This window comes from Salmo salar, chromosome ssa07 (assembly GCF_905237065.1).
Source record: "Salmo salar chromosome ssa07, Ssal_v3.1, whole genome shotgun sequence".
Taxonomy (NCBI): Eukaryota; Metazoa; Chordata; class Actinopteri; order Salmoniformes; family Salmonidae; genus Salmo; species Salmo salar.
This window is the reverse complement of record NC_059448.1, coordinates 52,792,284-53,056,388: the sequence shown is the minus strand read 5'-3', so window position 1 is coordinate 53,056,388 and position 264,105 is coordinate 52,792,284. Positions and strand designations below refer to the sequence as shown.

Sequence of the window (264,105 nt, the reverse complement as noted above, 5' to 3'; positions counted from 1 at the left end):
AAACAGGGTTACATATTTCAAATACTTCACTGTGTCAGCGTCCCAAATAGCGCACTGTTCCCTACATAGTCCCCTACTTTTGACCTATAGGCCCTGGTCAAAATTAGAGCACTAGAAAGGGAATAGGGTGCCATTTGGGACGCTCAATGTCTCTTTAGGGTTTAACAGCCTATGGCAAACCAGAGAGCTGTGTCTGTATCCATTTCACACTCTAAGAACAAGGTAATCTGTTTCCTGTTCCTTTCGTCGTTGTCAGTTCAACATGTGGAGTGAATGTGATTCTTCAACCAGGCATGACATTGGTTTTGTATGTATAGGAGGCCTATTGATACTGTGATACATGCTTTCCCTTCAAAGTCAAGTTTGTTGTGCATGACTGAAGTTGACAGAGTGCAGCACAGGGGATAAATATGTCATTCTGTCTGTTCACCCACAATGCATCAGAATGTGAGAAGCCTATCATTGTCTTTGTGGGCAAAAATGTGACTGTCTCCCAAATGAGGTTTAGTGGAATTGATTGAATGCTACTGTAAGTTAGTTCAAATGAGTAACCTTTTTCTTTGGATATAGACGAAAGGGCTCTGTGATGCTAAAAATGCACTGCTGTCGTTTCGGGTGACGTGTGGAACTCTTCCCTTCTGGGGGTTTTCTGTCACCTATGTTGTTCTATTGTCACACAATGAGGAAGGGGATGTTTTAGGAGGACGGACTTGTTGAATTTGGGCATAGGTTTTAACCATCACCTCCCTCGGTTGGCTTTGAATCCCTCTTTACCTGTCTTCTGTTCTGCAGTATATCAACATGCTATTAAAGATGGTTTCAGTCTATTCACCATACTGGATGTCTCCTGTTCTTTCCCTCTGTTGTGCTGTATGACTGGGTGTAGTACACACAACGTCATATTACACTGTATCAGAGTCACCTTTATTCTCCCAAGTACATTTACACATACCCACAATGCAATGTGCCTCGGTGAGAAGGTGAAGCCAGCAATAGACAATATCCAAGCGGAATACAGACACAAGTCAACATAGACATCATACAGAATGTACAATATCAGAACAGTAAACCTAAAACTCTGGAGTATAGGCTGATTACAGTGAGAATATACCATTTACAGAGGGGCTATATCTATATAAGCATAGGGAGGGATGCTGCCGTGGTGAATATATTCAGTGCATTGACAGTGAAAGATGGGGTGTCCGGGGTGGGCAGGGTGGGCAGGGTAGGCGATGATCTTACCTGCACTCTTCCTTGTCCTGAAGGCGTGCAGGTCCTTGATGGATAGCAGGTGACGCAGTTTGCGTGTGCAGCAGGCAGACAGACCCAAACCAGACAGTGATAGTACAAGTGAGGATGATGGATGTGCAGAACCAAACCAGTTTCCTCAGCTGGCGCAGTATGTGAGTAAGTAGAGTACACACAACGTTCTATGAAACTGTATGTGAGTGACTATAGTACATAACATGTTCTAGTACTGTAAAATATACCTCCAGTTCACTAGTTGAGGCTGAGAGGTTTTCCTGACCAAGTGACCTGATCAGGAAAACCTTTGGACCCAAGTTCTAGCCGATAACTAGAGCCCATACCCACTAGGCACACACTAGTTGAATCAATGTTGTTTCCACGTTATTTTAATGAAATTACATGGAACCAATGTGGAATAAATGTTGGACTGACGTCTGTGCCCAGTGGGTAGTTTATGGTCAGGTTAGGTTAGGCGAGGAATTACTCCTGGCTAGTGAGTGGCTTCTCCCACTGTGTCTGTTGTTTTTTTGTGTCCCAAACTGTGTCCCATGTTTTAGCAGTACTGGGAAGGAGATATCAGAGCTCTCTGCATTATTTCAGCTGTTGTGGCTGCCTGACTAATGTGCTAGTTAAGTAGAAACACTAAATGGCTCGCACAGTGCAACAGATAAACAGAGGAGAGATAAAAAACTCTCTCCTCTGAGTGCATGTCCGTTCCATTTGTAGAGATGATTCAAATTCAAGTGTATTGACCTTTTTGTATTGTGAGAGATGGTATACAGCAGGCCTATCTGTGAAAAGGGATGCTAGCATAAAAGAGTTGACACTCGATTAAATGTATTTTGGTGGTTATGTTTGCTTTTATTGAACTGAAAGAATACCCAACCAAATCCCTTCTCATAGTACACATTTAGCCATGAGACATTTTAATTTGTTTTACTCCTGGCTTGTACAGTACCTTTATAGAGGGCTACTTTATACAGTACATTATTGACCACATTTTGTTTCATTTCATACACTATTACAGCATTTGGACTCGCAGAATAATATTTACAGGTCAACACTATTGAAAACAAACACAGTATCTTCACGTAAGAGCCGGTTATAAACATTTAAGAAATGTTAATATATTGTACAAGCCGTTATTTATAGTACAAACTGTTATTAAAACTGTTACATCAAACGCTAAACTGGTGAACGCTACCTCTAATGTACATGTACTGTATACAGCATCATAGAAGAAACAGCCATAACACATTCAAATAAAAAAAATGTTTTCAATTTATTCAGATACGAACAAATACAAAGCATTTTGTAAAGTAAGCCAAAGTGGGCTACAATGACTTTGTATAGATCTGAAAAAGTTGGTGTCACCTTATGAATTGTATACAGCGATGTACCATAGAAGAAAAAACATTGTATTGTTCAATAATACAGTCCATTATATTATGTGACCATTCAGTTCCAGAGGATACATATGGAATGGAAGCATTTTGGCCAGGGCATCTCCCATGATGCCTCTCTCTGTCTGAATACTGGGGTGTATTCATTAGAGCAAGACCGTAGCAAATAGTTTCAAAACGTTTCGCAACGGAAATCGTTCACTCCTAAAGGAAACAAGAGTTTCTATTGAACAAATTCAGGTAGGTCACTCCCCGTTTCATTCTATTTGCTTCTGTTGGGTTTCATTTGGTTCGTTTGGTTCCTAGTGAATACACTCCTGTGTTGACTAGGTGTTCGGCATAGTCAGGAATTCTGGGTGGAAATTGCCTGTAGGAACAGATCTAGGATCGGTTTACCCACCCAAAAATCCTAATCTTAACCATTAGGAGGAAAACGCTAAACTGACCTTAGATCAGTGCCCAGGAGTCAACTGTATCCTATTCCCAGTTAGACGGCGGCTTCGCCCACACTTCCTGTGTGTGAATTCTTGTGTGTGACGGCAGCATGTTCACAAGGTGCGCTGGTGGTCATCTTGTGCCAACGCTGTTCAGGACAGACAGGGAACCAGCAATGAGGGATACTTTCAACTACAGTTTAAAGGTGATTTCTCATAATACTTTCAACCAGACCTAGGTTCAAATAGCCTTTGAAATACTTTGTTTGAGCCCACCTGGAATTCCATTTGGGTAGTGTTTGCCCATCTTTTGGGACTATTCTATTGGTTCATGGTGCCAGGCAAGCTCAGTCATGCACAAATGCCATTTGAACCCAGGTCTGCTTTTGACTACATTATAAAGGTAATCTTTTCTATTATAATGGGGCTGTTTGATAAATTACGTTTTATAGCTAGAGCAATTTATTCATTCTTCTCATATGTGAAAGAGGTGGAGTGAGGGGAAAACCGGAGAGAAAGGAAAAGGTGTATAAAGAGATGAAGGCCGTGTTTGAAAGCATCAATTCTACTCAGTAGCTGATAACCGACTAAGCAGACTGACTGGTCTACAATCATATTAAAACATTATTAAGGGTGCAAGGTGATTTGTAGATCAGTCAGTCTACTCAGTTGGTGATCAGAGACTGAGCAGAATTGATGCTCTCAAACATGACCAGAGACTGACGAGAGAGAGAGAACAGAGAGAGGGGGGGCAGAGAGAGAGAGATATATAGAGGGGACAGAGAGAAACAGAGGGGACAGAGAGAGAGTGACGGGGACAGAGAGAGAGGGGGGGGGGGGGGCAGAGAAAGAGAGAGAGTGGGGGGCAGAGAGAGAGTCATAGAGGGAGATATAAAAGATAAATAAAAAATAAAATGGAACAGAGTGAGAAAGAACCAGAAAGAAAGAGCAACAGAGAGGTAGAGATGTCTAGCTGGTCCCCAATCTGTCTCTACCCCTTCCCCTTAGCATGAGAGAGGTAGAGATGTCTAGCCGGTCCCCAATCTGTCTCTACCCCTTCCCCTTAGCATGAGAGAGGTAGAGATGTCTAGCTGGTCCCCAATCTGTCTCTACCCCTTCCCCTTAGCATGAGAGAGGTAGAGATGTCTAGCTGGTCCCCAATCTGTCTCTACCCCTTCCCCTTAGCATGAGAGAGGTAGAGATGTCTAGCCGGTCCCCAATCTGTCTCTACCCCTTCCCCTTAGCATGAGAGAGGTAGAGATGTCTAGCCGGTCCCCAATCTGTCTCTACCCCTTCCCCTTAGCATGAGAGAGGTAGAGATGTCTAGCCGGTCCCCAATCTGTCTCTACCCCTTCCCCTTAGCATGAGAGAGGTAGAGATGTCTAGCCGGTCCCCAATCTGTCTCTACCCCTTCCCCTTAGCATGAGAGAGGTAGAGATGTCTAGCCGGTCCCCAATCTGTCTCTACCCCTTCCTCTTAGCCTGAGAGAGGTAGAGATGTCTAGCCGGTCCCCAATCTGTCTCTACCCCTTCCCCTTAGCATGAGAGAGGTAGAGATGTCTAGCCGGTCCCCAATCTGTCTCTACCCCTTCCTCTTAGCCTGAGAGAGGTAGAGATGTCTAGCCGGTCCCCAATCTGTCTCTACCCCTTCCCCTTAGCATGAGAGAGGTAGAGATGTCTAGCCGGTCCCCAATCTGTCTCTACCCCTTCCCCTTAGCATGAGAGAGGTAGAGATGTCTAGCCGGTCCCCAATCTGTCTCTACCCCTTCCTCTTAGCCTGAGAGAGGTAGAGATTTTCTAGCCAGGCCCCAATCTCTCTCTATCCTTTCCCCTTAGCCTGAGAGAGGTAGAGATGTCAAGCCGATCCCGAATCTCTCTCTACCCCTTTCCCTTAGCCCCAACCCTCGATATTTGCAGATCTGTATAGTGGAAGCAATATGGTGCAAGCATCTATCTATCCAGACCCTACAGAAATGCTATTATCGAGGGGTTAGGGCCAAAGGGGAAGGATATGGACCATAGTGGGATCTGCTGGTTGACTGTGTACCTGTTTGATGCCACCCTTGGTGGTGCAGAACATGTAGATGACATAGCCTGGCACAAGAACCATGGATGACAGAGACATGACCCAGCCAATCCCCTGTCCCCACGCCGGGTACACGTACTTCCCCAAGGTCAGGGGGGTCATCTCAATGGCACTGAAGGTAAACACTCCCTGCACACACAGAAACATTTACATTAGGTGAGGTAATAGGTGATGCTCCAGGCCGACTACATCGCATATCTCCCAATAATAACCTGCCCAGGGACTGCGGTTGAAAATTAGCCAGCTGGCTAAAACCGGCACTTCTACTGAAACGTTGATTAATGTGCACTGTCCCTGTAAAAATGTTTTTTTAAATAAAAAAAACAAGCAATGGCCGGCGAGATAGGACAAGCTGACAAAATGGGACAAGTTGGCATGCCGGCCAGATAGGACAAGTTTGACGGCTGGCCAGATAAAACAAGCCGGCCAGATAGGACCATCTCTTGTCCTATCTGGCCAGTCAGGTAAGACAAATCAGCCTGGACAAGTTTGGTCAGCCAGTCAGATAGGATAAGTTGGCCAGACAGCACAAGTCAGTCCGGACAGGTAGGACATGGTTGGCCAGCCGGCCAGATAGCATAAGTTCAGCCAAATAGGTTAAGTTGGGCCAGTTAGTAAGTGATTAACTGAGTGGGGGAGAGAGATACTCCATCACACAGTCAGAATAACGATAGCAGCCCATAGATATGTCTAGAACATTGATCTTCCCATATTGATACAGCCCTATGGGCCACTGAAAACATACTGCACTACATGCCTTTTCTCAGATTTATTCTGGACAGAGACTGATTGTGAACACTGAGTAGTGTTGTTCTATTCTTGTCCCATTTGTTACTTAAGCAATACTTCACTTCATGTGTCTGGCAGCTGTGTTTTTTATATTGTTTTGTGTGTGTTTTTGTTTTATACTAAATGGTAAAAGAAAATCCATTAAAATAAAATACACGTATACTGAACAAAAATATAAATGCAACATGTAAAGTGTTGCTCCCATGTTTCATGAGCTGAACGCAGGAACTTTCCATACATACAAAAAGCATATTTCTCTCAAATTTTGTACACAAATTTGTTTACATGCCTGTTAGTGAGCATTTCTCCTTTGCCAAGATAATCCATCCACCTGAAAGGTGTGGCATATCAAGAAGCTGATTAAACAGCATGATCATCACACAGGAGCACCTTGTGCTGGGGACAATAAAAGGCCACTCTAAAATGTGCAGTTTTGTCACACAACGACACAGATGTCGCAAGTTTTATGGGAGCGTACAATTGGCATGCTGACTGCAGGAATGTCCATCAGAGCTGTTGCTAGAAGAGAATTTGGCAGTATGTCCAACCGGCCTCACAACCGCAGACCATGTATATGGCGTCTAGTGGGTGAGCGGTTTGCTGATGTCAACGTTGTGAACAGATTGCTCCATGGTGGAGGTGGGGTTATGGTACGGGCAGGCATAAGCTACGGACAATGAACACAATTGCATTTTGTCTATGGCAATTTGAATGCACAGAGATACCGTGACGATATCCTGAGGCCCATTGTCTTGCCATTCATCACCCGCCATCACCTCATCTTTCAGCATGATAATGCACGGCCCCATGTTGCAAGGATCTGTACAAAATTCCTGGATTCTGAAAAAAAATTATAAATTATGCACTATATAGGAAATAGGATGCCATTTGGGACGTAACCAGTGTTTCTGAGATATAGGGTTAAGTATGATTTCCCTGAGGATTTAAACACATTGAAAACCAATGAGAAGAAGCCTGAATGGAAATGGCAGTTACCAGGCAGATTGCTGGAGTGAAGAACTTCCAGCAGAGCTTCCACCAGCCGCAGGGCCGATAGCCGATCATCTCTTCAATGTCCCCATAGAACTTATCAGCTCCTAAGACAGAGCGAGAGAGGAGAGAGAGCATTGAACAAACTACACAAGGTGACGATTTATAGGTTATATGTCAAGACAGCCCAAATGTTATCTGTAGGCTATATCCCAAGTGGGACTGTTGATGTGCTTTTGAGTTAGCTAGGCAGACAGCTGTTGTTGACTTACTCAGTGAAGTGAAAACTTGGATAAGCAATAACTTTTTAAAGTAAATTACAACAATACTGAGATCATGGGCCCCAACTCCCTCATCAAGAAACTTGGTCAACTTAGCATGACAGAGTTAGTGGAAAATAATAAAGGAAAATATATTTTGAAAAGGTATGTACTGTGTATATATACTGCTCCAAAAAATAAAGGGAAGACTTAAACAACACATCCTAGATCTGAATGAAAGAAATAATCTTATTAAATACTTTTTTCTTTACATAGTTGAATGTGCTGACAACAAAATCACACAAAAATAATCAATGGAAATCCAATTTATCAACCCATGGATGTCTGGATTTGGAGTCACACTCAAAATTAAAGTGGAAAACCACACTACAGGCTGATCCAACTTTGATGTAATGTCCTTAAAACAAGTCAAAATGAGGCTCAGTAGTGTGTGTGGCCTCCACGTGCCTGTATGACCTCCCTACAATGCCTGGGCATGCTCCTGATGAGGTGGCGGATGGTCTCCTGAGGGATCTCCTCCCAGACCTGGACTAAAGCATCCGCCAACTCCTGGACAGTCTGTGGTGCAACGTGACGTTGGTGGATGGAGCGAGACATGATGTCCCAGATGTGCTCAATTGGATTCAGGTCTGGGGAACGGGCGGGCCAGTCCATAGCATCAATGCCTTCCTCTTGCAGGAACTGCTGACACACTCCAGCCACATGAGGTCTAGCATTGTCTTGCATTAGGAGGAACCCAGTGCCAACCGCACCAGCATATGGTCTCACAAGGGGTCTGAGGATCTCATCTCGGTACCTAATGGCAGTCAGGCTACCTCTGGCGAGCACATGGAGGGCTGTGCGGCCCCCCAAAGAAATGCCACCCCACACCATGACTGACCCACCGCCAAACCGGTCATGCTGGAGGATGAACGTTCTCCACGGCGTCTCCAGACTCTGTCACGTCTGTCATGTGCTCAGTGTGAACCTGCTTTCATCTGTGAAGAGCACAGGGTGCCAGTGGCAAATTTGCCAATCTTGGTGTTCTCTGGCAAATGCCAAACGTCCTGCATGGTGTTGGGCTGTAAGCACAACCCCCACCTGTGGACGTTGGGCCCTCATACCACCCTCATGGAGTCTGTTTCTGACCGTTTGAGCAGACACATGCACATGCACATTTGTGGCCTGCTGGAGGTCATTTTGCAGGGCTCTGGCAGTGCTTCTCCTGCTCCTCCTTGCACAAAGGCGGAGGTAGCGGTCCTGCTGCTGGGTTGTTGCCCTCCTACGGCCTCCTCCACGTCTCCTGATGTACTGGCCTGTCTCCTGGTAGCGCCTCCATGCTCTGGACACTACGCTGACAGACACAGCAAACCTTCTTGCCACAGCTCGCATTGATGTGCCATCCTGGATGAGCTGCACTACCTGAGCCACTTGTGTGGGTTGTAGACTCCGTCTCATGCTACCACTAGAGTGAAAGCACCGCCAGCATTCAAAAGTGACCAAAACATCAGCCAGGAAGCATAGGAACTGAGAAGTGGTCTGTGGTCCCCACCTGCAGAACCACTCCTTTATTGGGGGTGTCTTGCTAATTGCGTATAATTTCCACCTGTTGTCTATTCCATTTGCACAACAGCATGTGAAATTTATTGTCAATCAGTGTTGCTTCCTAAGTGGACAGTTTGATTTCACAGAAGTGTGATTGACTTGGAGTTACATTGTGTTGTTTAAGTGTTCCCTTTATTTTTTTGAGCAGTGTAGATACAGTACCAGTCAAAAGTTTGGACACAAGAAGTCATTGCCTTTATTTTTTACAATTTTCTACATTGTAGAATAATGGTGAAGACATCAAAGCTATGAAATAACACATGTAGTAATCAAAAAAGTGTTAAATCAAAATCTAATTTTATATTTGAGATTCTTCAAAGTAGATTCTCAAATATAAAGTAGTGTGCAAAGCTGCCTTGACGACAGCTTTGCACACTCCTGGAATGAATTTCAATTACAGGTATGCCTTGTTACAAGTACATTTGTGGAATTTCTTTCCTTCTTAATAAGTTTGAGCCAATCAGTTGTGTTGTGACAAGGTAGGGGTGGTATACAGAAGATAGCCCTATTTGGTAAAAGACCAAGTCCATATTATGGCAAGAGCAGCTCAAATAAGCAAAGACAAACGACAGCCCATCATTACTTTAAGACATGGAGGTCAGTCAATCCGGAAAATATCTAGAACATTGAAAGTTTCTTCAAGTGCAGTCACAAAAACCATCAAGCGCTATAATGAAACTGGCTCTCATGAGGACCGCCACAGGAAAGGAAGACTCAGCGTTACCTCTGCTTCAGAGGAAAACTTCGTTAGAGTTAACTGCACCTCAGATTGCAGTCCAAATAAATGCTTCAGAGTTCAAGTAACAGACCCATCTCAACATCAACTGTTCAGAAGAGACTGCGTGAATCAGGCCTTCATGGTTGAATTGCTGCAAAGAAACCACTACTAAAGGACAACAATAATAAGAAGAGACTTGCTTGGGCCAAGAAACACGAGCAATGGGCATTAGACCGGTGAAAATCTGTCCTTTGGTCTGATGAGTCCATATTTTTGATTTTTTGTTCCAACCACCGTGTCTTTGTGAGACGCAGAGTAGGTGAACGGATGATATCCGCATGTGTGGTTCCCACTGTGAAGCATGTATCAGGAGGTGCGATGGTGTGGGGGCGCTTTGCTGGTGACACTGTCAGTGATTTATTTAGAATTCAAGGCACACTTATAAAATATATTTTGATTTGTTTAACACTTTTTTGGTTACTACATGATTTCATATGTGTTATTTCACATAAATGTACAGTTGAAGTCGGAGGTTTACATACACTTAGGTTGGAGTCATTAAAACTCGTTTTTCAACCACTCCAGAAATTTCTTGTTAACAAACTATGGGTTTGGCAAGTCGGTTAGGACAATTTTTCCAACAATTGTTTACAGACAGATTATTTCACTTATAATTCACTGTATCACAATTCCAGTGGGTCAGAAGTTTACATACACTAAGATGACTGTGTCTTTAAACAGCTTGGAAAATTCAAGAAAATTATGTTATGGCTTTAGAAGCTTCTGATAGGCTAATTGACATCATTTGAGTCAATTGGAGGTGTACCTGTGGATGTATTTCAAAGCCTACCTTCAAACTCAGTGCCTCTTTGCTTGACATCATGGGAAAATCAAAATAAATCAGCCAAGACCTCAGAAAAAAATTGTAGACCTACACAAGTCTGGTTCATCCTTGGGAGCAATTTTCAAACGCCTGAAGGTACCACGTTCATCTGTGCAAGCAATAGTATGCTAGTATAAACACCATGGGACCGTGCACCTGTCATAACACTCAGGAAGGAGACGTGTTCTGTCTCCTAGAGATGAACGTACTTAGGTGCGAAAAGTGCAAATCAATCCCAGAACAACAGCAAAGGGCCTTGTGAAGATGCTGGAGGAAACAGGTACAAAAGTATCTATATCCACAGTAAAACGAGTCCTATATCGACATAACCTGAAAGGCTGCTCAGCAAGGAAGAATCCACTGTTTCAAAACCACAATAAAAAAGCCAGACTACGGTTTCCAACTGCACATGGGGACAAAGATTGTACTTTTTGGAGAAATGTCCTCTGGTCTGATGAAACAAAAATAGAACTATTTGGCCATAATGACCATCATTATGTTTGGAGGAAAAAGGGGGACACTTGCAAGTCGAAGAACACCATCCCAACCGTGAAGCACGGGCTGGCAGCATCACGTTTGTTGTGGGGGTGCTTTGCTGCAGGAGGGACTGGTGCACTTCACAAAATAGATGGCATCATGAGGCAGGAAAAGTATGTGGATATATTGAAGCAACATCAGTCAGGAAGTTAAAGCTTGGTCACAAATGGTTCTTCCAAATGGACAATGACCCCAAGCATACTTCCAAAGTTGTGGCAAAATGGCTTAAGGACAACAAAGTCAAGGAATTGGACTGGCCATCACAAAGCCCTGACCTCAATCCTATAGAAAATTTGTGGGCAGAACTGAAAAGCGTGTGCGAGCAAGGAGGCCTACAAACCTGACTCAGTTACACCAGCTCTGTCAGGAGGAATGGGCCAAAATTCACCCAACTTATTGTAGGAAGCTTGTTGAAGGCTTTCTGGAACGTTTGACCCAAGTTAAACAATTTAAAGGCAATGCTACCAAATACTAATTGAGTGTATGTAAACTTCTGACCCTCTGGGAATGTGATGAAAGAAATAAAAGCTGACATAAATAATTCTCTCTACCATTATTCTGACATTTCACATTCTTAAAATAAAGTGTTGATCCTAACTGACCTAAAACAGGGAATTTTTACTCTGATTAAATGTCAGGAATTGTGAAAAACTGAGTTTAAATGTATTTGGCTAAGGTGTATGTAAACTTCCGACTTCAACTGTATATGTCATCATGTTTAGTGTTCTCCATGGTCAGTCTGTCATCATGTTTAGTGTTCTCCATGGTCAGTCTGTCATCATGTTTAGTGTTCTCCATGGTCAGTCTGTCATCATGTTTAGTGTTCTCCATGGTCAGTCTGTCATCATGTTTAGTGTTCTCCATGGTCAGTCTGTCATCATGTTTAGTGTTCTCCATGGTCAGTCTGTCATCATGTTTAGTGTTCTCCATGGTCAGTCTGTCATCATGTTTAGTGTTCTCCATGGTCAGTCTGTCATCATGTTTAGTGTTCTCCATGATCAGTCTGTCATCATGTTTAGTGTTCTCCATGATCAGTCTGTCATCATGTTTAGTGTTCTCCATGGTCAGTCTGTCATCATGTTTAGTGTTCTCCATGGTCAGTCTGTCATCATGTTTAGTGTTCTCCATGGTCAGTCTGTCATCATGTTTAGTGTTCTCCATGGTCAGTCTGTCATCATGTTTAGTGTTTATGGTAGTTGTATATTTTAGTTCCATGGTCAGTCTGTCATCATGTTTAGTGTTCTCCATGGTCAGTCTGTCATCATGTTTAGTGTTCTCCATGATCAGTCTGTCATCATGTTTAGTGTTCTCCATGGTCAGTCTGTCATCATGTTTAGTGTTCTCCATGGTCAGTCTGTCATCATGTTTAGTGTTCTCCATGGTCAGTCTGTCATCATGTTTAGTGTTCTCCATGGTCAGTCTGTCATCATGTTTAGGGTACTTATACTTATTTTATTATGTGATTTTATAACTGTTGATCCTGCTGGTTTTCTTGTGTATGTAAAGAGACTGTATTATTAGTATTAATTGTAGCTGTACACATGGATCATGTTTAAACAGGATGTATGCTTGTAGAAAACAACAATGATAGATCCTATATTTTTCTAATGGTATAGAAGCTGACAGTGTCCTACCATATAACCAGGAAATCGAGATGGTTTCGAAGAAGACGAGGAAGAGGAGGCACATCCCGCTGGCAGAGTAGTAATCAAACAGCTTGAAGACGTACAGACCACCCTGGGGAAGCATCGCAGCCATAGAGGATTGTTAAAAGGCTAAACACACACACACACACACACACACACACACACACATTCACACACTGTGTTACCTGTGTAATGTTGGAGAAGCCGATGAGGAAGGAGATTAGACAGATGCAGAGGATAAAGACCTTCTTCCTCTTCCTCAGCACCATGGGGAACTCATCCATCAGAGCTGTGACGAAGCCCTCCACGGTACAGAACTACAGGCAGAGCACACAGGTTAACACACACACACACACACGCACACACACACACACACACACACACACACACACACACACACACACACACACACACACACACACACACACACACACACACACACACACACATGTTGGTTCACTCAGGTCTTGCACCAGAGAACTCTAACAGGCTACCAAGTTCTGCAGGGTCACCTGGACGCTTCTGTTGAAAATGAAAATAACAGTGGTAATTCTATATAACGTCTACTCAGTAGCAACAAGCCCCTTGTAACATATCTACCTGCCGTTCTGTTATTGTATTTGTTCTGCTGTAATGAATTGTAATGTTGGCTTGTCTGTTGTCTGTCTGGTTCTCACCACTAACACCTCTCTTCCCTTGCTAGTTATCTGGGTGTCAGGTGACTCGAGGTGGGATCCTCACCTGGCTGTCTAGCCCCAGCATCATCAGCATGGAGAAGAACAGGATGGCCCACAGGGAGGACATGGGCAGCTGAGTCACGGCCTGGGGGTAGGCCAAGAACGCCAAGCCTGGGCCTTGAGTTAGACACCACACCAATCACAGAGAGCTAAGTCTAGGCCTTGAGTTAGACACCACACCAATCACAGTGAGCTAAGTCTAGGCCTTGAGTTAGACACCACACCAATCACAGTGAGCTAAGTCTAGGCCTTGAGTTAGACACCACACCAATCACAGAGAGCTAAGTCTAGGCCTTGAGTTAGACACCACACCAATCACAGAGAGCTAAGTCTAGGCCTTGAGTTAGACACCAAACCACATCATTGAGCCTCAGACCACATTGCATAATCACACTTCTCTGCACACCTCAAATGGACACAGTAATGCACACCATGATAATTATTGTACCATATGAAATCTCTTCTGTTGAATAAAAAGCGTATGTTTTACTTCCGTCCTGTATTGTGTCTTACATGTATCTAAGAAACCAATAATTTACTGATTAGGATCACTATTACCCCTTTTATCTTGTGTCAGAAGAAGTTCTGCTGATTTAAATTCTTCCCCTCTAATCAGGGACTAATTCAGGCCCTCGGGCACAAGTTGAGTGGAGTCTATGGCCAATCAGTGGCATTAATCAATTCATTACTTTTACTGTATCAAGAAGAAGATAACCAGTGACGCAATGACACTATAGCACAGGTGTCAAACTCATTCCATGGAGGGCTGAGTGTCTGCAGGTTTCCACTCCTCCCTTGTACTTGACTGATGAATTAAGGTCACTAATTAGTAATGATCTCGCCTCACTTGGTTGTCTAGGTCTTCATTGAAAGGAAAAACCAAAAACCCTCAGACACTAGGTCCTCCATGGAATGAGTTTGACTCCCCTGCTAAAGAGTCTGAACATACTCTATATTTTATTTAGACATTGTCCTTTCCAGCACTGTTTCAGAAACTATACTGGATGTGTAATTAGACCAGGTCAGTACAGCTCGGTTTGACTCTGTAGTGTTAATCAGGAACAGCTGACTCCAACGTCAATAACAGTGAATGCTGCAGTAGGGTGAGCTAACTGCACTGTACCGGAGGCAGCTAGTTCCTGGACAGGCTTCTTGGTGATGTACGACATGAAGCCCACAATAGAGAAGATGACGAAGCCCGCAAACATGCTGGTGAAGGAGTTTATACAGCACACGATGAGGGAGTCCCTGACAGGAGAGAAAAACACAACCCATGTTTGGTGTTGGTAAGTAGACAGAACACCATAGTAGAACACCACAGAAGAAAGAAACAAGAAAAGGACAGAACAAATTAAAGCAAATAAAGGAAAGATGGAGTGGAACCCAGAAGTGTAGAATCAAAGCAAATAGAATGGTTCCATCACCTAGGTTTTTAACATGTAACAGAGGTGGTTTGATGAGCCTTACCTGAAGATGTGTGTTAGCTCCCTGAGAAAATGCACAGGCTTTAGCTCATTCTTGATGCACACATGAGACCCAGGTTTGAAACCAGTGGGTCACTAACAGGGACATAAGGCATACAGGAGAGGCTGTGGGGGTTGCCTACCTGTACACATCGTTGTTGAAGGAGTTGTAGCTTCCCAAGGCGATGAGCGAACCCAGACCCAGTCCATAGGAGAAGAAGATCTGAGTGGCAGCATCCAGCCACACCTGGGAGAGTAGTCAGACAAAAACACACATACACACACATTTTTTAAGGACAGTTTTCACATTTCAAGACATTAAACATATCTTATTTTTCCTGTTGACATTTCAGTGTGTGCATAGACATATGGTTTGTGAGTGTGTGACTCTTAGGGGCCACCGTACCTCAGACTTGAGGAGTTTGTTGAAGTCGGGGGTGATGTAGAAAAGGATGCCCTCCTTGGCCCCGGGGAGAGTGACCCCACGAAAAAACAGGATGAACAGCATGAGGTAGGGGTACGTGGCGGAGAAATAGACCACCTGAATAACAGATAGGGGACAGAGAAATAGACCACCTGAATAACAGATAGGGGACAGAGAAATAGACCACCTGAATAACAGATAGGGGACAGAGAAATAGACCACCTGAATAACAGATAGGGGACAGAGAAATAGACCACCTGAATAACAGATAGGGGACAGAGAAATAGACCACCTGAATAACAGATAGGGGACAGAGACATAGACCACCTGAATAACAGACATGGTGTATTGGTGAGGAGTGAAATGGTGGGTAGTTGACTAACTAAAAACCCCAAATGAGGGTGAACTTCCAGCCTCAATGGTACATGAGCAGACTGAAACATTTTACTTCCTGCTCGCCTGCCTCGCCTTCCTCTCCTGACAGAGATCTGTGAACGTGCTTTGCACTTTGTCAAATAATGATTGTGTTTAATTGGTAAATTCCATCAAGGCCAGGGCCTTGGGGGAGTTAATTTTCTGCTTTGTGCCATTCACATTAAATTCCAATTACCCTCGGAGCAGAATGCGAAGATGTGTTCCTTGCTCATACATTTATTTTCTAAAAAGTGAGCGTTAATTTAACACCCCCTAACTCGAGTAAGTTGTTAATGCATTTTTTTTGCCAGGTTACCGTCATGGGAGGCTGTGGCCTGCTGCATATATCAGGGTTGAAGTTTAGTATATGATGTTGCTGAAATGGATTTACCATTCTATCAATTGTATTGTGGTTGATGTGTCTTACAGGTGACGAGAGGTTTCATTAGAGAGAGAGAGAAAGGTGCTAGAGGGAGAGAGAGAGAGAGAGAGAGAGAGAGAGATGGAGATGTGCCAGATGGAGTGCCAGAGAGAGAGAGAGAGGAGACACCCAGACATAAGGAGACCGAGACGAAAGCACCAAGACAGAAAAAGAGAGATGGAAAAAGAGAGAGAGAAAGAGACATGAAAGAAAAGAGAAGGCAAAAAGAGAGTAATAATAAGAGCAGGGCTGACCTTCCCTGTCCACTCCACTCCTTTCCAGATAGAGAAGTAGACCAGGATCCAGGACAGAGCCAGAGTTCCAGCCAGGGGCCAGCGCACCTCACCAGGCTCCTCCAGACCACTGGACAGCTGGTGCATGTTCCGCCTGGCGGACACACACACACCGGTCAGTGCAGTCACACACACACACCGGTCAGTGCAGTCACACACACCTGGATCACACAGACACATGCATACATACTTTCGGACAGGTTATACACACACATGATTACACGCACACATACAGACAGACAGGCCACACTCACAAACAAACAGTTATGCACACTCTCAGGTAACCCACACACACGTTTAATATGCACACACACAAATTTTCCACCTTTTACACCATGCTTTTCACGACTCAGTGAAAAATTATAGAAGTTTAACACTAGAAATGCCTGGCCTCGAGGGACCCCACTTCCAGCCAATGACGTGTCTTTTGGACGTCAACAACATAACAGTCTAATAAATACTTTCCATGTATGCTATGAGAAAAACAATCCTTTGGTTATATTTATGAAGGTCATTAGTATATGATTCTTTTTTTTTCAAAGAACATAATAGCGTTTTCATTGATTTATGTTAATGTAGGCTAGATGTAAAAATGAAAAACCATTAGAAACCCCACAATTGAAGTGTTCAAATAAATGATTTGATGTACTCCCAGAACTCAGTGACGGCACTGGTGAGGTTGGTGGTGTCTGTCAAACTGTAGTTGGAGAAACATTTCTCTGTGTTCCACGGGTTATCACAACCCTCCCATGGCAAATCCTAGAGAGAGATAGAGACAGAGATGGATGGAGAGAGATGGAGAGACAGAGGGGGAGAAAGAAAGGGGAGAGGAGGTGTCATTGTGTCATCCAAAGAGACAAAGAGGAGGACAGAAAGAGACGAGAACAAAGAGTTGAGGGGGGGGAGACAGACAGACAGACAGACAGACAGACAGACAGACAGACAGACAGACAGACAGACAGACAGACAGACATAAGATTAGCACCAACATGCATTAGCATTGGCCATTGCATAAAGGAGAACATTGGAGAGCAGAGAGCTATTTAACTCATACAGTAGGGTAGTAATCAATAATGTATGGTAGGAGCCTCCTCCCCAGGCTCAGAGCTGGCTGGTACAGGAGACTATTATGGTAGGAATCTATGATGTTTTATGATGGAATGAGTAACTTGTGTCACCTTTGTCCTGTCCTCTACTGCCTGCTTGTATTTATTTGTATGTGCTGTTAGTTTGTCATAGGAACCATTCCACACAAGAAGCTCCCTCACAAGAAAATAGAGTCATTTGAATTGAAGTCAATGGGTGCAGGGTTTTCATTGTCATGTAGAAACTAAAGGTCTTTCCACTAGAGGTCGACCGATTAATCGGAATGGCCGATTAATTAGGGCCGATTTCAAGTTTTCATAACAAATCGGTAATCGGTATTTTTGGCCACCGATTTGCCTATTTATTTATTTTTTACACCTTTATTTAACTAGGCAAGTCAGATTAAGAACACATTCTTATTTTCAATGACGGCCTAGGAACGGGGGTTAACTGCCTTGTTCAGGGGGCATTCGGGGATTCGTTTTTGCAACCTTCGGTTACTAGTCCAACGCTCTAACCACCTGCCTTACATTGCACTCCACGAGGAGCCTGCATGGCAGGCTGACTACCTGTTATGCGAGGGCAGCAAGAAGCCAAGGTAAGTTGCTAGCTAGCATTAAACTTATCTTATAAAAAACTATCAATCTTAACATAATCACTAGTTAACTACACATGGTTGATGATATTACTAGTTTATCTAACGTGTCCTGCGTTGCATATAATCGATGTGGTGCCTGTTAATTTCTCATTGAATCACAGCCTACTTTGACAAACGAGTGTTGATTTAACAAGCGCATTTGCGAAAAAAGCACTGTCGTTGCACCAATGTACCTAACCATAAACATCAATGCCTTTCTTTAAAATCAATACACAAGTATATATTTTTAAACCTGCATATTTAGTTAATATTGCCTGCTAACATGAAATTGTGTCACATCTCTAGCGTTCATTGCACGCAGAATCAGGGTATATGCAACAGTTTGGGCCGCCTGGCTCGTTGCGAACTAATTTGCCAGAATTTTACGTAATTATGACATAACATTGAAGGTTGTGCAATGTAACAGGAATATTTAGACTTAGGGATGCCACCCGTTAGATAAAATACGGAACGGTTCCGTATTTCACTGAAAGAAAAAACGTTTGTTTTCGAGTTGATAGTTTCCGGATTCGACCATATTAATGACCTAAGGCTCGTATTTCTGTGTGTTTATTATATTATAATTAAGTCTATAATTTGATATTTGATAGAGCAGTCTGACTGAGCGGTGGTAGGCACCAGCAGGCTCGTAAGCATTCATTCAAACAGCACTTCCGTGCGTTTTGCCAGCAGCTCTTCGCTGTGCTTCAAACTGTTTATGACTTCAAGCCGGGTGGGTATAATTTGTGGAACATTCCAACAGGAATCTATTCCAAAAACTTCGTAAATAACAAGGTTGCCAAAAAACAACGAATACAAAGTTGTATAGCGGCAGAATATTCCGAAAAATGTCTGTCCTCACTCTAGTTGCCTATGGACAAACATTAAGAATAAGCTACGTGGTGAGTTGATGCCTATTCGGCAGCTAGTTAGCTAGGTTTGTATGCGTTGCTACTTTGTATGCGTTGTTGGTTGGCAACCTTTTACTTTACGCTTTTTGGAACAGATTCTTGTTGGAACGTTCCACAAATTATACCCACCCCTTCAAGCCTATCAACCCCCGAGATTAGGCTGGTGTAACCGATGTGAAATGGCTAGTTAGTTAGCCGGGTGTGCGCTAATAGCGTTTCAAACGTCACTCGCTCTGAGACTTGGAGTAGTTGTTCTCCTTGCTCTGCACGGGTAACGTTGCTTCGAGGGTGGCTGTTGTCGATGTGTTCCTGGTTCGAGCCCAGGTAGGAGCGAGGAGAGGGACGGAAGCTATACTGTTACACTGGCAATATTAAAGTGCCTATAAGAACATCCAATAGTCAAAGGTATATGAAATACAAATCGTATAGAGAGAAATAGTTCTATAATTCCTATAACAACTACAACCTAAAACTTCTTACCTGGGAATATTGAAGACTCATGTTAAAAGGAACCACCAGCTTTCATATGTTCCCATGTTCTGAGCAAGGCACTTAAACGTTAGCTTTCTTACATGGCACATATTGCACTTTTACTTTCTTCTCCAACACTTTGTTTTGCATTATTTAAACCAAATTGAACGTTTCATTATTTATTTGAGTCTAAATTGTTTTTATTGATGTATTATATTAAGTCAAAATAAGTGTTCATTCAGTATTGTTGTAATTGTCGTTATTACATATAAATTAACACAAAAATAAATAAAAAACAATCGGCCGATTAATCGGCAGCGGCTTTTTTGGTCCTCAAATAATCAGTATCGGTGTTGAAAAATCATAATCGGTCGACCTCTACTTTCCACCTTGTATCTAATTGCTGCAAACAATCCTTTGGTTATATTTATGAAGGTCATAGGTAAGGTCAAAGAACATAATAGCGTTTTCATTCATTTATGTTACTGTAAGCTATATGTAAAAATTACAAACCACTAAAAACACCAATCTCCCGTGGACGGACTACGTATCTGACCAAATGACATCTCAGTTAACCGAGATGAAAGAACCCGTAATGGAGTCTCAGGTACACTCTGTGCTTAGAACCATTTTATTTTATTTCCTGTTCTCAGGTCATCATCATATATGTATTTTTTCACCACTTCTGAGTGGAAAGCTCTTAGTGTCTCAGATTGTCTGCTTCATTTCAGTGATGTCTTCTCTCTCCCTCCTGTCTCCCTCCCCCCTCCCTCTCTCTTTTTACCTCCAGCTCTCTTTCTCTCTCTACCTCCAACTGCCTCTCTCTCTCCCCGCACTCTCCTGACCCATCTCTTTGTGCTCCTGTCTGGTGTGAGAAGAGTGGTGATGGAGACTGTCTGTAAAGAGATAATAACTCTGTCTCAGGTCTTTGTGTGGAACAAAATGAACAGCCACAGTGAACAACAGGAGTGAGAACACTATTAAGTGAACTACTCAGTAACTCTATTGACTAAGTCTGACTAAGGCCTGCATATTTCTTAGAGCATTTGTTAGTTATAGTCTATAACGTATTCAACCCACACTGATTTTTTATTCGATAGCCTGGTTCCAGATTTGTTTGTGCTTTCTGCTGAGTCGGCAACAGAGCACAAACAGATCTGGAACCAGACTATGACCATAGGAGTCAATGACCGTTGAAGTTAGAATATGTGGGCAACCATAAATACCTAGGTGTCTGGTTAGACTGGAAACTCTCCTTCCAGACTCACATTAAGCATCTCCAATCCAAAATTAAATCTAGAATCGGCTTCCTATTTCGCAACAAAGCCTCCTTCACTCATGCTGCCAAACATACTGTCACGTCCTGGCCAGTATAAGGTTAATTGTTTTGTAGTTTGGTCAGGACGTGGCAGAGGGTATTTGTTTTATGTGGTTCGGGGTGGTGTGTTTGTGTAAAGGGTGTTTGATTTAGTATTTCCGGGTTTTTGGTGGATGGTCTATGTGTTTGTATTCTATGGTTAGTCTGGTGTGTGTGTTTCTATGTTTGGTTAATTGGGGTTGGGACTCTCAGTTGAAGGCAGGTGTTGTCTATCTGCCTTTGATTGAGAGTCCCATATATTAGGGTGTGTTTGTGTGTGTGATTTGTGGGTGATTATTCTGTGTATAGCCTTGTGCCTTGCCAGACTGTTTTTTGTCGATTGTTCGTTCTTTGTTATTTTGGTGTTCATTTTGTATTTATTAAAAGAGCAAGATGAGCATACACATACCTGCTGCGTTTTGGTCCTCCATTACCGACGACAAGCGTGACACATACCCTCGTAAAACTGACTATCCTACCAATCCTTGTCTTCGGCAATGTCATTTACAAAATAGCCTCAAACACTCTACTCAGCAAATTGGATGTAGTCAATCACAGTGCCATCCGTTTTGTCACTGAAGCCCCATATACTACCCACCACTGTGACCTGTACGCTCTCGTTGGCTGGCCCTCAATACATATTCGTCGCCAAACCCAATGGCTCCAGGTCATTTATAAGTCTATGCTAGGTAAAGCCCAGCCTTATCTCAGCTCACTGGTCACCATAGCAACACCCACCCGTAGCACGCGCTCCAGCACGTATATTTCGCTGGTCATCCTCAAAGCCAACACCCCCTTTGGCCGCCTTTCCTTCCAGTTCTCTGCTGCAAATGACTGGAACGAATTGCAAAAATCACTGAAGCTGGAGTCTTATATCTCCCTCTCTAACTTTAAGCATCAGCTGTCAGAGCAGCTTAGCGATCACTGTACCTGTTCACAGCCAATCTGTAAATAGCACACCCAACTACGTCATCCCCATATTATTACTTACCCTCTTGCTCTTTTGCCTCTATGGCCTATTTATTGCCTACCTCCCTACTCTTATATTTTCACACCCTGTACATAGATTTTTCTATTTTTCTTTTGTGTTATTGACTGTACATTTGTTTATGTGCAACTCTGTGTTGTTTATTTTTGTCGCACTGCTTTGCTTTATCTTGGCCAGGTCGCAGTTGTAAATCAGAATTTGTTATCTACTGGCCTACCAGGTTAAATAAAAGGTGAAATAAATAATGTAAAATTTGGCAAGACAGCAGGAACAGAACTGGGACAGATATTTTACTGCATTGTTGAGGAGAGTTAGCAAGCAAGCATTTCACTGTACCGTGTGCATGTGACCAATAAACGTTGATTTGATTTGACTGGGCTACTGCTTTCTAGTGTAGTGATGTCACCTACCGCTCTGAAGGAGTTGAAGAGGTAGTAGAGGGCCCAGGCGATGATGATAATGTAGTGTGGTGATGTCACCTACCTCTCTGAAGGAGTTGAAGAGGTAGTAGAGGGCCCAGGCGATGATGATAATGTAGTGTGGTGATGTCACCTACCTCTCTGAAGGAGTTGAAGAGGTAGTAGAGGGCCCAGGCGATGATGATAATGTAGTGTGGTGATGTCACCTACCTCTCTGAAGGAGTTGAAGAGGTAGTAGAGGGCCCAGGCGATGATGATAATGTAGTGTGGTGATGTCACCTACCGCTCTGAAGGAGTTGAAGAGGTAGTAGAGGGCCCAGGCGATGATGATAATGTAGTGTGGTGATGTCACCTACCGCTCTGAAGGAGTTGAAGAGGTAGTAGAGGGCCCAGGCGATGATGATAATGTAGTGTGGTGATGTCACCTACCTCTCTGAAGGAGTTGAAGAGGTAGTAGAGGGCCCAGGCGATGATGATAATGTAGTGTGGTGATGTCACCTACCGCTCTGAAGGAGTTGAAGAGGTAGTAGAGGGCCCAGGCGATGATGATAATGTAGTGTGGTGATGTCACCTACACCTCTGAAGGAGTTGAAGAGGTAGTAGAGGGCCCAGGCGATGATGATAATGTAGTGTGGTGATGTCACCTACCGCTCTGAAGGAGTTGAAGAGGTAGTAGAGGGCCCAGGCGATGATGATAATGTAGTGTAGTGATGTCACCTACACCTCTGAAGGAGTTGAAGAGGTAGTAGAGGGCCCAGGCGATGATGATAATGTAGTGTGGTGATGTCACCTACCTCTCTGAAGGAGTTGAAGAGGTAGTAGAGGGCCCAGGCGATGATGATAATGTAGTGTGGTGATGTCACCTACCGCTCTGAAGGAGTTGAAGAGATAGTAAAGGGCCCAGGCGATGATGATAATGTAGTAGATGTTGAGCCAGAAGGAGAGCACCACTGAGGCCAGACCAACCCCTGTAGGGGAGGGAGAGGTACAGGTCAGTATTAACAAACAAATAGTTAACTAACTAGGAACTGCTGTAGCTAACTATTATTTGTCTTTGGGATATGTGTATATCTATTCTGTTGGATTTTTATATGAACTACAATGAGCTTGACTCCTCAATGATTTTGCATGTGTTGCATTTGTATGTATATTAATTCTTTAATTGTCTAATTAATGTAATCAAACAATCAATCACCTACCTAGACTATCTGTCAATATGTGGGGGGATTTTCAACATATCTCACCTTTCATCATAGGCATTAGTTTGGTCCACACCCCCAGTCCCCCCACCGAGGTGAACTGGCCCAGTGACGTCTCCAACAGGAACAGAGGTATGCCAGCAAACACCAGGGTGAGAAAGTACGGGATCAGGAAAGCCCCTGTCACCGGACCAGGGCACAGTGTGATAGAACAGGAAGTGTGTTTCACATGTACACCAAAGATATCCTCTTTCATCTGTGTTTACACTTTCACTTACGGTCTGCATCCCCATTCTCAATTCTTCTCTAACTTGTGCACTTGCACACTTACTATCATGGATTTTAAAAGCATGGGATTGGTGTAAGCATTGTCTGGAGCCACAGGAGGCTGCTGAGGGGAGGACGGCTCATAATAATGGCAAGGAAGGTGCGAAAGGACACAATTTCTTTGATGCATTTGATTCCATTCCACCTATTGCACTCCAACTATTTCCACAAGCCCGTCCTCCCCAATTAAGGTGCCACCAACCTCCTGTGCTGGAGACAGCTTTTACCACAGGAGGTTGGTGGCACCTTAATTGGGGAGGACGGGCTTGTGGTAATGGCTGGAGCAGAATAAGTGAAATGGTATCAAATACATCAAACACATGGTTTCCATGGTTTCCAGGTGTTTGATGCCATTCCATTAGCTCTGTTCCGGCCATTATTATGAGACGTTCTCCCCTCGGCAGGCTTCTGTAGTTTTTACCATGAGGGTTGTGCAAGTGCACATTTCGAGAGAAGGTTGAAGGATTGAGACTCGGATGTGGTTAAGACACTCATTGGCCAGTTTTCAATCAGTTTTAGATAGTGGATTTATGGATAGTGTCATGTGTGCTCCTTCTCCGGCCTCTAGGTCACAAGGCTGCTCGTTATGGCGCACACATGTCACCATCGTTACGCGCACCTGCGCATCGTCAGACTCACCAGGACTCCATCACTTCCCTGATTACCTTCCCTATATCTGCCACTCCCTTTGGTTCCTTCCCCAGGCGTCATTGTTTCTGTTTTATGTCTGTGTTTCTTGTTTTGTATTATGTTGTGTTTATTTATTAAAACACACACTTGCTTCCTGACTCAGTGCACATCGTTACAGATAGGGGATTTCAGAAGTGTGATTTGGACATTAGCTTCATCACATGTGATTAACAAACTAGCAGTCTATCCTATCTATTCAGCATCTATTCCACGTTGGTTCAATGTTATTTCATTGAAATTATGTGGAAACAATGCTGAGTCAACCACTGTGTGCCCAGTGGGATGACATGACCCATTCAGGTTTGACGGTAAACTTGGCTGACAAATCATCCAGAGCACACAACCAAACTCACAATTTCTATATCAAGTGTCAACTCCCTACACACGGACACGCTGCTGAGCCAAACAAGCACACTCCTGCAAGGGTTATATGGATATCCATATTCAATTCAATTCAAAACACTTGATTGATCTCCAAAGGAGAAGTTGGATGTAGAACACAGACAGTAACATACACAGATGCTTACATATAGACCTGAGCCCTGATGTATGGTGGAACGAGTGAAATATATGACATCTACAGAAATCAATAGAATGAACTATGCATGAAAACAAGGGGACTGTGGTATTCTGTATCAATAGGTTACTTCAGTGTTTCCCAAACTCGGTCCTCGGGACCCCAAGCGTGCACGTTTAGTTTTTTGCCCCACCACTACACAGCTGATTCAAATAATTAAAGCTTGATGATTAGTTGGTTATTTGAATCAGCTGTGTAGTGCTACGGCAAAAACCAAAATGTGCACCCAGGGGGTCCTGAGGACTGAGTTTGGGAAACACTGCATTACATCAGTCCCTCTCAAGTGTAAAATGCAAAAAAGAATACATGACATCAGTAAAATCAATCTGTAAATGATTAAATACCAGTCAGAAGTATAGTATCTAAAGTGTTTGCTTCTAATCTTTGCTCACTTCTCAAAGTTATTGATGTTCAAAATAGAAAATATCCACTCTGTGATTTATTTGATTTTACAATACTGGAAAGGTGCTCATTTCAAAAACCAATTTAACTTAATAGAAAGGTGGTATTCGTTACACTTTAAGGATGTTTTACCTCGAAAAACTCTCACTTTTACAAAAAACGTTTCCGTGAACACTAACACTGTTGATGTTATGTATCTATGTTATGTATCTAGTCCTCATGAAAAATGTATTTGTAATTATTCGCTCACACAGAAAGTGACCTCAATAGTCCATTAAGACGATGCTGCATACTAGCACAGTGTACAGTACATTGTGATGAAATATAGATGTTTCCTAATGACAATTTCATTATTAACAATAGCCTCATCAATTAAAATCCAGGTCGGTCATTAAATAATCATCATGGTAAATTCCATGCAGTGGTTTTAATGACATGTTTAGATTTTCTCTCACTCAGGTTGCATTAAAGAAAATAAGATGGATAGCCAAATGTATTCATTGAAAGCTCCCTATTTTTACAATGCCTGTTCATTTTCCATGTCATGTTACACATCCTGCAGTTCCCATAGTTCACATTATAGCAAATGTGGACATTGGACACCCACAATATTAAAGCATGTTTCTTCAAATACTTTTTTTAGTACAATGTGTTAGTTTATCAAACAGTGCACTCCCATGAACTGTAATAGGTTGTGCTTTATACTGATGATATTTTGAAATGTGTAGTTTTCCTCCTGCCTCTTCAGGCACCCCTTTGAAATCTCACTATTTCAAAGCCTGTAACAATGATTTCTCCCAGACGCCGTTTTGGCTCTCCAGGCCCAAATGGCCTCCCTCCCCGGACAGTTTATCTTACCTCCTCCATTCTTGCCGCACAGGTAAGGGAACCTCCAGACGTTCCCCAGGCCGATGGCGTAGCCCACGCATGACAACAGGAAGTCAAACTTGCCCTTCCAGGAGCCCCTGTCAGGGAGTACTTCCTCCTTCTCCTCGCCATCTGGGGGCGCCACCGTCTCCATGACCTCGAATGGGACTGCCTGTTTGACCTCTGTCGGGGAGTTGAGGTCCACTGTGCTCTTACCAGTCTTCCCCATAGGGCGGGACCACGGTTCACTGGACCACGGTTCACTCGGGTTGAACCACCAGTCCTCACAATCCTATACGGTCCACTATGTACGGTCCACCATGTGTGATGAAATGATGTACGGTCAAATTGAGCCTCAGTTAGTGTGTTTGGTCCTTTTTGTCCTTAACCAGTGTACTTCACAGGGAGATGGAGACACTGAAGATGAGGTGGAGCTGTGAAGCAACAGAGATTAATCTCATTGACTTGCAAATTTATGGTAGATGTATGACACAGAAACAAAGAAATAGTTATCTAGCAGATAGATAGATAGATAGATAGATAGATAGATAGATAGATAGATAGATAGATAGATAGATAGATAGATAGATAGATAGATAGATAGATAGATAGATAGATAGATAGATAGATAGATAGATAGATAGATAGATAGATAGATAGATAGATAGATAGATAGATAGATAGATAGATAGATAGATAGATAGATAGATAGATAGATAGATATAGAACAGAGGTAACTGTGAGTTGTGGTGCATTCATGCTAACTCTGAACCCTCAATGACGACATACACTAATGTGTTTGAGTATGGGGGCATAATCAATTCAAAGATATTGAGTGTGGCCATTACTGCCCCTCGTATGTGTAATGCACTATGTATGTAATGATTGTGACATGCTGTGTGTCTGTAATGCACTATGTATTTAATGTTTGTGACGTGCTGTGTGTCTGTATGTGTAATGCACTATGTATTTAATGATTGTGAAGTGCTGTGTGTCTGTAATGCACTATGTATGTAATGTTTGTGACGTGCTGTGTGTCTGTATGTGTAATGCACTATGTATTTAATGTTTGTGACGTGCTGTGTGTCTGTAATGCACTATGTATGTAATGTTTGAGACGTGCTGTGTGTCTGTATGTGTAATGCACTATGTATGTAATGTTTGTGACGTGCTGTGTGTCTGTATGTGTAATGCACTATGTATGTAATGTTTGTGACGTGCTGTGTGTCTGTATGTGTAATGCACTATGTATTTAATGTTTGTGACGTGCTGTGTGTCTGTATGTGTAATGCACTATGTATTTAATGTTTGTGACGTGCTGTGTGTCTGTAATGCACTATGTATGTAATGTTTGTGACGTGCTGTGTGTCTGTATGTGTAATGCACTATGTATGTAATGTTTGTGACGTGCTGTGTGTCTGTATGTGTAATGCACCATGTATTTAATGTTTGTGACGTGCTGTGTGTCTGTATGTGTAATGCACTATGTATGTAATGTTTGTGACGTGCTGTGTGTCTGTATGTATAATGCACTATGTATTTAATGTTTGTGACGTGCTGTGTGTCTGTAATGCACTATGTATTTAATGTTTGTGACGTGCTGTGTGTCTGTATGTGTAATGCACTATGTATTTAATGTTTGTGACGTGCTGTGTGTCTGTAATGCACTATGTATTTAATGTTTGTGACGTGCTGTGTGTCTGTATGTGTAATGCACTATGTATTTAATGTTTGTGACGTGCTGTGTGTCTGTATGTGTAATGCACTATGTATGTAATGTTTGTGACGTGCTGTGTGTCTGTATGTGTAATGCACTATGTATTTAATGTTTGTGACGTGCTGTGTGTCTGTAATGCACTATGTATTTAATGTTTGTGACGTGCTGTGTGTTTGTATGTGTAATGCACTATGTATTTAATGTTTGTGACGTGCTGTGTGTCTGTATGTGTAATGCACTATGTATTTAATGTTTGTGACGTGCTGTGTGTCTGTATGTGTAATGCACTATGTATTTAATGTTTGTGACGTGCTGTGTGTCTGTAATGCACTATGTATTTAATGTTTGTGACGTGCTGTGTGTCTGTAATGCACTATGTATTTAATGTTTGTGACGTGCTGTGTGTCTGTAATGCACTATGTATTTAATGTTTGTGACGTGCTGTCTGTCTGTATGTGTAATGCACTATGTATTTAATGTTTGTGACGTGCTGTGTGTCAAAAATGCACTATGTATTTAATGTTTGTGACGTGCTGTGTGTCTGTAATGCACTATGTATTTAATGTTTGGGACGTGCTGTGTGTCTGTATGCGTAATGCACTATGTATGTAATGTTTGTGACGTGCTGTGTGTCTGTATGTGTAATGCACTATGTATGTAATGTTTGTGACGTGCTGTGTGTCTGTATGTGTAATGCACTATGTATTTAATGTTTGTGACGTGCTGTGTGTCTGTAATGCACTATGTATTTAATGTTTGTGACGTGCTGTGTGTCTGTATGTGTAATGCACTATGTATTTAATGTTTGTGACGTGCTGTGTGTCTGTAATGCACTATGTATTTCATGTTTGTGACATACTGTAACTCTGTCTACAAAGATGCTAAAATATTTTCTCAGTGGATTTAATTGCTTACTACATCACATATGTGTAGATATGCACACTATGTGATTGCTGTCTCTCTTGCTCTGCTGTCTTGCTAGCTGTCACTCAAATGGCGATGGGTTAAAGCTCATTGGCTAGAACTCAAATTGCTAGGAGGCTGGCACACGTGGGGGAATATGTAGGGTAAATGCTGCGGAACAACTTCCAGAAAGACAGTCGTTTTCCAACTAGGGATTTTGTAAAACAGTAATTCATAGATTATGTATGTATGAACTTCACGTTGACATATCCAGCCCAAAGCAGGAGGATTAAACAATACTTTAAACAACAAACAAGTCGCCAAAGTCCCGGAGCATGTTAAACTTCAGCAGGCTATAAGTTCTGTTTGTCTGGCTCAAATGTAAATGTATTAAATTGCAAACTTTTGACCTACGGTATTTCTTGGAAATGTGGTTTAGCTTGGTAAATGTGCATATTTATTTTCATGGCAATAACCTTGGAAAATGGCCTAAAGTATTTGTTTGTTTTTCCTTGCTTTATTGTCTTTATTCCCCTTTTCATATTTTACTTTCTATTCCCTATTCAAATGTAAAACTCTTTGCTTTTTAGCTCATGCCCAATTTAGGCATATCTGGGAGTTTTTAGCTCATGGGCAATTTGCCTTGTTAACCAAAAACTTTTTTTTCAAATGACCATTTCAAAGATACTTCTTTTGTGTAACCTTGCTACTAATCATTTAGACAGAAGTACGGCTGCTATTGGCACAATGCTTTGTATTAAAGTATTCACCTGCAATTAAACTAGTGTTTTGGATGAATTGGATACACCAAACAAAATCCCAGAAGAGCTGTGGAAAAGAATGGTTCTCCACATTGTAAAATAAACAGATAAAAGAGAGGAGAAATGATGAAAACACCATTTGTTTGGACCGTATGATCTCATTGGTTTGAAAAGTTAAACAAGATAGTCTCGTCATTTGTCATTTCAGTGTCACATTACCAAAGTGATCTTCGGATACTGTCTGAAAACTCTATATACGCCCATACATTTTATTTTTGTCACAGCCTGAGTGTCACGACTTCCGCCGAAGTCGGTCCCTCTCCTTGTTCGGGCGGTGTTCGGCGGTCGACGTCACCGACCTTCTAGCCATCACTGATCCATTTTTCATTTTCCATTGGTTTTGTCTTGTCTTCCTTCACACCTGGTTCCAATCCCATCAATTGCATGTTGTGTATTTTACCCTCTGTTTCCCCTCATGTCCTTGTCGGAGATTGTTTTATTGTATGTTATGTGCAAGTCATGTGTCGGTGTGCAACGGGTTTTGTACCCACTTATATTATTTTTGGTATATTTTTTGGGTTGTTTTGTTTTATGAGCACTTATTAAACGATTCCGTTTATACCAAGTTCGTTTTCCTGCGCCTGACTTCCCTGCCACCGATACGCACCCATTACATTGAGACAACTTTGGGGTATCATAAGTTAAGTTTTGGTATTATTTTTGTACAGTATCCATTGTTTTATATTATACTACACTGTTACAAAAAAAAGGTTATATCTAGAACCTAAAAGGGTTCTTCGGCTATCGCCATAGGTTAATCATTTGAAGACCCCTTATTGGTAACAGGTAGAACCCTTTTGGTTCCAACTAGAACTGTTGTGGGTTCCATGTAGAACCCTTTTCACAGAGGGTTCTATATGGAACCCAAAATGGTTCTACCTGGAACCAAAAAGGGTTTTACCTGGAACCAAAAAGGGTTATCCTACAGGGAGAGCCAAAGAAAACCCTTTTTTCTAACAGTGTATAGTACTCATCCTGGTATACAGTACATACTTTGCTTTAAATACTTCACTAGGCATCTGTATCTAACAGTATTCAACCATAACTAGTAGTTTTAGTATTTTATTAGCATCCCCATTAGCTGAAGCAGCAGCTACTCTTCCTGGAGTTAACTCAGAGCTCTGTGAGGAGGAGGAGGGTGGAGAAGGATCTGCAGCATACCTGTATCTGAAGTCTTAATGTCCCTTGTCAGGTGATCAGTGTCCCTTCCTTATACCTTTACATCTGTAGCATAAGGCAAAATGAGTAAAACCATCCAAAGGAGAAAGGATCCAGCTATCCCCTCTATGAAAAGCTTTCATCCGCTGCCCCACCCAAGGGAACTGTCATAATGTCAACGCTGCTGGAAAGAAAGTAAAAAAAAATTGCTTCCCCCTCTTTCTTCTTCACCCTCTCTCTTTTTTCTCTCTAGCTGGTGGTGTCTCTTCCTTTGGCTGGTACTGAGTGGCGGATAATAAAGTTCGACCTGTTGTGTGATCGGATTATTATTTTGCCCGGTGAGGCCCCAGGCCATGAGGGAAAGTCAATCTCCTGATTCCGGTAGGGTGTCGTGCATTGTGTGTTGCAGTGTGGGTGGGGGTGGAGAGTGTGTGTGTGTGGGGTGCGCAGTGTTTGTGTGTGTGTGTCACAGTGCTAATGAGTGTGTGGTGGTGTCACAGTGTGTATCGCAGAGTGTGGGTATATGTGTGTTTCCTAGAGTGTGCGAATATGCATCTTTGAATATGTGTGTGTTTGTGTTTGAGGGTCAGTCAGCTTTTGCCAGTGCCGTTACCATGGTATTTCCCAATAGAGTAGGGCCTAATCCGAGCTGTGAAAGACATTTGGAAGTTTGGAAAATGAAACAGCCACTGCTCACTGCTTACTGGCACTAGGCCTGGAATATGAAGAGCACAGAACATAATGTGAAGTCATACGACTCTGAGGGTGATCCCTATAATATCTCCTTTCTCTTGAACTGTGCACTTGTTCACTACTTCCCACATATCTTCCCACAAAGCAGTGGATTGGCGGAGGCATGGGCCCGAGGGCTTTTCCACACAATTTCCATTCAAATCAGTGAAGGGAAGTGAGCAAGTGCACACTTTGGGAGAAAGGAGAGATAATTAGGACTTAACCTGAGTGGCAGAACTGATCTTTTACTGCAACCTTATATAATTCTACGTTGTCAATCATACCGCAGTTATTTCTGCAGATATCACACAATTTAAAACTTTCAGATCTAACACAAACCACAAATATCTTCCAATGATACTGTGTGGCCTCAAGAGAACAAGTCATTCCATTCATACCTTTAGAAAGAGCAGTCATCTAATGCTGTTCCTTTGCAGACTATAGCTGGCTGCAGTATAGTGTGTATGACTAGGTGTGGAGTTGGGTGAAAACAACAGTCCCAGCAGCATGTCTGCCATCTCAATGCTGGATCTGGGCCTGCGTCTCCAGGCAAATCCAGCTTCTGCTGAGACTGCAATGCTGCCAAATGGCACCCTCCCACTGGGCACACATTGGTTGAATCAACGTTGTATCCACGTCATTTCAATGAAATTACACTGAACCGACATGGAATAGACTTTGAATTGACGTCTGTGCCCAGTGGGCTATTTCCTATGTAGTGCACTACTTTTGACTAGGGCTCAAAAGTAGTGCACTATAGATGGAATAGGGTGTCATTTGGGACATACTGTAGACCCACTCTGCTGCCAAATGGGTCATCGTAGCCAGCGCTGGAGGCCCAGACCCAATAATCCAAAGATTTTGATTATTGAGAAAATCAGAGAGGGAAAGTGAGAGAGAGAAGTAGAAGAGATAGGGTAAGACGGACAGACAGACAGATACAAGAGAATAAAGGAATATATATATATATATATATAGAGAGACAGACTGTCCTTCTTTGTCTACTTCACACTCTTCCAGGAGGAAATGGAGAGACAGGGTGGAGGAGAGAGACTCACTAGGCAGCACTCTCTCTGCAGTGTGAGCTGAGTTTGTCTTCCAGATACATAGTGTGTTGTTCAGCAAGGCTTGTCCAGAACTCTCTCCCTCCATCTGAAAGTGACCACATAGACTAGTAGCAGTTCTGAGTTTTTCACAGTTATATGTAGGGCCAGGATTTCTTCCTGACCACGTAACCTGGTGAACCTCAGGCAAAACTCCTGTCCCTGGTTATTATATCAACGGTGATATAGCGGGATATGGTGCAGCTTTGCAAGACAGGTGACGATACTGATGATTTGGTCATTTCTTCAAACAATCATCTTTATTTAATATTGATTAATTACTGCAATAATGATGTTGGTCGACCCCCTCCACCCTTGAGTGTTGGACCGAGTAACCTAACCTTTACGCAAATGCAGAGTACTATATATAGCTGACACTAACAATGCTCAGTCATGGTTGGTTCAACCCCCCTCATCCAGACCAAAGAGCATCATAAGTCACTCTGGGTTCATCCTGTTGTTATCTGCACGTGGGTTGTTGTCTTAACCACACCCTGGCTTAGTTTCCCAGATGAAATGATGATTTAGAGATAACGAGGAATTGTTCTAAACTCCTCCTGGCTATCTCTATCTCGGTTACACCCACCACATCTTGTCTATGTAATGCAGTCTTTAACTCATTTGTCAGCTCAAGCCATCTCTAGTGACCATACACCCAGATTAGCTGCAGGGAACTAGAGTGGAGACCATAAAAACACAGACACTGTCACGTCCTGGCCAGTATAAGGGTTAATTGGTATTGTAGTTTGGTCAGGACGTGGCAGAGGGTATTTGTTTTATGTGGTTAGGGGTGGTGTGTTTGTTGTAGGGCAGTTGATTTAGGTATTCCGGGGTTTTTGGGCACTGTTTGATTTTCATGTATTCTATGTTTAGTCTAGTGTGTCTGTTTCTATGTTTGGGTTCATTGGGGTTGGGACTCTCAATTGAAGGCAGGTGTTGTCTATTTGCCTTTGATTGAGAGTCCCATATATGAGGGTGTGTTTGTCTTTTGTGGGAGATTGATTTTGCACTGCGTTTTTGTATAGCCTGCAAAACTGTTACCGTTGTAAGTACTGTTTATTGTTTTTGTATAGTGTTCAAGTGATCGATTAATTAAACTCAAAGATGAACACGACCTCGGTGTCACGGTTGTTGTCGGTGAATGAGGACCAAAACGCAGCAGGTACGTGAATGCTCATCTTGATTTTTAATTACTCTCAAAAATGAACATACAAAATAACAAAACACGAAAAACGAACACTCGACATATAAACAGTCTGGTAAGGCACAAGGCTATACACAGAATAATCACCCACAAATCACACACACAAACACACCCTAATATATGGGACTCTCAATCAAAGGCAGATAGACAACACCTGCCTTCAACTGAGAGTCCCAACCCCAATTAACCAAACATAGAAACACACACACCAGACTAACCATAGAATACAAACACATAGACCATCAACCAAAAACCCGGAAATACTAAATCAAACACCCTTTACACAAACACACCACCCCGAACCACATAAAACAAATACCCTCTGCCACGTCCTGACCAAACTACAAAAACAATTAACCTTATACTGGCCAGGACGTGACACTCGGCTGCGTATTGGTCTACTTTTTCTGATGAGGACTTTTCTATTTCTTCTGAAGACGAAGACGACTGTGACAGACACTAACAGGACAGAAATATCATCCTATTTGTTAAGTATTAATTGCTAACTATTAATATCAAACAAATCAGGTAAATGTGTAATTTTTCTATCACATTACCAAGTTGCCATTAGATCATAGGAATTAGCAATAGTAAAACCATTTATCCATCTATCATCTATCCATCTAGCCAAGGAATTAAATTACTTTCACACAAGGACCTCAGAGACTCCACTATCTCTCCTGAACCATTTTCACTCCAATATCTTGTCCCTCAAATCCAATTATACAAGCCAATTAGAGCTAATTGAACATTAATACACGCCACAACAAAGCCTTGGCATTGACGACCAGCTCTGCAACCCTTGTTTATCCACAGGCTTTTATTAAAAAAGGAGAGATTAAAATCATAATGGGAGCCTAATAATGCCCACAGTGAGGCTGCATCCCAAATGGCACCCTATGCCCTATATAGACCACCGCTGTTGACCAGGGCACTTCAGAAGTTGTGGACTACAGTATATAGGGAATAGTGTGTCATTTGAGATGCAACTCCTGTCGATAGCAGATCAGGAGATGGGAGTCATCGGTTGGAGGTTTGTGAAAGTTTGTCATCTGTGTGGGAGTTGGGACTCTCTGGCTGATGGCTGGCAGAATTAGTGTTGTCAGAGCTGGTTTTCATCAATCTGCTTGTGGTGGCCCCTGTGATCAATGGAGGCTAATTATCCCGCTACTCTAGCAAGGCTAGAGAGTCACTCTGAGAATAATGAATGAGAGAAAGAGATGGGGACGGGGGTACAGGGGGAGAGGAGGGAGACAGAAAGAGAGAGAGGTTAGTTGAAGAAAAACATAGCACCCTAACATCCAATTTAACAACATGGTGCTCGGTGTTCGGTTGCATGGTACGTGTCTTTGAATGGTTTGTGCTCTCTGGGATCCTTAGGACGTCCCTACCCCATTGAAGTTTACATTTAAAATGGTTAAGGTAAGGGTTAAGGTTAGGGTTAGGTAAGCCTTTTGGTTATGGTTAGGGTAAGGGTAGGGTTTAAGGTTATGTTTAGGGTAGGGACGTCCCAAGGATCCCTATTAGCATTGGCCATCTTGAATGAGCGAGAAAGACAGAAAAAAGAAAGGGAGAGAGTTAAACAAAATCATTACTTCAACGATCAAGTAAACTTTGCCGAACTTCAGACAACCGCGTGACGCTTGGTGTTTGGTTGTACATGTCTTGTTGTTCTCCTGACTGACATCTGTCATCTGAGTACAAAGCAGTGTTTACTGAGAGTGTATCCTGGTGCCATTCTGCTCTGATGTATTTCACAGGTTGTTTTCTCATCAATAAGTGACTGTGAAAGCCTGCATCAGACATACTGTATGGTTGGCTCTTTGATGACAGGACAGTAAACAAATACAAACTGTAAACGATCGTAAGCAAAAAGTAGACCGGGTGTAAGTCAGATGTGAACAATGATGTCTGTGAACGAAAACCCATTTTGGCCCTGAAGTAAAATCCCCAACAAATGACATGTCAACAGACTTTTTGTGAAAAGCAATTGTAAACATTGCACAGTGAAGCTTTTGGGACAGCTTATTTTCCCTTGGTCTCTAACTTCGGCTTCAGAGCAGAAAACATTTAACGGTTAACGATTTGTTTCACAACATTATCTACGTACAAGACACAGGAGATATTGTTTCTCCCAATAGATCTACAGACCTCATATATTGATATCTAGATCTCTCGATTTTGTGTTATAGCTAGATTCTTATTGTATTTCTATTGTTATAGAATATATATGTATTGTTATCATCCGTATTTTACTATCTTCCCGTTAGTGTTCAACTGACTTAGTCAAGGTGCTGTGACCTTGCACTGATCGGGGCCAATCAGAAATAGGCCTGGGTTGGGTTAGGCACCAGAATGAAGAAAACAGACTGAAACAGGAAGGGACTACCTTGACTTATCCAAAGAAATGCTGATTTACAGAGCAATTCAGTGCAATACAGAGCAATACAGTGCAGTACAGTGCAGTACAGAGCGATACAGAGCGATACAGTGAGGCACTACCTTGACTTGTCCAAAGAAATGCTCATTTACAGAGCAATACAGTGCAATACAGAGCAATACAGTGCAATACAGTGAAAAAACTGGGGTCCTTTTTTAATCTTGTAATTTCATCCATAATAGCATTTATATTTTTATATGATGACCTTGCAACTAGGCAATCACTATGGCAACGGGTTACTTCCAAAAATGCATTAGCAAGACAAGTTCCAAAAAATATATATCTGCAAATACTGTTGCAGCAAGGGTGGGGGTATCATTTGAACCATTGACGATTTCTGTGAACTGTATTACAACAAAATAAAACAAATGGATGTACAGCTTTTAGTCACTCGCTCATTTCTCATTTCTCTCTCCACATTAACATTCCAACAATAAAACTAAACTGTTACAAATACAGCTCTCCAGTTCTGTCTGTGACTCTGGAAAACAGAAAGTGTGTGAAAAGCGATGTCTTTGCAGCATCCTTGTGCCTTTGTGTTAATTCAGGTCACGCTCTGACCTGGCCAAGAATCAATGCCGTCCCCCCGCACACACACACACTCACGCACACACACACACACACTGGCATGCATAGATAAAAGGATAAAATATATATATATATAGATATATATATATACTGCTAAAAAAAATAAAGGGAACACTTAAACAACACATCCTAGATCTGAATGAAATAAATAATCTTATTAACTACTTTTTTCTTTACATAGTTGAATGTGCTGACAACAAAATCACACAAAAATAATCAATGGAAATCCAATTTATCAACCCATGGAGGTCTGGATTTGGAGTCACACTCAAAATTAAAGTGGAAAACCACACTACAGGCTGATCCAACTTTGATGTAATGTCATTAAAACAAGTCAAAATGAGGGTCAGTAGTGTGTGTGGCCTCCACGTGCCTGTATGACCTCCCTACAACGCCTGGGCATGCTCCTGATGAGGTGGCGGATAGTCTCCTGAGGGATCTCCTCCCAGACCTGGACTAAAGCATCCGCCAACTCCTGGACAGTCTGTGGTGCAACGTGGCATTGGTGGATGGAGCGAGACATGATGTCCCAGATGTGCTCAATTGGATTCAGGTCTGGGAAACGGGCGGGCCAGTCCATAGCATCAATGCCTTCCTCTTGCAGGAACTGCTGACACACTCCAGCCACATGAGGTCTAGCATTGTCTTGCATTAGGAGGAACCCAGGGCCAACCGCACCAGCATAAGGGGTCTGAGGAGTGTGAGGATCTCATCTCGGTACCTAATGGCAGTCAGGCTACCTCTGGCGAGCACATGGAGGGCTGTGCGGCTCCCCAAAGAAATGCCACCCCACACCATGACTGACCCACCGCCAAACCGGTCATGCTGGAGGATGTTGCAGGCAGCAGAACGTTCTCCACGGCGTCTCCAGACTCTGTCACATCTGTCACGTGCTCAGTGTGAACCTGCTTTCATCTGTGAAGAGCACAGGGCGCCAGTGGCGAATTTGCCAATCTTGGTGTTCTCTGGCAAATGCAAAACGCCCTGCACGGTGTTGGGCTGTAAGCACAACCCCCACCTGTGGACGTCGGGCCCTCATACCACCCTCATGGAGTCTGTTTCAGACCGTTTGAGCAGACACATGCACATTTGTGGCCTGCTGGAGGTCATTTTGCAGGGCTCTGGCAGTGCTCCTCCTGCTCCTCCTTGCACAAAGGCGGAGGTAGCGGTCCTGCTGCTGGGTTGTTGCCCTCCTACGGCCTCCTCCACGTCTCCTGATGTACTGGCCTGTCTCCTGGTAGCACCTCCATGCTCTGGACACTACGCTGACAGACACAGCAAACCTTCTTGCCACAGCTCGCATTGATGTGCCATCCTGGATGAGCTGCACTACCTGAGCCACTTGTGTGGGTTGTAGACTCCGTCTCATGCTACCACTAGAGTGAAAGCACCGCCAGCATTCAAAAGTGACCAAAACATCAGCCAGGAAGCATAGGAACTGAGAAGTGGTCTGTGGTCCCCACCTGCAGAACCACTCCTTTATTGGGGGTGTCTTGCTAATTGCCTATAATTTCCACCTGTTGTCTATTCCATTTGCACAACAGCATGTGAAATTTATTGTCAATCAGTGTTGCTTTCTAAGTGGACAGTTTGATTTCACAGAAGTGTGATTGACTTGGAGTTACATTGTGTTGTTTAAGTGTTCCCTTTATTTTTTTGAGCAGTATATATATAGATAGATAATATTGTGGAGGTCTCATCCGGTAAAGCAGGGGACACCGGGAGTATAAATCTCTCCACTGCTAATGGGCCTAGCAGTAGGGACACTTCAAGTAGAGAGAGGGAGAGGAACGGAGGGAGAGGAAGGGGGAGCGAGGGAGAGGAAAGGGTAGGAAGGAGGAGCGAGGGAGGGAGAGGAAAGGGTAGGAAGGGGAAGAGGAAGGTGATGAGAGGGAGAGGAAAGTGGAGCGAGGAAGAGGGAGCAAGTTAGAGGAAGGGTAGGAAGGGGGAGAGAGGGGAGGAAGGGGGAGAGGAAGGATAGGAAGAGGTAGAGAGGGGAGGAAGTGGGAGAGGAAGGGTAGGAAGGGGGAGAGAGGGGAGGAAGGGGGAGAGGAAGGATAGGAAGAGGTAGAGAGGGAGAGGGAGGTGTAGAGAGGGAGCTGGGAGGAAGAAAGGTTATTTCTCATTTTAAAACAACCTTTATTGGCGCAATTTAGGGAGAAACGAGAACGAAGAGAGTGTGTAGGGGAGTTGGAATGAGAAAGAGAGAAATAGAGAGAGCGAAAGAGAGAGAGTCTGGAGAGGATAAAAGGAGAACAAGTAAGAAGTTATGTTAAGATAGTTTATAAGGTGAGTTAGAGGTTGGAGGGAGAGAGAGTTAAAGAGAGGGGGAGATGAGGACAAATAGAGGTCTCCCTTCACAGTTTGTCTGATCTATGGCTCACGGGGACTTGGAGCAGTGTGACATAATGTATCTCTCCTACAGGACCCATCCACAGACTTCTCACTCACTCTCCACCTCTCAAAACCCTGAGCCATGTTCAATCACTCCAGATAACGTATTTTTATGCCTCGGAATATGCAGCTCACTATAAAAGGTCCCCCAGTTTCACAGCCCCATCATATGGGAAATTGCACTGATTGAACAGAGAATATGGCTGTGAATATGTTGGTTGATGACTCTGGGTCTGTGAGGAAAGGTTGTACTTTACTTTCTCTTCCGCAGTACTTTCATCAAAGCCTTTTCTCACTCACTCTCTTTTGGATCTTTTCTTTGTCTGCTATAAACTGTGGCATTTCTTTTTTCACAGACGCTCTCATTCGAACGACGTCAGGTCACTCAGAAATGTCCGGCAGCATATCCAAGTTTTTATTCCCTCCGCTTTCTGTGATGTGATTTCTTGCTGAGAGCAGCAAACAGTTGCCGGCTCCATTAAGCTTTGATGAAGATGTATAGGCACCAAGCACTATCAGCTAACTGAAGGACCATGGAGTGAAGTGTGTGTGTGTGTGTGTGTGTGTGTGTGTGTGTGTGTGTGTGTGTGTGTGTGTGTGTGTGTGTGTGTGTGTGTGTGTGTGTGTGTGTGTGTGTGTGTGTGTGTGTGTGTGTGTGCGTGTGTGTGTGCGTGCGTGCGTGCGTGCGTACATGGGGTATCGGCTAACTGAAGGACCACGGAGTTAGGTGTGTGTGTACATGGGGTATCGGCTAACTGAAGGACCACGGAGTTAGGTGTGTGTGTACATGGGGTATCGGCTAACTGAAGGACCATGAAGTGTGTGTGTGTGTGTGTGTGTGTGTGTGTGTGTGTACATGGGGTATCGGCTAACTGAAGAACCATGAAGTGTGTGTGTGTACATGGGGTATCGGTTAACTGAAGGACCACGGAGTTAGGTGTGTGTGTACATGGGGTATCGGCTAACTGAAGGACCATGAATTTGTGTGTGTGTGTGTGTGTGTGTGTGTGTGTGTGTGTGTGTGTGTGTGTGTGTGTGTGTGTGTGTACATGGGGTATCGGCCGACTGAAGGACCATGAAGTGTGTGTGTGTGTACATGGGGTATCGGCCGACTGAAGGACCATGGAGTTAGGTGTGTGTGTACATGGGGTATCGGCTAACTGAAGGACCACGGAGTTAGGTGTGTGTGTACATGGGGTATCGGCTAACTGAAGGACCACGGAGTTAGGTGTGTGTGTACATGGGGTATCGGCTAACTGAAGGACCATGAAGTGTGTGTGTGTGTGTGTGTGTGTGTGTGTGTGTACATGGGGTATCGGCCGACTGAAGGATCGCAGAGTGATGTATGTACAAGATGATGGGACACTTTCAGGCGCCACTGAACAGCGAATGAGAGTCTGCACTGTGTGGTGTTGTGAAGAAAAACGCACACCAGCACTAAAGGTGACCCTCACAGAAACCATGTTGTCCCTAGTGTAAAACGATGTGGGGCCTGAAATGTAGACAAGCCTGTTTATTGTTGTGGCCAGCAAGCAAATGGGTTTTCCTATTTTTTTACATTGAGGATGAAGTCTGGCATGTGTGTTACTGAAGTTATGCAGAGGTTATGCAGAGGTTTGGCAGTTGGTTGTCTGCCACAATGATACTGAGCTAGCTAACACCATAACTACTGTGGTCAGTGGCAGACAATTTCTACATTCTTTATCACTAGACCCAATGACCCCAGCTGTAAGAGCATGTCATAGCGGCAATGTGTTGTTCACACTTTATATACAGTATGCAACGATTTATAACGGCTAAACATGCTGAAATTGGGTGATCTGCCCGTATATGTTAAATGTGCCGGACCAGGAAAAAAACATTCCACATTTATCCTATCCGTGCAGGTCACCTCATTATAGTTTGAATGAACCATTATAGATTGTTTCATAGCACGGTATATAAGTTGTGAACAACACATTACCACTATGACATGCTTGACTTTAATCTATTAATTATGGGGGTTTTGACTCAGCACTTTTGCATGGCTGCAGAGCATTTAATAGCCTAGCCTACCGATCTGCTAGGCTGGAAAATGGCCTAGAGAGAGAGAAAGAGTGCGTGTTCGTGTGTGTGTTGTACTGTAGTGACTATAAACAGTGATGCTATTTATTCTCAGCATTGTCCCTTGTGTAGTTTTATTTGAGCAGTGTCAGTCCCAGTAGCCTAGCCAGGATGCTATATTCAAAAATGACCTAACCAGCTCCAAATGATTATCCAGCCCTGTAAATAATGAGGTACAGAGCACGTTATAATATGGCCACATCATGTATCTGTTGAGTATACAATAGCCATTATTGTCACACCCTGATCTGTTTCACCTGTCCTTGTGATTGTCTCCACCCCCCCCCTCCAGGTGTCACCCATCTTCCCTATTACCCTCAGTGTTTTTATACCTGTGTTCTCTGTTTGTCTGTTGCCAGTTTGTCTTGTCAAGTCAACCAGCGTGGTTTTTCTGTGCTCCTGATTTTTCCAAGTTTCTGTTTTTCTAGTCTTCCCGGTTCTGACCTTTGCCTGCACTGACATTTAGCCCGCCTGTCTGATCATTCAGCCTGCCCTGACCTCGAGCCTGCCTGCCACTCTGTACCTCCTGGACTCTGACCTGGTTTATGATCTTTTGCCTGTCCACAACCTGTCTCTTGCTTGCCCCTTGTTTTATAATAAATATCAGAGACTCAAACCATCTGCCTCCCGGGTCTGCATCTGGGTCTCTCCCTGTATCATTATAGTTATATGCTTTGCTGTTGTTTCAATGGATTCAAATATGATTCTGTGATTGTCTGTCATTCGACTTGGGAAATATCCCTTACATAAAACTACAGGATGATGGAGTGTGAGGCTTGAACTGTTGCACAACATAATTGTCAAATCTATTCCTCGTTTACAAATCAAATCCATTTTTATTTGTCACATGCTTCATTTTTTGTAATTTTTTTTATTTCACCTTTATTTAACCAGGTAGGCAAGTTGAGAACAAGTTCTCATTTACAATTGCGACCTGGCCAAGATAAAGCAAAGCAGTTCGACACATACAACAACACAGAGTTACACATGGAGTAAAACAAACATACAGTCAATAATACAGTAGAAAAATAAGTCTATATACAATGTGAGCAAATGAGGTGAGATAAGGGAGGTAAAGGCAAAAAAGGCCATGGTGGCAAAGTAAATACAATATAGCAAGTAAAACAGTGGAAGAAAGTGCAAAGTAGAAATAGAAATAATGGGGTGCAAAGGAGCAAAATAAATAAATAAATACAGTTGGGGAAGCGGTAGTTGTTTGGGCTAAATTATAGATGGGCTATGTACAGGTGCAGTGATCTGTGAGCTGCTCTGACAGCTGGTGCTTAAAGCTAGTGAGGGAGATGTGTTTCCCGTTTCAGAGATTTTTGTAGTTCGTTCCAGTCATTGGCAGCAGAGAACTGGAAGGAGAGACGGCCAAAGGAGGAATTGGCTTTGGGGGTGACCAGAGAGATATACCTGCTGGAGCGCGTGCTACAGGTGGGTGCTGCTATGGTGACCAGTGAGCGGAGATAAGGGGGGGCTTTACCTAGCAGGGTCTTGTAGATGACCTGAAGCCAGTGGGTTTGGCGACGAGTATGAAGCGAGAGCCAGCCAACGAGAGTGTACAGGTCGCAGTGGTGGGTAGTATATGGGGCTTTGGTGACAAAACGGATGGCACTGTGATAGACTGCATCCAGTTTATTGAGTTGGGTATTGGAGGCTATTTTGTAAATGACATCGTCGAAGTCGAGGATCGGCAGGATGGTCAGTTTTACAAGGGTATGTTTGGCAGCATGAGTGAAGGATGCTTTGTTGCGAAATAGGAAGCCAATTCTAGATTTAACTTTGGATTGGAGATGTTTGATGTGTGTCTGGAAGGAGAGCTTACAGTCTAACCAGACACCTAGGTATTTGTAGTTGTCCACATATTCTAAGTCAGAACCGTCCAGAGTAGTGATGCTGGATGGACGGGCAGGTGCAGGCAGCGATCGGTTGAAGAGCATGCATTTAGTTTTACTTGTATTTAAGAGCAGTTGGAGGCCACGGAAGGAGAGTTGTATGGCATTGAAGCTCATCTGTAGGGTTGATAACACAGTGTCCAAAGAAGGTCCAGATGTATACAGAATGGTGTCGTCTGTGTAGAGGTGGATCAGCGACTCACCAGCAGCAAGAGCGACATCATTGATGTATACAGAGAAAAGAGTTGGCCCAAGAATTGAACCCTGTGGCACCCCCATAGAGACTACCAGAGGCCCGGACAACAGGCCATCCGATTTGACACATTGAACTCTATCAGAGAAGTAGTTGGTGAACCAGGCTAGGCAATCATTTGAGAAACCAAGGCTATTGAGTCTGCCAATGAGGATGTGGTGATTGACAGAGTCGAAAGCCTTGGCCAGGTCAATGTTGTTCATAAACAACGGGTGTAGACTAACAGTGAAATGCTTACTCATGGGTCCTTTTCCAGCAATGCAGAGTTAAAGATAAAGTTAGAGATAAAGATACTAAATTAACAAAAAAATAGGAATAGTGACAAGACAAATAAATACACAGTAAATAACAGGAAAAATAACATGGCTATATACAGGCAGCACCAGTACTGAGTTGATGTACAGGGGTACAAGGTAATTGAGGTAGCTATGTACATATAGGTAGGGTTAAAGTGACTAGGCAACAGCATAGATAATAGACAGTTCCAGCAGCTTGTGTGATGACTGTAAAAGTGTGTGTGCCTATGTAGTGCGTGTGTGTGAGTGGTCTGGGAGTCCAGTGTGTGTGCATAAAGGCAATGCAAAAAAGGGTAAATGCAGGTAGCCTGGGTAGCCATTTGATTATCTATTTAGCGGTCTTGGTGCACTGGTACCACTTGCTGTGCGATAACAGAAAGAACAGGATATGGCTTAGGTGGCTGGAGTCTTTGAAAATATGTTGGGCCTTTCTATGACACTGCCTGGTATAGGGGTCCTGGATGGCAGAGAGCTCACCTGGAAGTGTGGACCATGTTAAGTCCTTAGTGATGTGGACACAGAGGAACTTAAAGCTCTCAATCCCGCTCCACTACAACCCCGTCGATATGGATGGGCGCCTGCTCAGCCCTCAATTTCTGGATCAGCTCCTTTATCTTGCTGACGTTGAGGGAGAAGTTATTGTCCTGGCACCACACTTCCAGGTCTCTGACCACCTCCTTATAGGCTGCCTCATCGTTGTCGGTGATCAGTCCTACCACTGTCGTGTCGTCAGAAAACTTGAAGATGGTGTTGGAGTAGTGTGCGGTCACACAGTCGTGGGTAACAGGCAGTACAGGAGGGGACTGACTGAGGAGCCCCCATGTTGATGGTCAGTGTTGCGGATGTGTTGTTGCCTACCCTTACCGCCTGGAGGTGTCCTGTCAGGATGTCCAGGATCCAGTTGCAGAGAGAGCTGTTCAGTCCCAGGGTCCTGGGTTTGGTGATGAACTTGGAGGGGACTATGGTGTTGAATGGTGAGCTCTAGTCAATGAATAGCATTCTTACATATGTATTCCTTTTGTCCAGGTGGTGATGGCAGTGTGCTGTGCAATATAGATGGTGTAATCTGTGCATCTGTTGGAGCGGTATGCGAATTGGAGTGGATCCAGGGTGTTTGGGATGGTGGTGTTGATGTGAACCATGGCCAGCCTTTCAAAGCATTTAATGGCTATAGATGGCAATAGTGCTATGGGATGATCGTAATTTAGACAGGTTCATTGGCGTTCTTGGGGGACTACGGTGGTCTGGTATATGTTGAAAATGTAATTGAAGACACTTGCCAGCTGGTCAGCGCATGCTCTTAGTACGTGTCCTGGTATTCTGTCTGGCCCCGCGGCCTTGTTAATGTTAACCTGTTGAAAGGTCTTACTCACATCGGCTACAGAAAGTGAGATCACACAATCATCCGGAACAGCTGGTGCTCTCATGCATGGTCCAGTGTGGCATGCCGTGAAGCATAGAAGGCTTGTCTAGTAGGCTCACGTCGCTGGGAAGCTCGTGGCAGGGTTTCCCTGTAATCTGTGATAGTTTGCAAGCCCTGCCAAATCCGTTGAGCGCCAGAGCCAGCAAAGTTTAGTGACTTATTGGAGGTTGTAGCAAGACCGGATTAGTGTCCCACTCCTTGAAAGCGGCAGCTCTAGCCTTTAGCTCAGTGCAGATGTTGCCTGTAATCCATGGCTTCTGGTTGGGGTATGTACGGTAACTGTGGGGACGATGTTGTTGTTGCACTTATTAATGATGCCGGTGACTGATGTGGTAAACTCCTCAATGTTATTGGATGAATCCCGGAACATATTCCAGTCTGTAGCTTAGCATTAGCTTCATTGGTCAACTTCTTGTTTGAGTTTTTGCTTGTAAGCAGGAGGATAGAGTTATGGTCTTATTCCCCAAAGTGAAGGTGATGGACGGCCTTCTTTGTGTGGAGTAAAAGTGATTTAGAGTTTTGTCGCCTCTAGTTGCAGAGGTGATAAAAATTAGGTAAAAAAGAATTTCAGTTTACCTGCATTAAAATCACCGGCCTTGAGAAACGTTGCCTCTGAATGAGCATTTTCTTGTTTCTTGTCTATGTCCCTATACAGATTCTTGTATGCGGTCTTAGTGCCACCATTGGTTTGTGGTGGCAAATAGACAGCTATGAAAAATATTGATGAAAACTCTCTCTGTAAATAGAATGGTCTGCAGCTTATAAATGTGGTATTTTAACTCAGGCGAGTAAAAACATTAGAAATTGTGCATCAGCTGTTCTTAACAAAGAGACACACCCCTCCTCCCTTCGTCTTACCCAAGTCTGCCGTCTGGTCTTAACAATGAATAGAAAAACCAGTGAGATGTATATTCATGTCCTTGCTCAGCCATGACTCTGAGAAACATAGGATATTACAGTTTTTCAGGTCCCGTTGATAGGATAGTCTGGAACGGAGATCATCCAGTACTACACTGTATCACACTGTCCAAAACACAATTTACACTCAATATATTTCTCTTTCATTGAAGTCACAGCTATCAGAGAGCAATGTATTTTGGACTGTAGCCTCCTCACTGTTAGCTTGGGTACATGTGGGAACAAGCATCCTCATTGGTGATTTGCAGACAGCAGTATGGCACAATGTTATGGATTCGGAACTGACTTAAAACTTGGATGCTGTTGGTGCAGGTGTAGCGGAGTTGGTTAGCTTCGTGCAGTTTAGTTAGGGTAATGTTCAGAACGCTAGCCTTTGGAGTGCGAATTGTGTTGTTGACACTAGATCAATTCCCAGGTTGGTTGTACCAGAATGGTCTATATTCCACAGGTTCCAAATTAGACACCAAAGTGATGTGATGGCCTAATGAGAAGATACTATACTGCTCAAAAAAATAAAGGGAACACTTAAACAACACAATGTAACTCCAAGTCAATCACACTTCTGTGAAATCAAACTGTCCACTTAGGAAGCAACACTGATTGACAATAAATTTCACATGCGTTGTGCAAATGGAATAGACAACAGGTGGAAATTATAGGCAATTAGCAAGACACCCCCAATAAAGGAGTGGTTCTGAAGGTGGGGACCACAGACCACTTATCAGTTCCTATGCTTCCTGGGTGATGTTTTGGTCACTTTTGAATTCTGGCGGTGCTTTCACTCTAGTGGTAGCATGAGACGGAGTCTACAACCCACACAAGTGGCTCAGGTAGTGCAGCTCATCCAGGATGGCACATCAATGCGAGCTGTGGCAAGAAGGTTTGCTGTGTCTGTCAGCGTAGTGTCCAGAGCATGGAGGCTCTACCAGGAGACAGGCCAGTACATCAGGAGACGTGGAGGAGGCCGTAGGAGGGCAATAACCCAGCAGCAGGACCGCTACCTCCGCCTTTGTGCAACACCAAGATTGGCAAATTCGCCACTGGCGCCCTGTGCTCTTCACAGATGAAAGCAGGTTCACACTGAGCACATGTGACAGACGTGACAGAGTCTGGAGACGCCGTGGAGAACGTTCTGCTGCCTGCAATATCCTCCAGCATGACCGGTTTGGCGGTGGGTCAGTCATGGTGTGGGGTGGCATTTCTTTGGGGGGCCGCACAGCCCTCCATGTGCTCGCCAGAGGTAGCCTGACTGCCATTAGGTACCGAGATGAGATCCTCAGACCCCTTGTGAGACCATATGCTGGTGCGGTTGGCCCTGGGTTCCTCCTAATGCAAGACAATGCTAGACCTCATGTGGCTGGAGTGTGGCAGCAGTTCCTGCAAGAGGAAGGCATTGATGCTATGGACTGGCCCACCCGTTCCCCAGACCTGAATCCAATTGAGAACATCTGGGACATCATGTCTCGCTCCATCCACCAACGCCACGTTGCACCACAGACTGTCCAGGAGTTGGCGGATGCTTTAGTCCAGGTCTGGGAGGAGATCCCCCAGGAGACCATCCGCCACCTCATCAGGAGCATGCCCAGGCATTGTAGGGAGGTCATACAGGCACGTGGAGGCCACACACACTACTGAGCCTCATTTTGACTTGTTTTAAGGACATTACATCAAAGTTGGAACAGCCTGTAGTGTGGTTTTCCACTTTAAATTTGAGTGTGACTCCAAATCCAGACCTCCATGGGTTGATAAATTGGATTTCCATTGATTATTTTTGTGTGATTTTGTTGTCAGCACATTCAACTATGTAAAGAAAAAAGTATTTAATAAGATTATTTCATTCATTCAGATCTAGGATGTGTTATTTTAGTGTTCCCTTTATTTTTGTTGAGCAGTGTATATTTAGTGTATGTTTTACTCCTAGTGTGTATGCATGGAAGGAAGTGGGGATAGAATGACCAGTCATTGTGGATGAGCAGATACTGTAATTAGTTGGATGGACCTCCTGGCCTCTTGTTCTCGGTTTCCCTGAGGCCCCTAGGGGCCCTTAACTGGAGCCAACCCATCCATCCAAAATGGTGGTTTGAATTTTATTAACTCCCCCACCCGTAATCCCCATCCTCTTATTGGCCTGCTGACTGGACCCTTCACACAAGCCTAGCATTCTCATTGGCCCCCAACAACCACTTCCTCATATTTAATTACCTGACGTCAACAACAAAAAAATCTCTCCCAGATTATAATTGGCCGACAGAGAGGCATTGCCCCAAGGTTAGGTACCACAATTCCACAGTGCGGATGGTATTGCGAGGAGCCCAAGGACATATGGATGAATTGCCAGTTAATTGAATGCCGCTTCAGATTACATGGATGGCAGACCCGGATGAGCAGTGGCCTGATGACAGAGACACAGAACCAGGAAAGAGACGATAGGATCCCATTCCGGCATCGCCCCCCATGCCCCCTGTGACATCACATATGTAGACCTACCCACCAACCAATATACTGTAGGTTGTCCAAGTTCATACAGTGTCAGACCTCGGTTCAAATATTATTTATAATCTTTGAGTGTTGGCTCTTGTCTGCCTGGAGTGCCAGGTGGGCGGGGTTTAACATGTTGGGACTATTCTATGGGTCCATTAAGCCAGGCAAACTCAATCAAGCACATATCAGTTATTTGAAATTATTTTGAGTAGTATTTGAACCCAGGTCTGTACATATGGGCGAGAGGGGAGGGCGAGGTATGGTATTGGTGAACAACATGGTGTTCTGTATTGCAGGAGCAAGGGAAAGTCCTGTTTAGAATAGATTGATTTGTAATTGACAGTGGGAACAAGTTGAGGCTGGCCGCTTGTTGTTTCAGACCGAGTGATTGACGGAAAGTAACAACATGGATGCCATGTATAGTGAAAATATGTTGAATAATACAACGGGTATCAGTCATTAGCATCTTTGGGGGCTCCCGAGTGGCGCAGCGGTCTAAGGCACTGCATCTCAGTGCTAGAGGTGTCACTACAGACACCCTGGTTTGAATCCAGGCTGTATCACAACCGGCTGTGATTGGGAGTCCCATAGGGCGGTGCACAATTGGCCAAGCGTCGTCTGGGTTTGGCTGGCGTAGGCCGTCATTGTAAATAGGAATTTTGTTAAATAAAGGTTAAAAGTAAACATACAAAAAAAACTTTTGATTAATTATGAGGAAGTTGTTTATGGGGCAAGTAAAAAAATGTAGCACATTGAAATATACAAGGTTCATTAGTGTAACATATGAGGTATATGAAAGGGTTCTGGACTAGGTTATCAAAATGGTAAAAAAAAATAGCAATCCAGGAGGAAAAGTAAACAATAACAGATACAACAGAGAGAAAACACCTCTGAATATTCAAGAGCAGGTGTAAACATTTGTAGCATGATGCATCTGAAATGTCAACCATTTGTTTTTGTTGGTGTTGACTTTGCCCTAATGTATCAGCCATTCATGTCGGGTCAGTTGAAGTCTGGGAGGTATTCATTAGAGCACAGCGTAGCATTTTTTTTTATTGAACAAGTTCAGGCTGTCCCTCCTTTTTCAGTCCTTTTTCTTCCGCTTGGTGGCAAATTTTTACATTTCAGTTATTTAGCAGTCATTTTTATCCAGAGCAACTTACAGGAACAATTATGGCTAAGTGCCTTGCTCAAGGGCGCATCAGATTTTTTACCTAGTTGGCTAGGGGATACGAACCAGCTGACCTTTCGGTTACTGGCACAACACTCTTAACCGCTAGGCTACCTGACGCCATAATGAATACGACCCAGACTTTCATGGTATCCCTGCATAGACCAACCAGGCAGCCCGGCACCCTGACGGTCGAGGTTCTATGATGTCATCAACACAAGACTCCACTGATCTCCTCCATGGCCAGCTTCTCATCCCGATCCCCTGCAATCCTGGGGGGTTTCTTTTGTCCCTGGATGATGACACGCTCACACACGGTGAGTCTGGGTTCGTGTGGCCGTGCCTGGCGCAGGTCACTGGACGGAGTGGTCATCCCTTTAGGATTCTGGGAGGAAGGACATGGTCAAAACACTGAAGAAAAACCACAATACCCACGTTCATGCACACATCCCCACACGCGCGCGCACACACACAGATATTAAAATGTATACACATATACCTCCACCACCCACCCCTAAACCAACACATCTATGAGTAGACACCCAGTAGGTGCCTGGCGGGTGATGATGGAGTGACGGTAGGTGAGGTATAGACACTCACCCTCCACAGACACAGCAGAATGTAGACAGGGATGCACATCAGCGGGGTGAGGATGAGGAGAGAGGCCACTCGGGAGGCCCAGGGCCCAGGTGCGTACTCTAGATTTAGATTGGTTGATGAACTGGTCAGTGTGTCATACACCAGGGTGATCTGAGGAGAACCAGGAAGAGGTGGAGATGGAAGGTTAGCCTTGGATACTGTCGACTTAAACCTGGTTCCCACTATAGGGCCAGCCTGAACTGTACTGTGCTGGCTGGGATATTTTATTTTCACATTGTGCTTTCCAGCACAGCTCCAGCAACTGGGTGATGCGTACCCAGGCCATTCCAGTACAGCTCAGCATTGTGAAAAGGGTATTAGAAAGATAGTGATCAACAAATGTAATTTGCTAATCATTTGCGGATAGAAGGAATATATACATGTGTTTTAATGCAAATTTAGAAGGAAGAGGGAGGGAGAGAGAGAGACCATGAGGGAGAGAGATACCACGAGGGAGAGACAGACCACGAGGGGGAGAGAGACCACAAGGGAGAGAGAGACCACGAGGGAGAGAGAGACCACCAGGGAGACAGACCATGAGGGAGAGAGAGAACACGAGGGAGAGAGAGACCACGAGGGAGAGACAGGCCACGAGGGAGAGACAGGCCACGAGGGAGAGACAGACCACGAGGGAGAGACAGGAAACATTAAGATAGAGAGAGCAAAAGGTACAGAGAAAGAAATAGAACAAGATGAAAGCAGGAGAGAGATAATGGGAAAAAGAGAACATGAGCATAAAGAAAGACGCAGAGAGAAAGATGAAAAGAGAGAGAGAGAGAGGTGACACAGGTGTCTGTCTTACTCACCCCACAGATGAGAGGTGTCACAAACAGCCAGCAGTACTTCAGCACCGAAGGGAAAGGACGGTAGCCTATCATGTCTTCAATGTTGTCAAGGAAACGGTTCGCACCTGGAAAGCCAATCCATCCACACTTTTTTTTTAGTGGAGATCCATCTCTTCATTTTGATAGAAACACACACACATGATCCCCCCTCGATTGACTGAAAACATGTTGAGACACAGTGGTCTACCATGTGTCCCACTTGTAGACTGGTAATAGAACTTCAATGTAGACGTAATGTTACTGTGAATGTATGGAAACACTTCATGTACAGGTATGAACATGTTGTGACTGGCTGGGACTGTCCTTAGACCCATTGTAGTACTGGACTAAATAGCATGCCCAATGGAGAATATTCCTAGAAATAGCATTTTAGTCCAGAACCAGGCTTCATCTGGGTCCAGGAAACTGGCCCTTAGAGTATAGATTCACTTTAACGATTAGAACAGTTACTACAGTAAACATAGTCGGTACAATCATGTTAATAGTGACGTCACTCACCGTAGACCCAGGCGACGGCGATGCACTCAAAACATGCAATGAACAGCAGACTGGTCCCACTGGCGCCGTACGAGTCAATCAACTGAAAGAGGACTATCCCATTCTGATGGGAAGGACAGAAGGACATGGATGTCAGAGGTGAACTGCTGTTCCTAGTGCTATTGAAGAGTTTACTAGCATCCGTCTCTCTCTCTCTCCCTCCATCTCTCTTTTTCTCTGACTTCCACCCTCTATATATATCTCTCTTCCACCACTCCCTCTCTCCCTCTCTCCTACCTCAGTGATGAGAGGCAGACCCAGTAGGAAGCAGACTACAGCGATGACTAGTACTAAGATCTCTCTCCGGCCAGACCTCCGCAGTACATCAGGGAACATGTCAGTGATGGATGTGGCCAAGCTCTCTACACACACAAACTGGGAGGGAACACACACACACACAACATGTTCACAACACACACACACACACACACACACACACATGCACAAAGATGTATCCTGTCAACTGAAAATTACACATTATCTGATTTAAGCTTAATAAATTAAATACAACTCTATCAAACACACACACACACACACACACACACACACACACACACACACACACACACACACACACACACACACACACACACACACACACACACACACACACACACACACACACACACACACACACACACACACACACCCCAACATGTCCCTGTACAGTACCTGGCTGTCCAGGCCCAGTAAGATAACCATAATAAAGAAGAGGACGGCCCAGAACTGGGCCCCTGGTAGCAGGGACACGGCTTTGGGATAGGCGATGAAAGCCAGACCAGGTCCTGTGGGAAATAGCCCACACACACACATTCGTTTATTAATGTTTGCAGGTAAATATCACCGGACTGAAAAATGCATATGGAATTGTTCAGCTGTTGATGTGTTGGCTTAATGCTGTGTGGAGACCAGTTGAGATAGTTTTATGGTGTGGTACATTGGGCTGAAGGGCCCTCTTGTGGCCATTATTGGTTATGACAGTGAGCAGTATCGTACCTATAGCACAGGCTTCTCCATCTCTACTGGGAGAGATACTGGGACTGCAGGCTCTTGTTCCGCCACAGCACTAACATACCTATTTCACATCAACTAATTATAATCTTCAGTCTGGACCACAATTTGTTTGATCAAATATGTCTGTTCTGGAACAAACACCTATACACCTAGTACATTTTTAGGACCAGAGTTGGAGATCCCAGCTTCACACGATATATAACAGAAATGAAGGAATCTCATTCTATATCAAGGTGTTGACGAACTTCACCTCTGCAGTATGGAGTGTGACTTTGAAAAAGGGATGAAGACGAGGAAAGAGGCCCACCTCCTTTAACGACTTCATTCATGTCCACGTTGAGTGAGTGAGCCATGAATCCCAGTACGGAGAAGACGGCAAATCCAGCAAAGATGCTGGTGGCACTGTTGAGAATGCAGAGTGCCACGCAATCCCTGGAACACAACATGGTACGTAAAACCACTATCACTCCCTGGAACACATCATGGTAGTCAAAATCAATATCACTCCCTGGAACACAACATGGTGTGTAAAATCACCATCACTCCCTGGAACACAACATGGTAGTTAAAATCACTATCCCTCCCTGGAACACAACATGGTGTGTAAAATCACTATCCCTCCCTGGAACACAACATGGTAGTCAAAATCAATATCACTCCCTGGAACACAACATGGTGTGTAAAATCACCATCACTCCCTGGAACACAACATGGTAGTCAAAATCACCATCACTCCCTGGAACACATCATGGTAGTCAAAATCAATATCACTCCCTGGAACACAACATGGTGTGTAAAATCACTATCACTCCCTGGAACACAACATGGTAGTTAAAACCACTATCACTCCCTGGAACACAACATGGTAGTCAAAATCAATATCACTCCCTGGAACACAACATGGTGTGTAAAATCACCATCACTCCCTGGAACACAACATGGTAGTTAAAATCACTATCCCTCCCTGGAACACAACATGGTGTGTAAAATCACTATCCCTCCCTGGAACACAACATGGTGTGTAAAATCACTATCCCTCCCTGGAACACAACATGGTGTGTAAAATCACTATCACTCCGTGGAACACAACATGGTGTGTAAAATCACTATCCCTCCCTGGAACACATCATGGTACGTAAAATCACTATCACTCCCTGGAACACATCATGGTACGTAAAATCACTATCCCTCCCTGGAACACAACATGGTGTGTAAAATCACTATCACTCCCTGGAACACAACATGGTGTGTAAAATCACCATCACTCCCTGGAACACAACATGGTGTGTAAAATCACTATCACTCCCTGGAACACAACATGGTGTGTAAAATCACTATCCCTCCCTGGAACACAACATGGTACGTAAAATCACCATCACTCCCTGGAACACAACATGGTACGTAAAATCACTATCACTCCCTGGAACACAACATGGTGTGTAAAATCACTATCCCTCCCTGGAACACAACATGGTGTGTAAAATCACCATCACTCCCTGGAACACAACATGGTGTGTAAAATCACCATCACTCCCTGGAACACAACATGGTGTGTAAAATCACTATCACTCCCTGGAACACAACATGGTGTGTAAAATCACTATCACTCCCTGGAACACAACATGGTGCGTAAAATCACTATCACTCCCTGGAACACAACATGGTGTGTAAAATCACTATCACTCCCTGGAACACAACATGGTGTGTAAAATCACCATCACTCCCTGGAACACAACATGGTGTGTAAAATCACTATCACTCCCTGGAACACAACATGGTGTGTAAAATCACTATCACTCCCTGGAACACAACATGGTGTGTAAAATCACTATTACCCCCTGGAACACAACATGGTGTGTAAAATCACTATCACCCCCTGGAACACAACATGGTGTGTAAAATCACTATCACTCCCTGGAACACAACATGGTGCGTAAAATCACCATCACTCCCTGGAACACAACATGGTGTGTAAAATCACTATCACTCCCTGGAACACAACATGGTAGTTAAAATCACCATCACTCCCTGGAACACAACAAGGTGTGTAAAATCACCATCACTCCCTGGAACACAACATGGTAGTTAAAATCACTATCCCTCCCTGGACCACAACATGGTAGTTAAAATCAATATCACTCCCTGGAACACAACATGGTGTGTAAAATCACTATCACACCCTGGAACACAACATGGTAGTTAAAATCACTATCCCTCCCTGGACCACAACATGGTAGTTAAAATCAATATCACTCCCTGGAACACAAACATGGTGTGTAAAATCACTATTACCCCCTGGAACACAACATGGTGTGTAAAATCACTATCACTCCCTGGAACACAACATGGTGTGTAAAATCACCATCACTCCCTGGAACACAACAAGGTGTGTAAAATCACTATCACTCCCTGGAACACAACATGGTAGTTAAAATCACTATCACTCCCTGGAACACAACAAGGTGTGTAAAATCACCATCACTCCCTGGAACACAACATGGTAGTTAAAATCACTATCCCTCCCTGGACCACAACATGGTAGTTAAAATCAATATCACTCCCTGGAACACAACATGGTGTGTAAAATCACTATCACACCCTGGAACACAACATGGTAGTTAAAATCACTATCCCTCCCTGGACCACAACATGGTAGTTAAAATCAATATCACTCCCTGGAACACAACATGGTGTGTAAAATCACTATTACCCCCTGGAACACAACATGGTGTGTAAAATCCCTATCACTCCCTGGAACACAACATGGTGTGTAAAATCACCATCACTCCCTGGAACACAACAAGGTGTGTAAAATCCCTATCACTCCCTGGAACACAACAAGGTGTGTAAAATCACAATCATGTAGTGTTTGCTTATGCAACCTCACAGGAAGGTACTGCGATGTGCAGTTTTTCAGTTTTGTGACTATTCCATTGGTTCCTTTCGTAAAGCGCAAACTAAATCAAGCACAGTTGAAGTACTCAAAAATATTTTAGTTTTTATGTGACGATTCAAATATAGTTTTGAAGGGGAAGCTGTGTGCAGTGGTGTGTCACACTGACTTGTAACAGTTGTTGTTGTACTTGTTGTAGCTGCCCAGAGAGGTGAGGACCCCCTGACATACAGCGTAGGAGAAAAACACCTGGGTCCCTGCATCACGCCACACCTAGAGAGAGAGGGGGGGGAGAGAGAGGGATGGAGTTAGAGATAGTGAGAGGGATGGATGGAGGGAGGGGGATGCTGGATGGAGGAAGGGAGGAGTAAGAGAGAGAGAGAGAGGGTAGGAGAGAGAATGGGAGGTATGGAGGAAGGGAGAGGAGAGAGGGAGGCAAGGAGAGAGAGGGAGAGGGAGACAGGGGGAGGCAAGGAGTGAAAGACGAGGGAGGTGGAGGGAGGAGAGAGGAGAGGGAAGGAGAGAGGTAGGAAAGAGAGAGAGGGACGGAGATAGGGAGAAGAGAGAGGGAGGCAAGGAGATAGAGGGAGAGGGAGAAGACAGAGGGAGGCAAGGAGAGAGAGGGAGAGGGAGAGAGAGGGGGGAGGCAAGGAGTGAAAGACGGGGGAGAGAGGGATGGAGAGAGAAGAGGGAAGGAGGGAGGTAGGAAAGAGAGTAAGAGGGATGGAGATATGGAGAAGAGAAAGAGAGAATGGGGGGGGGTAGAGTACAGGAAGAAAGAATATCCAGTTTACTGCCACAGGTTCAGCTACTTTCACTCATTAAAGTAAACAAAACACAGTCAAAACCATGTGGCTTTCATCAAATGCATCTTCTGTAGACCCATAAAATATTGGATAAATTACTCTGTCAAAGCTGACAACAATCAACTACAACTTGTGTAACATCAGGTGTGTCCAGGGCCAATAATCTGGGCTCTCTACTGTCTTTCTCAGGCCAACACCCATCTGTGTGTCTGTTCATGTGCTTGTTTGTGTGTATGAGTGGCTGCCTGTGTCTGCTTGCACTTCCTATGTGTGTGTGTTGACAGCATCAACCCTCTCAGCAGACCCTCAGCAGACGCACTCATAGCAGCATCTGGTTAGCGTTAGCAGGAGGGCGATAGGGCCTGGGAGGCCTGCAGTCTGCCCCAAAACAAAGTCCTTTATCTATCCCAGTATAATCCACATACTACCAGAGCCAGCTGGGATGGGCCCCTTCATTTCTCCTCTCTCTGTCTGTACACAGTCCCCTAAAGCTCTTCTCTCTGTCTGTACACAGACCCCTAAAGCTCTTCTCTCTGTCTGTACACAGACCCCTAAAGCTCTTCTCTCTGTCTGTACACAGACCCCTAAAGCTCTTCTCTCTGTCTGTACACAGACCCCTAAAGCTCTTCTCTCTGTCTGTACACAGACCCCTAAAGCTCTTCTCTCTGTCTGTACACAGACCCCTAAAGCTCTTCTCTCTGTCTGTACACAGACCCCTAAAGCTCTTCTCTCTGTCTGTACACAGACCCCTAAAGCTCTTCTCTCTGTCTGTACACAGACCCCTAAAGCTCTTCTCTCTGTCTGTACACAGACCCCTAAAGCTCTTCTCTCTGTCTGTACACAGACCCCTAAAGCTCTTCTCTCTGTCTGTACACAGACCCCTAAAGCTCTTCTCTCTGTCTGTACACAGACCCCTAAAGCTCTTCTCTCTGTCTGTACACAGACCCCTAAAGCTCTTCTCTCTGTCTGTACACAGACCCCTAAAGCTCTTCTCTCTATCCATAGACAGACCCCTAAAGCTCTCCTCTCTGTTTATACACAGACCCCTAAACCACTCCTCTCTGTTTATACACAGACCCCTAAACTAATACACAACCCTCACTCCAGACTTCTTCGCCAAATCCAAAATAAAACACATGGCATGCAATCGAACACACATTTTTTCCCGGGTCTGTTCTTCAGCTGTTCCGGGACACAGAGTTACATAACCGATCATCACCCGGACCCTGTATTCGTTTGGCCACCGTTCCAGTCGAAGTCACTGGGGATTCCCACGCCAGCGCCCCCGTCCTCCTCTCAATCCTCCCCCAGGTCTCTAATTGCTTTAGCGACTTTTCTCACACCCTACACCTATGAACTTAAAGATGTTAGGTTTGTGACTATCCTTTTGTCTGCACATGATATGACACATCTGTCTTGGCGTATGTTTGTTGGGATAGCTAGAAAGATGATGTTGTACAGTAATTTAGTTGTTTGAGAATCAGTGTTTTAGCCATAAGGTTAATTAACGTTATATTACATTTACATTTAAGTCATTTAGCAGACGCTCTTATCCAGAGCGACTTACAAATTGGTGGATTCACCTTATGATATCCAGTGGAACAACCACTTTACAATAGTGCATCTAAATCTTTTAAGGGGGGGGGTTAGAAGGATTACTTTATCCTATCCTAGGTATTCCTTAAAGAGGTGGGGTTTCAGGTGTCTCCGGAAGATGGTGATTGACTCCGCTGTCCTGGCGTCGTGAGGGAGCTTGTTCCACCATTGGGGTGCCAGAGCAGCGAACAGTTTTGACTGGGCTGAGCGGGAACTGTGCTTCCTCAGAGGTAGGGAGGCGAGCAGGCCAGAGGTGGATGAACGCAGTGCCCTTGTTTGGGTGTAGGGCCTGATCAGAGCCTGAAGGTACGGAGGTGCCGTTCCCCTCACAGCTCCGTAGGCAAGCACCATGGTCTTGTAGCGGATGCGAGCTTCAACAGGAAGCCAGTGGAGATTATTATTCACCCTACCCAATGTTGGCGTCTTGCTCTCGCTACGGAAAAACAGCATGTTTCCTTTTAAAATAGACTGCTTGAAATATGATACAAACAAACAAACTCACAACAGCTCATGACACTGCGCAAATACCCAGCAGGCTTCATTTTCCGTGGTTTACACCCTTTTGAGCCTACTCCTGATCCAACGAGCCCCACACAACAGGAAGCAAAGTTGGAGGATAGTTGACCCCTGAAACTAGGCTTGACCTCTCCAGGGACCGTGACACCGGACCCCAGAAGCCATCAGGTCACATGCCATGTTGTACTAAGGTCAAAGGTAATCCATACCAAAGAATGTCTCTTTTGTGGGACTCTCTGGCACCTGAAGAAATCGTCTGAATGTGTTATACCCTTGCCATTGACGTTCGGTCATTGGACTACGACCAAAGATTATCTTAAATAAATCAGTGGGGAAAATACAAAACTGACTCCGGGAGGATGGTGTTTTTGTTACTGTGTGTTGATGTTATGGTGTGTTGGGGTTACTGCTTAACCCTAAAGGGTCTTGGTTTGCTTTTTTTGCAAAGGCCCCACTTCCGCTTCGGGATTGTGAGCAGAGAAAGAGAGAGAAAAAAAATGTTAGAGAACATAGTAGAGGAAGTAGTGTCTGCCATCTTCACTCCCTACTAACATCTTTATTCCCTACTACCATCTTTCCTCCCTACTACCATCTTTATTCCCTACTACCATCTGTATTCCCTACTACCATCCTTCCTCCCTACTACCATCTGTATTCCCTACTACCATCTGTATTCTCTACTACCATCTGTATTCTCTAGCACCATCTGTATTCCCTACTACCATCTTTATTCCCTACTAACATCTGTATTCCCTACTACCATCTGTATTCCCTACTACCATCTTTATTCCCTACTACCATCTGTATTCCCTACTACCATCCTTCCTCCCTACTACCATCTTTATTCCCTACTACCATCTTTATTCCCTACTATAATCTTTCCTCCCTACTATCATCCTTCCTCCCTACTACCATCTTTATTCCCTACTAACATCTGTATTCCCTACTACCATCTGTATTCCCTACTACCATCTGTATTCCCTACTACCATCCTTCCTCCCTACTACCATCTTTATTCCCTACTACCATCTTTATTCCCTACTATAATCTTTCCTCCCTACTACCATCCTTCCTCCCTACTACCATCTTTATTCCCTACTACCATCTTTACTGTATTCCTGTATTCCTTTCTACCATCTTTCCTCCCTACTACCATCTGTATTCCCTACTACCATCTGTATTCCCTACTACCATCCTTCCTCCCTACTACCATCTGTATTCCCTACTACCATCTGTATTCTCTACTACCATCTGTATTCTCTACCACCATCTGTATTCCCTACTACCATCTTTATTCCCTACTAACATCTGTATTCCCTACTACCATCTGTATTCCCTACTACCATCTTTATTCCCTACTACCATCTGTATTCCCTACTACCATCCTTCCTCCCTACTACCATCTTTATTCCCTACTACCATCTTTATTCCCTACTATAATCTTTCCTCCCTACTATCATCCTTCCTCCCTACTACCATCTTTATTCCCTACTAACATCTGTATTCCCTACTACCATCTGTATTCCCTACTACCATCTGTATTCCCTACTACCATCCTTCCTCCCTACTACCATCTTTATTCCCTACTACCATCTTTATTACCTACTATAATCTTTCCTCCCTACTACCATCCTTCCTCCCTACTACCATCTTTATTCCCTACTACCATCTTTACTGTATTCCTGTATTCCTTTCTACCATCTTTCCTCCCTACTACCATCTGTATTCCCTACTACCATCTGTATTCCCTACTACCATCTGTATTCCCTACTACTATCTGTAATCCCTACTACCATCCTTCGTCCCTACTACCATCTTTATTCCCTACTACCATCCTTCCTCCCTACTACCATCCTTCCTCCCTACTACCATCTTTATTCCCTACTAGAGTCTTTATTCCCTACTACAATCTTTATTCCCTACTACCATCTTTCCTCCCCTACTACCATCCTTCCTCCCTACTATCATCTTTATTCCCTACTACCATCCTTCCTCCCTACTACCATCTTTATTCCCTACTACCATCTTTATTCCCTGCTACCATCTTTCCTCCCTACTACCATCTTTATTCCCTACTACCATCCTTCCTCCCTACTATCATCTTTATTCCCTGCTACCATCCTTCCTCCCTGGTACCATCGTTATTCCCTACTACCATCTTTATTCCCTACTACCATCTTTCCTCCCTGCTACCATCTTTCCTCCATACAACCATCTTTATTCTCTACTACCATCTTCCTCCCTACTCCCATCCTTCCTACATATTACCATCTTTACACCCTATTACCATCTTTCTTCCCTACTACCATCCTTCCTCCCTATTACCATCCTTCGTCCCTACTACCATCTTTCGTCCTTACTACCATCCTTCCTCCCTACTACCATCTTTCCTCCCTACTACCATCTTTCCTATCTACTACCATCTTTCCTCTCTACTACCATCTTTATTCCATACTAACATCTTTCCTCCCTACTACCATCTTTATTCCCTACTACCATCTTTATTCCCTACTATCATCTTTATTCCCTACTACCATCTTTCCTCCCTATTACCATCTTTATTCCCTACTACCATCCTTCCTCCCTACTACCATCTTTCCTCTCTACTACCATTTTTATTCCCCACTACCATCTTTATTCCTTACTATCATCTTTATTCCCTGCTACCATCTTTCCTCCCTACTACCATCTTTATTCCCTACTACCATCTTTCCTCCCTACTACCATCTTTACTCCCTACTACCATCTTTATTCCCTACTACCATCTTTCCTCCCTACTACCATTTTTCCTCCCTACTACTGTAACGGCTTTCTTCGTCGTCAGATGAAACAGAGAAGTCATCGTCGGAAAAGGTGGACCAAAACGCAGCGGAGGATGTGTTCATCATTAGAATTTTGAATGAAAAAGAGAACACTACAAAAATAAACAAAAGACGACAGCAAAACAGTGCTGTCAGGTACAAAACACTAACAGAAACAATTACCCACAAAACCCAAAGGAAAAACATGCTCCTTATGTGTGACTCCCAATCAACAACAACGAACTTCAGCTGTGCCTGATTGGGAGCCACACACGGCCCAAAACAAAGAAATACAAAAGCCTAGAAAAAGAACATAGAACGCCCACCCAATGTAACACCCTGGCCTAACCAAAATAAAGAACAAAAAACCCCTCTCTATGGCCAGGGCGTTACAGTACCCCCCCACAAGGTGCGGACTCCGGCCGCAAAACCTGACACTGAAGGGGAGGGTCCGGGTGGGCCTTCTTACGGCGGCGGCTCAGGTGCGGGACGTGGCCTCTGCTCCACCCTCGGCGTCGCCCTCTTAGGTGGCGCACCTGGCCGCGCCAAAGGTCTGGTGGGCGACGCTGACTGCGCCCGGCTGGCGGGCGGTGATGGTTGCGCCTGGCTGGCGGGCGACCCTGGTTGCGCCCGGCTGGCGGGCGGCGATGGCTGTGCCTGGCTGGCGGGCGGTGATGGCTGCGCCCGGCTGGCGGGCGGCGATGGCTGCGCCCGGCTGGCAGGCGACCCTGGTTGCGCCTGGCTGGCGGGCGGCGATGGCTGCGCCCGGTTGGCGGGCGGCGATGACTGCGCCCGGCTGGCGGGCGTCCCTGGCTGCGCCCGGCTGGCGGGCGTCCCTGGCGGCTCTGGCGCCACTGACCCAGGATTCACCAGGCTGAGGAGACATGTTAGAGGCCTGGCCCTAGGCGTAGGCACAGGACTCACCGGGCTGGCGGGCGGCTCTGACTGCTCTGGACAGGCGGGCGGCTCTGGCGGCTCCGGACAGGCGGGCGGCTCTGGACAGGCGGGCGGCTCTGGCGGCTCCGGACAGGCGGGCGGCTCTGGCGGCTCCGGACAGGCGGGCAGCTCTGGCGGCTCCGGACAGGCGGGCGGTTCTGGCGGCTCCGGACAGGCGGGCGGCTCTGGCGGCTCCGGACAGGCGGGCGGCTCTGGCGGCTCTGGACAGGCGGGCAGCTCTGGCGGCTCTGGACTGGCGGGCAGCTCTGGCGGCTCCGGACTGGCGAGACCTACTGGAGGCCTAGTCCTGGGAGGTGGCACAGGACGGACCAGGATGGGGAGACCCACTGGTGGCCTGGTCCTAGGAGGAGGCACAGGACGGACCAGGATGGGGAGACCCACTGGAGGCCTGGACCTAGGAGGAGGCACAGGATGGACCAGGATGGGGAGACCCACTGGAGGCCTGGACCGAGGAGGAGGCACAGGATAAACCGGGCTGTGGGGGAGCACTGGAGTTCTGGTATGTACGCTCGACATGCTTACTCCAGGCTGAATGCCCACTTTGGCCCGGCACGGGCGGAGAGCAGACATTGGGCGAACTGGACCCTCCCAGCGCTGTGGAGACACAGAATGCAACACCGGCACAGGATAACCTGGACCGAGGAGGCGCACTGGAGACCAGACGCGCTGAGCTGGCACCATCCGCCCTGGCTCGATGCCTGCACTCGCATGGCACTTGCGGGGGGCTGGTATGTAGCGCACCGGGCTATGCACACGCACTGGGGACACCATGCGCTCCACAGCATAACACGGTGTCTTACCAGTACAACCCTGCTTCCGGTAAGCACGGGGAGTTGGCTCAGGTCTACCGCCTGACTCCGCCAATCTCCCCGTGTGCCCCCCACCCCCCCCAAAAAAATTGGGGGCTGCCTCTCGTGTCTGCTGCGCTCCCTTTCCTCATACCAGCGCCTCTCAGCTCTCGCTGCCTCGATCTCCCACTGCGGGCGACGATAATCCCCAGCTTGAGCCCATGGTCCTTTCCCGTCCAGGATTTCCTCCCAAGTCCACGAATCCTGAACGCTCCTCTCCTGGCGCTTCTCCTTCCTCCGCTGCTTGGTCCGTTGTTGGTGGGTAATTCTGTAATGGCTGTCTTCGTCGTCAGATGAAACAGAGAAGTCATCGTCGGAAAAGGTGGACCAATACGCAGCGGAGGATGTGTTCATCATTAGAATTTTTTATGAAAAAGAGAACACTACAAAAATAAACAAAAGACGACAGCAAAACAGTCCTGTCAGGTACAAAACACTAACAGAAACAATTACCCACAAATCCCAAAGGAAAAACATGCTCCTTATGTGTGACTCCCAATCAACAACAATGAACTTCAGCTGTGCCTGATTGGGAGCCACACACGGCCCAAAACAAAGAAATACAAAAGCCTAGAAAAAGAACATAGAACGCCCACCCAATGTAACACCCTGGCCTAACCAAAATAAAGAACAAAAAACCCCTCTCTATGGCCAGGGCGTTACAACTACCATCTTTATTCCCTACAATCATCTTTCCTCTCTACTACCATCTTTATTCCCTACTACCATCTTTATTCTCTACTACCATCTTTATTCCCTACAATCATCTTTCCTCTCTACTACCATCTTTATTCCCTACTACCATCTTTATTCTCTACTACCATCTTTATTCTCTACTACCATCTTTATTCCCTACTACCATCCTTCCTCCCTACTACCATCCTTCCTCCCTACTACCATCTTTCCTCTCTACTACCATCTTTATTCCCTACTACCATCTTTATTCCCTACTACCATCCTTCCTCCCTACTACCATCTTTCCTCTCTACTACCATCTTTATTCCCTACTACCATCTTTATTCCCTACTACCATCTTTATTCCCTACTACCATCCTTCCTCCCTACTACCATCTTTATTCCCTAATACCATCTTTATTCCCTACTACCATCTGTATTCCCTACTACCATCTTTATTCCCTAATACCATCTTTATTCCCTAATACCATCTTTATTCCCTAATACCATCTTTATTCCCTACTACCATCTTTATTCCCTACTACCATCTTTCCTCTCTACTACCATCTTTATTCCCTACTACCATCTTTATTCCCTACTACCATCTTTCCTCCCTACTACCATCTTTCCTCCCTACTACCATCTTTTCTCCCTACTACCATCCATGTCCCATCAGTCTTACCCCAGGTTCCAAGATCTTGTCCATTTGAGGCCAGAGATAGTACTTTAGGCCCTCTCCAGCCCCTGGTAGAGTCACACCTCGGATAAACAGGATGAAGAGCATCAGGTAGGGGAACGTTGCTGTGAAGTACACCACCTGTGGTCATACATGAAGATACACTTGAACACACAGACACACACACACAGACACACAGACACACACACATGAAGAGATTGTACAGACTGAAACAGGGAGGTACTACCTGGACTTGGCCAATAAGAAGCACTCATTTATTTTACCCTTGCAAAACATTTTGCTGCGGTGTGCCCTAATGAATTTGATCCTGTTGTTTTGGTCTGTATGGAAGGCTGCCAGCTCACCTTGCCTGTAGATTTGACTCCCTTCCAGATGCAGAAGTAGCAGATGATCCAGGCCAGCAGCAAACAGAGAGCCAGGTCCCAATGCACAGCACCCAGAGACACATTATCTGACGTCCTCAACACCCGACGACTGGGGAACAACACACACACATATGTAAGCACGCATGCACACACACATATGAATGCACACACACACACACACACACATATGAATGCACATAACACACACACACACACACACACACACACACACACACACACACACACACACACACACACACACACCAGGCTGATCAGTAAGACGTTTAGACCATGGCGCCACAGCAGTTCACAAATGTTTAGCAACAAGGGAGAGTACTTCAAGATGATAAATGGAAAATACGCTTTTTATTTAATTATTATTTAGTTTTATGTTTTCCCCAAACCGTAACCCTAACCTTAACCATTTGGAATTAATACCTAAACTTAACCGTTTTAGTTGTTTCTGTTTTAACCTAGTAATCATGCAGAATTAACCCAGTAACCACAAGGAATTAATGGGTCAAAATCGACGCTCATCAAATTACGTCAAATCCCAATACCATGACCCTCTATGTACTACATACCATCTTAGTCATGGTGGTTTATTTCAGAGATCCTCTCCCCACACAAATCTAACCTATACAAATTCACAGCGACAGCCAACCCGACAGAAAAACATGTGTTCTTTTTCCAACTTTATAGTCTCCATATGGAGCCTCTGCACAAATACAGAGACAAAATAGCATCGGCGTGATAAATACAGATGTTCCGTTTTTCCCAGTTTAGTTTAGAGGGTTTTAGTTTAGGCTTTGAAAGGACATATTGTTCTCATTTAGAAGAAAACGCTTTAGAGTGCTGTTCTCAGCCCATTTCCCAATCCTGCACCACCCGGAAACACCATCAGGAATATATCATGTGGGAGAACCATGGCCTATTACGAAATCACCAGACTAGTCTAACAAAACAACACTGAATTTGAACACAAAATAATCCTTATCGAGCGCTCTAATTGGTTGTTTTATGGTTCCCTCCAGGCAGTAATTGGCTAATTTCCCTTACCCGGTGTTCTATTGGGCTGCTGGGCCATTGGGTGGGCCCTATATTGTCTGTCAGCATGACTCATCATCATCACTATCAGTATGTGTGTGTGCTTGTGTGTGCGTGTGTATTTCAGAAGTTATGATTGGTTTCAAACTTACGCCCAAAACTCCTCCTCGGGAGACGTGATCGTCATGGTTTCATTACTGAAAGAGAAAGAGGGGGGTAAACCAATGAAAAAGCAGTGAGAAATAGCAAAAGGAACCATATGATGTACAATATAGTAATCTCAATGTATGCATGACTGTACCTCATCAACACCCATCTGATATCTTCAAAGTGCAATAAGGAGGCATACCTGAACATATAGTCGTCATTATAGTCAGTCTGGTTGTGAAGGAAGGACCAGTCTGAGTCGAACTGGGAGAGGTGTGGGTTCAACAACATGGAACTCAAATTATGACAGTTCTCTGTGAGAATGTTAGAGAGAGAGAACGAGAGAGACAGAGACAAGAGAGAGACAGAGACAGAGACAAGAGAGAGACAGAGACAGAGACAGAGAGAGAGAGAGAGAGCGAGAGAGAGAGAGAATTAGTGAGTGAGTTTGAGTAAGTAAGTATGTGCACATGCATACGTGCACGTGTGTCTATGTCTGCGTGTGTGTGTGTTTGTGTTGAGTTCTTGTACCAGTATTCCACTCATTGTCACAGGTGGACCAGGGCAGTGGATTCCTGAAGGAGTTGAATAGGTAGAACAGACCCCAGGCTAGCACCACTATGTAATAGATGTTCAAGTACGCCACAATCACTTGGGATGCAATTCCCACTCCTGTAGATGGAAAAGCAAAGCCAGGTTAACATTTGATAAGGTGACCGTTCTTTAAATAACTTAGTAACTTAGCACAGTGGTCAAACCATGGATCTGGAGAACTACAGGGCGTGCAGGCTTTTGGTCCAGCCCAGCATTACAACACCTAAATAAACAAACATCTCATTGAGACTTTGATAAGTTGAACCGCGAGTGTTAGTACCGGGCTGGAACAAAAGCCTGCTTACTACCTAGCAAATTACTGTTACATATAGAAAATGTGAAATGTATTTGTTTTCCATCAATGTCTTTGTATACAGCAGCATCTCATGAGTTTAGCCTGAAACAACACGTTTTAATCCCTGTTTTAACTGGCATAAGGCCCAATTCCCAGACACAAATAATGGATAGTCCTGCACTAAAAAGCCATTTTAATGGTTATGTAATCAAAAATGTAATCTACGTAATCTCCAAAAGTAATTATTTATCATGAGAGGGCCATAAACTATAACTAGTAATGCTGCATACTCCAAGAAAGGTTCAAATCTCACCTTTATGGCAAGAATAGTTATAAATTGCTGAGGTGTAGTCCCTTTTGAAGATACAAGCTCAAGTACACAGTAGAAATGTCATGAAAATATGAAATATTTTATATTATGTATTTCCTATTCAACAGAACTGTATGAATAAGGCTTGAAATGACATGAATAAAGGCTTGAAATGATACACGCTTTCGAAATATAATATAATCAAATTATACAACGACTAAGTATAAGATTTCACCTTCCTTAGAACTGTAAAATACATATGTGTATGTTTAGTGTTAGAGAAAATGTACATATTTTCTAAAGGTCTCTCTTGATCAAAACGTCTACCCCCATCGCTGTGAATGTCTCACTGAGCTCGTTTGGAACTTGCCTTTCATCTCATATTAATCTTTTACATCTGTTACAAGCAGAAAGGCATATGCGTTGTTAGTGGCTGTGATGTAGGGTTCAGCCAGGAGTTGATGGACAGTCGGAAGAGCGAATAAAACGGTACGAGGGACACCCCACATATACTCCTGTGTCCGTGAGAATCAGGGCTACTGCTCAATGCAAGCCATTTCGATCTATGGTGTCCACAGATCAATTTATCAGTGAAAATGTCAGTCGGAAACGATACCAGAACCACGCAGGTCCCCAAAACAAGGGACTTTACATCTATTAATAAAGAAGACTGCTACAAGCTCTCACAGTCTCACGTCAGAACTAGACGTTCATCCATGTTCCTCAAACGTCAAATTTTGAAGTTGTTCCAAACATCACATTTTTAAGTGTTTAAGGTTAAGTTTAGGCATTAACTCTGTATTTTTAAGGTTAGGCATTAACTCCGAATGCTTAAGGTAAGGGTTAAGGTTTGGGTTAGACTTAAAACAAAAATATCAAAAACCATTTTCTTTCTGGATTCGAAAATGCAACTTTTGGAACCAAAGGCAGATGCTTACGCCCATCCACAACACCCTAGCAAAACTAGCAAAACCGAAACCTACTTAAAGGTAACATCGCTCATTGTTGCCCCTAGTGGCTGGTTTCTACATCATCTCCCGACGTCCTCAGACATGGATGGATGTCGATTACTGACTTGTATCATGGGTGACCTGACTGGAAGATTCACCATAGGCTAAATCTGTGTCTGGGGAACTGGCCCATAATGTAATAATGTAAGGACCAGACAGAGTAATCACCTTCGAACATGGGACATATCTTCCTCCAGGCTGTGACCCCGCCCTCGCTGGTGTACTGGCCCAATGCCGTCTCCAGGAAGAACACAGGGATACCACAGAAGAAGAGGAACACAAAGTACGGGATAAAGAAGACACCTGTGGACGGTTAGAAACACCAATGAAGAAGAGTGTTTACTGTATAAAAGGTGTGTTGCTATGGTAAATGGTAAAATAGAACAGCAGGAAGGATACAAAGATAAAGCCATTGAGATGAATGACAAAACATTTTGTGTGAATAGACCAAGGAAATGCTTATTGACATTTCAGTTGTGTGATGATGCGGTATTGCTGTACAGTAGTTAGAACATGTTCTTTAGCTACGAGTCCATGAAAAGAGTTGACAGCTGAATCGATATCCTTCATAAGGAAATTCATTAACTTTCCAGTGAATACAGAGAGCCTTTGAGGCTGCACAAAAGCAGTTGCAGGCCTGGTATCCTTGTTTTTTAGGATGCACACATCTTTTGTTGCTCACAGAATATTAGAGATGAAGCTCCGCCCACAGGGTTAGCGGACACAAGAGCCAACTCCCTCGGGCAACATCTTTCTTATCTCTCTCTCTTTCTTCTCTCTCTCTCTCTCTCTCTCTTTCTCTCAATTCAATAAAAAAAAACGTGAACAGTAAATATTACACTAACACAAGCTCCAAAAGAATAAAGACATTTCAAATTTCCTATTATGTCTATACAGTATCCAGTGTTGCAATGATGTGCAAATAGTTCAAGTAAAAAAGGGAAAATAAATAAACATAAATATGGGTTGTATTTACAATGGTGTTTGTTCTTCACTGGTTGACCTTTTCTTGTGGCAACAGGTCACAAATATTGCTGTTGTGATGGCACACTGTGGTATTTCACCCAATAGATATGGGAGTTTATCAAAATTTGATTTGTTTTTTGAATTCTTTGTGGGTATGTGTGTCTAATATGGTCATATATTTGGCAGGAGGTTAGGAACTGCAGTTCAGTTTACACCTCATTTTGTGGGCAGTGTGCACATAGCCTGTCTTCTCTTGAGAGCCAGGTCTGCCTACGGCGACCTTTCTCAAGGTCAGTCACAGTGGGTCAGTGGGTCAGTCACAGTGGTCAGGTATTCTGCCACTGTGTACTCTCTGTTTAGGGCCAAATTGCATTCTAGTTTGCTCCCTGTCTTCGTTAATTCTTTCCAATGTGTCAGGTAATTATCTTTTTGTTTTCTCATGATTTGTTTGGGTCTAATTGTGTTGCTGTCCTGGGGCTCTGTGGGGTCTGTTTGTGTTTGTGAACAGAGCCCCAGGACCAGCTTGCTTAGGGGACTCTTCTCCAGGTTCATCTACTGTAATCCCTCTCTCTCTCTCACTTTCTTTCTCTCTCTCTGTCTCTCTCTCTCTCTTGCACACTCTCTCTCGTTCTCTGATGTTCAATTACTGTCTCACACCAACACACCAGCTGTCTTTCCTTCTTTCTTTCTTTCTTTCTTTCTTTCTTTCTTTCTTTCTTTCTTTCTTTCTTTCTTTCTTTCTTTCTTTCTTTCTTTCTTTCTTTCTTTCTTTCTTTCTTTCTTTCTTTCTTTCTTTCTTTCTCTCCCTGCTTTGTTCAGGCTATTCCAAAAAGGGCTGCACATGGGCCAACATCCTGTAAATATGGCCAAACTCTTCATTGGTTTCAGTGCATTCAGACCATGATAGTGTAATCCTACTGTTTATTCTGACAGTCAATGGATGGGGAGGAGATGGTTTACTTACCTCCTCCATTCTTGTAGCACAGATAAGGGAAGCGCCATACGTTGCCCAGGCCAATGATCTCACCAGCCATGGAGAGCAGAAATTCAGTCTTGTTGGCCCACTTGCCCCTCTCCTGCTGAACTGCATCCTCGGGGCTCCGTTTCTGGGCCTCTGAGTCCACTGGTCCTCCTGGAGTCGTCCCTCCAACCATCTCCTCTTCCATGTTCACTCACTTTCTCTTAAATTCAAAATGCTTTATTGGCAGGACATTTTGTAAATATTGCCAAAGCTCTCTCTTTCTCATGCTCTTTCTTACTCACTCTCACGCATGAACTAATACATATTTTCTCTTTCTTTCTCACTCACTCACTCACTCACTCACTCACTCACTCACTCACTCACTCACTCACTCACTCACTCACTCACTCACTCACTCACTCACTCACTCACTCACTCACTCACTCACTCACTCTCTCACTCACACACACACACACACACACACACACACACACACTCACACACACACACACACACACACACACACACACACACACACACACACACACACTCCTCCTGTCTCTCTTTGTTCCGCTCTCCCTCTCATTGTTAAATCTGGTGTGGACTCTGTGTTTACATCTTCCATTACTCAGAGGCTCTCTTCAACACAATATGTCCCTATCAAGACAGATTAAGTCTTTGTTCTGTAGAGAGCCTGAGGCTTGATCCTAATGCAGACATTCTACTCCTCCTAGGATACTAACATTTATGACTAGGCTATTTGTTTGCTTAGTTATGCAGTCAGTCACAGTCTATCTACACATATGTATGAAAAATAAGATCATAATTGATTGTTTTAGACATCCACAAGACATTGAAGTTAAGGTGTTATCCCATTAAGCAAATTTCCTCCATGGATTATGTGCAGTAATGTACAATGCTGAAATGCAATGCAATACAATCATGCAGATGCAGACCTATAGGCTGTTTAGCTTGAACTTTTATTTAGGCATATGCTAAAATCCAAAACGTTTGCAATTTATTTGTTTGAGAAAAAGGATTCTTGCATGCAAGAAGAAAAAGTAAGTAAGCACTATCATTTCTGTGAATCCTCCATGTATTAGGCACAATCATTCAATTATGCATGCAAAATATATCTTACAACTCACCCACTATTTTAACGCAATAGATCCTGCTTTTCCACACAGCTGGTAGGAGTCAATGAAGCAGTTCCTTTGGCTGCACAGATAGAAGGTCTTTGGAAAGAATGTTGAAGTGGGAGTAGGGGCGTGTCTACAAACTCCAAAGCCTTCACATGGTATTGAACTGAACCAGGATGATAGCCTATAACAGCTATTTACAATGATACTGTAAAACAGCCTACCATTGTGGAGGACCATTGATATGTGGAAGAGAGTTGACATGTCCACAAGTTTAACAAAAATGTATTCAACTAAATAATTTAAATGAAATTAAAGAAAATAAGAAACTTTTTTATTATTTGTTTTGCATTGGCCTATCCTATCATATTCCATAATGTGTTGAATAACAAAGAATTAGGTAGAGACAATTTATTTAAATCCCTCAGTCAGACTCACTGGAATGTCTGGAATTCATGTTATAATAAGTGCTGATGATTGTTTGTGATAGGCCTAAAGTAAATACAATTGCACCATCACAACGTAATTAATATGTAATTTTAATGTTTATTCCATACATTAATTCACCTGTTGTGCACTTACTTCATAATGTAATTTTTTTTTTTTTTAATTGCCAGGCAGGGAGCAACTGTACATGGTGCTCTCAAAACAAATGGGAACTCAGAAAATAATAGGTCAAATCATAACGTAAGTGATCTTCGGGTCGGAAAGTGGCAGCTCTAGAACGAGGCCAGAGTTGCCGACATGGGGTGAGTTAGTAAATTCACTCTGGAGTGCCAGAGAGCGCACTCTTTTTTTCGCTCAGTCTCACTCGTTTGTAAATTCAGAGCATTGTCAGATTGTTCATTCGTAAATTCAGAGCGCTTCGCTCTCAGAGTATTCCGAGCGCACACTGGACGCTCTGGCGGAGGAGGAGGGTTGATCCGAGCGTTCTGACCTCACAACGGCAGTCAAGCACCCAAGCTAACTGGCTAAAGTTAGCTAGCATGCTAGCTACATCCAGACATAAAGGAGAGAACACCTCACTCTGACCATTTCTCTTGCTCTAGCAGAGCTGGTTAGGCTGTTTTCGTGTTATCCAGACCGTTGGTGACAGTAACTGTGCTGCTGGCAACAATTGAATTACGCTTTTTTTGCCAAGGTTTACTGACACGGCATATTCAACAGGGTGTTGAGCGTTCGTAAATTAATCGGTTATTCTGCGCTCAGGTACACAGGCGAGAGTGCTCTGAAATCGAAGTAGATAGCCAGAGTAAATTTACAAACGCACCCCATGAAATTCCGAGTTGTATGACCTTCAAAACGATTTTTTTCCACCGTTGGAGCTCGTTTTTGTTCGAGTTCCCAGTTGTCTGGAATGCACTGAAGTCGGAACTCGGGGAGATGTCATTAATTGATTCTAGGAAAATGTCATTATTTTTGTTACTAACTAAAAAGCTAAATATGGTTTAATCTTGCTGTAACAAATACATGAGATACATTTTCAATTCAAGGAACCAATTTACTCCTAGACGTAAATTGTTTTGGAACATGTTTGTTCATGACGCTGCATCATACCTCAGTGGGAGCGACTTGGAATTATGACGTGCTCTGTGACGTTTTTTGCTACCAGGAAACGAATGTAAACATAGCAATCGAAAGATTATGCATTCGCATAATTCTACAAAAGATCTCTCGATGCTGGGTGCTAAATACGATTTTGCAGCACGGGGCGAAATGTGGTTAGCTGGAATATATGATTGCCAATTCTAGGAAAGGTTAAACGCAGTAGCTAGGACTGAGGCAGGCTAATCGCTCGATAAACCGGTAAGATAGCCTGCTATATTTCATGCTAGTAGCTAGTTATATTTCCTATAGACTATATACCCGGTGTGATAAACATATTGCTGGTGTTTGATAGCAGCTTAGTGAATTTTGTTCGTCTATTTGACATGTAGACACACATCCACTTCGGGGTGCAGAGAATTTGCAACAAGCTGATGACATGTCGGCAGACAGTTCTTCTGCCAACCAGGAAGAACCTAATGCTGTTGTTGGAAACATATTGGTGCAGTTCACATAGGTATTGTTCATAGATGCAAGTAAATTACCGAGAAATATGAGAACAGATATTTAAAAATAAGATGTCATGCTGAAGATAAACCTAGCCTACTCCTCATCCACTATCCACTATAAGCCAATGCAATGACATTGTATATTGCTCTTCCCAGGTCCAGGCATGTTTGCCATAAGGGCCCCTGAGGAGGAGTCCTCAGAGATGGTGGAGGAGATGGACACGTCAGAGGCTGTCTGGTGCTGGTATTACCTAGCTGAATGTGGAGTGTGGCACATGTTTGAGGTACAGGACATATCACTCCACCTATGCATTCCTCATCCATCCTTTCACTTGATCTATCGATCCATTCCTTCATTATTCCATCCATCCATCCTCCCATTTATTGCATCCATCCATCCACCCATCCCCTCACTCACTCTACCCATCCCAGTCTCATTTGCAATTTGTTCTGGTTGTGGCAGATTGATCCAAGCGCTGCATGCTCTGTGACCAGTGAGCAGATAGAACAGAATTACAGCAGGAATCAACACGGTGTCATGGAGTTTTACACTGCCAAGTACACCTACAGACTGGACTTCTCAGGTACCAAGAACACTACACTACTGGCACACATCTATACAGTATCATTGACAATCATTGGATATGTTGGAGTCCGTCACTAATTGGCTGATCTTTGTCTTTGTTTCACAACCAGTCATGAAGCAGATCAATGTCACGACCGGGAAACAACGGCCAATCAAACGGGCGTTCCACTCTGCCACTGGCTTTAGGTGAGTCTGAGCTGTACCAATGGGGTCACCCACGGGCATGTAGCTGTATAACTCAGACATGCAGGTAGCCCAGAGGCCTGTAACTGAATAACTAAGAAATACAGAGTTCTGAGGGCTCTCTCCATTGGCTCTGTGGTCAGTTTCACTTCCTGGAGCTTACTTCCCGGAGCTTACTTTAGTCTATTGTGGGGTTAGAAGCATCACCTGTTTTATGGTTAAACCTTATGCATGTTGTGCTACATTTTGCGTGAAAATAAAAGGATGTGTAACTAAGGGCATTGACATAATAACCACCAAGAAGTTGGACCCAGGCCTGACCTGTACCGTATGTGTCTGAATTGTGTATATGCATCTGTCACCCTCGCCCAGGTTCATTTGTGATAATCTGGCACTGCCGGTGCCCTGCCACTGGGAGAGAATAAATACAGACGAGCCTTATCAGGTAAGGGAAAAAGGATGTGCGTGGACAATATGCTGTGTATCTACCTCATTCAGACAGAGAGCTTTACCCGTCTTTTGCCGGTTCAGGTTACTATCTGAATGGAGCAGGGGTAGAAATACAGGTAACTCCTGATCAGCATGTTACCTGCTCAAGACCTAGTCATGTTACCTGTAAAAGTAGAGTAATACATGCTTATGACAAGTCTTATAATGCATTATACCTGTCAGTGTTCAACTGATATTTAGAGACATGACGGTGCCACGAGTAGCACCGCAGATGTTGCAGATGAGCGCGGTGCAAGACGATGCACTGACAGAGTGCATCGCGTGCAGGGCGGCACGTGAATCTTCTACAACGTGATAGCTGCGAGACAACAGTGGAGAGGTTTCGCCTTGCACTTCAATGCTCTTAGTTGTTGTGGAAATCGGCCCGATATTGCTATTTACTTTGTGCATTGCTGACTACCTTTAAAGGCCAAGTCCAGTCGAAAACATGTTTTTCTGTATTTTATATATATTGTATATATGAGGTTCCAATAATACTGTAAAATTACGATAATGGCCTTTTAGTGTAAGAGCTGTTTGAAAAGACCGTCTGAAAATTCTGCCTGTTTTGGTGGGATGGAGTTTTGGCCTGCCTGGTGACGTCACCAGGTGAAAAATGTGTTAATAGACCAATAAGAATGAGAGTTCCAAATCTCTCTGCCAATAGCAGCTAGTTTTCAGTTTTTCCCCTATGTACTCAGACCACTTCCAGACATTCCTAGCAAAATTCTTGCTTGAGAAATTGCTCGTTGCTAAGAAGCTATTTTTGTTTATTTTTGACCATTTTAATAGAAAGACAATCCACAGTAAGGTACTTATTTGTTTCCCAGAAAATGTGATTTGATATTGAGATAAAAACAGCTTTATTGGACCTTTAAGTAAAGTGTTATCAATGCATCTACCTACTCCATGACTCTCTTTAGCCAGTAAGTTTCTTTCTAACTAAAACACAGTGTGTCATTGATTTGCAGTATACCCATGTCTGATTGACTATTCTCTTTCAGCTTGTAGAATTAGGAATTAGAATACCGGTAATTTAATAGGATCTCTATTTTTCAGCTCGTCTCATTGGCCAGAGACACTTATGAATTCAAGGAAGTGGTCAGACTCTATGAAAGGACCATGTGTCACCCTATCAAATCTATTCAGAGGATACAGAACCTGGATCTGTGGGAGTTCTTTTGCAGGTAGAGTTGTGTGTGTGGAGGTATTATAAGGTATTATAATGATGTTAGTATAGTTGAGTATCTAAATGATTTTGATGATAGCACCTAGAATGTCAGTTTGGAATGATGGTTTGAATTAGATAGGTAGAACTTTTTCAATAACTTCTTAGAGATCTTTTGGTTGGAAAACATACTAAACCTAAATGCTGAGACTGATCAATGCTTTTGTGTTTTTACTCCAATTTCTAAAGGAAAAAACAACAATTGCGCAAGATAAAGCGAGTTGTGGACATTGAGGAGAAAATGTTATTTCATGGCACAGGCCACAGCAACGTGCAGGCTATATGCACATATAACTTTGACTGGCGGCTAACTGGGAGCCACGGGGACGTCTATGGCAGAGGTAGATTCCACTTGTGTTGTGTCATGAAATTGTAACTTTCTCACAATTTCCCGGTTTTCCAGAAATCCCGGTTAGAGTATTCCTGGATTTCCTGCTTATTCCGAGAATCTTCCAACTTTCTGGAAAACGTGGGAATTTTGGGAAAGTTCCCGTAATTTTGCAACAGTAGTTTTAACTCTTCAAACATAGCATTCTAATACTGTCCTTCCCATCATTTCTCAGGGAGTTATTTCGCCCGAGACGCAAAGTATTCTAGCAAATTCTGCCTTACGACAGGGAAACATAACTTTGCCTTGCAGAAGCACGGACTAGCCCCGCCGATATTTTCAAGCGAGCCTCCATATAAGACCATGTTCCTGGCCAGAGTGCTGGTCGGCGAGGCCACGTTAGGCAATCCGCTGTTCTGCCGACCGCCATCCAAGGACATGAGCTACAGCAACTTCTTCGACAGCTGTGTGGACGACCTCGCCAACCCAAAGATCTACGTCATCTTCGACTGCAACCAGATTTACCCAGAGTATCTCATTGAGTTCTACTGACGCCTATGGGGTGAACAGGGACGTTATCACACAATGTACAGGGGGTGGATTTTTTTTTACCAGGACGGGATTGGGATTCAGAAACATCAGGGGAGAGGTCGAGAGAGGAGGGACTTAATGGACGGCTGTGATGACTTCCCGCTGTTTGATTCAAGGCCTGACTGGGACTTGGATCATAAGAAGTGCCTTAATGGATTACTATGGCAGAACAAGGAAGACCATACAAGAAGACTATGTTTCTATAAAAGCTGTAGAGTTCGTAAAGAGTGGTTTGTCTATTTACTGTGTTTAGAGACTTGTGGGTCGAACAGGGCGAGAGGTGGCGTATTTGAAAAAACAGAAAAGTAACTGCACACTGTTGGAGTGTTCCCGAAATGGATTAGCAATGTTTCAACCTGCCACAGAGGATCTTTGGCAGGATCACCCTGTGTTGTCGAAATGTTGCGAATACGTTTCGGGAGCGTTCTAACAGTGTGCAGGTATTCTTTTTTTCTTTTCCTTTGACTGTTTGGGTCCAACATGACCATAGTCAAGCAAAGCTAAAAAGTGCAACACACTTCTACTGAGGATGTAGACTGAATAACTACTTTGGTGGCCAGGATGCAATAACTCATTATTACAAGTGAAGGCGCCAACATAAAGTAAACAAATGTTTGACTTGCCCTACTCCTGTATACAAGGACCTGATTTCATAGATAGACATTGAATAAGTAGGTGTATCCAAACTTTTGACTGGTACTGTGTATAAGGGATATATTCATTGTAACTGTACAGTAATCTGCTCTTGTAATATGTTCTACATTGTAGAATAATAGTGAAGACATCAAAACTATGAAATAAGACATATGGAATCATGTAGTAACCAAAAAAGTGTTAAACAAATCAAAATATATTTTAGATTCTTCTAAGTAGCCACCCTTTACCTTGATGACAGCTTTGCACACTCTTGGCATTCTCTCAACCAGCTTCATGAGGAATCCTTTTCCAACAGTCTTGAAGGAGTTCCCACATATGCTAAGCACTTGTTGGCTGATTTTCCTTTACTCTGCGGTCCAACTCATCCCAAACCATCTCAATTGGGTTGAGGTCGGGTGATTGTGGAGGCCAGGTCATCTGATGCAGCACTCCATCACTCTCCTTCTTGGTCAAATAGCCCTTATACAGTCATTGTCCTGTTAAAAAACAAATGATCGTCCCACTAAGCGCAAACCAGATGGGATGGCGTATCGCTGCAGAATGCTGTGGTAGCCATGCTGGTTAAGTGTGCCTTTAATTCTAAATAAATCACAGACAGTGTCACCAGCAATGCACCCCCACAACATCACACCACCTCCATTCTTCACGGTGGGATCCACACATGCGGAGATCATCCGTTCATCTACTCTGCGTCTCACAAAGACACAGCGTTGTAACAAAAAATCTCAAATTTGGACTCATCAGACCAAAGGACAGATTTCCACCGGTCTAATGTCCATGGCTCATGTTTCCTGGCCCAAGCAAGTCTCTTCTTATTGGTGTCCTTTAGTAGTGTTTTTTTTTGCAGAAATTCAACCATGAAGGTCTGATTCACGCAGTCTCTGAAAAGTTGATGTTGAGATGTCTGTTACTTGAACTCTGAAGCATTTATTTGGGCTGCAATTTCTGAGGCTGGTAACTCTAATGAACTTATCCTCTGCAGCAGAGGGTCTTCCTTTCCTGTGGCGGTCCTCATGAGAGCCAGTTTCTTCATAGCGCTTGATGGTTTTTGCAACTGCACTTGAAGAAACTTTAAAAGTTCTTCATGTCTTAAAGTGATGATGGACTGTTGTTTCTCTTGCTTATTTGAGCTGTTTATGCCATAATATGGACTTGTCACAACACAACTGATTGTCTCAAATGCGTTAAGAAGGAATGAAATTCCACAAATTTACTTTTACCAAGGTACACCTGTTAATTTAAATGCATTCCAGGTGACAACCTCATGAAACTGGTTGAGATTGCCAAGAGTGTGCAAAGCTGTCATCAAGGCAAAGGGTGGCTACTTTGAAGAATCTCAAATATAAAATATATTTTGATTTGTTTAACACTTTATTGGTTACTAAATGATTCCAAATGTGTTATTTCGTAGTTTTGAGGTCTTCACTATTATTCTACAATGTAGAAAATAGTAAAAATAAAGAAAAATCCTTGAATGAGAGGTGTATCCAAACTTTTGACTGGTACTGTATATAGAACAAATATAGTTACCAAAGAAATTGGAATTCTAGGAAAACTAGATAGATTTCACATAGAGTTGCTCCAATTCTAACTAAACAGACAATGCAAACACTGCAGTTGTACTATCACATCATACCATGCATGAGGCTTATAGTCAGCTCCTCTCTGTGTACTGTACTGTAGCAGATGCATTTTCTAAATGAAAGCTAGGATATAGGCCTAGCTAGTGTTGCTAAGCTAAGAAACTGGATGAATCTCTTTGGGGACCGTTTGTGCAAGTCAAGTGATTGATTGCCTGAGTTAATTGAGGCCAAGACCTTCGGCCGAGATGGCTTTTAAAGGCCAATATGTCTTAAAATCTACTGCTTTCTCCTTCACCGCTATTGGTACCATGATCTGCCAGTGCAGTAGGCTACCTGTATATGTGTACTGTATGTAGTTGATATATGCATGATAAGCACTCTCTTACCCCTTAAACAATCTACCTCCCTCATTCTGCACATTGTACATTGTTCAAGAAGGAAATACCCCCATGAATATTTTCTTGAGCTAAATTAAAATTGTCTTTCCTCTTAATGAGAGGGTGTCAAACTATGTCATAATGACAGTATTTTCGTGTTCATTTAAAGTCATGTAATGTTGGTCAGTACTTCATGTCCTCTGCTTTGATGTATAAACTTGATATGGGCTTGATTTAGGCCTACTGTTGTAATACACTGTAAATAAACTAAAATGTTATATGTGTATGTTTACCGGCGCTAGTCATGTTGAATGCAAGGTGTGCATTATTTTATCTATCTATCTATTTCCTGCAAATACTACCAAGGATCATTGAAGGTTAAGCGATAGGGAAACAATAGAGGGAAATGAAATGCTGAGTGCATCTAATTGGCCACATGGCGGCAGTACAACACAAGATTACGCCATACATTTCTGTTCAATCATATCTGACTTTCAAATGTTAGTACATAACTTAGTACATTTCATATGAAGTCATTGTGAGTTAGTCTTTGTTCTTTTTTTTTCGGGGCGGGGGGTTGAACAATTGTCTTTTCTTAGTGAGGATTATACAGTCGTCAGGAGATTTCAAGAATACAATCCGTTAGGATAAAGAGGAAATACACACATTTATAAAAATCGTAACTAGCAGAATGAGTGAGTTCCTCCAGTCTTGACTGGAACATCATGGACCAGTGACAACAAAAGGAAGAAAGGACCTACGTTGGAGTCATTAAAACTTGTTTTTCAACCACTCCACAAATTTCTTGTTAACAAACTATAGTTTTGGCAAGTCGGTTAGGACATCTACTTTGTGCATGACACAAGTAATTTTTCCAACAATTGTTTACAGACAGATTATTTCACTTATAATTCACTGTATCACAATTCTAGTGGGTCAGAAGTTTACATACACTAAGTTGACTGTGCCTTTAAACAGCTTGGAACGTTGTAGAAAATTATGTCATGGCTTTAGAAGCTTCTGATAGGCTTATTGACATCAATTGGAGGTGTACCTGTGGATGTATTTCAAGGCCTACCTTCAAACTCACTGCCTCTTTGCTTGACATCATGGGAAAATCAAAAGAAATCAACCAAGACCTCCGGAAAAAATTTGTAGACCTCCACAAGTCTGGTTCATCCTTGGGAGTAATTTCCAAATGCCTGAAGGTACCAAGGTCATCTGTACAAACAAAAGTACGCAAGTATAAACACCATGGGACCACGTAGCCGTCATACCGCTCAGGAAGGAGACGCGTTCTTTCTCCTAGAGATGAATGTACTTTGGTGTGAAAAGTGCAAATCAATCCCAGAACAACAGCAAAGGGCCTTGTGAAGATGCTGGAGGAAACTGGTACAAAAGTATCTATATCCACAGTAAAACGAGACCTATATCGACATAGCCTGAAAGGCCGCTCATCAAGGAAGAAGTCACTGCTCCAAAACTAACATAAAAAAGCCAGACTACGGTTTGAAACTGCACATGGGGCCAAAAATTGTACTTTTTGGAGAAATGTCCTCTGGTCTGATGAAACAAAAATAGAACTGTTTGGTCATAATGACCATCGTTATGTTTGGAGGAAAAATGGGGATGCTTGCAAGCCGAAGAACACCATCCCAACCGTGATGCACGGGGGTGGCAGCATCATGTTGTGGGTGTGCTTTGCTGCAGGAGGGACTGGTGCACTTCACAAAATAGATGGCATCATGACGCAGGACCATTATGTGGATATATTGAAGCAACATCTCAAGACATCATTCAGGAAGTTAAAGCTTGGTTGCAAATGGGTCTTCCAAATGGACAATGACCCCAAGCACACTTCCAAAGTTGTGGCAAAATGGCTTAAGGACAACAAAGTCAAGGTATTGGAGTAGCCATCAAAAAGCCCTGACCTCAATCATATAGAAAATTTGTGGGCAGAACTGAAAAAGTGTGTGCGAGCAAGGAGGCCTACAAACCTGACTCCGTTACACCAGCTCTGTCAGGAGGAATGGGCCAAAATTCACCCAGCTTATTGTGGGAAGCTTGTGGAAGGCTACCCAAAACGTTTGACCCAAGTTAAACAATTTAAAGACAATGCTACCAAATACTAATTTAGTGTATGTAAACTTCTGACCCACTGGGAATGTGATGAAATAAATAAAAGCTGAAATAAATCATTCTCTCTACTATTATTCTGACATTTTGCATTCTTAAAATAATGTGTTGATCCTAACTTACCTAAAACAGGGAATTTTTCCTAGGATTAAATGTCAGGAATTGTGAAACTAAGTTTAAATGTATTTGGCTAAGGTGTATGTAAGCCTTCAACTGTATATGCAAAACAAGTCTGACGTCAACTTTATTGGTGACTCAGACGTTCCATCTAAAAAGCTGATTTATTTTAATCCACAGGTGGGCGTCATACACCAGACTTTCAGACAAGGACGTCCTCCTTTAAGAGGGTGTGGTTTGACTGGTGATGTTACTACAGCATTTTCAAGCAGTGCTGAACCAGATCAGGAGTGGCAGGCTAATCTTGGATAGCTACAGTACCATTCACCTTTACTACAAAACAAAACCTCAGGAGAAGGTAAAGTAACATTTTCCCTAGTATTTTATCAAGCCAAATTTCAGTGGTGTTTCTGTAAATATGATATGTGTGTGTGTCCTGATGTAGATGTGGATTCAATCAGAAAGGAGTTCAGAAGTTGAGGACATGGACACCTCAGACATGCCTGTTATGACAGATTACAAAACAAATCCATGGCATTGGTTCTACCTGGACGAAAGGGGAACGTGGCACATGTTTGAGGTAGGTGTCTCTTTTGTCAGTCTAGAGTTAATCTCCCACTACCCCCCCCCCACCCATTCACCCACACCCACTGGGCATACACTGGTTGAGTCAAAATTGTTTCCACATAATTTCAATGAGATGATGTTGAGCCAACTTGGAATAGACGTTGAATTGACGTCTGTGCCCAGTGGTCCAACTCTTACATCTTTCAGACTTTGCTTTGTCTTAGAAATTGTATTTTTCTTTCAGGATGATCAAATGGAAGGAAAATCTCTGACCAGTGAGGACATTGAAAGGTATTACACAAGAAATCCAAAAGGAGTGTTACAGATATCCACATCCAGAGGCATCAACAAGCTGGATTTTGCTGGTATTTACTTGATTCCTAACTATCAACCTGTATCCACAATAATATCATACAGTATTTTTTGGGTAATTTTTTAGATGTTATTTTCACATCAAAGGTTTTATGTTGTGAACTGATAGCACTGACTATTTGATTTGCAGAGATGGTTCTGACTGACATCAAAACAAGGAAGCAGAGGCGAATCAAACGATCCAACAAGACTCACGAAACTGGGAATAATGGAAGGTGAAACTTTAGATTTGTCAATTGTGATCACTGGGGTTCAATAAGTTATGGAATGGATCCAGATCAAACATGTCTCTGAAATGTATTGCTCCACCTTTAGGCAACACATACTCTCACTTACTGAGAAATGAAAGTGAAACCAACTCACTGGTGGCTTGGTTTCTTTTAACATGAAATTGTTTATTATGTTTCTCTTTTAGATGCTCTTGTGTTAGTTCAGTGCCCACACACTGGGAAGCGGTGGACCCCAAATACCCCTATCAGGTGCAGATGAAAATAAAGTTATAAAACGAAAACAAATGTTCTACATATCAGTTTTTGTAATCTCTTTTTTATTGATTTGGGAACACAAAGCAATATATGTCCAGTGGAAAATTAGATTGTTTAAAGGGCAAGTTGTTGCTAACTCAATCACATCAGATGCTAGACGTAGTATCTAGTATATAAACAAACCTTAGAGTCGGTTATTCTTTAATAATATAACATGTTTGTTTACTTATCACTTATCCTGAGTTTGTTTGTAATCTGAGTATGATTTCATTTCCATCATTAACCCATAGGTGTTCGGTCTGAAGAGAGATACAGCTGAATATAATTATGTGGCAGGCTGCTTAAAGGATGGGGAACTAGACAGTCGCATCAAATCCATCTGTAGAATACAGAACCTGGACCTTTGGGAATTTTACTGTAGGTAAGAGGAAATCGAATTTACATCATCATCATATTATTATAATTTCTCCAGAAATAGATGGATGTAGTACAGTATACATTTCCTATCTAATTTGGTGGTATTCTATCACTATTGTATTGACCATTGTAAAAACTATTGGTCGCTAAATCCGGAGAAATGACGGACCATGTAAAAAACTGTTGGTCACTAAATCCGGCTAGAAGGACCACGTGAAAACGGTTGGCTGGTATGCCCTCACCCGTCTGAGTGGTCAGCGGTGAATGCCCTCACCCACTATATACTTAACTGATTGGTTTGGTTCTGTCCTCTATAGTGCTGTCCGGTTAGAACATGATGTTGAAGCCACTATGGAAAACGCTGTGGTAGCGTGTGTATGCAAAAGTCTGTTTACCAATACAACAATTAAACCACTTCTGCAAAAGTACTTGTGCATCCAATGCCATAACACTTATGGCTGTACGGAATAATACTACATATGATAAACAATAGGCAAAGCAGTATTGGCAACTCGAACATTAAAGAATAGTAACAGCCATACAGTAGAACATATGTCTGAAAGCTATCAAAGTAACAGGAAGTAATTAGTGGTAATTAACCATTATTTTTGGGGCTCCCGAGTGGCACAGCGGTCTAAGGCACTGCATCTCAGTGCTAGAGGCGTCACTACAGACCTTGGTTCGATTCCAGGCTGTATCACAATTGGCCGTGATTGGGTGTCCCATAAGGCGGCGCACAATTGGCCCAGCGTCGTCCAGGTTAGTGTTTGGCCGGGGTAGGCCGTCAATGTAAATAAGAATTTGTTCTTAACTGACTTCTCTAGTTAAATAAAGGTTAAATAAAAACGTTTAAATTACACAGCATGTAATACCCATAATAAATGCCCTGCATTTCGATACACGTACAACATTCAGACATTCGTGTTACTGTCGACAACTAAAAGTAGTCAGAAACATGCGTCTACTCCCGTCGGACAACGATAACACTCTGACCTGAGTGGGCGGGTGCAGTGTCCAGATGCGCATTTCCAAGCGCTCATATTGGTTGCGAATGGCAGTTCTATGATGGGTGAGGAATAATTTGGGTAGGCTGAGCAGCCAAACTAACGGGACTGAAGGGACTGTGAGGGGAGTTATGTAGAGAGGAGAGGAGCAGGAAGGCCTTTTTTACATGGTGCTTCTCTTTTTAAAGGAAAAAGATTCAGTTGGGAAGGATTCAAGGTGTTACAGAGGTCAAGGAGGAGAAGCTGTTTCATGGAACAAAATTCAGCAACGTACACTCAATTTGTACATACAATTTTGACAACAGGTTAGCTGGTATCAATGGCCATGTTCTTGGAAAAGGTAAGTGATGATGAAACAGGCTATAAATGAATATAGTATGTATGACAGCAGGTATAATCTCTCTGGTACAGTAACCCCATTATTACCCCTCTTCTTCCTTTTATGTAGGAACCTACTTTGCAAGATTTGCCTCATATGCAGACAAGTACAGTCCAAGGAACACTGACCCAGTACCTCTGTTTGGTGAGGCACCACAAGGCTTCAGTAGCCAAAAGACCAAAACAATGTTTCTGTGCAAGGTGATAGTTGGGAAAACTACACTGGGAAAGACAGATTTCCTCAAGCCTGATGACAAAAGTGCTATCAACTTCCATGACAGTTGTGTGGACAATGTCATGTATCCCAGAATATTTGTCATATTTGATCCCAATCAGATATATCCAGAGTACTTAATTCAGTACTATTGAAATAAAGATGTAGACCGAGTGACCTACAATGAGTTGCCATGTGCAATATGAACTGTAAGCCTGTCATTTGAATAGGTTGAATGGACATTTTGCATTCAAATAAATGCAATTTCTATTCACTGTTGTTTTAAACAGTGGTCCATTCTCAATGGAAATAATTTCTATCACGATGGATTGTGTAATAGGCTATTGTGGTGGTGTCGGAATAGGGCAGCGCTCGGGGGCTGAGTGTGGGTGTTTGAGTGAGAAAGACAAGGAGGACCAACAAGTCAGCACAGCCCCCTTCGTTATCGACGCATTGTGCCGACAACATCGAAGAGCCATTCCAGACGCTGATGCAGGACTTTGAAAGTTAGGTGTTAGCCAGACTAGTTAGCCTACAGTAGGAAAGGTTGTGGCCGAGTAAAAAAAGATTCAGAGCACTGGCAGTAGAGGTCGCTGTTGACCTTTATGCGCACCTGTAGGCCCCTTTCCATGATTGAAGATGAGATGCTAAAGTGCTCGATTTCTGTCAACTCAGGGCAGTCACTCCGCAGTACTGGAATGGAATTAAAACTTTGAATGAATCAAATGAATTGAACATGTCCATTGAATTTTTAGTTTTTTATTTTGCATATTTCGCTCTGAATTGGTCCTTGAAATCACTTCATTGTTTTATAAATTATAATTCAAAGTTTTCACTGTGACTAAACCACAACATTTGAGTTGAAACCATTTCCTTTTCAGGCCAAATGTTCACTTAAACAGTATGCACACAGTTTAAACAAAATCAAGCCTTGCATTTCATCACAACAAGCTACATAGAAACAAATATCACACAAAAATGAATTTAGTGAATTTTAGGATAGCTCTGTTTAAACTGTTTAGGTGAGGTGATAAATTATTTCTGTTCTCATTGGAACAAGCATGGAAGTAGAGAAACATCTGAAATACAACCTCTTCTGAAAGGGTTTGAGTTTGTAGTTCCTAAAACAATCAGGGCAGGTTTCCCAGACCCAGATAAACCTTGTCCTGGACTAAAAATCTATGTAAATAGAGAATTTCCATTGAAGATGCTTTTCAGTCCAGGACTAGGTTTAATCTGTGTCCGGGAAACCGTCCCTCAATCTGTAGAGTCTTATCAGTGTCGATGCAACATGGCATTCAGCATGACATTCACCTTGAACAGGATCCTAGTTTCTACATTACCAGACAGTTTTTGCTGCTGTGTTTGAACTGCTGTTGTTGGACTAGAAATGGCTCCTCCGGTCCTCACATAGTGAGGTCAGCCACACGGACAGGAGGAAGAGAGTGCATCAAAGCACTTCCTCGTTGGCTGCTGAACTCATGTAACCTGGGAAACACAGATTCACATTGAGATGGAGCCACACTGAGAGAACTAGACCACTCTATTTCCTCTCTCTACAGGGGTCAGGAGACACTTTCATGTTACTCTGAATAGTTTATCACTTTGAAGACACTATTTTGTGTGTGTGATATATACTGCTCAAAAAAATAAAGGGAACACTTAAACAACACATCCTAGATCTGAAAGAAAGAAATAATCTTATTAAATACTTTTTTCTTTACATAGTTGAATGTGCTGACAACAAAATCACACAAAAATAATCAATGGAAATCCAATTTATCAACCCATGGAGGTCTGGAATTGGAGTCACACTCAAAATGAAAGTGGAAAACCACACTACAGGCTGATCCAACTTTGATGTAATGTCCTTAAAACAAGTCAAAATGAGGCTCAGTAGTGTGTGTGGCCTCCACGTGCCTGTATGACCTCCCTACAACGCCTGGGCATGCTCCTGATGAGGTGGCGGGTGGTCTCCTGAGGGATCTCCCAGACCTGGACTAAAGCATCCGCCAACTCCTGGACAGTCTGTGGTGCAACGTGACGTTGGTGGATGGAACGAGACATGATGTCCCAGATGTGCTCAATTGGATTCAGGTCTGGGGAACGGGCGGGCCAGTCCATAGCATCAATACCTTCCTCTTGCAGGAACTGCTGACACACTCCAGCCACATGAGGTCTAGCATTGTCTTGCATTAGTAGGAACCCAGGGCCAACCGCACCAGGATATGGTCTCACAAGGGGTCTGAGGATCTCATCTCGGTACCTAATGGCAGTCAGGCTACCTCTGGCGAGCACATGGAGGGCTGTGCGGCCCCCCAAAGAAATGCCACCCCACACCATGACTGACCCACCGCCAAACCGGTCATGCTGGAGGATGTTGCAGGCAGCAGAACGTTCTCCACGGCGTCTCCAGACTCTGTCACGTCTGTCACGTGCTCAGTGTGAACCTGCTTTCATCTGTGAAGAGCACAGGGCGCCAGTGGCGAATTTGCCAATCTTGGTGTTCTCTGGCAAATGCCAAACGTCCTGCACGGTGTTGAGCTGTAAGCACAACCCCCACCTGTGGACGTCGAGCCCTCATACCACCCTCATGGAGTCTGTTTCTGACCATTTGAGCAGACACATACCACATTTGTGGCCTGCTGGAGGTCATTTTGCAGGGCTCTGGCAGTGCTCCTCCTGCTCCTCCTTGCACAAAGGCGGAGGTAGCTGTCCTGCTGCTGGGTTGTTGCCCTCCTACAGCCTCCTCCACGTCTCCTGATGTACTGGCCTGTCTCCTGGTAGCGCCTCCATGCTCTGGACACTACGCTGACAGACACAGCAAACCTTCTTGCCACAGCTCGCATTGATGTGCCATCCTGGATGAGCTGCACTACCTGAGCCACTTGTGTGGGTTGTAGACGCCGTCTCATGCTACCACTAGAGTGAAAGCACTGCCGGCATTCAAAAGTGACCAAAACATCAGCCAGGAAGCATAGGAACTGAGAAGTGGTCTTTGGTCACCACCTGCAGAACCACTCCTTTATTGGGGGTGTCTTGCTAATTGCCTATAATTTCCACCTGTTGTCTATTCCATTTGCACAACAGCATGTGAAATGTATTGTCAATCAGTGTTGCTTCCTAAGTGGACAGTTTGATTTCACAGAAGTGTGATTGACTTGGAGTTACATTGTGTTGTTTAAGTGTTCCCTTTATTTTTTTGAGCAGTGTATATATATATATATATATATATATATATATATTTTTTTTTTTTATTTTTTTTTGGGGCTACTAGCTGTATCTCTGACATTTTGATGACTTTTTTTCAGCTCTTGTTGTTTTTTTCTTGGCCTCCACTTCCAAACCATATTGCCTTTCAGTCTGGAACTTTAGCTAAACTTTTTCCCATGGAAAAGAATGGCTATAGCTCAGTTACCTTATATTTCCCAGTCAATGTTGATGAAAAGTGTTAAAGGTGGACTAAGCCACAACGCTAACCCTCAATGGAGATCATTCACTCCTTCAAAGGTATGATGTTACACAATAGAGAATAAATATGTAATGTTACCCTATTCCTTGTACCTACCCTATCACTCCTAATGGCAGTGTCTCTCAGTCCAACTGTATCACTCCTAATGGCAGTCAGTGTCTCTCAGTCTGACTCTATCACTCCTAATGGCAGTCAGTGTCTCTCAGTCTGACTCTATCACTCCTAATGGCAGTCAGTGTCTCTCAGTCTGACTCTATCACTCCTAATGGCAGTGTCTCCTGACTCAGTCATACCCTGTTAAATATTTACACCCTGGTGTGTTCAGAGTCAGGGGCTTTATCATAATCCTCTTTTGATCTTCATCTGATTCGTCAGTAGCTCAAGTCCTGGCAGAAATTGGGATTGCCCCCAAAAAAGTAGTCCTCATCATTAGTTTGCTTTCACATGGATTTGTCTACTTTCTGTGTCCAGAGTTGCATTTGTGTGTGTGTATGTCAACATATTGTCATATTTTGAAGAGCTGCATGTATACTCTCAAACTAACACACCAGAGGATGTTCTCTAAAATGGATGAGATAGGAATCATCTCTACTCAACCCTAACTCTCGCCTCTCTGTCAAGAGGTCTCCATGGAAACTAAGAGTAGGCAAGTAAAGTGTAGATAGAGAGATGTATTACTAAATTATTCACAAGATTCCCCTCCCTATGAAGTCAGAAGATTTTAACAGTTTTAGACAGAATTCCAGTATCTATTGGGACCAACTCAAATGAAGACTTTGAAATGGATGTCCTTTCTATAAAATCTAGATGTGAAATGTTAAATCTCTAGACAAAATCTGATGACGCCACAATGAATTAACCCACTCAAGGTCTGAAGGTGTCTTTTTATTATGGAATACAGGGAACATAATTAACATGAATTATATAATAATGAACAGGACAAAAAGCTACAAATCCCCCATCATTTAAACACACACAACCATCTTTAAAAAACAACAACTCTTACCATCAATTAGTAAACTCTTTCACTGATAGGAGAGCCTGGCTGACAGTAGCACACCACCTGATATCCCTAAGCGGCGACACATTGCCTTAGAACTCCACTTGTTGTTTCTATAGAATTAGATCAACCTGTGTGTGTGTGTGTGTGTGTGGGCACAGTGTTGGTGTTGACACAGACAGTAAACACAAATCAATAAGTTAATAATCTTCTGATCACATGAAATGAAATAAAACTTCTTAATTATATTACAATAAAATACATAACATGCATCAGGAAGAACTTGTCTGCTGGATATCCTGATACATAAGACAATGTACACCATTAGCACAGTCTAAAAATACCTACTGTTGGGCGTGAATAAATGTTGTGCCTTGGATATGTTGGCATCCTTGATGGAATCATTTGTAGTTTTGTCTTATTTGACTCAAAATATGGGTTTGACTGGAAATAGTTATTGAATTTATCACTGTCATGATAAGCGCAGGGCAACTTTATGTGCAATCAGCATTAAACCCAGACCGTAATATCCTGTATGTAACGCAAATATTCAGACCAACTTGTTTATCGTGCACCAACAGCAAGTACAACGTTTGGCCCCCAAAGACCTCATGACATCATCAAATGGAGTAGAATTATGACTTCTGTTCCGTAGTCACATCCTAACTCAAATTAAGTGATTTGGAATACACACAGGTCTCGGAGGGAGAATTTTCAATTAAAGTAAATAAATTAAAATGGGCCCAGAGATACGAGTCATCACGTAACCCCTCAGCTTTCGTCTTAAGAATGTTTTTTGTTGTCTAATGAGGACTATCCCAGTCCTTGCACTGTGACCTCAGTAAGGCTGCCTCTGAGTAGCCATGGGTTGTCATCCTTGCTGTGTTGACTTGTGTAGCTAACCTCTCCCATCCTGATGTGACTCGACTGTCCTTCGACCCAGCTCAGGTCGTCATATCGACCCTAGAAACCCTCAGGCCTCTGGTCACTAGGTTTATAAGCTTCCCTTACTACCGTTCCAATGAGACTACTGATCTCAAACAGATTGGGTTGGCCTCGGTATTCATCCCTGAGGCACACCAATCCCCTGGCCACTATTTGCTCCATTCCTGGGGTTTCCCGCCTCTTTTTAGGTCCTTCACTCCTATTAAGGGGACCTCACTTGGGGCAATTTCCTGGGTCTTTGAGGGTTCAAGGCCCCTGCGTGGTCCTCAGACCCTGCCTCTCCATGATGTTCCACAGCTTGCGCAGGTTGGACTGGGTGATGACGTCATCAGGCTTGAGCTGCAGCGCCCGCAGGTAGTTGGTCTCCGCCTCAGGCAGCCGCCCATTCAGGTGGAGGATGGCGCCCAGATTCATCAAGGCCGCCGGATACTGGGAGAGAGGGAGACCGAGGGAATGAGGGAGAGAGAAAAGGGAGAGGGGCTTGATTAACATTTGCGTGTTACACTGTGGATTAGGTGACGCTCTGACAAAATTACGTTTTTAGAAAGATATTGCTGTTGCTCAAAAGAATGTGGATAATGGCTGGTGGGGTCACACTCTTGTTGATGTTTGTGGTTTCCGGAGGTTTCTCAAATGCCAAGTGTTTATGTCATGCCGGGTTAACATTTATAATGATGTTAGCAAAGTCCCTAAGGAGTGGGAGGCTCTCTTCTACGATGGATAGGTCTAGATGCAGTATAGACTGTTTGTCTGGATAGTAAGGTTGTCACGGTACCAGTATCACAATATTCAACGGTATCGTGACAAGGAAACAAAACATGAAGCCAGGGGTACAACTTTCACTGGGGACGGGGGACACGTCTCCCCCACATACTGAAATGGCCTTTTTGTCCCCCCCCCCCATTTTATAATTGGAATGTGATACAAAATAAGGCAATGATGTACTTTAGGACCATGCGGATGCCTCCAAGCAGTCGGAGTAGGCTTTTTGGAGTGTTTATCCGAATAAAAAATGTTGATATAATAATTATGTCCCCCCCACTTCTAAAACTAAAGTTGCGCCCCTGCATGAAGCAGACTTAATTTCTACTGGATAGGTCTAGATGCAGTATAGCGATAAGGTAGTCTCAGACAGTACATGCCCTTGAATTCAACTCATGGCAAACTCTTTCAAATTCACCCTCCCATAAGACCTCTATTTAATGCAGATTCCTTTGAAACTGAATTAATAAAAAGTTTGGAGTACAGATTGTTTTGATGTCTGTGTTGGGCTGGACGCCATGTTGTGAAGAGTACAGAGCAGTATATTTCACATAAAGTAGAACTTGTTGAAGATACAGTATGAAGGAAGGGTTATATGACAGAGAGGATGTTACTGGACGCAGAGATGTCTTGCATGGTACAGTATGAAATCTCATAACACAGATAGATTATATGATATTCGGCTCAATTGTACTCAGTTCCAACTTTGGTCTCTCTCCACAGTGTTATAGAGGGTTACGCCAATATGCCTTGAAGCTCATCGTTCCATAAAAGTCTGTCTCTCCAGCCGTCAACTAAGCTCAGCTAATAGGAACATAGCAGGTTACTCATTTTGTCTTGAGCTACAGTTCTCACCAGGAACTTATATGCTAGTCGGCGTGTGTGTGTGTGTGCATGTGTGTGCATGTGTGTGTATGAGTGTGCATGTGTGTATGCGCGCATGTGTGTGTAGGTGTGTGTATGCACACGTACCTGTGTGTGAGTGTTTGTGTATTAGTGAAAGTGAACACATGTACATTGTGTATGTTTTTAAGGGTGCTATTTAATTAAATGGCCCTTTGATGTGGCCAAGTGAAACCACCTAGTCGTAACTGAGTATGGAGGGAAGGGATCTCTAGCCTGGGCTCCGGAGCCCTACAGTATGCCACCGCAAACACACCCAGATCCCAGTCTCACCTCTGGCTCTCCAGCACCCTCCAGACTGGACATTTTCGCACACCTGTGAACCCAACTGTGGGGTCAGGGTTGAAGGAGTTGAGATGCAACTAAAGTTTTTTAGATAGGAGATAGGAGTTTACACACCTCTTTAGGTGGTTACCTTTTACTGTGAGTTTTCTATTTGTACAAAGTTTGACTCTCTCTTGAGCATACTTGAACAACTCCAGAGACCAATAAGGCATCTGTACTGTAGCACTAACTAGTCTTTGCCCTATTCCTTTCCAGACAGGGCTTCATAAAGAACCCAGACACAACATTAAGGTCACTTGGAACCAAAACTGTCCACTGAAACCAAACTCTGCTTTGGCTGTTAACTTCCTACTCCAGGTCAGGAGACACCATGGCTCTCTATAGGCTGAGCAGACAGAGGCTGGTGGAGATAGATTAACGTCCTCTAGCATTGTAAACAGCACCCAGGGTGAAACTCAGGAGACACCCCAGACAGTCTGCATCATTACAGGGTCATCTGTTTACATGTGTACACTCACTGGAGCCAGAAACCCATGCCAGAGATTGCTCTCTCTTAAAGCTGAGACGGTGAATAATGTGGCGGGGCTGGTCAGGTCCAAACACAGCCTTTACCCAAGGATGACAGTAGCTGTTGACCTTGGTTATTTCGGGACAAGTCTGAATGATATCATTTTTTACATTTGCGTAATTTAGCAAACACTCTTATCCAGAGTGACTAACAGTAGTGAGTTCATACATTTTTTGTACTGGTCCCCCATGGGAATCGAACCCGCAACTCTGGCATGCAAACAACATGCTCTACCAACTGAGCCACACGGGACATAGCATTGCCTCAAAATGGATATCCACAGTATAATTTTCAATCTAAATTCCATTAAATTTGGAATTTGATTTGCACTATGGAGAAAGCTAACTGAATTGAAATGAAAGTGGCCTGAACTCAACAGTGTTGCATCGCATAGTAATTCAGTAAACTCAATATCAACTGCCTAACCAGAAATTGTAACCACTCTGTATACGGTTAACAATGATCTTTCATTGTGGCTCCCTCAGAGTCAAACTGACCTCTGTTTAACCCAGCAAAAGCTGCCCACCATTTCCCCAACATACAGTATGGTCTTTCTCAGCAGGTGGTTGAGCTGCCTATTAACACACTGTTATGGACATGAGTCCACGATTCAACTCCGATATGTTTTCCATAGGCCCACTCGCTACTCGCTCTACACAGAGGAAATGTACTGAACTGATGATTGGAACAGAGACATAAATTAACAGATTGAAATCTAAAGCTGATAATATATATGGGCATTGTCACATTAATCACACTCTATTTGAAACTACAATGTATGTACTGCGTTTAGGGATAGTAACTTTGCAGTTGTGAATAGTTTAAGGAACAGAGAAAACGTAACACAAATGCAGTCAAACCTAACGGTCCATTAGGAATTAGGACGTGTGGTAATTCTGTCCGTCATCCTCTGTTGCACTCTGAAGTTTTTCATTTTTTCTGGAAGGCACACTCCTTTGACAAATTGTCTTTCCCAGCACGTCTGGCCACAGATGTTGAATTTTTTATGACCCGAAACCCTTTTGGATTAAGTTAATATTTGAGGACTTGACATTCGCTAAGCAGACACGCACAGCGAAATGTCAAAGACAAGAGGCTCTTTACTTCCGACAAATGACTGAGTGTAAGCCCTTGACTTGTTGGAGAGTGTAGGTTAGACGACCTTGGCCTTTCTGTGAATTACACAGAATAATAAATACAACTGTCTGACTGGGAACTGTTGTGAAGGACACCGAGACACGGACATACCGACTAACTTCTGTTACAGACTAACTGTTGTGAAGGACACACAGACATGGACATACCGACTAACTTCTGTTACAGACTAACTGTTGTGAAGGACACACAGACATGGACATACCGACTAACTTCTGTTACAGACAAACTGATTGTGAAGGACACCGAGACATGGACATACCGACTAACTTCTGTTACAGACAAACTGATTGTGAAGGACACCGAGACATGGACATACCGACTAACTTCTGTTACAGACTAACTGTTGTGAAGGACACACAGACATGGACATACCGACTAACTTCTGTTACAGACTAACTGTTGTGAAGGACACACAGACATGGACATACCGACTAACTTCTGTTACAGACTAACTGTTGTGAAGGACACACAGACATGGACATACCGACTAACTTCTGTTACAGACAAACTGATTGTGAAGGACACCGAGACATGGACATACTGACTAACTTCTGTTACAGACTAACTGATTGTGAAGGACACCGAGACATGGACATACCGACTAACTTCTGTTACAGACAAACTGATTGTGAAGGACACCGAGACATGGATATACCGACTAACTTCTGTTACAGACTAACTGTTGTGAAGGACACTGAGACATGGACATACCGACTAACTTCTGTTACAGACAAACTGATTGTGAAGGACACCGAGACACGGACATACCGACAAGATGATGTTATAGGAAACAATTGAAAGAGTGAGTGCCAAGGACAGCTGTTGCACTTACCATTTCTACAAAGACCCCCCCCGTAACTATTCCCCAGGTCGCTGCTGTAAATGCGAATGTGTTCTCAGTCAACTTAACTGAAAAAAATAAGCGTTAAATATGACAAAGTATGAAAGACTCCAAACAGCCTCCAGCTGACTCTCCAGACTCCAAACAGCCTCCAGCTGACTCTCCAGACTCCAAACAGCCTCCAGCTAACTCTCCAGACTCCAAACAACCTCCAGCTAACTCTCCAGACTCCAAACAACCTCCAGCTAACTCTCCAGACTCCAAACAGCCTCCAGCTGACTCTCGTGACTTAAAATGGCTCATACAGTGGGGGAAAAAAGTATTTGATCCCCTGGTGATTTTGTACGTTTGCCCACTGATAAAGAAAGGATCAGTCTATAATTGTAATGGTAGGTTTATTTGAACAGTGAGAGACAGAATAACAACAAAAATATCCAGAAAAACGCATGTCAAAAATGTTATAAATTGATTTGCATTTTAATGAAGGAAATAAGTATTTGACCCCCTCTCAATCAGAAAGATTTCTGGCTCCCAGGTGTCTTTTATACAGGTAACGAGCTGAGATTAGGAGCACACTCTTAAAGGGAGTGCTCCTAACCGCAGCTTGTTACCTGTAAAAAAGACACATGTCCACAGAAGCAATCAATCAATCAGATTCCAAACTCTCCACCATGGCCAAGACCAAAGAGCTCTCCAAGGATGTCAGGGACAAGATTGTAGACCTACACAAGGCTGGAATGGGCTACAAAACCATCGCCAAGCAGCTTGGTGAGAAGGTGGCAACAGTTGGTGCGATTATTCGCAAATGGAAGAAACACAAAAGAACTGTCAATATCCCTCGGCCTGGGGCTCCATGCAAGATCTCACCTCGTGGGGTTGCAATGATCATGAGAACGGTGAGGAATCAGCCCAGAACTACACAGGAGGATCTTGTCAATGATCTCAAGGCAGCTGGGACCATTGTCACCAAGAAACAATTGGTAACACACTACGCCGTGAAGGACTGAAATCTTGCAGAGCCCGCAAGGTCGCCCTGCTCAAGAATACATATACATGCCCGTCTGAAGTTTGCCAATGAACATCTGAATGATTCAGAGGACAACTGGTGAAAGCGTTGTGGTTAGATGAGACCAAAATGGAGCTCTTTGGCGTCAACTCAACTCGCCGTGTTTGGAGGAGGAGGAATGCTGCCTATGACCCCAAGAACACCATCTCCACCGTCAAACATGGAGGTGGAAACATTATGCTTTGGGGGTGTTTTTCTGCTAAGGGGACAGGACAACTTCACCACATCATTTGACAGGGCCATGTACTGTCAAATCTTGGGTGAGAACCTCCTTCCCTCAGCCAGGGCATTGAAAATGGGTCGTGGATGGGTATTCCAGCATGACAATGACCCAAAACACACGGCCAAGGCAACAAAGGAGTAGCTCAAGAAGAAGCACATTAAGGTCCTGGAGTGGCCTAGCCAGTCTCCAGACCTTAATCCCATAGAAAATCTGTGGAGGGAGCTGAAGGTTCGAGTAGCCAAACGTCAGCCTCGAAACCTTAATGACTTGGAGAAGATCTGCAAAGAGGAGTGGGACAAAATCCCTCCTGAGATGTGTGCAAACCTGGTGGCCAACTACAAGAAACGTCTGACCTCTGTGATTGCCAACAAGGGTTTTGCCACCAAGTACTAAGTCATGTTTTGCAAAGGGGTCAAATACTTATTTCCCTCATTAAAATGGAAATCATTTTATAACATTTTTGACATGCGTGTTTCTGGATATTTTTGTTGTTATTCTGTCTCTCACTGTTCATATAAACCTACCATTAAAATGATAGACTGATCATTTGTCAGTGGGCAAACGTACAAAATCAGCAGGGGATCAAATACTTTTTCCCCCCACTGTAAGTCAGCGAGCGTGGCAAATGACCAGGGGAGACCTCATCTACTCCTGTCTAAAACACACGTCCTATTGACTCTATATTACCCTCTCTCTCATAGCACTCCACCACACGTCCACTCCCTTTGAAGGGACTGATTGATGCGCTGCAGAGAGAGAGAGAGAGAGAGAGAGAGAGAGATCGACCTTCATGTCTAACCATAGAATCACAGAGACCCAGTTCCTGCTCTCCGGTTCTAACAAACAATGGGAGGCATTGATGGAGCAGCCATGGCGGACTAGGGCTGATTGTGTGTAATGGTGGAGTGTGTGTATGTGTGTGCATGTCCATCAGTTTGAGTAAGAAAGGCTCATTGGGCCAAGGTACTCACGTCTGGTCTGAGGTATGCCGCGCGCTCATAATGCCTCTCTGCTGCCTTGTTTAGACTGGCCTGTCTGGAGAGGGAGATAGTGAAATACAGAGATGAGGGAGGGAGAGAGGCAGGGCAAGAGGAGGAAGGGCAATAGAGGTCGTTATTACACATAGCTTACAGAGAGTCTGACAGTATTATCGTGACATGACGGCAGAAGGAGTTACGTATTGGATAGAGAAACATTCTTTCATTATAACTGAATATTGCCCATAAAGTATTGAGATCCTGATGGCACTTTGATGCTGAAAAATACTCCCTCAAATGACTCTGAAACACTATGCTGCATATATTTCTGATACTAACTGCATATGTTAACGCTAATCAGATCAAGGCAGACGTCTTTCCAGACATATTCATAAGGTGGATGACTCAGGGAAATATGTCTCTATTGACTTTGCATAAAGGAAAGTCTGCCTTGGGAATACTAGCTAGTAGTGCTTCATAATTCCATTCATATCAAGTTCATGCCTGACTCTTCAGATCCATTCTCCATCCATTCAACGTCTTTCATTTACTCCTTGCTCTTGTTTTTGTCAACTTTTCGAAGACGCTGGTGTTTCCCACTGCATCTGAGAGAATCTACACAATCTACAATGTTGGGAGAATCTGGAGCTTGGCTTTGAAAAATTCTTCAAAGAGAAGGAAATGCTGACACTGCGCAACAGGAAAGGACTTTGACTTTGATTTTCACAGGTCCAAACCTGGTGCTACCCTATTGGTCTCTGTCAAAAAGAGCCACAGGGTGCACAAGGATATGGCAAACCACTACTACGGTCTGGATGAAGACAAATGGTCACTGAGTTTCAGAACAACAAAGTACATTTTCCCAGTCTAATGCTTGATGTTGACAATTATTTGGTGGCATCCAAAGTGTCAAATAGTTATTTATTTGCCGTACAGAACAGAGAGTAAGAGGTGCATTTTGACCAGCATTAATACACCCAAAGACAGGTCTGCATCAGAATGTCTCAGCACAGCCATAAGAGTGTCGTATTACAGGATTAGTTGAGTGAATATGTCATGGTGTTTTTTCCTCGATGCAGTAGGCTTATATCTAAGAGGACCAGAATATGATGATTTGTCTCTCCGTTTTTACTCTCCGCATCCAAGCAGCGCTACCCTTGCTGAGCAGTCGACTTATAACTCTCAAATCCTCCGCAGCACTACACTTTGGATGAAGGATGCTGTAGCTTCAATTACTTTTCCAGATATGTAGAGCAAAAAGGAATTAAGAGACGTCGTTTCCAATACTTCCTCGAGTTGCAGTGAGTCGAGAGGATTTGCAGTCCCCTATTTCAAACGTATAAAACGTATGTGCTGTCTGTGCTCACACTTGCCAAGCCGAATGGGAAATTCTCCCGAGGTATGCCTGGGTTTCTTTACAAGCCCTGGATTGAAACGTCACTAGCATGAATCAAAACTACAACTGCTGTTTCCATGTGTTGTATATTAACTATAAAACCAGTTGAACCATACACAAACGACTTAAAATGGACCGTTTCCATGCAAACTGCCATTATCTTATTAAACGTCAGATCTGAAGTGTCTGAGTGGGTTAGCGGGCACAATGCAATATTGATTAATCGTGAATGATGAAATGCCTTGGCAACCAACTCTCCATCACCGAGGAAATAACCTTCGGAGGCACCTTCTGCTATTTTCATGAATAAGACATCTGAATACATCCAACAGAAATTCTACATGCGCTGAAGACCTACAGTACTGTAATGAAATGCAGTAGAGTATTTTCTGTTATTTTACTGTAGTGAGGTTGGGCTTCCTCTCAGAGCCTGATACCTCTCTAGGTTTCTTATTTATAGAGAGTTGTTCCTGCCCAATGTGCTTCTAATTCTGCTTGCTCTTTGGAGTCTAGGCCAGTTTACTGCCAAGCACCTTGTGACAACTGCGGATTTAAAAAGGGCTTTATAAACACATTTGATTGATGCTCGTTAAAGTATGATTGGGCAGCATTTGCGAAAATGCCAGGCACTCTTTAAACACTGTAATAACGTTTTGATACACTGTCACACCCACCTGAGCATGTGAGCGGCGCTGAAGACCACGTCAAACTCTGAGCTGTCCAGATCTGCAGCTCTCTCTGCCATCTCTGCTGCCTCCGCCAGACGAGACTGCTCCAACAGAAACTGGCCTGTCCATCAGAGAGAGAGAAACAGAGACAGAGTAAGAAAGAGAAGGAAATACATAAAGGGGGAGGGAGAGGGAGAGGGAGAGCGGGACGGAGACAAAAAAAAGGGGATGGAAAGAATGAAAGAAAAAAGAAAGAAAGAAAGAAAGAAAGAAAGAAAGAAAGAAAGAAAGAAAGAAAGAAAGAAAGAAAGAAAGAAAGAAAGAAAGAAAGAAAGAAAGAAAGAAAGAGAGGAAAAATAGGAAGCAAAAAGATGGGTTCAGGGGACAGGGTAGCAAGAAGGACAGAAAGAAGGTCAGAAAGGAGAAAGTGAGGAAAAGAGGGTTTTTGTCATGCTCAGTGATTTGTGGAAGTCCAGCTAAGTCGAAGGAGTTTCATGTATGTCCCCTGGGAGCAGGACCAACTGGTTCTACCTCCACAGGAGTCTGCTGAGAAGGAATACATTACTACTATGTCTGGGACGCAGATGGTATATTATGCTGGACTGTGTAATGTGCAGAGGTTTCCCTATACAAATCAGTTTGTGTGTGTGCGTGTTCCAACACGTGTGCGTGTGTGTCTGCATACGTGAGGTATCCTCTTTCACGGGTTTTTAGAATTTGTAAAAATGGTCTTCCTATGTTTCGGATGCCATACTTCATTGCGTGTCAGTCGGCAATAACCATCACCTGAATGCAGAGGGTTGCTACGGGTCACATGTAGCGTGACACATGCATGCTCCCTGCATCAGAGCATGTGTTAGTCTGGGACAATAGCAGGAAAGGAGGCTTGACCTCTCATGTCAGCTCTCGCCCTCCCTGTCCCACAGTTCAGAGAGTCTGTAAGCACATTCATACAGTCTCACCAACAACATACTGGAGTCATTCCAGTCACAGTGGAGGAGGAATGGCCGTTGCGGCCCGATTACGATAAGGTGTTGGGGGCCAGTAAAAATAAACCTTTGAAAAGAGGCTAGGAGATCGCAGAGAGAGGGCAAATGACTCTGTCCAAAGAAAGCAACGCGGCCCGCCAGGATCCAAACACAACCCCCGAGACTGAGATACACACAGAGAAAGAGAGAGAGAGACAGGGAGGGAGAGAGAGAGGGAGAGACAATATGAATGGCAGCATTTACAGAAGCGCGGGCTTATAGCGTTTCTCCTCAATCAGTGAAAGGCAAGCATCCTTATCGGTGGTGGTGTAGTCCGATCCGGTTTCCTCGAAGTATGTGGAGATTAGGTCTACTGTATGTATGACCTCATATATCCTGATTCCAAATGCAAACCAAACTTCCGCTAACTAGAGTGGCTTTTAAAGTGGCTACAGGACATGTTTTTTACACTTAACAAGCAGTTTATACGTGCTATGTGGGAGTACTGTAGAGTACTGTGGATAAGGTGTCTTTACCAAACTGCCTGGGGTAAGTTCTTATGGTGAGGTCAAGCTACAATACACTGTTACTGTAGGAAGTCACTACATGGAGCAGTTTAATGGTGTGTATATCATCACATTTGCATAGTGGCATACAGAAGTTGTACAAATGGGGAACATTTCAATAGCCAAGGGTCCGGAAAAAATATGTCCTTTTATAAACGCATTTCATGCCATTCTATGTCATTTTACATGACTGGAGACTTTGGCTGAATATTTTTTAATGCCGCACAAATGATCGAAATGACAGGCTACTTTGACTCTGACAAACTGTGAATCTGAGATAAATAGGTGTGTGTGGAGGCCTAGGTGTGTGGAGACACATATTATAGGCTATAATATGAGGACACTAGTCCTAAAAATGCTTTCCAGTGTCACTGACTGACCCAATGATGTACAGCTCTCTCGCCGGTGATAGCCGATGCGTTCGTACCAAAAGCCTATATATCTCTCTTGCTTTACTTTGTAAAAAATATTTGGAAGTTAATGAAATATTTTGTTAGCCTACAGCAGACAGATTAGAGTCCTCTCTTTTCAGCAGGAGACATTTTCTTTCCAACTTGTGTTTTCCCGCGATTGTATTTGAAATATAGTGAAAGGCCTGTCTTGTCTGCATGCTGTTCACTGACAGGTTTGCAGTGTTCCGGACTGTAGGCTAAGCCTTGTTATTGGGCTACACACAATCCACAGCTAGGCACATTTTTAAAGGCACTATTGATCCTCTGTGACTAAAATATAGTCATTTTCATGGTGTTGTTGGCTATTCTGAATGATTTCAATTATTTCTGAACAGACAGCATTAATTCTATAACTTTGGAAAATGTATTTCAATTTATCAGTGGTGCTGCAGCTCCTCCAGAACCCTTCGCCTGGCTATGATTCTATAAGGAAATAAAATATGAAGTGCAACGCTGGAGAGATGAGAGTTGCAGGCTCATGTCTATCAGAGCAGAGAGTGGGAGAGGGATCATAGAAAGTGAATCTCATTCTAGTTCTGTGAGAGATACAGGCACACATCTCACACAGCCACGAGTTGGTCTCAACCATAGGATACAATGATGCACAATCCATACTGTAAATTCAGGCCGGCGCAACCCGAATCAACTATTAGAATATCAGGCAGTAGAATTAACGAAGAGGCAACTCGAATTAACTCGAATTTGTACATTGCAAAAAGTACATTTTTCATGCCATGAGAGGTACCGGATCCAGCCAAATAGGTTCCAGAACGAATCAGTCCAAAATGGAGAGGTCAAATGAAGCAATGTGCGCGGTACTTCATATGAGTTCTGGTACATACCATAATGCATGTAGCAGTTTCCTTTGGAAGGGTCCAGCTGGATGGCTCTACGATAGTAACCCTCTGCCTCAGTCTTCTGCCCCTAGGAGACAAAACAGGAACGTTTGATTAGCTACTGTAGATCAGTTACAAGTCGTCCTCAGTCATAAATTGCGATTTAGCTGATGTTCGAGCTCTCACAGTCGTTCCTGTTTCTGGCACGGGCGTAATTGTGCGGCTGCAATTAGATTTACTCAAAACTCAAAACAGACGTGAGTTGCCATATGGTAGAAGACTGAACATGCAAGAGAAACCAGAAACCACCCACTCTCCTCGTAAATGAGATTTAGCAAATATTTCACAGTCGAAATGTGGACGGGGAAATCAGCAGTAAACGTGAGCAACCGTTCCATATGCCCCTGATGTGCCAGGTTGTTTCAAACAATCACCATATCCTGTAGGGCAACAACAATCATCTGAGTTTACTCTGCATCTGCTACGGATTATTTTCCTACGCTTTCATGCATGAGTTGACACGTGGTAGCAGGGTCTCAACTGTAAACCAGGAAACTGTACTCCATAGAGAACGCTTCAAACCCCCTTTTCCCCCAGCAGCAGAGTGTGTGTGTGTGTCACACTATCACTTTTTCTCAGTCAGAGAGTGTGTATCGCACTATAGCCTCGCAACAAACTGAAAGCGATACCGCTGCCTCTGTGTGTACGGTGTCCCCCCCCCCATTGTACCCGCTTCAGCACTGATTGCTTCCATATTGGCTATGGATTTGCCATTCTACATAGAATAAGTGGACTATTAACTATTTCTCATGCCCACGTTCGCTCTAAATGAAAGAAGAAGACAACTAATTGTCCAGACGACTTTATGTCATATTTTCCCTGGCTCCTTTCCCAGCCGCAGTGTCAGAAGGTGGACTGTTAAACACAATACTGTGGTCCTTCAGTGGACTGGGCTGTGTTGCATTTGGAGGATTGCGAGAGGTGCGTAACGTTAAATGTATATGAACGCTAGGTTTGTCACACCCTGATCTGTTTCACCTGTCTTTGTGCTTGTCGCCACCCATCTCTTCCCATTATCCCCTGTGTATTTATACCTGTGTTCTCTGTTTGTCTGTTGCCAGTTCATCTTGTCTTGTCAGGTCTCACCAGCATGTTTTCCCATCTCATTGCTCTCTCTAGTTCTGTTTCCTAGTTTCCCCGGTTCTGACCATTCTGCCTGCCCTGACCCCTAGCCTGCCTGACGTTCTGTACCTGCCTGACTGACCCGTTTACAAACCTCTGCCTGTCCTGACCCCGAGCCTGCCTGCTGTTCTGTACCTTATTGACTCTGCCCTGGATTACAGACCTCTGCCTGCCTTTGACCTGTCTTTTGCCTGCCCCCTGTTTGGGTCAATAAACATCTGTGACTCTAGCTGTCTGCATCTGGGTCTTATCCTAAGTTCTTGATAAGGTTGTTTTTTATTCCTCTGACCCTCTTATCTAGCGTATTCAAACCTGTCTTGGGAGGGAGTAGCCAGCCACAGAGGGCTTTAGCGGGTAGCATTAGTGCCAACTCCGAGTGTAGCCAGCCACAGAGGGCTTTAGCGGTTAGCGTTAGCGCCGGCTCCGAGTATAGCCAGCCACAGAGGGCTTTAGCGGTTAGCGTTAGCGCCGGCTCCGAGTGTAGCCAGCCACAGAGGGCTTTAGCGGTTAGCGTTAGCGCCGGCTCCGAGTGTAGCCAGCCACAGAGCTCGTAAATAACATCAGCACCGACAACGGGAGAGAGGCCCTCCAACAGAGAGCGGTGCCTAGCTCTTGGTAGGATACATCAGGACTCTGCACTGCACTGTGTAATCATCCGCGTGACGACAACACTCTCCTGTGATGTATGTCCAAGGGAGATAATCTGAGACAGGAACTGGGGGTTACCGGGCGGAATAGGACTCTTCTGGTCATGTCTGGTTGTGTCCTAAAGAAAGGCCCTGGTCAAAAGTAGTGCACTATATCAGGATTATGGTGGCATTTCCGACGCAGACTCAGTCTAGACTCTAACCTGGTTACTGTCAAGAAAGAGTTCAAAGCCAAACTGAACAAAGAACAAACCACAAATCTATACAACCTCACTAACCCCATTAAAGTACATTACTCTTTAAGAATGAAACAGTGAAGTCATGTACTGTAGTACACGTCAGCGTGAGGCGGGACTTGAGTTTGACACTTTGACCCTTTCCCCGAGTCGGTTGACTCCTTATGAGCCAGCTGCATTATCAATACGTAGGTCTGCCGTGGCAAGAAGGCCCAAAATCTCTCCCTGATTGAGTGATTAAATAAGGAAGCAGGGTAATTGCATTAAGTCCTGTCTGGCAGCCCATTGTCCTGGCTCTGGTCGTGTCCTAATCTCCTGTTGTTGAAGGGCTCTGTTATGAGGGGCCACTCGTGGCTCAGGGCCCCGGATGTAGGGACCCGGGGGACCCAGCAGATATCCAGCTGTGCTGGGGTGACTCGGGTCTGAACCCGGGGAGACTGGGGGTGGGAGTTTGGGGGAATGGAACTCAAAATCAGATTAGGAAAAGGGGAAATTAGTGAGTTTGGGAGCGAGACCCTTCCTCAGCCCAGACCGGACCCCTAGGGGTGCAGCTGTAACTCCTCCGATATCAGTGAGGAGGATAGAAGGAGAGATGGGATGGATGATGTGGTACGCTGAAGAGCAAAACCTCCTGTAGAGTCCTAGTACCTCAGTTACCTCAGGCTGTGGAAGGAGAAGAACAGAAGGTCAAACTCCTCACAAGGGCTCAGCAGGACTGGTTCAGTGGGTTCTAACAGGGTTCCTCTCCATAAAGTCCTCCTAACTAACCCAAGTCAGCTGTGAACACATGTTGTCACGCACGTTTTTTCTCTCCCCAAAACACTGTGGGAGTGAATGAGAGAGGTGGATGGAAGGAGGCTGGGGGTCAGAGTGCACCTCAGAACAAACAGCCAAACCTGTAGGGGAGAAGTCTGGGAAGGAAATACTGGACCCAGCAGGCCTTGCTGGAGCGCTTCATAACACCACACACATTTAATAATGTCACACACACACACACACACACAAGCTTGTACCCTAAGACAATAATTATTCCTCAATCCATTATCTCCTTGGTTGTCATATCAACAAAGTTTATAGTGGCAGAAGTTTGTCTCTCTGCTATTTTATCTCAAATATCAACAAAAAAAAATGCAATTAGTCTAACATAAAAAACCCATCTTGCATTTGCATACCATTATTCTACGTGTCTTTTTCCTTTAGGCCACCAAAGACAAAAGCATGAATTTACCCATCAAGGTTCAATAACAACTCCAACATGCAGCTCAGTCTTGATCTATCAACTCCCAGGCTTTCTACAATGATCACCACTCCTCTGGCCCAGACAGGGAAATCAATGGGATGAACTGGCCGGGCCCAAACTCACTCACTATTCATCAGCCCTCGGGCCTCGGTCTAATTATACCTAACCAGTGTGATTATTACCAAGATGAAAGTTTGCTTTGCTTCATCACGCTTTGTGTGAGCCAAAGCCTATTTCAGAATGTGTGGACAGTCAGGAAGGACACTGGAGGACAAAGAGTTAAATGAATGGATTAGAATAGAGGCAGGTTGTAGTTACATTGATGGTAATGGCAATGATGTTAGAGGTCATTTCCAGTACAGCTGTAGAATGTTTTTCTATCTGTTAACTAACTTCATGAATGGTCTTAAAAAGTATTAAAAGTGTTGTAGTCTAGTTGTTAACAATACCTACATTATGAACACCTGCTCTTTCCATGACATAGACTGACCAGGTGAATCCAGGTGAAAGCTATGATCCCGTATTGATGTCACCTGTTAAATCCACTTCAAATCAGTGTAGATGAAGAGGAGGAGACAAGTTAAAGAAGGATTTTTAAGCCTTCTTTGTGGAATGCATCCCCGTGGAATGCTTTCGACATCTTCTAGAGTCCATGTCCCAATGAATTTAGGCTGTTCTGAGGGCAATAGGGGGTGCAGATAAATATTAGGAAAATGTTCTTAATGTTTGGTATACTCAGTGCATACAGGCCTCCCTGTGGCTCAGTTGGTAGAGCATGGTGTTTGCAATGGTGTTTGCAACGCCAGGGTTGTGGGTTCGATTCCCACGGGGGGCCAGTACGAGAAAAAAAAAATGTATGTTAAATGACTAAAATGTACTTGGAGACAACACTGTAGGCTACTTGGAGAAACACTGTATAACTCAACAAGATCTAAATGCATATCAAAATAAATACGATCACGATCCAATGGTTGGTATGCAGATGCTGCATGTTTCACTGGTAAAACTTGAAGAATGATCCTTCACGATTGAATGTGGTGGTGTTTTTGTCTTACAGTAACGTTATACTATGCTGTTATATCCGGTTCTGTTATGTAGAATACTACATTTTGTGATCTTGCAGACATTGACTCAGCGTTGATCTAACGTTATTAAACAAGCACTATTCACCTGAGTATCCTGTCCTCTACGCATAAAGTAGAAATATACAAATGTGCAGAACATCATCCGCAGAAGCTTTGGGATCCTTAGTTGGCGACTAACATTCCCGAAAAAATCCAATCCGCAGCCACGGCCTGTATACACAGAATCTCACAACGCGGTCACCATGCAAACCATTCTAAGGCGTGGCATCATTCTGAAAACTCACACTGCCTACCTGCTCGACTAGTTTTGGCTTGGTGAGAGCGTGTGTGCCTGTGTGGTTTAAGCGAGCCGCATTTCGTTTAGAACTGAGAGAAGAAGTTAAGGGCTATTCTGAGGTAGTTCACAGGGAACAGGTAAGAGTTGGATAGTCACTTCCATCAAACAGCAGTGGTCTTGTATCCGTTGTGCTGTGGCTACTGTAATTAGCGGTTAACACTGAAGAGGCCTTTCTTAGAGGCAATCTGCGATTACTAAATCTATTTGGGGATTTTAAATTAAAGAATATAACTTCTGTATAAATGCCTCATGAGCTTAGTTCAACTGTCATACCCCATCAGAACCCAAAATATAAGCTTGTTTTACTCCAATGTTTGTAAACAGTGTAATTGTTAACAAACACTGTATAGCCTCAACACATGGTTAAAACTATCCTTTTGATATCATGGATGGCCAGTCCTTGCATCAACAGCTCTGTCTATGAATTTTAAAGTGGTTACAGCCACTCCCTTTACCAAAACAGTGGTGGGTCGACTGATGTGTTATTGTTTGAACCGCAGATTGCCCCTTTAAAGGGATAGCACACTCCCCGTGTAAACTGGACCTACAGGACTTCCCACTCATCTCTGTAGATTGAGACAGACATTCGACAGTCATTCTCCTTCTAACAGGTTCACCATGGAGAGAAAACGCCTAATTGCTCTTTCCACTTGTTGCTTCCCCTGGCTTTGGTCTCTGCAGATCCGCCAACTCTCAACTCTATAAGTAACTTCAGGAACTTTGAATTTGGCCACAGCTTCCCACATCTTGGCCTGATGCTACTGCACCATTTTGCTAACAATGTCCTCGTTGGCAAAAACAACACCAACAGCAACAGCCTAATCACACCAGTCTTTGTGCCATCAAGGGGAGACTGGGGCTTCCCGTGGTACGATAACGCTAAACAGGTGCTTCCATCCCTGGAGGAACGGGCTTAATACACGGTAGGGAATCTCAACACACAGACAGTGTCCACGAGGGCTTGGCACCTACCTCCTTACGTCACTCAAAGCTATTACCTCATGCTCTGATCCGTAGAGAACAATAGGGACAGAATCATCCTCAAAATGCAGGGGAATGTGGTGGAGGCAGTCTTCATAACACAGCACTACCCACAAGACGACCCCCGCAGCAAGCAGTACGACCCTGAGAACACCTTCCTCCTAAGTGTCAACCTCCTGAGAGAAATCCAGAGCCTATCTAACAACTGGGGGGACAGTGTGTCTGTGTTTCTGTATGCTGCTGGCTACAATACACACTCCAGATCCTTCTCAGAGACATACTCCATGAGGGAATTCACTAACCAGATGTGTGGAGGTAAATGTGCAAATACTCAAAATACTCAGGTTGCTAACCACATGGAGTGCCTTGACATCAAGCTGGAGGTGAGATCAACTGAAAACTGGAACAACGGGTACGCCAGAATTAGATGTGCAAACGTCCCAAGGAGTCTGCTGGGTGTGGGGATGATGGTAGCCCTCTACGCGGACAATAAATGACCTCTGTTAGCCCCCTTGGTACATGCAGCTACGGAAGCTTCGACGCCAATGTAAACCTAAACCCCGGCCTGCAGGTCAGGCCCCTGATCAACTTGCACTCTGTCATCATGAGCGGCCCTAAGTATGATGACTCTGACCGGAAGATTCCTGTTAACATACCTCCATTTGACTCTGATGTCAGTCTGCAGCTCTACACTAAAGATGGCCACGCCTGCGCTCGCCTGTTCATCAACAAGACCTTCACTGATTGGAAGAACAAACTATTACACCTGGGTAGGATTCTACTCCTCTAACAAAATTGAACATACATTTTATTATGACACTTGGCAGTGGGCTGTTTTGTTCTCTAAACAGGTGGACAACGACACAGACCCAGATTATGGTATCTACACCTACAGGTCTGACATGTCCATCTCGCCCGGGGTCGAAGTTCGATTCTTCAATAAAATAACCTTTTATGAAAAGTATGTCCTCGAGGTACGCACTGCCCCATGGGAATCTTAAGGCTGTCCAACCATAATTTTCTCTCCGTTATCTCAACATTATATAATACAAGGATCATTCTCATAGAGGCAGAGATAGAAAAGGGTCAAGGTGCTATTAAACCGAACATTTCCAACGCTATGGGGGTCACACAAAGCATCTGGTTCCTCTCATTTGGATTGTAATCATATGGTTTCCATGGCAACATAACATTTCTGAATTCTACTTTGAAAGTATTCTGACGTAAGTAGGAACTAGCGTCAAATGCCTCAGACCCTGTAACCGGTCACATATATTTCAATGCATATCTGAAACGTGTCAAAACTGCACGATTCTGCACAGAATGACTGGCAGAAATTCATTCAAAGGAATGCAAATCTTATTTTCTACACATCAGTTCATACACAATATTACCTGATGCTCTTCCTTGAGTTGTCCTGAACTTTCCACTTTGTTATGAAAATACAAATTATTACTCCTTTCCCATATTTAAGCTATTTTACATATTTTCTTATTAGCCTTATGAACATAGACATTTTGTTTGTATCTGTACTAGAATGGTAAAAAAAGACATCAAATGAAACAGAAATGTCTGTATTGGTTGATATTGCAAAGAAATATCAGATATCCCAGAATATCCACATCAGTGCATCTCTAGTTTCTGTGTTGTCTTTTGTCGTGTTCTGTTGTGAAAAATGTAATAAAAATGCACTTTTACGCAGCTGTAATCAATGAATGTGAGGAATTGTCTGGCCTTAAAGAAGTTGGTAGAGGAGGGACTTACAATGATAGACAGGAGTTTCCCGTAGGTCAGGTGTGCGGGGATGTGGTCTGGCTTGGCCCTGAGCGACTCTCTGTACCAGTGGCCCGCCTCCTCCAGCCTATTCAGCCTCATGTAGGCCTCTCCTGTTAGGGGTCAAAGGTCACAGGTCATGGGCGATACGGCCTCTCCTACTGTATGGGGAGGGGGGGGGGTCAACATTTTGAGGTCAGAGGAAAGGGGTCGTAGAGAGACCCATGACCTCAATGCTTTCTCTGACACTTTATACTAAGAGGAAGACTCGTATCAAAGATGTTGTAGTATGATGGGTTCTGTGACTTTCCTTTCTATCTATCTAGCGCATTGGTCACCAACCGGTCGATCGCGATCCAAGGTATTCCTAGTCGATCACCAAACATTTCTGTACAAAACCCAACGTTAAAGCCTTGTGTTCCTATTTTTTTAATTTGTTTTCACGCTGTTGGTGCACTTGATTCAGCAGTCCTAGCCTCGGGAAGGCAAAGTGTTCCCATTTTGAACCATTTCATGTGTGTGAATGTAGAACTCTGCCTACCCGGCAAGCCTAGAGAGCAAATCAAGTGCACCTATAGGCCTACTGTTGGCCAATCAAATACCTCAGAGGTGATACTGTGAGATTTCAAAACTTTTAAAACCATGACTAGAGAGAGAGCAAAGAGCTGCTGTTTTTATGAGTAAGTTCATGTTTGTTGTTACTCAGCACTGCCAACACTTTGTTCAACACTTTCATAAGCCATAAAATATGTTCTCCCTACTTCCACTCAGGCTAAAACCAGCACTGCAGCTGCAATTAATGAGTATAGCAATGTGTTTCTATGACTTTGCGTTGTTATTAGCTGCTTGTGTCTTTTTTAATATCGAGGTATATTTCACTTTCTCTGGTCATAGGAGTAACAACATGAATTGGTGCACGGGGCAAAAAATTATGCAGTGCGACTTAAGTTTCCCCATCAGCTGGAAGACTGTCCCCTTTTCTCAGAGGGAGGGAGAGCGGAGGGACAGTGAGTCAGGTGAGAGCAGACTCACCACTACCTTCCATGCAACCAAGAGAGTATTTACACAGCACAATGTAAAAACTGCTGGTTGCATGGAAGCTACCTCCCCGCTGCTCTCTCCCTGCCTGTGACTTCTGATATGTATGATGGCATGTTCCAGTGCTTCCCAGTGTCTGATGAATAGAGTTCTATAATAGATCTCCAACAGGTGCTGATACCAAGGCAGATGGAGCCCGACCCACTTCCAGCCCTCCATTCCTAAAAACACTCATCATTCCACCAATAAAAAATAAATACTCCTCCGTTAAATTAAACCCCTGACCCCAATTTCAGTTGGAACGTGACCAGTTTCTCTCGGAGAACGTCTCTGTTCTCAAAGCCGTGAGAATCCCAGATCTGATCCCAGCGCAGCGGCGCCGATCCCCGGGGCCCAGATGACAGCCCCCCTCTCACCTGAACAAACACTCTCCCTCTTCTCAGGCCCCCACCACGCGTCATCCCAAGAATGTTGCCGACACGGCACAGCAATCTCAACCATGCAATCAGGAAGGGCTTCTAATAATGTAATTAGTGATAGAATAACACAACATGGGACATGACTTATTATAGCCAGCTTAGTTTGAATTCCCTTTGAATCCTGATACACATCTACATTAGGATTGCCTGCATATTTTGGAGCTGTGGTGTTGGAATGGAATTAAACCGATGTTATCTGCTTAAAGCACATCAAATAGCTTCATTTCATGGAGATAATACGGGGAAATCTCTTTTTTTGGGGGGGAAACTGAAGACCATAAGCAGGTTGTTCTACTACCACCAGAATGAGTCATTCTAAACACATCTTCCTCAATTACATGAATCAAAGATGAGGAGAATTATCGTATGTGATAGGTGGGAATTAAGAAGGATATTTGGATGATTTAAAGTCGTCTCCCTGTGCCAAGTCTTCCCCGTCACGCGGTGAAGCTGTTGCCACTACCAAGTCAAAAGCCTGACATGGCTCCAGATATAGACAGTCAAACTAAATCTACCTCAGCGCAGAAATTAGTTTGCTTCCCCATGAACAGAATACCAGAGATACCTGTCAACTCCATTTCAATTCCTGACTGTCAGCCCTGCAGAACACTGTGCTAGACAGGGATCTAGGGTAGAGTGATCTAGGGTAGAGTGATGGTAGAGTGGAGAGTTTATCCAGGGTAGAGTGATGGTAGAGTGGAGAGTGATCTAGGGTAGAGTGATGGTAGAGTGGAAAGTGATCTTGGGTAGAGTGATGGTAGAGAGGAGAGTGATCTTGGGTAGAGTGATGGTAGAGTGGAGAGGGATCTAGGGTAGAGTGATGGTAGAGTGGAGAGTGATCTAGAGTAGAGTGATGGTAGAGTGGAGAGTGATCCAGGGTAGAGTGATGGTAGAGTGGAGAGTGATCTAGAGTAGAGTGATGGTAGAGTGGAGAGTGATCTAGGGTAAAGTGATGGTAGAGAGGAGAGTGATCTAGGGTAGAGTGATGGTAGAGAGGAGAGTGATCTAGGGTAGAGTGATAGAGAGGAGAGAGGAGAGCGATCTAGGGTAGAGTGATGGTAGAGTGGAGAGCGATCCAGGGTAGAGTGATGGTAGAGTGGAGAGCGATCCAGGGTAGAGTGATGGTAGAGAGGAGAGCGATCTAAGGTAGAGTGACGGTAGAGTGGAGAGTGATCTAGGGTCGAGTGATGGTAGAGAGGAGAGTGATCCAGGGTAGAGTGATGGTAGAGTGGAGAGCGATCCAGGGTAGAGTGATGGTAGAGTGGAGAGCGATCTAGGGTAGAGTGATGGTAGAGTGGAGAGCGATCTAGGATAGAGTGAAGGTAGAGTGGAGAGCGATCCAGGGTAGAGTGATGGTAGAGAGGAGAGTGATCAGGGTACAGTGAAGGTAGAGTGGAGAGTGATCTAGGGTAGTGTGATGGTAGAGTGGAGAGTGATCCAGGGTAGAGTGAAGGTAGAGTGGAGAGCGATCTAGGATAGAGTGATGGTAGAGTGGAGAGTGATCCAGGGTAGAGTGAAGGTAGAGTGGAGAGCGATCTAGGGTAGAGTGATGGTAGAGTGGAGAGTGATCCAGTGTAGAGTGATGGTAGAGTGGAGAGTGATTTGGGTAGAGTGATATGGTGAGCTGGGGTCGGAAACAGAAACAGTCTCCAGGACATGGGTTGGTCCTGGCCTTGGGCTGGGAAACACTTTCACTGGAAACTTTCATTTTCAGCCCATGGTTGAGCTCGGTCTGTGCTTGAACATGTCAATATTTAGAAAATGCTCACATTTACTCCTTCGTTCCATTTCACCAGATTCTAGGATGTTAACAATACATGATGATATATGACCCTCAAACTAAACCTGGGACCTCAGAGCCAGTTCCACTGCATTTTTTCATTGTTCCCTTCTAATCAGGGACTGATTTAAACATGGGACACCAGATGTGTGCAATTCATTTTCAGGAAAGACAGAAAATCAGCAGGCTCTGGACCTCGTAGGGTAAGAGTCGAGTAACCCTGATGTATGAGAATGTATGAACTGTGTTTGTTTTGTAAAGTGCCGTGTTTATTGACCTTGGTGAGTAGAGATGGGGGAAGAATCCCCCCAAAATATTAGTGAAAAAATAAATCCTGCTATTACTCACCCATCATGTTGTAGAGACTCTGAGGTGCAAACTGCTTCGGCATTTTCTGCACCGCTTCTCTATAGACAGACAGAGCCTCCTGTCATAGAGGGGCAGGGCAGTTAGTCACAGTGTGTTTCATCAGTGTGTCACCATCCACCAAGCCTCTTCCTCACTGTCTAATGGAAAGGGCTTCAGGAAGATGAGTCTTTAGTCGGCTCTGTCATTTTGTCATAGATGAAGAGTTAGTTCATTTGAGCAGTGGCTGAGCTCATATAAAGCCAAGGCCAGAGGCTTAAGAAAGTTTTCAGACAGCTAGTTTTCAGGAAACTCAAGAGCTTAAGTACACTATCACAGTATGCTATCAAACTACATTTGCTGTATACATCTTATCCATTGTATTTATACGTTTCTACCGTGGCTCCACTGTACTGTAGTGTAGTGCACCTCCATACATTATATTTCTATGTTTCTGCCATGGCTCCACTGTACTGTGATGTAGTGCACCTCCATACATTCTATCCATTGGATTTCTATGTTTCTGCCATGGCTCCACTGTACTGTGGTAAGTGCACCGCTGTCCATTGGATTTCTATGTTTTTGCCATGGCTCCACTGTACAGTAGTGTAGTGCACCTCTATACATGCTATTCATTTTATTTCTACATCTCAGCCATTGCTCTGGTTCTAATGTACTGTATTGAAGTGTACTTTTATAGATTCTATCCATTGCATTTCTACGCCGCAGCCGCTGCCCTGTCTCCACTGTAGTGTAGAGTACTGTAGTATCATACCTCCTGCAGGCCCTGCTCGTGGAGCAGCTTGCCCAAGTTGTACAGGCAGCTGGTGACGGAGCTCTTGTGGGCATGGGGGTCCTTCAGGTTCTCGTCTGGGATCTCAGCGCAGGTTACAAAGGTCCTCTTGGCCTCCTCCAGAGCACCCTGGTTCATCAGGATGATGCCCGTGTTCAAGTAGGCCGCTGTGGGGTGACGAGAGGGCGCAGAGGAGGAGGAACAGAGGGAGAAGAAGGGGTGGAGGAGGGGGAACAGAGGGAGAAGAAGGGGTGGAGGAGGGGGAACAGAGGGAGAAGAAGGGGTGGAGGAGGGGGAACAGAGGGAGAGAGAAGGCAGAGGATGAGAAATGGGGAAGAGGGGGCAGAGGTGGAGGATTAGAGCAGGAAGAGAGGGGGGTAGAAATGGAGAAACAGAGGGGATAGATAGAAACAGGGAAAAGGTTTAGGGGCAAGAAAACGAATCACATATTGTCACATGCGTTGAATACAACAGGTGTAGACTTTACAGTGAAATGCTTACTTACTGTCACGTTGGTATAAAGGGTTTGGAGACAGGCGCTGGAATGTGTTAGGGGGTTTTATTTCCCAAATTACAGCGTGCCGTGTAAAGGCACAGGGACGAAGATCAAACAAACACGTATACAAAACACAGGGTAGAAACCCAAACAAAAGAGTGAGGAGTACCTCGAATAAATACACAATCGCACAATGATACCACACGGGACGAGATCCGTAATCATCTGTGCAATACACGCGGCACGAAAGCAAAAACAACACAGCGCAGGTACTCACACGACCAACGGACATTGGAACAATAATCGTCAAGACAATGGTGAACAAAGGGCACACGTATACAATTACTAATCAATGGGAATAAGGACCAGGTGTGAGTAATGACAGTTCCGGAGGGATCCGTGACAGTTTGTGTGTGAATCCAGAGAGGTTGAAAGAGAGGTTGATGAGAAAAACTGAGGAATTAACAAGTAACTCATGCAACCCAAATCCCACTTTTCCCATCCTCTGCTAGAGTCTGATACAGTGAAATATGTCTACACACTACATACGTGAGCAGTCAAGAGTGAGATTGACTTCCATTAGACTGTCGGCTGAAACGGTCCGATAGACCTCTGAAATGGGCCAGACAGACGCATGACAACTAATTCAGCATGAACACTGGGCCGTGATGAAAACCTGAATGTAACATTCAATTCGTCTAATTGAATTAAACAAAGCCAGAGACAACCCATTAGGTAGGGCCCGTATCAGCTCCTTTCATCTCCACCGGCCGGCCCCGATCGCAATCACTTCAGCCAAGCAATACGCCATTTTAGGAAATGGCCTCTTAGCAATACTTACACGCCAGAGTTGGCCTGCTCCCAATGGCCAGCTTATAGTAATGCAGTGCCTCTGAGGACCTGTGGTTCTCTTGAAGCAGCAAACCCCTGGTGGAAAGAAGACAGGTCCAGAATTATGGTAGAATGAAGCAGAGGAAAGAGAGGTCTACAGGGCAATCAGGGAAACCATGTGGCAACTCTGACTGTTTGGGTTTTAAATCTAATTGCAGCATGACATTAGACAGTGTTTAGTGACACTCGGTTTATTCGGTTTATTTGTTAACCATCCGTAATCTCAGAAAGACACCTTCATTAAAGGTGTGTCATGTAAACACAGAAATGTGTTTGTTGACAAAGGTGACTTCCTGTTTCTTGACAGGGGGACAGGGAGTAGAGAGAGGGGAAGAAAAACACTGTCAGGTGAGCGGGAAATGTGGGCCGGTTATGAGGCTTGGCACCTTTGACATTCAGAGGGTTAATGTGGGTATTAGAACTGCCTTCATGTTTTCCCAGAGCCCCGTAAATCATAATTAATGAAATCACTGTCAAGGGGAACAGGATCCCATCTGGGGATAAAACAACCACTTTCCTCTCTCTCTCTAGCGCCCTCCCTCCCTCCCTCCCCCCTCCCTCCCTCCCTCCCTCCCCACCTTTCTCTCTGTTTCGACACTGCCCACTACTTCTCTTCATGACTTTCCTCTCTTTCTCGTTGCCTCTCTCTCACTCTCTCTCTGCCCCTAGCCTCTCCCTCTATCCCCTGTTATTCTCCCTGTCTGTCTAAGCAGTATTGATGGATGGTAGCTTTCATGGCCCTTCATCCTTGTTGAGGTAGTGGAGAGATGCAGAGATGACACGTCTCACACTCACAGATTATACAACATGTCAGCCATGTTTCCCCGGTAATACAGGGCATTCCGGTACGCCCTCTCCGCCTCTGCCATCTTGCCCTGGTTCTTCAGGACATTTCCCAGGTTGCCCCATGCTAACAAAGAGAGACAGGTGTCTGTCACGTAAATACAGGTATTGTGTAATGGAAAGATCTTGAGTTTTGCATTTATGAGGAAATTACGAATAATTTATTACATATACTTTATTCTTTATGGGCCAGTTTCTCAGGCATAGATTAAGCCTAGTCCTGGACATAGAATAATATAGAACTGAAAAATGTTCTAATCTACATGAGAGTGATGTAATTCTCAGGCCTAACTTTATCACAGTGGGGCTAAAGTACCAAACCAAAGGCCCATATTCCAGAATGTGTTGGCTAGTCAACAGTCTCCTCCACACTACCTTTAGCGGGGTTAACACTGATCCCTGACTTGTAGAGCATCTCCTCGTTGCTCCAGTCCCTGTTCCTCAGCACCGTCTTGATGCCGTACAGCAGCACCAGGCCCGCGCACAGACCGAGCAGCACGACCCTGGGGCCCCTGGTTCTCAGCCTGACGTACAGGGCACGGGTCCCCACCGCCACCAGCAAACAGAAGCCCATGCTGGGTATGTACAGCAGCCGCTCGGCCACCACGAAGCCCACATAGAAGAACAGGTTTGTGGCCGGGAGGAAGGGCAGCGAGAGTAGGCCCAGGGAGAAGACCACCACGTTCTCCGTGGAGGGGAGGGTGGCAAGGGAGGTCTGAGGGGAACATTGGTAGGTTTTGGTGAACCCATTCCCATTGAGGGTGGTTTTCCCATTGGTCTTTGGAGAGCCCTGCTCTGAGTTTATGTTGTGGTTGCCGTCTGGAGGATGGTAGCTGTGCCCATTGGTGAGGGCCTTCCTGTTCGCCAAGTGAGCTTTCCCATTGGTCTCCTTGGCCTTGGAGTCGGGGCTGCTACGGAGGCCATACCAGGCCAGGAGAGTAAATCCAGCATAGAAGGCCACGGTGTGAAGGTTCCTCCAATCAGCAAAGGTCTTGATTAGCGGTAGAGCGTCCATGGACCAATCGAAGCTGAGCTGGACAGGGCATAAGAGGAGCCAGGCGTTGGCGGCGGGCAGGTAGAGGAAGGTCAGAGTTCGAGTGAGAAGGTGCGGCGAGTCGGCCGCCGGGTTGTCTGAGTTGGAGAAGTTGGGGGGCTTGTTACCCATCCAGTAGAGACGAGCAGCCAGGAGAAGCACGCCCCAGGAGACCAACACACTCACACTCAGCAGTACAGTGGTGTTCCTCTTCTGTAGGAGAGAGAAAACATTATAGGAATGTTATGGGAACTACCCTGGGACTTCTGTGAAACATTCAGGGAACTTTTAGAAAACTTTAGCATTCTGAAAACGTTCCTGCTCGCATTCTGGGAATGCATTGGTAACTAGAAATAGTTTATTGGGCTGAAACTAAGTCAAATTTATTAGACAAAGTAGTAGATATTTTCTTTAACACAGAAGCATTTAGTTTTGGTTTATTTGGTGTGTATTCATATACATCAGTGCGAAATTTAGAATTTTTATTTAAATCTCGACCATGTGAAAGGTCGATGACCTCTATGATTTCACATCACGAGGAATTTCGAGAATAGAACTGTTTAGAAATGAGGAATGAAATGGAAGGAATGTTTTTGCAAAAGCTGCCCAGGGCACAAGCCGTGTTCATGCGCAATTGACACAGCCAAGCGCTCTGTGTATTATTGGCAAGTCCTCTGTAAAAAGTATCTACAACGGCCAGAAATAATATGGCTCTGTTGCTACACAAACACAGAAAGCATTTTTTGAGAAATTAAGCATTGATAGCACTGAGAGACTAAATGGGGGATAACACTTCACATTCATCAGAAAACATACTTGTGGGAATCTTTGAATCAAATGACCCTCCATGTTGGTGTCACCTCTATTCATATGTTTCAGTTTGATTTAATAGAATAATGCCCTAAAGGAAAAGGATTCTTCTCATTTGACTGTGGGATGAGAAATACTGGTAGGCTAGGCCAATTAGAGGTGAACATATGCTATTACTGCCCAATAAAGTAGCTGTGAAACTCAATGTAAAATGTACGCTAAGCTCATACCTACATCAATTACAGTTACGCCTATGTACATTAAAATATACATTTCAATGAATTCCCTTTCATTTAACCAGGCTTTTCCTGGTTAACTAAAGGTTAAATGAAAATGAACAAGCTAAGAAAACCACTCCCTCATCATTCCCCACACACTCCTTTAGATCAATTGACCTCTAACATTCTGGAGCACTTGGTGCCGGTGGAGTTTAACAGTTTCCTTTGCCCCAATAAAGACATGTCAAATAAACAGAGCATCTACTATACGTGACCAATAGACCACGACACTGGGCCCTACTACCAACTGCATACGATGACATCACGGCGGCACTGTGCTTCTCTCATTCTTATTCCGTTCATCCATCTTCCTGCAAAGCAATGCCTCTAAATTTGATATAGAACAGATCGGTCCATGTATTGTAGCATGGTGTCTTGTATGCCCAAATAGGCTATGTGTTTAGACTAGCTAAGTCCCTTGAGTGCAATTTGACTGCACAACTCAGGCCTAGGGTGAGTTCCGAAATGGCACCCTAATCCATACATTGTGTAGGGAAAAGGGTGCCATGTCAGATGCTGCCCTAGTGTATGCTGGGAGAAGTAGAGTGGGGAGGGCCTGATTCAGATTGTTGGCCCATTTCAGATAGAGTGGAGAGTGACTTTTAATCAGCTCAGAGCTCAATGTGTCGTTATGTAGATTCTGTTTAAAGCTATAAGAGGATTAATGCCATGGCATGATCAGCGTCAGGGTCCTTATTAAACACCTTCCACTGGCCTGTCACCACGTTCAGCTTTCAGCTCCATCAGGGACATTACTGTAGTTAGACCAGGACTAGTAACTTCAAAACTTCATTACAACGCCAAATGTTACTAACCCATCCCCTCATGAACTTCTCAGAGGAAAATGGACTTTAAGAGAGATTGTTTGCTATTTTTAAAGTTCCTAATGGTTTTATGAATACATATCTGGCATAGGAATTAAGACCTTTTTTGGCATGTTAGGCTCATAAAAATCTGGGAATTGTATTTTTTGATGAATAGATTAGAGCACTACTCGAATCAAAAAAGGCTGAAACAGAAAGCAGCCAGGGGACAACTGTACGATAAGTAGAGAACAGCTCAAATATTATTTCACTTTGTTTTACAGGGTCACACTCCTGGGCCCATATTCAGAGTAGGAGTGCTGATCAGTTTAGTCTTTTACATCATAATGAATACGCTTATATGGACACGGAGGAACCTGATCCTAGATCAGCACTCTGACTCATACCTTGTGAATACGGGCCCTGTCTTCTGGACAGGTCAGCAAAACTTTAAAGTCTAGAGTTACCGTTGCTATGGTTACCGAAGGTTGTCCGGTCACGTCCTTGACCCCCCCGATTCTGGCTAATTAAGTCACATCTGTCTAGACTTAGGGGTCACCGCAGTCCGGAAGAGAGAGGCTGCAGCTGTGAAAGGAATGTATTGACACATATACCAGTTGAACAGAACATATTGCTCTCTCTCAGGAGAAAGTTGGGGAAACACTTTACTTCAAGCCTGTAGGTGTAACGCATTATGACGCAGTTTAAATGCATTATAACACTTGTCATAAGCATGTATGGCCCCCTTATGATGTATTGTGATCTCATAATCCAGTTTATCATAATCCGTTGGTCTGATGGTCTAAAGAAGAAATGTAATTCATTTGGATGAATCTGTATGGAGGCTTTTTAAAATATAATATATAAGTTAAAATATAGGCTTCCTACTGTCCAGACAGAGACCAGGGAGTTCTCTCTTCTCCCTACTGTACAGTACAGACAGAGACCAGGGAGTTCTCTCTTCTCCCTGCTGTACAGTACAGACAGAGACCAGGGAGTTCTCTCTTCTCCCTGCTGTACTGTCCAGACAGAGACCAGGGAGTTCTCTCTTCTCCCTACTGTACAGTACAGACAGAGACCAGGGAGTTCTCTCTTCTCCCTGCTGTACAGTACAGACAGAGACCAGGGAGTTCTCTCTTCTCCCTGCTGTACAGTACAGACAGAGACCAGGGAGTTCTCTCTTCTCCCTGCTGTACAGTCCAGACAGAGACCAGGGAGTTCTCTCTTCTCCCTGCTGTACAGTACAGACAGAGACCAGGGAGTTCTCTCTTCTCCCTGCTGTACAGTACAGACAGAGACCAGGGAGTTCTCTCTTCTCCCTGCTGTACAGTACAGACAGAGACCAGGGAGTTCTCTCTTCTCCCTACTGTACAGTACAGACAGAGACCAGGGAGTTCTCTCTTCTCCCTACTGTACAGTACAGACAGAGACCAGGGAGTTCTCTCTTCTCCCTGCTGTACAGTACAGACAGAGACCAGGGAGTTCGCTCTTCTCCCTACTGTACAGTACAGACAGAGACCAGGGAGTTCTCTCTTCTCCCTACTGTACAGTACAGACAGAGACCAGGGAGTTCTCTCTTCTCCCTGCTGTACAGTACAGACAGAGACCAGGGAGTTCTCTCTTCTCCCTGCTGTACAGTACAGACAGAGACCAGGGAGTTCTCTCTTCTCCCTACTGTACAGTACAGACAGAGAGTGTGGCTTCCATCCACACACCAGCCTCCAGTGAACTCTGGCTGAACCTGTGGGGGTGGCATGAGAGCTGTGTGTGTGTGTGTGTGTGTGTGTGTGTGTGTGTGTGTGTGTGTGTGTGTGTGTGTGTGTGTGTGTGTGTGTGTGTGTGTGTGTGTGTGTGTGTGTGTGTGTGTGTGTGTGTGTGTGTGTGTGTGTAAGTGTTTTCATCACAATCTCACCAGGCCTTTGAACATTTCAGGCTGTTTCGCAATTACAGACCTAATTTACTCCCTACTTTAAATGAGGTTACAAAGTCAATATAAAATCATCTCAGAGCACCGCAGAGATCAGTAGACTGAGTAAGTGTTATCCCCAGCATGACACAGGCAGCCAGGCAGCTGCACAGCCGAGGTCTCTAGTTCTCATCCTCTTTTCACACTCCTAAACCGCACCGAGTCATGCCGAGCCGAGCCATGCCAAGCTGAGCTGTACTGCACTGGCCTGGTCACGCATCTACCATAGTTACGGTTGTCACGCTGCAAAGATCAATGTGAACAGAAAGGATCAGAGCCAGCACAGTATGGCTCTGGTTGGCACGGCAGTATGAAAATGGTTAGTCTCATTGCCAAAGAATGATATTGTACAGTTTAAACCTGATGGATTATTCCTCAAACAATGTCATTGTGCTCCTAACTGTAAACAGAGAAAATCCTCTTTAAAAGTGTCAGTAGCCTACAGTTCAGCTGGAAGTAATGTACATTCAGTATATCAAATCAAATATATTCATAAGCACATAAACATAGCCCCAGTTAACTCTCAACAGAGATCTCAGAGAGAAACTATTTTCAAATAGTCCTGCTCAGCGAAGGTTATGACCATACTAGTGCGTACGAGTTTTTGAAACCTGCATCTCCAATTACCCTTAAATTAGGACTAAGGAGTTTATTAGGATTGACTTGTCCTGGACAATAGACATGCTTCATTTGTTGGACCTTCACTTCAGAATTGAGAGTGTGAGACAATTTCATCTCTCTAAGGAGGAGAAGATTTCCTTTGAGATGAGGTACATGTGACTGTGAGATAAACCAATTACAGAAAATCTGTGTTTTCAGTCTTCTCTTTCTGTGGAAAGATATCAAATATGACCAGGGAGATTTGAAGATTTTTGGGCTGAAGGGAGTAAGAAAACCAGAGGGAAGATTTGGATATTGATTTCTTAACCAGAAAGCAGACACACAAAGGAAGAGGCTATGTATTTTTACACAGAGGAGATGAGGTTATTGATGGGATCGTCTTGTTCTTCTTGTCTGGGGAAAATGCGGTATGAAAAAATTCAATCTGGCTCCATTTCGCCTTCCAGTAGGTTTCCTCTCCCAATTCCCAATCTTGCCTTAATTTACTTGAAGATCAATCTCGGACTCAAAAGGCCAAAGCCGCGGTCTGTCGACGTTGATGGCGATTCCTCAATCAGGGTAAATTGAGACAAAATGGTCGCTCAATTTTCCTTAAATTCTGAGTGAGAGTCTGAAACTCACCCGCTTACTTTTCTGCACTTTTTTCTAATACGAACTTCAACCTTTCTCTGTGTATCATTCTATTTCACAACTCATCTGGCTATTCTGTGAAAAATGACTTTGCAAAAATAACTTTACAAATAACATTTGACATAATTTTTTGTGGATTGATTTGATGTGAATGGATTCTAGAGGCACAGTCAAAGTCACCCAGGGCAATGCTAGGATCATTGATGATTTATCTGTTTGAGTTAGTTACTTTATTTCCAGCGTCAGAGCAGCTCTCTCATTGGAGCTCATAAGATCTGTGGCTGGTTAAAAGAGCTGGAATAATCCCCTGCAGCATGTCAAAGCTGCAGTCCCACTCGGGCCAAGGCTTTCATCTAAACCCTGCGCTCTCCACAGATCTCACACACTGTGGATTATTACTGCTCTCTTCACTACATAAGACCTCTCTGATTTCCATCCGCATGGGCACTGTCCCTCCCTCTCCCTCTGTCCCGCTCTCTCTCCCTCCCTCCCCCTCTGTCCCTCTCTCTCTCCGTCTCCCTCTCCCTCTGTCCCTCTCTCTCTCCGTCTCTCTCTCCCTCTCTCTCTTTTAAAACGACATGAAGACCAGCCCATTCTTATCTCTGCATTGTGTTTGTCATTCATCATTAGCCATGTTCAAACATTGTCCTCTGCTGCGTGTGGTCCTCTATTACCCATTGTACTGTTATTAGTGTCTGTTGGCGCTGTTCAAGACGTGTTTGAAGACACAGCGGGATTAGGTTGACATTAGTGGACTCTCTCATAAAGCTGCCTGTGGACTGACAGAAAGCAGCAGGGGGAAAGAGCCTACGGACTTCCTCTATAAAGTTACGTCCCGTTTACACTCCTCATCCTCATAAATCCTCCTGGTATATGGGCCTTGGTTGGGCCGTCTTGGACCATACTCTTTTAGTTAGAATTAAAACAGTAACAATAGCCAGGCCACTGTTGCACTCCTATCCCTAGCCTGATCCTTACAATGCTTGGCATCGCAGCGCTGCCACCATATGTCCCCTCTGGGTGTAGGATGAATGCCCCTAGTTTCCCCACTACTCAGAGGCTGTTAAGATGGCGCCGAAGAGGATGGCTGACGTTTTACATGCCTGCAACCAATTGTGCTATTTAAAAAAAAAAAAATTGCGTTGTTTGTAACTTATTTTTTTAACTTATTTTGTACATAATGTTGCTGTTTCCGTCTCTTATGACCGAAAATAACTTCTGGACACCAGAACTGGGATTACTCACCACGAACTGGAAGAAGCTTTTTCCTTTAACGAGTCCGACGAGAAAGATATATTGCTCTCCCGGGAAAAGGCCCAGATCCCCGTCATTTGCGTGAAGAAAATAGAGGATGCAGATCGGGCTGCATTATGAGAATCCGTTAGCGAGCGAGTAAACTCCCACTGCCATCAATTCTACTTTCTAACTTGCAATCATTGGAAAATTAAATTCGATGACCTATGATTACGATTATCCTACCAACGGGACATTAAGAACTGTAATACCTTATGTTTCACGAGTCGTGGCTGAACGACGACACGGATAAAATAGAGCTGGAGGGATTTTAAATGCACCAGGAGAACAGAGAAGCTAAATCTGGTAAGACGAGTTGTGGGGGTATGTCTTCTTGTCAATAACAGCTAGTGCGCAATGTCTAATATTAAAGAAGTCTCGAGGTATTACTCACCTGAGGTAGAGTACCTTATGATAAGCTGTAGACCACACTATCTACCAAGAGAGTTCTCATCTATATTATTCATAGCCGTCTATTTACCACTACAGACCGATGCTGGCACTAAGACCAAACTCAACCAACTCCATAAGGACATAAGCAAACTAGAAAATGCTCACCCAGAAGCGGCGCTCCTAGTGGCCGGGGACTTTAATGCATGGAAACTTAAATCAGTTTAATCAAATTTTTACCAGCATGTCACATTTGCAACCAGAGGAGGAAAAAAAACTCTAGACCACCTTTACTCCAAGCTTACAAGCAAAAACTAAAGCAGAAAGTACCAGTGACTCGCTCAATACGGAAGTGGTCAGATGACGTGGACGCTATGCTACAGGACTGTTTTGCTAAGCACAGACTGGAATATGTTCACAGACTCATCCAATGGCATTCATCCAATGCATCGACGACTTCGTCTCCACAGTGACCGTACGTACAGTTGATGTCGGAAATGTACATACACCTTAGCCAAATACATTTAAACTCAGGTTTTCACAATTCCTGACATTTGATCCTAGTAAAAAGACCTTGTCTTAGGTCAGTTAGGATCACCACTTTATTTTAATAATGTGAAATGTCAGAATAATTGTAGAGAGAATGATTTATTTCAGTCTTTATTTCTTTCATCACATTCCAAGTGGGTCGGAAGTTACATACACTCAATTAGAATTTGGTAGCATTGCCTTTAAATTGTTTAACTTTGGTCAAACATTTCAGGTAGCCTTCCACAAGCTTCCCACAATAAGTTGGGTGAATGTTGGCCCATTCCTCCTGACAGAGCTGGTGTAACGGAGTCAGTTTTGTAGGCCTCCTTGCTCGCACACGCTTTTTCAGTTTTGCCCACAAATTTTCTATAGGATTGAGGTCAGTGCTTTGTGATGGCCACTCTAATACCTTGACTTTGTTGTCCTTAAGCCATTTTGCCACAACTTTGGAAGTATGCTTGGGGTCATTGTCCATTTGGAAGACCCATTTGCGACCAAGCTTTAACTTCCTGACTGATGTCTTGAGATGTTGCTTCAATATATCCACATAATGGTCCTTCGTCATGATGCCATCTATTTTGTGAAGTGCACCAGTCCCTCCTGCAGCAAAGCACCCCCACAACATGATGCTGCCACCCCCGTGCTTCACGGTTGGGATGGTGTTCTTCGACTTGCAAGCGTCCCCTTTTTCCTCCAAACATAACGATGGTCATTATGGCCAAACAGTTCTATTTTTGTTTCATCAGACCAGAGGACATTTCTCCAAAAAGTGTGATCGTTGTCCCCATGTGCAGTTGCAAACCGTAGTCTGGCTTTTTTTAATGGTGGTTTTGGAGCAGTGGCTTCTTCCTTGCTGAGCGGCCTTTCAGGTTATGTCGATATAGGACTCGTTTTACTGTGGATATAGATACTTTTGGACCGGTTTCCTCCAGCATCTTCACAAGGTCCCTTGCTGTTGTTCTGGGATTGATTTGCACTTTTCGCACCAAAGTAAGTTCATCTCTAGGAGACAGAATGCATCTCCTTCCTGAGCGGTATGACGGCTGCGTGGTCCCATGGTGTTTATACTTGCGTACTCTTGTTTGTACAGATGAATGTGGTACCTTCAGGCATTTGGAAATTGCTCCCAAGGATGAACCAGACTTTTGGAGATCTACATTTTTTTCTGAGGCACTGCCTCTTTGCTTGACATCATGGGAAAATCAAAAGAAAATCAGCCAAGACCTCCACAAGTCTGGACGCAATCTCAATCGCACTCCACACTGCCCTTTCCCACCTGGACAAAAGGAACACCTGTGTGAGAATGCTGTTCATTGACTACAGCTCAGTGTTCAACACCACAGTACCCACGAAGCTCATCACTAAGCTATGGACCCTGGGACTAAACACCTCCCTCTGCAACTGGATCCTGGACTTCCTGACGGGCCGCCCCCAGGTGGTAAGGGTAGGCAACAACACGTCTGCCACCCTGATCCTCAACACTGGGGCCCCTCTTGTACTCCCTGTTCACCCACAACTGCGTGGCCAAACACGACTCCAACACCATCATTAAGTTTGTTACATTGAGACAGCCTACAGCGAGGAGGTCAGAGAATTGGCAGTGTGGTGCCAGGACAGCAACCTCTCCCTCAATGTGAGCAAGACAAAGGAGCTAATTGTGGACTACAGGACAGGCCCCCAATAACATCAACGGGGCTGTAGTGGATGGGGCTGTAGTGGACGGGGCTGTAGTGGACAGGGCTGTAGTGTCCACATCACTAACGATCTATCATGGTCCAAACACACCAAGACAGTGGTGAAGAGGGGACAACAAAACCTTTTCCCCCTCAGGAGCCTGAAAAGATTTGGCATGGGTCATCCGATCCTCAATAAGTTCTACAGCTGCACCATCGAGAGCATCCTGACTGGTTGCATCACCGCCTGGTTGGCAACTGCTCGGCATCTGACCGTAAGGCGCTACAGAGGGTAGTGCGTACTGCCCAGTGCATCACTGGGGCCAAGCTTCCTGCCATCCAGGACCTATATAATAGGTGATGTACAAATGACCTCTAACCTGTACCCCCGCACACTGACTCGGTACCGGTACCCCCTGTATATAGCCTCGTTATTGATATGTTATTGTGTTACTTTTGATTATTTTCTACTTTAGTTTATTTGGTCAATATTTTCTTAACTCTTCTTTAACTGCACTGTTGGTTAAGGGCTTGTAAGTAAGCATTTCACGGTAAGGTCTACACTTGTTATATTCGGCGCATGTGACAAATAAAGTTTGATTTGAACGGGATCTTAAGCACTTAATTCATAACATATTCTACGAATTATAATTCGTAACATATCATATGGAATGGATGACGTTCTACACAATTGTGCACAATTTTTAGGGGACTTACTTTCAAAGCTACTGGCAGAAATGATACAAAACTTTTGTAGCATCACTTTAAGGTAAGGATTGGGGGAGAAAGCTGATCCTAGATCTGTACCGAGGGGAAACTTCACCCCGGAGTATCACCTCTGTGTGGATGCAGTCCATTGGCCAGTGTTTTTGATGGAACTCTGATGTCATCAACCAGGGACATCCAGGCCGTTTACACTTCTCTTAACACTCTTAACACGCATTTTTGTCCTGACTAGGTACATTCCCCCAGTTAATCAGACAGGACTAGGGTCCAGCCTTCAGTGGCTGACTTTGATGAAGGGACCTTATTACTGAATACCACTCGATATAAAGGCTGAAGTGGCGCTAGCACAGGGACCCATAATGGGACAGGTCATAGGTTCACATCCCCCACTGGGATGGATGAACCACTGGACCACCCTGCTTCTCTCTGGGATTGCTGCCTATAGAGCAATAGAGAGAATGAACCAGTGTTGTCAGGCAACTAAAGGGAAGCCAAACATTATCCATCACTTTACTTCAGATATGACATATTGTTAGACCTACTAGCCAACAGATAGATTGTTACATTACATTAACTGATCACACACTGCTCTTTCATGCACATTGTTCTAGTTGTAGAAACAAGTAGCCTTCCCCACTTCCGTAGACATGCCACTAAATACAGAACGTGTGAGACTCCTCAGCTCTGGCACAAACAAACACATACAATCTTACCACAGACAAAAAAAGAGCGAGAAAGAGAGAAAGAGTGAGTGAGAGGGAATTACCACCGCAGGCATCATTTCACAGCTGAACGCCTCTGTGGAGGATAATTGCCACGGCATTCATCAAGCGGTCGTCAACCGCCGACGCACTAATCTGCAGCCCGGGCCTCATTGAGACAAACGAGGGAATCTACTGTTTCTGTCACACTTTAATTACATGCCAAGAATGGGAACATCCAATCATATGCAGCGTCCTTCGCCCCATGCATCCTCTTAAGTAGAGCCCAGAGTTTCTCCTGACCACATGACCTAACGAGGAAATGATAAAAACTCTGGACCCTAATTACAGTATTATAGGGAACCTAGTTACAGTATTATAGAGACCCTAGTTACAGTATTATAGGGACCCTAGTTACAGTATTATAGAGACCCTAGTTACAGTATTATAGGGACCCTAGTTACAGTATTATAGAGACCCTAGTTACAGTATTATAGGGACCCTAGTTACAATATTATAGAGAGCCTAGTTACAGTATTATAGAGACCCTAGTTACAGTATTATAGAGAGCCTAGTTACAGTATTATAGAGACCCTAGTTACAGTATTATAGAGACCCTAGTTACAGTATTATAGAGAGCCTAGTTACAGTATTATAGGGAACCTAGTTACAGTATTATAGAGACCCTAGTTACAGTATTATAGAGACCCTAGTTACAGTCTTATAGGGACGCTAGTTACAGTATTATAGGGACCCTAGTTACAGTATTATAGGGACCCTAGTTACAGTATTATAGAGACCCTAGTTACAGTATTATAGAGACCCTAGTTACAGTATTATAGAGACCCTAGTTACAGTATTATAGGGAACCTAGTTACAGTATTATAGAGACCCTAGTTACAGTATTATAGAGAGCCTAGTTACAGTATTATAGGGACCCTAGTTACAGTATTATAAGGACCCTAGTTACAGTATTATAGAGAGTCTAGTTACAGTATTATAGAGACCCTAGTTACAGTATTATAGAGAGCCTAGTTACAGTATTATAGGGACCCTAGTTACAGTATTATAGGGACCCTAGTTACAGTATTATAGAGACCCTAGTTACAGTATTATAGAGACCCTAGTTACAGTATTATAGGGAACCTAGTTACAGTATTATAGAGACCCTAGTTACAGTATTATAGAGAGCCTAGTTACAGTATTATAGGGACCCTAGTTACAGTATTATAAGGACCCTAGTTACAGTATTATAGAGAGTCTAGTTACAGTATTATAGAGACCCTAGTTACAGTATTATAAGGACCCTAGTTACAGTATTATAAGGACCCTAGTTACAGTATTATAGAGAGTCTAGTTACAGTATTATAGAGACCCTAGTTACAGTATTATAGAGAGCCTAGTTACAGTATTATAGAGACCCTAGTTACAGTATTATAGAGACCCTAGTTACAGTATTATAGAGAGCCTAGTTACAGTATTATAGGGACGCTAGTTACAGTATTATAGAGAGCCTAGTTACAGTATTATAGAGAGCCTAGTTACAGTATTATAGAGACCCTAGTTACAGTATTATAGAGAGCCTAGTTACAGTATTATAGGGACGCTAGTTACAGTATTATAGAGAGCCTAGTTACAGTATTATAGAGAGCCTAGTTACAGTATTATAGAGACCCTAGTTACAGTATTATAGGGACCCTAGTTACAGTATTATAGAGAGCCTAGTTACAGTATTATAGAGACCCTAGTTACAGTATTATAGGGACCCTAGTTACAGTATTATAGAGAGCCTAGTTACAGTATTATAGAGACCCTAGTTACAGTATTATAGGGACCCTAGTTACAGTATTATAGAGAGCCTAGTTACAGTATTATAGAGAGCCTAGTTACAGTATTATAGAGACCCTAGTTACAGTATTATAGAGACCCTAGTTACAGTATTATAGAGACCCTAGTTACAGTATTATAGAGACCCTAGTTACAGTATTATAGGGAACCTAGTTACAGTATTATAGAGACCCTAGTTACAGTATTATAGAGAGCCTAGTTACAGTATTATAGGGACCCTAGTTACAGTATTATAAGGACCCTAGTTACAGTATTATAGAGAGTCTAGTTACAGTATTATAGAGACCCTAGTTACAGTATTATAGAGAGCCTAGTTACAGTATTATAGGGACCCTAGTTACAGTATTATAGGGACCCTAGTTACAGTATTATAGAGACCCTAGTTACAGTATTATAGAGAGCCTAGTTACAGTATTATAGGGACCCTAGTTACAGTATTATAAGGACCCTAGTTACAGTATTATAGAGAGTCTAGTTACAGTATTATAGAGACCCTAGTTACAGTATTATAAGGACCCTAGTTACAGTATTATAAGGACCCTAGTTACAGTATTATAGAGAGTCTAGTTACAGTATTATAGAGACCCTAGTTACAGTATTATAGAGAGCCTAGTTACAGTATTATAGAGACCCTAGTTACAGTATTATAGAGACCCTAGTTACAGTATTATAGAGAGCCTAGTTACAGTATTATAGGGACGCTAGTTACAGTATTATAGAGAGCCTAGTTACAGTATTATAGAGAGCCTAGTTACAGTATTATAGAGACCCTAGTTACAGTATTATAGAGAGCCTAGTTACAGTATTATAGGGACGCTAGTTACAGTATTATAGAGAGCCTAGTTACAGTATTATAGAGAGCCTAGTTACAGTATTATAGAGACCCTAGTTACAGTATTATAGGGACCCTAGTTACAGTATTATAGAGAGCCTAGTTACAGTATTATAGAGACCCTAGTTACAGTATTATAGAGACCCTAGTTACAGTATTATAGAGAGCCTAGTTACAGTATTATAGGGACCCTAGTTACAGTATTATAGGGACCCTAGTTACAGTATTATAGAGAGCCTAGTTACAGTATTATAGAGACCCTAGTTACAGTATTATAGAGAGCCTAGTTACAGTATTATAGAGACCCTAGTTACAGTATTATAGAGAGTCTAGTTACAGTATTATAGGGACCCTAGTTACAGTATTATAGAGAGCCTAGTTACAGTATTATAGAGACCCTAGTTACAGTATTATAGAGAGCCTAGTTACAGTATTATAGAGACCCTAGTTACAGTATTATAGGGACCCTAGTTACAGTATTATAGAGAGCCTAGTTACAGTATTATAGGGACCCTAGTTACAGTATTATAGGGACCCTAGTTACAGTATTATAGAGAGCCTAGTTACAGTATTATAGGGACCCTAGTTACAGTATTATAGAGAGCCTAGTTACAGTATTATAGAGAGCCTAGTTACAGTATTATAGAGAGCCTAGTTACAGTATTATAGAGACCCTAGTTACAGTATTATAGAGAGCCTAGTTACAGTATTATAGAGACCCTAGTTACAGTATTATAAGGACCCTAGTTACAACATTATAGGATATAACTACAGGCTATGACTAGGGACAAGAGTGTTCCTGGTCAGGTGACGTGGTCAGAAAGAACTAAGCCCTAGGCTTAAGCACAACTAAAATATAGCCACTCTGAAGCTTTGATAAAGGGCTCGGAAGCAGTTGACACTGTTATTGATTCTGTGCATGGTGAAGAGCTTATTCCTGAATTACCTATCTACCAGTCATTCTTTCACACCTTCATTTCACACACCTTTATTTTGATTTGCTTCCTGTGCTCATCCATCATTCTCTGCTGATTGTTTGTTTTTGACAGGTGGAACGGAACGGGAAAAAGAAGGAGGTAATACAGAAGCTATATGGCTCTGCCACTTTGACTGAAACACACACTCCAACCTCTGCTCCACAGACTGTTGTTTCCTGGACATGTGTGCCTGCGTGTGTGTGTGTGCGTGGACATGTGTGTGTGTGTGTGTGTGTGTGTGTGTGTGTGTGTGTGTGTGTGTGTGTGTGTGTGTGTGTGTGTGTGTGTGTGTGTGTGTGTGTGTGTGTGTGTGTGTGTGTGTGTGTGTGTGTGTGTGTGTGTGTGTGTGTGTGTGTGTACGGGATGCTAGTGTCAGGGCCACTGATTTGTTAATGTCTCTCTCTCTCTCTCTCTCTCTCTCTCTCTCTCTCTCTCTCTCGTGTCTCTCTCTCTCTCAGTGTGTCTCTCTCTCTCTCTGTGTGTCTCTCGCTATCTCTCTCTCGCTATCTCGCTATCTCTCGCTCTCTCTCTCTCTCTCGCTATCTCTCTCTCTCGCTATATCTCTCTCTCTCTCTCTCTCTCTCTGTCCCCAAGGCCCCTCTACCTCTTTCATTTCAGTCTGATTACAGAACTAATAGGATGAGAAATGGAGCGCCGGTAGAACCGTTCACAAGCCTCACTCCTGAGAGTCACTAATAAGTCAGCTAATAAGAAAGGATGGGTAGAGTAAATAACACAAACAGTTCAAATTGTCAGGAAATATTTAGAATTAGCTAAGCAAATGCTAACATGCGCAAAGATAGAATTGGAATTCAGTGCCAAACTGCCCAATATGATGCAATAACAGAAGTGAATTATTGTTATTCTGCCATCACAGTAAAACCACACTGACTGGGCAGACAAAGAGAGGTGAGGTGCTCTCCTGGCGCAGCGGGTGAGAACGAGTGGAGAGACACAGATAAAAGAGGGGAAGTGAGAGCATAGTTTCCTTCCTCTCCCTCTCCCTCTCTCTCTCTGTGTTCCCACACATTTGTTTTTGAGGTGTCTGGGGTCGTAATCGACGAGCGATAGCCTCGTGGTCGCAGCCCCGGCATCTGAGAGATTAGGAGGTGGGCTGGGGTGCCATGGGAGAGGAGGGCTGGGGTGCCATGGGAGAGGAGGGCTGGGGTGCCATGGGAGAGGAGGACTGGGGTGCCATGGGAGAGGAGGACTGGGGTGCCATGGGAGAGGAGGGCTGGGGTGCCATGGGAGAGGAGGGCTGGGGTGCCATGGGAGAGGAGGGCTGGGGTGCCATGGGAGAGGAGGGCTGGGGTGCCATGGGAGAGGAGGACTGGGGTGCCATGGGAGATGAGGACTGGGGTGCCATGGGAGAGGAGGGATGGGGTGCCATGGGACATGAGGACTGGGGTGCCATGGGAGATGAGGACTGGGGTGCCATGGGAGAGGAGGGATGGGGTGCCATGGGAGATGAGGACTGGGGTGCCATGGGAGATGAGGACTGGGGTGCCATGGGAGAGGAGGGCTGGGGTGCCATGGGAGAGGAGGGCTGGGGTGCCATGGGTTACGAGGACTGGGGTGCCATGGGAGAGGAGGGCTGGGGTGCCATGGGAGACGAGGACTGGGGTGCCATGGGAGATGAGGACTGGGGTGCCATGGGAGAGGAGGACTGGGGTGCCATGGGAGAGGAGGACTGGGGTGCCATGGGAGAGGAGGACTGGGGTATCATGGGAGAGGAGGACTGGGGTGCCATGGGAGAGGAGGACTGGGGTGCCATGGGAGAGGAGGACTGGGGTGCCATGGGAGATGAGGGCTGGGGTGCCATGGGAGACAAGGACTGGGGTGCCATGGGAGACGAGGACTGGGGTGCCATGGGAGAGGAGGGCTACGGTGCCATGGGAGACGAGGACTGGGGTGCCATGGGAGACGAGGACTGGGGTGCCATGGGAGACGAGGACTGGGGTGCCATGGAAGGGGAGGACTGGCATGGGAGAGGAGGGCTGGGGTGCCATGGGAGAGGAGGACTGGGGTGCCATGGGAGACGAGGACTGGGGTGCCATGGGAGAGGAGGACTGGGGTGCCATGGGAGATGAGGGCTGGGGTGCCATGGGAGACAAGGACTGGGGTGCCATGGGAGACGAGGACTGGGGTGCCATGGGAGAGGAGGACTGGGGTGCCATGGGAGAGGAGGACTGGGGTGCCATGGGAGATGAGGGCTGGGGTGCCATGGGAGACAAGGACTGGGGTGCCATGGGAGACGAGGACTGGGGTGCCATGGGAGAGGAGGGCTGGGGTGCCATGGGAGACGAGGACTGGGGTGCCATGGGAGACGAGGACTGGGGTGCCATGGGAGAGGAGGGCTGGGGTGCCATGGGAGAGGAGGACTGGGGTGCCATGGGAGAGGAGGACTGGGGTGCCATGGGAGACGAGGGCTGGGGGCCATGGGAGAGGAGGGCTGGGGTGCCATGGGAGACGAGGACTGGGGTGCCATGGGAGACGAGGACTGGGGTGCCATGGGAGAGGAGGGCTGGGGTGCCATGGGAGACGAGGACTGGGGTGCCATGGAAGGGGAGGACTGGCATGGGAGAGGAGGACTGGGGTGCCATGGGAGAGGAGGGCTGGGGTGCCATGGGAGAGGAGGGCTGGGGTGCCATGGGAGACGAGGACTGGGGTGCCATGGGAGACGAGGACTGGGGTGCCATGGGAGAGGAGGGCTGGGGTGCCATGGGAGACGAGGACTGGGGTGCCATGGGTAGAGGAGGACTGGCATGGGAGAGGAGGGCTGGGGTGCCATGGGAGACGAGGACTGGGGTGCCATGGGAGACGAGGACTGGGGTGCCATGGGAGACGAGGACTGGGGTGCCATGGAAGGGGAGGACTGGCATGGGAGAGGAGGGCTGGGGTGCCATGGGAGAGGAGGACTGGGGTGCCATGGGAGACGAGGGCTGGGGTGCCATGGGAGAGGAGGGCTGGGGTGCCATGGGAGAGGAGGGCTGGGGTGCCATGGGAGACGAGGACTGGGGTGCCATGGGAGAGGAGGGCTGGGGTGCCATGGGAGACGAGGACTGGGGTGCCATGGGTAGGGAGGACTGGCATGGGAGAGGAGGGCTGGGGTGCCATGGGGAACGAGGAAGAGGAGGGCACGGCAAGGAGGCGAGGGTGATAAATGAGCCAGATGTGCTGGCAGGAGGCGAAATAGGAGGTGCAGGGTTGGCACCAGGATCTGTCGGCTGGATCTGGGAGACTGGCCAGGTCCATTGTGTATAAGGGTAAGGGGAGGAGGGTACTGTCTGTTGAAAATACCTGCTGCACTATTGAATAGATTAACAGGGAATGTGGCCAGAGGGGGAGGAGGGTACTGTGTGTGAGTGTATGTGTGTGAGTGTCTGTCTGTCTGTCTGTCTGTCTGTCTGTCTGTCTGTCTGTCTGTCTGTCTGTCTGTCTGTCTGTCTGTCTGTCTGTCTGTCTGTCTGTCTGTCTGTCTGTCTGTGTCTGTGTCTGTGTGGTGTGTGTGTGTGTGTGTGTGTGTGTGTGTGTGTGTCTGTGTGTGTGTCTGTGTCTGTGTGTGTGTGTGTGTGTGTGTGTGTGTGTGTGTGTGTGTGTGTGTGTGTGTGTGTGTGTGTGTGTGTGTGTGTGTGTGTGTGTGTCTCCTCTAAAACCTTAAGGGTTGTAGATAGATGCCATCGTATCAGTCTTAATTGAGGACAGATGCTACAGTACATCTGTTTCTCTGCTAGGGTCCACTGGCTGTGAATACACAACCAGATCCTTCCTGCTGAGCAGATAGACTTCACCCTGCCTCCCTCCCTCACTCTGATCCTCTGGGCCTCTCACTAAAATCCCCTAATAACAGCTTTAGGATAGCAAGCTGCCAAAGAGGACTACAGCAAAGCTGCACCAGAGGACAGGGTGTGTAAGCACACTTACACAGAGTTAAAAGGTAACACTCTCTCTGTCTCACACACACACACACACACACAAACGGACCAGACTGTCCTTGCCCAGTAAAACCTCAAGGAGAATCTTTATTCTTCTATCATGATGGGCTGCTATATAGATCTGAGAGCAGGATTTCTAATCAAACCCTGAGTGTCTGTGTGAGATACAGTATGTCACTGTGTCTTTCATGCACCCTGCCTGTCCTCATCCAGCTCTAGATGGGTGTTTTCGCACAAAGAATAGGCAGTGTGTGTGTATGTGTGTGTGTTTGTGTGTGTCTGTGTATATATGTATGTCTATTTGTGTGTCTCTGTGTGTGTGTGTGTATATGTCTGTGTGTGTGTCTCTGTGTGAGTGTGTGTGTGTGTGTCTGTGTGTGTCTCTGTGTGAGTGTGTGTCTGTGAATCTGTCTGTGTGTGTGTGTGTTCTGTGTGTGTGTGTGTGTGTGTGTGTGTGTGTGTGTGTGTGTGTGTGTGTGTGTGTGTGTGTGTGTGTGTGTGTGTGTGTGTGTGTGTGTGTGTGTGTGTGTGTGTGTGTGTGTGTGTGTGTATCTGTCTGTATATGTGTGTGTGTGTGTGTGTGTGACTATGCGTGCAGTGGAAGATAGCCTATAGGATGGTAACTCCCTCTCTCCCCATATATGACGGCAAACAGCCCGTGTGAACGTCTGAGCATGCGTGTACGAGTGTATGTGTGTGTGTGTGTGTGTTTCTCTGTGCAAGGTAAAGGACTCCACTTGTACTACTAAGAACATATATATTACCTTTATATGCCCTATGTGTCTAATTGGATGGACACTGTACCTGAAACTGACTAGGCAGACTATGTAGCGGAGAAGGAAGTGTGTCATTGTCTCTGCAGTGAGAGAGCATATCTTTCTTTTGTCACCTCAAAATAACCCTACTGCATGCCACAAATACACACACACACACACACACACACACACACAAGCTTACACAGACAGACGTCATCGGGGTAAGATTCTGAACCAGAAGCATGTTTCAGTGTATCTGTGTACCTCAGTGAGGAGGACTCGCTGGAAACTGACCAAACTGTTGGATTCTGTCCCTCATTTCCTCCTCTGTATACATTTTATTTCAGTTTAGAGGAAGAAAAAAACTAACTTATTTTGCATTCCTCAGCTGTGTGCATGGTAGTGCTAGGATAAATGCTTTCAAATTACACTCTTAATGAAAAACACACACACACACACACGACTTCCCCATAAACAATCCGAATTGTAGATACACACAGGAACCATTTGTGGTCGGCTGAGATTTCCCCTCCGCAGGGGGAAGAGGAAATTGGATACACGCAGAGACACAAAGAGGAGCGCCACTTTGTAAACAGAGGGCAATGTTGTTTACCTTCCCCAGGAGCACGACCACCGCCTGGCGGAACCGGAGCCGCTGGAACACAAAGAGGTCGTAAGCCGCTGATACGGCCAGCACCGTGACTCCCTGCTCCTTCCACAGCATGCTGGACGCTGCGCAGACCAGGCTCCCCAGCAGCCACAGCCACGTCCAGGCTCGGAGCCTACCACAGCCCCTGGTCTGACAGTCCCTAGAAGAGGCCGTGTAGGCCGAGCGGAGCCCGCAGTGCCTTGTGTAACAGAGAAGAGACAAGAGGAACAGCAGTGCCGCACCGACGTCGGCCCTCCCCACTACCCCCGCCACGGCTTCCGTATGCACCGGGTGGGAGGCGAAGAGGAGCCCCACCAGAAGACTCCACGGACCTCCCCCCAGGAGGGGGCGACAGAGGGCAGTGAAAAGGCCTGTGACAGCCCCGTGGAGGCCCATGTTGACCAGGTGGTAGCTCCAGGGGCGCAGGCCGCCCAGGGCGTGGTTGAGGCGGAAAGAGAGGGTGCAGAGGGGTCGGAAAGACTTGTGGCTGCCGCTGTGGGTGAGCAGGGTGCCCCAGAAGTCATCATACAGGACGTTGGTCCACGGGGTCTCGGGGAGAAGGTCCTGGTTGGTCTTGATCGCACGGCTGTCGGGAGAGAGAGAGAGAGAGAGAGAGAGAGAGAGAGAGAGAGAGAGAGAGAGAGAGAGAGAGAGAGAGAGAGAGAGAGAGAGAGAGAGAGAGAGAGAGAGAGAGAGAGAGAGAGAGAGAGAGAGAGAGAGAGAGAGAGAGAGAGAGAGAGAGAGAGAGAGAGAGAGAGAGAGAGAGAGAGAGGAGGGTCAGTGTCAGTTTGGATACCATCTAGATGAACAGGGGTTTTCAGTCTGAGAGAGAGAGATAAAGTGGTAGTCATTGATGTAGCGACTGTGAGAGAATGGCACAGATGAACCTTGATGCGATAATAACTGTGATGGATGGAGCATGGTGTGAACACATACACACACTTTGTCAGGTGATTATTGGCCCCTGAGGCCTCTCCACTATCTCACAATTAACACATAATTAAGGGGAACCCGGACGTGCCTCATGTACACTAACAGACTGTGACAAACGAGATGATTCACCCCAGAGATGTCAAACTGCATGATAAATGACCCCTCTAACCACTAACACAACAGCTTACTGTAACCATATACTGTAGCTAGCTCAATCAACACACAGTCTACCTACCACAGACCATACTGTAGCTAGCTCAATCAACACACAGTCTACCTACCACAGACCATACTGTAGCTAGCTCAATCAACACACAGTCTACCTACCACAGACCATACTGTAGCTAGCTCAATCAACACACAGTCTACCTACCACAGACCATACTGTAGCTAGCTCAATCAACACACAGTCTACCTACCACAGACCATACTGTAGCTAGCTCAATCAACACACAGTCTACCTACCACAGACCATACTGTAGCTAGCTCAATCAACACAGTCTACCTACCACAGACCATACTGTAGCTAGCTCAATCAACACACAGTCTACCTACAACAGACCATACTGTAGCTAGCTCAATCAACACACAGTCTACCTACCACAGACCATACTGTAGCTAGCTCAGTCAACACAGTCTACCTACCACAGACCATACTGTAGCTAGCTCAATCAACACACAGTCTACCTACAACAGACCATACTGTAGCTAGCTCAATCAACACAGTCTACCTACAACAGACCATACTGTAGCTAGCTCAATCAACACAGTCTATCTACCACAAAAAACGAAGTTTTTGTATATATTGCTTCATCTAAGCTGAATGCATTAAAAAAGTGTCACAACGTATACTGTCAGTACACACAAACTAACAGTCAGTTTTTGAGGATTAGATAAGACATATGTTAAAAATGGGACACTATAAACCTAAGAAGACACTGATCTTTACTGCAGTAGTCTAATATGTAGAGTCCTGACTAGTGCGAGGGAGGAGAGGGCCGCCACTTGTTCACCATAGTTGTTATGACAGACGTGGCAATTAGTGTTGATGTTCCAGATACTGTTCCCTTATCACAGAACAACAGAGTGATATATCACCAGACGTGTGTGTGTGTGTGTGTGTGTGTGTGTGTGTGTGTGTGTGTGTGTGTGTGTGTGTGTGTGACACCATGTCCTTATATGTGTGTACTTATTATGTTGGGTTAATTTTGATCCAGTGGCGACCTTCTGTCTCACGGTTTGTTTGACTTGGGGGACTACGTTTTTCTCAAGCGCCAGTCAAACATTGTGTTTGAGTAAAAGAGATTGGACCGGGCGCAGCTCAGGACTTCCTTTGTGAGGAGATTAGGACTCAGTGCCAGCACAAGGACTAGATGAATTAGAATGAGAGAGAGAGGGAGAAATAGAGAGAGAGAGGGGTCAGGAGAGACAGCAGGAGAACTAGAAAGAGAGGGATGTAGAAAGAGAGGGATGTAGAAAGCGAGATGAGAATGAGGGAAAGTGACATGATAAGATGTGGAGAGAGGAGAGTGATGGGAGAGAGAGTGAAATGTCTAGAGCGAGAGATCCAGAGAGATGTAACAGTTTAGAGCTCAATCGAGGGAGGGAGGGAGGGAGGGAGGGGAGCGAGAGACAGAGAGATAGAGTGATCTGACGTGTTAGTTCATCCCCATGGCAGTGGGCTAGTCTGTATTTTTCCCCTTTCTCTCCCTCTCTCCTCCAGCTGCATGCACATCATGTTTTAGACGGTTGGAACTCTGTGTACCTTTGTTAATCACACCCAATCACCATCTAGGCTACCCCCTCCTCTCCTCCTCTCCTCTGTCCTTACCCACAACCCATCACTCATGTATCCTCACTCCTCACTTCCATAAAATGAACACAATAAAAAAAGGATAATTTTTTTCAAAAGAACGCCCCTTTTATATTTTGGGATTTTAAATTGAGGGGAGAGAGTGCCCACCAGCCTGAGAGAGTGCCCCCCCCCCCACGTACGACAGTAGAATACAAAAGAGACCTCTCTAAGTCAGTCGCTCCGGGAGACCACTCTATCCCACTTCAGAGACAGGGCCAATGAAGCCATCAGCACAGCCAGCCAGAACTACTGTCACTCTCCCCCTTCAATATCTAGGCAGCATCCCAAATGACCAGGGTCTCTGTTCAATAGTAGTGCACTATGTAGGGAATAGGGTCTCATTTGCGACGGATCCCTATAGCGCCTGTCCAGACCCTTACAGCCAGCAGAAGTGGGGAGAGAAGAGCAGAGGTGGGGGTGGTAGGGGGTCTGATTTAAATATTTTAATGATTTATCTCCGGTGAGGATGGAGACCTAGATGGGCCAAGACTCAGGGGAGGCTAAAGGGCGGCTACACTGGAGCTTGTTAGTGTACTATTAATGCAAGACCCAAACACACACACACACACACACAGTAACGTAGGCATGAAAATATACAGTAGAACAAATACAGTTTTAATATGAGTTAACCTGTGGAAAAACAGGTAGTAAAAAAATACACTAGTATGTTCCGAGATGAATCCTGTTCAAACTGAGTGATGAGATAAGATGATGTGGAACAGGGAATACTTAGGAATAGGCAGTATTCCGTCTTCCTCCCTCCCAGTCCGGTCCGTCTCTCAGCAGTGCAGAGCCTGAGAAACTGATGCTTGTTTTCCCATTGAGAAAACAATCCTGGGAAACTGAGGAATTCTCCCTCTCTGCCTCACGCGACGACAGGCTGCACTGAGCTCTGAGGTCAGCACAGACACAAAGTGGTGAAGGAGAAATGAACCATTTGATATATAGAATACTAATGAACCATTTGATTTATAGTACAGTAATGAACCTTCCACACCAGTTTAGCCAGCCATTCATAACATACTAATGAACATCATCACTCATCAGCAAATCTGCTATTATTTGTCTTATGAATGAATTAGAGGAAGTTTTGATTGCTGAACTGAAGGAGAAAGCTGTGGTGAGATTGAGAGAGGCTCGGACTTAGTGTCAGCGTTGATTGCTGTGATGTGGACTGAGCCAGCAGTGTGTATTAGACAAGGACCCATATTCACAAAGCATCTCAGAGTAGGAGTGCTGATCTAGGATCAGGTCCACACCTGTCAACATTCACCTTTTGCTACTATTTCTGTTAAGTCTACGCATGCAATTTGATAAATCCAAAGTATACACCACACAGAACACAGAATGCACTGCAACTGCCTCTGCAACACAATGCCGCAAGGGAAACGCAGCGTTCCATTGGAAATGAATGTACTTCTGGTGTACAAAAATGTCATGCTGCTATCGGTGTGATCGAGGTGTAAGGCTGCAGTGATTAAGTTAAGACTCCAGCCCTAGGTAAACATGCTGACCCTGCCAGACTGTTGAGAGGGGAGACACTCTGCTGTCTAGTTAGTAAACACACCCACACACGCACACACACACAAATATGGTTACCCCCACACACACACACACACACACACACACACACACACACACACACACACACACACACACACACACACATATATGAAAGTGTGCACACAAACACACAAATCAACTCCAGCGACCCCGACACACCTGCTGTGTTTTGATCTGGGGATGGATTAGCCTTTAGTGAACGTTCCTCTTTATGTCCCCATAAAACAAACAGGGGACATTCATCAATATCTCGTTGCTAAACACTCCACTCCAGCCTTCTGTAAATATTTGGTCCTCCGGCCAGCCTGAATGTCTACAGCGTGTATTATCCTGCACATGGAACACTGATGAATCCCAATGTGTAAAGAGAAGAGTTGTGGTATAGAGTCACATGACTTCAGTCACAAATTTGATGACTTGAGACTCGACTTGATAGAAAATAAAAATAACTTCCGGCTTGACTTAGACTTGGAGCCTCAAGACTCGGGACTCGACTTTGACTTGAGACTGAAGACTTGAAATTATCTGGCCAAGTTTTGTAATGTTTTGTCACTCATTTTGTGTCACAGAGTCTACGTGGATTACTCTCCATGCATCCAGAGACAGTAGCCACAGCATCTCGCTTGCAAAAAAACCTGCAACAGATTAGCTAGTGAAACCCACACGCGGCACTCTGATTGGACCACCAAACTGTAAATCAACACAGGTCGGGTGGTGAACAGATTGCTGATTTGCTGAACAGCTATATGATCCTTCTTATGCTGTCTGTCTGTCTGTCTGTCTGTCTGTCTGTCTGTCTGTCTGTCTGTCTGTCTGTCTGTCTGTCTGTCTGTCTGTCTGTCTGTCTGTCTGTCTGTCTGTCTGTCTGTCTGTCTGTCCTGTCCTGTCCTGTCCTGTCCTGTCCTGTCTATTAATTGCAGCCTGGCCACAAAGTCCCAACATCAAGCTTTATAATACTATCTGGCCAACTCTATTAGATTTCCCTCCCCTTATGGAGAACAAGGCCAGCTAATTAACCACATAGATAGAGCTGAGGTGGACAGACAGCCTATTCACACTATGCTAATCACAGAGCCAAAGGGAAATAACTCCCATCTCTGTGTGTGTGCGTGTGCATGTGTGTGTGTGTGTGTGTGTGTGTGTGTGTGTGTGTGTGTGTGTGTGTGTATTTTAAGGTAATAAAGAGCTTCCCACATTAATGAGTGAAGCTTCCATATGGAACGGCTGATAAACATCTACCTCCACACCATTATCATCCCTATGTGATTTGTTTCCCAAGCTTTGTGCTTGAGTGGGAGAGTACACTGAGTGGACAAAACATTAGGAACACCTTCCTAATATTGAGTTGCACCCCTCCCCCTTCTGCCCTCAGAACATACTCAATTCATGGGGGCATGGACTCTACAAGGTGCCAAAAGCGTTCCAAAGGGATGCTGGCCCATGTTGACTCCAATGCTTCCCACAGTTGTGTCAAGTTGGCTGGATGTCCTTTGGGTGGTGGACCATTCTTGATACACACAGGAAACTGTTGAGCGTGAAAAACCCAGCAGTGTTGCAGTTCTTGACACAAACCGGTGCGCCTGGCACCTACTATCATACCCCGTTCAAAGGCACTTAAATCTTTCACCCTCTGAATGGCACACATTCACAATCCATGTATCAAATGTCTCCAGGCTTAAAAATCATTTTTGAATCTGTCTCCTCCACATCATCTACACTGATTGAAGTGGATTTACACCCCCACAACAACCATATATCTATTCTACAACCCCACAACAACCATCTATTGTCACGCCCTGACCTTAGAGAGACGTTTATTTTCCTCTAGTTTGGTTAGGTCAGGGTGTGATGTGGGGTGGGCAATCTAGTTGGTCTATTCCTTTGTGTTGAGCCGAGTATGGTTCCTAATCAGAGGCAGCTGTCTATCGTTGTCTCTGATTGGGAATCATACTTAGGCAGCCCTTTTTCCCTCCTTCAGTTGTAGGATCTTGTTTTTGTGTTGTGCCTGTGAGCACACCATTACTTCACGTTTCGTTTGCTTCTGTATTTGTTTTGGTGAGTTTCATTTTTTAAAACATGTGGAACTATGCACGCTGCGCCTTGGTCTACTCCTTTTGACGATCGTGACAGAAGATCCCACCACCAAAGGACCAAGCAGCGTGGACCGATTGACTGGACCTGGGAGGAAATCCTGGATGGGGCAGGACCCTGGACAAGGCATGGGGAGTATCGCCGTCCGCAAGAAGAGATAGAGGCAGCGAAAGCAGAACGGCTATACTGGGAGGAACAGGCAAGGAAACAACGGAAGCCCGAGAGGCAGAGGCAAAAAAAGGGGGGGGGCACACGGGGAGATTGGCGAAGTCGGGGTTGAGACCTGAGCCAACTCCTCGTGTTTACCGTGGGGAGCGAGTGACCGAGCAAGAACCGTGTTATGCGATGATGCGCACTGTGTCCCCAGTGCACACTCACAGCCCGGTGCGCTCGGTGAAAGCTCCTCACCGTTGCCGTGCTAGAGTTGGCTGTCAGCCAGGAAGAAGTGAGCCGGCTCAGTGTTCCTGGTCTCCAGTGCGTCTCTTCGGTCCAGATTATCCATTTAACATTTAAGACATTTAGCAGACGCTCTTATCCAGAGCGACTTACAAATTGGTGCATTCACCTTATAATATCCAGTGGAACAACCACTTTACAATAGTGCATCTAAATATTTTAAGGGGGGGTTAGAAGGATTACTTTATCCTATCCCAGGTATTCCTTAAAGAGGTGGGGTTTCAGGTGTCTCCGGAAGGTGGTGATTGACTCCGCTGTCCTGGCGTCATGAGGGAGCTTGTTCCACCATTGGGGTGCCAGAGCAGCGAACAGTTTTGACTGGGCTGAGCAGGAACTGTGCTTCCTCAGAGGTAGGGAGGCGAGCAGGCCAGAGATGGATGAACGCAGTGCCCTTGTTTGGGTGTAGGGCCTGATCAGAGCCTGAAGGTACGGAGGTGCCGTTCCCCTCACAGCTCCGTAGGCAAGCACCATGGTCTTGTAGCGGATGCGAGCTTCAACTGGAAGCCAGTGGAGAGAGCGGAGGAGCGGGGTGACGTGAGAGAACTTGGGAAGGTTGAACACCAGACGGGCTGCGGCGTTCTGGATGAGTTGTAGGGGTTTAGTGGCACAGGCATGGAGCCCAGCCAACAGCGAGTTGCAGTAATCCAGGCGGGAGATGACAAGTGCCTGGATTAGGACCTGCGCCGCTTCCTGTGTGAGGCAGGGTCGTACCTATCCTGCGCCAGCTCTACGCACGGTACCCCCCGTTCACCAGCACAGCCCAGTTCGTCCTGTGCCAGCGCTCCGCCCTTGCTGGGCTAAAATAACCATCCAGCCAGGACGGGGTGTGCCAGCCCTAAGCTCCAGACCTCCAGTGCGCCTCCACGGCCCAGTATACCCAGTCTCCTGTGCGTCTCCCCAGTCCGGTGAGACCGGTTCCAGCTCCACGTAGGAAGCCTCCAGTGATGATCTGTGGTCCGAAGCCTCCAGTGATGATCCATGTCACGAAGCCTCCAGTGATGATCCATGGCCCGGAGCCTGTAGTGATAATCCATGGCCCGGAGCCTGTAGGGATAATCCATGCAAGAAGCCTTTAGGGATGATCCATGGCCCGGAGCCTCCAGAATGATCCATGGCATGAAGCCTGTAGGGATAATCCATGGCCCGGAGCCTCCAGAGATGATCCATGGCATGAAGCCTCCTGTGATGATCCATGGCACGGAGCCTGCAGCGATGGTCCCCAGTCCGGAACCTACAGTGACGCTCCCCAGTCCGGAACCTACGGTGACGCTCCCCAGTCCGGAACCTACAGTGACGCTCCCCAGTCCGGAGCCTCCAGCGACGCTCCCCAGTCCGGAGCCTCCGCAGCGGTCGGCAGTTCAGAGCCTCCGGCGATGATCCACGGTCTGGTTCCAACAACCATCTATCTATTGACACCCCCATAACAACCATCTATCTATTCTACACCCCCACAACAACCATCTATTGTACAACCCCACAACAACCATCTATCTATTCTACACCCCACAACAACCATCTATCTATTGTACACCCCCACAACAACCATCTATTGTACAACCCCAAAACAACCACCGCTCCAGTCTCCAATAAAACACATAGCAGAGATGCACCTTTTCAATCCATTGAATAAAGAGTTCAGTCCATCCACTACAGTTAAAATGTCATTCAGCTCTACACGCATGCTTCGGCCTCAATGGCAAAAGCCCTTTTAATTCAATAGAATTTTGAAGTTACTTGAGTTAATTGATTGATTTCTCCTTTGGTTCTGCCTTGGTGAACTGGCCCAAACTCAAGTCGCAGGGGCCATATCACCTCTCTCTGACTTAAACCAATCCTAACAGGATTAGAGAGTGATTATAGACCCTCAGTGTTTTAGGGACGTTGCCCAGAGGGCAGAGGTCAACCTATAATCTGATTAAAGCTCTCTGGACTCGACTGGGGTAGGGTGGTGATAGTATGCGTGGTGGGGGAAATTGTGTGTGTGTTGGGGGGGGGTAAATCTGTATGTGTGTGTGTGTGTGTGTGTGTGTGTGTGTGACATTCCTTATTCCTAGTTGTGAGTTGTGCATAGGCACACACATAAAACACTGGCACAGTGGCATTTTAAAGCTGAAGCAACAGAATATGTATTCCAAACACGAGCACTAAGTCTTAATGCCATGCTGTGGTGCAGTTGGCAAGTACAGAGGCACAGGCTAAGCCCAGTGAATGACCCAGCTTGCTAAAGAAGAACCCTGTCGTCTCTTCACCCGGGTTGACAGACAGACTGGACTGTGGCTGTTGGGAGGGAGGGAGGCCATTGTTGCCTAGCCTACTGGAAAAGACTTGTCTGGCAAAGCCCTGATCCAGACTGCTTCACTGGCTGTCTGGTCTGCGGTTTGGTGTGTGCACGTGTCTGACACAGTTGTCATATGTGTGGGGGTGAGGGGGGGGTATCAACTCACGCACACACACATGCAAAACATACACACACAAACAAGCACACATACGCACGCAAACACACACCCACACAGCAGAGAGGAGAGAGCAGATGGAGGTCTTTGATTGATGGGGCTGCCACAGAGTCCCACCTACTTCTCAGACATCTATTTTGGCTGGCCACTCAGCAGAATACTGAGAGCCCTTTACACAAAGCCCACATATCTTCAACATTAGCATAGCAACACTAGCATAGTCGCTCACCAGCTAGCATATTAGGTTCCCTGAATGTTCTGGGAATGTATTTTTTAGGTTGCAATCCTCTCTGTCTCTCTCTGTCTCCCTGTGTGTGTCTCTCTCTCTTTATCTCTCTCTCTGTCTCTCTCTCTGTGTCTCTCTTTGTGTCTCTGTCTCCCTGTCTCTCAATTCAATTCAATTTAAGGGCTTTATTGGCATCTCTCTCTCTCCTCCTGCCGCTTCTTCTCCATGTTGTATGTTTCTGTACTCTCTCACACTCTTCCTTTCCTTATCATCATCCCCTTACTGTAACTCTGGTGGTGTTTATATATCTAATAACCCACAAGTCAGGAAGTGGCCAGACGTGGGTGTGTCTAAACATCTCACGTCAACAAGACGTGGGCAGAACAATACCCTCTCCAGTCATGCCATAACACTTTCCCACAGTCTGACCCACACTGGTATAAACACTCAGTAGAGAAATCTATAAAGGCACACTGACACAATTATTAATGCATCACAAATGGCACCCTATTTCACATATAGTGCACTTCTTTTAACCAGAGCCCTATTGACCCTGGTCAAAATATTATATTGGGTTTATCTTTAGATTATTAGATTAGTCCAGCCTCTCTCTCTGGTTTCCTGGTTTGTGTGAAATGTGAAATTAATTTGTGTGTTGTCGGCCAACTCCGACACATGGTTGTTTGTCTTCTCAAAGGATGGAATGTTAAATGATAAACTGCTCTTGGATGCTAATCAAAAGATAGCATAGTGAGGTTGATGTGTGGGGAGAAAGACAGGGGACTGCACATTTGACAGTGTTTTAGGTGTAGGCTGACATTTCAGCTAGTCCTGCAGGAATGAAAATAACAGTCATTCAAATTATATGTACTGTATCATCTATATATTTAAACCATTAGTCTAACCTATATTAGTCAAACCTATATTAGCCTAACCTATATTAGCCTAACCTATATTAGCCTAACCTATATTAGCCTAACCTATATTAGCCTAACCTATATTTTCATCCTTCCTGTCATGTGGTAATGAATGAGTGTGCACTGTGTATATCTTTCCCATGCAGTAGACTAAAAATAGCCATCCAGCTTCTGCATTGTCCCACTAGACCGACTGTATATCCAAGCAGCTTCTTGAATGGGTGGGCTAATTAGCTAACTTTGCTGATTCAATAAGAAGAGCCTAGCTGGGCTAATTAAAATACAGTAAATCAGCTTTGTGGAGGAACAACTACCCGTTTACCTTTCTCAGGCATAAACTTAATTAAGACATTTTTGTTTAGGGGAAAGTGCAAATGATGTCATGTAGTCTGTTTAAGTGCCGTCACTGCTCTGCGAAGCTTTCTCACCATCCAGAATATTTACAGATGCACTTATTGACTGTTTATCAAGGAACTATGTGACTGTTTATCAAGGTAGCTTTCTCACCGTTCTAAAAATATATACTAGGCCATGTAAGCAGAGGAAAGCACTGGACAGACAGACAGACAGACAGACAGACAGACAGACAGACAGACAGACAGACAGACAGACAGACAGACAGACAGACAGACAGACAGACAGACAGACAGACAGACAGACAGACAGACAGACAGACAGACACAGACAGACAGAGGATTTGCAGGCTTCTATGCTATTAGAATGGAAACCACAGGCAGTCTCTCAGCGACCTCAGGTAACCCTGCCTGTCTCCCCTCCCCTCCCATCAACAGCACAGCATCCATCATTCAAACTAGTGGAGAGAGTCTCATACAGAGAGCTGGAGTGGTGGTGGTTAGGGTCCAACAGGCTTTTCATCAGACAGCTGACATTTCTACCGGCCTTTGGATTTTGGAGGACTAACGAGTCAAAAGACTTGACTTGACTCCTTCTGTGTCACAGGACACTGTGTACCACTGTGTGTATCTCACATCCTCCAGATGGTTCACATCTTCGTCATAGCCATGATATCAATAACGTTAATGATGTGTATGATCAAAAGACTCCACAACACATTATTCATCAGCATCACTGCCGCCCAGCTGTTTTCACTAACACCTGCATTAGTGCTGGACGCAGTGGTGATTAACATTCATTATCCCTCTCTGTCCACGTCCCTCCCCACTACTACCACCCATTAATGAGAAGGGAGTTACAAGGGCATTAAAGCTGCCATCTCCTCCAACAACCAATCAGGATGGCTGTTTGCTTCAAAGGGAGCACTGCTGGAGGAAGGAGCCAGGAAGTGGATGTCTCCTCTTTGTCAGAGGAGGCTCCTTTTATGTCCCGTAAAACATGTTTCCTGATTAGCAGCAAGGCCACAGCACAGCCAGGGCCAAGGACTCTGCACAGGGCACCTGCCAGGGCGGCAGGTAGCCTAGCAGTTAGAGCGTTGGGCCCGAGCCGACAAGGTGGAAATCTGTCGATGTGCCCTTGAGAAAGGTACTTAACCCTAATTTGCTCCAGGGGCGCCGTACTACTATCCGGTGTATGTGACCATTAAATAGTACAGTGCATGAAACTATAATACAGTCTTTGAATATTCTTTCACTTTTCAAATGACAATTGGACATGAACAAAATGTTTCTACCTCTCAAGATGCTTGTAGACGTAGAGTGTTGAAGTGGTCCTAAAATAGACTTAGGAAGTTATCATTTGGGAGTGTCATGTTAAAGTAATGAGTAGCTAATTGCCTTGCTACAGGCCTAACAAAAGCAGTGTAGAGTGGCTGTTTTGTGACTTTCCCAATGTTACATTTTAGGTAGGAGGTATGATCTGGTGGAGACAATCAGTGAGAGTGAGGGTCCATCATCTATATTTCAGCAGATCAATCCCGCTGCCATTATCTTCACCACAGAGCCTGATTGATCAGCTATGTTAGCCAGCTGCATCCAACCAAACAGGACCAGATGATAGGCTAATGCCATGTCCTCCGTGCCACCTCAGCTAAAAAGGGGCCGGGACCCTCCCGCTTGTCCGCTCGGTGACTGATGATGTCTATAAACAGTCCTGAGGAGTCCTCAGCCACACAAAGAAGAGGGGACAGGAAATCAATAGCTAATAAAGCAATGCCCCTGGGATGTGTTCTCTAAAGGCAAAACCAGATAGGATAGAATACACAGTGAAATACAGCACTGGGATGAAGGACTCGGGAGCAGAACTTCACACCCTATAAAACCCTGGATTAATTAGATTGTTCGATCTGCAGTTGCTATATTAATTTTTGGTCGTATAAATTAATGGTGTACCCATAGATTTTTTTAAATGCCTCAAGAGCTTAGTTTAACTGTCATAGCCCATCAGAACAGAAAATATAAGCTTGCTTTACGCCAACGTTTGTATTCAAAGTAAACGTAAACAAACACTAAAGCCTCAAAACATGGTTCAAACTATAATGTTGATATCATTCTGTTGAAGTCGTAAGTTTACATACACTTAGGTTGGAGTCATTAAAACTTGTTTTTCAACCACTCTACAAATTTCTTGTTAACAAACTATAGTTTTGGCAAGTCGGTTAGGACATCTACTTTGTGCCTGACACAAATAATTTTCCCAACAATTGTTTACCGACAGATTATTTCACTTATAATTCACTGTATTACAATTCCAGTGGGTCAGAAGTTTACATACACTAATGTAAGGCTCGGGCGTCGTAGGTGGAATCAGACGCAGGAAGCAGCGAGCACAATGTAGTGGTTTTTTAATGAAGTTCTACAGGCGAGAATAAACAAGCCACCCCAAACAGAGAAATAAGCGCACACAATATAAGTGCCCCAAACACACGGGAAAAACAATGTGGCGCAACACTAGCGCAAACGCATCAACACAAACCTCTACAGTAAAGAATAATCCCGCACAAAGAAAAGGCGGACCAGCTAAATTAAATAGCCCCGCTAATCACCCCCACTCAGAACAGGTGCACACAATCACAAACAGGGGAAAACAAAAAGGGAATCAGTGGCAGCTAATAGGCCGGTGACGACGACCGCCGAGCGCCACCCGAGCAGGAGGGGGCGCCACCGTCGGTGGGAATCGTGACAACTAAGTTGACTTTGCCTTTAAACAGGTTGGACAATTCCAGAAAATGATGTCATGCCTTTAGAAGCTTCTGATAGGCTAATTGACATAATTTGAGTCAATTGGAGGTGTACCTGTGGACGTATTTCAAGGCCTACCTTCAAACTCAGTGCCTCTTTGCTTGACATCATGGGAAAATCAAAAGAAATAAGCCAAGACCTCAGAAACAAAATTGTAGACCTCCACAAGTCTGGTTCATCCTTGGGAGCAATTTCCAAACACCTGACGGTACCACGTTCATCTGTACAAACAATAGTACGCAAGTATAAACACCATGGGACCACTCAGCCGTCATACCGCTCAGGAAGGAGATGCATTCTGTCTCCTAGAGATGAACTTACTTTGGTGCGAAAAGTGCAAATCAATCCCAGAACAACAGCAAAGGACCTTGTGAAGATGCTGGAGGAAACAGGTACAAAAGTATCTATATCCACAGTAAAATGAGTCCTATATCGACACTGCTCCAAAACCGCCATAAAAAAAGCCTGACTACGGTTTGCAACTGCACATGGAGAAATGTCCTCTGGTCTGATGAAACAAAAATAGAACTGTTTGGCCATAATGACCATCGTTATGTTTGGAGGAAAAAGGGGGAGGCTTGCAAGCTGAAGAACACCATCCCAACCGTGAAGCACGGGGGTGGCAGCATCATGTTGTGGGGGTGCTTTGCTGCAGGAGGGACTGGTGCACTTCACAAAAAAGATGGCATCATGAGGTGGAAAATTATGTGGATATATTGAAGTAACATCTCAAGACATCAGTCAGGAAGTTAAAGCTTGGTTGCAAATGGGTCTTCCAAATGGACAATGACCCCAAGCATACTTCCAACGTTGTGGAAAAATGGCTTAAGGACAACAAAGTCAAGGTATTGGAGTGGCCATCACAAAGCCCTAACCTCAATCCTATAGAACATCTGTGGGCAGAACTGAAAAAGTGTGTGCAAGCAAGGAGGCCTTCAAACCTGACTCAGTTACACCAGCTCTGTCAGGAGGAATGGGCCAAAATTCACCCAACTTATTGTGGGAAGCTTGTGGAAGGCTACCCGAAACGTTTGACCCAAGTTAAAAAACTTAAAGGCAATCCTACCAAATACCAATTGATTGTATGTAAACTTCTGACCCACTGGGAATGTGATGAAAGAAATATAAGCTGAAATAAATCATTCTCTCTACTATTATTCTGACATTTAACATTCTTAAAATAAACTGGTGATCCTAACTGACCTAAGACAGGGCATTTTTACAAGGATTAAATGTCAGGAATTGTGAAAAACTGAGTTGAAATATATTTGGCTAAAGTGTATGTAAACTTCCGACTTCAACTGTATATGGTCAGTCCTTGCATCCATAGCTCTGTCTCCTTCCATGTGCGCCGTTAGAAATTCAGTGCAGATATCCATTGTTAAGTATTTCCTCAAGTGTAAGGAGTGTTAAAACATAGTGTAACACTCCACGAGGTATATTACACTTTAAAAAGTCATGAGTAAAATATCCTGATGTCTGAATGAGAGCAGATTGAAGTGAGACACTGAAGCCGACAGCCTACTCTCACTCTGCACCCCTCCAACACCCCAAAGACCACCAGTAACTACCCCCATCCCCTCCCCTAGACAGCCTTACAGTAACTGATCATAAAAGCACTAGGGTGCTCATACTCAACATCTGGATCAACGAGTGCTGTAACCCCCCACTTGCCTCTAGAGAAGTGCACTTAATAACATGTGTATGTGGATCTACTTAAGAGGACTCCTCACCCTATAAATATCAGGGCCTCTGTATTAGACCTGTCCTCTTTGTTGAGAGAAACGTCTAAATGGGCAGTTTGCTGTGAGTTTTATGGGGTTTCTGGAATACTTGGTTCCACTCAAATCCAGATCAAATTGAATTTAAGTGGCCACCCATCGGGGCACCGCGGTCTCCTGCCAACTTTAGCACCATAGATCCAACCCAGAATCCACTCATGGAATCCAGCAGCAAACAACTACAACCTCTTGTTCACTATTATGCTCCGGGGGGAAGTTACCCCTACTGTAGGTATAGATCTAGGATGAGCTTCCCCTCCCCCAATCCAACCTTAACCACCAGCAGGAAAAATGCTAAAAAGATCAGCGTCTAGTGGCAACTTCACCCTACTAGGAGTAGTACCCCCACTATTACATGGAGGGAATAATTCACACACAGAACAATGAGGAGGAATCTGAAGTGTTTCGATCCAATTAAGCATCTCAGTGTGGCTCTCATATAGTCTGGACAGTTATTTAAAGTATGTGCTTCTGGCTGGCTAATTAGGATTGTTTCCTATAATAAACGAGAGGCTTGATTAAAAACTGACACTGCCGTTTCCCCATCCACGGGCTCAGCGTATAAATTACTGTCAGGATACCTCGATGCCTCATCCTATAGCTGCTTCTCCTGCTATTGTCACATCTACTGGGAAAGATTCCACCATTTTCATGATGACACGCCCAGCACTATGACTACCAGTACTCTAGCTAGTCACTATTATTATTAACTACCATTTAGCACAACCAGCTACTGCTACTACTACTACTACTGCTACTACCACAACAACAACAACTACTACTACTACTGCTACTACTACCACCACCACTACTACTGCTACTACTACACAACTACTGCAACTATTACCACGACCAAAACTACTACTACTACTACTACCACCACAACTACTACTACTACCACCAGCTACTACTACCACCAGCTACTACTACTACTACTACCAGCTACTGCTACTGCCAGCTACTGCTACTACCAGCTACTGCTACTACCAATACTACTACTAATACTACTACCAATACTACTACTACTACTACCAATATTCTACTACTGCCACCACAACTACTATTACCAGCTACTACAACAACTACAACAACTACTACCACAACTGCTACTACTACCAATACTACTACTACTACCACAACTACTACTACCTGCTACTACTACTACTGCTACCAGCTACTACTACTACTACTACTACTACTACCACCAACACTACTACAACTACCAATACTACTACTATTACTACTATAAATACTATTACTACCACAACTACTACTACTACAACTACCAATACTACTACTACTATCAACAATACTACCACTACTACTACTACTACTACTACTACTACTACTACTACTACTATCACCACTACTATTTCTTCAACCACCATAATACAGTAGTGCTGTAGTAGTTCTTTCTGGCTCCAGGTGCCAGCCCTCCTCCTCCTCCTACTCTCCCTCCTCTTCTCCTTCCTCCTCCTCCTGTCCTTCCTCCTCCTCCTCCTCCTCTCCCTCCTCCTCCTCTCTCCCTCCTCCCCACCATCCATCCCGTTGGCCCACTTATGGAAAGCTGGTGGCACAGTGACCTATAAAACTGGCACCTGCAGTAACAACATTATGGAAAACCCCCTTTGAATCAGTCTGGAGGCTTTGAAGTATTGGGGCCAACTAACTGAAACTAACTGAGACAGTGGCTGAGAGAAATAGCTCAGAGTAACCACCAGACTGTGTGTCTTCATCCCTATATTGTGTCTGTCCAGGGTCCAGCAATGACCAATGGTTACAAACCAGACAATACACAAACACACAAGTGCGTACACACACAAGCAGACTGACACACAGGCAGACACACAGTGAGCCAGCACACCCATACACACACTCACACACAAATGGCACACACACACTCCACACACAAAGCATAAAATAAACCCTGCGAGTCAGGAGCAGGGGAAATGGAGAGAGGGCAGCTTGATTCAATTCATCATTTTCTGAAGTGCTTCCATGACAACAGTGTTCCCCCTCTTTTCTCCTCTCCTGGGCACGAGAGGCCCCTGTACAGAGTGGAATAGAGTGGAATCACCACTTGGCAGTCTCTTCCCTGGACCCAGCTGTGTCCACTGTCCTTTGCCAAGGGATCACATCCCGTTTCCCTCGCTGCACGGACAGCCTACGCTAAAATCATGATCTGAAACGGTTTGAATTAGTCAAACAGTAATGTAACACACCTGACTGCCATTTGTTCCACTATAAAGTAACACATTGTACACATTGTGAGACATGAAGGCATGGTACGGTAACATGCCATTTCCTCACCAAGATGAGGGGATTAATGGAGAGCGGTCCATATTTAATATACAGATTTACGATATCTGGCCAATCTTTTGAGAGAAGTCTTCTAGGTCTAGGTCTGTGTCGGAGGGTTGAGACGGGGAAAACTGTCATTTCTGATGACAAATGGAGCCCTCGATGGAGGATCTGTGTGTTGTGGGCTAAGCCGGGGGAACAGCTAGAGAACAAAGGAGTGTTTTGTCTTAACCTCTCAAAGTGTTGCTTTTTGTTCTACCGCAATTGATGTGTAATCAGAAATCAAATTAAAACACTGCTATTTCAAGAGAGGAGGTAGATGTATTTTTAGATAGAGTGATTCAGATTGGCTCCAAAAATCCCCTGATTCAATCCATGTCAACCAGTCGTTATCAACAACAGTAACGCAACTGTTGAGAGAGTGTACAGCACTCTATGGTCAGACACACTCATACCACGTTTAATTCCCAAGCAGGCTGCGGTAATCGACCATACAACCCTGTATCAAATCCTCTGTGTTTGCTGTGACCACTTCTAACATTCCAACATTAGCGGCATCGCGGCGGCCATGGCAGGGCCTCAGTCGAGCCACGACCCCAAACCAAACTTTCTTGTTCTCATACACAGGCTTGTTTCCTTCATTCCTCTCAAAGCTAACTGGAGGAGAGGATCAAAGGTCCCGCCCTCGAACCTCCACCTCCAATGAGCTTTGAGAGGAATGAGGAAACCAGGATGGAGGAACAAAGGATTTGACGGCTAGTAATGTTTTCAGACACAGTTCTAAACACAGCACGTGGTCGCCCTGACAACATAAATTACGCCACCAAACCACATCCAAGCGCAATTGATTAAAGAGTCTGAGACTAATAAATGATTACGGCGTCAGAACTCAGCGTAATGGGTGTTGAATCTATATCCCCACAGGGGGGATTTAATATTAACCGAGTTTGTCAAACTATCAACGGGTGTTCCAAAAATATAGGCCCGCTTTAAACGCTTTGAGAATATAGCATTATAAAACCATAAAACACATCATATAGAGTTGTAAAACTGTACAATACTCCCTCTGAAACAGGCCAAGGGGGCAACTAGACATTACATAATACAGTAATCAGAGAAGTCATTGTTGTGTATTTATGAAGGACTTTGTTACAAATGACAGTTTGTTTTACAAGTGGGCCTAGGTATTATTTGGTTAAGACATATGATTCACAGTTTTGTCAAGGCACCGTGAAAAAACCACAGCTAGGTCTACTAACAGCACCACTGATAGAGAAGCATCAGAGAAGAATTGGACACTTCACAGAAACAGATGAACCTGTTCTGTGCTCGACTCCCCTGTGAGCGCAGCACGGTATGATCAATGTTATTGACCAGAAACAACATGAAGCCTCCATAAAGCCTTCTGACAAAGGCAGAGAGTGGGAGAGAAAGTGGGAAAGGTAATGTCATTACAGGCAAACCACCAACCCCTTCCTCTCTCTGAATGGAGATGGCAGGGATGTCACGTGGCTGTTTTGTCTTTCCCCGCAGATAACACGGTCAATAAGTGCTGTTGATGCAGAAAAAACAGGAGAGGAGACTGAGTGTAGATTAAATCGTCTGGGGTCAGTCGGCTGCTCCCCCAGGTAACGGATGTACTCTGGGTTTCCACGGTGATGAGTAGTGAGCCAGCCTGGGAGAAAGAATCTTTGCTGATTGGGTTGAAACGCAGCCTCGCCTGCTTGGTGTGTTGAGTTCGTGCCGTCTCGTGCCAAAACCCATCTGCTGAGTGCCATAACTAACTGGGTCTGTTTTTATGAAAAAGGAAGAGACGCATCGTAATCTGGCATCTGCTTTGTATAAAACAGTGTTTCCCCTAATATTGTCTTTATTGGAAGGTTAAAAAAGCCACCAAATCAACATTTACGGCTTCACTGTAACGGCTGTCTGGAAGAGGGGACCAAGGTGCAGCAGAGGATGTGTTCATCATTAGAATGTTAATTCCAAATAAACAAGAGAACACTACAAAATGAACAAAAACGACAGCAAACAGTCCTGTTAGGAAAATACTCAAAACAGAAACAATTACCCACAAAACCCAAAGGAAAAACATGCTCCTTATGTGTGACTCCCAATCAGCAGCAACGAGCTTCAGCTGTGCCTGATTGGGAGCCACACACACGGCCCAAAACAAAGAAATACCAAAACATAGAAAAAGGAACATAGAACGCCCACCCAATGTAACACCCTGGCCTAACCAAAATAAAGAACAAAAAACCCCTCTCTATGGCCAGGGCGTTACATTCACACTCCAACATAACACTAAATTGAAACCAAAAGCGGCCTATTTCTTTTAAAGCAAGGGACAACAGAGCTGGTATTCAAGCTGTACATTTTCTTATCAAAAAGCAGACACACAGAACAACCCTCTGAATACCAACTGCCTGCGTTCTTATCAAACAGTAGAAATGCATAATTCAGGGAGATTCAGTGCAGAAAAACAAAAAACGTCATAGATAAATCTGTTTGTGATGCTGAATCTGCTCATGACATATAAAATATAGAAAAAGCAATGACTACTGTCATCACAGATCACGATAATACCTCGTCCATAGCTGCCCACCATGAATATCAAAAAGAGGTGAAATTAACTACATCCCCAGTAGCCCGGGAGAGATAACAACGTCGCCGCCCGTCTATCTGACTGAGACAATCTGAGGGAAACCACCCCATTATCCAATTCAGAGTCATTCTATTTATCAGAGCAATCAGGTACACCGTGACTGTCACGGCAACCACAGTGTGTATCACGGCAACTACGTGTGTTTATTTCTAAATCAGATGCCCTTATCTTGACCATCCCAAAGTAGCTTAGCGGTTAAAGCATCCCTCCAATCAGGGCTAGTCATCAGTGAATCACTAGGGCTAACACAGGGGAAAGTGGTGGTTGGTGCCACTGATGCCACTTATCCAGAGCGACTTACAGAAGTGAATGCATATAATTTCAATACATTTCATACATTTTTTTTTTCTTTTTCGTACTACAATAATGAAGGGTGCATGCATGGGATCCCTTTTCTATCTGAGCCTATGATATCAATATACTGTACCTGGGCAAGATGGGATCATAAAAACACATCACGCTTCACTGATAGAGGTTACAGCCCTCTCACCATACACTTCACTGATAGAGGTTACAGCCCTCTCTCCTCTCACCATGCACTTCACTGATAGAGGTTACAGCCCTCTCTCCTCTCACTTTGCACATCACTGATAGAGGTTACAGCCCTCTCTCCTCTCACATCACACTTCACTGATAGATGTTACAGCCCTCTCTCCTCTCACCATACACTTCACTGATAGAGGTTACAGCCCTCTCTCCTCTCACCATACACTTCACTGATAGAGGTTACAGCCCTCTCTCCTCTCACCATGCACTTCACTGATAGATGTTACAGCCCTCTCTCCTCTCACCATGCACTTCACTGATAGAGGTTACAGCCCTCTCTCCTCTCACATCACACTTCACTGATAGAGGTTACAGCCCTCTCTCCTCTCACATCACACTTCACTGATAGAGGTTACAGCCCTCTCTCCTCTCACATCACGCTTCACTGATAGAGGTTACAGCCCTCTCTCCTCTCACATCACGCTTCACTGATAGAGGTTACAGCCCTCTCTCCTCTCACCATGCACTTCACTGATAGAGGTTACAGCCCTCTCTCCTCTCACCATGCACTTCACTGATAGAGGTTACAGCCCTCTCTCCTCTCACATCACTTCACTGATAGAGGTTACAGCCCTCTCTCCTCTCACATCACGCTTCACTGATAGAGGTTACAGCCCTCTCTCCTCTCACATCACACTTCACTGATAGAGGTTACAGCCCTCTCTCCTCTCACAGCAGACTTCACTGATAGAGGTTACAGCCCTCTCTCCTCTCACCATACACTTCACTGATAGAGGTTACAGCCCTCTCTCCTCTCACATCACACTTCACTGATAGAGGTTACAGCCCTCTCTCCTCTCACATCACACTTCACTGATAGAGGTTACAGCCCTCTCTCCTCTCACATCACACTTCACTGATAGAGGTTACAGCCCTCTCTCCACTCACCATACACTTCACTGATAGAGGTTACATCCCTCTCTCCTCTCACATCACACTTCACTGATAGAGGTTACAGCCCTATCTCCTCTCACCATGCACTTCACTGATAGAGGTTACAGCCCTCTCTCCTCTCACCATACACTTCACTGATAGAGGTTACAGCCCTCTCTCCTCTCACCATGCACTTCACTGATAGAGGTTACAGCCCTCTCTCCTCTCACCATGCACTTCACTGATAGAGGTTACAGCCCTCTCTCCTCTCACCATGCACTTCACTGATAGAGGTTACAGCCCTCTCTCCTCTCACATCACGCTTCAGTGATAGAGGTTACAGCCCTCTCTCCTCTCACATCACACTTCACTGATAGAGGTTACAGCCCTCTCTCCTCTCACATCACACTTCACTGATAGAGGTTACAGCCCTATCTCCTCTCACCATGCACTTCACTGATAGAGGTTACAGCCCTCTCTCCTCTCACCATGCACTTCACTGATAGAGGTTACAGCCCTCTCTCCTCTCACATCACGCTTCAGTGATAGAGGTTACAGCCCTCTCTCCTCTCACATCACACTTCACTGATAGAGGTTACAGCCCTCTCTCCTCTCACATCACACTTCACTGATAGAGGTTACAGCCCTCTCTCCTCTCACCATGCACTTCACTGATAGAGGTTACAGCCCTCTCTCCTCTCACCATGCACTTCACTGATAGAGGTTACAGCCCTCTCTCCTCTCACATCACGCTTCAGTGATAGAGGTTACAACCCTCTCTCCTCTCACATCACACTTCACTGATAGAGGTTACAGCACTCTCTCCTCTCACATCACACTTCACTGATAGAGGTTACAGCCCTCTCTCCTCTCACCATGCACTTCACTGATAGAGGTTACAGCCCTCTCTCCTCTCACCATGCACTTCACTGATAGAGGTTACAGCCCTCTCTCCTCTCACATCACACTTCACTGATAGAGGTTACAGCCCTCTCTCCTCTCACATCACACTTCACTGATAGAGGTTACAGCCCTCTCTCCTCTCACATCACACTTCACTGATAGAGGTTACAGCCCTCTCTCCACTCACCATACACTTCACTGATAGAGATTACATCCCTCTCTCCTCTCACATCACACTTCACTGATAGAGGTTACAGCCCTATCTCCTCTCACCATGCACTTCACTGATAGAGGTTACAGCCCTCTCTCCTCTCACCATACACTTCACTGATAGAGGTTACAGCCCTCTCTCCTCTCACCATGCACTTCACTGATAGAGGTTACAGCCCTCTCTCCTCTCACCATGCACTTCACTGACAGAGGTTACAGCCCTCTCTCCTCTCACATCACGCTTCAGTGATAGAGGTTACAGCCCTCTCTCCTCTCACATCACACTTCACTGATAGAGGTTACAGCCCTCTCTCCTCTCACCATGCACATCACTGATAGAGGTTACAGCCCTCTCTCCTCTCACCATGCACTTCACTGATAGAGGTTACAGCCCTCTCTCCTCTCACATCACGCTTCAGTGATAGAGGTTACAGCCCTCTCTCCTCTCACCATGCACTTCACTGATAGAGGTTACAGCCCTCTCTCCTCTCACATCACACTTCACTGATAGAGGTTACAGCCCTCTCTCCTCTCACCATGCACTTCACTGATAGAGGTTACAGCCCTCTCTCCTCTCACCATGCACTTCACTGATAGAGGTTACAGCCCTCTCTCCTCTCACATCACACTTCACTGATAGAGGTTACAGCCCTCTCTCCTCTCACCATGCACTTCACTGATAGAGGTTACAGCCCTCTCTCCTCTCACATCACGCTTCAGTGATAGAGGTTACAGCCCTCTCTCCTCTCACATCACACTTCACTGATAGAGGTTACAGCCCTCTCTCCTCTCACATCACACTTCACTGATAGAGGTTACAGCCCTCTCTCCTCTCACCATGCACTTCACTGATAGAGGTTACAGCCCTCTCTCCTCTCACCATGCACTTCACTGATAGAGGTTACAGCCCTCTCTCCTCTCACATCACACTTCACTGATAGAGGTTACAGCCCTCTCTCCTCTCACCATGCACTTCACTGATAGAGGTTACAGCCCTCTCTCCTCTCACCATGCACTTCACTGATAGAGGTTACAGCCCTCTCTCCTCTCACATCACACTTCACTGATAGAGATTACAGCCCTCTCTCCTCTCACATCACACTTCACTGATAGAGGTTACAGCCCTCTCTCCTCTCACATCACACTTCACTGATAGAGGTTACAGCCCTCTCTCCTCTCACATCACACTTCACTGATAGAGGTTACAGCCCTCTCTCCTCTCACCATACACTTCAATGATAGAGGTTACATCCCTCTCTCCTCTCACATCACACTTCACTGATAGAGGTTACAGCCCTCTCTCCTCTCACCATGCACTTCACTGATAGAGGTTACAGCCCTCTCTCCTCTCACCATGCACTTCACTGATAGAGGTTACAGCCCTCTCTCCTCTCACATCAGCACTTCACTGATAGAGGTTACAGCCCTCTCTCCTCTCACCATGCACTTCACTGATAGAGGTTACAGCCCTCTCTCCTCTCACCATGCACTTCACTGATAGAGGTTACAGCCCTCTCTCCTCTCACATCACGCTTCACTGATAGAGGTTACAGCCCTCTCTCCTCTCACATCACGCTTCACTGATAGAGGTTACAGCCCTCTCTCCTCTCACATCACACTTCACTGATAGAGGTTACAGCCCTCTCTCCTCTCACCATGCACTTCACTGATAGAGGTTACAGCCCTCTCTCCTCTCACCATGCACGCTTCACTGATAGAGGTTACAGCCCTCTCTCCTCTCACATCACACTTCACTGATAGAGGTTACAGCCCTCTCTCCTCTCACATCACACTTCACTGATAGAGGTTACAGCCCTCTCTCCTCTCACCATGCACTTCACTGATAGAGGTTACAGCCCTCTCTCCTCTCACCATGCACTTCACTGATAGAGGTTACATCCCTCTCTCCTCTCACATCACACTTCACTGATAGAGGTTACAGCCCTCTCTCCTCTCACCATGCACTTAACTGATAGAGGTTACAGCCCTCTCTCCTCTCACCATACACTTCACTGATAGAGGTTACAGCCCTCTCTCCTCTCACCATGCACTTCACTGATAGAGGTTACAGCCCTCTCTCCTCTCACCATGCACTTCACTGATAGAGGTTACAGCCCTCTCTCCTCTCACCATGCACTTCACTGATAGAGATTACAGCCCTCTCTCCTCTCACATCACGCTTCAGTGATAGAGGTTACAGCCCTCTCTCCTCTCACATCACACTTCACTGATAGAGGTTACAGCCCTCTCTCCTCTCACATCACACGTCACTGATAGAGGTTACAGACCTCTCTCCTCTCACCATGCACTTCACTGATAGAGGTTACAGCCCTCTCTCCTCTCACCATGCACTTCACTGATAGAGGTTACAGCCCTCTCTCCTCTCACATCACGCTTCAGTGATAGAGGTTACAGCCCTCTCTCCTCTCACATCACACTTCACTGATAGAGGTTACAGCCCTCTCTCCTCTCACATCACACTTCACTGATAGAGGTTACAGCCCTCTCTCCTCTCACCATGCACTTCACTGATAGAGGTTACAGCCCTCTCTCCTCTCACCATGCACTTCACTGATAGAGGTTACAGCCCTCTCTCCTCTCACATCACACTTCACTGATAGAGGTTACAGCCCTCTCTCCTCTCACCATGCACTTCACTGATAGAGGTTACAGCCCTCTCTCCTCTCACATCACACTTCAGTGATAGAGGTTACAACCCTCTCTCCTCTCACATCACACTTCACTGATAGAGGTTACAGCCCTCTCTCCTCTCACATCACACTTCACTGATAGAGGTTACAACCCTCTCTCCTCTCACCATGCACTTCACTGATAGAGGTTACAGCCCTCTCTCCACTCACCATACACTTCAATGATAGAGGTTACATCCCTCTCTCCTCTCACATCACACTTCACTGATAGAGGTTACAGCCCTCTCTCCTCTCACCATGCACTTCACTGATAGAGGTTACAGCCCTCTCTCCTCTCACCATACACTTCACTGATAGAGGTTACAGCCCTCTCTCCTCTCACCATGCACTTCACTGATAGAGGTTACAGCCCTCTCTCCTCTCACATCACACTTCACTGATAGAGGTTACAGCCCTCTCTCCTCTCACCATGCACTTCACTGATAGAGGTTACAGCCCTCTCTCCTCTCACCATGCACTTCACTGATAGAGGTTACAGCCCTCTCTCCTCTCACATCACGCTTCAGTGATAGAGGTTACAGCCCTCTCTCCTCTCACATCACACTTCACTGATAGAGGTTACAGCCCTCTCTCCTCTCACATCACACTTCACTGATAGAGGTTACAGACCTATCTCCTCTCACCATGCACTTCACTGATAGAGGTTACAGCCCTCTCTCCTCTCACCATGCACTTCACTGATAGAGGTTACAGCCCTCTCTCCTCTCACATCACACTTCACTGATAGAGGTTACAGCCCTCTCTCCTCTCACCATGCACTTCACTGATAGAGGTTACAGCCCTCTCTCCTCTCACATCACACTTCACTGATAGAGGTTACAGCCCTCTCTCCTCTCACATCACACTTCACTGATAGAGGTTACAGCCCTCTCTCCTCTCACATCACACTTCACTGATAGAGGTTACAGCCCTCTCTCCACTCACCATACACTTCACTGATAGAGGTTACATCCCTCTCTCCTCTCACATCACACTTCACTGATAGAGGTTACAGCCCTATCTCCTCTCACCATGCACTTATTTGATAGAGGTTACAGCCCTCTCTCCTCTCACCATACACTTCACTGATAGAGGTTACAGCCCTCTCTCCTCTCACCATGCACTTCACTGATAGAGGTTACAGCCCTCTCTCCTCTCACCATGCACTTCACTGATAGAGGTTACAGCCCTCTCTCCTCTCACCATGCACTTCACTGATAGAGGTTACAGCCCTCTCTCCTCTCACATCACACTTCACTGATAGAGGTTACAGCCCTCTCTCCTCTCACATCACACTTCACTGATAGAGGTTACAGACCTCTCTCCTCTCACCATGCACTTCACTGATAGAGGTTACAGCCCTCTCTCCTCTCACCATGCACTTCACTGATAGAGGTTACAGCCCTCTCTCCTCTCACATCACGCTTCAGTGATAGAGGTTACAGCCCTCTCTCCTCTCACCATGCACTTCACTGATAGAGGTTACAGCCCTCTCTCCTCTCACATCACACTTCACTGATAGAGGTTACAGCCCTCTCTCCTCTCACATCACACTTCACTGATAGAGGTTACAGCCCTCTCTCCTCTCACATCACACTTCACTGATAGAGGTTACAGCCCTCTCTCCACTCACCATACACTTCACTGATAGAGGTTACATCCCTCTCTCCTCTCACATCACACTTCACTGATAGAGGTTACAGCCCTATTTCCTCTCACCATGCACTTAACTGATAGAGGTTACAGCCCTCTCTCCTCTCACCATACACTTCACTGATAGAGGTTACAGCCCTCTCTCCTCTCACCATGCACTTCACTGATAGAGGTTACAGCCCTCTCTCCTCTCACCATGCACTTCACTGATAGAGGTTACAGCCCTCTCTCCTCTCACATCACGCTTCAGTGATAGAGGTTACAGCCCTCTCTCCTCTCACATCACACTTCACTGATAGAGGTTACAGCCCTCTCTCCTCTCACATCACACTTCACTGATAGAGGTTACAGACCTATCTCCTCTCACCATGCACTTCACTGATAGAGGTTACAGCCCTCTCTCCTCTCACCATGCACTTCACTGATAGAGGTTACAGCCCTCTCTCCTCTCACATCACGCTTCAGTGATAGAGGTTACAGCCCTCTCTCCACTCACATCACACTTCACTGATAGAGGTTACAGCCCTCTCTCCTCTCACATCACACTTCACTGATAGAGGTTACAGCCCTCTCTCCTCTCACCATGCACTTCACTGATAGAGGTTACAGCCCTCTCTCCTCTCACCATGCACTTCACTGATAGAGGTTACAGCCCTCTCTCCTCTCACATCACACTTCACTGATAGAGGTTACAGCCCTCTCTCCTCTCACCATGCACTTCACTGATAGAGGTTACAGCCCTCTCTCCTCTCACATCACGCTTCAGTGATAGAGGTTACAACCCTCTCTCCTCTCACATCACACTTCACTGATAGAGGTTACAGCCCTCTCTCCTCTCACATCACACTTCACTGATAGAGGTTACAGCCCTCTCTCCTCTCACCATGCACTTCACTGATAGAGGTTACAGCCCTCTCTCCACTCACCATACACTTCAATGATAGAGGTTACATCCCTCTCTCCTCTCACATCACACTTCACTGATAGAGGTTACAGCCCTCTCTCCTCTCACCATCACTTCACTGATAGAGGTTACAGCCCTCTCTCCTCTCACCATGCACTTCACTGATAGAGGTTACAGCCCTCTCTCCTCTCACCATGCACTTCACTGATAGAGGTTACAGCCCTCTCTCCTCTCACATCACACTTCACTGATAGAGGTTACAGCCCTCTCTCCTCTCACCATGCACTTCACTGATAGAGGTTACAGCCCTCTCTCCTCTCACCATGCACTTCACTGATAGAGGTTACAGCCCTCTCTCCTCTCACCATGCACTTCACTGATAGAGGTTACAGCCCTCTCTCCTCTCACCATGCACTTCACTGATAGAGGTTACAGCCCTCTCTCCTCTCACATCACGCTTCAGTGATAGAGGTTACAGCCCTCTCTCCTCTCACATCACACTTCACTGATAGAGGTTACAGCCCTCTCTCCTCTCACATCACACTTCACTGATAGAGGTTACAGACCTATCTCCTCTCACCATGCACTTCACTGATAGAGGTTACAGCCCTCTCTCCTCTCACCATGCACTTCACTGATAGAGGTTACAGCCCTCTCTCCTCTCACATCACGCTTCAGTGATAGAGGTTACAGCCCTCTCTCCACTCACATCACACTTCACTGATAGAGGTTACAGCCCTCTCTCCTCTCACATCACACTTCACTGATAGAGGTTACAGCCCTCTCTCCTCTCACCATGCACTTCACTGATAGAGGTTACAGCCCTCTCTCCTCTCACCATGCACTTCACTGATAGAGGTTACAGCCCTCTCTCCTCTCACATCACACTTCACTGATAGAGGTTACAGCCCTCTCTCCTCTCACCATGCACTTCACTGATAGAGGTTACAGCCCTCTCTCCTCTCACATCACGCTTCAGTGATAGAGGTTACAGCCCTCTCTCCTCTCACATCACACTTCACTGATAGAGGTTACAGCCCTCTCTCCTCTCACATCACACTTCACTGATAGAGGTTACAACCCTCTCTCCTCTCACCATGCACTTCACTGATAGAGGTTACAGCCCTCTCTCCACTCACCATACACTTCAATGATAGAGGTTACATCCCTCTCTCCTCTCACATCACACTTCACTGATAGAGGTTACAGCCCTCTCTCCTCTCACCATGCACTTCACTGATAGAGGTTACAGCCCTCTCTCCTCTCACCATACACTTCACTGATAGAGGTTACAGCCCTCTCTCCTCTCACCATGCACTTCACTGATAGAGGTTACAGCCCTCTCTCCTCTCACATCACACTTCACTGATAGAGGTTACAGCCCTCTCTCCTCTCACCATGCACTTCACTGATAGAGGTTACAGCCCTCTCTCCTCTCACCATGCACTTCACTGATAGAGGTTACAGCCCTCTCTCCTCTCACATCACGCTTCAGTGATAGAGGTTACAGCCCTCTCTCCTCTCACATCACACTTCACTGATAGAGGTTACAGCCCTCTCTCCTCTCACATCACACTTCACTGATAGAGGTTACAGACCTATCTCCTCTCACCATGCACTTCACTGATAGAGGTTACAGCCCTCTCTCCTCTCACCATGCACTTCACTGATAGAGGTTACAGCCCTCTCTCCTCTCACATCACACTTCACTGATAGAGGTTACAGCCCTCTCTCCTCTCACCATGCACTTCACTGATAGAGGTTACAGCCCTCTCTCCTCTCACATCACACTTCACTGATAGAGGTTACAGCCCTCTCTCCTCTCACATCACACTTCACTGATAGAGGTTACAGCCCTCTCTCCTCTCACATCACACTTCACTGATAGAGGTTACAGCCCTCTCTCCACTCACCATACACTTCACTGATAGAGGTTACATCCCTCTCTCCTCTCACATCACACTTCACTGATAGAGGTTACAGCCCTATCTCCTCTCACCATGCACTTATTTGATAGAGGTTACAGCCCTCTCTCCTCTCACCATACACTTCACTGATAGAGGTTACAGCCCTCTCTCCTCTCACCATGCACTTCACTGATAGAGGTTACAGCCCTCTCTCCTCTCACCATGCACTTCACTGATAGAGGTTACAGCCCTCTCTCCTCTCACCATGCACTTCACTGATAGAGGTTACAGCCCTCTCTCCTCTCACATCACACTTCACTGATAGAGGTTTCAGCCCTCTCTCCTCTCACATCACACTTCACTGATAGAGGGTACAGACCTATCTCCTCTCACCATGCACTTCACTGATAGAGGTTACAGCCCTCTCTCCTCTCACCATGCACTTCACTGATAGAGGTTACAGCCCTCTCTCCTCTCACATCACGCTTCAGTGATAGAGGTTACAGCCCTCTCTCCTCTCACCATGCACTTCACTGATAGAGGTTACAGCCCTCTCTCCTCTCACATCACACTTCACTGATAGAGGTTACAGCCCTCTCTCCTCTCACATCACACTTCACTGATAGAGGTTACAGCCCTCTCTCCTCTCACATCACACTTCACTGATAGAGGTTACAGCCCTATTTCCTCTCACCATGCACTTAACTGATAGAGGTTACAGCCCTCTCTCCTCTCACCATACACTTCACTGATAGAGGTTACAGCCCTCTCTCCTCTCACCATGCACTTCACTGATAGAGGTTACAGCCCTCTCTCCTCTCACCATGCACTTCACTGATAGAGGTTACAGCCCTCTCTCCTCTCACCATGCACTTCACTGATAGAGATTACAGCCCTCTCTCCTCTCACATCACGCTTCAGTGATAGAGGTTACAGCCCTCTCTCCTCTCACATCACACTTTACTGATAGAGGTTACAGCCCTCTCTCCTCTCACATCACACTTCACTGATAGAGGTTACAGACCTATCTCCTCTCACCATGCACTTCACTGATAGAGGTTACAGCCCTCTCTCCTCTCACCATGCACTTCACTGATAGAGGTTACAGCCCTCTCTCCTCTCACATCACGCTTCAGTGATAGAGGTTACAGCCCTCTCTCCTCTCACATCACACTTCACTGATAGAGGTTACAGCCCTCTCTCCTCTCACATCACACTTCACTGATAGAGGTTACAGCCCTCTCTCCTCTCACCATGCACTTCACTGATAGAGGTTACAGCCCTCTCTCCTCTCACATCACGCTTCAGTGATAGAGGTTACAGCCCTCTCTCCTCTCACATCACACTTCACTGATAGAGGTTACAGCCCTCTCTCCTCTCACATCACACTTCACTGATAGAGGTTACAACCCTCTCTCCTCTCACCATGCACTTCAGTGATAGAGGTTACAGCCCTCTCTCCACTCACCATACACTTCAATGATAGAGGTTACAGCCCTCTCTCCTCTCACATCACACTTCACTGATAGAGGTTACAGCCCTCTCTCCTCTCACCATGCACTTCACTGATAGAGGTTACAGCCCTCTCTCCTCTCACCATACACTTCACTGATAGAGGTTACAGCCCTCTCTCCTCTCACCATGCACTTCACTGATAGAGGTTACAGCCCTCTCTCCTCTCACCATGCACTTCACTGATAGAGGTTACAGCCCTCTCTCCTCTCACCATGCACTTCACTGATAGAGGTTACAGCCCTCTCTCCTCTCACATCACGCTTCAGTGATAGAGGTTACAGCCCTCTCTCCTCTCACATCACACTTCACTGATAGAGGTTACAGCCCTCTCTCCTCTCACATCACACTTCACTGATAGAGGTTACAGCCCTCTCTCCTCTCACATCACGCTTCAGTGATAGAGGTTACAGCCCTCTCTCCTCTCACCATGCACTTCACTGATAGAGGTTACAGCCCTCTCTCCTCTCACATCACACTTCACTGATAGAGGTTACAGCCCTCTCTCCTCTCACCATGCACTTCACTGATAGAGGTTACAGCCCTCTCTCCTCTCACATCACGCTTCAGTGATAGAGGTTACAACCCTCTCTCCTCTCACATCACACTTCACTGATAGAGGTTACAGCCCTCTCTCCTCTCACATCACACTTCACTGATAGAGGTTACAACCCTCTCTCCTCTCACCATGCACTTCACTGATAGAGGTTACAGCCCTCTCTCCACTCACCATACACTTCAATGATAGAGGTTACAGCCCTCTCTCCTCTCACATCACACTTCACTGATAGAGGTTACAGCCCTCTCTCCTCTCACCATGCACTTCACTGATAGAGGTTACAGCCCTCTCTCCTCTCACCATACACTTCACTGATAGAGGTTACAGCCCTCTCTCCTCTCACCATGCACTTCACTGATAGAGGTTACAGCCCTCTCTCCTCTCACATCACACTTCACTGATAGAGGTTACAGCCCTCTCTCCTCTCACCATGCACTTCACTGATAGAGGTTACAGCCCTCTCTCCTCTCACCATGCACTTCACTGATAGAGGTTACAGCCCTCTCTCCTCTCACATCACGCTTCAGTGATAGAGGTTACAGCCCTCTCTCCTCTCACATCACACTTCACTGATAGAGGTTACAGCCCTCTCTCCTCTCACATCACACTTCACTGATAGAGGTTACAGCCCTCTCTCCTCTCACCATGCACTTCACTGATAGAGGTTACAGCCCTCTCTCCTCTCACCATGCACTTCACTGATAGAGGTTACAGCCCTCTCTCCTCTCACATCACGCTTCACTGATAGAGGTTACAGCCCTCTCTCCTCTCACATCACACTTCACTGATAGAGGTTACAGCCCTCTCTCCTCTCACATCACACTTCACTGATAGAGGTTACAGCCCTCTCTCCTCTCACATCACACTTCACTGATAGAGGTTACAGCCCTCTCTCCTCTCACCATGCACTTCACTGATAGAGGTTACAGCCCTCTCTCCTCTCACCATGCACTTCACTGATAGAGGTTACAGCCCTCTCTCCTCTCACATCACACTTCACTGATAGAGGTTACAGCCCTCTCTCCTCTCACATCACACTTCACTGATAGAGGTTACAGCCCTCTCTCCTCTCACATCACACTTCACTGATAGAGGTTACAGCCCTCTCTCCTCTCACCATACACTTCACTGATAGAGGTTACATCCCTCTCTCCTCTCACATCACACTTCACTGATAGAGGTTACAGCCCTATCTCCTCTCACCATGCACTTAACTGATAGAGGTTACAGCCCTCTCTCCTCTCACCATACACTTCACTGATAGAGGTTACAGCCCTCTCTCCTCTCACCATGCACTTCACTGATAGAGGTTACAGCCCTCTCTCCTCTCACCATGCACTTCACTGATAGAGGTTACAGCCCTCTCTCCTCTCACCATGCACTTCACTGATAGAGGTTACAGCCCTCTCTCCTCTCACATCACGCTTCAGTGATAGAGGTTACAGCCCTCTCTCCTCTCACATCACACTTCACTGATAGAGGTTACAGCCCTCTCTCCTCTCACATCACACTTCACTGATAGAGGTTACAGCCCTCTCTCCTCTCACATCACGCTTCAGTGATAGAGGTTACAGCCCTCTCTCCTCTCACATCACACTTCACTGATAGAGGTTACAGCCCTCTCTCCTCTCACATCACACTTCACTGATAGAGGTTACAGACCTATCTCCTCTCACCATGCACTTCACTGATAGAGGTTACAGCCCTCTCTCCTCTCACCATGCACTTCACTGATAGAGGTTACAGCCCTCTCTCCTCTCACATCACGCTTCAGTGATAGAGGTTACAGCCCTCTCTCCTCTCACATCACACTTCACTGATAGAGGTTACAGCCCTCTCTCCTCTCACATCACACTTCACTGATAGAGGTTACAGCCCTCTCTCCTCTCACCATGCACTTCACTGATAGAGGTTACAGCCCTCTCTCCTCTCACCATGCACTTCACTGATAGAGGTTACAGCCCTCTCTCCTCTCACATCACACTTCACTGATAGAGGTTACAGCCCTCTCTCCTCTCACCATGCACTTCACTGATAGAGGTTACAGCCCTCTCTCCTCTCACATCACGCTTCAGTGATAGAGGTTACAACCCTCTCTCCTCTCACATCACACTTCACTGATAGAGGTTACAGCCCTCTCTCCTCTCACATCACACTTCACTGATAGAGGTTACAGCCCTCTCTCCTCTCACCATGCACTTCACTGATAGAGGTTACAGCCCTCTCTCCTCTCACCATACACTTCACTGATAGAGGTTACATCCCTCTCTCCTCTCACATCACACTTCACTGATAGAGGTTACAGCCCTCTCTCCTCTCACCATGCACTTCACTGATAGAGGTTACAGCCCTCTCTCCTCTCACCATACACTTCACTGATAGAGGTTACAGCCCTCTCTCCTCTCACCATGCACTTCACTGATAGAGGTTACAGCCCTCTCTCCTCTCACATCACACTTCACTGATAGAGGTTACAGCCCTCTCTCCTCTCACCATGCACTTCACTGATAGAGGTTACAGCCCTCTCTCCTCTCACATCACGCTTCAGTGATAGAGGTTACAGCCCTCTCTCCTCTCACATCACACTTCACTGATAGAGGTTACAGCCCTCTCTCCTCTCACATCACACTTCACTGATAGAGGTTACAGCCCTCTCTCCTCTCACCATGCACTTCACTGATAGAGGTTACAGCCCTCTCTCCTCTCACCATGCACTTCACTGATAGAGGTTACAGCCCTCTCTCCTCTCACATCACACTTCACTGATAGAGGTTACAGCCCTCTCTCCTCTCACATCACACTTCACTGATAGAGGTTACAGCCCTCTCTCCTCTCACATCACACTTCACTGATAGAGGTTACAGCCCTCTCTCCACTCACCATACACTTCACTGATAGAGGTTACAGCCCTCTCTCCTCTCACATCACACTTCACTGATAGAGGTTACAGCCCTATCTCCTCTCACCATGCACTTCACTGATAGAGGTTACAGCCCTCTCTCCTCTCACCATACACTTCACTGATAGAGGTTACAGCCCTCTCTCCTCTCACCATGCACTTCACTGATAGAGGTTACAGCCCTCTCTCCTCTCACCATGCACTTCACTGATAGAGGTTACAGCCCTCTCTCCTCTCACCATGCACTTCACTGATAGAGGTTACAGCCCTCTCTCCTCTCACATCACGCTTCAGTGATAGAGGTTACAGCCCTCTCTCCTCTCACATCACACTTCACTGATAGAGGTTACAGCCCTCTCTCCTCTCACATCACACTTCACTGATAGAGGTTACAGACCTATCTCCTCTCACCATGCACTTCACTGATAGAGGTTACAGCCCTCTCTCCTCTCACCATGCACTTCACTGATAGAGGTTACAGCCCTCTCTCCTCTCACACACGCTTCAGTGATAGAGGTTACAGCCCTCTCTCCTCTCACCATGCACTTCACTGATAGAGGTTACAGCCCTCTCTCCTCTCACATCACACTTCACTGATAGAGGTTACAGCCCTCTCTCCTCTCACCATGCACTTCACTGATAGAGGTTACAGCCCTCTCTCCTCTCACATCACGCTTCAGTGATAGAGGTTACAACCCTCTCTCCTCTCACATCACACTTCACTGATAGAGGTTACAGCCCTCTCTCCTCTCACATCACACTTCACTGATAGAGGTTACATCCCTCTCTCCTCTCACATCACACTTCACTGATAGAGGTTACAGCCCTATCTCCTCTCACCATGCACTTAACTGATAGAGGTTACAGCCCTCTCTCCTCTCACCATACACTTCACTGATAGAGGTTACAGCCCTCTCTCCTCTCACCATGCACTTCACTGATAGAGGTTACAGCCCTCTCTCCTCTCACCATGCACTTCACTGATAGAGGTTACAGCCCTCTCTCCTCTCACCATGCACTTCACTGATAGAGGTTACAGCCCTCTCTCCTCTCACATCACGCTTCAGTGATAGAGGTTACAGCCCTCTCTCCTCTCACATCACACTTCACTGATAGAGGTTACAGCCCTCTCTCCTCTCACATCACACTTCACTGATAGAGGTTACAGACCTCTCTCCTCTCACCATGCACTTCACTGATAGAGGTTACAGCCCTCTCTCCTCTCACCATGCACTTCACTGATAGAGGTTACAGCCCTCTCTCCTCTCACATCACGCTTCAGTGATAGAGGTTACAGCCCTCTCTCCTCTCACATCACACTTCACTGATAGAGGTTACAGCCCTCTCTCCTCTCACATCACACTTCACTGATAGAGGTTACAGACCTATCTCCTCTCACCATGCACTTCACTGATAGAGGTTACAGCCCTCTCTCCTCTCACCATGCACTTCACTGATAGAGGTTACAGCCCTCTCTCCTCTCACATCACGCTTCAGTGATAGAGGTTACAGCTCTCTCTCCTCTCACATCACACTTCACTGATAGAGGTTAGAGCCCTCTCTCCTCTCACATCACACTTCACTGATAGAGGTTACAGCCCTCTCTCCTCTCACCATGCACTTCACTGATAGAGGTTACAGCCCTCTCTCCTCTCACCATGCACTTCACTGATAGAGGTTACAGCCCTCTCTCCTCTCACATCACACTTCACTGATAGAGGTTACAGCCCTCTCTCCTCTCACCATGCACTTCACTGATAGAGGTTACAGCCCTCTCTCCTCTCACATCACACTTCACTGATAGAGGTTACAGCCCTCTCTCCTCTCACCATGCACTTCACTGATAGAGGTTACAGCCCTCTCTCCACTCACCATACACTTCAATGATAGAGGTTACATCCCTCTCTCCTCTCACATCACACTTCACTGATAGAGGTTACAGCCCTCTCTCCTCTCACCATGCACTTCACTGATAGAGGTTACAGCCCTCTCTCCTCTCACCATGCACTTCACTGATAGAGGTTACAGCCCTCTCTCCTCTCACATCACACTTCACTGATAGAGGTTACAGCCCTCTCTCCTCTCACCATGCACTTCACTGATAGAGGTTACAGCCCTCTCTCCTCTCACCATGCACTTCACTGATAGAGGTTACAGCCCTCTCTCCTCTCACATCACGCTTCAGTGATAGAGGTTACAGCCCTCTCTCCTCTCACATCACACTTCACTGATAGAGGTTACAGCCCTCTCTCCTCTCACATCACACTTCACTGATAGAGGTTACAGCCCTCTCTCCTCTCACCATGCACTTCACTGATAGAGGTTACAGCCCTCTCTCCTCTCACCATGCACTTCACTGATAGAGGTTACAGCCCTCTCTCCTCTCACATCACACTTCACTGATAGAGGTTACAGCCCTCTCTCCTCTCACATCACACTTCACTGATAGAGGTTACAGCCCTCTCTCCTCTCACATCACACTTCACTGATAGAGGTTACAGCCCTCTCTCCTCTCACCATGCACTTCACTGATAGAGGTTACAGCCCTCTCTCCTCTCACATCACGCTTCACTGATAGAGGTTACAGCCCTCTCTCCTCTCACATCACACTTCACTGATAGAGGTTAGAGCCCTCTCTCCTCTCACATCACACTTCACTGATAGAGGTTACAGCCCTCTCTCCTCTCACCATGCACTTCACTGATAGAGGTTACAGCCCTCTCTCCTCTCACCATGCACTTCACTGATAGAGGTTACAGCCCTCTCTCCTCTCACATCACACTTCACTGATAGAGGTTACAGCCCTCTCTCCTCTCACCATGCACTTCACTGATAGAGGTTACAGCCCTCTCTCCTCTCACATCACACTTCACTGATAGAGGTTACAGCCCTCTCTCCTCTCACCATGCACTTCACTGATAGAGGTTACAGCCCTCTCTCCTCTCACCATACACTTCAATGATAGAGGTTACAGCCCTCTCTCCTCTCACATCACACTTCACTGATAGAGGTTACAGCCCTCTCTCCTCTCACCATGCACTTCACTGATAGAGGTTACAGCCCTCTCTCCTCTCACCATGCACTTCACTGATAGAGGTTACAGCCCTCTCTCCTCTCACATCACACTTCACTGATAGAGGTTACAGCCCTCTCTCCTCTCACCATGCACTTCACTGATAGAGGTTACAGCCCTCTCTCCTCTCACCATGCACTTCACTGATAGAGGTTACAGCCCTCTCTCCTCTCACATCACGCTTCAGTGATAGAGGTTACAGCCCTCTCTCCTCTCACATCACACTTCACTGATAGAGGTTACAGCCCTCTCTCCTCTCACATCACACTTCACTGATAGAGGTTACAGACCTATCTCCTCTCACCATGCACTTCACTGATAGAGGTTACAGCCCTCTCTCCTCTCACCATGCACTTCACTGATAGAGGTTACAGCCCTCTCTCCTCTCACATCACACTTCACTGATAGAGGTTACAGCCCTCTCTCCTCTCACATCACACTTCACTGATAGAGGTTACAGCCCTCTCTCCTCTCACATCACACTTCACTGATAGAGGTTACAGCCCTCTCTCCACTCACCATACACTTCACTGATAGAGGTTACAGCCCTCTCTCCTCTCACATCACACTTCACTGATAGAGGTTACAGCCCTATCTCCTCTCACCATGCACTTAACTGATAGAGGTTACAGCCCTCTCTCCTCTCACCATACACTTCACTGATAGAGGTTACAGCCCTCTCTCCTCTCACCATGCACTTCACTGATAGAGGTTACAGCCCTCTCTCCTCTCACCATGCACTTCACTGATAGAGGTTACAGCCCTCTCTCCTCTCACCATGCACTTCACTGATAGAGGTTACAGCCCTCTCTCCTCTCACATCACGCTTCAGTGATAGAGGTTACAGCCCTCTCTCCTCTCACATCACACTTCACTGATAGAGGTTACAGCCCTCTCTCCTCTCACATCACACTTCACTGATAGAGGTTACAGCCCTATCTCCTCTCACCATGCACTTCACTGATAGAGGTTACAGCCCTCTCTCCTCTCACCATGCACTTCACTGATAGAGGTTACAGCCCTCTCTCCTCTCACATCACGCTTCAGTGATAGAGGTTACAGCCCTCTCTCCTCTCACCATGCACTTCACTGATAGAGGTTACAGCCCTCTCTCCTCTCACATCACACTTCACTGATAGAGGTTACAGCCCTCTCTCCTCTCACCATGCACTTCACTGATAGAGGTTACAGCCCTCTCTCCTCTCACATCACGCTTCAGTGATAGAGGTTACAACCCTCTCTCCTCTCACATCACACTTCACTGATAGAGGTTACAGCCCTCTCTCCTCTCACATCACACTTCACTGATAGAGGTTACAACCCTCTCTCCTCTCACCATGCACTTCACTGATAGAGGTTACAGCCCTCTCTCCACTCACCATACACTTCAATGATAGAGGTTACATCCCTCTCTCCTCTCACATCACACTTCACTGATAGAGGTTACAGCCCTCTCTCCTCTCACCATGCACTTCACTGATAGAGGTTACAGCCCTCTCTCCTCTCACCATACACTTCACTGATAGAGGTTACAGCCCTCTCTCCTCTCACCATGCACTTCACTGATAGAGGTTACAGCCCTCTCTCCTCTCACATCACACTTCACTGATAGAGGTTACAGCCCTCTCTCCTCTCACCATGCACTTCACTGATAGAGGTTACAGCCCTCTCTCCTCTCACCATGCACTTCACTGATAGAGGTTACAGCCCTCTCTCCTCTCACATCACGCTTCAGTGATAGAGGTTACAGCCCTCTCTCCTCTCACATCACACTTCACTGATAGAGGTTACAGCCCTCTCTCCTCTCACATCACACTTCACTGATAGAGGTTACAGCCCTCTCTCCTCTCACCATGCACTTCACTGATAGAGGTTACAGCCCTCTCTCCTCTCACCATGCACTTCACTGATAGAGGTTACAGCCCTCTCTCCTCTCACATCACGCTTCAGTGATAGAGGTTACAGCCCTCTCTCCTCTCACATCACACTTCACTGATAGAGGTTACAGCCCTCTCTCCTCTCACATCACACTTCACTGATAGAGGTTACAGCCCTCTCTCCTCTCACCATGCACTTCACTGATAGAGGTTACAGCCCTCTCTCCTCTCACCATGCACTTCACTGATAGAGGTTACAGCCCTCTCTCCTCTCACATCACACTTCACTGATAGAGGTTACAGCCCTCTCTCCTCTCACCATGCACTTCACTGATAGAGGTTACAGCCCTCTCTCCTCTCACCATGCACTTCACTGATAGAGGTTACAGCCCTCTCTCCTCTCACATCACACTTCACTGATAGAGGTTACAGCCCTCTCTCCTCTCACATCACACTTCACTGATAGAGGTTACAGCCCTCTCTCCTCTCACATCACACTTCACTGATAGAGGTTACAGCAATCTCTCCACTCACCATACACTTCACTGATAGAGGTTACATCCCTCTCTCCTCTCACATCACACTTCACTGATAGAGGTTACAGCCCTATCTCCTCTCACCATGCACTTAACTGATAGAGGTTACAGCCCTCTCTCCTCTCACCATACACTTCACTGATAGAGAATACAGCCCTCTCTCCTCTCACCATGCACTTCACTGATAGAGGTTACAGCCCTCTCTCCTCTCACCATGCACTTCACTGATAGAGGTTACAGCCCTCTCTCCTCTCACCATGCACTTCACTGATAGAGGTTACAGCCCTCTCTCCTCTCACATCACGCTTCAGTGATAGAGGTTACAGCCCTCTCTCCTCTCACATCACACTTCACTGATAGAGGTTACAGCCCTCTCTCCTCTCACATCACACTTCACTGATAGAGGTTACAGACCTATCTCCTCTCACCATGCACTTCACTGATAGAGGTTACAGCCCTCTCTCCTCTCACCATGCACTTCACTGATAGAGGTTACAGCCCTCTCTCCTCTCACATCACGCTTCAGTGATAGAGGTTACAGCCCTCTCTCCTCTCACATCACACTTCACTGATAGAGGTTACAGCCCTCTCTCCTCTCACATCACACTTCACTGATAGAGGTTACAGCCCTCTCTCCTCTCACCATGCACTTCACTGATAGAGGTTACAGCCCTCTCTCCTCTCACATCACGCTTCAGTGATAGAGGTTACAGCCCTCTCTCCTCTCACATCACACTTCACTGATAGAGGTTACAGCCCTCTCTCCTCTCACATCACACTTCACTGATAGAGGTTACAGCCCTCTCTCCTCTCACCATGCACTTCACTGATAGAGGTTACAGCCCTCTCTCCTCTCACCATGCACTTCACTGATAGAGGTTACAGCCCTCTCTCCTCTCACATCACACTTCACTGATAGAGGTTACAACCCTCTCTCCTAACACCATGCACTTCACTGATAGAGGTTACAGCCCTCTCTCCTCTCACCATGCACTTCACTGATAGAGGTTACAGCCCTCTCTCCTCTCACATCACGCTTCACTGATAGAGGTTACAGCCCTCTCTCCTCTCACCATGCACTTCACTGATAGAGGTTACAGCCCTCTCTCCTCTCACATCACACTTCACTGATAGAGGTTACAGCCCTCTCTCCTCTCACCATGCACTTCACTGATAGAGGTTACAGCCCTCTCTCCTCTCACCATGCACTTCACTGATAGAGGTTACAGCCCTCTCTCCTCTCACCATGCACTTCACTGATAGAGGTTACAGCCCTCTCTCCTCTCACCATACACTTCACTGATAGAGGTTACAGCCCTCTCTCCTCTCACCAAACACTTCACTGATAGAGGTTACAGCCCTCTCTCCTCTCACCATGCACTTCACTGATAGAGGTTACAGCCCTCTCTCCTCTCACCATGCACTTCACTGATAGAGGTTACAGCCCTCTCTCCTCTCACCATACACTTCACTGATAGAGGTTAGAGCCCTCTCTCCTCTCACATCACACTTCAGTGATAGAGGTTACAGCCCTCTCTCCTCTCACATCACACTTCACTGATAGAGGTTACAGCCCTCTCTCCTCTCACATCACACTTCACTGATAGAGGTTACAGACCTATCTCCTCTCACCATGCACTTCACTGATAGAGGTTACAGCCCTCTCTCCTCTCACCATGCACTTCACTGATAGATGTTACAGCCCTCTCTCCTCTCACCATGCACTTCACTGATAGAGGTTACAGCCCTCTGTCCTCTCACATCACACTTCACTGATAGAGGTTACAGCCCTCTCTCCTCTCACATCACACTTCACTGATAGAGGTTACAGCCCTCTCTCCACTCACCATACACTTCACTGATAGAGGTTACATCCCTCTCTCCTCTCACATCACACTTCACTGATAGAGGTTACAGCCCTATCTCCTCTCACCATGCACTTCACTGATAGAGGTTACAGCCCTCTCTCCTCTCACCATGCACTTCACTGATAGAGGTTACAGCCCTCTCACCTCTCACCATGCACTTCACTGATAGAGGTTACAGCCCTCTCTCCTCTCACATCACACTTCACTGATAGAGGTTACAGCCCTCTCTCCTCTCACCATGCACTTCACTGATAGAGGTTACAGCCCTCTCTCCTCTCACCATGCACTTCACTGATAGAGGTTACAGCCCTCTCTCCTCTCACCATGCACTTCACTGATAGAGGTTACAGCCCTCTCTCCACTCACCATACACTTCACTGATAGACGTTACATCCCTCTCTCCTCTCACATCACACTTCACTGATAGAGGTTACAGCCCTATCTCCTCTCACCATGCACTTCACTGATAGAGGTTACAGCCCTCTCTCCTCTCACCATGCACTTCACTGGTAGAGGTTACAGCCCTCTCTCCTCTCACCATGCACTTCACTGATAGAGGTTACAGCCCTCTCTCCTCTCACATCACACTTCACTGATAGAGGTTACAGCCCTCTCTCCTCTCACCATGCACTTCACTGATAGAGGTTACAGCCCTCTCTCCTCTCACCATGCACTTCACTGATAGAGGTTACAGCCCTCTCTCCTCTCACCATGCACTTCACTGATAGAGGTTACAGCCCTCTCTCCTCTCACATCACACTTCACTGATAGAGGTTACAGCCCTCTCTCCTCTCACCATGCACTTCACTGATAGAGGTTACAGCCCTCTCTCCTCTCACCATGCACTTCACTGATAGAGGTTACAGCCCTATCTCCTCTCACCATGCACTTCACTGATAGAGGTTACAGCCCTCTCTCCTCTCACCATGCACTTCACTGATAGAGGTTACAGCCCTCTCTCCTCTCACCATCACACTTCACTGATAGATGTTACAGCCCTCTCTCCTCTCACCATACACTTCACTGATAGATGTTACAGCCCTCTCTCCTCTCACCATACACTTCACTGATAGAGGTTACAGCCCTCTGTCCTCTCACATCACGCTTCAGTGATAGAGGTTACAGCCCTCTCTCCTCTCACATCACACTTCACTGATAGAGGTTACAGCCCTATCTCCTCTCACCATGCACTTCACTGATAGAGGTTACAGCCCTCTCTCCTCTCACCATACACTTCACTGATAGAGGTTACATCCCTCTCTCCTCTCACCATGCACTTTACTGATAGAGGTTACAGCCCTCTCTCCTCTCACCATGCACTTCACTGATAGATGTTACAGCCCTCTCTCCTCTCACCATACACTTCACTGATAGAGGTTACAGCCCTCTCTCCTCTCACATCACACTTCACTGATAGAGGTTACAGCCCTCTCTCCTCTCACATCACACTTCACTGATAGAGGTTACAGCCCTCTCTCCTCTCACCATGCACTTCACTGATAGAGGTTACAGCCCTCTCTCCTCTCACATCACACTTCACTGATAGAGGTTACAGCCCTCTCTCCTCTCACCATGCACTTCACTGATAGAGGTTACAGCCCTCTCTCCTCTCACCATGCACTTCACTGATAGAGGTTACAGCCCTCTCTCCTCTCACATCACACTTCACTGATAGAGGTTACAGCCCTCTCTCCTCTCACATCACACTTCACTGATAGAGGTTACAGCCCTCTCTCCTCTCACATCACACTTCACTGATAGAGGTTACAGCCCTCTCTCCACTCACCATACACTTCACTGATAGAGGTTACATCCCTCTCTCCTCTCACATCACACTTCACTGATAGAGGTTACAGCCCTATCTCCTCTCACCATGCACTTAACTGATAGAGGTTACAGCCCTCTCTCCTCTCACCATACACTTCACTGATAGAGGTTACAGCCCTCTCTCCTCTCACCATGCACTTCACTGATAGAGGTTACAGCCCTCTCTCCTCTCACCATGCACTTCACTGATAGAGGTTACAGCCCTCTCTCCTCTCACCATGCACTTCACTGATAGAGATTACAGCCCTCTCTCCTCTCACCATGCACTTCACTGATAGAGATTACAGCCCTCTCTCCTCTCACCATGCACTTCAGTGATAGAGGTTACAGCCCTCTCTCCTCTCACATCACACTTCACTGATAGAGGTTACAGCCCTCTCTCCTCTCACATCACACTTCACTGATAGAGGTTACAGACCTATCTCCTCTCACCATGCACTTCACTGATAGAGGTTACAGCCCTCTCTCCTCTCACCATGCACTTCACTGATAGAGGTTACAGCCCTCTCTCCTCTCACATCACGCTTCAGTGATAGAGGTTACAGCCCTCTCTCCTCTCACATCACACTTCACTGATAGAGGTTACAGCCCTCTCTCCTCTCACATCACACTTCACTGATAGAGGTTACAGCCCTCTCTCCTCTCACCATGCACTTCACTGATAGAGGTTACAGCCCTCTCTCCTCTCACCATGCACTTCACTGATAGAGGTTACAGCCCTCTCTCCTCTCACATCACACTTCACTGATAGAGGTTACAGCCCTCTCTCCTCTCACCATGCACTTCACTGATAGAGGTTACAGCCCTCTCTCCTCTCATCATGCACTTCACTGATAGAGGTTACAGCCCTCTCTCCTCTCACCATGCACTTCACTGATAGAGGTTACAGCCCTCTCTCCTCTCACCATGCACTTCACTGATAGAGGTTACAGCCCTCTCTCCTCTCACCATGCACTTCACTGATAGAGGTTACAGCCCTCTCTCCTCTCACCATGCACTTCACTGATAGAGGTTACAGCCCTCTCTCCTCTCACCATGCACTTCACTGATAGAGGTTACAGCCCTCTCTCCTCTCACATCACGCTTCAGTGATAGAGGTTACAACCCTCTCTCCTCTCACATCACACTTCACTGATAGAGGTTACAGCCCTCTCTCCTCTCACATCACACTTCACTGATAGAGGTTACAGCCCTCTCTCCTCTCACCATGCACTTCACTGATAGAGGTTACAGCCCTCTCTCCTCTCACCATGCACTTCACTGATAGAGGTTACAGCCCTCTCTCCTCTCACATCACGCTTCACTGATAGAGGTTACAGCCCTCTCTCCTCTCACCATGCACTTCACTGATAGAGGTTACAGCCCTCTCTCCTCTCACATCACACTTCACTGATAGAGGTTACAGCCCTCTCTCCTCTCACCATGCACTTCACTGATAGAGGTTACAGCCCTCTCTCCTCTCACCATGCACTTCACTGATAGAGGTTACAGCCCTCTCTCCTCTCACCATGCACTTCACTGATAGAGGTTACAGCCCTCTCTCCTCTCACCATACACTTCACTGATAGAGGTTACAGCCCTCTCTCCTCTCACCAAACACTTCACTGATAGAGGTTAGAGCCCTCTCTCCTCTCACCATGCACTTCACTGATAGAGGTTACAGCCCTCTCTCCTCTCACCATGCACTTCACTGATAGATGTTACAGCCCTCTCTCCTCTCACCATACACTTCACTGATAGAGGTTACAGCCCTCTGTCCTCTCACATCACGCTTCAGTGATAGAGGTTACAGCCCTCTCTCCTCTCACATCACACTTCACTGATAGAGGTTACAGCCCTCTCTCCTCTCACATCACACTTCACTGATAGAGGTTACAGACCTATCTCCTCTCACCATGCACTTCACTGATAGAGGTTACAGCCCTCTCTCCTGTCACCATACACTTCACTGATAGAGGTTAGAGCCCTCTCTCCTCTCACCATGCACTTCACTGATAGAGGTTACAGCCCTCTCTCCTCTCACCATGCACTTCACTGATAGATGTTACAGCCCTCTCTCCTCTCACCATACACTTCACTGATAGAGGTTACAGCCCTCTGTCCTCTCACATCACACTTCACTGATAGAGGTTACAGCCCTCTCTCCTCTCACATCACACTTCACTGATAGAGGTTACAGCCCTCTCTCCTCTCACATCACACTTCACTGATAGAGGTTACAGCCCTCTGTCCTCTCACATCACACTTCACTGATAGAGGTTACAGCCCTCTCTCCTCTCACCATGCACTTCACTGATAGAGGTTACAGCCCTCTCTCCACTCACCATACACTTCACTGATAGAGGTTACATCCCTCTCTCCTCTCACATCACACTTCACTGATAGAGGTTACAGCCCTCTCTCCTCTCACCATGCACTTCACTGATAGAGGTTACAGCCCTCTCTCCTCTCACCATGCACTTCACTGATAGAGGTTACAGCCCTCTCTCCTCTCACCATGCACTTCACTGATAGAGGTTACAGCCCTCTCTCCTCTCACATCACGCTTCAGTGATAGAGGTTACAACCCTCTCTCCTCTCACATCACACTTCACTGATAGAGGTTACAGCCCTCTCTCCTCTCACATCACACTTCACTGATAGAGGTTACAACCCCTCTCCTCTCACCATGCACTTCACTGATAGAGGTTACAGCCCTCTCTCCTCTCACCATGCACTTCACTGATAGAGGTTACAGCCCTCTCTCCTCTCACATCACGCTTCACTGATAGAGGTTACAGCCCTCTCTCCTCTCATCATGCACTTCACTGATAGAGGTTACAGCCCTCTCTCCTCTCACATCACACTTCACTGATAGAGGTTACAGCCCTCTCTCCTCTCACCATGCACTTCACTGATAGAGGTTACAGCCCTCTCTCCTCTCACCATGCACTTCACTGATAGAGGTTACAGCCCTATCTCCTCTCACCATGCACTTCACTGATAGAGGTTACAGCCCTCTCTCCTCTCACCATACACTTCACTGATAGAGGTTACAGCCCTCTCTCCTCTCACCAAACACTTCACTGATAGAGGTTACAGCCCTCTCTCCTCTCACCATGCACTTCACTGATAGAGGTTACAGCCCTCTCTCCTCTCACCATGCACTTCACTGATAGAGGTTACAGCCCTATCTCCTCTCACCATGCACTTCACTGATAGAGGTTACAGCCCTCTCTCCTCTCACCATACACTTCACTGATAGAGGTTACAGCCCTCTCTCCTCTCACATCACGCTTCAGTGATAGAGGTTACAGCCCTCTCTCCTCTCACATCACACTTCACTGATAGAGGTTACAGCCCTCTCTCCTCTCACATCACACTTCACTGATAGAGGTTACAGACCTATCTCCTCTCACCATGCACTTCACTGATAGAGGTTACAGCCCTCTCTCCTCTCACCATACACTTCACTGATAGAGGTTAGAGCCCTCTCTCCTCTCACCATGCACTTCACTGATAGAGGTTACAGCCCTCTCTCCTCTCACCATGCACTTCACTGATAGATGTTACAGCCCTCTCTCCTCTCACCATACACTTCACTGATAGAGGTTACAGCCCTCTGTCCTCTCACATCACACTTCACTGATAGAGGTTACAGCCCTCTCTCCTCTCACATCACACTTCACTGATAGAGGTTACAGCCCTCTCTCCACTCACCATACACTTCACTGATAGAGGTTACAGCCCTCTCTCCTCTCACATCACACTTCACTGATAGAGGTTACAGCCCTCTCTCCTCTCACATCACACTTCACTGATAGAGGTTACAGCCCTCTCTCCTCTCACCATGCATTCACTGATAGAGGTTACAGCCCTCTCTCCTCTCACCATGCACTTCACTGATAGAGGTTACAGCCCTCTCTCCTCTCACATCACACTTCACTGATAGAGGTTACAGCCCTCTCTCCTCTCACCATGCACTTCACTGATAGAGGTTACAGCCCTCTCTCCTCTCACCATGCACTTCACTGATAGAGGTTACAGCCCTATCTCCTCTCACCATGCACTTCACTGATAGAGGTTACAGCCCTCTCTCCTCTCACCATGCACTTCACTGATAGAGGTTACAGCCCTCTCTCCTCTCACCATGCACTTCACTGATAGAGGTTACAGCCCTCTCTCCTCTCACATCACGCTTCAGTGATAGAGGTTACAGCCCTCTCTCCTCTCACATCACACTTCACTGATAGAGGTTACAGCCCTCTCTCCTCTCACATCACACTTCACTGATAGAGGTTACAGCCCTCTCTCCTCTCACCATGCACTTCACTGATAGAGGTTACAGCCCTCTCTCCTCTCACCATGCACTTCACTGATAGAGGTTACAGCCCTCTCTCCTCTCACATCACGCTTCACTGATAGAGGTTACAGCCCTCTCTCCTCTCACCATGCACTTCACTGATAGAGGTTACAGCCCTCTCTCCTCTCACATCACACTTCACTGATAGAGGTTACAGCCCTCTCTCCTCTCACCATACACTTCACTGATAGAGGTTACAGCCCTCTCTCCTCTCACCATGCACTTCACTGATAGAGGTTACAGCCCTCTCTCCTCTCACCATGCACTTCACTGATAGATGTTACAGCCCTCTCTCCTCTCACCATACACTTCACTGATAGAGGTTACAGCCCTCTCTCCTCTCACATCACGCTTCAGTGATAGAGGTTACAGCCCTCTCTCCTCTCACATCACACTTCACTGATAGAGGTTACAGCCCTCTCTCCTCTCACATCACACTTCACTGATAGAGGTTACAGCCCTCTCTCCTCTCACCATGCACTTCACTGATAGAGGTTACAGCCCTCTCTCCTCTCACCATACACTTCACTGATAGAGGTTACAGCCCTCTCTCCTCTCACCATGCACTTCACTGATAGAGGTTACAGCCCTCTCTCCTCTCACCATGCACTTCACTGATAGAGGTTACAGCCCTCTCTCCTCTCACCATACACTTCACTGATAGAGGTTACAGCCCTCTGTCCTCTCACATCACACTTCACTGATAGAGGTTACAGCCCTCTCTCCTCTCACATCACACTTCACTGATAGAGGTTACAGCCCTCTCTCCTCTCACATCACACTTCACTGATAGAGGTTACAGCCCTCTCTCCTCTCACTCATGCACTTCACTGATAGAGGTTACAGCCCTCTCTCCTCTCACCATGCACTTCACTGATAGAGGTTACAGCCCTCTCTCCTCTCACATCACACTTCACTGATAGAGGTTACAGCCCTCTCTCCTCTCACACATCACTTCACTGATAGAGGTTACAGCCCTCTCTCCTCTCACCATGCACTTCACTGATAGAGGTTACAGCCCTCTCTCCTCTCACCATGCACTTCACTGATAGAGGTTACAGCCCTCTCTCCTCTCACATCACGCTTCAGTGATAGAGGTTACAGCCCTCTCTCCTCTCACATCACACTTCACTGATAGAGGTTACAGCCCTCTCTCCTCTCACCATGCACTTCACTGATAGAGGTTACAGCCCTCTCTCCTCTCACCATGCACTTCACTGATAGAGGTTACAGCCCTCTCTCCTCTCACATCACACTTCAGTGATAGAGGTTACAGCCCTCTCTCCTCTCACATCACACTTCACTGATAGAGGTTACAGCCCTCTCTCCTCTCACATCACGCTTCACTGATAGAGGTTACAGCCCTCTCTCCTCTCACCATGCACTTCACTGATAGAGGTTACAGCCCTCTCTCCTCTCACATCACACTTCACTGATAGAGGTTACAGCCCTCTCTCCTCTCACCATGCACTTCACTGATAGAGGTTACAGCCCTCTCTCCTCTCACCATGCACTTCACTGATAGAGGTTACAGCCCTATCTCCTCTCACCATGCACTTCACTGATAGAGGTTACAGCCCTCTCTCCTCTCACCATACACTTCACTGATAGAGGTTACAGCCCTCTCTCCTCTCACCAAACACTTCACTGATAGAGGTTAGAGCCCTCTCTCCTCTCACCATGCACTTCACTGATAGAGGTTACAGCCCTCTCTCCTCTCACCATGCACTTCACTGATAGATGTTACAGCCCTCTCTCCTCTCACCATACACTTCACTGATAGAGATTACAGCCCTCTCTCCTCTCACATCACGCTTCAGTGATAGAGGTTACAGCCCTCTCTCCTCTCACATCACACTTCACTGATAGAGGTTACAGCCCTCTCTCCTCTCACATCACACTTCACTGATAGAGGTTACAGACCTATCTCCTCTCACCATGCACTTCACTGATAGAGGTTACAGCCCTCTCTCCTCTCACCATACACTTCACTGATAGAGGTTAGAGCCCTCTCTCCTCTCACCATGCACTTCACTGATAGAGGTTACAGCCCTCTCTCCTCTCACCATGCACTTCACTGATAGATGTTACAGCCCTCTCTCCTCTCACCATACACTTCACTGATAGAGGTTACAGCCCTCTGTCCTCTCACATCACACTTCACTGATAGAGGTTACAGCCCTCTCTCCTCTCACATCACACTTCACTGATAGAGGTTACAGCCCTCTCTCCACTCACCATACACTTCACTGATAGAGGTTACAGCCTCTCTCCTCTCACATCACACTTCACTGATAGAGGTTACAGCCCTATCTCCTCTCACCATGCACTTCACTGATAGAGGTTACAGCCCTCTCTCCTCTCACCATACACTTCACTGATAGAGGTTACAGCCCTCTCTCCTCTCACCATGCACTTCACTGATAGAGGTTACAGCCCTCTCTCCTCTCACCATGCACTTCACTGATAGATGTTACAGCCCTCTCTCCTCTCACCATACACTTCACTGATAGAGGTTACAGCCCTCTGTCCTCTCACATCACACTTCACTGATAGAGGTTACAGCCCTCTCTCCTCTCACATCACACTTCACTGATAGAGGTTACAGCCCTCTCTCCTCTCACATCACACTTCACTGATAGAGGTTACAGCCCTCTGTCCTCTCACATCACACTTCACTGATAGAGGTTACAGCCCTCTCTCCTCTCACCATGCACTTCACTGATAGAGGTTACAGCCCTCTCTCCACTCACCATACACTTCACTGATAGAGGTTACATCCCTCTCTCCTCTCACATCACACTTCACTGATAGAGGTTACAGCCCTCTCTCCTCTCACCATGCACTTCACTGATAGAGGTTACAGCCCTCTCTCCTCTCACCATGCACTTCACTGATAGAGGTTACAGCCCTCTCTCCTCTCACCATGCACTTCACTGATAGAGGTTACAGCCCTCTCTCCTCTCACATCACGCTTCAGTGATAGAGGTTACAGCCCTCTCTCCTCTCACATCACACTTCACTGATAGAGGTTACAGCCCTCTCTCCTCTCACATCACACTTCACTGATAGAGGTTACAGCCCTCTCTCCTCTCACCATGCACTTCACTGATAGAGGTTACAGCCCTCTCTCCTCTCACCATGCACTTCACTGATAGAGGTTACAGCCCTCTCTCCTCTCACATCACGCTTCAGTGATAGAGGTTACAACCCTCTCTCCTCTCACATCACACTTCACTGATAGAGGTTACAGCCCTCTCTCCTCTCACATCACGCTTCACTGATAGAGGTTACAGCCCTCTCTCCTCTCACCATGCACTTCACTGATAGAGGTTACAGCCCTCTCTCCTCTCACATCACACTTCACTGATAGAGGTTACAGCCCTCTCTCCTCTCACCATGCACTTCACTGATAGAGGTTACAGCCCTCTCTCCTCTCACCATGCACTTCACTGATAGAGGTTACAGCCCTATCTCCTCTCACCATGCACTTCACTGATAGAGGTTACAGCCCTCTCTCCTCTCACCATACACTTCACTGATAGAGGTTACATCCCTCTCTCCTCTCACCAAACACTTCACTGATAGAGGTTAGAGCCCTCTCTCCTCTCACCATGCACTTCACTGATAGAGGTTACAGCCCTCTCTCCTCTCACCATGCACTTCACTGATAGATGTTACAGCCCTCTCTCCTCTCACCATACACTTCACTGATAGAGATTACAGCCCTCTCTCCTCTCACATCACGCTTCAGTGATAGAGGTTACAGCCCTCTCTCCTCTCACATCACACTTCACTGATAGAGGTTACAGCCCTCTCTCCTCTCACATCACACTTCACTGATAGAGGTTACAGACCTATCTCCTCTCACCATGCACTTCACTGATAGAGGTTACAGCCCTCTCTCCTCTCACCATACACTTCACTGATAGAGGTTAGAGCCCTCTCTCCTCTCACCATGCACTTCACTGATAGAGGTTACAGCCCTCTCTCCTCTCACCATGCACTTCACTGATAGATGTTACAGCCCTCTCTCCTCTCACCATACACTTCACTGATAGAGGTTACAGCCCTCTGTCCTCTCACATCACACTTCACTGATAGAGGTTACAGCCCTCTCTCCTCTCACATCACACTTCACTGATAGAGGTTACAGCCCTCTCTCCACTCACCATACACTTCACTGATAGAGGTTACATCCCTCTCTCCTCTCACATCACACTTCACTGATAGAGGTTACAGCCCTATCTCCTCTCACCATGCACTTCACTGATAGAGGTTACAGCCCTCTCTCCTCTCACCATGCACTTCACTGATAGAGCTTACAGCCCTCTCTCCTCTCACCATGCACTTCACTGATAGAGGTTACAGCCCTCTCTCCTCTCACATCACACTTCACTGATAGAGGTTACAGCCCTCTCTCCTCTCACCATGCACTTCACTGATAGAGGTTACAGCCCTCTCTCCTCTCACCATGCACTTCACTGATAGAGGTTACAGCCCTCTCTCCTCTCACCATGCACTTCACTGATAGAGGTTACAGCCCTCTCTCCTCTCACATCACACTTCACTGATAGAGGTTACAGCCCTCTCTCCTCTCACCATGCACTTCACTGATAGAGGTTACAGCCCTCTCTCCTCTCACCATGCACTTCACTGATAGAGGTTACAGCCCTATCTCCTCTCACCATGCACTTCACTGATAGAGGTTACAGCCCTCTCTCCTCTCACCATGCACTTCACTGATAGATGTTACAGCCCTCTCTCCTCTCACCATACACTTCACTGATAGATGTTACAGCCCTCTCTCCTCTCACCATACACTTCACTGATAGATGTTACAGCCCTCTCTCCTCTCACCATACACTTCACTGATAGAGGTTACAGCCCTCTGTCCTCTCACATCACGCTTCAGTGATAGAGGTTACAGCCCTCTCTCCTCTCACATCACACTTCACTGATAGAGGTTACAGCCCTATCTCCTCTCACCATGCACTTCACTGATAGAGGTTACAGCCCTCTCTCCTCTCACATCACGCTTCAGTGATAGAGGTTACAGCCCTCTCTCCTCTCACATCACACTTCACTGATAGAGGTTACAGCCCTCTCTCCTCTCACATCACACTTCACTGATAGAGGTTACAGCCCTCTCTCCTCTCACCATGCATTTCACTGATAGAGGTTACAGCCCTCTCTCCTCTCACCATACACTTCACTGATAGAGGTTACAGCCCTCTCTCCTCTCACCATGCACTTCACTGATAGAGGTTACAGCCCTCTCTCCTCTCACCATGCACTTCACTGATAGAGGTTACAGCCCTCTCTCCTCTCACCATGCACTTCACTGATAGAGGTTACAGCCCTCTCTCCTCTCACATCACACTTCACTGATAGAGGTTACAGCACTCTCTCCTCTCACCATGCACTTCACTGATAGAGGTTACAGCCCTCTCTCCTCTCACATCACGCTTCAGTGATAGAGGTTACAACCCTCTCTCCTCTCACATCACACTTCACTGATAGAGGTTACAGCCCTCTCTCCTCTCACATCACACTTCACTGATAGAGGTTACAACCCTCTCTCCTCTCACCATGCACTTCACTGATAGAGGTTACAGCCCTCTCTCCTCTCACCATGCACTTCACTGATAGAGGTTACAGCCCTCTCTCCTCTCACATCACGCTTCACTGATAGAGGTTACAGCCCTCTCTCCTCTCACCATGCACTTCACTGATAGAGGTTACAGCCCTCTCTCCTCTCACATCACACTTCACTGATAGAGGTTACAGCCCTCTCTCCTCTCACCATGCACTTCACTGATAGAGGTTACAGCCCTCTCTCCTCTCACCATGCACTTCACTGATAGAGGTTACAGCCCTATCTCCTCTCACCATGCACTTCACTGATAGAGGTTACAGCCCTCTCTCCTCTCACCATACACTTCTCTGATAGAGGTTACATCCCTCTCTCCTCTCACCAAACACTTCACTGATAGAGGTTAGAGCCCTCTCTCCTCTCACCATGCACTTCACTGATAGAGGTTACAGCCCTCTCTCCTCTCACCATGCACTTCACTGATAGATGTTACAGCCCTCTCTCCTCTCACCATACACTTCACTGATAGAGGTTACAGCCCTCTGTCCTCTCACATCACGCTTCAGTGATAGAGGTTACAGCCCTCTCTCCTCTCACATCACACTTCACTGATAGAGGTTACAGCCCTCTCTCCTCTCACATCACACTTCACTGATAGAGGTTACAGACCTATCTCCTCTCACCATGCACTTCACTGATAGAGGTTACAGCCCTCTCTCCTCTCACCATACACTTCACTGATAGAGGTTACAGCCCTCTCTCCTCTCACCATGCACTTCACTGATAGAGGTTACAGCCCTCTCTCCTCTCACCATGCACTTCACTGATAGATGTTACAGCCCTCTCTCCTCTCACCATGCACTTCACTGATAGAGGTTACAGCCCTCTCTCCTCTCACCATGCACTTCACTGATAGAGGTTACAGCCCTCTCTCCTCTCACATCACACTTCACTGATAGAGGTTACAGCCCTCTCTCCTCTCACCATGCACTTCACTGATAGAGGTTACAGCCCTCTCTCCTCTCACCATGCACTTCACTGATAGAGGTTACAGCCCTCTCTCCTCTCACATCACACTTCACTGATAGAGGTTACAGCCCTCTCTCCTCTCACCATGCACTTCACTGATAGAGGTTACAGCCCTCTCTCCTCTCACCATGCACTTCACTGATAGAGGTTACAGCCCTCTCTCCTCTCACCATGCACTTCACTGATAGAGGTTACAGCCCTCTCTCCTCTCACCATGCACTTCACTGATAGAGTTTACAGCCCTCTCTCCTCTCACCATGCACTTCACTGATAGATGTTACAGCCCTCTCTCCTCTCACCATACACTTCACTGATAGATGTTACAGCCCTCTCTCCTCTCACCATACACTTCACTGATAGATGTTACAGCCCTCTCTCCTCTCACCATACACTTCACTGATAGAGGTTACAGCCCTCTGTCCTCTCACATCACGCTTCAGTGATAGAGGTTACAGCCCTCTCTCCTCTCACATCACACTTCACTGATAGAGGTTACAGCCCTCTCTCCTCTCACCATGCACTTCACTGATAGAGGTTACAGCCCTCTCTCCTCTCACCATGCACTTCACTGATAGAGGTTACAGCCCTATCTCCTCTCACCATGCACTTTACTGATAGAGGTTACAGCCCTCTCTCCTCTCACCATGCACTTCACTGATAGAGGTTACAGCCCTCTCTCCTCTCACCATGCACTTCACTGATAGAGGTTACAGCCCTCTGTCCTCTCACATCACACTTCACTGATAGAGGTTACAGCCCTCTCTCCTCTCACATCACACTTCACTGATAGAGGTTACAGCCCTCTCTCCTCTCACCATACACTTCACTGATAGAGGTTACAGCCCTCTCTCCTCTCACATCACACTTCACTGATAGAGGTTACAGCCCTCTCTCCTCTCACCATGCACTTCACTGATAGAGGTTACAGCCCTCTCTCCTCTCACCATACACTTCACTGATAGAGGTTACAGCCCTCTCTCCTCTCACCATGCACTTCACTGATAGAGGTTACAGCCCTCTGTCCTCTCACATCACGCTTCAGTGATAGAGGTTACAGCCCTCTCTCCTCTCACATCACACTTCACTGATAGAGGTTACAGCCCTATCTCCTCTCACCATGCACTTCACTGATAGAGGTTACAGCCCTCTCTCCTCTCACCATGCACTTCACTGATAGAGGTTACATCCCTCTCTCCTCTCACCATGCACTTTACTGATAGAGGTTACAGCCCTCTCTCCTCTCACCATGCACTTCACTGATAGAGGTTACAGCCCTCTCTCCTCTCACCATACACTTCACTGATAGAGGTTACAGCCCTCTCTCCTCTCACATCACACTTCACTGATAGAGGTTACAGCCCTCTCTCCTCTCACATCACACTTCACTGATAGAGGTTACAGCCCTCTCTCCACTCACCATACACTTCACTGATAGAGGTTACAGCCCTCTCTCCTCTCACATCACACTTCACTGATAGAGGTTACAGCCCTCTCTCCTCTCACCATGCACTTCACTGATAGAGGTTACAGCCCTCTCTCCTCTCACCATACACTTCACTGATAGATGTTACAGCCCTCTCTCCTCTCACCATGCACTTCACTGATAGAGGTTACAGCCCTCTCTCCTCTCACCATGCACTTCACTGATAGAGGTTACAGCCCTCTCTCCTCTCACCATGCACTTCACTGATAGAGGTTACAGCCCTCTCTCCTCTCACATCACGCTTCAGTGATAGAGGTTACAGCCCTCTCTCCTCTCACATCACACTTCACTGATAGAGGTTACAGCCCTCTCTCCTCTCACATCACACTTCACTGATAGAGGTTACAGCCCTATCTCCTCTCACCATGCACTTCACTGATAGAGGTTACAGCCCTCTCTCCTCTCACCATGCACTTCACTGATAGAGGTTACAGCCCTCTCTCCTCTCACATCACGCTTCAGTGATAGAGGTTACAGCCCTTTCTCCTCTCACATCACACTTCACTGATAGAGGTTACAGCCCTCTCTCCTCTCACATCACACTTCACTGATAGAGGTTACAGCCCTCTCTCCTCTCACCATGCACTTCACTGATAGAGGTTACAGCCCTCTCTCCTCTCACCATGCACTTCACTGATAGAGGTTACAGCCCTCTCTCCTCTCACATCACACTTCACTGATAGAGGTTACAGCCCTCTCTCCTCTCACCATGCACTTCACTGATAGAGGTTACAGCCCTCTCTCCTCTCACATCACGCTTCAGTGATAGAGGTTACAGCCCTCTCTCCTCTCACATCACACTTCACTGATAGAGGTTACAGCCCTCTCTCCTCTCACATCACACTTCACTGATAGAGGTTACAGCCCTCTCTCCTCTCACCATGCACTTCACTGATAGAGGTTACAGCCCTCTCTCCTCTCACCATGCACTTCACTGATAGAGGTTACAGCCCTCTCTCCTCTCACATCACACTTCACTGATAGAGGTTACAGCCCTCTCTCCTCTCACCATGCACTTCACTGATAGAGGTTACAGCCCTCTCTCCTCTCACCATGCACTTCACTGATAGAGGTTACAGCCCTCTCTCCTCTCACATCACACTTCACTGATAGAGGTTACAGCCCTCTGTCCTCTCACATCACACTTCACTGATAGAGGTTACAGCCCTCTCTCCTCTCACATCACACTTCACTGATAGAGGTTACAGCCCTCTCTCCACTCACCATACACTTCACTGATAGAGGTTACATCCCTCTCTCCTCTCACATCACACTTCACTGATAGAGGTTACAGCCCTATCTCCTCTCACCATGCACTTCACTGATAGAGGTTACAGCCCTCTCTCCTCTCACCATACACTTCACTGATAGAGGTTACAGCCCTCTCTCCTCTCACCATGCACTTCACTGATAGAGGTTACAGCCCTCTCTCCTCTCACCATGCACTTCACTGATAGAGGTTACAGCCCTCTCTCCTCTCACCATGCACTTCACTGATAGAGGTTACAGCCCTCTCTCCTCTCACATCACGCTTCAGTGATAGAGGTTACAGCCCTCTCTCCTCTCACATCACATTTCACTGATAGAGGTTACAGCCCTCTCTCCTCTCACATCACACTTCACTGATAGAGGTTACAGCCCTCTCTCCTCTCACCATGCACTTCACTGATAGAGGTTACAGCCCTCTCTCCTCTCACATCACACTTCACTGATAGAGGTTACAGCCCTCTCTCCTCTCACCATGCACTTCACTGATAGAGGTTACAGCCCTCTCTCCTCTCACCATGCACTTCACTGATAGAGGTTACAGCCCTCTCTCCTCTCACATCACACTTCACTGATAGAGGTTACAGCCCTCTCTCCTCTCACCATACACTTCACTGATAGAGGTTACAGCCCTCTCTCCTCTCACATCACACTTCACTGATAGAGGTTACAGCCCTCTCTCCTCTCACATCACACTTCACTGATAGAGGTTACAGCCCTCTCTCCTCTCACATCACACTTCACTGATAGAGGTTACAGCCCTCTCTCCACTCACCATACACTTCACTGATAGAGGTTACAGCCCTCTCTCCTCTCACATCACACTTCACTGATAGAGGTTACAGCCCTATCTCCTCTCACCATGCACTTCACTGATAGAGGTTACAGCCCTCTCTCCTCTCACCATACACTTCACTGATAGAGGTTACAGCCCTCTCTCCTCTCACCATGCACTTCACTGATAGAGGTTACAGCCCTCTCTCCTCTCACCATGCACTTCACTGATAGAGGTTACAGCCCTCTCTCCTCTCACCATGCACTTCACTGATAGAGGTTACAGCCCTCTCTCCTCTCACATCACGCTTCAGTGATAGAGGTTACAGCCCTCTCTCCTCTCACATCACACTTCACTGATAGAGGTTACAGCCCTCTCTCCTCTCACATCACACTTCACTGATAGAGGTTACAGACCTATCTCCTCTCACCATGCACTTCACTGATAGAGGTTACAGCCCTCTCTCCTCTCACCATGCACTTCACTGATAGAGGTTACAGCCCTCTCTCCTCTCACATCACACTTCAGTGATAGAGGTTACAGCCCTCTCTCCTCTCACATCACACTTCACTGATAGAGGTTACAGCCCTCTCTCCTCTCACATCACACTTCACTGATAGAGGTTACAGCCCTCTCTCCTCTCACCATGCACTTCACTGATAGAGGTTACAGCCCTCTCTCCTCTCACATCACACTTCACTGATAGAGGTTACAGCCCTCTCTCCTCTCACCATGCACTTCACTGATAGAGGTTACAGCCCTCTCTCCTCTCACCATGCACTTCACTGATAGAGGTTACAGCCCTCTCTCCTCTCACATCACACTTCACTGATAGAGGTTACAGCCCTCTCTCCTCTCACCATACACTTCACTGATAGAGGTTACAGCCCTCTCTCCTCTCACATCACACTTCACTGATAGAGGTTACAGCCCTCTCTCCTCTCACATCACACTTCACTGATAGAGGTTACAGCCCTCTCTCCTCTCACATCACACTTCACTGATAGAGGTTACAGCCCTCTCTCCTCTCACCATACACTTCACTGATAGAGGTTACATCCCTCTCTCCTCTCACATCACACTTCACTGATAGAGGTTACAGCCCTATCTCCTCTCACCATGCACTTCACTGATAGAGGTTACAGCCCTCTCTCCTCTCACCATACACTTCACTGATAGAGGTTACAGCCCTCTCTCCTCTCACCATGCACTTCACTGATAGAGGTTACAGCCCTCTCTCCTCTCACCATGCACTTCACTGATAGAGGTTACAGCCCTCTCTCCTCTCACCATGCACTTCACTGATAGAGGTTACAGCCCTCTCTCCTCTCACATCACGCTTCACTGATAGAGGTTACAGCCCTCTCTCCTCTCACATCACACTTCACTGATAGAGGTTACAGCCCTCTCTCCTCTCACATCACACTTCACTGATAGAGGTTACAGACCTATCTCCTCTCACCATGCACTTCACTGATAGAGGTTACAGCCCTCTCTCCTCTCACCATGCACTTCACTGATAGAGGTTACAGCCCTCTCTCCTCTCACATCACACTTCACTGATAGAGGTTACAGCCCTCTCTCCTCTCACCATGCACTTCACTGATAGAGGTTACAGCCCTCTCTCCTCTCACCATGCACTTCACTGATAGAGGTTACAGCCCTCTCTCCTCTCACATCACACTTCACTGATAGAGGTTACAGCCCTATCTCCTCTCACCATGCACTTCACTGATAGAGGTTACAGCCCTCTCTCCTCTCACCATACACTTCACTGATAGAGGTTACAGCCCTCTCTCCTCTCACCATGCACTTCACTGATAGAGGTTACAGCCCTCTCTCCTCTCACCATGCACTTCACTGATAGAGGTTACAGCCCTCTCTCCTCTCACCATGCACTTCACTGATAGAGGTTACAGCCCTCTCTCCTCTCACATCACGCTTCAGTGATAGAGGTTACAGCCCTCTCTCCTCTCACATCACACTTCACTGATAGAGGTTACAGCCCTCTCTCCTCTCACATCACACTTCACTGATAGAGGTTACAGACCTATCTCCTCTCACCATGCACTTCACTGATAGAGGTTACAGCCCTCTCTCCTCTCACCATGCACTTCACTGATAGAGGTTACAGCCCTCTCTCCTCTCACATCACGCTTCAGTGATAGAGGTTACAGCCCTCTCTCCTCTCACATCACACTTCACTGATAGAGGTTACAGCCCTCTCTCCTCTCACATCACACTTCACTGATAGAGGTTACAGCCCTCTCTCCTCTCACCATGCACTTCACTGATAGAGGTTACAGCCCTCTCTCCTCTCATCACACTTTCACTGATAGAGGTTACAGCCCTCTCTCCTCTCACCATGCACTTCACTGATAGAGGTTACAGCCCTCTCTCCTCTCACCATGCACTTCACTGATAGAGGTTACAGCCCTCTCTCCTCTCACATCACACTTCACTGATAGAGGTTACAGCCCTCTCTCCTCTCACCATACACTTCACTGATAGAGGTTACAGCCCTCTCTCCTCTCACATCACACTTCACTGATAGAGGTTACAGCCCTCTCTCCTCTCACATCACACTTCACTGATAGAGGTTACAGCCCTCTCTCCTCTCACATCACACTTCACTGATAGAGGTTACAGCCCTCTCTCCACTCACCATACACTTCACTGATAGAGGTTACATCCCTCTCTCCTCTCACATCACACTTCACTGATAGAGGTTACAGCCCTATCTCCTCTCACCATGCACTTCACTGATAGAGGTTACAGCCCTCTCTCCTCTCACCATACACTTCACTGATAGAGGTTACAGCCCTCTCTCCTCTCACCATGCACTTCACTGATAGAGGTTACAGCCCTCTCTCCTCTCACCATGCACTTCACTGATAGAGGTTACAGCCCTCTCTCCTCTCACCATGCACTTCACTGATAGAGGTTACAGCCCTCTCTCCTCTCACATCACGCTTCAGTGATAGAGGTTACAGCCCTCTCTCCTCTCACATCACACTTCACTGATAGAGGTTACAGCCCTCTCTCCTCTCACATCACACTTCACTGATAGAGGTTACAGACCTATCTCCTCTCACCATGCACTTCACTGATAGAGGTTACAGCCCTCTCTCCTCTCACCATGCACTTCACTGATAGAGGTTACAGCCCTCTCTCCTCTCACATCACGCTTCAGTGATAGAGGTTACAGCCCTCTCTCCTCTCACATCACACTTCACTGATAGAGGTTACAGCCCTCTCTCCTCTCACATCACACTTCACTGATAGAGGTTACAGCCCTCTCTCCTCTCACCATGCACTTCACTGATAGAGGTTACAGCCCTCTCTCCTCTCACATCACATTTCACTGATAGAGGTTACAGCCCTCTCTCCTCTCACCATGCACTTCACTGATAGAGGTTACAGCCCTCTCTCCTCTCACCATGCACTTCACTGATAGAGGTTACAGCCCTCTCTCCTCTCACATCACACTTCACTGATAGAGGTTACAGCCCTCTCTCCTCTCACCATACACTTCACTGATAGAGGTTACAGCCCTCTCTCCTCTCACATCACACTTCACTGATAGAGGTTACAGCCCTCTCTCCTCTCACATCACACTTCACTGATAGAGGTTACAGCCCTCTCTCCTCTCACATCACACTTCACTGATAGAGGTTACAGCCCTCTCTCCACTCACCATACACTTCACTGATAGAGGTTACATCCCTCTCTCCTCTCACATCACACTTCACTGATAGAGGTTACAGCCCTATCTCCTCTCACCATGCACTTCACTGATAGAGGTTACAGCCCTCTCTCCTCTCACCATACACTTCACTGATAGAGGTTACAGCCCTCTCTCCTCTCACCATGCACTTCACTGATAGAGGTTACAGCCCTCTCTCCTCTCACCATGCACTTCACTGATAGAGGTTACAGCCCTCTCTCCTCTCACCATGCACTTCACTGATAGAGGTTACAGCCCTCTCTCCTCTCACATCACGCTTCAGTGATAGAGGTTACAGCCCTCTCTCCTCTCACATCACACTTCACTGATAGAGGTTACAGCCCTCTCTCCTCTCACATCACACTTCACTGATAGAGGTTACAGACCTCTCTCCTCTCACCATGCACTTCACTGATAGAGGTTACAGCCCTCTCTCCTCTCACCATGCACTTCACTGATAGAGGTTACAGCCCTCTCTCCTCTCACACACACTTCACTGATAGAGGTTACAGCCCTCTCTCCTCTCACCATGCACTTCACTGATAGAGGTTACAGCCCTCTCTCCTCTCACCATACACTTCACTGATAGAGGTTACAGCCCTCTCTCCTCTCACCATGCACTTCACTGATAGAGGTTACAGCCCTCTCTCCTCTCACCATGCACTTCACTGATAGAGGTTACAGCCCTCTCTCCTCTCACCATGCACTTCACTGATAGAGGTTACAGCCCTCTCTCCTCTCACATCACGCTTCAGTGATAGAGGTTACAGCCCTCTCTCCTCTCACATCACACTTCACTGATAGAGGTTACAGCCCTCTCTCCTCTCACATCACACTTCACTGATAGAGGTTACAGACCTATCTCCTCTCACCATGCACTTCACTGATAGAGGTTACAGCCCTCTCTCCTCTCACCATGCACTTCACTGATAGAGGTTACAGCCCTCTCTCCTCTCACCATGCACTTCACTGATAGAGGTTACAGCCCTCTCTCCTCTCACATCACACTTCACTGATAGAGGTTACAGCCCTCTCTCCTCTCACCATCACACTTCACTGATAGAGGTTACAGCCCTCTCTCCTCTCACATCACACTTCACTGATAGAGGTTACAGCCCTCTCTCCTCTCACATCACACTTCACTGATAGAGGTTACAGCCCTCTCTCCTCTCACATCACACTTCACTGATAGAGGTTACAGCCCTCTCTCCTCTCACCATACACTTCACTGATAGAGGTTACATCCCTCTCTCCTCTCACATCACACTTCACTGATAGAGGTTACAGCCCTATCTCCTCTCACCATGCACTTCACTGATAGAGGTTACAGCCCTCTCTCCTCTCACCATACACTTCACTGATAGAGGTTACAGCCCTCTCTCCTCTCACCATGCACTTCACTGATAGAGGTTACAGCCCTCTCTCCTCTCACCATGCACTTCACTGATAGAGGTTACAGCCCTCTCTCCTCTCACCATGCACTTCACTGATAGAGGTTACAGCCCTCTCTCCTCTCACATCACGCTTCAGTGATAGAGGTTACAGCCCTCTCTCCTCTCACATCACACTTCACTGATAGAGGTTACAGCCCTCTCTCCTCTCACATCACACTTCACTGATAGAGGTTACAGACCTATCTCCTCTCACCATGCACTTCACTGATAGAGGTTACAGCCCTCTCTCCTCTCACCATGCACTTCACTGATAGAGGTTACAGCCCTCTCTCCTCTCACATCACGCTTCAGTGATAGAGGTTACAGCCCTCTCTCCTCTCACATCACACTTCACTGATAGAGGTTACAGCCCTCTCTCCTCTCACATCACACTTCACTGATAGAGGTTACAGCCCTCTCTCCTCTCACCATGCACTTCACTGATAGAGGTTACAGCCCTCTCTCCTCTCACCATGCACTTCACTGATAGAGGTTACAGCCCTCTCTCCTCTCACATCACACTTCACTGATAGAGGTTACAGCCCTCTCTCCTCTCACCATGCACTTCACTGATAGAGGTTACAGCCCTCTCTCCTCTCACATCACGCTTCAGTGATAGAGGTTACAACCCTCTCTCCTCTCACATCACACTTCACTGATAGAGGTTACAGCCCTCTCTCCTCTCACATCACACTTCACTGATAGAGGTTACAGCCCTCTCTCCTCTCACCATGCACTTCACTGATAGAGGTTACAGCCCTCTCTCCTCTCACCATGCACTTCACTGATAGAGGTTACAGCCCTCTCTCCTCTCACATCACACTTCACTGATAGAGGTTACAGCCCTCTCTCCTCTCACCATGCACTTCACTGATAGAGGTTACAGCCCTCTCTCCTCTCACCATGCACTTCACTGATAGAGGTTACAGCCCTATCTCCTCTCACCATGCACTTCACTGATAGAGGTTACAGCCCTCTCTCCTCTCACCATACACTTCACTGATAGAGGTTACATCCCTCTCTCCTCTCACCAAACACTTCACTGATAGAGGTTAGAGCCCTCTCTCCTCTCACCATGCACTTCACTGATAGAGGTTACAGCCCTTTCTCCTCTCACATCACACTTCACTGATAGAGGTTACAGCCCTCTCTCCTCTCACATCACACTTCACTGATAGAGGTTACAGCCCTCTCTCCACTCACCATACACTTCACTGATAGAGGTTACATCCCTCTCTCCTCTCACATCACACTTCACTGATAGAGGTTACAGCCCTATCTCCTCTCACCATGCACTTCACTGATAGAGGTTACAGCCCTCTCTCCTCTCACCATACACTTCACTGATAGAGGTTACAGCCCTCTCTCCTCTCACCATGCACTTCACTGATAGAGGTTACAGCCCTCTCTCCTCTCACCATGCACTTCACTGATAGAGGTTACAGCCCTCTCTCCTCTCACCATGCACTTCACTGATAGAGGTTACAGCCCTCTCTCCTCTCACATCACGCTTCAGTGATAGAGGTTACAGCCCTCTCTCCTCTCACATCACACTTCACTGATAGAGGTTACAGCCCTCTCTCCTCTAACATCACACTTCACTGATAGAGGTTACAGACCTATCTCCTCTCACCATGCACTTCACTGATAGAGGTTACAGCCCTCTCTCCTCTCACCATGCACTTCACTGATAGAGGTTACAGCCCTCTCTCCTCTCACATCACGCTTCAGTGATAGAGGTTACAGCCCTCTCTCCTCTCACATCACACTTCACTGATAGAGGTTACAGCCCTCTCTCCTCTCACATCACACTTCACTGATAGAGGTTACAGCCCTCTCTCCTCTCACCATGCACTTCACTGATAGAGGTTACAGCCCTCTCTCCTCTCACCATGCACTTCACTGATAGAGGTTACAGCCCTCTCTCCTCTCACATCACACTTCACTGATAGAGGTTACAGCCCTCTCTCCTCTCACCATGCACTTCACTGATAGAGGTTACAGCCCTCTCTCCTCTCACATCACGCTTCAGTGATAGAGGTTACAACCCTCTCTCCTCTCACATCACACTTCACTGATAGAGGTTACAGCCCTCTCTCCTCTCACATCACACTTCACTGATAGAGGTTACAGCCCTCTCTCCTCTCACCATGCACTTCACTGATAGAGGTTACAGCCCTCTCTCCTCTCACCATGCACTTCACTGATAGAGGTTACAGCCCTCTCTCCTCTCACATCACACTTCACTGATAGAGGTTACAGCCCTCTCTCCTCTCACCATGCACTTCACTGATAGAGGTTACAGCCCTCTCTCCTCTCACCATGCACTTCACTGATAGAGGTTACAGCCCTCTCTCCTCTCACCATGCACTTCACTGATAGAGGTTACAGCCCTCTCTCCTCTCACATCACACTTCACTGATAGATGTTACAGCCCTCTCTCCTCTCACCATGCACTTCACTGATAGAGGTTACAGCCCTCTCTCCTCTCACATCACGCTTCAGTGATAGAGGTTACAGCCCTCTCTCCTCTCACATCACACTTCACTGATAGAGGTTACAGCCCTCTCTCCTCTCACATCACACTTCACTGATAGAGGTTACAGCCCTCTCTCCTCTCACCATGCACTTCACTGATAGAGGTTACAGCCCTCTCTCCTCTCACCATACACTTCACTGATAGAGGTTACAGCCCTCTCTCCTCTCACATCACACTTCACTGATAGAGGTTACAGCCCTCTCTCCTCTCACCATGCACTTCACTGATAGAGGTTACAGCCCTCTCTCCTCTCACCATGCACTTCACTGATAGAGGTTACAGCCCTCTCTCCTCTCACCATGCACTTCACTGATAGAGGTTACAGCCCTCTCTCTCTCACCATACACTTCACTGATAGAGGTTACAGCCCTCTCTCCTCTCACCAAACACTTCACTGATAGAGGTTAGAGCCCTCTCTCCTCTCACCATGCACTTCACTGATAGAGGTTACAGCCGTCTCTCCTCTCACATCACACTTCACTGATAGAGGTTACAGCCCTCTCTCCTCTCACATCACACTTCACTGATAGAGGTTACAGCCCTCTCTCCTCTCACCATACACTTCACTGATAGAGGTTACAGCCCTCTCTCCTCTCACATCACGCTTCACTGATAGAGGTTACAGCCCTATCTCCTCTCACCATGCACTTCACTGATAGAGGTTACAGCCCTCTCTCCTCTCACCATACACTTCACTGATAGAGGTTACAGCCCTCTCTCCTCTCACCATGCACTTCACTGATAGAGGTTACAGCCCTCTCTCCTCTCACCATGCACTTCACTGATAGAGGTTACAGCCCTCTCTCCTCTCACCATGCACTTCACTGATAGAGGTTACAGCCCTCTCTCCTCTCACATCACGCTTCACTGATAGAGGTTACAGCCCTCTCTCCTCTCACATCACACTTCACTGATAGAGGTTACAGCCCTCTCTCCTCTCACATCACACTTCACTGATAGAGGTTACAGCCCTCTCTCCTCTCACCATGCACTTCACTGATAGAGGTTACAGCCCTCTCTCCTCTCACCATGCACTTCACTGATAGAGGTTACAGCCCTCTCTCCTCTCACATCACGCTTCAGTGATAGAGGTTACAGCCCTCTCTCCTCTCACATCACACTTCACTGATAGAGGTTACAGCCCTCTCTCCTCTCACATCACACTTCACTGATAGAGGTTACAGCCCTCTCTCCTCTCACCATGCACTTCACTGATAGAGGTTACAGCCCTCTCTCCTCTCACCATGCACTTCACTGATAGAGGTTACAGCCCTCTCTCCTCTCACATCACACTTCACTGATAGAGGTTACAGCCCTCTCTCCTCTCACCATGCACTTCACTGATAGAGGTTACAGCCCTCTCTCCTCTCACATCACACTTCACTGATAGAGGTTACAGCCCTCTCTCCTCTCACATCACACTTCACTGATAGAGGTTACAGCCCTCTCTCCTCTCACATCACACTTCACTGATAGAGGTTACAGCCCTCTCTCCTCTCACCATGCACTTCACTGATAGAGGTTACAGCCCTCTCTCCTCTCACCATGCACTTCACTGATAGAGGTTACAGCCCTCTCTCCTCTCACATCACACTTCACTGATAGAGGTTACAGCCCTCTCTCCTCTCACCATGCACTTCACTGATAGAGGTTACAGCCCTCTCTCCTCTCACCATGCACTTCACTGATAGAGGTTACAGCCCTCTCTCCTCTCACCATGCACTTCACTGATAGAGGTTACAGCCCTCTCTCCTCTCACCATACACTTCACTGATAGAGGTTACATCCCTCTCTCCTCTCACCAAACACTTCACTGATAGAGGTTAGAGCCCTCTCTCCTCTCACCATGCACTTCACTGATAGAGGTTACAGCCCTTTCTCCTCTCACATCACACTTCACTGATAGAGGTTACAGCCCTCTCTCCTCTCACCATGCACTTCACTGATAGATGTTACAGCCCTCTCTCCTCTCACCATACACTTCACTGATAGAGGTTACAGCCCTCTGTCCTCTCACATCACGCTTCAGTGATAGAGGTTACAGCCCTCTCTCCTCTCACATCACACTTCACTGATAGAGGTTACAGCCCTCTCTCCTCTCACATCACACTTCACTGATAGAGGTTACAGCCCTCTCTCCTCTCACCATGCACTTCACTGATAGAGGTTACAGCCCTCTCTCCTCTCACATCACACTTCAGTGATAGAGGTTACAGCCCTCTCTCCTCTCACATCACACTTCACTGATAGAGGTTACAGCCCTCTCTCCTCTCACATCACACTTCACTGATAGAGGTTACAACCCTCTCTCCTCTCACCATGCACTTCACTGATAGAGGTTACAGCCCTCTCTCCTCTCACCATGCACTTCACTGATAGAGGTTACAGCCCTCTCTCCTCTCACATCACGCTTCACTGATAGAGGTTACAGCCCTCTCTCCTCTCACCATGCACTTCACTGATAGAGGTTACAGCCCTCTCTCCTCTCACATCACACTTCACTGATAGAGGTTACAGCCCTCTCTCCTCTCACCATGCACTTCACTGATAGAGGTTACAGCCCTCTCTCCTCTCACCATGCACTTCACTGATAGAGGTTACAGCCCTCTCTCCTCTCACCATACACTTCACTGATAGAGGTTACATCCCTCTCTCCTCTCACCAAACACTTCACTGATAGAGGTTAGAGCCCTCTCTCCTCTCACATCACACTTCACTGATAGAGGTTACAGCCCTCTCTCCTCTCACCATGCACTTCACTGATAGAGGTTACAGCCCTCTCTCCTCTCACCATGCACTTCACTGATAGATGTTACAGCCCTCTCTCCTCTCACCATACACTTCACTGATAGAGGTTACAGCCCTCTCTCCTCTCACATCACGCTTCACTGATAGAGGTTACAGCCCTCTCTCCTCTCACATCACACTTCACTGATAGAGGTTACAGCCCTCTCTCCTCTCACATCACACTTCACTGATAGAGGTTACAGACCTATCTCCTCTCACCATGCACTTCACTGATAGAGGTTACAGCCCTCTCTCCTCTCACCATACACTTCACTGATAGAGGTTAGAGCCCTCTCTCCTCTCACCATTTACTTCACTGATAGAGGTTACAGCCCTCTCTCCTCTCACCATGCACTTCACTGATAGATGTTACAGCCCTCTCTCCTCTCACCATACACTTCACTGATAGAGGTTACAGCCCTCTGTCCTCTCACATCACACTTCACTGATAGAGGTTACAGCCCTCTCTCCTCTCACATCACACTTCACTGATAGAGGTTACAGCCCTCTCTCCTCTCACCATACACTTCACTGATAGAGGTTACAGCCCTCTCTCCTCTCACATCACACTTCACTGATAGAGGTTACAGCCCTATCTCCTCTCACCATGCACTTCACTGATAGAGGTTACAGCCCTCTCTCCTCTCACCATGCACTTCACTGATAGAGGTTACAGCCCTCTCTCCTCTCACCATGCACTTCACTGATAGAGGTTACAGCCCTCTCTCCTCTCACATCACACTTCACTGATAGAGGTTACAGCCCTCTCTCCTCTCACCATGCACTTCACTGATAGAGGTTACAGCCCTCTCTCCTCTCACCATGCACTTCACTGATAGAGGTTACAGCCCTCTCTCCTCTCACCATGCACTTCACTGATAGAGGTTACAGCCCTCTCTCCTCTCACATCACACTTCACTGATAGAGGTTACAGCCCTCTCTCCTCTCACCATGCACTTCACTGATAGAGGTTACAGCCCTCTCTCCTCTCACCATGCACTTCACTGATAGAGGTTACAGCCCTCTCTCCTCTCACCATGCACTTCACTGATAGAGGTTACAGCCCTCTCTCCTCTCACCATGCACTTCACTGATAGAGGTTACAGCCCTCTCTCCTCTCACCATGCACTTCACTGATAGATGTTACAGCCCTCTCTCCTCTCACCATACACTTCACTGATAGATGTTACAGCCCTCTCTCCTCTCACCATACACTTCACTGATAGAGGTTACAGCCCTCTCTCCTCTCACCATACACTTCACTGATAGAGGTTACAGCCCTCTGTCCTCTCACATCACGCTTCAGTGATAGAGGTTACAGCCCTCTCTCCTCTCACATCACACTTCACTGATAGAGGTTACAGCCCTATCTCCTCTCACCATGCACTTCACTGATAGAGGTTACAGCCCTCTCTCCTCTCACATCACGCTTCAGTGATAGAGGTTACAGCCCTCTCTCCTCTCACATCACACTTCACTGATAGAGGTTACAGCCCTCTCTCCTCTCACATCACACTTCACTGATAGAGGTTACAGCCCTCTCTCCTCTCACCATGCACTTCACTGATAGAGGTTACAGCCCTCTCTCCTCTCACCATGCACTTCACTGATAGAGGTTACAGCCCTCTCTCCTCTCACCATGCACTTCACTGATAGAGGTTACAGCCCTCTCTCCTCTCACATCACACTTCACTGATAGAGGTTACAGCACTCTCTCCTCTCACCATGCACTTCACTGATAGAGGTTACAGCCCTCTCTCCTCTCACATCACGCTTCAGTGATAGAGGTTACAGCCCTCTCTCCTCTCACATCACAGTTCACTGATAGAGGTTACAGCCCTCTCTCCTCTCACATCACACTTCACTGATAGAGGTTACAGCCCTCTCTCCTCTCACCATGCACTTCACTGATAGAGGTTACAGCCCTCTCTCCTCTCACCATGCACTTCACTGATAGAGGTTACAGCCCTCTCTCCTCTCACATCACACTTCACTGATAGAGGTTACAGCCCTCTCTCCTCTCACCATGCACTTCACTGATAGAGGTTACAGCCCTCTCTCCTCTCACATCACACTTCACTGATAGAGGTTACAGCCCTCTCTCCTCTCACCATGCACTTCACTGATAGAGGTTACAGCCCTCTCTCCTCTCACCATGCACTTCACTGATAGAGGTTACAGCCCTATCTCCTCTCACCATGCACTTCACTGATAGAGGTTACAGCCCTCTCTCCTCTCACCATACACTTCACTGATAGAGGTTACATCCCTCTCTCCTCTCACCAAACACTTCACTGATAGAGGTTAGAGCCCTCTCTCCTCTCACCATGCACTTCACTGATAGAGGTTACAGCCCTCTCTCCTCTCACCATGCACTTCACTGATAGAGGTTACAGCCCTCTCTCCTCTCACCATACACTTCACTGATAGAGGTTACAGCCCTCTCTCCTCTCACATCACACTTCAGTGATAGAGGTTACAGCCCTCTCTCCTCTCACATCACACTTCACTGATAGAGGTTACAGCCCTCTCTCCTCTCACATCACACTTCACTGATAGAGGTTACAGACCTCTCTCCTCTCACCATGCACTTCACTGATAGAGGTTACAGCCCTCTCTCCTCTCACCATACACTTCACTGATAGAGGTTAGAGCCCTCTCTCCTCTCACCATGCACTTCACTGATAGAGGTTACAGCCCTCTCTCCTCTCACCATGCACTTCACTGATAGATGTTACAGCCCTCTCTCCTCTCACCATGCACTTCACTGATAGAGGTTACAGCCCTCTCTCCTCTCACCATGCACTTCACTGATAGAGGTTACAGCCCTCTCTCCTCTCACATCACACTTCACTGATAGAGGTTACAGCCCTCTCTCCTCTCACCATGCACTTCACTGATAGAGGTTACAGCCCTCTCTCCTCTCACCATGCACTTCACTGATAGAGGTTACAGCCCTCTCTCCTCTCACATCACACTTCACTGATAGAGGTTACAGCCCTCTCTCCTCTCACCATGCACTTCACTGATAGAGGTTACAGCCCTCTCTCCTCTCACCATGCACTTCACTGATAGAGGTTACAGCCCTCTCTCCTCTCACCATGCACTTCACTGATAGAGGTTACAGCCCTATCTCCTCTCACCATGCACTTCACTGATAGAGGTTACAGCCCTCTCTCCTCTCACCATGCACTTCACTGATAGATGTTACAGCCCTCTCTCCTCTCACCATACACTTCACTGATAGATGTTACAGCCCTCTCTCCTCTCACCATACACTTCACTGATAGATGTTACAGCCCTCTCTCCTCTCACCATACACTTCACTGATAGAGGTTACAGCCCTCTGTCCTCTCACATCACGCTTCAGTGATAGAGGTTACAGCCCTCTCTCCTCTCACATCACACTTCACTGATAGAGGTTACAGCCCTATCTCCTCTCACCATGCACTTCACTGATAGAGGTTACAGCCCTCTCTCCTCTCACCATGCACTTCACTGATAGAGGTTACAGCCCTCTCTCCTCTCACCATGCACTTCACTGATAGAGGTTACAGCCCTCTCTCCTCTCACCATGCACTTCACTGATAGAGGTTACAGCCCTCTCTCCTCTCACCATACACTTCACTGATAGAGGTTACAGCCCTCTGTCCTCTCACATCACACTTCACTGATAGAGGTTACATTCCTCTCTCCTCTCACATCACACTTCACTGATAGAGGTTACAGCCCTCTCTCCACTCACCATACACTTCACTGATAGAGGTTACAGCCCTCTCTCCTCTCACATCACACTTCACTGATAGAGGTTACAGCCCTCTCTCCTCTCACCATGCACTTCACTGATAGAGGTTACAGCCCTCTCTCCTCTCACCATACACTTCACTGATAGAGGTTACAGCCCTCTCTCCTCTCACCATGCACTTCACTGATAGAGGTTACAGCCCTCTCTCCTCTCACCATGCACTTCACTGATAGAGGTTACAGCCCTCTCTCCTCTCACCATGCACTTCACTGATAGAGGTTACAGCCCTCTCTCCTCTCACATCACGCTTCACTGATAGAGGTTACAGCCCTCTCTCCTCTCACCATGCACTTCACTGATAGAGGTTACAGCCCTCTCTCCTCTCACATCACACTTCACTGATAGAGGTTACAGCCCTCTCTCCTCTCACCATGCACTTCACTGATAGAGGTTACAGCCCTCTCTCCTCTCACCATGCACTTCACTGATAGAGGTTACAGCCCTATCTCCTCTCACCATGCACTTCACTGATAGAGGTTACAGCCCTCTCTCCTCTCACCATACACTTCTCTGATAGAGGTTACATCCCTCTCTCCTCTCACCAAACACTTCACTGATAGAGGTTACAGCCCTCTCTCCTCTCACCATGCACTTCACTGATAGAGGTTACAGCCCTCTCTCCTCTCACCATGCACTTCACTGATAGATGTTACAGCCCTCTCTCCTCTCACCATGCACTTCACTGATAGAGGTTACAGCCCTCTGTCCTCTCACATCACGCTTCAGTGATAGAGGTTACAGCCCTCTCTCCTCTCACATCACACTTCACTGATAGAGGTTACAGCCCTCTCTCCTCTCACATCACACTTCACTGATAGAGGTTACAGACCTATCTCCTCTCACCATGCACTTCACTGATAGAGGTTACAGCCCTCTCTCCTCTCACCATACACTTCACTGATAGAGGTTACAGCCCTCTCTCCTCTCACCATGCACTTCACTGATAGAGGTTACAGCCTTCTCTCCTCTCACCATGCACTTCACTGATAGATGTTACAGCCCTCTCTCCTCTCACCATGCACTTCACTGATAGAGGTTACAGCCCTCTCTCCTCTCACCATGCACTTCACTGATAGAGGTTACAGCCCTCTCTCCTCTCACATCACACTTCACTGATAGAGGTTACAGCCCTCTCTCCTCTCACCATGCACTTCACTGATAGAGGTTACAGCCCTCTCTCCTCTCACCATGCACTTCACTGATAGAGGTTACAGCCCTCTCTCCTCTCACATCACACTTCACTGATAGAGGTTACAGCCCTCTCTCCTCTCACCATGCACTTCACTGATAGAGGTTACAGCCCTCTCTCCTCTCACCATGCACTTCACTGATAGAGGTTACAGCCCTCTCTCCTCTCACCATGCACTTCACTGATAGAGGTTACAGCCCTCTCTCCTCTCACCATGCACTTCACTGATAGAGGTTACAGCCCTCTCTCCTCTCACCATGCACTTCACTGATAGAGGTTACAGCCCTCTCTCCTCTCACCATACACTTCACTGATAGATGTTACAGCCCTCTCTCCTCTCACCATACACTTCACTGATAGATGTTACAGCCCTCTCTCCTCTCACCATACACTTCACTGATAGAGGTTACAGCCCTCTGTCCTCTCACATCACGCTTCAGTGATAGAGGTTACAGCCCTCTCTCCTCTCACATCACACTTCACTGATAGAGGTTACAGCCCTATCTCCTCTCACCATGCACTTCACTGATAGAGGTTACAGCCCTCTCTCCTCTCACCATGCACTTCACTGATAGAGGTTACATCCCTCTCTCCTCTCACCATGCACTTTACTGATAGAGGTTACAGCCCTCTCTCCTCTCACCATGCACTTCACTGATAGAGGTTACAGCCCTCTCTCCTCTCACCATACACTTCACTGATAGAGGTTACAGCCCTCTGTCCTCTCACATCACACTTCACTGATAGAGGTTACATTCCTCTCTCCTCTCACATCACACTTCACTGATAGAGGTTACAGCCCTCTCTCCACTCACCATACACTTCACTGATAGAGGTTACATCCCTCTCTCCTCTCACATCACACTTCACTGATAGAGGTTACAGCCCTCTCTCCTCTCACCATGCACTTCACTGATAGAGGTTACAGCCCTCTCTCCTCTCACCATACACTTCACTGATAGAGGTTACAGCCCTCTCTCCTCTCACCATGCACTTCACTGATAGAGGTTACAGCCCTCTCTCCTCTCACCATGCACTTCACTGATAGAGGTTACAGCCCTCTCTCCTCTCACCATGCACTTCACTGATAGAGGTTACAGCCCTCTCTCCTCTCACATCACGCTTCAGTGATAGAGGTTACAGCCCTCTCTCCTCTCACATCACACTTCACTGATAGAGGTTACAGCCCTCTCTCCTCTCACATCACACTTCACTGATAGAGGTTACAGCCCTATCTCCTCTCACCATGCACTTCACTGATAGAGGTTACAGCCCTCTCTCCTCTCACCATGCACTTCACTGATAGAGGTTACAGCCCTCTCTCCTCTCACATCACGCTTCAGTGATAGAGGTTACAGCCCTCTCTCCTCTCACATCACACTTCACTGATAGAGGTTACAGCCCTCTCTCCTCTCACATCACACTTCACTGATAGAGGTTACAGCCCTCTCTCCTCTCACCATGCACTTCACTGATAGAGGTTACAGCCCTCTCTCCTCTCACCATGCACTTCACTGATAGAGGTTACAGCCCTCTCTCCTCTCACATCACACTTCACTGATAGAGGTTACAGCCCTCTCTCCTCTCACCATGCACTTCACTGATAGAGGTTACAGCCCTCTCTCCTCTCACATCACGCTTCACTGATAGAGGTTACAGCCCTCTCTCCTCTCACATCACACTTCACTGATAGAGGTTACAGCCCTCTCTCCTCTCACATCACACTTCACTGATAGAGGTTACAGCCCTCTCTCCTCTCACCATGCACTTCACTGATAGAGGTTACAGCCCTCTCTCCTCTCACCATGCACTTCACTGATAGAGGTTACAGCCCTCTCTCCTCTCACATCACACTTCACTGATAGAGGTTACAGCCCTCTCTCCTCTCACCATGCACTTCACTGATAGAGGTTACAGCCCTCTCTCCTCTCACCATGCACTTCACTGATAGAGGTTACAGCCCTCTCTCCTCTCACATCACACTTCACTGATAGAGGTTACAGCCCTCTCTCCTCTCACATCACACTTCACTGATAGAGGTTACAGCCCTCTCTCCTCTCACATCACACTTCATTGATAGAGGTTACAGCCCTCTCTCCACTCACCATACACTTCACTGATAGAGGTTACATCCCTCTCTCCTCTCACATCACACTTCACTGATAGAGGTTACAGCCCTCTCTCCTCTCACCATGCACTTCACTGATAGAGGTTACAGCCCTCTCTCCTCTCACCATACACTTCACTGATAGAGGTTACAGCCCTCTCTCCTCTCACCATGCACTTCACTGATAGAGGTTACAGCCCTCTCTCCTCTCACCATGCACTTCACTGATAGAGGTTACAGCCCTCTCTCCTCTCACCATGCACTTCACTGATAGAGGTTACAGCCCTCTCTCCTCTCACATCACGCTTCAGTGATAGAGGTTACAGCCCTCTCTCCTCTCACATCACACTTCACTGATAGAGGTTACAGCCCTCTCTCCTCTCACATCACACTTCACTGATAGAGGTTACAGCCCTCTCTCCTCTCACCATGCACTTCACTGATAGAGGTTACAGCCCTCTCTCCTCTCACCATGCACTTCACTGATAGAGGTTACAGCCCTCTCTCCTCTCACATCACACTTCACTGATAGAGGTTACAGCCCTCTCTCCTCTCACCATGCACTTCACTGATAGAGGTTACAGCCCTCTCTCCTCTCACATCACACTTCACTGATAGAGGTTACAGCCCTCTCTCCTCTCACATCACACTTCACTGATAGAGGTTACAGCCCTCTCTCCTCTCACATCACACTTCACTGATAGAGGTTACAGCCCTCTCTCCTCTCACCATGCACTTCACTGATAGAGGTTACAGCCCTCTCTCCTCTCACCATGCACTTCACTGATAGAGGTTACAGCCCTCTCTCCTCTCACATCACACTTCACTGATAGAGGTTACAGCCCTCTCTCCTCTCACCATGCACTTCACTGATAGAGGTTACAGCCCTCTCTCCTCTCACCATGCACTTCACTGATAGAGGTTACAGCCCTCTCTCCTCTCACCATGCACTTCACTGATAGAGGTTACAGCCCTCTCTCCTCTCACCATACACTTCACTGATAGAGGTTACAGCCCTCTCTCCTCTCACCAAACACTTCACTGATAGAGGTTAGAGCCCTCTCTCCTCTCACCATGCACTTCACTGATAGAGGTTACAGCCCTCTCTCCTCTCACATCACACTTCACTGATAGAGGTTACAGCCCTCTCTCCTCTCACATCACACTTCACTGATAGAGGTTACAGCCCTCTCTCCTCTCACCATACACTTCACTGATAGAGGTTACAGCCCTCTCTCCTCTCACATCACACTTCACTGATAGAGGTTACAGCCCTATCTCCTCTCACCATGCACTTCACTGATAGAGGTTACAGCCCTCTCTCCTCTCACCATACACTTCACTGATAGAGGTTACAGCCCTCTCTCCTCTCACCATGCACTTCACTGATAGAGGTTACAGCCCTCTCTCCTCTCACCATGCACTTCACTGATAGAGGTTACAGCCCTCTCTCCTCTCACCATGCACTTCACTGATAGAGGTTACAGCCCTCTCTCCTCTCACATCACGCTTCACTGATAGAGGTTACAGCCCTCTCTCCTCTCATCACACTTCACTGATAGAGGTTACAGCCCTCTCTCCTCTCACATCACACTTCACTGATAGAGGTTACAGACCTATCTCCTCTCACCATGCACTTCACTGATAGAGGTTACAGCCCTCTCTCCTCTCACCATGCACTTCACTGATAGAGGTTACAGCCCTCTCTCCTCTCACATCACGCTTCAGTGATAGAGGTTACAGCCCTCTCTCCTCTCACATCACACTTCACTGATAGAGGTTACAGCCCTCTCTCCTCTCACATCACACTTCACTGATAGAGGTTACAGCCCTCTCTCCTCTCACCATGCACTTCACTGATAGAGGTTACAGCCCTCTCTCCTCTCACCATGCACTTCACTGATAGAGGTTACAGCCCTCTCTCCTCTCACATCACACTTCACTGATAGAGGTTACAGCCCTCTCTCCTCTCACCATGCACTTCACTGATAGAGGTTACAGCCCTCTCTCCTCTCACATCACACTTCAGTGATAGAGGTTACAACCCTCTCTCCTCTCACATCACACTTCACTGATAGAGGTTACAGCCCTCTCTCCTCTCACATCACACTTCACTGATAGAGGTTACAGCCCTCTCTCCTCTCACCATGCACTTCACTGATAGAGGTTACAGCCCTCTCTCCTCTCACCATGCACTTCACTGATAGAGGTTACAGCCCTCTCTCCTCTCACATCACACTTCACTGATAGAGGTTACAGCCCACTCTCCTCTCACCATGCACTTCACTGATAGAGGTTACAGCCCTCTCTCCTCTCACCATGCACTTCACTGATAGAGGTTACAGCCCTCTCTCCTCTCACCATGCACTTCACTGATAGAGGTTACAGCCCTCTCTCCTCTCACCATACACTTCACTGATAGAGGTTACAGCCCTCTCTCCTCTCACCAAGCACTTCACTGATAGAGGTTACAGCCCTCTCTCCTCTCACCATGCACTTCACTGATAGAGGTTACAGCCCTTTCTCCTCTCACATCACACTTCACTGATAGAGGTTACAGCCCTCTCTCCTCTCACCATGCACTTCACTGATAGATGTTACAGCCCTCTCTCCTCTCACCATACACTTCACTGATAGAGGTTACAGCCCTCTCTCCTCTACATCACGCTTCAGTGATAGAGGTTACAGCCCTCTCTCCTCTCACATCACACTTCACTGATAGAGGTTACAGCCCTCTCTCCTCTCACATCACACTTCACTGATAGAGGTTACAGACCTATCTCCTCTCACCATGCACTTCACTGATAGAGGTTACAGCCCTCTCTCCTCTCACCATACACTTCACTGATAGAGGTTACAGCCCTCTCTCCTCTCACATCACACTTCACTGATAGAGGTTACAGCCCTCTCTCCTCTCACATCACACTTCACTGATAGAGGTTACAGCCCTATCTCCTCTCACCATGCACTTCACTGATAGAGGTTACAGCCCTCTCTCCTCTCACCATACACTTCACTGATAGAGGTTACATCCCTCTCTCCTCTCACCAAACACTTCACTGATAGAGGTTAGAGCCCTCTCTCCTCTCACCATGCACTTCACTGATAGAGGTTACAGCCCTCTCTCCTCTCACCATGCACTTCACTGATAGATGTTACAGCCCTCTCTCCTCTCACCATACACTTCACTGATAGAGGTTACAGCCCTCTCTCCTCTCACATCACGCTTCACTGATAGATGTTACAGCCCTCTCTCCTCTCACCATACACTTCACTGATAGAGGTTACAGCCCTCTCTCCTCTCACATCACGCTTCACTGATAGAGGTTACAGCCCTCTCTCCTCTCACCATGCACTTCACTGATTGAGGTTACAGCCCTTTCTCCTCTCACCATACACTTCACTGATAGAGGTTACAGCCCTCTGTCCTCTCACATCACACTTCACTGATAGAGGTTACAGCCCTCTCTCCTCTAACCATGCACTTCACTGATAGAGGTTACAGCCCTCTCTCCTCTCACCATACACTTCACTGATAGAGGTTACAGCCCTCTCTCCTCTCACATCACACTTCACTGATAGAGGTTACAGCCCTCTCTCCTCTCACATCACACTTCACTGATAGATGTTACAGCCCTCTCTCCTCTCACATCACACTTCACTGATAGAGGTTACAGCCCTCTCTCCTCTCACATCACACTTCACTGATAGAGGTTACAGCCCTCTCTCCTCTCACCATACACTTCACTGATAGAGGTTACAGCCCTCTCTCCTCTCACATCACACTTCACTGATAGAGGTTACAGCCCTCTCTCCTCTCACATCACACTTCACTGATAGAGGTTACAGCCCTCTCTCCTCTCACCATGCACTTCACTGATAGAGGTTACAGCCCTCTCTCCTCTCACCATACACTTCACTGATAGAGGTTACAGCCCTCTCTCCTCTCACACACACTTCACTGATAGAGGTTACAGCCCTCTCTCCTCTCACCATACACTTCACTGATAGAGGTTACAGCCCTCTCTCCTCTCACCATGCACTTCACTGATAGAGGTTACAGCCCTCTCTCCTCTCACCATGCACTTCACTGATAGAGGTTACAGCCCTCTCTCCTCTCACCATACACTTCACTGATAGAGGTTACAGCCCTCTCTCCTCTCACATCACACTTCACTGATAGAGGTTACAGCCCTCTCTCCTCTCACATCACACTTCACTGATAGATGTTACAGCCCTCTCTCCTCTCACATCACACTTCACTGATAGAGGTTACAGCCCTCTCTCCTCTCACATCACACTTCACTGATAGAGTTTAAAGCCCTCTCTCCTCTCACCATACACTTCACTGAAAGAGGTTACATCCCTCTCTCCTCTCACATCACACTTCACTGATAGAGGTTACAGCCCTCTCTCCTCTCACATCACACTTCACTGATAGAGGTTACAGCCCTCTCTCCTCTCACATCACACTTCACTGATAGAGGTTACATCCCTCTCTCCTCTCACCATACACTTCACTGATAGAGGTTACAGCCCTCTCTCCTCTCACCATACACTTCACTGATAGAGGTTACAGCCCTCTCTCCTCTCACATCACACTTCACTGATAGAGGTTACAGCCCTCTCTCCTCTCACCATGCACTTCACTGATAGAGGTTACAGCCCTCTCTCCTCTCACCATGCACTTCACTGATAGAGGTTACAGCCCTCTCTCCTCTCACCATGCACTTCACTGATAGAGGTTACAGCCCTCTCTCCTCTCACATCACACTTCACTGATAGAGGTTACAGCCCTCTCTCCTCTCACATCATAATTCACTGATAGAGGTTACAGCCCTCTCTCCTCTCACCATGCACTTCACTGATAGAGGTTACAGCCCTCTCTCCTCTCACCATACACTTCACTGATAGAGGTTACAGCCCTCTCTCCTCTCACATCACACTTCACTGATAGAGGTTACAGCCCTCTCTCCTCTCACCATACACTTCACTGATAGAGGTTACAGCCCTCTCTCCTCTCACCATACACTTCACTGATAGAGGTTACAGCCCTCTCTCCTCTCACCATGCACTTCACTGATAGAGGTTACAGCCCTCTCTCCTCTCACCATACACTTCACTGATAGAGGTTACAGCCCTCTCTCCTCTCACATCACACTTCACTGATAGAGGTTACAGCCCTCTCTCCTCTCACCATACACTTCACTGATAGAGGTTACAGCCCTCTCTCCTCTCACATCACACTTCACTGATAGAGGTTACAGCCCTCTCTCCTCTCACCATACACTTCACTGATAGAGGTTACAGCCCTCTCTCCTCTCACATCACGCTTCACTGATAGAGGTTACAGCCCTCTCTCCTCTCACATCACACTTCACTGATAGAGGTTACAGCCCTCTCTCCTCTCACCATGCACTTCACTGATAGAGGTTACAGCCCTCTCTCCTCTCACATCACGCTTCACTGATAGAGGTTACAGCCCTCTCTCCTCTCACCATGCACTTCAATGATAGAGGTTACAGCCCTCTCTCCTCTCACATCACACTTCACTGATAGAGGTTACAGCCCTCTGTCAACTCACATCACGCTTCACTGATAGAGGTTACAGCCCTCTCTCCTCTAACCATGCACTTCACTGATAGAGGTTACAGCCCTCTCTCCTCTCACCATACACTTCACTGATAGAGGTTACAGCCCTCTCTCCTCTCACATCACACTTCACTGATAGAGGTTACAGCCCTCTCTCCTCTCACATCACACTTCACTGATAGATGTTACAGCCCTCTCTCCTCTCACATCACACTTCACTGATAGAGGTTACAGCCCTCTCTCCTCTCACATCACACTTCACTGATAGAGGTTACAGCCCTCTCTCCTCTCACCATACACTTCACTGATAGAGGTTACATCCCTCTCTCCTCTCACATCACACTTCACTGATAGAGGTTACAGCCCTCTCTCCTCTCACATCACACTTCACTGATAGAGGTTACAGCCCTCTCTCCTCTCACATCACACTTCACTGATAGAGGTTACAGCCCTCTCTCCTCTCACCATGCACTTCACTGATAGAGGTTACAGCCCTCTCTCCTCTCACCATACAATTCACTGATAGAGGTTACAGCCCTCTCTCCTCTCACCATACACTTCACTGATAGAGGTTACAGCCCTCTCTCTCACCATACACTTCACTGATAGAGGTTACAGCCCTCTCTCCTCTCACATCACACTTCAATGATAGAGGTTACAGCCCTCTCTCCTCTCACATCACACTTCACTGATAGAGGTTACAGCCCTCTCTCCTCTCACCATACACTTCACTGATAGAGGTTACAGCCCTCTCTCCTCTCACCATACACTTCACTGATAGAGGTTACAGCCCTCTCTCCTCTCACATCACACTTCACTGATAGAGGTTACAGCCCTCTCTCCTCTCACCATGCACTTCACTGATAGAGGTTACAGCCCTCTCTCCTCTCACCATACACTTCACTGATAGAGGTTACAGCCCTCTCTCCTCTCACATCACACTTCACTGATAGAGGTTACAGCCCTCTCTCCTCTCACATCACACTTCACTGATAGATGTTACAGCCCTCTCTCCTCTCACATCACACTTCACTGATAGAGGTTACAGCCCTCTCTCCTCTCACATTACACTTCACTGATAGAGTTTAAAGCCCTCTCTCCTCTCACCATACACTTCACTGAAAGAGGTTACATCCCTCTCTCCTCTCACATCACACTTCACTGATAGAGGTTACAGCCCTCTCTCCTCTCACATCACACTTCACTGATAGAGGTTACAGCCCTCTCTCCTCTCACATCACACTTCACTGATAGAGGTTACATCCCTCTCTCCTCTCACCATATACTTCACTGATAGAGGTTACAGCCCTCTCTCCTCTCACCATACACTTCACTGATAGAGGTTACAGCCCTCTCTCCTCTCACATCACACTTCACTGATAGAGGTTACAGCCCTCTCTCCTCTCACCATGCACTTCACTGATAGAGGTTACAGCCCTCTCTCCTCTCACCATGCACTTCACTGATAGAGGTTACAGCCCTCTCTCCTCTCACCATGCACTTCACTGATAGAGGTTACATCCCTCTCTCCTCTCACATCACACTTCACTGATAGAGGTTACAGCCCTCTCTCCTCTCACATCATAATTCACTGATAGAGGTTACAGCCCTCTCTCCTCTCACCATGCACTTCACTGATAGAGGTTACAGCCCTCTCTCCTCTCACCATACACTTCACTGATAGAGGTTACAGCCCTCTCTCCTCTCACATCACACTTCACTGATAGAGGTTACAGCCCTCTCTCCTCTCACCATACACTTCACTGATAGAGGTTACAGCCCTCTCTCCTCTCACCATACACTTCACTGATAGAGGTTACAGCCCTCTCTCCTCTCACCATGCACTTCACTGATAGAGGTTACAGCCCTCTCTCCTCTCACCATACACTTCACTGATAGAGGTTACAGCCCTCTCTCCTCTCACATCACACTTCACTGATAGAGGTTACAGCCCTCTCTCCTCTCACCATACACTTCACTGATAGAGGTTACAGCCCTCTCTCCTCTCACATCACACTTCACTGATAGAGGTTACAGCCCTCTCTCCTCTCACCATACACTTCACTGATAGAGGTTACAGCCCTCTCTCCTCTCACATCACGCTTCACTGATAGAGGTTACAGCCCTCTCTCCTCTCACCATGCACTTCAATGATAGAGGTTACAGCCCTCTCTCCTCTCACATCACACTTCACTGATAGAGGTTACAGCCCTCTCTCAACTCACATCACACTTCACTGATAGAGGTTACAGCCCTCTCTCCTCTAACCATGCACTTCACTGATAGAGGTTACAGCCCTCTCTCCTCTCACCATACACTTCACTGATAGAGGTTACAGCCCTCTCTCCTCTCACATCACACTTCACTGATAGAGGTTACAGCCCTCTCTCCTCTCACATCACACTTCACTGATAGATGTTACAGCCCTCTCTCCTCTCACATCACACTTCACTGATAGAGGTTACAGCCCTCTCTCCTCTCACATCACACTTCACTGATAGAGGTTACAGCCCTCTCTCCTCTCACCATACACTTCACTGAAAGAGGTTACATCCCTCTCTCCTCTCACATCACACTTCACTGATAGAGGTTACAGCCCTCTCTCCTCTCACATCACACTTCACTGATAGAGGTTACAGCCCTCTCTCCTCTCACATCACACTTCACTGATAGAGGTTACAGCCCTCTCTCCTCTCACCATGCACTTCACTGATAGAGGTTACAGCCCTCTCTCCTCTCACCATACAATTCACTGATAGAGGTTACAGCCCTCTCTCCTCTCACCATACACTTCACTGATAGAGGTTACAGCCCTCTCTCTCTCACCATACACTTCACTGATAGAGGTTACAGCCCTCTCTCCTCTCACATCACACTTCAATGATAGAGGTTACAGCCCTCTCTCCTCTCACATCACACTTCACTGATAGAGGTTACATCCCTCTCTCCTCTCACCATATACTTCACTGATAGAGGTTACAGCCCTCTCTCCTCTCACCATACACTTCACTGATAGAGGTTACAGCCCTCTCTCCTCTCACATCACACTTCACTGATAGAGGTTACAGCCCTCTCTCCTCTCACCATGCACTTCACTGATAGAGGTTACAGCCCTCTCTCCTCTCACATCACGCTTCACTGATAGAGGTTACAGCCCTCTCACCATACACTTCACTGATAGAGGTTACATCCCTCTCTCCTCTCACATCACACTTCACTGATAGAGGTTACAGCCCACTCTCCTCTCACATCACTGATAGAGGTTACAGCCCTCTCTCCTCTCACCATACACTTCACTGATAGAGCTTACAGCCCTCTCTCCTCTCACCATGCACTTCACTGATAGAGGTTACAGCCCTCTCTCCTCTCACCATGCACTTCACTGATAGAGGTTACAGCCCTCTCTCCTCTCACCATGCACTTCACTGATAGAGGTTACATCCCTCTCTCCTCTCACATCACACTTCACTGATAGAGGTTACAGCCCTCTCTCCTCTCACATCATAATTCACTGATAGAGGTTACAGCCCTCTCTCCTCTCACCATGCACTTCACTGATAGAGGTTACAGCCCTCTCTCCTCTCACCATACACTTCACTGATAGAGGTTACAGCCCTCTCTCCTCTCACATCACACTTCACTGATAGAGGTTACAGCCCTCTCTCCTCTCACCATGCACTTCACTGATAGAGGTTACAGCCCTCTCTCCTCTCACATCACACTTCACTGATAGAGGTTACAGCCCTCTCTCCTCTCACCATACACTTCACTGATAGAGGTTACAGCCCTCTCTCCTCTCACATCACACTTCACTGATAGAGGTTACATCCCTGTCTCCTCTCACATCACGCTTGACTGATAGAGGTTACAGCCCTCTCTCCTCTCACATCACGCTTCACTGATAGAGGTTACAGCCCTCTCTCCTCTCACCATACACTTCACTGATAGAGGTTACAGCCCTCTCTCCTCTCACATCACGCTTCACTGATAGAGGTTACAGCCCTCTCTCCTCTCACATCACACTTCACTGATAGAGGTTACAGCCCTCTCTCCTCTCACCATGCACTTCACTGATAGAGGTTACAGCCCTCTCTCCTCTCACCATGCACATCACTGATAGAGGTTACAGCCCTCTCTCCTCTCACCATACACTTCACTGATAGAGGTTACAGCCCTCTCTCCTCTCACATCACACTTCACTGATAGAGGTTACAGCCCTCTCTCCTCTCACCATGCACTTCACTGATAGAGGTTACAGCCCTCTCTCCTCTCACATCACGCTTCACTGATAGAGGTTACAGCCCTCTCTCCTCTCACCATACACTTCACTGATAGAGGTTACAGCCCTCTGTCCTCTCACATCACGCTTCACTGATAGAGGTTACAGCCCTCTCTCCTCTCACAGCAGACTTCACTGATAGAGGTTACAGCCGTCTCTCCTCTCACCATACACTTCACTGATAGAGGTTACAGCCCTCTCTCCTCTCACCATACACTTCACTGATAGAGGTTACAGCCCTCTGTCCTCTCACATCACACTTCACTGATAGAGGTTACAGCCCTCTCTCCTCTCACCATGCACTTCACTGATAGAGGTTACAGCCCTCTGTCCTCTCACATCACGCTTCACTGATAGAGGTTACAGCCCTCTCTCCTCTCACAGCAGACTTCACTGATAGAGGTTACAGCCGTCTCTCCTCTCACCATACACTTCACTGATAGAGGTTACAGCCCTCTCTCCTCTCACATCACACTTCACTGATAGAGGTTACAGCCCTCTCTCCTCTCACATCACGCTTCACTGATAGAGGTTACAGCCCTCTCTCCTCTCACATCACACTTCACTGATAGAGGTTACAGCCCTCTCTCCTCTCACCATGCACTTCACTGATAGAGGTTACAGCCCTCTCTCCTCTCACCATGCACTTCACTGATAGAGGTTACAGCCCTCTCTCCTCTCACCATGCACTTCACTGATAGAGGTTACAGCCCTCTCTCCTCTCACATCACACTTCACTGATAGAGGTTACAGCCCTATCTCCTCTCACCATGCACTTCACTGATAGAGGTTACAGCCCTCTCTCCTCTCAATATGCACTTCACTGATAGAGGTTACAGCCCTCTCTCCTCTCACCATACACTTCACTGATAGAGGTTACAGCCCTCTCTCCTCTCACATCACACTTCACTGATAGAGGTTACATCCCTGTCTCCTCTCACATCACGCTTGACTGATAGAGGTTACAGCCCTCTCTCCTCTCACATCACGCTTCACTGATAGAGGTTACAGCCCTCTCTCCTCTCACCATACACTTCACTGATAGAGGTTACAGCCCTCTCTCCTCTCACATCACACTTCACTGATAGAGGTTACAGCCCTCTCTCCTCTCACATCACACTTCACTGATAGATGTTACAGCCCTCTCTCCTCTCACATCACACTTCACTGATAGAGGTTACAGCCCTCTCTCCTCTCACATCACACTTCACTGATAGAGGTTTACAGCCCTCTCTCCTCTCACCATACACTTCACTGATAGAGGTTACAGCCCTCTCTCCTCTCACATCACACTTCACTGATAGAGGTTACAGCCCTCTCTCCTCTCACATCACACTTCACTGATAGAGGTTACAGCCCTCTCTCCTCTCACATCACACTTCACTGATAGAGGTTACAGCCCTCTCTCCTCTCACCATGCACTTCACTGATAGAGGTTACAGCCCTCTCTCCTCTCACCATGCACTTCACTGATAGAGGTTACAGCCCTCTCTCCTCTCACATCACACTTCACTGATAGAGGTTACAGCCCTCTCTCCTCTCACCATGCACTTCACTGATAGAGGTTACAGCCCTCTCTCCTCTCACCATGCACTTCACTGATAGAGGTTACAGCCCTCTCTCCTCTCACCATGCACTTCACTGATAGAGGTTACAGCCCTCTCTCCTCTCACATCACACTTCACTGATAGAGGTTACAGCCCTCTCTCCTCTCACATCATAATTCACTGATAGAGGTTACAGCCCTCTCTCCTCTCACCATGCACTTCACTGATAGAGGTTACAGCCCTCTCTCCTCTCACCATACACTTCACTGATAGAGGTTACAGCCCTCTCTCCTCTCACATCACACTTCACTGATAGAGGTTACAGCCCTCTCTCCTCTCACCATACACTTCACTGATAGAGGTTACAGCCCTCTCTCCTCTCACCATACACTTCACTGATAGAGGTTACAGCCCTCTCTCCTCTCACCATACACTTCACTGATAGAGGTTACAGCCCTCTCTCCTCTCACCATACACTTCACTGATAGAGGTTACAGCCCTCTCTCCTCTCACATCACACTTCACTGATAGAGGTTACAGCCCTCTCTCCTCTCACCATACACTTCACTGATAGAGGTTACAGCCCTCTCTCCTCTCACATCACACTTCACTGATAGAGGTTACAGCCCTCTCTCCTCTCACCATAAACTTCACTGATAGAGGTTACAGCCCTCTCTCCTCTCACATCACGCTTCACTGATAGAGGTTACAGCCCTCTCTCCTCTCACATCACACTTCACTGATAGAGGTTACAGCCCTCTCTCCTCTCACCATACACTTCACTGATAGAGGTTACAGCCCTCTCTCCTCTCACATCACACTTCACTGATAGAGGTTACAGCCCTCTCTCCTCTCACCATGCACTTCAATGATAGAGGTTACAGCCCTCTCTCCTCTCACATCACACTTCACTGATAGAGGTTACAGCCCTCTCTCCACTCACATCACGCTTCACTGATAGAGGTTACAGCCCTCTCTCCTCTAACCATGCACTTCACTGATAGAGGTTACAGCCCTCTCTCCTCTCACCATACACTTCACTGATAGAGGTTACAGCCCTCTCTCCTCTCACATCACGCTTCACTGATAGAGGTTACAGCCCTCTCTCCTCTCACATCACACTTCACTGATAGATGTTACAGCCCTCTCTCCTCTCACATCACACTTCACTGATAGAGGTTACAGCCCTCTCTCCTCTCACAGCACACTTCACTGATAGAGGTTACAGCCCTCTCTCCTCTCACCATACACTTCACTGATAGAGGTTACAGCCCTCTCTCCTCTCACATCACACTTCACTGATAGAGGTTACAGCCCTCTCTCCTCTCACATCACACTTCACTGATAGAGGTTACAGCCCTCTCTCCTCTCACATCACACTTCACTGATAGAGGTTACAGCCCTCTCTCCTCTCACCATGCACTTCACTGATAGAGGTTACAGCCCTCTCTCCTCTCACCATACACTTCACTGATAGAGGTTACAGCCCTCTCTCCTCTCACCATACACTTCACTGATAGAGGTTACAGCCCTCTCTCCTCTCACCATACACTTCACTGATAGAGGTTACAGCCCTCTCTCCTCTCACATCACACTTCAATGATAGAGGTTACAGCCCTCTCTCCTCTCACATCACACTTCACTGATAGAGGTTACAGCCCTCTCTCCTCTCACCATGCACTTCACTGATAGAGGTTACAGCCCTCTCTCCTCTCACCATACACTTCACTGATAGAGGTTACAGCCCTCTCTCCTCTCACATCACACTTCACTGATAGAGGTTACAGCCCTCTCTCCTCTCACCATGCACTTCACTGATAGAGGTTACAGCCCTCTCTCCTCTCACCATACACTTCACTGATAGAGGTTACAGCCCTCTCTCCTCTCACATCACACTTCACTGATAGAGGTTACAGCCCTCTCTCCTCTCACATCACACTTCACTGATAGAGGTTACAGCCCTCTCTCCTCTCACATCACACTTCACTGATAGAGGTTACAGCCCTCTCTCCTCTCACATCACACTTCACTGATAGAGTTTAAAGCCCTCTCTCCTCTCACCATACACTTCACTGAAAGAGGTTACATCCCTCTCTCCTCTCACATCACACTTCACTGATAGAGGTTACAGCCCTTTCTCCTCTCACATCACACTTCACTGATAGAGGTTACAGCCCTCTCTCCTCTCACATCACACTTCACTGATAGAGGTTACAGCCCTCTCTCCTCTCACCATGCACTTCACTGATAGAGGTTACAGCCCTCTCTCCTCTCACCATACACTTCACTGATAGAGGTTACAGCCCTCTCTCCTCTCACATCACACTTCACTGATAGAGGTTACAGCCCTCTCTCCTCTCACCATGCACTTCACTGATAGAGGTTACAGCCCTCTCTCCTCTCACCATGCACTTCACTGATAGAGGTTACAGCCCTCTCTCCTCTCACCATGCACTTCACTGATAGAGGTTACAGCCCTCTCTCCTCTCACATCACACTTCACTGATAGAGGTTACAGCCCTCTCTCCTCTCACATCATAATTCACTGATAGAGGTTACAGCCCTCTCTCCTCTCACCATGCACTTCACTGATAGAGGTTACAGCCCTCTCTCCTCTCACCATACACTTCACTGATAGAGGTTACAGCCCTCTCTCCTCTCACCATACACTTCACTGATAGAGGTTACAGCCCTCTCTCCTCTCACATCACACTTCACTGATAGAGGTTACAGCCCTCTCTCCTCTCACCATACACTTCACTGATAGAGGTTACAGCCCTCTCTCCTCTCACATCACACTTCACTGATAGAGGTTACAGCCCTCTCTCCTCTCACCATACACTTCACTGATAGAGGTTACAGCCCTCTCTCCTCTCACATCACGCTTCACTGATAGAGGTTACAGCCCTCTCTCCTCTCACCATGCACTTCACTGATAGAGGTTACAGCCCTCTCTCCTCTCACATCACACTTCACTGATAGAGGTTACAGCCCTCTGTCCTCTCACATCACACTTCACTGATAGAGGTTACAGCCCTCTCTCCTCTAACCATGCACTTCACTGATAGAGGTTACAGCCCTCTCTCCTCTCACCATACACTTCACTGATAGAGGTTACAGCCCTCTCTCCTCTCACATCACACTTCACTGATAGAGGTTACAGCCCTCTCTCCTCTCACATCACACTTCACTGATAGATGTTACAGCCCTCTCTCCTCTCACATCACACTTCACTGATAGAGGTTACAGCCCTCTCTCCTCTCACATCACACTTCACTGATAGAGGTTACAGCCCTCTCTCCTCTCACCATACACTTCACTGAAAGAGGTTACATCCCTCTCTCCTCTCACATCACACTTCACTGATAGAGGTTACAGCCCTCTCTCCTCTCACATCACACTTCACTGATAGAGGTTACAGCCCTCTCTCCTCTCACATCACACTTCACTGATAGAGGTTACAGCCCTCTCTCCTCTCACCATACACTTCACTGATAGAGGTTACAGCCCTCTCTCCTCTCACCATACACTTCACTGATAGAGGTTACAGCCCTCTCTCCTCTCACCATACACTTCACTGATAGAGGTTACAGCCCTCTCTCCTCTCACCATACACTTCACTGATAGAGGTTACAGCCCTCTCTCCTCTCACATCACACTTCAATGATAGAGGTTACAGCCCTCTCTCCTCTCACATCACACTTCACTGATAGAGGTTACATCCCTCTCTCCTCTCACCATATACTTCACTGATAGAGGTTACAGCCCTCTCTCCTCTCACCATCACACTTCACTGATAGAGGTTACAGCCCTCTCTCCTCTCACATCACACTTCACTGATAGAGGTTACAGCCCTCTCTCCTCTCACCATGCACTTCACTGATAGAGGTTACAGCCCTCTCTCCTCTCACATCACACTTCACTGATAGAGGTTACAGCCCTCTCTCCTCTCACCATACACTTCACTGATAGAGGTTACAGCCCTCTCTCCTCTCACATCACACTTCACTGATAGAGGTTACAGCCCTCTCTCCTCTCATCACACTTCACTGATAGAGGTTACAGCCCTCTCTCCTCTCACCATACACTTCACTGATAGAGGTTACAGCCCTCTCTCCTCTCACCATGCACTTCACTGATAGAGGTTACAGCCCTCTCTCCTCTCACCATGCACTTCACTGATAGAGGTTACAGCCCTCTCTCCTCTCACCATGCACTTCACTGATAGAGGTTACAGCCCTCTCTCCTCTCACATCACACTTCACTGATAGAGGTTACAGCCCTCTCTCCTCTCACATCATACTTCACTGATAGAGGTTACAGCCCTCTCTCCTCTCACCATGCACTTCACTGATAGAGGTTACAGCCCTCTCTCCTCTCACCATACACTTCACTGATAGAGGTTACAGCCCTCTCTCCTCTCACATCACACTTCACTGATAGAGGTTACAGCCCTCTCTCCTCTCACCATGCACTTCACTGATAGAGGTTACAGCCCTCTCTCCTCTCACATCACACTTCACTGATAGAGGTTACAGCCCTCTCTCCTCTCACCATACACTTCACTGATAGAGGTTACAGCCCTCTCTCCTCTCACATCACACTTCACTGATAGAGGTTACAGCCCTCTCTCCTCTCACATCACACTTCACTGATAGAGGTTACAGCCCTCTCTCCTCTCACATCACACTTCACTGATAGAGGTTACAGCCCTCTCTCCTCTCACCATACACTTCACTGATAGAGGTTACAGCCCTCTCTCCTCTCACATCACACTTCACTGATAGAGGTTACAGCCCTCTCTCCTCTCACATCACACTTCACTGATAGAGGTTACAGCCCTCTCTCCTCTCACCATGCACTTCACTGATAGAGGTTACAGCCCTCTCTCCTCTCACCATGCACTTCACTGATAGAGGTTACAGCCCTCTCTCCTCTCACCATACATTTCACTGATAGAGGTTACAGCCCTCTCTCCTCTCACATCACACTTCACTGATAGAGGTTACAGCCCTCTCTCCTCTCACCATGCACTTCACTGATAGAGGTTACAGCCCTCTCTCCTCTCACATCACACTTCACTGATAGAGGTTACAGCCCTCTCTCCTCTCACCATACACTTCACTGATAGAGGTTACAGCCCTCTCTCCTCTCACATCACACTTCACTGATAGAGGTTACAGCCCTCTCTCCTCTCACCATGCACTTCACTGATAGAGGTTACAGCCCTCTCTCCTCTCACCATACACTTCACTGATAGAGGTTACAGCCCTCTCTCCTCTCACATCACACTTCACTGATAGAGGTTACAGCCCTCTCTCCTCTCACCATACACTTCACTGATAGAGGTTACAGCCCTCTCTCCTCTCACATCACACTTCACTGATAGAGGTTACAGCCCTCTCTCCTCTCACCATACACTTCACTGATAGAGGTTACAGCCCTCTCTCCTCTCACATCACACTTCACTGATAGAGGTTACAGCCCTCTCTCCTCTCACCATACACTTCACTGATAGAGGTTACAGCCCTCTCTCCTCTCACATCACACTTCACTGATAGAGGTTACAGCCCTCTCTCCTCTCACATCACACTTCACTGATAGAGGTTACAGCCCTCTCTCCTCTCACCATGCACTTCACTGATAGAGGTTACAGCCCTCTCTCCTCTCACCATACACTTCACTGATAGAGGTTACAGCCCTCTCTCCTCTCACATCACACTTCACTGATAGAGGTTACAGCCCTCTCTCCTCTCACATCACACTTCACTGATAGAGGTTACAGCCCTCTCTCCTCTCACATCACACTTCACTGATAGAGGTTACAGCCCTCTCTCCTCTCACATCACACTTCACTGATAGAGGTTACAGCCCTCTCTCCTCTCACCATACACTTCACTGATAGAGGTTACAGCCCTCTCTCCTCTCACATCACACTTCACTGATAGAGGTTACAGCCCTCTCTCCTCTCACAGCACACTTCACTGATAGAGGTTACAGCCCTCTCTCCTCTCACCATCACACTTCACTGATAGAGGTTACAGCCCTCTCTCCTCTCACACACACTTCACTGATAGAGGTTACAGCCCTCTCTCCTCTCACCAACACTTCACTGATAGAGTTTACAGCCCTCTCTCCTCTCACATCACACTTCACTGATAGAGGTTACAGCCCTCTCTCCTCTCACCATACACTTCACTGATAGAGGTTACAGCCCTCTCTCCTCTCACCATGCACACTTCACTGATAGAGGTTACAGCCCTCTCTCCTCTCACATCACACTTCACTGATAGAGGTTACAGCCCTCTCTCCTCTCACCATGCACTTCACTGATAGAGGTTACAGCCCTCTCTCCTCTCACATCACGCTTCACTGATAGAGGTTACAGCCCTCTCTCCTCTCACCATACACTTCACTGATAGAGGTTACAGCCCTCTCTCCTCTCACCATGCACTTCACTGATAGAGGTTACAGCCCTCTCTCCTCTCACCATGCACTTCACTGATAGAGGTTACAGCCCTCTCTCCTCTCACCATGCACTTCACTGATAGAGGTTACATCCCTCTCTCCTCTCACATCACACTTCACTGATAGAGGTTACAGCCCTCTCTCCTCTCACATCATAATTCACTGATAGAGGTTACAGCCCTCTCTCCTCTCACCATGCACTTCACTGATAGAGGTTACAGCCCTCTCTCCTCTCACCATACACTTCACTGATAGAGGTTACAGCCCTCTCTCCTCTCACATCACACTTCACTGATAGAGGTTACAGCCCTCTCTCCTCTCACCATGCACTTCACTGATAGAGGTTACAGCCCTCTCTCCTCTCACATCACGCTTCACTGATAGAGGTTACAGCCCTCTCTGCTCTCACCATACACTTCACAGATAGAGGTTACAGCCCTCTGTCCTCTCACATCACACTTCACTGATAGAGGTTACAGCCCTCTCTCCTCTCACAGCAGACTTCACTGATAGAGGTTACAGCCGTCTCTCCTCTCACCATACACTTCACTGATAGAGGTTACAGCCCTCTCTCCTCTCACATCACACTTCACTGATAGAGGTTACAGCCCTCTCTCCTCTCACATCACGCTTCACTGATAGAGTTTACAGCCCTCTCTCCTCTCACATCACACTTCACTGATAGAGGTTACAGCCCTCTCTCCTCTCACCATGCACTTCACTGATAGAGGTTACAGCCCTCTCTCCTCTCACCATGCACTTCACTGATAGAGGTTACAGCCCTCTCTCCTCTCACCATGCACTTCACTGATAGAGGTTACAGCCCTCTCTCCTCTCACCATGCACTTCACTGATAGAGGTTACAGCCCTCTCTCCTCTCACCATGCACTTCACTGATAGAGGTTACAGCCCTCTCTCCTCTCACCATGCACTTCACTGATAGAGGTTACAGCCCTCTCTCCTCTCACCATGCACTTCACTGATAGAGGTTACAGCCCTCTCTCCTCTCACCATGCACTTCACTGATAGAGGTTACAGCCCTCTCTCCTCTCACATCACACTTCACTGATAGAGGTTACAGCCCTCTCTCCTCTCACCATACACTTCACTGATAGAGGTTACAGCCCTCTCTCCTCTCACCATGCACTTCACTGATAGAGGTTACAGCCCTCTCTCCTCTCACATCACACTTCACTGATAGAGGTTACAGCCCTCTCTCCTCTCACCATGCACTTCACTGATAGAGGTTACAGCCCTCTCTCCTCTCACCATCACGCTTCACTGATAGAGGTTACAGCCCTCTCTCCTCTCACAGCACACTTCACTGATAGAGGTTACAGCCCTCTCTGCTCTCACCATACACTTCACAGATAGAGGTTACAGCCCTCTCTCCTCTCACATCACACTTCACTGATAGAGGTTACAGCCCTCTCTCCTCTCACATCACGCTTCACTGATAGAGGTTACAGCCCTCTCTCCTCTCACATCACACTTCACTGATAGAGGTTACAGCCCTCTCTCCTCTCACATCACGCTTCACTGATAGAGGTTACAGCCCTCTCTCCTCTCACCATGCACTTCACTGATAGAGGTTACAGCCCTCTCTCCTCTCACCATGCACTTCACTGATAGAGGTTACAGCCCTCTCTCCTCTCACCATGCACTTCACTGATAGAGGTTACAGCCCTCTCTCCTCTCACCATGCACTTCACTGATAGAGGTTACAGCCCTCTCTCCTCTCACCATGCACTTCACTGATAGAGGTTACAGCCCTCTCTCCTCTCACCATGCACTTCACTGATAGAGGTTACAGCCCTCTCTCCTCTCACCATGCACTTCACTGATAGAGGTTACAGCCCTCTCTCCTCTCACCATGCACTTCACTGATAGAGGTTACAGCCCTCTCTCCTCTCACATCACGCTTCACTGATAGAGGTTACATCCCTGTCTCCTCTCACATCACGCTTCACTGATAGAGGTTACAGCCCTCTCTCCTCTCACCATACACTTCACTGATAGAGGTTACAGCCCTCTGTCCTCTCACATCACACTTCACTGATAGAGGTTACAGCCCTCTCTCCTCTCACACACACTTCACTGATAGAGGTTACAGCCCTCTCTCCTCTCACCATCACTTCACTGATAGAGGTTACAGCCCTCTCTCCTCTCACATGCACTTCACTGATAGAGGTTACAGCCCTCTCTCCTCTCACATCACACTTCACTGATAGAGGTTACATCCCTCTCTCCTCTCACATCACACTTCACTGATAGAGGTTACAGCCCTCTCTCCTCTCACATCACACTTCACTGATAGAGGTTACAGCCCTCTCTCCTCTCACATCACACTTCACTGATAGAGGTTACAGCCCTCTCTCCTCTCACCATGCACTTCACTGATAGAGTTTACAGCCCTCTCTCCTCTCACACATCACTTCACTGATAGAGGTTACAGCCCTCTCTCCTCTCACAACACTTCACTGATAGAGGTTACAGCCCTCTCTCCTCTCACATCACACTTCACTGATAGAGGTTACAGCCCTCTCTGCTCTCACCATGCACTTCACTGATAGAGTATACAGCCCTCTCTCCTCTCACATCACGCTTCACTGATAGAGGTTACAGCCCTCTCTCCTCTCACCATAAACTTCACTGATAGAGGTTACATCCCTCTCTCCTCTCACATCACACTTCACTGATAGAGGTTACATCCCTCTCTCCTCTCACATCACACTTCACTGATAGAGGTTACAGCCCTCTCTCCTCTCACATCACGCTTCACTGATAGAGGTTACAGCCCTCTCTCCTCTCACATCACACTTCACTGATAGAGGTTACAGCCCTCTCTCCTCTCACCATACACTTCACTGATAGAGTTTACAGCCCTCTCTCCTCTCACCATGCACTTCACTGATAGAGGTTACAGCCCTCTCTCCTCTCACCATGCACTTCACTGATAGAGGTTACAGCCCTCTCCTCTCTCCTCTCTACTCTCACATCACTGATAGAGGTTACAGCCCTCTCTCCTCTCACCATGCACTTCACTGATAGAGGTTACAGCCCTCTCTCCTCTCACATCACGCTTCACTGATAGAGGTTACAGCCCTCTCTCCTCTCACAACATGCACTTCACTGATAGAGGTTACAGCCCTCTCTCCTCTCACATGCACTTCACTGATAGAGGTTACAGCCCTCTCTCCTCTCACCATACACTTCACTGATAGAGGTTACAGCCCTCTCTCCTCTCACATCACACTTCACTGATAGAGGTTACAGCCCTCTCTCCTCTCACATCACACTTCACTGATAGAGGTTACAGCCCTCTCTCCTCTCACATCACACTTCACTGATAGAGGTTACAGCCCTCTCTCCTCTCACCATGCACTTCACTGATAGAGGTTACAGCCCTCTCTCCTCTCACATCACACTTCACTGATAGAGGTTACAGCCCTCTCTCCTCTCACATCACACTTCACTGATAGAGGTTACAGCCCTCTCTCCTCTCACCATGCACTTCACTGATAGAGGTTACAGCCCTCTCTCCTCTCACATCATACTTCACTGATAGAGGTTACAGCCCTCTCTCCTCTCACATCACACTTCACTGATAGAGGTTACAGCCCTCTCTCCTCTCACCATACACTTCACTGATAGAGGTTACAGCCCTCTCTCCTCTCACATCACACTTCACTGATAGAGGTTACAGCCCTCTCTGCTCTCACCATGCACTTCACTGATAGAGTATACAGCCCTCTCTCCTCTCACATCACGCTTCACTGATAGAGGTTACAGCCCTCTCTCCTCTCACCATAAACTTCACTGATAGAGGTTACATCCCTCTCTCCTCTCACATCACACTTCACTGATAGAGATACAGCCCTCTCTCCTCTCACCATGCACTTCACTGATAGAGGTTACAGCCCTCTCTCCTCTCACCATGCACTTCACTGATAGAGGTTACAGCCCTCTCTCCTCTCACATCACACTTCACTGATAGAGGTTACAGCCCTCTCTCCTCTCACCATGCACTTCACTGATAGAGGTTACAGCCCTCTCTCCTCTCACCATGCACTTCACTGATAGAGGTTACAGCCCTCTCTCCTCTCACCATGCACTTCACTGATAGAGGTTACAGCCCTCTCTCCTCTCACCATGCACTTCACTGATAGAGGTTACAGCCCTCTCTCCTCTCACCATGCACTTCACTGATAGAGGTTACAGCCCTCTCTCCTCTCACCATACACTTCACTGATAGAGGTTACAGCCCTCTCTCCTCTCCCCATACACTTCACTGATAGAGGTTACAGCCCTCTCTCCTCTCACATCACACTTCAATGATAGAGGTTACAGCCCTCTCTCCTCTCACATCACACTTCACTGATAGAGGTTACATCCCTCTCTCCTCTCACCATATACTTCACTGATAGAGGTTACAGCCCTCTCTCCTCTCACCATACACTTCACTGATAGAGGTTACAGCCCTCTCTCCTCTCACATCACACTTCACTGATAGAGGTTACAGCCCTCTCTCCTCTCACCATGCACTTCACTGATAGAGGTTACAGCCCTCTCTCCTCTCACATCACACTTCACTGATAGAGGTTACATCCCTCTCTCCTCTCACCATATACTTCACTGATAGAGGTTACAGCCCTCTCTCCTCTCACATCACACTTCACTGATAGAGGTTACATCCCTCTCTCCTCTCACCATATACTTCACTGACAGAGGTTACAGCCCTCTCTCCTCTCACCATACACTTCACTGATAGAGGTTACAGCCCTCTCTCCTCTCACCATACACTTCACTGATAGAGGTTACAGCCCTCTCTCCTCTCACCATACACTTCACTGATAGAGGTTACAGCCCTCTCTCCTCTCACCATGCACTTCACTGATAGAGGTTACAGCCCTCTCTCCTCTCACTATGCACTTCACTGATAGAGGTTACAGCCCTCTCTCCTCTCACCATGCACTTCACTGATAGAGGTTACAGCCCTCTCTCCTCTCACACCACGCTTCACTGATAGAGGTTACAGCCCTCTCTCCTCTCACATCACGCTTCACTGATAGAGGTCACAGCCCTCTCTCCTCTCACCATGCACTTCACTGATAGAGGTTACAGCCCTCTCTCCTCTCACCATGCACTTCACTGATAGAGGTTACAGCCCTCTCTCCTCTCACATCACACTTCACTGATAGAGGTTACAGCCCTCTCTCCTCTCACATCACACTTCACTGATAGAGGTTACAGCCCTCTCTCCTCTCACCATGCACTTCACTGATAGAGGTTACAGCCCTCTCTCCTCTCACATCACGCTTCACTGATAGAGGTTACAGCCCTCTCTCCTCTCACCACTCACTTCACTGATAGATGTTACAGCCCTCTCTCCTCTCACCATGCACTTCACTGATAGAGGTTACAGCCCTCTCTCCTCTCACCACTCACTTCACTGATAGATGTTACAGCCCTCTCTCCTCTCACCATGCACTTCACTGATAGAGGTTACAGCCCTCTCTCCTCTCACATCACACTTCACTGATAGAGGTTACAGCCCTCTCTCCTCTCACATCACACTTCACTGATAGAGGTTACAGCCCTCTCTCCTCTCACAGCAGACTTCACTGATAGAGGTTACATCCCTTCTCCTCTCTACATTTCAATACATAACACACTGTAAGGATACCTATGTCTACCCAGGTCTCCTATAAGGCTGTCATTGGATCCCCCTCAGACCCCCAAAACCTCAAAAGCACCACCTCGCTTAGTCCAACCCTCTCCGGTTTTAACTAGGTGCAAAGCACAAACCGATTCTCCCCACACACCAGGCATTCCAGAACGAGTTCTCTCCTGACCTGAAAAAGGCCTTTATTACAGTATATTTGTGTATTTTACGAGCGGTGAGAAGGGTGGGCCCAGTTGACCGTGCGTGGAACTGGATCTGACCACTGCCATGTATGGTTGAGGTTCAGTGCATGGACCAGTCCTAATGAATCTCCATCGGTTTCTCTATGGGTTTCATAAAGCAGCTGGTTCTACCGTTAGACTGTTGTTTAAAGCCCGGGCGCTTCACCATTCTCTCATATCCCCTCTAAATACCTAGAAGAAGAAAAAGCGCTATAAAACGTTTCATTACATTGGGGTTTAGCGTTCCGCAGCACTCTGTAGTCTGTGGTGCGTTGCTGGTTATTTTATCCTTCTTATAATGACATTAGAGGCAGATAGAGCTGTGAAAAGCATAATGACCTACAGCCGTTATCAACAGAGTTCACTTGAAAGGCGTATACATAGAATGAATTCCCTTACTGCATTAACTCTTTTGGCTAAATAGAAAGCTACTAGGAAACGTGTGTTATAAAGGTGTGTTATAGATCTGTCATTCTCATTAAAAGCAAGTATAAGATGTGGAATATATGTTCTATGTGCGCTATTTCTATGCTTCCCGTTCTTAACTGTAATTTTTGCCTCTTTTATTTTGGGTTTTGTACACCAGCTTCAAACATCTGAAAATACTACATTTTTGGTTATGGAAAATATATTTCACAGCGGTTTAGATGGTACAATGATTCTCTACACAAGACTTGCTTGTTTAGTCACGTAAACTGAAATTTGGCCAATTATTAGAATTTTAGCAACCAGGAAATGGCGGAGTGCATCTCTAATTGTTAACGCTTGAATTCGGAGAGCCTTGGCTGATCCTAGATCTGTGCTCAACTTAAGGGCAATTTCTACCTCTGCAGTGATTGAGCAGAGTGACTCAACAGAGTTCACTTGGAAGGCATATACATATAATGAATTGCCTCGCTGCATTAACTCTTTTGGCTAAATAAAAATCTACTTGGAAACGTGAATGAATAATTCACATTTTCCTATATCTTTTAGAGTTGCCTCTTCTTGTATTTTTACATCCAGAGCTGGAGCTTCTTTGGATGTGAGTAATTACCTCACGTAACTGCAACAGTGGGAGGCTTGAGGTGTTACGGCGGCGTTACTCAAACAGCATCAATAATACAGTACAGCTCCTGTTCATATAAAACTGATCAACCATTCGCTGCTATCTGTCTCACAGGAATTCATTTTCCACTCCATGACCTCTGTGTCTTTTCGAACATGAGGAATAACTGTTGAGCGTTATATTCCCTCCTCGCTGAGAACCACTGAGCTCATCTTCATGTATCACACCATACAAGGAGTAGCCTAAATATTTCTCTCTCACGTAAGCAGAATCTTCCCACAATGATCTGTACGTATAGGATACTCCACTCTGTCTTCAGAGAGAAAAATGACTGAAAAGGGTACATTAGGTTCCTCGCAAAAGGCTGAGTTTAAAGCTGCAATATAATATACAGTATAATAATAATAATAATAATAATAATAATAATAATAATATATGCCATTAAGCAGATGCTTTTATCCAAAGCGACTTACAGTCATGCGTACATACGTTGTACGTATGGGCGACCCGACCAAATGTACATCGAAATTAGTGGTATAGATCTGTCATTCTCATTGAAAGCAAGTCTAAGAAGCGGTAGATCTGTTCTATGTGCGCTATTTCTAGGCTTCCCGTTCTTAACTTACATTTTTTACCTCTTTTATTTTCTATTTTGTACACCAGTTTCAAACAGCTGAAAATACAACATTTTTGGTTATGGAAAATATATTTCACAGCGGTTTAGATGGTACAATGATTCTCTACACTAGACTTGCTTGTTTAGTCATAAACTGAAATTAGGCTAACTATTACAATTTTAGCGACCAGGAAATGGAGGAGCGATGTCTGCATAGTGCATCTTTAATTGTTAGCGCTTGAATTCGGGAGCCTTAGCTGATCCTAGATCTGTGCTACCTCTGCAGTGATTGAGCAGCGTGACTCAAACAGCAGGCATTTGTTTCAGCTGCTCCTAATCCCGCACCCACACCACCCACCACCAACCTCCCAAATTCACATGTCGCAGATCACAGGAACCGCAGAGGCGAGCGCCGAGTCCCCTCTCTCTACCCTGTCATTTGCACCGTAGACTAATGACAGCATGGACGCCACCGAGAAAAGGCAACATACTGTCACCCATGTACTCTTGGGGCTTGTTTGTCACTTGGCCTGTTTCACAGCCCACGTGGCTCTCCTCCTCACTGCTCCACTCAGCCCAGGATATGACACTAGCCAGAGAGACAGAGTAATATGGAGCTTTGTCAAGCCCGGAGAGAGAAAGTGTTTGATTTTCTGTTCTGCCTGGTCGTTCAGCGAGGAAAAAAGCCACTGTCGCTGAAAGACGATACGGAACAACTATCGATTACAAAGGGAGAGAAATGGGGGCCACTGCGGGGACCGGCATGTGATCTCTGGATCGCTTCTCGTGTTAAATTACGCCCCCAATGCTGTGTGTTTTTTATTTGAAGTCCACCTTGTAGCTAAAGGGGATAAAGTGGATGCAAGATCCAATGTGTAATGCAATACCAGAACAGGGAGCATTGCTTACAGGAGAGCTTAAATGCAACGTGGTAGAAATTCAACCCCAGGCTTCTGCATGCAGTTCTACAGTATATGGCTTGCATCTATTAGGAGAGGATAAATGTATGGTTAACCAGACATCATCTGCATCAGCTAGTCACTTGTATGGCTCGGCTACAAGGATCTACTCTATTATATCCAATTATGGGAGTTTCACCCTTTGGTCTTCAAGTGAGACCAGGAACCGCTTTGATTGGAACATATTGGTCACATGACTGACCATGGAGGGAATCGCGTGCGTTGTTGAGCTGTTGACAATCACAGGGTCCGGTTGTCCATGGTTACCATTGCTGAACATACACATAGATGCGTAGGTTGTGTGTACTGGGAAGGTGGTGGGATGGCGGTCTTGGCAGACGGGTGGGTCTGCCGCGCCCTGTGGGTATAAGGGCCAGCCAAGGGTTACCAGGGACCTTGCCCATCCTCACGCACCACTGGGGTTTAATGGCATGAGGAAAGACCTCCTCAAAATAAACGAGCCCATCTCCTCCCCATGTGTGCCTAGCCTGGGGCCCAGGAGAAAAGGGTCTGGGAACTCCTACTGTGCATTATATTCATTGTGTACATTATATGCAATGTACAGAGGGGGACCAATTTGTGGTGGTTGGGTTTTAGTAACCATAGTGTGAACAAACTAAAACATCTAGAACAAGATCAGAAACAGATCAGAAACAACTTTGTGATACTGGAGTGAATGTGGTTGTCTAGCTGTATGCAGTTTCAAACCTGTTAATATTCAGGTCAGGATTCATCTAAATATGCAATGCCTCAGGGCTTCTTATATACAATATATACTATCACTAAAAAGGCCTAAAAGTGAGAAGATATAATGTATCCCACAACCACCCACCCACTCTCCCGAACCCTCCCCTGAATTACCTCTATAACCCTGTGTATCGCTGCAGCGGTCTGCCAGGCAGCCATGTCTCTGTGTGGGAGGGAGAACCTTCAGCTGTGAACGTCACGGCTGATGTGAACTTTAGGAACATCAACATCTCACGTAGACCTAGTTTGTAACCAAACATAATGTACTGGAGGCCTTGTCAGAAGAACTTTCTTCCACCAAGCCTGTTTCATATAACAGCAAGGACTCTCTTCATCTCCTTCTTATGTCCACCTTCAATCCCATCACGCACAAAGTCGAGTCATGAAAGATTCCCTTTCTGTGACAAAGTGTTCTTTGGATGTGAGTAATTACCTCACGTAACTGCAACAGTGGGAGGCTTGAGGTGTTACGGCGGCGTTACTCAAACAGCATCAATAATACAATACAGCTCCTGTTCATATAAAACTGATCTACCATTCTCTACTATCTGTCTTTTACAGGAATTTGTTTTCTAGCCTGATATTAACGTAACTCTAATTCACTCCTTTACCACACTTACCCAAAGTGCTGAAGCCCCGAAATGATCTTTCATAATGTTTCAGGCTGAAAAACATCTTCTGACTTTGCTGACACTTCCCAGAGAAGCTGGCCACTAAGAGCTTACGAGTGTAAATCTGCAAGTAATCAAGGCTTCTACTCCTTTTCGTTCCCTGCCTTACCCCTGTTGTTTTAATGCCCCCCCCCTCCAACTCCCAGAGTGTACATACACAGACGTCAATGAGAAAAACTTTTTGAAAAGCAATGAATTAAAAAACATGTGTTGTAATTCTATAACAAAGGGATAAGACATTTCAGGCCTAAGGCTAGAAGCCTTTTTCACTATATCCACCCGCATGGCTATAGCCATGGCAACGCGTCACCATCATAGCCATACAGTCAGAGGGTTTTTCACCACCAAAACCACACTTTATCAGGCCCGCCTGCTTTCCCTCCAAAAAACATATAATCCCTGACGTAGTACTTTGGTGTGGTTGAAATTCTCCTCGCCTCCAAACCATCTCAAATGACCCATCGTAAACACTCCCTTCCCTACTCCCTCAGTCACCAAACTACTAACAAGAACACTCACTTACTTGCCCTCTCACTCACTAAATACTCATAAAGTAGCTTTGATACTCCTAAACCAATACTTACTAAACCAATACTTACTAAACCAATACTTACTAAACCAATACTCCTAAACCAATACTTACTAAACCAATAGTCCTAATCCTATATTTACTAAACCAATACTTACTAAACCAACAATTACTCATCACTCTAAAAAAGTATTAGCTAACAGTGTCCGGTTATAATGGTTTCAATGTGGTCATGTCGACCGTATTCCATGATGGTTATCAACAACTCTACTGGGGACCGTATTCCATGATGGTTATCAACAACTCTACTGGGGACCGTATTCCATGATGGTTATCAACAACTCTACTGGGGACCGTATTCCATGATGGTTATCAACAACTCTACTGGGGACCGTATTCCATGATGGTTATCAACAACTCTACTGGGGACCGTATTCCATGATGGTTATCAACAACTCTACTGGGGGCCGTATTCCATGATGGTTATCAACAACTCTACTGGGGACCGTATTCTATGATGGTTATCAACAACTCTACTGGGGACCGTATTCCATGATGGTTATCAACAACTCTACTGGGGACCGTATTCCATGATGGTTATCAACAACTCTACTGGGGACCGTATTCCATGATGGTTATCAACAACTCTACTGGGGACCGTATTATCAACAACTCTACTGGGGACCGTATTATCAACAACTCTACTGGGGACCGTATTATCAACAACTCTACTGGGGACCGTATTATCAACAACTCTACTGGGGACCGTATTATCAACAACTCTACTGGGGACCGTATTATCAACAACTCTACTGGGGACACAAACTCACTCTGGGCATCATTTTTCTATAATGAACCGAAACCTTACCAGGGCGACAACAATGAGTTAAGGAGGAGCTGGCGACATATAACACAGATCATCTGTAACTGAGACCAGATCTGGCACTTCAAAGACAGTGTTGGGTGTGAGAGGTGTCCCTTCTGCAAGAACATGAGCTTATGACTATTGTGGTTTCTCTAATGGGAATTTTGCTGTTTGGCTTATATCGGCAGCATTCACCAAACCCCCTCTCCTAAAAATGAACAACTAGGCTTCTGATTATATTGTCACACAAAAAAAGGCATATAAACTCTGATCAGAACATGCCGTTTGAAAGGCCTTGCAAATTCGTTCTTGAAATTCATAGCATACTTGGGCAGCAACCCTATAGATTCATGCACTTATCGATAGGCAGCTTCAACCATCACACTCATCAATAGGCAGCTTCAACCGTCACACTCATCAATAGGCAGCTTCAACCATCACTCATCAATAGGCAGCTTCAACCATCACACTCATCAATAGGCAGCTTCAACCGTCACACTCATCAATAAGCAGCTTCAACCGTCACATTCATCAATAGGCAGCTTCAACCGTCACACTCATCAATAGGCAGCTTCAACCGTCACACTCATCAATAGGCAGCTTCAACCATCACTCATCAATAGGCAGCTTCAACCATCACACTCATCAATAGGCAGCTTCAACCGTCACACTCATCAATAAGCAGCTTCAACCGTCACATTCATCAATAGGCAGCTTCAACCGTCACACTCATCAATAGGCAGCTTCAACCGTCACACTCATCAATAGGCAGCTTCAACCGTCACACTCATCAATAGGCAGCTTCAACCATCACACTCATCAATAGGCAGCTTCAACCGTCACACTCATCAATAGGCAGCTTCAACCGTCACACTTATCAATAGGCAGCTTCAACCGTCACACTCATCAATAGGCAGCTTCAACCGTCACACTCATCAATAGGCAGCTTCAACCGTAATACTCCTGACCCTTAGTACCATTAAGGCTATTGAACGCCTTTTCCAATCAACCAGTTGGGGCATATCAATGGCAAATGTATCCTGCTTTAGAAAGCAACAAAAATGCAAACCCGGTAGTCTAACTGTACAAAGTTACAGAGCGAACACCAAGTTCATACACCAAGTTCATACATCCCTGTTTTGATGAAAATAACTCTCATGCCCTTTGCATTTTTCAATGGGTGCTGATAAATTTAAAGTAAACCTCACCCAATGACACAACAATGCCCTCACGAAACACCACTTCCTTCCCTGACTGGGCTACGATGGACGTAAGTACGACTGTTGGCACTTTTAAGAGGGAGTGAGAGTAGGAGATCCCTAGTGTTGGGATTTGATTCCATGACAAAGCTCCCGTTGACTCCATGAGCTCCATAATAAGCAATGTTAAGTCAATAATTGCGTAATTAGAAGCCCAACTGTGCTGGGAGATGACGGAGCGTGTGGCCCATCGATGCCTCTGTTGTTCCCCGAGACAGCACTTCAATCAATCATTGAAGCTGACTTAACTCATTGGAACGCACACCAATAAGGGGCAGTGTCATGAGGCAACGATAGAACAGTTAGAGAGGGTTTCCAACATACAATATGGATCAGAATTTCCAAATGCATGTGGATGTGCATATGGAAACCATTTCTGTCACAGTTAAGCCACCCCAAACTACTCCCTGCCATCACCCGACTCCCCACAGATTGAATTGTTTTGCTCCTCTGAAAGAAGCGTGGGGGATGTTTTCGTTGCAAGTCCCCAAGGACCTACAATGCATTTCTGGGTTACATGGGGGGGGGGGTGACGCGATTGGGATCACAGATGTGTGGTGATACATCACTAGGAATACTAAAAGTCACTTAGACATTCCATTTCAGGATGCTTCCTGAAGACGCTTCATTTGTCTATAGAGAACAATTCGCACATGCATCTTTGGCTGTCAATAGGACTGAATCCTATTCCTCTACTATTGTATTCCTCAGACACATATCACTTGATCAGTCTGTTAGTGATGCCATTTAAAAGCGACGCAGCTCAAATGTTGTTTGTTAAAGGAAAATACCACTCAAAAACTATATTTTGGTATTTGTTTAATTAATCCCCTGTTGATACAGTCCCAAGATGTGTTGCATGTCAGCGATCAAGTTTTCAAGATCTAGAACATTCAAAATACAGGAAGTGCCACAGTATGATGCGTTTTGCAAGAGCTTTCAGGGGCGAGTTCAGAGTTCACAACAAATTAATTTCCTAATCTATGAACTCAGCTCTCAAGCTATCAATCTACTCCTGTTGAGACATCCCCCTGCCTCCTCCTTGTACTGGAAGGCCTTCCTCATAAGTGACAACAGAACAAAAACTCAACATACAAATGTATTTGTTATGTTCTGTCCCTGATCTAGTTCGGAGGGAAACCATTCAAATTGGCTCCTGAACACCAGAATACTCACAATACTAATTGAGGTAAATTTTTCCTTGTAGAAGAATGATTGGCTCGCGTTCTTCCCCCGTGCCAGTAAAACTCCAGTCATTTCAAACACATGGCTTTTTATTGATATTACCATTGGCTGACATAGGCCCACACAGGGCCAGCCCTGTGCCCAGGAAAAACATTTGACGTGATTGAGAAAACAGAGACGCACCAAGAACATCCCATTGAGCTAGAACCACCATGTGATTTCCACCTCCTCCCCTTCGGCCTCCAGAACACTCCTGTACAGAACTGAACAGCAGCACAGTGTCAAGAAGACATACAAAGACTGTCTTCTCAAGAATGCAGACTTGACAGATGTGCTTGCTTGACTCAGCTTGCTTTCAGCCCTGTCCTAACAAACACAAATGCAGCTCTCTCCACTAACAATCGGGAGAGAGACCAGGGAGCATGCGACTCTTGACCTCTGTCAAAGGAAGCCGTTTGATAGATGACTATGGAGGTCAGGATTCTGATTGGTATTCAGCTTTCCCCGTACATGAGCAGTGGGCCAGAACGCAGTCTGTCTCTCTCTCCTTCTCTCTCTCGCTCTCTCTTTCACTCTCCCCGTCTCTCTCCCTCTCTCTCCCAGGGGTGTAAATTATCACAGTGACATTGATAGATACAGAGGGTCGCCAGCGCTGAACTTACACTGAGTGGACTCACAGGGAGTTGTGGCTAGGGCACTGGCAGTTAGTCATGAACTCATGAGAGGGCCGTGATGGCTCTCTTCACTCCACTGTGACATGGTCAGATACAGGTAGTGTAATAGAAAGCAGTCATAAAAGAGGGCTTCAGTAGAGGGCTTCGGTAGAGGGCTTCGGTAGAGGGCTTCGGTAGAGGGCTTCGGTTGAGGGCTTCGGTAGAGGGCTTCGGTAGAGGGCTTCGGTAGAGGGCTTCGGTAGAGGGCTTCGGTAGAGGGCTTCGGTAGAGGGCTTCGGTAGAGGGCTTCGGTTGAGGGCTTCGTTTGAGGGCTTCGGTAGAGGGCTTCGGTAGAGGGCTTCGGTTGAGGGCTTCGGTTGAGGGCTTCGGTCGAGGGCTTCGGTCGAGGGCTTCGGTAGAGGGCTTCGGGAGAGGGCTTCGGTTGTACATTCAGAAATGTGCAATCATATAGACATTCACTCGTATCCTGGAAAAGTGTACGCCAACGTGAGAGTAACTGGACTGCCAGACAGACAAATAGACAGACAGACTACCCTCCAACACATTCTCTCTTTCTCTCTCCGTCATTTATTCACCCCCCCCCCGAACTCTCTAGTGGGGAGTCGCCGGCCAGGGACAAAACCTGTTGGTATGATGTGTATGAACTTGGAACAATGATTTATCTGTGTGAGCTGTAATAGAGAGAAAATGATTTGTTCTGGGGATTGTACACTGAATTCCCAGAGCCCTCCTAATTTATGCCCATATACAGATGTATGACTTTAATTTGACCAGTTTCTCACAGCAGGAAAATAATCCTGCAGCAACAGGAAATGTGAATTATTGTGTTGATTATAATTAATGGACATTTTTGTAGGGTTTAGTCAGGGCAAATCAAGTCTGACATTTGAAAGTGGAAATTGCTAACTTTAGAAGCCTTTTTAAACTTTGAAATCACTACACATTTTAGTTAGCCTTTCCTGCTGTGAATGACATTTCCTGCAACAACAGGGTGATCAAATTAAGATCCCACATCTGTAGGAATCCTGCTGCTTTTAGTTCACCCAGTAGCAAGGGTCCCATGATGAGCCAAAAAGATACATTGATTAAATCAAGAAACAGTGAAAAAAATTTAAATAGGCAAGTCAGTTAAGAACAAATTCTTATTTACAATGACGGCCTAGGAGCAGTGGGTTAACAGGGGCAGAACGACATATGTTTACCTTGTCAGCTCAGTGATTCGATCTAGCAACCTTTCAGTTACTGTCCCAATGCTCTAACCACTTGGCTACCTACTGCCCCAGTATGTGATTGAAGGCTTGCTCATCTTAAAGTACAATATAGGCTACAATCATTTTTTTAGTCTAATTACAATTCTGATAATGATTATTGTAGTTTTAATTTCTCATCACAATCCCCAATGCCTAAAACTAAAGTTGGACTATTTAACCCTACACTCAATTGTGGATGGATGTCCAAATTGGAGTCTCAAACGTTCTGCAATCCAAATGAATTGCTCTCTCTGCTTGCTTTCTGGATAATAGCGTTCCAATGAGTCCTGGAAAGCATGGGCTACTCCAGGATTGTGTCAACATATTTAGCCATGCAAGCGTGCTGCACTCGACAAATATATTCTAATTATAACATGTCTCTCCATTTAAATGTGATATTTTCTCCGGAGAGAGCAGCGTTATTACAACCGGGCAAGACGCGTGTTAATATCCCTCTCTTCCTGTCAGTGATGTGCTCTGACAACACAAAGAAGCTCCCGTCCCCGTTTCATCACTCTGTGTCACGGCATGACAGAGACTGCATGTCCTGGTTACTCCGACATTAGAGAAAGGAAGAAACCATGCACGTATAACAATGAACTTAAAGTCATAGCCTAGATATCCCCGTTGTTGTTATTGTGTCACTTCATGCGTCATTGTAGGCGACAGTATATTGCTTATAACAATGGAATACCAAGTAACCCCTCTATAGCCTATTTGGGTAGCTTGTTTGTTCAATGCAACAGGAGAAAGCATTTGCATTAAACAAAGTAGAATCGCATTTACATTAAACAAAGTGACCTTTTCTGAGGGGAGTGAACCATGACTATCTCTAATGCTCTCATGGAATAACACAAATAAGCATGAATAGACAATGGAACATGCAAACACCCAGACGCGCAGCGAACCTCGCGAAACGCTTGCACCCGAGGGTTTTTTGAGACTGTAAAGATGACAGACAAGTGGAGCTGATGATGTTGCCATAGGTACGGCTCTACGGGAGGTCATACCTGTCATCGTAGCAGAAATCCGCGTTCAGTGTGTTGAGATAGAGGACCAATGCCACCGCGCTACACACCAACTCTGTAATCATGTCTTAAAAAGAGAATAGGGTGGGGGAAAGTTTAAAAAAATACTAGATGCGAATTTCCGTTTCTGTTTTGTCTCCTCTCCTCATTTGGCCGCTCCGTAACATTAAGAGACCCAATCCCATGTACAAGCAAAGTGTCTGAAAGTTTGCGTGATCCAGGCCATATTCCTTTTAACCCATTTTGCGCTGTCTCGGGTCAGAGCTATTTTGAAACGAAACTAGGGCGGCATGCCTCCTGGTTAGAGCACAGCTGAGTGCATTTAGCTATTTCGCTGTCCTCTGTGCGTGCATCCTCATCCGCGTCAAAGATAATCACTGGTAGGAGCGGCGTGTGGTTTTTAGAGACGGTGAGCATGTGCAAAGCCCCTCCTCCGCTCACAATGGTGGAGCTCGTAGCACTGAGAGAGGTGATAGGTGCTAAAATACGTAGGCTATTTATTTAACGCACTCTTGCCTCATGAATCATATATTCAGTGCACTAGCCTGCCTAAATAAACCAGCCCACTGTCATATAAAGATACCATAGCTTCCAGTTTGTAAAATAGGAATAGCTTTTTTTGTCTAACTATGTATTCAAAAACAATGCCAATGTCATGTTTTTATTAAAATGATTGACCATGAGTTATTTTGAATATGTTTAAGCAAATATAGCATATATATCTGTGATTTATATATAGCCTAAGCTGTAGCATGCATTTATGGCTCTTTTAACTAATGACAGGTATACCTTATCCCCACAACAGACAAAGCCCCACTCTGTTGATGTCTGGCCTCCTGCAAACCCCCTTTAATGGTGAAGTGTGTTCAAAAGTCTAGAGTGTTGATTCTGCTTAATGTAAATGGACCCACTATATTAAATTATCCTGTTTTATTGTATGTTTATGCATAACATTGATTAATTTGTTATACAGTGGTGCCTGTGGAGCTACAAGAGAGGGAGGATCCCTAGAGAGAGAGGGAGAGAGACAGATGGATAGGGAGAAAAGGGAAAGAGGGAGGTAGAGAGAGGTAAATATAAGGTGAAGAGCGCGCGAGAGAGAGAGATCTATGAGAGATAAAGAGGGAGCGAAAGGGGGAGAGAAAGAGTGGTAGATGGATAGATAGAGGTGATGATTAATGAACTGTAGTAACACCCTGCTGTGAGGAGGAGGATCAATATTGTGAGGTGTTGTTGTTGTATATGATTCATCCTGGCGAGCATGGGGCTTGAAAACCATGTCGCAAATGGCGAGGCCCCACTGGGCACCAGCTGGGCCCGGGCCTGTCCTCCTGTCGGAACTCTGTGAGTGTAAATCCACCACAGCCCAGGAAAGAGAGAGGGAAGAATGAAAGAGAGGGAAAACAGATGGCACGAGACGGAGGGGAGACTGTAAGGACCGTAATACCCACTGGAGAGAGAGAGAGAGAGAGAGAGAGAGAGAGAGAGAGAGAGAGAGAGAGAGAGCAGGTTTCTAACGCTCACATCCATTGACCCTGATCCTGAACCTGACCCGCAACCCCCCTTGACCACAACAGAACCTTTACGGTTGAACCTTTAACCTTGTTTTGTTTCCCTTGCCCCTAGTTGATGGGGAGATGCTTCCTCTTTCCCATCATTCCCTGTTGGAGCCATGTGACACATGAGAAGGGGACACGGCCCCTGGTTTTGGGTTGGAAAGAAGAGAGGAAGAGACACCATACCCTGATGAAGACAGCGTGTCTGTCGAAACGTTGGTTATTAAATTATTGCGTCTGTGCTCCTAGAGTGTGCGGCTCTCCTTTAATTTTTCAGGAAGAGACACCATCCATGAAAAACCATGAATATGTAGACCTGTAGACTCCACCAGACATGTGTTTTTATCGTATGATATGCCAGGACTGGAGTCAAACCGGTGGGAAGGTTTCTTTTCTCCCAAAAACACATTCTGTTAATGTCTCTGCAGGAAAGTGGAAACTGAAGTAGGCTTAAGCAGGAGTCTAACCCAGTGGTTCCCAACTCCAGTCGAGTACACCGAACGGCACACATTTTTATTGTAACCCCGGACAAACTCACGTTGAATCAGGTGTGCTTGTCTGGAGCTACAACCAAAATGTGTGCCGTTGAGGGTACTGGAGGACTGGAGTTGGGAACCACTGGTCTAGCCCCCCTAATAAAATTATATGGATTATATTTAATAACTAAGCCTACATTCAGGACATAAGGAAATGAATGTAGCAACCAGGCCCAACTATATAGGCTACAACCCCATAGGGACTAAGGAGGTCTTTATCCATACAAGCAAAAGTGATTCCGGGATTTGTGGAGGGGAAAAAACTACCAATTCCTGCTCTGAACGTAAACAGCCCAGGGTAAAAAAAAATATTATTGGTGTTTACACTCACTGATCTAATTACATCCTGCTGGGCTAATGAATATTCAGTCTGCTCTTTAAGTCTCCATTTTGGTAGAAGGCAAAACAATACTTTCTTTCTTTCTTTGTCATTTTACTGGTAACAGACTATAGAATGTGGTGCGGTCATGGAGTCTGTCCTCAATGGCAGATGTTGCCATAGTCAAAAAATACACTGTTTTCCACATCTGCAAGTATTTGCACATAAAAAAATTGGACATTAAAACCATGTGTGTGATATTTTTACCTCTTTTATTTTTCACTTGTTAAAACACAATTGTTACAATGATTCATTCACCTTACTCTGGTTTCTTCTGTTCAAACCACTGACTGACAACCATTTTAGATGGGTAATTAGAGGCTCTCCATATCTTTGAAACATATTGTTTTGGTTTTGCCCAAAGGTATCCCTATCTTTGTTCATCATGTGTATTGGTGTAGAGTCATTTGTTCTTCACCAAACACCCCCTTAAAGGTACAGTCAGCAATATGACAAGGATGCACAAAGTAAACAGCATAGTGGGTCAATTTCCACAACAACTAAGAACGTTGAAGAGCGAGGGTAGACTTCTCCACTGTTTTGGTCCTACACCTACCACGCTGTAACAGTTTGAAGCGAACCTGTGCAAATGTGCAGATACTGTGTGCGACGGTGTGAGAGTGAAGTCTTGCATCTCGCTCATCACAATATCTGTGGAGCTGCTCGTGGCAACGTCATTTCGCTGAGTCTACCTTTAATCATACATGAGGCCCTTAAGGTGCTGCTGCTGCCTCTTATTAAACAGCCAGTACTGTAACGGCACACATTCACCCACAGAGGGCGTAGTGCAAATGCATCAATGGATCTATAGGCATTGCATTATTAAAGACAATTTTAAACTGGGTGGTTCGAGCCCTGAATGTTGATTGACTGATAGCCATGGTAGACCATCAGCTTAGTGGTTAGTGTGAATGACATCGAATGACATCCCCAAGAGGTAAAATATATAGTGAAAACAATAATGGTCCTAAAACGGAACCTTGAGGAACACCGAAATTTACAGTTGATTTGTCAGAGGACAAACCATTCACAGAGACAAACTGATATCTTTCCGACAGATAAGATCTAAACCAGGCCAGAACTTGTCCGTGTAGACCAATTTGGGTTTCCAATCTCTCCAAAAGAATGTGGTGATCGATGGTATCAAAAGCAGCACTAAGATCTAGGAGCACAAGGACAGATGCAGAGCCTCGGTCAGACACCATTAAAAGGTCATTTACCACCTTCACAAGTGCAGTCTCAGTGCTATGATGGGGTCTAAAAATTGGCATCGAACATGTCACCCTCCCTAGCAGAGGGGGTGACCTTGATAATTTATTGTTAAAACGAGAGGCTGCCTGGATCTTTAACTTAAAGACCCTTGCACCCTTCGGTCTCAACATAGACTTTGATCTTAAGCCATTCTTGTGATTATTGTGACTTTGCCATTGTAATTGTTTGTAAGCTTGTGTAGTCTAAAATGAATCTATGATCGTATGCTATCCATTTGTTTTTTTGTATGGTGTTCTTTGTATGCCATTTTTATATTTGAGATTTAACCAATGATATTAGGCCACACTTGGCCATGATTACAGACACCTGTGTGTCTTTTGACACTATATAAACGAGCCATCTCGCAGTGTTTGTGATCATACCCTGATGAAGACAGCTTGGCTGTCGAAACGTTGGATATTACATTTTTGCATCTGAGCTCTTAGAGTGTGCGGCTCTCCCTTATTTTTAAGTTTTCTACTCCGCTAGCCAGCACCTCGCCTTAATAGGTGTGCGTTTCTTTTTCTTCTAGATTGTACTGTTCCAAGGCTGTCATTGAAAACAAGAATTTGTTCTTAACTTACTTGCAGTTAAATAAAGGTAGCGTCCCTGGCTGCGCCCGGCTGGCGGGCGTCCCTGGCTGCACCCGGCTGGCGGGCGACCCTGGCGGCTCCGGCGGCTCCGGGCTGGCGGGCGGCTCCGGTGGCACTGACCCAGGATTCACCAGGCTGGGGAGACATGAAGGAGGCCTGGCCCCGGGCGCAGGCACAGGACTCACCAGGCTGAGGAGACATGAAGGAGGCCTGGCCCTGGGCGCAGGCACAGGTCTCACCAGGCTGGCGGGCGGCTCTGGCGGCTCCGGACAGGCGGGCGGCTAAGGCGGCTCCGGACAGGCGGGCGGCTCTGGCGGCTCCGGACAGGCAGGCGGCTCTGGCGGCTCCGGACAGGCGGGCGGCTCTGGCGGCTCCGGACTGGCGGGCGGCTCTGACGGCTCTGGACTGGCGGGCGGCCCGGGACTGGCGGGCGGCTCTGATGGCTCTGGACTGGCGGACGGCTCTGACGGCTCCGGACTGGCGGGCGGCTCTGATGGCTCCGGACTGGCGGGCGGCTCTGGTGGCTCTGGACTGGCGGGCGGCTCTGGCCCAGGACTCACCAGGCTGGGGAGACATGAAGGAGGCCTGGCTCTGGGCGCAGGCACTGGACTCACCAGGCTGGGGAGACCCACTGGAGGCCTGGTCCGTGGAGGAGGCACAGGCTTGACCAGGATGGTCCATGGAGGAGGCACAGGACTGACCAGGATGGGGAGACCCACTGGAGGCCTGGTCTGTGGAGGAGGCACAGGATAAACTGGGCTGTGGGGGAGCACTGGAGTTCTGGTACATAGGCTCTTTACCTACACTCCAGGCTGAATGCCCACTTTGGCCCGGCACGGGCGGAGCGCAGGCATTGGGCGAACTGGACCCTCCCAGCGCCCTGGAGACACAGTGCGCAGAGCCGGTGCAGGATAACCTGGACCGAAAAGGCGCACTGGAGACCAGACGCGCTGAGCTGGCACCATCCGTCCTGGCTCGATGCCTGCATTCGCATGGCGCTTGCGGGGGGCTGGCCTATAGCGCACCGGGCTATGAACGCGCACTGGAGACACCGTGTGCTTAACCGTATAACACGGTGCCTGACCAGTACTGCGCTGCCTCCAGTAAGCACGGGGAGTTGGCTCAGGTCTACCGCCTGACTCCACCAATCTCCCCGTGTGCCCCCCCCCCAAAAGAAATGTGGGGGCTGCCTCCCGTGTCCGTCGCTCTCCCTCGGCAGGTTGTTGCAGTGGTCAAATAATTGATCCCATTTCCAGTCAATCCTTGACTCCAACACCTCCAGCGACCAGGATGCCATGACCTCCCGAGCACGCTGCTTCATCCCCTCCTTGTGCTGCTCCTTCCTCCGCTGCTTGGTCCGTTTTTGGTGGGTGATTCTGTAACGGCCGTCGTTAGAGAAAGACCAAGGTGCAGCGGAGGATGTGTTCATCTTGAATTAATTTTAATACAAAAAGAGAACACTTGACAAAATAAACAAAATGACAGCCGACAGTTCTGTCAGGTACTAACAACGAAACCGAAAGCACTAAACAGAAACAATCACCCACAAAAACCCAAAGAAAAAACAGGCTACTTATGTGTGACTCCCAATCAGCAACAACAAACTACAGCTGTGCCTGATTGGAAGCCACACGGCCAAAATCAACGAAACAAACCAACCTAGAAATAAGAACATAGAACGCCCACCCAATGTAACACCCTGGCCTAACCAAAATAAAGAACAAAAACCCCTCTCTATGGCCAGGGCGTTACATATGTGGCCAATAAAACCACGGCTATGGGCTGTGTCCAGGCACTCTGTGTTGCGTCGTGCATAAGAACAGCCCTTAGCCGTCGTATATTTTCCATATACCACACCTCCTCGGGCCTTATTGCTTATGTATACTATTATAAGATATATGAAGAAAGATGATGCAGCTGCATGAAGACCAAACCTCTGTAAGCCAGGGAGAGGGCAGACATGTATTTACGCCTTCAGGGCCCATATTCACAAAGCGTCTCAGACTGAGTCGGAGTGCTGATCAAGGATCAGGTGCACTCTCTTGTTCATTATCATTTAAAAGGCTAATCTGATCCTAGGTCGGTACTCATATGCTAAAACACTTATTGAATACAGGCCCAAAATATTTATACATAAGGACATCAAACAAAGTGGAATGTGGAATAGACCCTTACACAAATAAGCATAGTACTGTATATTCCCATTTATGTTTAAAATCCCTTTAATTGCAGTTGGGAGTAGCCTATTTTAAGGATTTCCCCTCTCTTTTAACCCATCCTAAGTGGCTAATGATACATTACCTATGTGTATTTTAGCTATTTGTCCTAGACTGCTGCTTTTTCATCTCTGCTAGATAAGCATCAGACAGGAAAGAGGAAAATCACAATCGTAACCACACAGCTTGAGCCACTCCCTCACAGAAATAGTTTCAACTCAAATTAGAAATAGTATGAACCCAAATCAGTAATATCAAAGCTTAACAGTCCGAATAATATCCAGAACTTTAACACAACATATCCAGAACGTTTACATTCCACACCAATAACAAGCCTCCCTTTATGGGCCCGATAAGACGAGGGTGTTAGTTAAACTGAACCTAGGTGACACAGCCTACGTTTAATGTTGATATGAATATGAAAAATGAGTCTGCGTAAAAGGCTTTGCTGTGATTGTTTGGACTGTTTGGATTTGTCTTAGAGAAATGAAGCTCCTAATTGAGGCTTTGTTGATCTTCATTTATAATCATAACATAATCAAATAACTTCTCAAATTAGAGCTAAATGCATGACTGAAAGCTCTGAGTTATAGCTGTCAAATCTTGTGTGTAGGTTCCTATTTGAATTGTTATTTTTCTTCCATGAAACAAAAGCAAATCCAAGGAAAGTAACCCTAACTCAATCTTATTTTGTTTTAGTTACTAAACTTTCCCTTCACAAATGAATTCAATTCAGAAAGTTTTCCCTTTAATCTTTCTTTGTAATATAAAGGTAAATAGTTAGAATAGAATATAACTGTGTTATCCGTCTGACGTCTGAGGATGGTTATTTCTCTTTAAAGAAATCATTATACAGAGCCAAAATGTCAGAGTCATTTTCCAAGTCATGAGGAAATACAGGCCAAAGTCTACCTGTTCCATCACCATAGATACCATGTGTGCTGCACACTTCACTTTACCAGTTTTTATTAGGAGCCGTTTTTGTAATCCAACCCTCCTCATTGCATCCATTGAACCTCTGTGTTCCCCATCAATTCAAGGAGAAACACTAAACCTTAATAACTACCAGCAATAAGACCTGACACTAATTTCAAACCACAGATTAATACGCTTAGAACGGCCCATTAGGCTGAAGTGCCTATCAGTAATATTCAGACACCCATGGCTATCGGCTAGCAAGTTCTGGTGTCACGACACACAACAGGCAATAGCTTCCTTCTGAGAGGTCAAATTACAGGAAGTAAACCCTTTAACAATGTGTGGAATTTAAAGAGCTTAATGAATAGGGGGTATTGGAATTCTCATGTGTCCAATTTTCTGCAGTTGTTTGTCATACAAGGTGGTATGAGTATGTGTGTGTGTGTTCATGTATAAACTCCACACCATTCATAAAGATGGATGGTCCCTATTTTCCATGCTTTAAATCTGTTTAATTTGATATTGATCTGAAAGAATGTTCAACACAGCCAAGATGTTATGAGGAGAATGGAGAGATGAATGGAAAATGTGAATTAGGGTAAATATTTTGATTAGGAAATATTTGATGGTTGTCCTCTGCATTAATATTGTTATCGGGATCTTTTCCATAACGAAGTCCAGCCTGCATGTTCTTGCACAGACTCAGCAGAGCTTGTTCAGGGCAACTGGGTTTAAACTCAAACATTGACTTGGCCTGCAGTACATATTTACCTTGCAGTGTTGTAGTTCCTTACACACGTGTCACTGTGTTGCATGTAGAACATTTGTGTCTGCGTACCTCATCGTAGGCTGTGTTTACACAGGCAGCCCAATTCTGATATTTTTGTTCTACTAATAGGTCTTTTGACCAATCACATCACATCAGATTTTTTTTACATCAGATCTTTTTCAGATCTGAATGGTCAAAGATCAGAATTGGGCTGCCTTTGTAAATACAGCCTTAGTCTCATTCTAGTCTGACTTCACCGATAGTGATGACAGAGAAACACACACACACATTCTGAGATAGAACATGACGTACACGTCTGTCACAAAATACGTCCAAACATCCACTCTCATAGAACAACCCATTACATCTGGCTCGATGTAGCCCAGTTTGTGTGATTGGAAGGAGTGATGGTCGGCAGAATTATTTTTGTCTCTCTTGACTTCCCTCTGCGGTGGTTTCTGGCAGAGCGGGTCTTCAAAAAGGCTGTTTCCAGTCCTAACAATGAAAACAGGACGACGCACCGAGATTACTGTCAGACAGATGTCATAAGACATTAGGGACGGGCGTGTGTGTGGAAAGTGTGAGTGTGTGTGTGTATGTAAGGGTGTGTGTGTATGTATGTCTATGTGTGTGTGCGAGCACGTGTGTGTGTACGCTCTCGTTGATGTGTGCGTGAGTGGACGTGTGTGCATGCCTGTGTGTGTGCGTTGACATATGTGTGTGTGTAAGGGATACTAGCGTCAGGGCCTCTGATTTGTAAATGGCTCTTTCCACCGCCAAGCTTCCTATTTGGCCACCGAACTGAGAATAAACTGACTCTCTCTGACTCTCTCTCACTTTCTTTCTTTCTTTCTTTCTTTCTTTCTTTCTTTCTTTCTTTCTTTCTTTCTTTCTTTCTTTCTTTCTTTCTCTCTCTCTCTCTCTCTCTCCCATTCTTGTTTACTCGAGTGCCGCAGTAAGCGTCATATGAATTGCTGATTTCTGATAAGGCATGTCATGCATTTCCTCCCTGCTTCCACTTTTACCAGCTTGACCATCTGGAGTGTGTATTAAACAACAGGGTGTATTGAAGTTCATGGTAACACTTTACATGACAACCAGCATCATAACATGTTATGACACGGCCATAACCATGTCATAATATGTTATAACAGCTGACATAACTTGTCATAACCTGTTATAATATGGTTATAACACTGTCATGACACATATATTTTGATCTGTTGTGACATATATTGCATTATTTTATGGCTGGTTTTGACACCTACTTAAGAGCATAAAAACCCACAAAACCTACCACGGTAGTTATTTTATGGCTGGTTTTGACACCTACACCCTCTTTTTGACTGATATAAGGGCAGGTACATGATAGGCCTATCTGGCTTATATGATTATGATGGTCATAATGCTTCTTGACAGTGTTATAAAGTGTATTTTCTTAGTCCAGGTAAAGTGACACAGGATCGTCATAATGCTTCATGAAAGTTATTTAAAATATGATGAAAAAAACACGACCGTATAGATTTCATTACAACACCAACAAAGGATTTAAGAAACAAACTTTCAAACAAAAGGAAACTTCTTGGCAGGGAAAAAAACATTTGAATAAATGTAGGTTTTGAGAGTCTTATGTAGGTGTCATGACCAGCCATAAAATAACGCAATATATGTCACAACAGGTGTTTATATATGGGTCATGACAGTCTTATGACCATATTATGACAGGTTATGACAAGTTGTGTCAGCTGTAATGACATATTATAACATGGTTACTTTACGTCGACCAAAAAAATACACTTTATGACACTGTCACGAAGCATTATGAATATCATGATAATATAAGCCAGATTGGCCTATCATTTACAGTGCATTTGGAAAGTATTCAGACCCCTTCACTTCTTCCACATGTTGTTACGTTACAGCCTTATTCTAAAATATATATATTTTTTATATGTCTCATCAATCTACACACCATACCCCATAATGACAAAGCGTAAAACAGGTTTTTAGGAATTTTAGCAAATTTATTACAAATAAAAAACAGAAATATCTTATTAAAATAAGTATTCAGACCCTTTGCTATGAGACTCAGGTGCATCCTGTTTCCATTGATCATCCTTGAGATGTTTCTACAACTTGATTGTTTCTACAACTTGATTTCTACAACTTGATTGGAGTCCACCTTTGTTAAATTAAATTGATTGGACATGATTTGGAAAGGCACACACCTGCCTATATAAGGTCCCACAGTTGACAGTGCATGTCAGAGAAAATACCAAGCCACGAGGTCGAAGGAATTGTCCGTAGAGCTCCGAGACAGGATTGTGTTGATCTGGGGAAGGGTACCAAAACAAATCTGCAGCGTTGAAGGTCCCCAAGAACACAATGGCCTCCATCATTCTTAAATGGAAGAAGTTTGGAACCACCAAGACTCTTCCTAGAGCTGGCCGCCCAAACTGAGCAATCGGGGGAGAAGGGCCTTGATCGGGGAGGTGATCAAGAACCCGATGCTCCAGAGTTCCTCTGTGGAGATGGGAGAACCTTCCAGAAGGACAACCATCTCTGCAGCACTCCACCAATCAGGCCTTTATAGCAGAGTGGCCAGACAGAAGCCACTCCTCAGTAAAAGGCACATGACAGCCCGCTTGTAGTTTGCCAAAAGGCACCTAAAGGACTCTCAGACCATGAGAAACAAAATTCTATGGTCTGATGAAACCAAGATTGAACTATTTGGTCTGAATGCCAAGTGTCACATCTGGAGGAAACCTGGCATCATCCTACAGTGAAGCATGGTGGTGGCAGCATCATGATGTGGGGGTGTTTTTCAGAGGCAGGGACTGGGAGACTAGTCAGGATCGAGAGAAAGATGAACATAACAAAGTACAGAGAGATTCTTGATGAAAACCTGCTCCAGAGAGCTCAGGACCTCAGACTGGGGCAAAGGTTCACCTTTCAACAGGATAACGACCTCAAACACACAGCCAAGACAACGCAGGAGTGGCATCGGGACAAGTCTCTGAATGTCCTTGAGTGGCCCAGCCAAAACCCGGACTTGATCTCAGTCTAACATCTCTGGAGAGACCTGAAAATAGCTGTGCAGCAACGCTCCCCATCCAATGTGACAGAGCTTGAGAGGATCTGCAGAGAAGAATGGGAGAAACTCCCCAAATACAGGTGTTAAATGCTTGTAGCGTCATACCCATGAAAACTCAAGGCTGTAATCGCTGCCAAAGAGGATGTCTTGTCCTGCTCCTGAAATCTCCTTCTGCATTCATCCCAGTCATCAGCAACAGAGCATTGAGGTAGGTGCATTTCTGACATCAATGTGTGCGCGATTACAATGGTAATTTAATATGGTCAATTAAAAAAAGATGTTATATAACATAAACATACTGTTGACACGTAGGCTATGGTGTAATGGAATGTTTTGCCTTGTGTGGTAGGTGTCATAATCAGCCATAAAATAATGCAATATATGTCACAACAGATCTAAATATGTGGCATGACAGTGTTATGATCATATTATAACAGGTTATGACATGTTATGTCAGCTGTTATGACATATTATGATACGTTATGACCGTGTCATAATGTGTTATGAAGCTGGGTGTCAAGTAACGGGTTACCAAGTTCGGTAATGACTCCTCATACTGTAGTCAGCAATATATTTCATTCATCTGATGTTTATTCTCAGTTAAGGCTCAGGTCTGTATCTAATGATGTCTGACACTGACAATATTAGTCAATGGCTGATGTTCAAATAGCAGAGAGAGCTTCTGAGATTAGTGTAACCTTTTCAATTTGCTTCAGTTTAATAATTCAATACAGCTTTATGAACAGATGAGAGCATTGGCCAGATCAAAACTCAAACTACAGCCCGAAAGCTTCCTCACGCTCAGATATCCCTCCTTCTCCCCACTCCCTATGGGGCAACAGAATCATCCTCCGAGAAGGTAGCTGAATGTAACAAATGCCATCTAGTCAGTCAGTCATTCAATCAAATTACATTTATATTAGCTTTTTGTAAACATCACAACAACGTTGTAAAAACTTAGTGAAGGCTACTGAAGTTGGACAATAGCAAAACAAAGTTGCATCCTGGCTCCACTCCACTGCAGGTGGTGTCACGACTCCCGCCGAAGTCGGTCCCTCTCCTTGTTCGGGCGGTGCTCGGCGATCGACGTCACCGGTCTTCTAGCCATCACTGATCCATTTTTCATTTTCCATTGGTTTTGTCTTGTCTTCCTACACACCTGTTTCCAATCCCATTCATTACATGTTGTGTATTTAACCCTCTGTTTTCCCTCATGTCCTTGTCCGAGATTGTTTTGTTTGTTATTGATTTTCGTGTATTTTTTGTATTGGTGAGCAAAGGGTATTTTTACCCATGTTATTTTATGTACGTTGGTTTTTGGAGTTCGTGTTAGTTTATTATTTATTGAACAACTCCAGTTATACCAAGTTGGTTTCTCCTGCGCCTGACTTCCTTGCCACCTACACACACGACGATGACAGGTGGAACCACAAACAGATTTTTAAAATGAAGGAGTCAACAGGTCTTTGTGTCTGGTGTTTTGCCAAGAAGTGACTAAAATGGAAACATATTTCTCAAACAGTGGCGTGTGAATGGTTGATGACACGAGGTGGTGACAGAGATCCTTTACGCACGCATTCTTCTCCTCCCTATTTTTCCCTCTGATGTTTGCTCTTGATCCCATCTTAAAGGGGAAAAGTCAGCTGGAGATGGGAGTTTTGACTGTTTTCCATCCACTCTCTATTTCTGTCTCTCAGTAGTCCTCAGTGCATCCTTCACCATATCCTGAACCGTTTTCCTCTTTCCCATTACATGTGAGGTCAGGAAATTGTACCAATTGCCGATTGCGGTGTGGCTCTCACTGAGACATTTCTCTTTTATGGTGTGTGTGTGTGTGTGTGTGTGTGTGTGTGTGTGTGTGTGTGTGTGTGTGTGTGTGTGTGTGTGTGTGTGTGTGTGTGTGTGTGTGTGTGTGTGTGTGTGTGTGTACGATACTGTACAGTCCATGTTGCGTGTGAGCTGGTGGCAGCACAGGTCAACAGAACATGACTCACAAGACAGCCCGGAGAACCTTGCAACGTCGATGTCATAAATCGACCGCATTCACATCTTGAACTACTCCAGCAACGGCCGCCGGGGTAAGCTGGTTTGGCCACTGGTGTGGAGTGTCAACGCGGTGCACAGAGCAGGACCTCAACACTGCACAGACATACCACAGGCCTTCGGTTCTCCATCATCTGTCTGTTTCAGAGGTAAAAATAAAGCCCTGGGATTTGAAGATGCGGACAGAGTCGTAACGCAGTTCCGATGACAGAGCTATGAGGACAGAGACAAATTAGAGTGTTGATGGCAACGTAGAGGAAATGACCCTGGTCTTTCAGGACAATAGTGAACGCTCAGCTCACTCTGTCCCGCTCTGAGGAAAATAAGTGTTTTCATCTTCTCATGTTCACTTGGGAAAGGATTTCTTTCTCAATTCAGACTCCTCCAAGACAGGAGCTTGTGTTTCCACTGTTTTAATCCGGTGTTGAAGTCTTACTGGGGGTGTTGAAGTCTTACTGGGGGGGTGTTGAAGTCTTAGTGGGGGATGTTGAAGTCTTACTGGGGGGGTGTTGAAGTCTTACTGGGGGATGTTGAAGTCTTACTGGGGGATGTTGAAGTCTTACTGGGGGGTGTTGAAGTCTTACTGGGGGATGTTGAATAAAAGAAGCCAGCAATGAGCTCCCCTCATTTAATCCCTTTAGCTGCAGTTATTCCTTCCTGCCGTATGCACCATAAAAAACACATACTGTAGGCTAGTTATAATGGACCACAGTAATCCTGCAATGATTGTTGCTTACTGGGTACTGTCCTTGTTCCTTTGCTTCAAGTGTATGTGTACTTTCCACTATCCTGATTCATGGCTGTACTGAAGTGCACCAGCCTTCAAAAGGAAAGATGGGAAGTGCGAGTGATTTATGAAAAGATGGAAACGACAGAGGACTAAAAGGGGTCGAGGGTGCCCCTTGCCCCCTGTTCTGTTCAGTCGTTCCGCTGCTCCCCCTGGTTAGGACCTGGCTGATGGGGTTTCCAGACCTCCCTATCAGGGGCGACGGGTGGGGGAGGGTAAACTGCTCAATCCCAATCTGAGAATCCTGGCCCCCCTAACCAGCCCCTAGCTATTGTTCCCTCAAATTCAATACAATACAACTTTATTGTCCCTCAAATATGTTTGAGTTGGCAGTCATTAGTGTAGAGGTTATACAGAGTAGTTCATATGTACTTAGAGGAAGGCATGGACACAACAGCCTCTCAAAGAAATACACTGAACAAAAATATAAACGCAACATGTAAAATGTTGGTCCCATGTTTCATGAGCTGAAGAAAAATTATCCCAGAAATGTTCCCTATGCACAAAAAGGTTATTTCTTTCAAATGTTGTGCACAAATTTGTTTACATCCCTGTTAGTGAGCATTTCTCCTTTACCAAGATAATCCATCCACCTGACAGGTGTGGCATATCAAGAAGCTGATTAAACAGCATGATCATTACACAGGTGCTCCTTGTGCTAGGGACAATAAAAGGCCACTCTAAAATGTGCAGTTTTGCCACAGATATCTCAAGTTTTGAGGGAGCGCGCAATTGGCATTCTGACTGCAGAAATGTCCACAAGAGCTGTTACCAAATAATTTAATGTTCCTTTTCTCTACTATAAGTTGCCTTCAACGTTGTTTTAGAGAATTTGGCATTACATCCAGGACCTCCACATCCAGCTTCTTCACCTGCAGGATCGTCTGAGGGAGGGGTGCTGAGGAGTATTTTTATCTGTAATAAAGTCCTTTTGTGGGGCTCCACATATACTTTGAACTCTCGCAAAGTGGGAGATGCTGTCAAGAAACATTGGCATGTTTTATCATCAGACCCAGCTTTGTCAGCAGAATTTAAGAACCTACCACTTATAGTATACAGGAGAGGTCGCAATTTACGCGACAAGTTGGTCCATGCCAACTGCCAGCCACAAACGAAAATGAGCCAGGCTCTTTTACACCCTCTTCTGAATGGTAGCTATAAATGCAGAGGCTGCGCACAGTGCAACAGTATAATGAACTGTGAATATTTCTGCCACCCACATATGGAAAACGGTTCCAAATAAATTACATTTTTACGTGCTTCTCCACCCATGTTATCTACATGATGAAATGTCATTATATAGGAAAACATCTCATTCTCTCAAACAGAGAATTAGTGAACGTAAAAGTTAAATTGTCACAATACATTATAATGACCTAAAACATGACATTTCCACCTTTAGATTTTGTGGCATAGAGAAAGTCAAGATATCAGACAGGTGATATAAATAATACTCTGAGGAAAAGAGAATGTTTTTGGATTTTCATCCTCCAGACATTATTCCCCAGAAGTGTTAATGATACAATGTCCATGCATGTTATGTTTTAAATGTGAACGAGAACTAACGCCTTGTCGTTCATCACTTCAGCCTACTCCTGCACTGTACCCAATGATTTATCAAAACCTACTTGATAGGTCGATGTCCTCGTTGTGGTTTTACAGACATTTTATGTACACACTTTATTTGAATATTTGTCATGCACATTGTTATATTTGTGAGGAACACATGTTTATTTTGCCTTGACTCCAACCCCATTCGATGCAAGGAACAGATCAAATCAAATCAAATGTTATTGGTCACATACACATGGTTAGCAGATGTTATTGTGAGTGTAGCGAAATGCTTGTGCTTCTAATTCTGACAGTGCAGCAATATCTAACAATTCATCTAACAATTCCACAACAAATACCTAACACACAAATCTAAGTAAAGGAATGGAATAACAATATGTAAATATAAATATATGGATGAGCAATGACCGAGTAGCATAGGCTAAGATGCAATAGATATAGAATACAGTAAATACATATGAGATG

General features: G+C 45.9%; 5 protein-coding genes and 1 long non-coding RNA gene across 8 annotated transcripts; 3 read left to right on the top strand and 3 right to left on the bottom strand.

Moving 5' to 3' along the window:
• Positions 1-2,096: 2,096 nt before the first annotated feature.
• Positions 2,097-26,542, bottom strand: LOC106609598 (sodium- and chloride-dependent GABA transporter 1). The gene is made up of 14 exons (XM_045722252.1): positions 26,273-26,542; positions 23,464-23,598; positions 23,087-23,187; positions 17,000-17,109; positions 16,312-16,444; positions 15,205-15,339; positions 14,942-15,045; positions 14,459-14,583; positions 13,340-13,452; positions 12,784-12,915; positions 12,587-12,689; positions 6,956-7,056; positions 5,132-5,299; positions 2,097-3,234 (listed from the first exon to the last, which is right to left on the bottom strand). The coding sequence occupies exons 1-14, from the start codon at positions 26,508-26,510 to the stop codon at positions 3,139-3,141; spliced, it is 1,794 nt and encodes a 597-aa protein (XP_045578208.1). The 5' UTR covers positions 26,511-26,542; the 3' UTR covers positions 2,097-3,138.
• LOC123743788 (uncharacterized) lies at positions 17,989-26,377 on the top strand. Its single transcript, XR_006770675.1, has 3 exons — positions 17,989-18,034; positions 23,476-23,550; positions 26,295-26,377. It is a non-coding gene; the product is annotated as an uncharacterized lncRNA (long non-coding RNA).
• Positions 26,543-49,417: 22,875 nt separating the features above from the next.
• LOC106592063 (sodium- and chloride-dependent GABA transporter 2) lies at positions 49,418-71,823 on the bottom strand. Its single transcript, XM_045722251.1, has 16 exons — positions 71,552-71,823; positions 70,407-70,623; positions 68,645-68,779; positions 66,799-66,939; positions 66,470-66,581; positions 66,273-66,317; positions 65,053-65,182; positions 64,694-64,828; positions 55,982-56,085; positions 53,227-53,351; positions 52,578-52,690; positions 52,143-52,280; positions 51,867-51,969; positions 51,330-51,433; positions 50,485-50,634; positions 49,418-50,269 (listed from the first exon to the last, which is right to left on the bottom strand). The coding sequence occupies exons 2-16, from the start codon at positions 70,606-70,608 to the stop codon at positions 50,096-50,098; spliced, it is 1,911 nt and encodes a 636-aa protein (XP_045578207.1). The 5' UTR covers positions 70,609-70,623; positions 71,552-71,823; the 3' UTR covers positions 49,418-50,095.
• Positions 71,824-72,157: 334 nt separating this feature from the next.
• On the top strand, positions 72,158-77,778 carry LOC106609661 (protein mono-ADP-ribosyltransferase PARP11). Of its 3 annotated transcripts, XM_014208628.2 has the most exons (9): positions 72,533-73,348; positions 73,480-73,604; positions 73,753-73,880; positions 74,060-74,180; positions 74,293-74,368; positions 74,738-74,810; positions 75,914-76,041; positions 76,272-76,423; positions 76,646-77,778. In XM_014208628.2, the coding sequence occupies exons 3-9, from the start codon at positions 73,761-73,763 to the stop codon at positions 76,960-76,962; spliced, it is 987 nt and encodes a 328-aa protein (XP_014064103.1). In that variant the 5' UTR covers positions 72,533-73,348; positions 73,480-73,604; positions 73,753-73,760; the 3' UTR covers positions 76,963-77,778. The 3 variants fall into 3 exon arrangements, with proteins under 3 accessions (XP_014064105.1, XP_014064103.1, XP_014064104.1); XM_014208630.2 differs by lacking the exons at positions 72,533-73,348; positions 73,480-73,604 and adding an exon at positions 72,158-72,291; XM_014208629.2 differs by lacking the exon at positions 73,480-73,604.
• A 4,292-nt stretch (positions 77,779-82,070) lies between these two features.
• On the top strand, positions 82,071-86,038 carry LOC106609653 (protein mono-ADP-ribosyltransferase PARP11). Its single transcript, XM_014208617.2, has 8 exons — positions 82,071-82,229; positions 82,317-82,451; positions 82,683-82,803; positions 82,941-83,025; positions 83,226-83,289; positions 83,586-83,716; positions 84,905-85,056; positions 85,165-86,038. The coding sequence occupies exons 1-8, from the start codon at positions 82,119-82,121 to the stop codon at positions 85,461-85,463; spliced, it is 1,098 nt and encodes a 365-aa protein (XP_014064092.2). The 5' UTR covers positions 82,071-82,118; the 3' UTR covers positions 85,464-86,038.
• Positions 86,039-89,635: 3,597 nt separating this feature from the next.
• Positions 89,636-248,322, bottom strand: LOC106594585 (protein O-mannosyl-transferase TMTC2). Its single transcript, XM_045722250.1, has 12 exons — positions 247,909-248,322; positions 136,956-137,577; positions 116,916-117,786; positions 116,493-116,607; positions 115,648-115,733; positions 114,293-114,477; positions 113,521-113,599; positions 109,867-109,988; positions 102,401-102,482; positions 99,579-99,693; positions 97,503-97,566; positions 89,636-91,154 (listed from the first exon to the last, which is right to left on the bottom strand). The coding sequence occupies exons 1-12, from the start codon at positions 247,989-247,991 to the stop codon at positions 90,972-90,974; spliced, it is 2,607 nt and encodes an 868-aa protein (XP_045578206.1). The 5' UTR covers positions 247,992-248,322; the 3' UTR covers positions 89,636-90,971.
• Positions 248,323-264,105: the final 15,783 nt, after the last annotated feature.

Excerpts from the sequence above, each read along its gene's own strand:
- LOC106594585 (XM_045722250.1), bottom strand. The coding sequence starts at position 247,991 with ATGATTACAGAGTTGGTGTGTAGCGCGGTGGCATTGGTCCTCTATCTC. Across the intron at positions 137,578-247,908 it reads GATTTCTGCTACGATGACAG|CCGTGCGATCAAGACCAACC; the intron begins GTATGACCTCCC and ends CTCTCCCGACAG. Across the intron at positions 115,734-116,492 it reads GCTGACATGTTGTATAATCT|GGGTTTGCTGCTTCAAGAGA; the intron begins GTGAGTGTGAGA and ends TCTTTCCACCAG.
- LOC106592063 (XM_045722251.1), bottom strand. The coding sequence starts at position 70,608 with ATGGAAGAGGAGATGGTTGGAGGGACGACTCCAGGAGGACCAGTGGAC. Across the intron at positions 64,829-65,052 it reads GAGTCAAATCTACAGGCAAG|GTGGTGTACTTCACAGCAAC; the intron begins GTGAGCTGGCAG and ends GTATGACCACAG. Across the intron at positions 56,086-64,693 it reads ACAAGATCTTGGAACCTGGG|GTGTGGCGTGATGCAGGGAC; the intron begins GTAAGACTGATG and ends CTCTCTCTCTAG.
- LOC106609598 (XM_045722252.1), bottom strand. The coding sequence starts at position 26,510 with ATGGGGAAGACTGGTAAGAGCACAGTGGACCTCAACTCCCCGACAGAG. Across the intron at positions 12,916-13,339 it reads TGCTGGGGCTAGACAGCCAG|TTCTGTACCGTGGAGGGCTT; the intron begins GTGAGGATCCCA and ends CTCTGCCTGTAG. Across the intron at positions 12,690-12,783 it reads GCTTCTCCAACATTACACAG|GGTGGTCTGTACGTCTTCAA; the intron begins GTAACACAGTGT and ends ATGCTTCCCCAG.
- LOC106609653 (XM_014208617.2), top strand. The coding sequence starts at position 82,119 with ATGTTACTACAGCATTTTCAAGCAGTGCTGAACCAGATCAGGAGTGGC. Across the intron at positions 83,026-83,225 it reads GAAACTGGGAATAATGGAAG|ATGCTCTTGTGTTAGTTCAG; the intron begins GTGAAACTTTAG and ends TTTCTCTTTTAG. Across the intron at positions 83,290-83,585 it reads ACCCCAAATACCCCTATCAG|GTGTTCGGTCTGAAGAGAGA; the intron begins GTGCAGATGAAA and ends ATTAACCCATAG.
- LOC106609661 (XM_014208630.2), top strand. The coding sequence starts at position 73,761 with ATGTTTGCCATAAGGGCCCCTGAGGAGGAGTCCTCAGAGATGGTGGAG. Across the intron at positions 74,181-74,292 it reads CTACAGACTGGACTTCTCAG|TCATGAAGCAGATCAATGTC; the intron begins GTACCAAGAACA and ends TTTCACAACCAG. Across the intron at positions 76,042-76,271 it reads CTGTGGGAGTTCTTTTGCAG|GAAAAAACAACAATTGCGCA; the intron begins GTAGAGTTGTGT and ends CAATTTCTAAAG.